Here is a 234,510-nt window from a genome sequence, read left to right as displayed (position 1 = left end):
CTCTCTGTGAAATGTCCTTCCCTTTGCTCTTTGCCTGATGTCTCCTTCTCCATTCTCTGGTTTTAATAAAGTCCACTTCCTCCAGGAGGCTCCCTGGAACTCAAAAAACTAGGTGCTCATCCTGCCTACATTCCTTCACAGCATCACCTTAGACACACTCCGCAGTTTTTAATCTCTCTGTGGACTTTTTTATTGTCTGTCTTGTGTACAAATGGTAATTTCATGGAAGACAGAGCCTGTGTCTTTTCTTGTCCATTGTTTATACCCCTGATACCTAGCAAAGTGTCTTGACACATTCTAGCACCCAGTAAAATAGTTGGCAAATGCTAATCTTCCCAGAAACCTCTGACATATCATTTTACAGGTGAGGAAACAGATGCTCAGCCAAGTGAGGTCGCTTACGGGAGTCCCCTCAGCCAGTGCCACACAGGTGCCCTGGTATCTAGGCCCCAGCCTGACCCATATAGCATTCTCTCCACTCCACTCCCTTAGCCCTGCCCCCTTGGGTTTAAAATAAACACTGCTGCCAGATCAATTCTTTGTTCAGCACTACCTCTTGTAACTCCTTTGTTCCAAAGCCTTCTTTGAGTCTCTAATGCTAGCACATTACGTCTAAACTGTTCTGCCTCCACCACATAGCTTCACTACTCCCGGGTACAGTATACTTCCTCCCTGTCTCCTCACGTACCCTTCATTTTCTGCTTCTTCCACATGCCTATACGCCCAATCCTCTCCCCTCTACCTGGGAAATGCCAGCCTCATTGAGGACTCAGTTGTCTTAAGTCCCATTTCTTGCTACTCAACTGCTCCAACCACCAAATAGCAATAAACATCAGCATTCGCTTAACTTCCATTGTGCTTCTTTCCCGTGTTAGTCTTATGTCACCCACTTTGTAGGGAAGAAGACACATACTCCTATAGAGCCTATCAGAATGGGAGGGAAGGACATATTCAAACTAACCCAGCCTGTCTCCAATACGTGCCTCTAAGGAACGTATGCTTTTTTCTTCCCCACACCTGTCCCCTTTGCACGGTGGGAGTATATTGCATTAGGAAGAGGACAGAGAACCACTGCACAGGATGGTTGACCCGGGAAAGAGGAAACCACTCTACAGCTAGCCTGAAGAAGCACACGCTGTGCTGTGGTGTCTCCATCCTCATCGGCGTTCCTTCTCTCACCAAGCTTTATTTTCTTTAAGCCTGTGAAGAAGAGCGTCTCTGCCACGTGACAGCTTGGTCCACCTCCCTGAAGTTGACCATATTTGTGAAATGTGACTTGATGGAATCAAATGGATCTCCTGTTGAAAAATGCAAGATGGCTGGAGTACAATTTTAAAAAGAGGTAACTGGGTGAAGGACCTGGGTGGACATGTGACCTGTGACTATGGAAGGGCTTCCTGGAGCCACCATAGCCATGGCCACAGCCAGCAGTGAACCTGGGGAGCCAGGGAGAAGCCGGTGTCCTTAGTGGCTATGGCAGAAGCTTGGAGAGAGCATCAGCCAGTGGGAATCATAGACTTTTAAAATGAGCGGGGAATCTTAGTAATCACTTATCAGGTGTACCAGTTAATAATGCGGATTTTGTAATCAAAGAAAACACGGTAATTTCAAGAGAAACATCAAAAGTGCTTTATTCAAAGTAATGTCCATTGCTAGCTACACATTTCCCCCATCTTTCAGGTAATTTGTGGATACAGTTCCAATAGAACTTTTCTTGTTTTGAGGCAAACCAGTCAGACCCAATTTTCCACTTCTTCATATGTTTTGAAGTGCGGCTCAGAAAGTGCGTGTGCCATCAATCGGTATAAGTGATAATCGGAAGGAGCAAGGTCTGGTGAATACCAGTAGTCAAGTAGCCATTCTGGTAACGTTTAACAAGAGGTTCTCTTGGTGCAGGCCCTGTGATAACCTCTTTACATGTTTAAATTCATTTATTTCTCATAATTATCATCTGAGATAATTTTACAAATACTGGCTCAGGGAGTAAGTGACAGTCAGGATACGAATACAAGCAGCCTGGTTCCAGAGCCTCCGCCCTTAACCACCACCTCTCAATCATCATCTGTATTTACACTCAGATAGAAAATTGTCACAAGCATGGAGTGACAACTGGTTAAGTACCTCCCTTGTACTTAGTAACCTGCTAGGTGTAATTAAGAGTGGGTGTGCCAAAAAGTGTAGGCAGGTCACTGCCCTTGGGAATGTATGGTCTTGGTGAAAATCAAGAAAAATGCACATGAAACTATTATTTAGAGCTCTCACAAGGCCTATAAAACCTGGCTGGTAGGTGATAGACACATAATGGTCTAGGCAACATTCCATTTAGTGTTATCCCAAGTCTGCATTTCCAGGCAGCTACGGATTCTGGGCTTTTCTCTGGCAAGGTCAGTGCTGTCACATTGAGTTTCCTTTGTCACTACTCAACACAGTCCTCGGCAGGCACTTGAGACCTTTGAATAAAGCACTTCCTTAGTTATTCTGAATTAGGCAAAAGAGATCCTTTTTATTCACTTTGGGTATAAGTCCTAACGAAGCAATTCATTGAGGTGTGTGTGTGTGTGTGTGTGTGTGTGTGTGTGTGTGTGTGTGGTCTTGTTAGACATGAAAACAAATGACTTTAACTCCCCTTTTGGGGTTTATTGATTATTACTGAAGATCCAAAATGGAATCATTTTCACAATAAAACCACTATTTTTGTTGTTATATGCTGAAGAAATGGTTTTTGGCCTTCCCCTGAGAAGGAAGGCCTAAAATGCCCTCTATTGGTCTAACATGGAATGACTGTTAACCGTATGAAAAAGTTTAAAGCTGAAAGCAATAGGAGAAATATACCACAAAGGTATGCAAAACTTTCTCTGCAAAGATGTCCATTGCAATGCAGTTTATAGAAGCAAAAACTTAGAAACACCCTAATAACGGGGGGTTTGGTTAAATGAATTCACAAAATAGAATATTCTTCAGCTCATAAATACGAAATTGAAAAAAATAATATAAAAAATACTTGTTACAGTAAATAAAAAATCTGAGCTTGCAAAGCTGTTTATTATGATTCCATTTTTGTTATTTAAAGAGTATGTAAGCAAGTAAGGAGGATATCTAAATTGATAGACAACAGAAAGGACATATGCCGCAGTGTTAGCAGTGTTATCTCTTCCTGGTGGAGTTGTGGGGATTCTTGGTTTCTTGTTTCAGCTTATTTTCTAGACATGCTAAATACAATAAATGTGAGTTACTTCTGCAAATAAAAAGGAGAAAATGAGAGTTTTTGTTAAAAAAATAAATCAAAGGATTGAATCCTCCTAATTGTATAACAAAACACACACACAAACTGGGGGCTAGAGCAACGCTGTGACTTAGTCACAGCTACATATCTAGTTAACCTTGACTTTCAGTTCTCTTACTTTCTGATAAATCTCATTATTTTAGCTAATTATTTTTTATTAAAAATTAGTACTATTAATAATCTGAAGCCTTTGCCGGGTTTCAAGATACTCAGTTGTTTAGAGCATTGTCCTGATACACCAAGGTTGCAGGTTCGATCCCCAGTCAGGATTCATACAAGAAGCAACCAATGAGGGCATAAATAGGTGAACAACGAATCTCTCTCTCTCTCTCTCTCTCTCTCTCTCTCTCTCTCTCTCTCTCTCTCTCTCTCTTTCTCTCTCTTTTCCTCCCTCTCTCTTTCTCTCCTCTCTCTCCCTCTCCCTCTAAAATCAATATACAAAATAATCAGAAGACTTGATTATTAGTTGTTCTTCAGAAATGAATAACTTGAACTTGAATTGGAAATGTAGCAGAGTATCAGCTATGAGGACATTTAGTGGAGCACATATGAAAGGATCACACTGAGGATAGCATTGATTTATTTCTTATACAACAGGTCTAGGCAAACTACAGCCGATGAAATAAATCTGGCCACACCTATCATTTATGTCTTGCCATGGCTGCTTTCCCTCAACAGCAGCAAAACTGAATAGAGCCCAAAGAATGGCCCAATAGGCTGAAAATATTTACCATCTGGACCTTTGCAGAAAAGTTTGCTCTTGCCTCAGGATAGTGAATATTTCAGCACGCCTTAATGTTTCTCACCAACCAGAATGACTTCCAACTGGCAATTCTAAACAAATGTCAGAGTTAGGAAGCCCCTAAAAGGCAAGTTGTTTTTCCCAGATACCCTTTTACTGCTTCAGAGAAGGTGGCCCCTACCAGCCTCAAGTTCAAGACAGTTTCTTTTTCTTTTCTTTTTCTAAAATATATTTTTATTTATTTTTTACAGAGAGGAAGAGAGAGGGATAGAGAGTTAGAAACATCGATGAGAGAGAATCATTGATCAGCTGCCTCTTGAATACCCCTTACTGGGGATGTGCCCACAACCAAGGTACATGCCCTTAACCAGAATCGAACCTGGGACCTTTGAGTCCGCAGGCCAACGCTCTATCCACTGAGCCAAACCGGTTTCAACTGGAGGCAGTTTCTAAGTGGTGAGGTGCCTGTGGGGAGAAAGGCTGAGGAATGCTGAAGAGGCCCCTAGAGATGGGAACATTAGAAGACAGTGTGCAGGGGATTATATTCTCAGCTAACTTCTTCCTCCACTTGTTGGAAACCAATTGAAGTGATAGATATTTTATTTTCTTTCTTTCTTTTTTAAATATTTCTTTATTGATTTCAGAGAGGAAGGGAGAGGAGAGAGAGATAGAAACATCAATGATGAGAAAGACTCATTGACCAGCTGCCTCCTGCACCCCCCCCCCACCTCCCCACCCCCCACTGGGGATTGATCTTGCAAACCAAGCATGTGCCCTTGGCTGGAATCTAACCCGAACCCCTGAGTCTGCAGGCAGATGCTCTATCCACTGAGCCAAGCCGGCTAGGGCTGAGGTGATAGAAATTTTAATAGTGAGGTGCTTAAACCTGAGCTGAAAGATCAGTGGAAATGCTATACAAATTGGACATGAAGTGGGAGGGAGAATTGGGGATGTGGCTCCAAGATACTCACCCATACACCAATGGGATTTAACCGTAATGCTTCCCGAGGTGACTGGAGACAAAGGGATTAGAAATGAATAGGCAATAGTAGGCAACACGACTATAGATCTTCAAACCAGACTCATAAAACAGTATTTTCATGGAATTCTAGATGTGTTATTTTTGCATCTGTATTTTGTTATTTGTTTCATTTAATTAAATAAATGAAAATATAAAACAACACCCACCAAAAGCCTACATGTGAAGAACTTGGGATGAGAGTACTTTGGGGTCCATGTCTTTGTCCTCAATAAAGGTATCCATGGTTACCAGTGTGCCCCCCAAACCAAAGAGCTCTCCCTTCATGTTCTGCTCTGAATAAGATCCCTAGGACCTTTTACAACTTGAGGGAAGCCAGTCCCCACAATCCAAGGATGACAGCATCCTGAAATCCTCTACCTTTAAGATATTAGTAACAGCAATCCATGCCTCTATCTATATATATATATATATATATAAAAACCTAAGTGATGGTTATGACTAGACAACCGGAAAACCAGCTGGTAGTTATGACGTGCACTGACCACTAGGGGGCAGATGCTCAACGTAGAAGCTGCCCCCTGGTGGTAAGTGCACTCCTACAACCACTCCTCCCTTGGATCCTCCCCTTGGCCAGCTGGCCTGATTGGCTCCTGATGGCCAGCCAATCAGGAAGAACCCCACCCATGCATGAATTTTTGCACCAGACCTCTAGTATACTAATATTACAAATTAAATACATGAGAAATAATTTTATGGAGAGGGGTAATTATTTGAATGTGATCATGGCACAAATTTCTTTCATGTATTCATCTATTGAGTTACCATCACATGCCAAGCATTTTACTGGGCCTTGGAGATCTTACAGAGATTAATAAAACAGCAAAAACGATGGCCCCACCCTGGTTTTGACATCCAGGAAAGTACAACTCAACACTGGGACCTCTGCCACCATGACAGCTGAAGGAAAAGTTTTAACACGTCCACATCCAAGCTTGCCCACCGAAAGAGGAGGAGCATGGCCTCCAAGTCAGAGTCCACTTTCCCACTTTCCCCCTTCCACTCCCAAGGGCATCGACCTGCTTGCTGAAAGTTGGCTTCCATAGGTGCCCCAGCTTTCACCAAGCAGGATACAAAGTTCTCTGGGGAAATAGTCTCGATGGCCGCTTTTAGTATTCAATGAGGTACACTTAACGGGGAGTGAGAAATTGGTGAGAGCTAATCTGCACATGAGCCACAGTTACCAAGCAGACCGTGGGGAGAGAAGTCCAGGCCAAGGAACAGCAGTGGTTAATGAATGGGGATGCATCAGAGGCTGGAAGAGAGAGCTGAGCCATTAGCCAAGCTTTTGTGCCTTGGAAAGCTGCTGGCAAATAGTCTCCCCCTCAAGGCTGGGAGAGCAAAGGAAGGCCAACCCTCCAACCCACCCTCTCAATCACATTATTTCCCCCTTTGTATCTTATGGATGAGGAACAGGAGTTGAGGAAATTGGGGAAATCAAGGAGGATGGAAACATTTGGTGAGAATATGCTGAGTTAGGTTTTGGACATGTTAAGTTGGAAGTATCCTTGGGAACTTGCAGTTCAATTGTCAAGTCATCAGTGTTATGTACGATGAGGATTTGAAATTCAAGAGAAAGAGCTAGGTTTGACATTTAAACTTGAGGATCTTTTTTTTTTTATTAATTAAATTATTATCTTTGTACATATACCATTGTCCCCCTCCTTCCAAACTTGGGGATCTTTAATGTAGTTGAAACCATGGGAGTAGACGGAATCATCTTGAGAACATTTGTAGACTAGGAAAGAAGCAAGCCAAGGACCAATTTTGGGATCCCACACCACTGCAAAGGAGTTGGAAAAGAGATGGGGAGAAGAGGAGAGCCAGATGTGGGTCATGAGATTCAAAGGAGGGGAGGAGTTTTAAAAGAGAGAGAAACTGGTCAGCAGTGACATACATGCTTCTGAGGGTTCAAAAGGACAGATCGTTTGACTTGGCAATTAGAAGGCCACACTGATCCTCAGGAGAGCAGTTTCAGGGACGTGATGGATCGGAAATCTGACTTGTCTTGGTGATAAGGAAGTAGAAGAAGCAAGTGCAGACTATGCAAGTGAATATTTTGACCACAAAGGGACAGGGAGAGGTGTGCTACCTGGAAAAGGATGCAGACTTGAGGAAGAATTGTTTGTTTCTGATGGGAGAGATAGGCTACAGTATGGAGGGAGAGACTGAAAATTCAGCAGAGAGAAGTGTTAACTGATGGAGCAAGCACAAACATGGACAAGCAGGAGCCTCACTAGAGTAGTAGACTCAGACCGGAGAGGAGAAACTTCTTTCTGCAAGGCTGGAGGGAAATCGAGATTTTGCAGATACAGTTAACTTGCAGGTGAGCTGGCAGGAAATTGAGGGAGTTCTCCGTGCCTGAGACTCTATTTCTTATGCAAAGGAAAAGCCAGATTGCCATTTGCCAAAAGGAGAGGGTCATTTCCTGGAGTGAGGAGGGGTCTTGAAAAGAATGGTAGCCCTAACCAGTTTAGCTCAGTGGATAGAGTGTTGGCCTGTGGACAGAAGGGTCCCAGGTTCGATTCCAGTCAGGAATATGTACATTGGTTTCTGGTTTTGGGCACATCCCCAGTAGGGGGTGTGTAGGAGGCAGCTGATTGATATTTCTCTCTCATCGATGTTTCTAACTCTCTCCCTCTCTCTTCTGCTCTGTAAAAAATAATAATAAATAAATAAATAAATAAATATTTTTTTTAAATGGTAATATTGGCTGAAACCGGTTTGTCTCAGTGGATAGAGTGTCGGCCTGCGGACTTGAAGGTTCTTGGTTCGATTCCAGTCAAGGGCATGTACCTTTTTTTTTTTTTTTTTTTTTTAAATATATTTTATTTTATTTTTTACAGAGAGGAAAGGAGAGGAATAGAGAGTTAGAAACATCGATGAGAGAGAATCATCGATCAGCTGCCTCTTGCACACCTCCTACTGGGGATGTTCCTGCAACCAAAGAATATGCCCTTGACCGGAATGGAACCTGGGACCTTTCAGTTTGCAGGCCGACGCTCTATTCATTAAGCCAAACCGGTCTCAGCAAGGGCATGTACCTTGATTGCAGGCACATCCCCAGTAGGAGGTGTGCAGGAGGCAGCTGATTGATGTTTCTCTCTCATCGATGTTTCTAACTCTCTCTTCCTCTCCCTTACACTCTGTAAAAAAATAAAAATATATATATTTAAAAATGGTAATATTGGAAAAAGAAAAGAGAGCTGATGTGGATGTTGACTAGGTTTACTGTGGTAATCATTTTGGGATATAGACACATATCGAATCAATATGTTGAACACCAAAACTAATATATGTCAATTTAAAAAAAAATTAAGAACTGTCTAAAAGAAACCTATAAACAGACGCCCCAAAGGCACTGTGAATTAATCACGCATTGAGCGTGGCATCATTTCTCATGGTTGTGGTTCTCACCCAGAGTTTGAGCACAGTAGGCTGATGAGTTCATCTAAGGTTTTGGTTTTGTGGGGGTTGGGTCGGTGTTCCCTAGAGAGCTGCTTAAATGGACACATGGGATCTTGGTAGGAGAGGGGGGAATATAATTAAATGATTGGATACCTGAGAGAAAAGGGTGGGTGGGCAAGGGACTATCAGTCATGGGAAGCAGAAAAATCAAGTAAATCAGATTTGGGGAGAAAGGGGGAAGGATAGAACCTTGTGATAAAAGATTGATATATTGGAGTTAAAAACTTGGGGGGTAGAAGAGTTCTGGGTGCTAGTAAAACAAAGTATTTGCACTTGGCTGTTTTCTCTTTATTGCTGCCCATTCTCCCCTAACCCCTCTCAGAACCAAACTTTTCCCCTCACCCTTTTCTGAAACAAGGACACTCTTTAAAAACTTCAAATGGTGGAGTGGTGTGATCTGATGTATAATATTTATGCAAGACACAAAAATAAAGTTCATAGAACAACATAACTTAACTATCCATCAATAGGGACATGGATAATATTCCATTCCTTTAAAGTCCCAAAACAGCTAACGTTAAGCTGCATTGCTCTGAGATGCATGCGCATGTGGTTAAGCTTGGAAAACAAGAAAATGGTTGTCAGAAAAGTGAGCACAGTGGGGACCTCGGGAGCATGGGAGGTGCCTTCATCAGGGAGGAGCCCTTAGAGAGCCAGGGAGTTGGCCATGTTCTCTTTCTTAGTTGAATGGTGATTATATGGGTCTCTCCTTTATACTTATTCTTCACACTGTACACATATGATTTTGCACTTTTCTACATCATATATCCCAAGTTAAAAAAAAAAAATGCATGGACTGACACCATTTTAGGAGGAAGCAGAAATTAGGAAGGCAGCCGAAACCGGTTTGGCTCAGTGGATAGAGCGTCGGCCTGCGGACTGAAAGGTCTCAGGTTCGATTCCAGTCAAGGGCATGTACCTTGGTTGCGGGCACATCCCCAGTGGGGGGTGTGCAAGAGGCAGCTGGTCGATGTTTCTCTCTCATCGACGTTTCTAGCTCTCTATGCCTCTCTCCTCCTCTCTGTAAAAAATCAATAAAATATATTTTTTAAAAAAAAGAAATTAGGAGGCATATGCAGATACAATTATGTTCGTAATATTGTGCTTTATTTTTTAAATATATTTTATTGATTTTTTTTTTTTTAAGGTGAGGGATAGAGTTGGAAACATCGATGAGAGAGAAACATTGATCAGCTGCCTCCTATACACCCCCTACTGGGGATGTGCCGCAACCAAGGTACATGCCCTTGACCAGAATCGAACCCGGAACCTTTCACTCCGCAGGCCGAGGTTCTATCCAATGAGCCAAACCGGTTTTGGCTTAAAATTCTCACTTTTAGGACTTCATGTACTCTTCCCCTAAATTCATTGAGATCCTTATAACCAGTGTTTTGAACTTGGCACCTGACAGATTGCTTGTCTCCATTTTGCTTAGTTCACTTTCTAGAATTTTGTTCTGCTCTTTCACCTGGGGAAAGTTTCTTTGCCTTCTCATTTTGACTTATCCCCTGCATTTGTTTCTGGATATTAGGTACACCTCATATGTCTCCCAGTCTTGGTAGAGTGACCTTACATAGTTGGTGTCTTGTGGTGCTCAGTGGCATATCTCCCTGGTCACAGCTGCTCCGGGTGTGTCTCTTGTGGGTGCCTCTTTATTATATTTGAACTTTGATTGCTGTTGAAATGTCAGTGGGAGTGACAGACTCTCAGACTGACTGGTTGTGAGGCCGGGTCATGACTACATGGAGGACTGTTGTGCAGGGGTTGATCCCATGGAGCAGGGTTCCATTTAGTAGGGCTCCGGTGCCTGACAAGTCCACCCTTTGGTTGTGTTGTTTGTGGAGATGGTTGGGTGTGGCTCTGGTGGGTGTGAAACTGGCCACCAGGTATATTGGTACGGGGCCTCTTGGATGGGCTCTTGTGAAACCAAGGTGAGCTACTGCCTGTGCCTGGTCTGGGACCACCTGGTATAAGTTTCACGGTTATCTGCAGATGTTTTCATTATGCTGGGCTTGGAGGCACCTGAGAGAGGCTAAGATGCAAACTAAGGCTGGCTGCAAACTATGCCAGGCTTGGGGCTGCTTAGCAAGAGATATAAGGCATGCTGAGGCCAGGACTGCTTGTTTTCAGTTTGTGAACCTTTGAAAGATTTTTAGGGAAGTCCAAAGTGTGAGCAAAAACAAGCCATTTGCATGGAATAGCTGTTAGAAGCAGTTTGGGTGGGCTGCAAGTGGGGTGCAGTGGGATTTTAGGGAATCACGAGGGCAGGGCAAATGGTGTTAACCAGGTTGACGGAGACTCAGGCTTGGCACCTGTCTGTGCCTGCAGGCTGCATGAGGGGAAGGCTCAACAAAGGAATACTGTTGGTTGCCAACACTTCTGTTTGGGAGAATGCTGCCCTCCAGTCCTTGCCTTAAAGCCAGACAAGTTAGTTCCTCTCTGTCTGTCTCTGGTACTTTCCAAGGGGCTGCCCCAGTGCTGGAGCACAGATTTAGTGAGTCTCTCAGTGAGTAAGTCTGAGCTTGGGCCCTTTTAGAGGAACGTCTGGGACTCCAGCAGCCTCCCTCTCACTCAGCCATAATCCCTGCTGGTTTTCACAGCTAGAAATGAAGGAGACTTCTATTCCGAGCACTGGGAGCCCAGCGCGGGGCCAGGACCCCTCTCTCCTCTCGGGTGCCTTTGAGGCTGAGATATCCCTTTGATTTTTAACCACCACACCTGGGTGTAGGATCAGCTCCTTCACCATCTCCGCCCCACCTACCAATTTCCATGTGGTTTCTTCCGAATATCCTTAGCTCTAGGATTTCTGTTCAACTAGTCTTCAGGTTGTTCCGTAGTTTAGTTGTGATTTGATGTGGTTGTGGAGGAGGTGAGCGCAATGTTTATCCACTCAGCTATCTTGACCGGACGTCTCCCCACTTTCTGAGTACGTGGGTTTTCATGTATCATATCTATAATTATTTATATGTCTAAAATACTTAAATAAAAATTAAAACTAAAATAAAATACATTCTTTTATTCCTACTTCCATTTCCTTTATTGTTGTTAAATTATTTAAAATATTTTTTTTATTGATTTTTTTACAGAGAGGAAGGGAGAGAGATAGAGAGCTAGAAACGTCGATGAGAGAGAAACATCGACCAGCTGCCTCTTGCACACCCCCTACTGGGGATGTGCCCGCAACCCAGGTATATGCCCTTGACCGGAATCGAACCTGGGACCCTTCAGTCCACAGACCAACACTCTACCACTGAGCCAAACCGGCTTCGGCATTTTTAAAAAATATATATTTTATTGATTTTTTTATAGAGAGGAAGGGAGAGAGATAGAGAGCTAGAAACGTCGATGAGAGAGAAACATCGACCAGCTGCCTCTTGCACACCCCCTACTGGAAATGTGCCTGTTGTTAAATTATTTATTCAGTAAATTAGAATCAGGAGAGAAAATTCAGTAGCTAAATGGTACTTTGGAGATTTGTCAGCATTGAAAAGTTCTTTTCACCCTAACCGGTTTGGCTCAGTGGATAGAGTGTTGGCCTGCAGACTCAGGGGTCCTGGGTTCAATATGCCTTGGTTGAGGGCACATACTCAGTGAGGAGTGTGCAGGAGGCAGCTGATCAATGTTTCTGGCTCTCATCGATGTTTCTGGCTCTCTGTCCCTCTCCCTTCCTCTCTGTAAAAATTCAATAAAATATATATATTTTTAAAAGAAAGAAAAAGAAAAGTTCTTTACTTTGAGAAGGCATTGGAAGTAGAATCCCGTTAATGAATCTGAGGGCTTGATTCCTATAGAACTGTTTGTTCAGTTGACTCTTGGGAGAGTGGTCCCAGGGTTATAGCTGCCTGTGTTCAGAGAGCATCCCCCAGCTCTGTGGGCATCCCTCCCTCAGGCTCCCTGCCGTTCCCTGCAGGCCTCGTGTGAACTGGCCTGGAAGTCATTCCACTGGGAGGCGGCGGCAGCAGCTGCCAGCAAACTGCCCTGCTTTCCCAGGAAGCCTGCTCCAGCCCTTTCCTACTCACTCAGCAAGTCCTCATTCCAGGCTGCTGACCTTGGATTTCTCCCTCCTGTGTAAACACAACCAACTGGGGACCTACATTCCTGAAGGAAATTCTCTCTCGGCAGAAATGGAAATGAAAACTCCGACACATTCAGCAACCTAGAACTAACTGCACATGGACTTTCCTATCTCCTGAATCTCTGGGTTTCCTTCTCACTTTCTGGATACAACCCTGATTTCAGGTGTTGGAATAAATGTCTCCTTGACAGCCCTTAGTTTTAGGGTTTTCTCGTATGGATTCCTAGGAGAGGCCATGGGCAGAGTGGGTAAATGGAGGAAGCTGGTCCAGGTAACTCCTTGTTAAGTTACTTAATGAACCAACCCAGTATCTATCTACTCAGACTTTTTGTTATGCAAGATAATATAATTCTTTTATTATTTAAACCATGGTTGGTTGCGGGTTCTGTTACAGCTGAGATATCCTAGTTGTCATAGGATGAAAAGGAATTTTTGTCGTAGATTTGTATTGTTGTTATAGGTGTTTTCGAGGAAGGCTGAAATGGTAGTGATAGATAGAAGACCTCTGGGGGCCAGTGTGGTGCCACTCAAAGTATGATTCAAGGGCCTGCAGTGTCAGAGTTACCTAGCAGTTTGGTAGGACTGCAAATTCAAGGGCTACCTGCCAGACTCACCGAATCACATTCTCTGGAAGTGGGGCTGGGAATCTATACTGGTATTTTAACAAGGCCCCCTTCAGCGATTTTGATGCAACTAAAGTTGGAGAAAATACTGACCTAGGAAACACCTACAGCTGGGAGTGTGATTGGTCCAATAAAATGCTGGGCCTCTAGCTCATTACTAACCTCCCAGAGGCTGATCTAATCCTCTAGGCCTCACCTTCCTGTTCTGTCACAGCAATGTGAGAATCAGATGCGGAACTGGGTGCAAAAATGGTTTGAGAGAGCTAAAACCTTGGTTCTTAGGAGAGTCCCTGAGCTGACCCAGCTGTGCCAGTGGACACAGCATCCAGGTGTGTGGGATCAGGCTGGACCTCACCCCACCAGCCTGAGCTTCTTTGTGTAGGACTTGTCTCCATCGGTGTGTCCAGATGTCCAGCGATGGAACTGGCAGGGAGAAGGTGGATACTCACTTGTCATTTTTAATTGAACTCAGTTGCCCCTATGATGAGTTTTCTTTTTTGGATTCCTGCAATCGGGAAGAACAGGAACCCTCTGTGTCTTACAACCTCAGTAGCCTCAGCTGTGTTCCCCCCACCCCACCTCTATTGAAGTGACCCATCCACACCTACTCCGGGTTTCCCTGGCCTTCCACACCCAAGGAGATACAGGACCCAGGACCCTGGAGGCAGACTGAAGACTAGGTCTTGAGCCCTTCTGCCTCTCAAGTTATTAGGTGTTGCCCCCATTATGGCATTACCAGACCGAAAGGGTCCATTTGCCTGTGGGCATCAAGCCCAATAAGACACAAACAGGAGTGTGCAGCCAAAGTGGAGATTTATTAAGGAAATGGTACTATGCCCGGAGTCACAGGTAGCTAACACTTAAAACACTGGTTCCCCTGTGGCTTCTAGTGGATGGTTACATAGGGGAAAAGTCACTAATCAACAATGAAGGGAGATAAGTTAGGGTCACGGTCAGGGTTGTGGTCTCTACTGACTGGTCAGGCTAGGGCAGGGGGTCATTGATCATTGCATCTGGTCTTGATGTCAGCCATGGCCTTGATTCATCTTGTTTTGCAAGGATTCCTTTGGTGGGGTGTTCTGGAGCTGGAACACAGCTGAGGCCTAGATGTTATCTCTAGTTTGACCAAAACTCTTTCTCTGTGGTCAACAGGCCAGAGGCTTCCTTCTTAAAATTATCTAATGTGGCCCAGGGCTTAATGATCTAGCAAGTGAGAGGGAGGTGGGTGAGTCAGGGCGCTGTGAGGCCCATTTGAGTCAAAGGGAAAAAATGAAAATAACACATACTAAAGAAAATAAGGTTTCTACACGGTTACCACGAGCCACCCTCTGAGCCAACCACTAGGCCCCCCTCAGAGGTGGTGCCCCCACTCAGAGGCGGTGTCCCCGCTGCTTGGGGGGGTTGGGGAGGAGAGGACCAGTGATGGGGAGAAGGCGTGTCCGCTGATCAGAGAGCCAATCACAGCAGGACAGACAAGCTGGCTGGCCCCAGGAGCCACTCAGGCGCAGGCTGACCGCTCTCCATGCCCTAGGACTGGGAAAGCTTCCTGCCAATCAGGGGCGGGGCAAGCGGGGCTCGGCCAGTAGCGGGAGGCGCCAGCGTCAGGCGCCCAGCTGGTGGTCCCCGCGGTGGCCGCTGCCCGGTGCGCAGGCTGAGGAGGGAGTGCGGCCCCCAGCCCGCCGGCCGCGCTCCGCCCCACCCCGCCCGCCCGCCCGCGGCCCCGCGTCATGCCCGCCGCTGCTCCCCGCTAGCGCCCCGGGTCCGCTGCCCGCCTGCCCGAAGCCGCGCCCACTACCCAGAGCCAGAGGGATGGTGGTAGTCACGGGGCGGGAGCCAGACAGCCGTCGCCCGGACGGTGCCATGTCCAGCTCCGACGCCGAGGACGACTTTCTGGAGCCGGCCACCCCGACGGCCACGCACTCGGGGCACGCGCTGCCCCTGCTGCCCCAAGAGGTACCTGCACGGAGCGGGTTGCGGGGAGGACGCAGAGGGATCCGCAGGTGCTGGGCTGAGCTGACCTTGGGATGCAAGCCCGCCAGGTGCGCAGATCAGGGGTCGGGCTGGGGGCGGCGCCAGAGGGCCAGTAAAATGCACCAGGTGTGTCTTCCCTGCCTCAGAGGTCACTTGGCCCCGAACCCCCTCCTTCTTCCAGTGGTCAACTGCCAGTGAGGTTGACTTAGTCCGTGAAAAGGGGACCTGGAGCCCCAAGAGATGGTAGTGCCTTCTGGAAAACTCAAGAGGCCTTGGTGGCACCCAAACCCAATGCCCAGCTGCCCTGGCAGTGGAGTAAGGCACTGCGTGCAGGTAAAAAGCAGGCCAGTTGGTTGAGGTGTCCACACTCATCTGACAACTCCCTGGTTTTCCCTCCCTAGCTGCAGTGCCGTGGTGCACGGTGGCTTCCCCTGGTCTTCGCGTGCATGACAGTATCATAGTAACAACTGGAATGGCCCTTCACAAGAGGGAGAAGAGTAGGAGAGGTTGGCACTGTAGGGCCCTGAAGATAGGGACTAGGAAGGAGGAGGAGCTAAGGGAGTGTCAGATAGGGGAGGATGTGATGTGTGGAGACAGGAGAATGGCAGCACCCCGGAGGGGCTGGGCAGGGCTAGGTGAGGCTTTGGGGAACCGGAGAGTGTTGTTTGGGGGCTAGAAGCCCATAGCTTTAACGTCAGGGGGCCCTTGTGAAAATGAGCAGAACTGTAGAAGTACTCTGTGCAGTTGGGGAACAGGAGCCATTGGAGACACAGTGGTATGTTTTTGTGTGCATTGTCCTTGGGGGAATGATGTGGTTTGGAGGAAAGAGTACAGAGCCAGCTTCCCCACAGAGTACATGGCTCCACGTGAGATCTTAAACTGTTCTTGGTTGCCTTTTCCTTCTCTGCCTCAGTCTTTTCATCTCTAATACGGAGCAAACACTTGGATTGGTATGGCTATGGGATATCCTTGGTATGCACATAATAGATCATTTGAGTCCTTGCTGGCTCATAGAATAGCTTTAGAGGGGCTATAGAATAAGCACATGTGTCAAACACAAGGCCCGCGGGCCAAATCCGTCCCGCCAGGCCTTGCAATGTGGCCCGCACTGCGCTGTCATCACTGCACTCCGCTGCATTTCCATCACAATGACAGTTTATGACTGTTCAGTAAACCATTCGGCCCGCGATTTAGGCTGGATTTTAGATTTTGGCCCCTTCTCTGATTGAGTTCGACACCCCTACTATAGAATAAGCAGAAGGCATTTCCTATCCTTTGGGTGCAGAAGAGTGACAGTACATATATACATGGAACTGTCATACTATTTCATTCACCCATTCAATGCATATTTGGGTGCTTACTGTGAGGCAGGCACTACACAAGGCCCCGGATAACTTTTATTTAATGTATATTTACTCTACTTTATTCACAAAGAATTAGAAAGCTGGGAAAAGACCTTACTAGATAAATATGCATAGAGTTTTACTGGAGCCTGGGAGATGTCAGAATATTGAAAAGTATGCACTGGGACAAAAAGTTAATCTGCAAGAGGAGAATCGGAAAATTAGAGAGAATGGGCCTTGTTCCTTTCAACATCGTGAGTGAAAAGATATCAAAAGAGAAAAAGAACAGAAAACATCCCACGCATGAGCTTCTCAGGGCGACTCTATTCCATCTTTCTCTGTTCTTCACCCTGCCCTTGCCTCCACACCCTCAGCTGCTCTGGGGACTCATCTCACACTACAGATGAAGAAGGAATTATTCGACAGACATCCAGGAACCCCGCTGTGGGTGGCCTCCGAATGGGTGAACAAGATGCTGTCCCTGCCTCGGGAAGCTTGGGTTCTAGAAGAATGGGCTGACAGAAGAAAATAAGTCACCCATGGATTGGGCTAGGCGCTGTAATGGAGAAGAATGTGGCCTACAGTGAAGGCAACAATGGAAGGCGTGTTTGGTTAACTCTGTCTTGTGAGCTGGCCGGGGACAATAGAGCAGAAATGCTCACAAAGTGGAACTTGAATAGAAGCTGTTAGAATGAGTGGCTGCGGCTAACCTGTATGGTTCCTGGGTGTGAATTAGAAAAAGAACACACACCTGGACCAGCAGATTACTCTCACCCAGGCGCCTGCAGGGAACAGTCTACACCACCAAGGGGGGCACTCGCCGTTGCTAGGTGGACAAAGGGATAGCGGTAAGAGCATTTTGGACAGAGAAGACAGCATGAGCAAGGAAACAAAGATGGTGAATTCAGGAAGTAAGAGGAGGGCAACGAAGGCTTTGAACTCTGGAGCGGAAATAGTAGGATTGGGGTGGAGGGACCTGATTTAGGAGCTGCTGGGAGGATGGACAGGGCTTGGCACCGGGTGAGTGTGGGCAAAGGGAGGAGAGAGGAGTGTTCAGGAAGACTCCTGGGTTTTGGTTTGGGGTGACTGAGTGAATGGTGAGGCTTTGATCAGACCCAAGAAGACTGCAGACGGAGCAGCCCGGCTGTCATTTTTCTTGCCTGGCTGAATATGCCGCTGTGTTTGTGTGTGGTGTTTTTTTTCCTCCAGTTTCCTGAGGTTGTTCCTCTTAACATTGGAGGGGCTCACTTCACCACACGCCTGTCCACCCTGCGGCGCTACGAGGACACCATGCTGGCGGCCATGTTCAGCGGGCGGCACTACATCCCCACCGACGCCGAGGGCCGGTACTTCATCGACCGGGACGGCACGCACTTCGGGTATGTCTCTCCCTCTACCATCGTCTCTGCAGTCCTAGCAAATGAGGGGCCTGGGTGGGCATGGGGCTTAGTATCTTCCACAGTACCTAGAAGAGGAGAGAACATACTGACAGAATTTAATAAGTGTTTAAATGGATCAAAATGTTTAGATTCTTTTCCAGAGGAGACAAGGACAGCTGGAGAAACCTCAGATAACACACACTGGCTGGTTGTGATGCAACTGCTTCTGTCCTACGTCACTTAAGGCTGTGGAGCTGTCATCTTGTGGAAAGGAATAGGTGTGATCCCACCTAGAGGTGGGGAGCTCCAAAACAGCTTTCTGGAGAATACCCTCAGATCAGTTAGTGTTGCCTTCAGGGAGGAAGGAGGTGTGTGACAGTAGTTCCCTGACTTCTTTCAATAGTTTTTTTTTTTTTTTTTTTAATATGTTTTTATTGATTTTTTTTTTAGAGAGAGAAGAAGGGAGAAGGATAGAGAGATAGAAACAACTATGAGAGAGAAACATCATTGATCGGCTGCCTCTTGCAAGCCTCCCACAGGCGATCCCCACCCAGGCATGTGCCCTGACCAGGAATCGAACTGGTGACCCCTGGCCTCCTGAGTCAGTGCTCAACCACTGAGCCACACCAGCTGGGCATAGTAGTTTAAAACAAATAAACAAAAAAGGTGTGGGAATGGCCATCCTTCAATGTTGCCCAGAAAAGTCTAAAAAAACAAACAAAAACACCCCAAAACAACCTTCAATTATTACTGTCATTTTAACACTAAAACATGGAAACACAGACTTTCAAAAAAGAGGTAGACTTTCTCAAAAAAGGACTCCTGACAACCTTACACATAAACCATTTAAAGACTTTTTTTCAGGTTCCTGCTTGTGAAATGAAAAACAATAATAGTGGCCTTGCAGGCCTGTCATGTGGATTAAATAAAGTCTTCCTGTGCCCCCTGGTCTGGTCCATTCAGAGTATACGGCTGAAGCTCTTTTCCCCCTCAGTCTGACTTCGGAGGTGACTAAAGAATGAGCATGGTCCTTGACCTTGGACAAAACAACCAGGGAAGCAGAAACTCCAATCTGTGATGGCCTCCCAGTAGCATTTCCCACATTGGGAGAAGGTCATTTTCATCCACAGAAAGGAGACTCTGGTCAAATAATTTGCTCTGAAGCATATGAGTTTCTCCAGCGGGTTGTCCGCAGCCTCCAGTGCTGAGAAAACAAAGTGTCACATCGCTCTGCAGAGCTATAAAAAGGTTTTTGTTTGCAGGCTGTTTGGGGGAGGAAAGTGCTGGCCCCAGCTGGCAGCTCCCACAACACTCGTGGCTGGGCTGGCCCTGGGGATGTGTTTTGCAGAGCTTACCAAGGTTTGCTTAGGATCCTGGAGGACCAGTCTTAGCAGGGGTTGTGGGGAGGGGAAATAGGATTTGGCTTCAGCTGGAGAATGACAGAGCAGGCAAGGGTGCTGGGCAGAAAAGTAGGATATTGTGGCATTTATCCTCAGACTGCTAGGCTCCAGTGGCCTATGATTCATCAGCAGCAGATAAAGTTGTTGATAGACTCCGATAAAATATCCTGGACGGGTAGCTCAATTGGTTAGAGCCTCGTCCTGATACACTAAGGCTGCAGGTTTGATTCCCGGTCAGGGCACATACAAGAAGCAACCAATTAATGCATAAATAAGTGAAACATCTAATTGATGTTTCTCTCTCTTTCTGTAAAATCAATTAAAAAAAAAAGACTCAGATAAAGTAAAGTAGGAATTTAGGGCATTTGCTGGGGTAAATTTCTCTGTTGGTGTAGCTCACACGCCCCTAGCACCTGCCACGGAGGCTGCCTGGGCCTCCACGTGGGACAGTTTCCCATTGTGGTCAATGAAGAGCACTTTGGATCACAGTCTGGACCAGGGTGGGTGTGGACTTGGAGTCAGCCATTTCTGCATCTGAGCCTCTGGCTAATTGTGGCTCCTTGAGCAACCATGTTCCTTAACCTCCATTTTTTCCTCATTTATAAATGGACATAAGATGGCACTTATCCCATAATATTATTGAAAGGATTCAGTGAGATAACAAATAATAGTAGTTGACACAGATTAATACTTAGTGTTAGCTGGTGTTGCATTATAGTCATTGACTAACTAGAGGGGTGACAGCTTAATCATGGAGTTTACTCACATATCCTTACAGAAAAGCCCTTGCCACACCTTCCATTGCAGGATCGAATTACTCTTAGCACTAAACAACTTGAAAAGAGCCCTAACTGATTTGGTTCAGTGGATAGAGTATTGGCCTGCAGACTAAAGGATCCTGGGTTCGATTCCGGTCAAGGGCACATTCCTGGGTTGTGTAGGCTTGATCCCCAGTAGGGGGCCTGCAAGAGGCAGCCAATCAATGATTCTCTCTCATCATTGAAGTTTCTATCTCTCTTTCCCCTCTCCCTTTCTCTCTGAAATCAATGTATAATTTTTATTTTAAGAAAATGCAGTATGTGATTTTTAAGAATGTCTCTTTATTGTTGAAAGTATTACAGATGTCACAACTCCCCCTCCCCCCAAAACTAGCCCCCTCTACCTTCCCCTGCCCAGGCCTACCACACTATTGTCTGTGTCCACAGGTTATGCATATTTGCATATAAGTTCTTTGGTTGATCTCTTCCTGCCTCGGCCTCCCCCTTCCCTCAGATTCTGGAACCGGTTTGTTCAGATGTTAGGTTTAGGCATTTGATCTTCTCCGTAGAGCCACAGAATAATACTAATGGCAGGATATGTAGAAGATGTGGAACTTTTCTACATTGCTAGTGGGAATGTAAAATGCTACAGCCACTTTGTTAAACATGCACTATGACTGAACAATTCTACTTCCAACATCTACCCAAGAGAAATGGGTGCATGTGTTCACAGCACGTCTTCTCTACAGGAATGCTCATCACAGCTCTGCTCCTAAGAGCCCCAATTGGAAACTACTCCAATGTCCATCAACAGGAGAATGGGTGAATTATTGTATGGGCAAAAGTAGGTTTACAGTTGTTCATATGGAACGTAATATAAGAATTAATAAATAACAATATGAAAATAAATTGTGTTTTATGTATGCACAACTGTAAGCCTACTTTTGCCCAGTCCTGCATGTTAAGAGACTAGTAACCTTCCCATTATTCCTATATATACCTAATAATAATTGTAATTATAATAATGGTACTGCTAATAAGAACTATTAATACTTGCTGAGGACTTATTCCAAGCCAGGTATTTTCTAAGCATTTTTTATATACTAATTCATTTAATCCTATAATATCATGGAGTGATATATTTTTTTTTTATTTCCCCCCATTTTACAGACAGGAAAATCAAGGCACAGAAAGGTTAAGTTCACAAACCCAGGGTTACACAGCCGGCAGTCTGGTTCCAGATTCTGTGTCCTAACCACTATGTGGCACTACCCAGTTCCATCAGCTCCTTCTCACCAGCCCTCTCTCCTTCCTGCTAGAGACGTGCTGAACTTTCTGCGCTCCGGGGACCTGCCGCCCCGGGAGCGAGTGCGGGCTGTGCACAAGGAGGCCCAGTACTACGCCATCGGGCCGCTCCTGGAGCAGCTGGAGAACATGCAGCCCCTGAAGGGGGAGAAAGTGCGTCAGGCATTCCTGGGACTCATGCCCTATTACAAAGGTGAGGGGTCAGGTCCTGGGACAGCCAGTGTATATGGGGAAGGCATCTGGCAGTGCCTAGCTCAGTACCAGAACAAGGTTCACATGTATACTTGAGACACGGGAGAATCCAACTCCCTTCCTTGGTCACACTGGGAAAGATACAGGTTAAGGAGGCCCCACCTTGCCTGTGACTGGCATCAGATCACATTTCAAAAGGATAGTCCTCATCCCATCCCCTTGATTTCCTTTTGCAATGGAGAGCCATGACCCCTCTTTAACTTTGTATCTGGCATAAGGCCCAAAGAGTCTCTTCCCCCAGGAATCTGGCTCTTCCCCCTTGGGTCCTGCCATCACTGGGGCGCTCTGTGCCCTCCCACTCCCTACCTGTTAAGCCCCGTGCCAGTGATGGCCGCTGTGTCCATCCCCACAGACCATTTGGAGCGGATTGTGGAGATTGCCCGGCTACGCGCAGTCCAGCGGAAGGCCCGCTTCGCCAAGCTCAAGGTCTGTGTCTTCAAGGAGGAGATGCCCATCACCCCCTACGAGTGTCCACTCCTCAACTCTCTGCGCTTCGAACGGAGTGAGAGTGACGGGCAGCTCTTTGAGCACCACTGTGAAGTGGACGTGTCCTTCGGGCCCTGGGAGGCTGTGGCTGATGTGTATGACCTGCTGCACTGCCTGGTCACGGACCTGAAAGCCCAGGGCCTGGTCGTGGACCACCAGTGCATTGGGGTGTGTGACAAACACCTCATCAACCACTACTACTGCAAGCGCCCCATCTATGAGTTCAAGATCACGTGGTGGTGAGTAGTCCTGGTAGGGAAGAGAGCCCCATCAGGGAGGGTGTCCAATTCCCTTCGTGGCTCTGGGAGTCAGATCCCTGGAAGGGCTCCTGACTGCCCCAGAACCCGCGGAGGTGAGGACTGAGTCCGGAGGCACAGCTCCAAGTGGACGGAGGTGCAGCTCTAGTCTCCCCTGCTACTCCTTGGGGTCAGGCTCAGGGCTTGTGGCCCACGGATCCCGGTACCTGAACTTACCTGGCCTTTCCTCCGGGCAGGGCAGTCTTTACCTGAGGTCAGTGAGTCTGGCTGCCTTGAGGTTGGCCAGGAAGTCCAGAGAGGTTTTGTTACTTTCTTGACTTTGCAAGAGAGTTTCTGCCCTTTTTAGAGCCACATTGCCAAAATAATTGTAGGCACAATCACTTCCTCGACCCTGTGCAGGTATTCCTTCCTTATGGTCAGTGTATGTATGAACATAGGACATGATGGGGGATTTTAACCCAGATAGCCAATCCACAGTCTCTGACTGAAGAAGGAGCACCTTCTCTCTCTCCTTCCCCAAGAACAGCCCCCCACTTTGTGTTAGGATGTGAAAAGACGCTTTCCTCCCAAAATGTATTCTTCACCACTTTTTGGAGATGTAACCATAGTTGCCAAAACTATGCACCAGGTGGGCCTTAAAAAAGCACAATGTTTACAGCCCTGCTCTGGGCCTCGGCTGCTTCCATCTTCCACCAACCTTCCTCGCTTGCAGGGTTACCTTCTCACAGGGCTGGATTATACATTTCAGAGACGCCTTTTGAAGATTCTCTCAGTCAAGCAGGCAAGTTGTCTACATCTTATCTTTGAGATGCCACATCCATTCTGGAAGCTCAGAATGCCTCTTTGGCTGCCATTTCATCTGTCAGGATCCAGTTTGTGGTGAACTCTTTGATGGGAGCCCCTTTTTAAAAAAAATCTTTTTATGTTTTAATTACAGTTGACATATTTTATTATATTAATTTCAGGTGTACAGCATAGTGGTTAGACATTTATCTACCTTACAAAGTACCCATCTGACATCAATGATCACAACATTATTGACTATATGCCCTATGCTGTACTTTACATCCTTTTGACTGTTTTTCTTTTTCCAATTACAGTTTACATTCAATATTATTTTGTATTAGTTTCGGGTGGAACTCTTTCTTTTTGAAACCTTGCTTTACGCCACTAACATTCTCTTTCTAGGAGAGTATCTGTTCTAGAGAAGAAATGGAAGGGCTAGGTGAGAGACACAGCTGTCCCAGGGGCTGTAGGAAGACAGCAGCAAACCTCCGTTGTGTTTTACTCCCCACATTTCAGAGAGAAAAAAGATCCACGAGGTTCCGCTCCCACTGCGTCTCCTTCTTGCTCGGTGTGCAGCCTGGGGCAGCTAGTCAGGGTAGGGACATGCATCTCCTAAAGGAAGACTTTGCAGCACCAGTATTTGGAGGGTAGCATTTCTGTGCTGCAATAGGGTTTCTCTTTGTACTCATGATTGTTCTTGACTATTTTTGGGGTGTTCTTATAGGGAGATTTTGTTATATGTGAAAAGCCGGTGAGGACAGCCTCACTGATCTCAAGTCTTACAAGACCAGATTGGTGATGTAGGGCAAGAGGGAGCTGAAAACACCTGCATCCTTCTGAGTAAGAGAAGGCCAAGCCCTGGACCCTTGGCTGAATTCCTTCATGAGGCAATGACCTCCTGGGCCTTGTGTGGGAGCAGAGATTCGGGGCATGGCTTTACACTCTTGTATTCTTATCTGAGTGGAGCAGAGATACAGATGGAAATCTAAGAGGAAAGTAGTCAGTCTCATTGGTTCCAAGGTATGTGTTCTTCCTATTGTTCTCATCCACAGTGGATCTTCACGTCTCTGGAGCTGATGTCCCTGCTTGGAGTTTAGCTCAACCACACGCCTCTTGCATTGTTCTAACAGTAAAGTCTTTGGTTTAAGTTGCTCTGATTGGTGTTACTGCCTAATACAAGTTGATTTTTTGACTGACACTGAGGCAAGCTATTCAGGAGGAAGTCCATGTGAGTAGAGAGCAGATGATTAAGCCCATTGCTTTCAGTAACCTGGCCTTGGCCCCTTCTCTCTCCCACCACTGGCACAGCGCATCCCAGTGCTTGGTTATCTAGAGTCCATACATGTAAGACCCGAAGCGGCTGGTGTGCTCAAAAGCAGGCTTGCTAAAAACAGGCCCTGGAAGACTTGCCTGGGGCTACAGGGACACTGTGCCTGTGCCTCTCTTTAGAGACGCCCATTTCTCTTTCCCTCTGTGATGTCCTCAAGGTCGCGTGCTCTGTGCCATGGTGGGGAAACAGGTTCTAGGCCAGTAGACCAGGAAGAGCCAGGACACTGGCATCCAGCTTAGAGCTCTTTTTAAATGGAGTGAACGAATTCAATGGCCCAGTTTGGCCCTTCTCTGACAAGAAGCCAAGGCCGGTCTGAACAGTGCTTTTGGATGTGGTGGTTTGTGATGATGGCCTCCTAACAAAGGTTGTCTCTGAGAAAGGGACTTCTCCCAGTTGGATCCCTTTTTAACTCTAAACGGCCAGGCCCAGAGTGTAAGAAGGGTTGGGTCAGAAGGAAGGTTCCAAAGGATGAATGCTTCTCTCTGATCGAAAGAAGGTGTATTTTTATAGAATTCTTGTGCATAATGTCAATAAATGCCTCTCATCCTCACAATGGACTCAATTCACCCTGCCATGAGACAGGCCCTGGTTGGTGATGTGTCAGTGCTGCCTCTGGAGCTTCCCTTTTGACTCTGGGCACCTTCTCTCCCACGTGCCATCTCATGGGTTGGGAAGGTGGAAGTCTTAGGAGACAGGACTCTATGGTGTAATAGAGGCCATAACAAAATTTAGTGAAAATGAAGAACTTAACGGCAACCAAAAAGACGTAAACAAAACCACTGTCAACCACATTACGTCATCCCAGTGGAGGAATTCTTTGGGCAATGCTCTAAATAGAAGAAATAGAGGAATCGTCACTACCCCTTTTCCACCTCTGGTTAGTTAGCGTTTGGATCGCAGTCAGTTGTGCCCTGAAAGCTTCTATTCTTTCTTCCCGGAGCTTAGGATATTCTGGGAACTGTCTGAGCCTCAGGCTAGACGGGTGGTACAGTCTTCCTGTTCTGGGTTGCTCATTGGAGGAGGAGGAGGATGACTTTTGCAAACCACAAAGTGGGGTGAGCCTCAGTGTGTGATCTTGGGGTAAGCTGGAACCTGAAGAGGCTCAGATGCACAGCCACAACAGAACAAAAACTACTCACACGGAGCAGTTTGATCCAGGTTAGAATTTCAGACATCATCCTTCTGCATACCTCCTGCCCACATTTGAGACTGATGTAAGTGACTAAGCTTTCCTGGGTACCATTTTACAGGGGCTCTTTCATGAAGGTGGTGCCGGCCTCAGGATCCTTAAGAGGGAAGCTTTAATTCGTCAGAAGCTGGAGTATTGGGAACTGGGATGGGAGAAGCACTTTCTGAAATAAACATATATGTATACATGTGTTAATTGGGGGGAGGGTGGGGCGGCAGGGGGTTAGAGGTGGTGGGAACAAAGCCTGGATGCAGCGATGCATCTGGAGTGTGGGAGGTCACCGGGGCTCACTGTCTTCTTTCTGTATGGAGCTGGGTTTGTGTGCACAGTAAAACACTTCCTGTGTTCTTTTAGCACTTAATTGGTTCATGGAGCCTCAGGACCCTCACATGGCATTAAAGTCCACAATCAGAACCTGGGTGCTGTGCCTTTCTTTTTTTAGAGACTGACTCTCATCCCTCCTCGGCCCCCCACTTTGCCAGCTAGTAAGTGTTGACTTCTCCTTAAAATGTGGTATGTTTAGGGTTGCCACACTTCATAAAACAGGCTCTTCCCTGAGATTGGCAGATGAACTTCTGCCTTGACTTGAAGTGAAAGGGGGATAGCCCCACGAAGGTCCTTCTGCAGTTGCTTTAGCTTCATCTCAGTTCCAGGTGGGTGTGCACCCAGGCAGACAGCTCCGCCCTCTCCTGCTGACAGGTCTCCACAGGAAGAAGGTAGCACCATTGTACCGTCTCTTGTGTGGCTCACAACTACGTCAGTAGTTAGGACAGAGATCCCTCCTGTCAGATCACCACTTTTTTCCAAGGGGGAAATAAGTGAGTCTGAGCGTACGTGAGCCTCAGTGGTTAAGACCCTTGCTTGAGGAAAATGGATATAAGTTGCCCTCCCTCCAAAAGCAGAGTTTTGACCCCTTCCTGGCTAATAAGTGTCCTCATCAAGAAGCCCCTTGGAGCCATTTCATGGATTAACCCAGAAAGGTGAGTTCTGAAGTGTTCTGTAGCTATGCTACCCTCCAGCTGATTCCCTTAAAAATGATGAAGGGATTAAGCAAAAAAAGAAAACAAAACACAAAAATATGGTGGTTACCAAAGGGAAAAGGGGGCAGAGGGAGGCAGAAGAGGGTGGAGGGTGCATTGTAACGGAAAGAGACTTGACTTGGGGTGGTGAACACACAATACAATACACAGCTGATGTATTACAGAATTGTACACTTAAATCTTTATTAAATAAAAAAAATCTCTGATTATTCTAACTTTTAAACAAAAACACTGTATCATCTGTGCCAAATGAATTCCTGACCTAATTACTGTGCAACACTCACATAGTAAGAATACACTAATAATGTCTTATAAATTGGAAACTGAAGCGCACACAAGGGTAATTTCCGCAAGGGCACGAAGCCAGTAAGCGGCAGAGCCAGGAGGTAAACCCAGAGCCCTTTTCTGAAATCCTCATGGGTGTCCAACAGCAGAGCCCTCCCTTCCACTTGGCAGCTCAGTGTCCCACCTCTGAGGCTCAGGGCTTCCCCCTGCCTAACCTATAAAGATTTGAAAAGCAAATAGTCTGGAAGGAACAGAAGAAAGACTTGCTTAGACCCGTGGGTCTCAAGCAGCCTGAGCACTAAGGAGAGAACGGGGCCCCCGATGTTCCCTGGGTGGTGAAGGGCCCTACTCATGGGACAATGAGTGGAGGATGACTTAGCAGGTGAGTAATGGTTCCTGGCTGGACAGTGTCGTGGGGTAATCTGGGACAGTCCGAGTTAATCAGAGCTGTGTAGCCTACACGTCTAACCACACAGATGTGCCATGCAGTTTGACTGTGTGGGAGGTACACCCAGGGTCATGGGCCTCCTTCAGGGGCCCCTGGCGTCAAGAGAGTAATTGAATTGGAAACTAACTCAGGGGACATGGTATGCTCATGGCCCTTGGACTCCAGGTCTCTGCTCTGCCTGTTTTCTGTCGTCATTTTGAAGACGATGACCTTTTAGCTGGCTTTATGAACTTTTTATTTGTTTAACCAGTAGCCTATTCCTTTAGCTCTTATTTACTTACTTTTAACTTTCTGTCCTTTGATTCCTTATCATTTTGTTTTTTTTCTGTCATGTACTTTAGCTTTCTCTATTTTTAAAACATGATTTGAAACTTGTTTTTAAAAGTCAGAGCTTAGGCTTTAAAAAAAAATCTTTTCAATTACACTTGCCATTCAATATTATATTATTTTCAGGTATATAACATAGTAATTAGACATTTATATAACTTATGAAGTAATCCTCCAGTAACTCTTATACCCACCTGACACCATAAATGGTTATTGTATTATTTGACTATATCCCCTAAGCTGTACTTAGCATCCTGGTAAATTTTTTATAACTGCCAATTTGTACTTCTTAATCCCTTCCACTCCTCATCCATTCCCCCAAACTCCCTCCCATCTGGCTACCATCAGATTGTTCTCTGTATCTATGAGTTTATTTCTGTTTCAATTGTTAAATTTTTTTTTTTAGATTCCGCATAAGTGAAATCATAGGGAGTTCGTCTTTCTCTGATTTACTTCAATAAACTTTATTTCTAACATAACTTTAAAGTACATGCATGAATAGGACGCCAAAGAAGGTAGTTCTTGTTCTGAGCAAGAATAATTATGTGCTTATTTCCCCTTCTCTGGTAATTTCTACAATGATCTTATTAGCTGTGAACATTAGGTACTTCAATTTTTCCCTTTAGAGAAATAGCTTCTAACATGTAAATACAAGGAAAAACTGATAGTTATTATCCAAGTTATAGCTCTACTAGATAACCTAGATATTCAAACTTTTACCTCTCCTTCCAAAATGTCCCCTCACTCCTACACTAAATAACAGTAAATGCAGCCTTAGGAACAGGACAGTTCCATTTTTGGGCTGCTAAGCACTTCTTCCCTCAGACAGTGGACATGATCAGAGATCCTGGGATTTCACCTCCTCCAACCACCTAACACCAAGAGAGAGGACTTTTCTGCACCAGGAAAAAATCCAACACAGCTGCAAGAAAGACTGAATGAAACCACCTTAAATCATGCAAAAGCATTTCATACAAAGGGCCTATAATCAGATTCTGATGCATATTTTCCAGCCTTCTGTGATCTCCGCAAAAACCTGATTCACGCTTTAACGAACCATGACTTTTAGAGGATGCTAATGTACTACAGACCCTGATGTTTTCCTATATCATGGGACCTCGGCAGATGGCCTGGCTCCAGTAGATCTTTGGAACAGATGTTTCCATAATTCTCTCAGTTATTACTTAAATCAAGAAATAGAACCCCCACCCTAGCTAGTTTGGCTCGGTGGATAGAATGTCAGCCTGTGAACTGAAAGGTCCCAGGTTCAATTTCGGTCAAGGCACATACCTGGGTTTCGGGCTTGATCCCCAGTAGGGGAGATGCAGGAGGCAGCCAATCAATGATTCTCATTATTTGATGTTTCTCTCTCTTCCTCTCCCTTCCTCTCTGAAATCAATAATATATATATATATATATATATATATATATATATATATATATATATATATAATATATATATATATAATATAATATATATTATATATATATATTATATATATATAATTTTTTTTTTGTAGAGGGAGTGGGAGGGTGTAATGAGAAGGCTTAAGTATGTGTCAACTTCCATAAATGCCTTCATTAGTGTGTTTCTCAGCATTACATCCTGATCACTAGCTGTACCTTGGCTTATTCTGTCTGCCCAAGGGCTCACATGTGTGCACATGTTTTGGGTGCTTACTTTCCCTCCCCTTACTATGTCAGTTTCACTCCCTCTGCTCATGAGTGGCCTGTCTACGGCATTTTGTAGGTGGTTGGCCACTTCTGGCCATGCCTCATTGGCATCTGCTAGCCAGCCATGGCAGTGATGCTGTGCCCAGGGCTGCCCTCTTCTTCTCAGGCAGATAAGTGCTTGTTTGCACTGAGGTCCCTAGCTTTCCATTGCAGCTTTCTCATCTGGCCTGCTAGGATTTGGAGAGCGTTTTGTGGCCCCTCTCTAAGCTCTGTGTCCACCTCCACAGCAGCAGCAGAGGATGCCACAGGACCCCACGAGCAGAGAAGTTAGCTTCACCCTCCTCTATTCCAGAGGGAGGAGTCAAAATGCTTTACCTGAAAATGGAGTTCACCGAGAGGTGCCTAACAAAAATATGAACTTCCCTTGTGAGCCCACCACATCACTACCGTAGTAGCTGAAATGAGGGTGGCGTTATTCACTTGGCACGCCCATAAGTCAAGGCAGGATGTATCTGCCCCTAGGCATATTCAGAGAATGTTCTACCCCATTGCTTAATATTATTCTGCGAAGTGCAGCTCTATTTGGAAACTCCCATTGGTCCAAAGACACAAAACACTGAGGCATCTCTAGTCACCTGCAGGAATAGCCCACCATTTCCATTAGCTGGGCCTTTAGCCCCGAGAATTCCACTGGGGTGGAGTTTACTACCTGACTTTGAACCCTTGCCAGTGCCCTTCCCTGCTAGGATGGAAATCCGGATCCCTTTATGGCAGCAGCACCTGAGGGATAACCTGAATTTGAGGATTTAAGATCAGAGGTGGAACTCCCAGATAAAATAAGTCCACCAAGGTATCTGCATGATTCAAGGATGTTTCTTAGGTGGAAGGCTTTACAGATACTCAATTGTGCTCCAGGATTTCTATGGTGTATAGGCAGTACTGGTCATTGGTTCCTAACCCTCAGCTTCCTCACTTGATTATTCTATCTTTTTAGGGGTTGGGTTCTCCCGATCCCTTGTTTCAGCCACATCGTTGGGTACTTGGGTTTTGGCTAGGAAAGAATTCAGAGCAAGACCCAAACTGTAAGAGAAAACATTTATTGAGTAAATTACAGAGGTAGAAAAGTAATTCCTAGGAGAAATGGACTTAGCAGCCAAAACCGGTTTGGCTCAGTGGATAGAGCGTCGGTCTGCAGACTGAAAGGTCCCAGATTCGATTCTGGTCAAGGGCATGTACCTTGGTTGCGGGCATATCCCCAGTGGGGGGTGTGCAAGAGGCAGCTGATGGATGATTCTCTCTCATCAATGTTTCTAACTCTCTATCCCTCTCTCTTTCTCTCTGTAAAAAATCAATAAAATATATTTTAAAAAAAAGAGAGAGAGAGAAATGGACTTAGCAAACTTCTAGAGGTAAAGGAAGGGCCCTTGGACCTTGGGAGGAAGCAGTTGGTAACTTGCCTGAGGCCTGGAGGGGGAGAGGGGGAGAGAGGGGGAAGTGGATGAGAAAGGGGAAGGCGTGAGCATGATCCCAGGAGGGAGATTGCACTGGGTCTTCCTTCCTAAGGGATTTTTTGAGGGGAGATTTTAGGGGAGGTTCCAGGGGTAGATCTGAATAAAATTCAGCAGTGCCAAAACCGGTTTGGTTCAGTGGATAGAGCGTAGGCCTGCAGACTAAAGAGTCCCAGGTCGATTCCGGTTAAGGGCATGTACCTTTGTTGCCGGCACATCCTCAGGAGGGGGTGTGCAAGAGGCAGCTGATTGATGGTTCTCTCTCATCAATGTTTCTAACTCTCTATCTCTCTCTCTTGCTCTCTATAAAAAAATATAAATAAAAAAAGTAAATAAATAAAATATATTTAAAAAATATATATTCAGCAGTTTTTCAGATATGTTTTTTTAGGGTTGTGGTCTCCACAGATTGATTGGTAGGGACCAGGACAGGAGGTCATTAGTCCTTGCAGCTGGTCTGATGTCAGCCATGGCTGGTTTTGTTGCTTATCTGAGCCTGAAGCTAAAAAACAACTTGAGGTCTAGATGTTATCTCTAGGAAGGAAAGGCCCAGGGGTCCAAACCTCTTGACCTACAATATGCTAGGGAAGGAAAAGTCACCCTGGGGACCTATGATTGACCTTTGTTGGGCACCTGGGACTTTCCACCTGGTGACCTCTGTATCTGGCCCATCATGCTTGCTCTGCTCATGTCTGTCTAACTGCCTCCAGCACTTCTCAATAATGAACTTTTGTTACAAGAACTCGTAGTTTTTCTTTCCTTTGCAAAACACTAGATATTGCCTTCCTGTGTTTTCCATTTGCAAACCCTAAGACCCTTGAATAAATATTTCAGTGGATAGAGCATTGGCCTGCAGACTGAATGGTCCCAAGTTCAATTCTGGACAAGGGCACCCGCCCAGGTTGAGGGCTCAATCCCTAGTAGGGAGTGTGCAGGAGGCAGCCAATCAATGATTCTCTCCCATGATTGATGTTTCTATCTCCCCCTCTCTGATATCAATAAAAACTATTTAAAAACAAACAAAACCCTTCCTATTTTCTTCCTCTAAAGAAAAGATGTCCAGGTCCAAAAATAATCGTTTCTTTCTTTCCTTTTTTTTCTTTTGTTGTTGTTGTTGTTGTTGTTAATGGCTTCCTTGCTCCACCCTTCTTCTTATAAAATCCTTCATTTTGTACAACCCCTCAAAGCGCCCTTCTAGATACTAGATGGGATGCTGTCCTATTCATGAATGACTTAATAAAGCCAATTAGATCTCCAGAAATTGTTTTTAACCCTCACCCTCATTGATTTCTAGGGAGAGCGAGAGCAACATCCATCTACTGTCTCTCATGTGCCCCCTGACTATCAAACCCACAACCTAGATATGTACCCTGACCAGGAATCAAACTTGTCATCTTTTGGTGAAAGGGACGATGCTCCAACCAACTGAGTTACCTTGTCAGGGCTTTGAGTTTTATTATGTGCTTTTGTCGTTGTTGTTGTTTAACATTCCTATCGCTTCTGGCCTTTTCGGCTAAGATCAACTGTAACACAACATTCCTGAAGTGGGAATCACCAGGACTGGAATCCATCTGTGACTCAACCATTAATACTGTGTGATAACTGGATAACTTACTTCACTTTTAATTTCACTTATGCTCAGGGATTAAAAAACGGCTTCTGGATCAACCAATCTCTTTTAAGAACACTTTTAACATCCTAAGGTCCGTGAAGGGATGGGATCCCTTCGTTTTTCAGGCGGCCTCATGTCCTATGGGATGGCATCAGTCTTCTGATCCAGTGACTCCTGTCCCGCCTCCTATTCCACGCTCAGGGCGGGACAGTCGGATCCCAAAAGCCAGGATGGAGGAAAAGACAGAGTAAGGCCGGCTTCTGCGCCGGCTCCCGAACGCTCCAGGCCGGCGCTCCAGAGCGAGCCTCCAGGCCGCGCCCCCTTGGTGCACGGACACCCGGCCCGGGCCTCGCTCCCCGCAGCGCAGGTCCCATGGGAACTAGCAGGAGCATCCTCCCACCGCGAGTCCCGGGCCCCGGAAGTGACGTCTGTGCGTGCGTGCGTGACGCGCGCTCGCGGCGCCGGGGGCGGTGCCTGCGGGAGGGTGGGCCGGTGTGAGGGCGGGTTGTGGACTGGCGGGGCCGGGACCCACTGGATCGACGCGGGGAGAGCGGCGGTCTCGACGCCGGGGGATCCGCAGACGAGGTACGGAGCTGACGGAAGGGGGGCCGAGGACAGCGCTGCTCCCAGCGCCGGGCAGCGGGGCGGCGCGCCGTCCGGGCTGGAGCCGCGGCGTCGTTTGTCCGTCCGTGCGGTGCACTCGGCCGGGGCCGGTTCGGAGCCTCCGGTCCTCGTCCGTCCCAACCCGGGGCCCCTGGCCCGTCCCCCTTCGTAATCGTCTCGGTGCTCAGTCTACCCGTGTCAGGCTCTGGTCTCCAAGTTCTCCGCGGCCCAACCAACCCCGCTCTGCCGGGCAGACGCTTATTTCCTGGCCGCCTCCTGCCGCCGGTCTTCCCCGGCGGGATGGCTCCCCTCCGGCCGGCCGGCGCCCTCCGCACTGTCCAGGCGGCGGAGCCCGAAGGGACACCTGTCGTGGCGGCCCGCCGGGTCCTGTCCCGGGACCCTGGGGCACTTTTCTGGATGGAGAGCTCGGCCCCGCCTCGCAGGCGGGCTGGCCTTGGCCGGGCGCCGGGCTCCCCGGGCGGCGTTCTCGGGGAGGGACGCGTCCCGGAGCGGGGAGGGGCTGGCGCTCGTGGCGCGGGGACTTGAAGACGGGTCCTAACTGTGGCCCTGCGGCCGGGGACCCCGGGTCAGGAGCAGGAGTCCCAGCTTCCAAGCCGCCTGGGAGCAGCAGAGCAGAGGTGATGCCCGTCGCGGAAGTTTAGTAGAGAAGGAGGGAGGGAGGGAGGGCGGGACCGGCCGCTTTAGGATGTGGGTCATAGATCGCGGGGTGGTGTCTCGGCCGGTGGCTGGGGAATGTGTCAGTGGGCGGCGGTGGGCTCCTCGGGAGTAAATGTGGGAATTTGACAGTACGTGTTTACAGCATCACCTGGGAAGTCGTGACTGTTTTCTTTCTTCTTTCCTTCCCTTTTCCCCCCCTTCCTTCTTTCTTTCCGTCTTTCCTTCCTTCCTTTTTTTTTTTTTTTTTTTTGAGCTGAAGAGTTGTTTAGGATTTTGAGATGAAAACTATTATAATTGTGCTGCTTTTCTGTAAACCTAAAACTACTTAAAGTCTATTAATTAAAATAGTTGTGTCAAGAAAGCTTGCAGAGGTACAAGATCTGATTGTATAACGTTCACTTAAGTTACTGGTTCTTATATCGAATAATGAGAAGTGTTCAGGATTTTTTACTGACCTTGGAAGCAATCACGTTTCTTCTCTCTAGAACTTAGCCAGTTTAGGAGGGAGGGAGGAGGGGGAGGAGAGGAAAGAAAGAGAGAGAGAAAAGATACTTTGCATACAAGGGGTAAGTAGTGTGAGTTAAGATAGAGCACCCTAAGTGGCCCCCCTCATCCCGAGAGACTGCAGATGTGGAGGGTGGAGAACAGGGAATACCTTTTCCGGAGTACCATGAAGAGTGAGTCCCATTCAGGCTGACAAAGTGGTGTGGGGATTTTAGGGGTAGGTGGGGATGTGGGGGTGGAGCAACTAATGGAGAAGAGGCCAATAACTACCTGGAGGTGGTCTTTGAAAAGTCAAAAAGTGCAGGGCAGATAGGGACAGAGATGCTGGAACGGGGCCTTTTATCTGATGATAACAGAACCAGGGAAGGGATTTAGGGAGGATTATAGTGAGGTTAAAAAGGAGTTTTATGTAGATCTTAACACATAGGCTGCTATATGGTTGATGAGGATTGTGCCCGATAGTGTTTGCTTATGTGCTGTCTTTTCTGCTCATTAAATGCTTACATTTGTATATTTATTTAATAGTTGTTTCTTTGTATATGAGTGACTGTGCCTGCTAATTTTTAAATTTCTGTAAACAGGAATTCTGCTTTTACCTCTTAGCATTCTAATCCAAGTTGGGCATTCACAAATGCTACATGACTACCTGCTAACTTGATGAGAATTCACTGCTTTCTGATATTTTTCATTGGAAAAAAAAATTCAGTCGATACTTTATTTAAAAAAAAAAGTTTCTTCTAGTACTTAACTTACTTTAATATCTACATACAGAAGAACTAAGACCCTATTTGATTTACTGTGTCAGTCTTTGGCTAGAGACATAGCATTTCAGTCTTGACAGTGTGAGTTTAATTATTGGCATGTGTCTTTTATTGGTTGCAAAGGAAACATCTCTGGCAGAGATTACCCATTCCTAAAAGGTAGGCAATACCTGTGTAATAATAACACCTGTCTATTCTGTGACTCAGAACAGAAATGCTATTAAGTGGCTTCTTAACACATACATAAAGTCATCACACTAAAATAAGTTTCACAATAGAGATCAAACATTTTGAAAGTCTTATTAATGCTCATTTCTTTCATAAAGCATTATAGAGACTTATTGTTTCATATGACAAATATTTTGATATAAGCTAGACTATTGTTGAAAAAAACAGGATAAACAACAATTGCCTTATTTTTATCCTACTTAATATTATGTAACTCATTTAATCTGTTTGATATTTGGGTAAGGCTAAAATGCTTACAGAAAAGGCTGCATTTATGGTGCTGCTTTCAGATTACTCAATGAGATTCCTGTTTGTTTGTTTGTTTGTTTGTTTTTTTAAATATATTTTTATTGATTTTTAGAGAGGAAGAAAGAGGGATAGTTAGAAACATCGGTGAGAGAGAAACATTAATCAGCTGCCTCCTACACACCTACTGGGGTGCCCGCAACCAAGGTACATGCCCTTGACCGGAATTGAACCTGGGACCTTTCAGTCCACAGGCTGGCGCTCTATCCACTGGGCCAAACTGGTCAGGGTGAGATTCCTGTTTTTGATGAAAGTTGCTGTTGGGGTAGAAAATTGTTGACTAGCAAGTCTAGTCAGTTCCCATTCAGAATAAATACTTTAATTTTTATTGTATATAATATTTTTTCATGTTTCTGGTAGCCGAAGAACTGTAATTATAATTAACTAATTAGATACATATGTGAGTCAGAGGTTATCAGAATGACAAGTATGAGTTCATGAATGGGTAAATTTTTACACACTAAGAAAGTCTTTTTGTTGTTGATTCTCACCTGAGCTTATATTTCCTATTGATTTTTAGAGAGAGTGGAAGAGAGGAAGGGGAAGAAAAAGAGAGGGGCGGTGGGGAGAAAAAGAGAAACATCCATGTGAGAGAGATACATCAATTGATTGCCTCCGCATGCCCTGACTGGGAACAGGGAAGGAACGTGCAACCCAGGTATGTGCCCTTGACCCCGAATTTGAACCCACGATTCTTTGAGGCCAATGCTTTATCACTGAGCCACACCAGCCAGGGCCACATTAAGAGAGTCTTAAGCTGTTTATTTTCTTTAAATAACAGCAAACAGATTGCTGACATCTCTGAAGCAGGCTCTTAGCCAGAGCCTTTAGGCCTCTAAATTCTGTGCTGTCTCACATTAAGGAATGGTTGGCAGCATCCTTTATGCTAGGCACAGGGCAACTCAAGAGTTATAAAAAAAAATTTGTGAATCATTTCTGAAGCAAGTCTAGTCAGTTCCCATTCAGAATAAATTTTGTAATTACATTTGTGGCGATTTGGTCTGTATTTGCTTGCTCTTTAAAAAAAAAAAAAAAAAAAAAAATATATATATATATATATATATATAAATATATATATATATATATGTATGTATATATTTTACTGTTGAGAGGGAGAGAGAAACACCAATGATTGAGAGAGAGAGAGAGAGAGAGAGAGAGAGAGAGAGAGAGAGAGAGAGAGAGAAACACCAGTGATTGAGAGAGAGAGAGAAACGCTAATGATTGAGCATGGAATCCGGGCATGTGCCTTGACTAGGAATTGAACTGTGACCTCCTAGTTCATAGGTCGATGCTCAACCACTGAGCCACGCTGGCTGGGCAATTTGGTTTATATTTTAAAGTAAAAAAAATGACGGGGGATTTTTACACAGGGATATATTTATAATTTTCTGTGTGCCCCAAAGTTAAAAATACATAATGAAAGTGTTTTATTTTTGTAGTTCCTCCGTTGTTAGAATTTCCTAATTTTAGATATAATATTTGCAAAAACATTTTTTTTTTCTTTTGGAGCACAAAAAAGGTAATGCCTTTAGAAATTAAATTTATACAATGCTTGTTAATGGAAGAGAATATTTTATTGTTTTTTAAGAGGAGCATATTTACTTATCTCCCATCTTGTTCCAGAATGGACTCATAATGACTTACAAAGGTACATACAACATATTGTTGGTAACATACAAAAATCAGGGGTGATGAATTCAGGACTAAGGGAGAAAACTTAAGATGGAAACAGGAATAAGATCTGAATACAAACTATATGGCCTGAACCTTAGAGGATCACAAATTTAATTCTGATTTTTAGTAGCCAGTTCAGAGAGAAATACAGGGTGGAGCAAAAATAGGTTTACAGCCAAAACCGGTTTGGCTCAGTGGTAGAGTGTCTGTCTGATGACTGAGAGGTCCAAAGTTCGATTCCGGTCAGGGGCATGTGCGTTGGTTGCGGGCACATCCCCAGTTGGGGGTGTGCCAGAGGCAGCTAGTCGACGTTTCTAGCTCTTTATCTCTCTCCCTTCCTCTCTGTAAAAAATCAATAAAATATATTTAAAAAAAATAGGTTTACAATTGTGAGTATGCAAAACAGTTTATTAGTGCATTGCTACATATTATTTTTCATACGAACAATTGTAAACCTACTTTTGCCTAACCCTGCGTAATCATTTATGGTTCAGTGACAACAAGAGAGAAAACAATAATTTCTTCCTTAGCATTCCCAAAGGCTCCTGTTGAGAATTTCAACTACATCCTATTTTTTAATTAAAAATTTTTTTTATTACTTTGTTTTTTAGTAAAATTCCTCATGTTTCCTTGTGTAGGTTGATGACATAATCTCAAAACTATTCAGTAAAAGCAGTTTCAGTGCTGACAAAATAATGTGATCTGAGTACTTACATATCTAGACTGATTTAATTTAAGAACCTATTTTAGATTATCTAGATAAGTAGATAAGGATCAAACATTCCTCAGGTTACCTTCCTTAAATATCTTGTTTCTCTCAATGGAGCTTTTGTTAAGAATTTATCAGCAGTGGGGTTAGAGTTTGTGCTTCCTGACCAGCTTTTTTTTTTTTTTTTTTTTTTTAATACATCTATGTTTTATGCTGTTGGTTAATCACAGAGCCATATTTTTAGCAGGCATGCTTTATCATGGGGGAGGGGACGGTATGAAAATGGAGGAGTCTGACAAAGACACATATCGAAATGAAAATCACTTAACCTCCACACAGAGATGGGCTGAGGGGAATTCCATACAACAGACCCAAGATTCATTTCTGGAAGTAGGTTTGGGGTGGCTCTGGCACAGACACCATTGACTTGAAAAGTCCTGGCATATAATTTATTTTTAAGAAGGAAACAGATCCGTTCATCGTAGATTGAGTGTCCAGTAGGTTAATACAACTGTATTTTACATCAGCTAAGAAATTACTCTTTTCAGTAATAATAGTTCACATTTATCCCGTGCTAGCATGAGCCAACACTGTGCTAATAATAAACTCTTTATGCGCATTATCTTGCTCCTTTCCCCTCCTTCCTTCCGAAAAGAAAAATATAAACAAATGTGACTCATAGCAGTAATTTGTTTAAGGTAATACAAGAGATGATATTTAAACTCGGGCAGTGGGACTGACGAAATGGTCTGTGCCTGTCTATGACTTTACTACCTGAGGTGGACTAGGCTGGGCCTACAAGATGGGGCTGGGCCCATATAGTAAATAGAAGTAAACACATTGGCAAGTGTCAGAATCCACCATTACAAAAGGGCCTCGAACGGTTCTGGATCTTCCCATCCAGAAAATGGGCTGAGAGCTACAAGTTCAGGGCATTTGGCCGTGGTTTGTGAAGATAAAGAAAAAAATACACCTTCCAGGCATCCATGAGATTAGGAAAACCACAATGATAGTGCGCCGTTCTGGAAAAAGAGGTTTGAATTTACATATTAAGAGTAAAATTTTAGCTGGTGATCTCACTGCTATGATTTGGTATGAATTTAGGTTATTTTTTTGTAGTGACATTGCTAGATGTATGTGTTTGTTATAAATATATATTGATGTCAGAGAGGAAAGGAGGGAGAGAGAGAAACATCAATGAAGAGAGAGAATCATTGATTGCTGCCTTCTGTCTGCCCTCCGTACTGTCCGCCCTGAATCCCGAGTATGTGCTCTGACAGGAATCGAACTGTGACCACCTGGTTCATAGGTTGAAGCTCAACCACTGAGCCACGCCAGCTGGGCTGTGTTCTTAAATCTCATTCTGTGTTTTATTAGGAATTCTGTTGCATTGGAGTTGTACAGATAAGTAAACCATTATTTATTGTATGTTTTTATATGAGACTATTTCAGGTAATTCCAGATGATTTTATTTTGAAATATTACAGTTCCTACAGAGAACACCCTTATCCTTAATCAGTAAACAATGTGTGGAACTCTCCTTGACTAAATATAGTTATGTAACATAGCAATTCCTTAATTGCATTTCCATAGAGCTTTTGACATTGTTTCTTAAACGTGTTCCTGGGGAAAAAAATTTGGGCTAGTGACCAAAATTTTGAATAGGATATTATAAGAAGATGCAAATTAAAAATATATGAAAACGTGTCCTAGCCGGTTTGGCTCAGTGAATGGATTGTCGGCTCATGGGATGAAGGGTCCCAGGTTCAGTTCTGGGTAAGGGTATGTCCCTTGGTTGCAGACTCAATCCCTGGCCCTGGTGTCGGGGAGGGCATGTGATTGGAACCGATGGATGTGTCTCTCATACCAGTGTTTCTCACTCAGCCAGCATGGCTCAGTGGTTGATTGTCGTCGACCTATGAACCAGGAGTCAAAGTTTGATTAGGGCCCACTCTAATCTAATATAACCTCATTTTAACTAATTATGTCTGCAAAGATCCTATTTCCAAATCAGGCCACATTCACAGTGTTCAGGTTCAATCTATTTTTGTGGGGAGAGACAATTCAACCGACAACATGGGATGGTGTTAGCAGCCTTTGAAAGTTTCTGCAGTTTAATTGGATTAAAATTTTGTTAAACAAGGCATCTCTCAAAAACCTAAAACATATTGCAAATATTTATTTGAGCTATCTAACAAATCTGAATAAATATATGTTCAACCCAGGCTATTGCTTTTTGTTTTTCCTATCTCAGAGTGATGTGTTTCACTTTGTCCAGCCACAGCAAATGGCTGAGGATGAAATGGCTGTAGCAAAGCTAAAACTAAGATGTAACTGGAAAAAAAAATTAATTGTTGAAACCACTATATATTGCAGTTTGTTGTTACTTTAAGTGGAGTCAGAAGATAATTTTTGGTCATAAAATTATTGAATAAATAGACCAGGTGGGGGATTGGCAGTGCTTCTGTGGAAGAAGGGTAGCACATGGTTGACACTAATGCAGTCAGGTTATTTTGCATGGCATTTTGAGTTATTAGCCTGAAATATGGCATGCTCAGATTAGAGTTATAATTTCACTTAACTTGAAGGCAAGGGTTTGATTTAGAACAATAGAAAATTGTTGTCTAGAACTCATTCCTTAAGAATGCTGCTCTGCTGGTTCAGCTCATTCCAGCAGTTAATAAACTCTACATTCTATCCCAGGGTTTCATTATCATTTGGAATTATTTGGACAGGCTAATGTTTGGATACTTTGTTTTGTTATATTTAAAATTGGAACTTTGCCATTGATATTCTGCATGAGGTCCACATTCATTTGCAATGTATTAAATGATATGAAAGTTGGTGAAACTTGGGTACAGATTTGAAATACTTGTCTTTTTTAAAAAAAATTTTTATCCTACTTGAGAGAGAGAGAAACATAGCTGTGAGAGAGAAAGCGATTGGTTGCACATTATCGAGTTGCAGGCTGGATCCAAGTGTGGGGCTTGCAGGAGGCGGCCAATCAATGATTCTCATCATTGACGTTTCTCTCTCCCTCTCCCTTCCTCTCTGAAATCAATTTAAAAAGTTGCCTAAATATTTGATTTTAGTTTTTTGTGGTTTTTTTTTTTATTATTTGTCTTTAAAAATTTTAACTCTTTAAGGTACCTGTAATTAATTTGGGGGCTACCAGATAACTGGCCAAGTTATTCCAACATGGTTTATTGAAAATTCTTCCCTCTCCTCCTTTCTCTAATATTAAATTATTTTGTATATTATGTTAGCATTTGGCTCAGTTTGTTGTATAGTGATTTCCCAGTTTTGTTGCTAAGTTCGCAGTATTTTTTTTATGTTTTATTAATTTTTACATAGAGGAAGGGAGAGGGCTAGAGAGTTAGAAACATTGATGAGAGAGAAACATCTATCAGTTGCCTCCAGCCCAACCCCTACTGGGAATTGAGCCTGCAATCAAGTTACATGCCCTTGACCGGAATTGAACCCAGGACTCTTCAGTCCAAGGGCTGACATTATCCACTGAACTAATCCGGCTAGGGCTTGCAGTACTTTTTAAAATATATTTTTATTGATTTCAGAGACGAGGAGAGGGGGAGACATAGGGGTACATATATTCTTTCTGATTTCTTATAAAATAAGAATATGCAAATTGACTGTCACTTCACAACAAACATGGTGGTGCCCACAGCCAATAAGGAGGGAATATGCAAATTGACATAACAAAGATGGCAGGGGGAGTGCTTGGTTTCCTCCGTTACCCCAGTGAACGAGAAAGCCAAGTTGCCGGAAGTGCTCGTGTGCTTGGGGCTTGGCTTCCTTGGTCGCAGGGACAGCCACCGTGCAGGGCCAGATTGATATCCTCCTGGCCGCACCCCTCCAGTGCATGCATCCCATCCTCCCCCCACCCCCCCAGGGCATATGAACGTCTTCCAGTGCATTGTCATCCATGCGTGCCTGCAAACAATCTAGGACCATGATGCACGCAAGTTCCCCCTTCACCCCGCTCCTCCACCATACTTCCATCAACCCCAGCATGCCTACGTCCTCCACAGGACATGTGCACATTCCCTCTGGCACACTTTCTCTCCTTTGGAGAGTGTCTGGGTGTTCTGGGTACTGGGGGTGGGCGCCTGTGAGATGACAGTGAGAGGGCAGAGTGGTGACTCCCTGTTCCCGCTGAGGCCAGTGCAGCGACAAGATCATCTCCATGGGGCTAATGCAGGTGCAGAGGCGGGAGCAGGTGTGGACAGACACACCTGGTGGGTGTGGGTGGCCCTTGCTGAGGTGCCTTTGGTCAGCGTTCAAGATCAGGAATCCAGAGGAGTTGAGAAGTTCTGTCCTCAGAGTGAAATGGTGGGATAGTCGGGGAAACTACAGAGGAGGAATGAGCACTTTGGGTGCCGGCACCCATGAGCGAAGGCTGCCCTGACTGAGCCTCACTGGCTTGGAGCCTAGTGCACTCCTGGACGTGCTTTTCCGAGTTAATGAGAGAAAACATTGATTCTCCCGCTGCCCATGAAGGTGGAACGTGAAGTGGGGAGACGTGGGGAGTGAGCGGGGTTCCGTCTGGGGGTTCCAAATCTACCATTGGTTCCTTTCACCGCTGACTAGAGATATACAGGGTGTCCCCCCAAAATGTATACACACTTTGAATACCTACTAATTCCAATAAATGTAAGCATGAAAAGAAAGAAACAACAATGGAGCTGACACCTGTTAAGAGTGTGGGCACAAACTGGCAGTCAGACATTCCCGGAGGAGTCCCAGGTTGGAGAGGGTGCACCGGGCCTCTAGTATTCTTAGAAGTGGGATTACTGGGTCAAATAGGAGTTTCATTTTTAGCTTTTTGAGGAAACGCCATACTGTTCTCCACAGTGGCTGCACCAGTCTGCGTTCCCACCAGTGGTGCACGAGGTTTCTTTTTCTCCACATCCTTGCCAGCACTTGTCATTTGTTGATTTGATGATGACAGCCATTCAGACAGGTGTGAGATGGTATCTCATTGTCATTTTGATTTGCATCTCTCGGATGATTAGTGACTTTGAGCATCTATAATAATAAAAGGGTAATATGCTAATGAGACCAGACCTCCTTCCGGACAACTTTCTGGATGAAGCCGGGGTTATGAAGGAAGCCTGGGTTCCAGGTACCTGCCAGTGGCCAGAGGGAAGCCCAGGTCTTGGGTGCTGGAGGGAAGCCCAGGTCTCAGGTGCCAGAAGGAAGCTGGTGCCAGCAGCCAGGGGGAGGAAGGCCTTTTCTTGCATGAATTTTGTGCATTGGGCCTAAAGTTTTTTCACATGTCTCTTGGCCTTCTATATGTCCACTTTTGAAAATTGTCTATTTAGGTCCTTTGCCCATTTTTTGATTGGATTATTTATCTTCCTTTTGTTTATGAGTTCTTTTATGTCTTTCATACTAGACTGTAAGCACCATGGAGGTTTAAACTGCTTTACTTATACTAGAATTTGATTTCAAGTGCCTCTCATATAGTGTAAATCAGTATGTAAATATTTGTTGGATAGATGAGTGACAAGTAGGGAAAGTACTACAGGAATATAATGACTGTCTCTGGGTGATGTTTTTATTTTCTTTCTACTTTATTATCTACTTGTCCATATAGCTCCGGTTTTTCCTTTTTAAAAATATATTTTTATTGACTTCAAAGAGAGAGAGAAACTTCTAAACATTTATGTTTAGAAACATAAAAAAAATATATTTTTTATTGACTTCAGAAAGAAAGGGAGAGAGAGAGAGAGAGAGAGAGAGAGAGAGAATAAAATTATTGATGGGCTACCTCTCCTGCATGCCTCCTACTAGGGATTGAGCCCCCAACCCAAACATGTACCTTTGACTGAAATTAAAACCGGTACCCTATAGTTTTCAGGCTGACGCTCCATCCACTGAGCCAAACCAGCTATGGCTAGTTCTGGTTTTTCAAAGAGTAAAAATCTATACGTATATATAAGCGACCTGCCAACCGGCCAGTAGGTATGATGCACACTGACCACCAGGGGGCAGATGCTCAACGCAGGAGCTGCCAAGTGACAGCAATTTAGCAGAGTGCCCTCTTAGACCCTGGGACCTCTTGGGGCAGGCGTCTTCAAACTACGGCCCGCGGGCCACATGCGGCCCGCAGAGGAGTCTGATCCGGCCCGCCAGGTTTTTTGGGCAGTGAGCGCAGCCGAGGTGTTACAGTACGAATTAGTAGTTCATATAGTCCGGCCCTCCAGCTCTCTGAGGGACCGTGATCTGGCCCCCACTTTAAAAAGTTTGAGGACCCCTGTCTTGGGGATTGTTGGATTACTGGTTTCGGCCCAATCCCTGCAGGCCAGGCTCAGGGAGCCCACTCACTCCACAGACGCCCTTTGAGCCTGGGCATCACCCCAGGTGCACCTGGCTGGGGAGGGACCATGGAAGTTTGGCTCCTGAGGGTGTCTGGCCAATTTCACCCAGTCCCGCCCTGCTGGCCACCTTCTAATTATTTCCTTTAAATATGCACACATCTGTGCACCAGGCCTCTAGTTTTTTTAATTATAATTGGAAAGAAGTAAATTTAAGGGAAAAGTTTTATTTCTTAACTGAGGTCAAAGGATAGTTATCATTTTGGTAGAGTTGATTTGATGTTTCCTATAAATCCCAGGTGAGTTGCTTAGAGGAGTGATCTGTGACAACATGACATTGAACCCAAGAAAAGGAGGAAAGCGGTACTCTCACAGGGAAGATAGTGAGAAGCTACTCAAATCCACATTGATGGTATCTTCCCCCGCCCTCCCTTTTTTTTTTTAATGAGATGAAGAATCTGGTTTGCCCGCAGAGCCATAAGGAAGAACATCTCTCTAGGCTTTGTAGTCCTCTGGCTCTTTTTAGTGTTACTTAAGCCCACATTAAATCCTAGCCCTGGTGCAGAATTTACAGGAATTTCAACTATCTCAAATAGTTTTCTACTCTGTCCTTCTTAAAATGAGTGGGCGGATTGAAGGATGCATTCTTAATGCCCAGGTTGCTCAATAAAAGCCTACTTCTTGGAGTGTAGTGCTCAAACGGGAACTGGGTGTGTCTGTTCTAATTTTTCTCCAGGCTGCAGTGGTAACAGTATCTTGCCTTTGGAAGGTCTTTTCTGCCTAGGACAATGGTCGGCAAACAGCGGCTCGAGAGCGAGAGCCATATGCAGCTCTTTGGCCCCTTGATTGTGGCTCTTCCACAAAATACCACGGGCGGGCACACACCTACAGGTACAGTGCGATTGAAACGCCGTGGCCCATGCACAGAAGTCGGTTTTCGGCCCTCAAAAGAAATTTCAATCATTATACTGTTGATATTTGGCTCTGTTGACTAATGAATTTGCCGACCACCCGCCTAGGAAAAACAGACTTGAGTCTCAAATTGATCTCCCTAACTGAAAAGTATACGCTATGTAGCTCTGGTGCCTACTCTGTATATGTGGACTGTACCTGCTTTGCCCCACTGAAACAGAGCTGTCATTACCACTACATAGCCTTTCAAATCATAACATGCACTTTTGGTGGTTCATTTGCTTGCTTTGTTTTTTATACTGAGAAACAGAAATGATCTTATAATATATTTAACTGTCGATACACATTGGTTCAATCATAGGTGTTTATTTTTTAAATTTTATTGGAATTTTTAATTTGAGCCTGGCTGGCATGGCTCAGCGGTTGAGCATCAATCTATGAACCAGGAGGTCACAGGTTCAATTCCATCAGGGCACATGCCCGGATTGAGGGCTCTATCCTCAGTGTGGAGTGTGCAGGAGGCAGCCTATGAAATTCTTTCTCATCATTCATGTTTCTATCTCCTTCTCCCTTCCTCTCTGAAATCAATAAAAAATATTTAAAAAACAAACAAACATTTGAAATTACAGATTAACAGGAAGTTGCAAAGGAAGTACAAGAGGTACTATGTACTCTTCATCCAGTTTCCCCTCAATGGTTACATCACACATAACTATTGTGCAATATCAAAACTAAGAAATTGACATCATACAATGTGTGTGTATAGTTTTGTCATTTTATCGCATGTCTAGATTCCTGTAACCACCACCATAGTCAAGATCCAGAACCATTCTATTACCAGTAAGGCCTCCCTCATGCCACACCTTTATAATCACAACCCGTGTCAGTAGTCCCCAAGACTTTCTCAGGTTTGTTAATTTGCTAGAAGTACTCCTAGCTATTTTTATTACAGTGAAATGATACAAAAAATGATCAATTCAGGAAAATGGTGGAATTAGCAGTTTGGAGGATACCAGGTATGAACTTCCAGGAGTCTTTTCCCAGTGGAGCTGTACAGAGTACATTTAATCCTCCAGCAACAAACTGTAGCAACACGTGTGATGTGTTTCTGTTAGGGAACCTGACTTAAACTACGATTCCACGTTTTTTATTGGAGGCTGGTCACATAGGCATAAGTGCCTTCACGATTGACTACAGTTGCTATAACTTTGGGCCCCACAAGGAAAGCATTACACTGTTTGCATAAACTGGTCTAGACAAGTTGGCACAGTGTGGTTCAAGGCTCCAAGCATAAAACACCCTTATCAGTTACATAAGGACACACTTAATACCTCAGTGTCCAGGATCCGGCACAGGGCCAATCACACAAGCATGCTCTTTGAGAATGTACATGAGCCGAAACCGGTTTGGCTCAGTGGATAGAGTGCCGGCCTGCGGACTCAAGGGTCCCAGGTTCGAATCTGGTCAAGTGCATGTGCCTGGGTTGCAGGCACATACCCAGTAGGGAGTGTGCAGGAGGCAGCTGATAGATGGTTCTCTCTCATCGATGTTTCTAACTCTCTATCCTCCCTTCCTCTCTGTAAAAAAAAAAATCAATAAAATATATATATTTTTAAAAAGAAATATTAGAGAGCAAAGGTCAAAGCCTTTGGGGCTCAGATTTGTGAAAAGGTTAAGAATAGTAGGAGCAGAAGTTGGACAGAGAGATATAAATGAAAGTTGTAGAAATATTAAGTTGCCTGAAGTCACATTTCTAATAAGTGGCAGAACTGAGATTTGAATGCAGATATGACTGATCGTTACGATCTTATGACCACACCAAATTGGTCTTTAGAGACTCATAGCAACTATTATTGTTTTTATCTTAATACTTATTGAGCTCTTAATATTTGCTAAGCAGACTTCGTAGAAATCGTGTGTGTTTTTCTAGCTCTAGAATAGTACCTGAACAAGTCTTTGGGTACAGATAGACTGTATTGGAACAAGTGTAAGAAAAAAGAAAAAGCAGTGGGGGATCAGGATTGTGTCCCAGAATCTGAGGGTAGGCAGGCAGCTGAATCTTAGGAATGGACTGAAACTGAGAAATGGAAACCTTTCAGGACATAGAGAGTATTTTTCTTCTACTTTTCTTTGCTTCTTGTATCTATTTCACTCTGCAGACCTGTTATCCTGTTACTCAGGTCACATGATGGAAATGGTCATGCCACACTTCCTCAATCATTCAAGAGAACAGCCCAGATTAGTCTCATTTCCAAACTTCTGTTTGGGTCACATGTCCGTTTCTGGCTCAGTCATCTGTGGCCCTGAAGTGGCAGGTATACAAACGTGGCTGCTGGCAGCCTACCCTTGTGGATTGAGGTAACAGTTCCTCTAGAAAATGAAGGTCGTTGGTGCATATGTTAATTTTATTGTTGCCTTGAGGACTGATGGGTCCTGGATTCGATTCTGGTCAAGGGCACATACCTTGGCTGCAGGTTCCCCGGGCCTGGTTGGGTGCATGCAGGAGGCAACTAATTGATATGTCTCTCTCATATCGGTGTTTCTCTCTGTCTCTCCCTCTCCCTTCCTCTCGCTCCCTAAAAATCAGTGGGAAAATATCCTCAGGAGAGGATTTAAAAAAAAATTCTTTTTATTTTTTTTTATTTTTTTTAGTAACACAGACCTGTGCTGTAGTATTTGTAGTATAAAAAATTAAAACTTACTGAATTGATGTAAGGAAAAATGGATATTTCATTTGCCCATTCCTCTTGGAATTGAAGAAAGTTACCACAGGATGAGAATGGTGAAAGATTAGCTTAGGCTTTCAAAATAGTTTGATGGAATTTGGGATTAATATACGTTTAGGCTTTAGTGATGTCCATACCACTTAATACCTTTTTAAAGATATATATGTATTTCAGAGAGGAAGGGAGAGGAAGAGAGAGACAGAAACACCAATGATGAGGGAGTCATTGATCATCTGCCTCCTGCATGCCCCACACTGGGAACTGAGTCCACAACCCAGCCATGTGCCCTGACCGGAATCGAATCATAGCCTTCTGGTCCATAGGTCAATGTTCAACCACTGAGCCACGCTGGCCAGGCACTACCGTTTTGCTTGAACAGATCATAAAGTTCACAGTCTCGGTGCCTTCATCTTTATTGTAAAAGGAGAGAACCAAGGGAACAAAAAGTCTTTAAAGTTTCTTTAACATTCTAGACTCTGAGTAGATTTAGTTCTTCCTCTCTACCTCAACCTCATCTACAAAATAAGTATTTTAAATCTAAATGCTGTCTTTGGAGGGCTTTAATTTTGTAGAGACAGTAAAGAGTTTTTATAAATTTGCAAGTCTCTCTGCCATGTCTCATTAGTTAATTTTTACAGATCCCACCTACACAGTGTGTTGCCACTACTCCCCGTTCCATTCCCACTGCATTGCCTTCTTATTGTAGTTGTCTGTTGAACACTATCTCTGTCTCCTGTTCTGCACTTTTCCCCCAATCCAACCTAGAAAATGCCTCTCAAAATTTATTTATTTTTTGGTTAATCCTCACCTGAGGATATTTTTTCCATTGATTTTCAGAGATGGTGGGGGAAAGGGGTAGAGAGACATCAGCATGAAAGAGAGACATTGATTGGTTGCTTCCTGAACATCCCCCAAATGGGTCAGAATTATCTTGTCATTTTCTTCCCCATAGTTTCATAGCACTATATCTTTCTGTCTTGCTCAGTATGCCTTTTGTGGGTTTTTTATTTGTTTTTTTTGTTTTTTGTTTTTGTTTGTTATGAACTTACTGAGGGAAAGGACATGTTCTATCAGTTGTATTAACAATGGTATCTAGCCTGTTCTGTGCACATAGTTGGCACTTAGTAAATTTGGTAGAATCCACAAGATACATAACTTACTTTTTTCTAGACCTGTGAGCTTCTTGAATATATGCTGCGGAGTTCCACTTTTCCCTGTTCTTGTTTGGCAGTTAGTTTATAGGCAGAAGATTGAAGACCATTTTATTATTCTGTGAATTTAAATGGAAATTGGGGGATAGCAATTTATAATACAATTCTGATGCTATGAGCAAATAAGACATGGTATAGTAGAAAAGAAAGCAAACGTAGGGACTTGTTGAGGTATTATTTCAAATTTTAACTCTAACACGTGTGACATTAGATAGGACCACCCCACCCCACTATTCAGAGCTCTCAGTTGGTTCTTCCCCACTCCCTTAACAATTATAATATGGTAGCAGCAAAAATGAAATAGGGATTGGTAAATGAGTCAACCTAACAGGATTATTAGTAAGATCTAGTTGATTGCCAGAGATGAAGACTACCTTACCAAATAAGGAATCTTGCTAGATAATAGCTTTGCAGAAAGTTACCACAGGATGATAATGGTGAAAGATTAACTTAATAAAAAATTCAAATTATTTTGCTGATAGTCTATAAAGGAAAATCATAGCTAAAATTTTTTTATGGTTTCCTAATCAACTTATGACATGTATTTAAATTGGCTTCTCCTTCTGACTTTATATCTTACATAAGTCCTCAAATTTGTATCAAATCTTGCCCAGTTGGTGTGGCTCAGTGGTTGTTGAGCTATGAGCGAGTAGATCATGGTTCAATTCCCAATCAAGGCACATGCTTAGGTTGTGGGCTCCATCCACATTGGGTGGTGGTGGTGGTGGTGGTAGTGGTAGTGGTAGTGATGATGGTGGTGGTGGTGGTGGTGGTGCAGGTGGCGCAGGATGCACCTGATCAATGATTCTCTTTCATCATTGATGTTTCCATTGCTCCCTTCCACTCCAAAATCAATAAAGATATATTAAAGAAAAATAATTTGCATCAATCTTAAAGGAAAACATATTCACTGTTCAAATTAAGCCTGAATAGAGAGCAGCCCTATCTCCATATGCAATTCAAAACACATATTGAGCACCTTAGCACCATGCAAGTGTTCTGTTGGGAATATAAAGCAGCTCCTCAAGATGCTACTAGACTAAGTGATAGGAAGTCAAACGTGATTTTTTAAAAAATATATATTTTATTGATTTTTTTACAGAGAGGAAATCGATGGGAGAGAAACATCATCAGCTGCCTCCTGCACACTCCCTATTTGGAATGTTCCCACAACCAAGATACATGCCCTTGACTGGAATTGAACCTGGGACCTTTCAGTCCACAGACCGACACAGTATCCACTGAGCCAAACCAGTTAGGGCAATTTTTTTTTTTTTTAATCCTCACCCAAAGATATGTTTTTATTTTTTTGGGGGGGAGGCGGGGGAACAAGAGAGAAACAGCAATGTGAGAGAGAAGGATCAATCAGTTGCTTCCCATATGTTCCCTGATCAGAGATCAAACCCCCAACTTTTTGTGTATGGGATGATGCTCCAACCGAGTCATCCAGACAGGGCTGAAATGATCCTTTATGATGAAGTAGAATGGACTTAACTGGTTCCTAAATAACTAATGTTACAAGAATGGAGGTTCAAAGTTAATTCTGGGTGGAAGGAACCTCATGGGAAGTTTCATTGAAGGGATGACCATTAAAATGAGCTTTCACAGTGAATCATTTTTAAAAAGCAGAAGAAAAGTAGAGGAAAGAATTCTAAGCTGAGGCACAAATATGCATGTTTTGTTTAGGAAATGGTCATATGAACATTATTGTGCTCAGGGATGTGAGTTGAGTTTGGACACGTTGATTGGGGACAATGTGATACAAGGATTTTGGAAGCTTACCTGGTTTTGAATTCCTTCTCTTTTGTTTGTTTTTTGTAGAGTTTACATACTTTTGAAAATTCCTCTGAGCCTCAGATTTCACATACAATAAAATGAAGATAATGTCTACCTTGTGTTTTGTTTTGTTTTTTGCCATAAATAATTATATTAAGTACCTGTGTATGTAGTGTATGTAGTGAGTGATGACAACTAGTGGGCTCATATTAATTTGTCCTAGATTGCTGAGGTCCCTGAATGCCTTCTTGAAGAGTTTAGATTGTTCTGATGCTTTAACTATATTCATTTTCTTGGTAAATGTTGGATTATTTTATTTGAGACAAAATATTCACTTTTATATCATTCTATTTATTTTTTTCTGCACAATTTGCTGTAGTCCCATTTGTCTATTTTGTTACTTATGCTTTTGGTGTAATATCCAAGAAATCTTTGTCAAAATCAATGTCATGAAGTTTTCCCCCTATACTTTTTTCTAAGAGTTTTATAATTTTGTGTTTTACTGTTAAGTCTTTAATGTAACATTAGTTCTTTCTTAAAGTGTTCATTATGTAACTGGGCAGGAAATAAGAAGTGTTTTCTTTAATATGACTACGTATGTCAAGAATTTGCTTTATTCAAACTGTCTTTCTTCCCTCCTTTTCTCCTTCCCTACCTCCTCCTCCTCTCCTTTTTCTTCTTCCTTCCCCTATAACTTGAAGATATGGAATTGTTTTGGGGGTATTAATTGCTGTGCTGATAGGATAATTCATTTTCAACAACACTTTCTTGTTTGTTATTTGATTAACAGGAAGAAAAATGAGCCTTAAGTCTGAACGCAGAGGAATTCATGTGGACCAATCAGAACTCCTATGCAAGAAAGGATGTGGTTACTATGGCAACCCTGCTTGGCAGGGCTTCTGTTCCAAATGCTGGAGGGAGGAGTACCACAAAGCCAGGCAGAAGCAGATTCAGGAGGATTGGGAACTGGCAGAGCGGTAAAAAGACTTAACCAGGGGTGGTTTTACAGTGATATAACTGGATACATAGTACTGTTATTGTCAGAATACATTTTTTCTCTTCTGTCTTGAGCTTTCAGCAAATCAGACTAATATTAAGAGAAAAAATTTTCCCCTCTTCTTCTCAGTCAGTATTCAATGAATAGCTTCAGTGCCTTCATTTTCTCTTTTGTCTTACCATTTAAGTATTTTGTGTTTGAAGTGTATGAGTTTCCTAATACAGACCATAACATTTGGGAGTAGAAGAATGGAGGTAAACATACTTCATGGTGGAGACTAAATGAGGAAATATTTATGATGTCCTTGGCACAGGACTTGGCATATGGCTCTCATCAAGCATTGTTTCCCCCCATTTTTTGTTATATCCAGCATGGCATCTGGCATATCACAAACATGTAGTATAACATATACAAATCAACAAATTTGTAGTTCTTGAATTATGAAAATTTAACTTTTCCAAAATGGGGTTTGTAGGTCGGAACTATTATTTGAGAAGTTTGTATTATCTAGAAATATGATTATGATAAAAATTGAAAGTGGCATAGCTGGTGAGCATAGGAACTAATAAAATGCCACAAATAATGTTAATTCTTTGCCAGAGCATACTTGAATCTGAAACTTCTCAGTAAAAGAAAGTCAAGCTGAACTCTGACCACTTTTGCTAGTTTTATACCTAATTAGCTACATTTTGAATGACCACTTTTCTGGTGAACTCACAGAATTATAAAGTACACTCACGCCTTTTGGTGACTTCATGGTCAATCAAAGAGAGAAAAAAAAAATAGAAGATTAACTATTCCTTCAGATTTCTCACTGTATTCCTGATATTCTCAGTAGCTGATCTATTTCATGAAGAAGTAGAGGACACTAAACATGAATGCTCTTAGCTTTCTCCCCTCTTCACTGCCAAATGTGCTATGTATATTACCTTCTGTTTTGTTTCAGAGAAAGCTGTATCCCTGTTCCATTCTCAGACTAACCACCTCTCCCTGTGATTTTGTTGCTGTTTCTTACTCCTTCCAATTGTAATTTTGCTTGAGGTTTCCCACAGGCATGAGAATCACCTGGATGGAAATCTTGTAAAAACAATATTGCTGGACTTCATTCCCAGAGTCTCTGACTTTATTAGGTTGGGAGTGAGGCCTGAATATTTGCTTTTATGACAAGTTTCTAAGTGATGCTGATGCTATTGTCTGGGGAATCACACTTTGAGAACCATTGTTCTATACATAGATTTTGAGGTTTATTATAAATACCTCAAATTCAACAGGTCTAAGGCCAAAATTAGTGCTTCTATTTACTCTAATCCCCATTTTCAACATTTTCTCCTCACCTCTTTCTGAATCAGTTAATGACATCACCATTAATTCATTTGGCTAAAAAACATTGGCATATTCTTAATTTCTCCTTCACCTCTCATACTATCTACAACTAATTGTGCAAATTCTACTAGCCAAGGTTTCTTACTATCTGATTGGTGCCTATATATTGGGTCGGCAGGTAAGTAATTGCGGATTTTTTAAAGAAAATCAAAGACAATTTTTTCATGGAACTAAATAACTTTATTCTGTAATGTATTGCCCATTTTGATCAATGACCTTTTGCCATCTTTCAGGCAGCATCATAATCCCACGTTCAAAAAACTTCTGGTTTTTATTAGCAAAAAACTGAATCAGGTACGATTTGACATCATCATCATTATTGAAATTTTTACCATTCAAGGAGTTTTGTAAAGATCGAAACAAAAAGTAATCAGATGGTGCAAGGTCAGGACTATATGGTGGATGTGGCAAAACATCCCAACCAAGCTCCATTAATTTTTGCCGAGTGACCAAAGATGTGTGTGGCCTTGCATTGTCATGATGGAATACAACACCTTTTCGATTTGTCAATTTGGGCCGCTTTTCTTCAACTGCATTGTTTAATTTCATTAGTTGTTCAATGTAGACATCAGAATTGATCGTTCGGTTGGGTGGTAAGAGTTCAAAGTAGACAATTCCTTTGTAATCCCACCAAACTGATAACAAAACCTTCTTTTGATGAATATCAGCTTTTGATGTTGTTTGAGTTGGTTCACCTGGCCTGCTCCACGATCTTTTCCGCTTGATATTGTTGTAAACAACCCATTTTTCATCCCCAGTTATCAGTCGTTTTAAAAATGGATCATTTTCATTACGTTTCTTTAGCAAATCGCAGCTGCTAATGCGTTGCGTTAACTGTGATTCTTTCAGTTCGTGAGGAACCCATGTATCGAGTTTTTGAACATAGCCAAGTTGTTTTAAGTGATTTTCAATGCATGTATGTGATACATGAAGCTTCTCTGCAATCTCACGTGTTGTACTGTGATAGTCTGAATTGATTATTGCTTTGATTAGGGCGTCATCAACTTCAACTGGACAACCAGAGCGTTTTTCATCTTTGAGTGAAAAATCACCAGAACGAAATTTGGCAAACCAATTTTGACACTGCCGTTCTTTTAAGGCTTCGTCACCATAAACAGCACATAACTTTTTATGAGCTTGCGATGCGTTTTTCCCTTTGTGGAAATAAAAAATCAAAATATGACGAAAATGTTCCTTTTGATTTTCCATTTTTCAACGAACGCCAAACAAAAACTACAAAACAGATCAAAAAACTTTTTTTACTGATTAACAGCTGAATAGCCAACTATCAAATAACAAAATGTGTTTTACATTTTTACTACGTCTGCAAACCTAAAAATTCAACTGAAGCCATATATGTGTGAAACCCGCAATTACTTACTTGCCGACCCAATACAAATAAGCCTCATATTTATCACTCCATCGGTACTCTGACTACACTTGGTTTGTAACAAGAACCTTATGCTTTCACATTTTGTAGCTCCTTTCCAGGATGCCTTTTGACTTGGTGGAATCTTATTCATCCTTTAAGACATATCTAAATGTCTTGGACTTCTCCACCAGATTTAGTTGTTCTTTCCTGTGTTCTCATAGCACTTGTGTCTTACTCTCTACTCTAGGAACTATTACATTATACCGTAATTATTTAGTTACCTTTTCCTTCTGTTTGACCTTCAGCTTATTAGGGAAAAGTACTGGACTTTCTTTTATGTATCCCTCGTACAGTTGCTGAATGAACATGATCTGTGGAGAAAGTCTCTTTTAAAGTATATAGTAATATGTAATATAGTTTCATGTCAGAAACTCCAGACCTATTATTTGGTGTATTTAGCCTCTAGTTCTAAAAATTTTAGACCCTCCTCAGTTCGTTGAGTAATAACCTTTAGATACAAGGAAAACTTGGAGAATATCTGGGTCATTAATCCTCTCTTAAATTACAGACTACAGCGAGAGGAAGAAGAGGCCTTTGCCAGCAGTCAGACCAGCCAAGGGGCTCAGTCCCTCACATTTTCCAAGTTTGAAGAAAAGAAAACCAATGAGAAGACTCGCAAGGTTACCACAGTGAAAAAGTTTTTTAGTGCTTCATCCAGGGTTGGATCAAAGAAGGGTAATTTTCTGATTCTCTTTTTTTCTTCTGTGCCTAAATGAAGTACAGAGTAGATCCACATACATGTAGGCTCAGCCTTTTAATTTCTGTAAAAGTTTTTAGAGACTATGAACTCAGATTTGAGGATCAGGTGATATATGAAATTGGGTTTGAGGGTCAGGCAATATATGAAACAAAAAATCTCTTTGGTTGTTTTTTTAGAGAAGCTTGTTTATTTACTCTAGGAGAAATAAAGAGAAATGAAATATGTAGTTTTCTTTGTAAAATTCATTCCCATCTAAATGGCTGTCTTTTTGGATGTTCTATTTTTTTTTTTTTTTTTTTTTTGAGCCTTTAATTTTTGGATCCTGGTTTATTCTCCTTTACGTGTTGTCCCTATCATTCATGTCTTATCAGAAATGGCTGTTTCTAGGCTTGAAGTCATCTAAAAAGGAAGTTTTCTGGGAGCTTGTCTGAGAGACAATATTTGAGGAAATATATGGAGAACATAAACAAAAGGACTCACTTTGGGCTTTTAGATTGGTGAACGTAACCCATAGTATGCATTTTCTAGTGCATGGATGTGTATGTACTTGACCTTAATTAATCATCCTATTTCTTAAAATGCCATATAAACCAGCAACAGGATTATCGTCAAAGTCACACTTGTTCTACCAGTGAGCAGTCTTGCAGGAAGCAAGAGAGAATGTCTGTTGTTAGGACTTGGTCTCTGAACATTTATGTTGGTGACCTTTGTGCAGTAAATTTAGAATAGTGAGGGATCGTGGGACCTAACACTGATGCTATCAGAAGAGCTCTTTTCTTGGGAGCCCCATCTCACTCCCAGCCCCTCAACTTGGGGTCGTTGGGATGAGGTTTTTGGCCTGCCTAAAGGCAGGGGAATGAATAACATCACTCCTTAAGATCTTTCTGGTCTTGAATTTAATGACTTATGTTTAGCTTTATTAAAGAAAGGTTGCTTATATCCAGAAATATACAGCATTTCTCTTAAAAATGAAAATCTTAAAATAATCTTTTAGTTCACATGATTAATTTGGAGAATAGTCAATACCCACTGGAGATTAAATTAAGAATATATTTGGCTCATGATTTATTTATTAGGAGGTAGTATACTAAGGTGGGTAAGAACATAAGCTTTAGAGTCAGCCTGGTTTGAGTCTCATCTTTTCGGTATACGGCTGTCTGACTCAGAGCAAGCTAATCTCTTTAAGCCTGTCTGTTCTGAAGGACAGTAATACTTACCATAGACATGTCTTTAGGTTAAATGAGTTGATGTATGTAAAGAGTTTAGCACAGTACCTGACACACATTGTAAGTCTATAGTAAGTGTTAATTATTTTCAGACATGCTGTTTTTCTGAGAGAGTAGTCTTTGCTAGTAGAGAGCTTAAGGGCATCGATCAAAGCCATTCTTTCCTATTTAGCTTAACTTCTGTTTTCCTGCTTTGGGAAAAGTCTCACTAATCTTATGAATTTACTAGAGGTCCAGCATGAAATTCGTGCATGGGTATGGTCTCTAGACCTGGTCTGCGATCAGGGCCATCTTCCCCGGCTGCCTGGAGCTGGCCCTGCCCCCTGCCGCCACCCACCCCTAGTTCCCCATTCTCCATTGGGTGATCTGAGACGGCTGGGGAAAGGGATCGAGAGGCGGTCAGCACGCCTCATAGTGACTGGTGGAGCGGTCATTCTGGTCATTCTGCCATTAGGGTCAATTTGCATATTACCCTTTTATTATATAGGATGATAGATAATGAAATGGCATATGACAGCAGATGAAATAGTACTGACTTTATAAAACCATCAGCTCTAACTGCCTCATTTTACAAATGACATGAAAGCTCATAAAAGTTATCTAATTTACCCAAAGTTATGAATTGATGTATTAGAGCTCAGGTCTCCTAATTCCTGGCTTAGTGTTTTTCCTTGAATTTGTGTGTGTGTGTGTGTGTGTGTGTGTGTGTGTGTGTGTTTACCTATATCTTCACCTGTATGTATAGACATTTGATGAGGTTTCTATTACTGAAGTGCATAATAATCATGTACAATCACTGATCAGCCTTGACAGTTTTAGAAAAATGTTCTAAGAGCTTCTGACAATGTGCATCATAGTATAGAAAGAAGATTGGTACTTTTAAAAGAAACAATTCCAAGTTATTTTTATTTTAAAAACCTTTACATGGCCCTAGCTGGTTTGGCTCAATGGATAGAGTGTAGGCCCTTGGACTGAAGGGTCCCGGATTTGATTCTGGTCAAGGGCATGTGACTCAGTTACAGGCTCAATCCCCTGCCCTAGTCAGGGTGCATGTAGGAGGCAACCAATCAATGTCTCTCTCTCACATCGATGTTTCTAACTCTCTATTCTCCCTTCCTCTCTGTAAAAAATTAATGAAATATATTTTTAAAAAAAAGAAAACCGAATGGTGGATAAATAATTATTAATCTCCACATAAACAAATTAGCCTTTTGCCAATTATTGGCAAGTAAAATGGGTTTGGAAAGATTGTCTAACATTTTATAAGTCATTTAAGTTTTTGTACTTATGATTATTTCACTTGGTTAGTTTTTTATTTTATTTATTTTTTTAAAATATATTTTAGTGATTTTTTTACAGAAAGGAAGGGAGAGAGATAGAGAGCTAGAAACGTCGATGAAAGAGAAACATCGACCAGCTGCCTCTTGCACACCCCCTGCCAGGGATGTGCCTGCAACCAAGGTACATGCCCTTGACCGGAATCGAACCCGGGACCTTTCAGTCCGCAGACCGACGCCCTACCACTGAGCCAAACCGGTTTCAGCTTACTTGGTTAGTTTTTTAAACTCATGCAAACCTTTGAGAAAGTTGTTCAAGACAGTGGTGCCATTTTAGTATTAATGATTAAATATATAAATCAAAGCATGATATATTTTGGCCAAGAAAATACAAATAAAGCAACTTTTGTTTGAATAGGGATATCTTTCACATCATGCAGGGTTTTTTTCTATTTGTATTTTTGCTTATAAAATAAATTTAGTTTAAGGAAAGTTGCCCAAATATTTAAACATAAAATAATTTAAAGTCAAGTTTAACTTTGATTAAGCATCATTTAAATAATCTTAAATTAGAAACTTAAAGTAATACCATGCATGGCTCTTCTGTATAATGAAACTTATTTTTAATTTTCCCAGCAGAAATTCAGGAAGCAAAAGCTCCCAGTCCTTCCATAAACCGGCAAACCAGCATGGAAACGGATAGAGTGTCTAAAGAGTTCATAGAATTTCTCAAGACCTTCCACAAGACAGGCCAAGAAATCTATAAGCAGACCAAGATGTTTTTGGAAGCAATGCATTACAAAAGGGTAGGTTGAGAGTGACTACTTAGAAACAGAGTTTTGGTTTGAGGAAGGGTCTTTGAGATCATTTAGCACAGCTTTGTCACTTTATACCTGAGAAAATTAAGACCCAGAGATATTAAGTTACCTAAGAAATGCCTCTGAACAAAGTTAAAACCTGACTCCCAGGCTAGTACTTTTCCACTGCAACTCAGTGGCGCTTAGATCATCTTTATGTGGAAAGTGTGACATCCAAGACACTTTTATAGTATACTTTAGCACTAAGCCTTCCTAACTTGTACCTTGTAAATAGTATAAACTACCATAGTTAGTAGACCTTGAGCTCTTAAGTAACAATTGTTAGATCAGTAGCAATCATTTTAGGGTATTTTTGTTTTTGTTTTGTTTTGTATTTTGATTTAAAATTTTCCACTTCTTGCTAAAGTAGAGAAGGAAACTCGTTTGGCTCAATGGATAGAGTGTCAGCCTGTGGACTGAAAGGTCCCAGGTTTGATTCTGGCCAAGGGCACATGCCTGGATTGTGGGCTCGATCCCCAGGAGAGGATGTGCAAGAGGCAGCCAATGATTCTCTCACATCATTGATGTTTCTATCTCTCTCTCCCTCTCTTTCTCTCTGAAATAAATTTTTTTAATTTTATTGATTTTTTACAGAGAGGAAGGGAGAGAGAGAGAGAGAGAGCTAGAAACATCGATGGGAGAGAAACATCGACCAGCTGCCTCCTGCACACCATTATGATGTCTGTTCCTTCCACACGTGGCACAACAACAATCATCCCCTCTCCTGACCCCACCAGGGCTTTAGGGCCCGGGCTGGGATGGGGAACCAGGGGTGGGTGGTGGTGAACATGGCCCCTTTCCCAAGGGGGTCAAGGGCCAGCTCCCTCCTAGGGGCCAGTGGCCAACCTCCTGCAGTCCCCCCCCTCCCCCCACAACCCCTGCACAAATTCGTGCACCGGACTCTAATATCCTATATAATAAAAGCCTAATATGCAAATCGACCTAGTGGCAGAATGACCATTTGGTGGGGGATAGGGCCTGTGAGCAGATAGCGCCAGGCCAGCCAAGGTGAGTACCAGTGGACAGAGGGAGGGGATAGTGATCAAGGGGCAGTGGTGACCTGCGTCGGCAGAGGATGATGGGGGGGGGCGGGACCAGCTGCTTACTGGCACCATCCCCCAATTGCCCTGCCGGTCGCCTCCTGCAGAGGTAGGCCACTGCCGGCGGTGGCAGTGGGGTGAAGAGGGGCAGGGCTGGCTGCTGCCGTTCCCTGATCAGCCCGCTGGTCACCTTCCACAGAGAGAGGCCAGGCTGTGAGAGGTTGCAGGCCAGGCTGAGGGACCCCCCTGAGTGCACGAATTTTTGTGTGCTGGGCTTCTAGTATACCATATAAAGCAGTGAAATAAACCAGGATTCCAGAAGTGGATTCAGTTTCTCAGGAGCACATTATGAGACAACCAGAAAACAAAGGAGAACAGAGTTGCTTTTTACTAATTGCTCCTAAAAAAGACAGGAAGCTTATTTACAGATTATTTAAGGTCTTGTGTCTCATACTATTCACCTTACATTCTAGCCAAATAAAAGACTTAAATATGAAACAACTTAGCTAAAATTGAACTGTTGAAGAATTATTCATAATTGCCGAAGCTAGTTTGGCTCAGTGGTAGAGCGTTGGTCTGCGGACTGAGAGGTCCCAGGTTCGATTCCGGTCGGGGGCATATACCTTGGTTGCGGGCACATCTGGAGGGGTGTGCAGGAGGCAGCTGGTCGATGTTTCTCCCTCATCGACGTTTCTAGCTCTTTATCTCTCTTCCTTTCTCTCTGTTAAAAATCAATAAAATAAAATAAAAAAAGAATTGTTCATAATAACCAGGTGAAATGAAGAATGCTATTAACTTTCAAACATCTGTGCAATGAAAAATTAAAGTTAGGTAAAGTGGAAGGAAACAGTGGGAAATTGTGGTGAATATAAATAAAAGTTTAACATTACAAAATGTATAAAATTTACTAAGGTAGTACCTAGTTCTTACTAGACAATTCTAATTCAACCAAATGACTCTTATGTCAATAACAAACCAAGCCAGTAAAGAACTGTCGTCAAGGTAGTCAGAGTGCTGCAAATGCTGTGAGACATTTTTTTATTATTAATAAAGGAATGAGAGACAGTATTTTAGAGGAGATAAGGTGTGAACTGAGCCTTAAAGGCAGTAACTATTGGGGATTTTCTTGGGCAGCTTTTGAAGGCAGCATCTGTCTAATGGAGATTTGAGGCACAATCTAGCATGATCAGTTGGACTGTGGTATGTTAAAGATGGATTGAAACGTGAGAGATGAAAGGTGGGGAGAGCAGCTAAACAGGTGAATGGTAATGAAGGCCCAGACCAGGAAAGAATGAAAAGGAGAGACATGGTAAAGCAGATAAGTCAGGTTTGGTCACTGTCCCTGACACCAGGACATCCTTTCTGAAATAAGCCAGAGCATCAGGGTCCTCATGCTGTACCAGAGCTTCGTTAGCCCTGGTGTATGTCGTCCTGGGCCTGTGCAGGGCAGTCTGTGAGAAAGAGTTGTATGGAATTTGCCTTTCTACGGTGAGATCTTTATGAGAACCCTTGAGAGAAGTTTCTAATTTTGGTGTCAGAATTTCACCTAAAAAATTAGTTTGTTTCTATATGTTGGACTCTTAATTATGTGACTATTTTCATCTTAGTGATGATTGCTAGAAAGTTGAAAGACAAATTTATGGATTGACTGTTGATTAAGTTTTGTATCTTCAAGGAATACATTTTTGTGTTGTCATTCCTGGCTCACTTTCTGTTTCTCTCCATGTTTTGTTTTTCTTTTTCTTTTTTTTAATCGCCTTCCAGCTTATTCTGGTGAACTATGTTTATCTTTTATGTAGACTTCATATATTCTTTGGGAGAAAGTGGGACACACACACACACACACACACACACACACACACACACACATATATATATATATATATATATATATATATATATATATTTTTTTTTTTTTTTTTTTTTTTTCAGTGCCTCCTGAAAGAGTTGAGAAGATGTTATATTTTAGGATGTACTTAGCATACATTTACATTTGAGAAATCTATCCCATGTATATACTTGGGAGAGATCTCTAAGGTTTTATAGTAAACCTCAGAATAGTGAAATTTCCATCAGTCTGGGAATTTAAAGTGCTTTTCTAAACCCTAACCCTAACCCTAACCCTAATATATATATTTACACCTAAAAATCAGTAAAACCAAATAAAAATTAATGACGCGCAATGTAGAGGTCATGGAGGAATAAGCACACGTACATGGCTGATGACTGTACATTGCAGTTTCTGAGGATTATATCTAGTGATAGATACTCAAAGCTATCTTAGAAACTATTAGTTTCTTTTGAAAATGTATCGCAAAGAAATAACCCAAAAGAAACAGCTTTCACATAATTGTTTATAGCTATAGTACATAGGAGTTTAAAGGGGGAAGGAACCCAAATGCACAGTAGTAGAGCATGGTCTAAAAAATTAGTTACTATAATAAAGCCATCAAAAAATGGTTAAGTAGGTTACGTAAATAGAAATGTACATAAACATGTAAATTATCAAAATATGCATTATACTCATTTAATAAAATATATAGTAAAAGGAAATAAGTCATAGAGTATTATTATTAATATTTAGGAATAGGCTTTTCTCCCCTGCACAGTTAATATAATTTGTGAGTACTTTTGAGATTGGTACCAGATAAAGGAGTGGGTTCGGAGACTATATAAAATTTAAAGTTTTACTCCTGATCTTTCTTCAGCTACCAAGCAGCCTCTTTGTCCCTTTGTTTTAGGATTTAAGCATAGAGGAACAGTCAGAGTGCACTCAGGATTTTTACCAGAATGTGGCTGAAAGAATGCAGACTCGTGGGAAAGGTAATACTTTGCTACCCAGCCCAAATTGAGGGATTGCTGGTGGTTGCACAGGGCCAGACTGCTGGATCTCTTAGCAGTTTCTCTCTTTCTCTAAAGGCCTGGCTGGCGTGCCCAACCCCAGCATTTTGGTAGCTGATCTTATACTTAGGAGTGCCATTGAATACCACCATATGAACTGTTTCAAGATATCAAAGCAATAGAGTAATTTATGAACAAGGTTTAATAACTTCATTAAGGGTTGGGGCAGAGCTTATTGAAACTCTGGGAGGCTTCTAAATGAAACCCTCATTTTGAAATTACCATGTTGATGAGTTATTTGGTCATGATTATATATTTCTTATAGGTTAAGGCAGGAGAAAATTGAGAACCACTGATTTACTTTAGGTGTATAGAAATTCTTCTTGAATTTAACTTCCATTGATGTTATATTTTAGGATGTACTTAGCATACATTTACATTTGAGAAATCTATCCCATGTATATACTTGGGAGAGATCTCTAAGGTTTTATAGTAAACCTCAGAATAGTGAAATTTCCATCAGTCTGAGAATTTAAAGTGCTTTTCTAAATGTAGCAATAGAGAGGGACCCATGCTGAGTCTTCCCACTTGGGTGTGAGGAAGACCTAACACCTGGTAGGTTTTGCCAAAACAGCTTAAGTTAGAAGTGGGGATTATGTAAAAGGCAGTCCCAAAAGTCAGATAAAAATTTTAAAGGTATATTTCAACGTAACACCTCATACTTTTCTTTTTGGGTGTGTTTAATGTATTTTTAGAAAGTTAGTTTTCTGCTATGTAGCAAGTACTATGAAAATAATTCTTAATTTTAAATGTCTTTCCTCATCTTGGGCTTTTATTTCCACTTGGATATTTCAGTGCCTCCTGAAAGAGTTGAGAAGATAATGGATCAGATTGAAAAGTACATCATGACTCGTCTCTATAAGTATGTGTTCTGTCCAGAAACTACTGATGATGAGAAGAAAGATCTTGCTGTTCAGAAGAGGATCAGGTAGTTGATTGCTTTGCTTTGTATTGTTGTATAGTAATCCCCCTTATCTGCAGGGGATTTGTTCTAAAACCCCAAGTGGAAACCTGAAACTGCAGATAGTGCTGAACCCTATATGTACTTTCCCCTCCTATGCACATATACCTATGATAAAGTTTAATTTATAAATTAGGCAAATCAAGAGATTAACAACAATAACGAATAAAGTAGAAGAATTACAATGTACTGTAATAAAGTTATTTGGTCTTTCTCTCTCCCAATATATCTTACTTAGTTGAGAACTTCCACCTTTTCACTTAAAGGAAGAACTTCATGGCTTCTCTTTGGCATATTTCAATTACCAGCATCACTACTCTTGCACTATGGGGTCATTATTAAGTAAAATAAGGTTCACTTGAACACAGGCACTGTGATACTGTGACAGTCGATCTCATAACTGAGATAGTTACTGAGTGACTATACTACATGACCAGTGGACAGGTAGAGTATACAGTGTAGATATGTTGGACAAAGGGATGATTCACACCTCGAATGGGACTGCAAGGTTTTATCACACAGAACAGCAATTTAAAACATGAATTATTTATTTCTGGAGTTTTCCACTTAGTATTTTCGAACCGCAGTTACTATGGGTAATTGAAACAGAGGAAAGCGAAACTGTGAACAAGGAGGGATTTAATTTGCCATTGTTTTTACTACCAACTACTGGGAGACCACATTGTAGGAAAACAGGACATTTGAATTTCAGACCTTGAGAGCAAGCTAAGATGCCTGCCATCCTTAGCATATGAGCTTCTTTGTGGGGTCAGAAAGAAAAGAATATGGTACATTGATAGGAGGAAAGAGCTCGAGGCACCATTTTGCTTATCCATCTGACTTCCAGCAGTTTTAGGTAAGAATCATTTTTTATGTTTCTGATTTTTTAAAACATCCAAATTTTCTAAGGAGGAAATGTCATTATTTTCTCATTTCATTGTACTAACTATCTTATCAAGTAGGAAGCTGTAAATATCCATATCAATGTGATGGGTATCATTTTTTTTCTCATCTCTACCAGTGGTGCTCATTATTCAGCCATTCCTCCAATCACATCTTTCCGCTAGCACTGGATAGATAATACTGGGCAGCACATCCGGTCTTTCATGACCAATGGAGTGAGCCTCAGTGCTCTTCATTCCAATGGCAGTGAAACACTGAGAATAGGCTATCAAATTTGGGAACCACACAAAGCTTGATGAGGTGTTTCTGGAGGAGAGGAGCCAAGCAATTTCAAATGGAATTCCTAGACAGTGAGGCTGATGATTGATGGGTCAGTACTTTCTGGTGTCACACTAGAAATAAGAAGTTGATCTTGGGAAGATAGAAGATAGACCTAAATGGGCTTTTGACTGAAATTCAAGTAAATGGTGGGGGGTAAGCAACACAGTCTCTGGAGTGAAGTGCGATGTGATGGGAGAACCAGTGATTCAGGCTGAGGTGACATGTGCTTCTTGATCTCTTACACAAGCCCCGGTATGCTCCAGAAGTTGAGGGCAGAGCCTACAAGGACATTAGTGGTGGTGTACAAGACAGGGAGCAGCAGGTTCTTCTCAAGTATTTATTCTCAGATATCTAGTGCTTTCAGACAGTATAATCTCATCACAACCAGTAAAATGTTCTTTTGCTTTTCTTGTGATAAGTGCAGAAGAGAAGTCTCACTTTAGGGTCCTGGTTACCTGACACATCAGCTGAGCTTCTGGTCTGTGCAGGGGTGATGTGGTTGGGCCTAGAATTGCCCTATTAATCAGTGGTGTCCCTTATTTTCTTGTAACTGATGGAAATCATAAGATAAATGGCTATAGTTCATTCTTTTTTTTATCTGTTTGTTTTTTGTTAATCCTCACCCAAGGATATTTTTCCATTGATTTTTATAGAGAGATTGGAAGGGAGGGGATTGACAGAGTGTGAGAGAGAGAGAGAAACGTTGATGTGATAAAGACACATCAATTGGTTGCTTCCTGCACACATCCCGACCAGGGTCAGGGATCAAGTCTACAACCAAGGTATGTAGACTGGAATAGAATCTGAGACCCTTCAGTCCTTGGGTCAATGCTTTAACTAATTGACCAGACTAAAAAGTCCATTCTTTAAACGTTTTTTTACTGTCTGTCTTTCTTGTAGAGCCCTGCACTGGGTTACACCTCAGATGCTTTGTGTCCCTGTTAATGAAGAAATTCCCGAAGTGTCTGATATGGTGGTGAAAGCAATTACAGGTCAGTGAAACGTGTGTGTGTGTGTGTGTGTGTGTGTGTGTGTGTGTATTTGGATATTTTCCCCTTGAAGTTAACATTATGTTCTAAAAACCCATACTTATTTCAGTTGAACAAAAAAATAGTAAAGTATTTCTAAAATTCAGATTGCAATGATATATTGGAATGTGGTAAGAATGATTTTCAGGAGTATTAGTTTTATGAATTGAAAGCATTCTGATTAGCAGGTAAATTACTTTTCCCCTTCACTTTTCTTGATCCAGGATCCTTATTTCTTGGATATTGAACTAAACTAAGATCAAATACAGATAAATTTTTTAAAACTCAGTTGCATTAATTCTTTTTTAAAATATTTTTATTGATTTCAGAAAAGAAGGGAGAGGGATAGAGAGAGAAACACCAATGATGAGAATCATTGATTGGCTGCCTCCTGCACGCCCCCTACTGGGGATGGAGCCTGCAACCCAGGCATCTGCCATGACCAGGAATTGAACCACAACCTCCTGGTTCATAGGACAATGTTCAACACTGAGCTGGGCTCATTTGCATTTATATAGTCAAAGTAAGTTTGGAGAGAGGGAGGTAATTGGTGAGGCAAGGTCATACCCAAATTAGAGTTACATATTAAAATGATGCTTCTAATTGGTTGTTAATCAGAGATATGCTTTGAATTACTTTTCTGGTTTGTTCAGAAAGTATATGAAATGCCCTATATTGATGGTTCTGCCATTTCTGGATAGGTCTAGGCACCTAATAGGGTTTCTGTTTCTTAGTCATAGGAATAACGAGTAGTGTGCAACACAAACATTTAAAAACAAACAAGAAACAAAAAACTCCTAAAGGAAAAGACATCCAACCTTGGACAACTTCTCCTTAATTAGGAAGAGTTGGAAAGATTTGCTCACTCAAGATTGTTAATGAAATTCTGCCGGGAAGGAAAGTAGGCCAGTTGCCGGTAGCGGTGTTGGAGGCAGGCTCTGAAGTAGCTGGCTCCTTTGGTTATAAGAACCAGAGACTCCCTCAAGTAACAAGAAGAAATGGGGGTTTGCTTAAGATACGTATTATGAGGGTTGGAAGGGCGGCAGGACTTAGAAACAGCTCCAAGGCCTCTCTAGAGACTGGGTTATCTACTGTTAACACGATTCTTTCCCACTTTCTCAGGTTCTGCTTATCTTTGCATTTTAATTCCTGTTATTACATGAATTGTTGTTTCTAACTCCCCATTAAGAGTCTAAATGACATAGCTAAATGCTGTAATCTTTGTTCAAAGCCTTTCTGCTAGGCTATGTCATAGGTCCAGTGAATTGAGTTCTTTGGGTCAAGGCCTACTTTTTGCTCAGGGAACATTATAAGAGATTGAAGGTAACAGCCTCTCAAAAGCCTGAATATGCACCTTTTAGACTTTTACCAAGTTCAAGACCAACTGGTTTATGTTTAAATATTTTTTAAAATATATTTTATTGATTTTTTACAGAGAGAAAGAGAGAGGGATAGAGAGTTAGAAATATCCATGAGAGAGAATCATCAATCAGCTGCCTCTTGCACACCCCCTACTGGGAGGAGCCATTCCGCTCCCTGTAAAGCCTGGTCCCCCTGGTCCAACCATGCATGGTACATGCCCTTGACCGGAATCAAACCCGGGACCTTTCAGTCCGCAGGCTGACACTATCTACTGAGCCAAACCGGTTTCGGCATGGTTTATGTTTAAAGTACTCCATAGGAATTTATGTTGAGAACACTTTTCTGAAAAGTCACAGGACAGACCTTTGCAAAACCAGAAACTGCAAGTACCCAACTGTTGTTTACTTAAAAATAGAACTAAGAAAGAGGATTTCAATACATCAACCATTTGTTAATAGAATTTAAGAGGTAAAATATTTCTTCAAGACACTTGAGATGATGTTTCAAGAGATCTTTTGATAGTACAAATTCAGCCACAAAATTGTAAACACCTCTTACTCTTTCTCATTGTAGCCCAGATATCTTGCCAATCCAAGTGCAATATTCTGCCTCTTTGAGAACCAAAGATTATATAATAACTTCCTTCCTAAACGTTAAAATTGTCAGTGTAAGTACAGGAGTATTTATAGGACAGTCTATAATAGTCATCCTTTTTAAAAATAATACTGTTCTTAAATATAGAGATACCAGTTCAGTTTCTCCAAATCATCCTGTGTGCTACTAATCAGCACTATCATTTTTGTTTATAAATACACTGCATGGGGCATTTTCCATTTTAGTTGACATCTGGCTTCCAGTGGGTGAAAGCCAGGGATGCTACTAAACATCCTGCAGTGCACGGGACAATCCTGCAACATGGACTTTTCCAACCCAAATGTCAAACATAACCTAGAAGTACAGACTACTTTGTTTCAAAACTCCATTAAAGATAAGTCTAGACATCTGCTAAGATTGAGGATGCATGCTCAACCCTACCTTTCCTACTGATTAGAAGTAAAAACCAGGGACAAGAGACCCAAGCAAGAACTCTGAAAAGCAGGCAGATTGGGGAGGGAAATCATTACTAGAAGAACAGCTACGCCAAAACTGGTTTGGCTCAGTGGATAGAGTGTCGGCCTGTGGACTGAGGGGGTCCCAGGTTCAATTCTGGTCAAGAGCATGTACCTTGGTTGCGGGCACATACCCAGTAGTAGGTGTGCAAGAGGCAGCTGATCGATGTTTCTCTCTCATCAATGTTTCTAACTCTCTATCCCTCTCCCTTCCTCTCTGTAAAAAAATCAATAAAATATATTTTTTAAAAAGGGGAAAAAAGAAGAACAGCTAATACAATGACTAGTTTCCTGTTTTGTTTTTTTTTTTCCTCCTGCATCTCCTAATTTAGACTTTAGGACAGTGTAAATCATGGAGCTGCATGTTGGGTTGTTGCAGTCCAAAAGAGTCCAACTAAGAAACTTCTTTTAAGCTGAGTGATACTCAGAGAGGAGATGGAGGGGTTGCTGCAGGATGAAGAGAGTGGGAGAAATCCCCCCATTATGCTCTCTTCTTTACACTTGTGGCCCTGTCCCTTGGCAGTGGCAATTACACATGCATCCAGATAAAAAAAATAATTCATTTTTATTTACTTTAAAACATAAACAATAAAAATTAATAAGAAAATAATTTAAAATAGAGAATAAAAATCAAGAACAAAAGGCTTTGAAAGTATAAAAAAATCTTCCCCAGGTATCTTTTTTGTAATAAGTTCTATTTAAATGCAAAAAGAAAAATAGACTGAGACATATATTATAATCCAGAAATAAAAAAGTAAAGGAACTAATTATAAAAAAGTGAAGATTATATACTTCACAATATAGGTGCATAAGTAAAGAGAATAAAAGCATTAGTAAGTTAACATAAGGCCTCTGCACTGTCCAGTGTTTCTGTCTCTGACACATGGTTAATGGTCCTGTGAGGGTCCCTCAAGTAGCTTACTTTACGGATAGGAATTGAGCAAAAAGAACTCTCTGGCCCGTACCATCATGTCACCTAAATCTGAAACTTTTATTTCTGCTCATGGCAAGAACTGGTATCAAATTCAGCTGCCTCAGCTGTTTACTTTGATAATATTTCAGATGGCAAGCATATATGTGCATCCAAAGGCACACTTCCTTCCCTGGCTTGCATTGTTCTGGCACTGAGTTTGTACCTAACTTTTCTTCACCATCTCCTAGTCCTCTGACAAATGGGTGTGTACATATAAGAGTCCACCAGTTGGCCCTAACTGGTTTGACTCAGTAGATAGAGTGCCAACCTTCTGCTGACTGAAGGGTCCCAGGTTCGATTCCAGACAAGGGCACGTGCCTGGGTTGCGGGCTATTCCCCAATGTGTTGGGCATGCAGGAGGCAGCCTCTCTCTCATCACTGATGTTTCTCTCTCTCTCTCTCTCTCTCTCTCCCTTTCCCTTCCTCTCTGAAATCAATAAAAATATATTAAAAACAGAAAAGAGCCCACCAGTTGGACTTAGTGGTAGTAAAGGGCAGTGAAGCAATTTTTTTCTGGAGAAATATGCTTTGTATAATAGCCACATTGCTAAACAGCAGTATGCAAATTGAGGATTTCTAAATGAGTTTTACAATACATTAAGAAGCAGTTAAGAGACTTATTTCTCCATGGAACTCATGAGGTGTTTTACATCAGGATTAAAAGAATGACAATTAGAGTCAGTCTTGGTTTCAAATCCCCCCTCTGTTACTTGCAAAATCAATTAAAAATATTTTTTAAAAAGTACCACTTGCATCATCTGAGGATTAAAAGAAATTTGTAGTGCTAGGTCATGGTCACGTGTTCTATTTTAGTAAGTATGAGCTGGTATTTACTGTTTGTTCGATCTAAGTATGTATGTGTGTATTTATTTATTTATTTTTGTTAATCCTTGCCCAGTAATATTTTTCCCATCTTTAAGGAGAGTGAAAGGGATGGGAAAAGAGGGAGAGAGAGAAATGTCAGTGTGAGACAGACACATCAATTGGTTGCCTCCTACAACACCCCAACCAGGGCCAAGGATTGAGCCTGCAACCAAGGTATGTGCCCTTGACCAAAATCAAATTCAAGACCTTTCAGTTCTCGGGCAAACACTAACCACTGAGTAAAACCAGCTACAACGAGTTTAAGTTTTATTTTTTTATCACCCCCTCTCCCCACACCACACCCTGATTTAAGTTTTATATACACTAAGGTAACTGGTGGAAATGGGATTAGTGAGGTTACCTCACCAACTTAATAGGATAAAATGATTATCCTAATGCTTCTTTCATGTAATTATTTTCTCATTGGAAGCACTGTGTTTTCTGTTTTACAGATATTATTGAAATGGATTCAAAGCGTGTACCTAGAGATAAGTTGGCCTGCATCACCAAGTGCAGCAAGCATATCTTCAATGCCATCAAGGTCACCAAGGATGAGCCAGCTTCAGCCGATGACTTCTTACCCACTCTCATCTACATTGTTTTGAAGGGTAATCCTCCACGCCTTCAGTCTAATATTCAGTATATCACCCGCTTCTGCAACCCAAGCCGATTAATGTCTGGAGAGGATGGCTACTATTTCACCAATTTGGTGAGTATTTGTCATTTCTTGGTGTTATGGAGAAGAACCATGAAGGTGTTGAATTTAGGGATATGACTAGTCACTCATAGGCCTGTGACATATTAATTGCTCCTGAGTTTAGGAGTCAACAAACTGCAGATGTTTGCTTGGTGCACAGAGCATAGGTGATCAGACCATGCAAATACCTCACTTCCCAATACTTGACCAGAGATTATAGTGCTTGTATGGAAACGTGATAACCACAGTGAGGAGTCTCCTGCTTTTGGCCATCACGCGCCAGGGCCCTGGATGTAAGAGCCATTCACTTAGCGGCTTGTTTCAAGCATGAGTAAATCAGATCCTAGACTTTGATTCCTTTATTAAAAGATTTATTTTTTGTTGTATTTCTACAAGTTACCTCTTAGAACTGAATACTAAGATATTTTAAGAAAGGGTCAGTTTAGAGAATGTGAAATGATTTTCAACTATTGTTTTTGCTACAGTGCTAATTAATTCTAGGCAAGACAAGATTGAAAAAAAAAATATATATATATATATACACATATATGTTATAAGGCATAATAATTCCTTTTACTGACCACTAAACTTCTGCTTGTTTGCAAGATATACTGTCAAACAATGAATTTGAACCTCAGCACCATAAGTGCTTTGTTTCCTGTTCTGGAAGTTGTACAAAATAATAGGTAGGGAAAAGAAGCCAGGATAACAAATCTCTAAGCCTCCCAAAATTTGATGAGATTTATTTTTATACTAGAGGGCTGGTGCACAAAATTCGTGCAAGGGTAGGGCCCCTAGGCCTGGCCGCCAGATCAGGGCTGATCAGGGCCTTCCAGCTAGCAACCAGGGCATTCCTTCTTTCCAGCGCCACCTCCTGGTGGTTAATGCACATCATAGCAAGTGATTGGTCAACTCCCATATGGACAACTTGCATATTAGGCTTTCAGATATATAGATATGCATTCACTTTTGCACCTAATTTTATGTTCGTCTTTTATTTATTTTCTTTTAAATGAGTTCCCAAAAGCGTATAAGCTTCAGGTCCTTCAAAACCTGGATTGCCCTTGTTATGCATCACCCTCAACCACTGTGTTCCTCCACCTGTCGCTGTAGTGCCAGCATCTGGGAAGTGTGGTTTGCAAGTGGAGGGATTTGGGACTACTTTTTCAAAATGATGCTTGCTCCCTTATTTATTTCTTAAAATAAAGGAAGCATGCACTTAACTACTAGAGAAGAAATCCTTTTGGAGTCAGTTGTTATCTAGAGAGGATTAGATGATCTGAAAATCCCGAGAAGACTAGAGATGGTGAGACATGGTAGTAGGAGAAATGAAGCAAGACCAGGAGGTATTTGAGGGGCCTTCATTGATGAAAATGGAGGCTGCTGGTTCACCCATGATCTGCAGCTTCCCAGTGCCTTGACCTACACCCTTAACTATGTTTGCACCTTCTTTCTTCATCCGGTTCTTGCTGAACTCAGAGTTGGCTTCTATGCTCACTTTTCCAATAAAAATGCTTTATATCTCTTGGCTTCTACAATTCCACCCATTCTTGTCTTTTTGTAGGCTTTGTGTCCTCTACTTCCTCTTGATTTGTGTCACTCCCTGGGGTTCTTTCTTCTGTGCATTTCTCCCTAGGCTGTCTCCTCTGGTCACAGCTCTGCTGGTCACATGTACAGTGATGACCTACAGGTTTGTGTCACCTGTTTTGACCTCATGCTGAACTCCACTTCCAGCTATTGTTGTGCCTCAGATTTCATTTGTTCAAAACCGAAACTGCTTCCCAATCAGATGTCTTTTTTCTTTTCTGTATACAGTTGATCCTTGAACAATATGGGTTTGAACTTCACAGGTCTGTTTATACTGCAGATTTTTTCAATAAATACTGTATTTTCTCTTCCTGATAGTTTTATTTTTTAAAAAATATTTATTTTTTATTGATTTCAGAGAGGAAGGGAGAGGAAGAAAGAGATAGAAACATCAATGATGAGAGAGAACCATTGATTGGCTGTCTCCTGCACACCCCACACTGGGAATCAAGCTCGCAACTAGGCATGAGCCCTTGACCAGAACTGAACCCAGGGCCCTTCAGTCTGCAGCCCAATGCTCTATCCACTGAGCCAAACCAGCCAGGGCTGATTTTTTTTTTTAATTTTTAATTGTGTTTTCATTTATTTTAAAAAGAGAGGAAGAGAGAGGGATAGAAAGATAGAAACAGTGTTGAAAGAGAAACATCATTGGTCGGCTACTTCTGCAATGTCTCCTATTGGGGATCAAGCCTACAACCCAGGCATGTGCCCTCACTGGGAACAGATCCAGTCACTTTGGTACAGTACTCAGTACATATAACACAAAATATTTATCAATTACTGTTTATGTTATGAATAAGGCATCCTGTCAACAGTAGGCTATTAATAGTTAACTTTTGAGGGTGTCAAAAGTTATATTGGGTTCAATTCCTGCTTGAGAGGTATACAAAATGTTACAGAAAACTGGTGAAGAACCAAGCAATACTTAGAAAGATGGAGTTACATTTATTACGCCTGGGTCCAGAGGAAAATGTCTCTCAAATTCTGGGCCCCAACATGGAGGAATTTTTCCTATTTATATGTTTTTACCTTTTTTTTCCTCCCAAATATGGGATGTTTCTGGCCCCCTTTGCAAGTTCTTAAAGAGCCCCTATGTGCTGGGGCCTTGAGACCTCAACCAAAAGGCCTGGCCTGGTGCCAGCACTGATAATTTCGTCCGGAGAAGGTTAATGACCTCTCTGGAATGGGAATAGTCTTATTTTCCTTATTATTTAAGCAAGCAAGCATTTACAGAAGCCAAATAGCAGGGTTAAAATTTCATGCAACAGTTTTTATATAAGATGGATGCTTCAGAAAGGCAACCGACCGATATCTCTTTCTCTCTCCCCCTTCCTCTGTTTCTAAAAATCAGTAAAAATATATCATTGGCTGAGGTTTTTTTTTTTTTTTTTTTTTTTTTTTTTTTTTTTTTTACAGATTTGGGTGAGGATTTTTATAAAAATATCTTTTTTAAAAATGCAAAAATGGCCGAGACCGGTTTGGCTCAATGGATAGAGCGTCGGCTTGGGAACTGAAGGGACCCGGGTTCGATTCCGGTCAAGGGCATGTACCTTGGTTGCAGGCATATCCCCAGTGGGGGGTGTGCAGGAGGCAACTGATCGATGACTCTCTCTCATCGATGTTTCTAACTCTCTATCTCTCTCCCTTCCTCTCTGTACAAAATCAATAAAATATATTTTTAAAAAAATGCAAAAATGGTACGTGCTCATTGTAGAAAAATTTAATCAATATAAGAATGTGTAATTGACAGAAGTCTGTTTCACTGAGTATTTATCCTAGCATTTCTATGCTAATAATTGTTGCCATTTATTCATTGCTTACTACAGATCTATGAGCTAAGCACATTACATGTGTTATGGTGTTTAATTCTCACAGTAAATCTGGTATTTTCCCCATTTTACTCATGTGGAAACCTCACAGAGCCTAGGTAATTTTCCTAGGATCACACAACCCATGACTGTCATGTGACAGAGCTAACAGCTCAGGTTGTCTGGTTTTAAAACTTACACTTTTGCCCTGGCCAGTTTGGCTCAGTGGATAGAGCATCAGCCCACAGATTGAAGGGCCTTGGGTTCGATTCTGATCAAGGGTGTGTACCTAAGTTGTGGGTTTGATCCTCCCAGGACTCCCCTTTCCCTGCAAGTGTGCGGGAGGCAACTGGTCAATGTTTCTTTCTCTGTCTCTCCCCCTCCCACTCTCTAAAAATCAAAAGAAAAATATCCTCTGGTGAGGATTAGCCAAAAAACAAAACAAAAAACTTCTCCTTTAACCATGTGATTTAAAATACCTCTTTAGGTGCCACAGGGGTCCCTGAGGACACTCCCAATGTCTGGCCATGTCCAAGTAGGCCTTGTGGGCAAGACCCTAAAACGAAAAGATTTTATGGAGTGTGCCCCCAGGTACTTGTCCCTGGAGCTCCCGTCCTCAACAAGAATTCCTCTGCCCTACATCTGCGGAGAAGCAGAAAGCCCCAACTCCAAGGGATCATTCGGGTTTTGTCTGGAGGAAGCTCTGTAGCCGCCACAGTGGAACCAACATTGCGGTTGCCTCCTCAGTACTTCACTCTGTTCAGGACGTTAGCATCTTTGAATGACCTAAGAAGAGAACTGAATTTCTGACAGGCTCAATGGGAGTTGGCAATTCAATTTAATTGTTTCTTGCTTTTTAAAAGAAGAAATGTATTGTTTTAGATGAGAGCATAAAGGAAACATGATCGGCTATGTATAGATAATTTTTGAAGCTGAAGTCCATGGAGGTTCATTAGACTGTTTTGTCTACTTTTGCTTCAGTTTTAAATTCTCCATAATGAAAAGATGTTTAAAAATCTAATATCTGTGGCTTTGCTTATATGATTATAATAACATTCTCTTCTTTTCGTAGTGCTGTGCTGTGACTTTCATTGAGAAGTTAGACGCTCAGTCTTTAAATTTAAGTCAGGAAGACTTTGATCGATACATGTCTGGCCAGACTTCTCCCAGAAAGCAAGAATCTGAGAATTGGTCTCCTGACGCTTGTTTAGGTGTTAAGCAAATGTATAAGAACTTGGATCTCCTGTCTCAATTGAATGAACGGCAGGAAAGGATTATGAATGAAGCCAAGAAACTTGAAAAAGACCTAATAGATTGGACAGATGGAATTGCAAAAAAGGTTCAAGACATTGTTGAGAAATGTCCACTTGAAATTAAGCCCCCAAATCAATCTTTAGCAGCTATTGACTCTGAAAATGTTGAAAATGATAAACTTCCTCCACCATTGCAACCTCAAGTTTATGCAGGATGATAAAAATTTACAGATAGTATTTATTTGAGCCTAAATTGTAGCTAGTCCTTACTACAGTCCACTGATTGAGGTATAGAATATAACTTAATTGCTTCTAAGTGTCAGAACATTTTTCAAGGTACAGTTTGTGGGGATTGTTTTTGTTTTGTTTTCCTGTCAGAGGAAATTTAGTAAATAATAAAGTACTATTTATTTGAGTTACTGAAATAGATTCATTTAAGGCTTGTGTGAAATTTTTGTCTAAATGTATTTTTCTCCACGATTTTCCTATGTGCTTCCACGTGGTATTCAATGTGGTTTAGATTTGGGTAAATAATTGCCTCTTAAAGGGTAAAACATGAATGCTACAAAATGTATGTTTAAGGGAATTCAATGGTACCACTATTCTATAATTTAAAATAATTTTATAATTGTAAAGATAGAAGATATATTGATAAGTAAGTATATAAAATTGTAAATATGTAAAAAAAGGAATGGTGTGTGCTGTGCATGGCATTTCATGTTCATTTTTTGGGTTTAAAATATTGTATTGAATGTTTGCCTTTAATACCATTTTACTTGGTTTGCGCCACTGAAGTGAATGTAAAAGTTTTTAGACATACGTCTCTTAAAATGTTGACTCCATTTTTGACACTATGGTAACCCTGATTTTTAAAAAATACATTTTATTGATTTTTTATAGAGAAGAATGGAGAGGGAGAGTTAGAAACATCAATGAGAGAGAAACATTGATCAGCTGCCTCCTGCTCACCTCCTACTGGGGATGCGCCCGCAACCAAGGTAAATGCTCTTGCCTGGAATCGAACCTGGGACCATTGAGTCTGCAGGCCGATGCTCTGTCCACTGAGCCAAACCAGATAGGGCATGGCAACCCTGATTTTAAGATCCTGTATTGTCAGAGACTATGACAGCATTGAGGTTCAGGATAATTTTAAGTTTATAAATTCACTGTCAGTATACTCAGTTGAAGGCTTTGAACCATGCTTCTCACATCTCTTTCCTCTCTCCATTCAGCAAATATTTATTGAGTTCTTTGATGTAAAGGAGACCTTGCTCTGGGTCAAAGGACAGCAGGGACCAGGACTCTACTGATGACAGGGAGCTCTTAGAGCTATAAAGTGCAGGAGGTACCTTTTGCCTTCATAGTATACTTTTGACTTTGTGGATAACCCAGACACATGTCACATAAAACTCTTTTTTGGGGTTCTCAACTTTAGCACTATTGACATTTGGGGCCTGAGGAGTTTTGTTATGAAGCTGCAACACCCCTAGCCTCTATATCCACTGATGCTAGTAGCACCCTCCTCCCCTCCACCTCCAAATCAGCCCACTGATTGAGATATAGACTATAACTTAATTGCTTCTAAGTGTCAGAACATTTTTCAAGGTACATTTTGTGGGGATTGTTTTCCTATCAGGGGAAGTTAGAGCATCGACTCTATATGCGTCCCCCTCCGCCCCCCCTCCAAAGTTGTGAAAAATCATCGTAGACATTGCCAGATGTTACTGGGGGTGAGGAGCAAAATTGCCCCCAATTAAGAACCACTTGTCTGTATCGTAAGCAAGGTAGTTCTCCCGGTGGTTCATATGCTGTAACCAAAGAATATTGCATGAAGTGCACACCATACTGTTAACTGACCTCTCTCCCAGGGAGGCTTTACAGTCACCATCCGTGCAAAACTTTTTCTAACTCTAATGGAGCCATTCATAACTTAAATATGCCGCTTATGATACTCCTTCCCAGCAATCATTTCTGCAAATTATCAGTGCGCCTGTGAAATTGTGAGTAATTCCCAGGACACCATTCTTGAACAAGGTCACATCACACAAGCAGTAAAGAAAATTTCCTTTGTTTTCCCAATATCTTGCTAATAAGGTACCACAAATTTGTAGTCAATTACACATTTTGGGATAAAACTAGGGTGCATATAAAACATTTTATCCTTAAATTTACAAATAAAATCCGTCAAGTTAACAAGTCTATTGTCATAAAGCACTGAAGACATGAGTCAGCTGATCACCAAGTTCCTATGGAATGGAATGAGTTACTGTCAAATATGAATGAGAATTTGCTCTTGGAAACATGGGTCCAAACGATTTTCACACAAAGCTTTTTCTGTTTTATTTTCTATGTACTTTCTAGGTGCTAACCCAGATATGCACACTCTTAATTCTCCTGGGAATATATAGTTCTTTAAGTCATTGTACATTTTGTCTGTTGAATGAAATGTGTATATCAGCCTCCCGCTAAAGCAGTCTTTTGATTTCTTTCGTATCTTAAAGCAATGTGTTGAATTGACTTTTTTGTATATATCTTATTGGTTAAATTCTTCAGATATGGACTCTTGCCTTAGGTAGAGGCTTATATTTATCTTAAGCATCAATACTATGGCCAGAGTTTCTGTTTTCTCGACCAGAAAGTATTGATATTTCATGTACTACAAATGTGATTGGAATAAACCTTGGGAACAAAAGTCCTTACCAATAAAATTTCATGATCCATTCCTTTTCCAAACTGATTTTGGGTTCTTCATCTTAGGAAAATATACACTATTAATGTTTTTCACATTAAAAAGGTTTTCCTTTCACAGACATCATTATCATACTTTGAAAAATTAGAGACATCCAGTGGTGGGGAAAAATAGATAGCAAGAGAAGGATGTTTGTTATCACTACATTTAATGCTGTTCTGAAAGTGCCATCCAAGATACTCAGTCTTCAAGCAGAAATAAAGGTAGAGGGGAAAGGAGTTGGTCTAATATAGAGCTGTTATAACCTGGTGGATAAGGACATGAACTTGAGCTAGAAGGCTTGAATTTGGTTTTGAATTTTGACTCTGCCACTTACCTTGCAGCTCTTTGACCTTGGGCAAGTCTCTCCTGTTTCATGCACTTCATCTGTGAAGTGGGATAATAACAGTATAAGCTGCAAGGGATTGTTGTAAGGATTAAATGACTCAGAACACTACATAGCAATGCTAAGTGGTTAAGTGATAGCTATTATTTGTAGGTGATTTTTCTATGTAGAAAACCTAAGAAAATTAATTGATATTGAAACTATTATTAAATTTCACTGAAGTTATGAGATATGAAATGTTAAAATAGCCACTGAAAGTAACTGTATAAAATGACTTTTCTTATTTCCTTACTAGTCACTTAGCAAATATAATGGGAAAATTTTTTCATAATAGATATACATATAAATCACCTAGAAGTAACAAGAGCTTTTGGGATTTATATGAAAAGAAATTATAAAAATTTGAGTAAGAAACAGAAGAATAGAGGGAAATACACAGAGCCTCTGTGGTTGCATAGGGTCCTGTGCTCAGAAGGTTCCTGTGCTAAGATTTTAATGTTTTGTCTGCCATCTTGAAATTCTTAATTTTATATTTGAATTTGTGCTTTTAAGTGAAGTCTGGTGGGACAATGAAGCATGGTGGCATGGTGGTGGGATAAGGGCTGGAAACCTCCTCCTATCACCCCACAGGATGGCTTTTTGGTCTCCCCACTCCCACCTTGTGGCCAGTCGAACCAGGGCCCTGACACTCAGATGTATTTGGGGCTGAGTGGGCATACCTGTGGTGTCTTGGGGTGAAGAGTGATGGCACATCTTGTGGATAGCTGGCTGGGAGCTGCATCTTGGTCAGTGTGGGGCAGGGACACATCACATGTCCACCCTTGATCTCGTGTGCTCTTCGGAGAAAAGGCTGAACCTAGGGTTGGGGATGGGGAAACAATGGTGTGAGAAATCTCTTTTATGGTCAGGAAGTAAGAAAGTAATTTAAGACTAATAGGAATATCTCAATAGGACCTGAATCAGCTTGAAAGGGTTCCCGCTGGCCAAATTTGGGACAGTTTGAACAAAAGAAACAGCATTTAATTGTGAAAAAACAAAGTAAATACTGTTGGGGGTTTTTCTTAATGAAAAACAACAACAAAACAACCTTCACATATTAGAGGTTACCATTATACAAACCCATTTGGGAAGGACTATAGTTGACACCTAATTGGTGGAGGAAAAGCCTTCTAAACAGAAAAATGCTTAGTAAATGTAGAAAAAATAATAGAATTTAAAAAATCATTGCCTTAGCCAGGTCAGGATGACTTAATCAGTGAAAAATTAACATCAATCCTTCTCAAACTTTTCTAAATTAGCTGAAGAGAAAAATACTTCCTAATTCATTCTTATGAGGCCTGAATTGCACTGAACCCATATAGGGACACTACAAGAAAAGAAAACTAGCCAAAACCGGTTTGGCTCAGTGGATAGAGCATTGGCCTGCAGACTGAAAGGTCCCAGGTTCGATTCCGGTCAAGGGCATGTATCTTGGTTGCGGGCACATCCCCAGTAGGGGTTGTGCAAGAGGCAGCTGATTGATGATTCTCTCTCATCGATGTTTCTAACTCTATCTCTCTCTTCAACTCTGTAAAAAATCAATAAAATATATTAAAAAAAGAAAACTAGAGACCAATTTCCCTGATGAATATAGATGCAAAAAAATTCTCAACGAAGTATTGGCAAATATAATTCAACCTCACACTAATAAAAGGATTATATCCCTGGAATGCAAGAATAGTTCAACCTTTGATAATCCATGCAATGCACATTAACAGAATGAAAGGAAAAGATAATATGATTATCTCAATTGATACAGAAAATTTTGTTAAATAATAAAATTGAAGGAAATAGAAGGAAACTACCACAACATATTAAAGGATAAAGTGTATATTAAAAAAAAACCCCAAAGCTAATACTATATGGTGAAAGACAAAGGTTTTCCTCTAACACCAGGAAAAAGACAAAGTTGCCTGTTTTCACCACTTCTATTCAAGATGACACATGTTGGGATTACCTGGCAAGAATTTTAAAGACACTATCATTAAAAACACACACAAAAAAAACACCATTAAGGAGAAAAATGAATGTGCTTGAAATAAAAAGCAGAAAACCCCAGCAAAATAATTAAAGATATAAAAAAGAACCAAACCCTAGTTGGTTTGGCTCGGTGGATAGAGCTATGGCCTACAGATTGAAGGGTCCCAGGTTTGATTCCGGTCATGGACATGTACCTTGGTTGCAGGCACATTCCCAGTAAGGGGGTGTGTGCAGGAGGCAGCTGATCCATGTTTCTCTCTCATCGATGTTTCTAACTATCCCTCTCCCTCTCTGTAAAAAATCAATTAAAAAATATATATTTTTAAAAGAACTAAAAGGTAATTTTAGAACTGGAAATTATAATAACTGAATTAAAAAAAAAACACACACAAAAAACCCCCTCACTATTGGGCTCCATATCAGAGTGGAAATAACAGAGGAATGAATTTGTGAACTAAAGATAGAAATAGCCGAAAATGGTTTGACTCAGTGGATAGAATGTCCGCCTGCTGACTGAAAAGTCCCAAGTTCGATTCCAGTCAAGGGCACATACCTAGGTTGTGGGCACATCCCCAGTAAGGGGTGTGCAGGAGGCACCTGATAAAACAGTTATAGAGATGGAATGGAGAACAAATTAGTGGTTTATAGGGATTCAGAAAGGGTTGAGGAGAGAGCTGAATGATATAAAAGGGCAGCACAATGGTTCCTATTCATGTGAAACTGTTGTGCATCTTGACTATCATGGTGATTATACAAGTTTACACATGTAAACCATAAATGATATTATGTAAAACTGGTGAAATCTGTATAAAATCAGTGTAAATTTCCTGGTTGTGGTATTGTACAAGTAAGATGTTACCATTGGGGGGACCTGGAGAAAAGCACATGGATTTCTACCTATTATTTCTTACTCCTGCATGTGAATTGCCATTGATCTTGAAATAAAAAGTAGGATTTTAAAAATCTATTAAATCATATGGAAACAACCCTGAGCCCGTCAAGTAATGAATGAATAGAAAAACAGTGGAATTTTTGTGTGTGAATTGACGTTATTTATTTATTTATTGCTCTATAAATTTTTTTTCTTTATTGATTAAGGTATTACATATATGTCCTTATCACCCCATTGCCCCCTCACCCCCTCTCTCATGCCTTCACCTCTCTGGTATCTGTGTCCATTGGTTAGGCTTATGTGCATGCATATAAGTCCTTTGGTGGATCTCTCCCTCATACCTTATTTTTATTAGATTGAGGAAAAAGATTGCCCATGACCATATAGGTGATGTCCAAATTGTTCTGGGCTGCAAACATTGCACAGCTCCTCCGTTGCCTGGAGGCAGGATGCCTTGGGACAGAGGGAGGTGGAGCAGGTCACTGAACAATGGGTTGGTCGGAGTTTAGAGGGAGGAGGCAGTTCAAGCTCCGGCCAAGCGTGCCCAGGCCTTGCACCTGTGCCCTGAGTTTCTTGGAAACGGCTGAAGTAACTTTTGTAACCGTTGGGTTGTCATTGTTAACTGTCCTAACTCCCTCTTGTGGATTCTGGGTATAAATTTGCTGTAACACCTGTGGTCTGCACTGCAGTTCGGCCTTTACCGAGGTGAAGTGCTGCGACTGTAGTCACTGGCCAGCTTAATAAAGGCTCATAAATATTGATCTCTGTCTCTGGCACAATGGATTGAAATATATGGTGGTCGTCCCTTGCGGGTCACCCCATAACACAAATCTTTATTAAATTTATTGGAGTAACATTGGTTAATAAAATCATATAGGTTTCAGATATGGATTTCTATGATACAAGAGCTATGTATTGCACTGTGCCCACCACCCAAGTCAAATCATCTTCCATCACCACATATTGAGCTCCCTTCACCCGGCCTACCCCCTTCCCTCTGGCAACCACCACACTATTGTTTGTGTCCATGAGTTTCAGTGTAATATCCCACATATGATGAAATCACACTGTTCTTAGATTTTTTCTGCCTGGCTTATGTCACTTAGCATAATATTCTCAAGGTCCATGCATGTTGTTGCAAATGGCAGTATTTCATCTTTTCTTACACTAAGTCTAGTAGCCATCTGATTTCACTTAGCATCTGAAATTAAAAAATAAATAAATGAACAAACCAAACAAAACTAAAGTGGAGTCCTAGAAACAAAGAACAAACTGATGGTTGCCAGAGGGCAGAGGGTGGAAGAATGGGTAAAAAGGTGAAGGGGAATATAGTCAATAATAGTGTGATAACTGCATGATGACAGATGGTTACGAGACTTAGTGTGGTGATCACCTTGTAAGGTATATAAATGTTGAATCACTGTGTTGTACACCTGAAACTAATATAATAGTGTATGCCAACTCTACTTTAATAGAAATTAAAATATATAAATAATTGTTAAATTAAGAAAAGTGACACAGCTGTCTCTGAGCAGAACTTCCTGAGCGACTTCTCTGTGCTTGCCAATGCAGACTGTGGCCTTGTATGGTCGGGGTCGCCCCCTTGGAAAGTTCTGAGGCCTGCTTCTCTTTTAAAAAAATAATGAGTTGTCTGCAGGGCTGGATGTCTGGTTTAAATTTCCTCTACAGAAGGACACGCCTGCTGAGCGCTTGCTCCCTTAATGAAGAGTCAATGAAGCTGAAAGTTATCTAATTTTTTGGATCTGGGTGGCAGCCAGAAGACTGGTAAGCATTCTTAAATCTGAAGGAAATTCACCTAAGCATTAAGATTTCAGCTGAAATTCTGGTGGCACCTACTTTGAGATTAACAGGTGGGATGTGGAAGGTATCTGGTCATCTCCTGGTTTGAAAAGTAAGACGGGTGGGTGGACGGGATCACTATTTGAAGTGCAGTATTTCTCATCACTTGATAGGGCCTCATTCTGAAAGCCCAGGCTATGTGTTTGGATCAACCAATCAAACGGGGGCTGGGGTAGGTGGTCTGTTGAATGTGCTTTCTTTCTTTTACATTTTAAAAAATATATATTTTATTGATTTTTTACAGAGAGGAGGAGAGAGGGATAGAGAGCTAGAAACCGATGACAGAGAGTCATCGACCAGCTGCCTCTTGCACACCCCCTACTGGGGATGTGCCTGCAACCAATGTACATGCCCTTGACCGGAATCAACCCGGGACCCTTCAGTCCCCAAGCCGACGCTCATCCATTGAGCCAAACCGGTTTCGGCTCTTTTACATTTTTTAAATTTATTGATTTGAGAGAGAAAAACATCAATTTTATTGTTCTACTTATTTTTGCATTCATTGGTTGATTTTTAAAAAATACATTTTATTGATTTTTTATGGAGAGGAAAGGAGAGGGACAGAGAGCCAAGAAACATCAATGAGAGAGAAACATTGATCAGCTGCCTCCTGCACACCTCCCACTGGTGTTGTGCCAGCAACCAAGGTACATGCCCTTGACCGGAATCGAACCTGGGACCCTTCAGTCCGCAGGCCGACATTCTATCCATGACCTAAACCGGCCTCAGCTGTTCTTCTTTTTAAATGCATATTAATTCTAAGCTGTGACATGAAGTTTGTGTGTGTTTTTTTCTTTGTCACAGCCCTACCACTTATGTATGTATCTCCAAGAGTATGATTAGGTTAGCATGCTTTGGGGTTTTTGTGTGATGGTATTATGCTGCAGTATATCTTTTTGTGATTTGCTTCCCCAGCATATTACAACCTGAGGTTGAGTCCCACTGTTGTGTCAGCTGTTTTCAATAATTTTCACTGCTCTGGTATTTGATTACATATGAATATACCAAAATTTAGTTTTACTTTTTACTGAATGGGCATTTGCCCCCTCAATTCTTTTTTTTAAAAATATATATTTTATTGATTTTTTACAGAGAGGAAGGGAGAGGGACAGAGAGTTGGAAACATCGATGAGAGAGAATCATCGATCAGCTGCCTCCTGTACACCTCCCACTGGGGATGTGCCTGCAACCAAGGTACATGCTCCTGACCGGAATCGAACCCAGGATGCTTCAGGCCAACACTCTATTCGCTGAGCCAAACCGGTTAAGGGCTGCCCCTCAATTCTTAGTGATTATAAATAAAGTAGAGGCCTGATGCAAGAAGTATGTGCAAGGGGCTCAGCCCCGGCTGCTGTGGTGACAGCCTCCGCCCGGCCTGCGCAGCTTTGTCAGGAAGGTCGTCCAGTCTAATTAGCATATTATGCTTTTATTATTATAGATAATTATAGACTAGAGGCCAGATTCATGAAAATTCATGCAAGAGTAGGCCTTCCTTACCTTCCCCTCCCCCTTACTGCTGGCACCAGCTTTCCTCCAGCACCTGGGACCCAGATTTCCCTCCTCTGGAGGGTAGTCTGGAAGGACGTCTGGTCTAATTAGTATATTACACTTTTATTATTACCAATGGAGCTATAAACAGTAGGTCTACTTGTTCAGATGCACAAGTGTTTCTCCAGGGTAATATATTCTTCAGGGAGGATGTATATTTTCAATTTCAAATTATTCTACAAAGTGATAGAACCCAATTATACTATCATCAGCAGAGATTAGTACAGGAGCACAGAGACCCTCCCACCCTTCACACACAACACACTAAACGCATGCACGGAGAGATCAAGCAAAGGACTTGTATGCATGCGTATAAGCCTAACCAGTGGTCATGGACGACAGGGGGGTGGGGGCACACAGGGGGTGGGACATCCGTGGGGAGGGGTTTGGAATGGGAATGGGGAGGATGAGGACCATTATGTGATACCATAACCAATAAAGAAATTTAAAAAAATAAAAAATAAACACGTGCACAGACCCATAAAAAGATCCACGCCCGTGCACCACACACGTACAACAGCGCGATACCACAGACACACTCAGACACACAAACGTACGTCACACACTCCACGTATTCACACGCCAGCCCCTCAGACGATCCAATCAGGAGGCTCGGCCTCCGCCGGCCCGCTACGGAGGAATCTTGTCCCGGCCGCGCCGCCGTCGGACGCCCGGGGTCAGAGGTCACGGCATCGTTGGCGGTGGCCTTTTTTCCCCCTTTCCTACCGGAAAGCACGGCTGGGCCGGACCTGACTGACCCGTGTGGCGGTTGTGAGCGCCGGACCCGGCCTCTGGTCCTCGCGTGGGCCCCACGGAGCCGGACACCGCTCCCGGAGCGGCGGGGAGGATGGTGCCGAGCGGCCCCAGGCCCGCCGCTCGCCGCCGCGCGTGAGGTCGGAGCGGCCGCGGGCGTCCGCCGAGCAGCTGGCCGGGCCGGGCCCGGGGCGCGCCGCTCTCCGCCGGCGCGAGGTGAGCCGGGCGCGCGGCCCGGGCTGGGTTCGGCGGGGCCGGCCGCGGGGCGGGGAGAGGCCGCGCTGGTCCCGGCGGGTTTGCTCCTCGCCTGTCGGGGTGCCGCTCCCGCCCCAGCGGCCGGCGGGGGGCGTCCCGCGCTGGTGGCCGCGGCCTGGTCACCGCCCGCCCCCGGGGTTTGCCTACCGCGTCCCGGGGGCACGATTCCCTTCCGGCCCTCGACACGGCCGGGTTTCCCACTACGGAGCTGAGGCTGCGAGGATTCGGATTTGGCCTTAGGGAGCATTTTGGGAGTTTGCCTTTTTTTTATTTTTTATTTATTTTTTTTGAGTTTGGGTCGTGTTTCCGTTATTCTGCATTTGCACATGATATACGTGTCAGACGGAAGGTGGGAGGTAGAGGTCCAGGTTCACGCCAGAAACTCAAAGTGAAATCGTGGCATTTTACGTGTCAAGCTGGGTAACTTGTTCAGAGGTGGGTGGGTTGTTGTCTTCACTTGTATTTCCAGAAAGTGCATTACGGAATGGCTTCAGGGTAACCTGGAGGCTTGTAGACCCGGTTCCCGGGAGAGGCACCATCGGGAAGAAACGAGGCCTGTTGTGCTGTTTTGAATCGCGTGAATAACCGTAACTGGCGGACAGCTGGTGAGGAGGCTGTGGCTGAAGAATCAGATGTCTGTAGTTGAGCTCTCAGCGGCAGGTTACAGCCCCCACTGGAGGGATGAAGGCCGGGCTTCTTTGCAGCCCGCTCTGGCCGGGAAGGCTGTGGCTCCTCCTGAGCTGCTGCTCTCCTGACTCAGAGGCGAGCCGCTATGGGAGGCAGTGGAGGGAGAACTACAAGGCCGGTGATCAATATTTAATCAGTTAGTTGTCCCTGTAGCACTTTTTTTTTTTTTTTTTTTTTGTCAGCTTGGGGTCTGTGCATTTGTATCCCATCTGTAGGTGAATGCTCCCTCAGCGCTTGAAGGTTAGAGAGCACCTTCCTGCTTCCTCATCTCCTCTCAGGGGTTTGAAAGGAAATAGACCTGTTGTGCAACTAACATATACATAGTCCGTGCCTCCAAGCCCACGGACTGTCTGAGAGTGAGGAGGCAGTGTGTTGATTTCCTTGTAAAGGAAGAGGAAAAATTTCTGTGGCCTCATTGAGGTGGACTGGAGTCAGGGCTGCTGCCACCCACTTCTGGGTACTGAGGTCACCCACTGCCCACTGAGCACACCTCCTCGGTGTGGGCTCTGCCTGCAGCTGCAGGGGAGAGAAACAGACCTAAGTACAAGTATGGCTTCTGCCGGCAGAGAACTTAGAAAGAATTAGACTGTAGGGATTAATTGCCTATGGCGTTACCACCTATTAGGGATTTTGTTGTGATTATGGTCCGAGAAGGCCTCATAAAGGAAGTGACTTTTGAGGTGGACCTTAAGGATCAGCGGATTAGCTGGAAAATGAACAAGGTAGGGCTGATTGGTGCAACAGCACCCAGATTAGATAGTGGGGCAATAGGATAGTAGTGTAGAAAAACGGACAGAGGCAGCCGTGTAAAGGTTAAATGCTTTTCTAAGATAGAAAAGCATGGGCTATGCAGTCTGGCTTTTGGTAGGTTTCTGGGTTCTAAGGAATTGTTTTCATTTGATGAGTTTCTCTTGTTCTTTTAGCCAACCAGTTACACAAATCACTGCCTAACTTATTTTAAGGACATAAAAAAAATGTTGATTGTAATTGCTGTTTGGTATTAACAATCAGAAAATTAAATTTGCTGTCTGTGAGGTATTTCAGTGCCAATGTTTAGTTTTAAGGAGCCCCGCTCTGCCACTGTGACTACAGCCAAGTGCAATATGACAAGCTCTTTAGCCATTTTCTGAGTGTTTTTAATGACATCTAATTCACAGAGTTGCTATTCGTTTCTCTTACCAACATTGTTGAAGAAACCTTTGAAACCATTGAAACAGGATGATGCCTGGCAATTGCTCTGGAACATCATGAACTAGTCTCAGGACCTCACTTGCTTCAACCTTAGCCTTTTGTTTTCATGAGATATAATTGACATACAACATTATATTAGTTTCAGGTGTACATCATAATGGCTCAATATTGTATATATTGCACAATGATCACCACAATTAACAACTGTCACCATACATAGTTACAGAATTTTTTCTGGTCAAGCAAACTCCCTTAGCAACTTTCAAATATGCAATACAGTATTATTAACTACATTCACCATGTTGTACATTACATCCCTGTGACTTATTTTATAACTGGGAGTTGGTACCTTTTAATTCCTTTCACCCATTTTGGCATCCCTGCCCCTACCCCTGGCTACCATCAATATATTCTCTGTATCTAAGAGCTTGTTTTGCTTTGGGGGAGGAGTTTTGCTTTAGATTCCACATATAAGTTAGATATGGTATTTGTCATTGTCTGGCTTTTTTATATTCGAATAATTCCATTAAGGGCCATTTTTGTTGCAAATTATAAGATTTCATTCTTTTTTATGGCTGAATTGTGTATATATACACCACATCCTTAGCCTTTCTTTTCTTTTAAAAAAATATATATTTTATTGATTTTTTTTTGCAGAGAGGAAGAGAGAGGGATAGAGAGTTAGAAACATTGATGAGAGAGAATCATCGATCAGCTGCCTCTTGCATACCTCCCACTGGGGAAGTGCCACAACCAAGGTACATGCCCTTGACCAGAATCGAATCTGGGACCTTTCAGTCTATCCACTGAGCCAAACCGGCTTCGGCTTTAGCTTTTCTTTAAACAAGTTCCACACTGCACCATCTTAACTTTTATTTTTAAAATATATATTTTATTGATTTTTTAAATAGAAATTAAGAGAGAGGGATAGATAGAAACATAGATGAGAGAGAAACATCAGTCAGCTGCCTCCTGCATACTCCCTACTGGTGATGTGCTCACATCCAAGGTACATGCCCTAGACTGGAATTGAACCTGGGACCCTTGAGTCTGCAGGCCAGCGCTCTGTCCACTGAGCCAAACCAATTAGGGCCCATCTTAACTTGTTAATGCTTCTTTTTGACTGTATTCTCCTAACTCACTCCTTTATTTTCTGATAGCATGACAATCCATGGATGCTAGATCTTTGGGATGTTTTTGTCAATGTTCACATGCCACAGAATTCCATTGCCATGTAAGAGGGTTTTAAAATTTTATTTATTTTTTACTGTAACATCCCAATTAAAATGAAGAAAAAAAATGGAGGAAAGATAGAGTTTTTAACAAATTGAATTTCCACTAAGGATTTATTTTGATAAACATAGAAATCCTTAAATGTTCTTTTCCAGATACATATTGAATAAATTTGACAAGAAGTCTGTAGCTCATTCACTGTGTATAATTACCTACCTAACTAGTCCTGGGGATTACATTACAACCTTTGGTGATGATAATGTGTTGTTATTTGCCAAATTGAACTTTGCTATTTGGTTAGAGGTCCTGTTTTTTGAAACATCTCTCAGTCTTTAAACTGAGTTTGTTATAATATTTCATAATGAACTTTTAGTGTTCACTTAATCTTGTCATTGCTCATGATTTGTTTTTCATTTTTGTGATTTGTTTTCTTAAATATCTTTTAATTGGGCTATAATTTAGATATACTAATTTCAGGTATATAAATAATGATTTGATACTTGTATATATTGAAAAATTAACATCCATCAATTCTGTAATAAATAATCTGTATAGTGCATTGTATGCTTACCATTTCAAGCCTAGTCTCCTTCCATCACCATATATTTAACCCCTTTACCCTCTTCAGTCTTCCCACACTCCTCTCCTCTGGTAACCACAATACTGTTTGTTGTCTGTGACTATGAATTTGTTGCTTTCTGTTTTGTATCCCACATATAAATGAAATTATATGGTTCTTGTTCTTTTCTGTCTTACTTTGCTTAGCATGATACTCTCAAGACCCAGCCATATTGTTGCAAACGGCATTATTTCATCCTAATGGCTGCATAGTATTCCATTGTATATATGTATCACATCTTTATGCTATTATCCATCAAAGAATACTTAGGCCGTTTCATGTCTCAGTTACCATGAATAATGCTGCAGTAAACATGGGGTACATACATCTTTACAAATAAGTGTTTTCAAAATTTTCAGGTAGAGACCCAGAAGAGGGATTGCTGGGGGAAATGGTAACTCTAGTCCTCATTTTTTAAGAACAACAATCTGAGGGTTTCTTTTTCCCCCATAGCCTTTCCAACACTTGTTATTCCTTGTCTTATTGATAGTAGGCATTCTAACAGTTGGGAGGTGATATCTCATTTTAAAAAAATTTGGATTTCCCTTATAGCAAGTGAAGTTGAGCAACCTTTAATATATCTGTTGTATGTCTTCTAGGTCCTCAGGCCCATCTCCCCCTTTTTTTAAGTATACATATCCTGAAGATTTTATTGTCACATAATAAAACAAAATATGAAGCTTAGAACTAGACCACTTTACCCTTTCTCTTCCTATCTCCTCCCAGTTCAAAATGTTTGCATCTCTTAATAGCCAGCATTCTCTTAACTCTGCAGTTGGGCTTAATGCATTCAACCCTCAGCAGTTTTAGCTTTTTTGCTGAAAATTGGTCTGCCCACCAGAGCCCCTCTTGCTTCCTGTCATAACTCTGTTTTCTCTGAGCATACAGAGAATCCTTGCCCTTCTTGTGAACTTAATGCTTGCCATACCTCTTAAAGAAAGTCTAGTGAGTTTTAGGAATGTTCACCAAGTTTGCAAGAGCCTTATTGGAACAGAAAAGCCCTCTGCACACTTTTAAATTGGATTGTTTGTTTTATTGTTTAGTTGTATGAGTTCTTTATGGGTATTATTTATATAATAGTGCCTGGTGCATGGATTCATGAACATTGAAAGAAAATTAATTAGAAGGTGGCTGGCGGGGTGGAACTAGGTGAGACAGGCTGGATACCCCTTGGAACGAACCTCGCATGGTACCTCTCCGGCCACCTGCACCTGGGCAGTGCCGTGGCTCTAAGGGCTTCTGTGAAGTGAGCGGGGGTGATGGAGGGGGGTCCCTCCAGCAGATGGGTCCTTTGGTCTGGCCTGTGGGGATAGGGCTGAAACTGGCTCTCCGACATCCCACAAGGGGTCCTGGATTGCGAGAGGGCGGTTCTTGGGTGACACACCCCAGAATTGGGCTTCCTCCTCTCTGGTTCCAGGATGCGGCACCTGAGAACTGCCACTGCCAAGTCACTGCAGCTCAGCAACTCCTGCATTGAGCGTCTGCCCCCTGATGGTCAGTGTGCCTCATACCTACTGGCTGGTCGGCCAGTCGGCCAGTTGCTTAGCCTTTTATATATATAGATTTTGGATATTAGGCGCTTATTAGAAGTAATGTTTGCAAATACTTTCTTTTGTTCAATTAGTTTCTTTTTTGTTTTGTTGATAGCTTATTTTGCTGTATAGAAGCTTTTTAGTTTGTTATAGCTCCAGTCATTTATTTTTGCTTTTATTTCCCTTGCCTTTGGTAGTCAAATTCTTAAAATCCTCTGAGACAAAGATTCATAAGTTTAGTGATTTTTTTTATATTAAATTGTGCCAGATCTTATATTTAGGTCTTTGATCCATTTTGAGTCAACTTTTGTGTATGGTGTCAAATAGTGTTTGCTGAGCAACACTTAATCTTTCTGTAAGTTGTTTTTGAGTTTGACATGCATCTTCATCCAATAGTGCTTGTAATTGTTGGTCTTTAAACTTTTTCTGTTGACCTGGACATTCTTTGTCTTTCACATCAAAATCATCACTGTTAAAGCATTTAAATCAAGGTTCACAAGTATCTTGAGATGGAGCATGTTCACCATAAGCTTCCTGAAGTATATGATAACTTTTTCTTCAAAATAATGAATTAAAACTTCCCGCAAATGCTCTTTTTTGGACCCGAAATTCGACATTTTTAGGCGTAAAAAATATGTGATGATAACACCTTCAGCAAATATGGCATATGAAGTTTTGAAGCTTGTTGTCAATACAACAAAATAGCATACATATTAAATCGCATGTATATCAACATGTATACCTCCATCTATTGAAAAAAATCCACATTATTAACTGGTACACCTAGTATCTTCCCCGTTTCTTTGTGTCTTCTTCAACAATGTTTCAACAGTTTCTCTCAACAGTGTTTTGTTGTTTTCAGTGTATCGGTCCTTTACATCCTTTTTTTATTCCTAGGTATTTTATTCTTTTGTTGTTGCAGTTGCAAATAGGATTATTTTTTTATTTATTTTTCTGAAATTCTATTGTTAATCTATTCTATAGGAAAACAATGAGTTTTTGTACATTGATTTTATATCTTGCAAGTTTATTGTATTTATTGTTTCTAATAGTTTTTTTTTTGGTGAAGATTTTGGGGTTTTCTATATAAAGAATCATGTCATCTGCAAAAAGTGACAATTTTACTTCTTCATTCCCAATTTAGATGCCTTTAAAAAATTTTTCTCTTGCTTGCTTGTTTTGGCTAGGACTTTCAGTACTATATGTTGAATAATAGTGATGAGATTATGCATCCTTATTTTGTTGATGATCTTAGAGGAAAAGCTTTGTTTTTTTTGCCATTGAATATGATATGTGGCTTTTATTATGCTTAGGTACCTTCCTCCTATACCCAGTTTATTGAGTGTTTTAATTATAAATGGATGTTATATCTTGTCAGATGCTTTTTCTGCATCTTTTGATATGATCATGTGATTTTAAAAAAATGTATTTTATTGGTTTTTTACAGAGAGGAAGGGAGAGGGATAAAGAGCTAGAAACATTGACAGCTGCCTCCTACTGGGGATATGCCCGCAACCAAGGTATATGCCCTTGACTGGAATCGAACCTTGGACCTTTCAGTCCTCAGGCTGATGCTCTTATCCACTGAGCCAAACCGGTTAGGGCCATGGTCGGCAAACTGTGGCTTGCGAGCTACATGCGGCTCTTTGGTCCTTTGAGTGTGGCTCTTCCACAAAATAACACGGCCTGGGCCAGTCTATTTTGAAGAAGTGGTGTTAGAAGAAGTTTAAGTTTAAAAGATTTGGCTCTCAAAAGAAATTTCAATCATTGTACTGTTGATATTTGGCTCTGTTGACTAATGAGTTTGCCGACCACTGGGTTAGGGCAATGATCATGTGATTTTTATTCTTTATTAATGTGGTTGATCATGATGTATTATCTGTTTAATGGATTGTTGTGTTCCATTTGATAGTGTTTTATTTAGGACTTTGCATCTACATTCATCAGAGGTATGGGTCTGTAGTGTGTGTATGATCCTTGCCAGGTTTTGGTATCAGGGTAATATTGGCCTCATAAAATGGGTAGGAAGTATTGCCTCTTCAGTTATTTGGAAGAGTTTGTGAAGGATAGGTATTAAATTTTCTTTGAATGTTTGATGGGATTCACTAGTGAAGCTACATGGTCCTGGACTTTTACTTTTTGACATGCTTTAATGAATGTTTCAATTGTTGATTTATCTTTTTAGATTTTCCAGTTCTTCATAGTTCAGTCTAGGACGGTTATATATAATATTTCCGAGAACTTGTCCATTTCTTCTAGGTTATCAAATTTGGTGGTGCATAACCTTCCTAGTACCGTATTTTTCGGACCATAAGACGCTCCGGACCATAAGACGCACCAGTTTTTAGAGAAGGGAAATGAAGAAAAAAGAAACAAATAGTGTCCTAAAATATTTTATGTGCATTAAAACCCAACATCACAGTCATAAACACATGTAATCAACCCTGTAAAGTAAACAGCAGCATTTAGAACCATTTTAGAGCCGGGCAAGCACACAGAGACCACACAGAGCCGGGCAAGTAAAAAAACCTTTTTTTTAAAGTATATGTGTAGGCTATATGTGGACCATAAGACGCAGGGACTTTTTCCCCCCACTTCTGGGGGAAAAAAAGTGCGTCTTATGGTCCGAAAAATACGGTAACTTGTGTAGTCCTTTTTATTTCTGCAGAGTCTGTTGTAAGTTCTCTTTCATTTCTGATTTTGTGTCTTTTTTTTCTTTAGTGAGTCTAGTCAGAGGAGGTTTGTCAATTTTACTAATCCTTCTAAAGAACTAGCTCTTCGTTGCAGTAATTTTTTTATTGTCTTGTTCTCTATGTAGTTTAATTCTGCTGTAATTTTTTTTTTTCTACTGACATTGGACTTCATTTGTTCTTTTTCTAGTTCTTTAAGGTGAAATGCTAGGTTATTTATTTGTGGTTTTTGTTTCTTGAAATAGGCCTGTAATGCTTTAAGCTCCCGTCTTATTACTACTTTTTCCGTCTTTTTACAACTTTTGATATGGATAAATAAAATGTTTATGATTAAAAAAAATACTTCATACAATGAAATAGTTTTGGCAATAGATAAAAATGAAGTACTGATATTGTATATGCTACATGGATGAATCTTGAAAACAATGCTAAATGTAAGAAGTTAGCCACAAAAGATCATATTATATGATTTCATTTATTTAAAATGTTCAGAATAGGTAAATCTATAGAGACAGAAAGTACATTAGTGGTTGCTTGAGAGCTAGGGGAAATAAGAGGTTATTTGCTAAAAGGTATGGGCTTTTTTAGGAAATGATGAAAACGTGTAAAAATTTATTAAAGTGATGGCTTGCCCAATTCTGTTAATTGCATACTTTAAAATGTGTGAATTGTATGTAGGTGCATTAGATCTTGTAAGCTGTTTAAAAAAATCAAGACCCTTTCATATGGCAAAAGATACCATGAACCATATTAAAATCCACAGATGAGTAGTATAACATATAAAGTTGGTAAAGACTCAGTTTCCAGCATATAAAAGGAACTCCTAAACATTAACAAGAAATTGACAGACATCTTATAGTAAAGATTCAGGCAGATCACCTAGAAAGACATCTAAATGATCAATAAAGAAGTTTGGTTTGCTTTATATACTGCAAGGATGAAGACCATTCTCAGCAATCAGACTGTTAACATCCCAGAACATGTGGACATCACTCTGAATGCTCCATGGGCACCCTTCAGAGGGACTTCAATCACATTAATGTAGAACTCTTGTCCCTGAGAAAGAAAAAGTGGCTGTAGGGTGACAAATGGTGGGGAAATATTGGAATAGAAAGGAGCTGGCCACAGTTTGCACTGTCTGCAGTCATGTACAGAACACGATCAAGGGTGTTCCACTGGGCTTCCGATACAAGATAAAGTCTGTGTACGCTCACTTTCCCATCAGCGTCATTATTCAGGAGAATGATTCTCTTGTTGAAATCAGAAATTTATTGGGCAAAAAAATACATCTGCATAATTTGGATGAGGTAAGGCATTGTTTGTTCAGTATCAAGCTCAGAAAGATGAGTTAATTCTTGAAGGAAATGACATTGAACTTGTATCAAAATCAGCTGCTTTGATTCAGCAAGTCACAACAGGATATCAGAAAACTTTTGGATGGTATCCATGTTTCTGAAAAAGGAACAGTTCAACAGGCTGATGAATATCTAAGTTGTCCAGCTATAGAAACAATAAGATACCAAATGAATTGTCATACTTATTTGCAATATTTTACAGATGGAATAAAGCTACATATACTGGGGGTGTGTGTGTTAAAGTTTGGTTTCAAGTAGATACAATTTAAAATAAGGGTGAAATATTTATCGGGTGCCTCTTTGTGCCTGGTGCTGGAATGGACAAGAGTATAGCAGTGAACTGGATAGTGTTGAGTAGATGGAGTAGAATCAGGCGTCTTCAAACTACGGCCTGCGGGCCACATGCGGCCAGCAGAGGAGTCTGATCCGGCCCGCCAGGTTTTTTGGGCAGTGAGCGCAGCCGAGGTGTTACAGTAGGAATTAGTAGTTCATATAGTCCGGCCCTCCAGCTCTCTGAGGGACCGTGATCTGGCCCCCACTTTAAAAAGTTTGAGGACGCCTGGAGTAGATGGTATTCAGCTTTCAGGGGTAGGAAGTGAGAGCATCCTCATTAGTTTTTTTTGTTTTTTTAAAAATATATTTTATTGATTTTTTACAGAGAGGAGGGGGAAGGACAGAGAGTTAGAAACATTGATGAGAGAGAAACATTGATCAGCTGCCTCTTGCACACCTCCCACAGGGGATGTGCCCACAGTCAAGGTACATGCCCTTGACCAGAATTGAACCTGGGACCCCTCAGTCCGTAGGCAGACACTCTATCCACTGAGCCAAACTGGTCAGGGCATCAATTTAGTTTTGTAATGTGTTGGCATGTATTTGTGTCATATTACTAACTTACTTAACTATTTCCTAAGTAACATGGAAGTAACAAATATATTTTTTAGAATAATTATAATAAACTGAAAGGGAATGCCTGTCTTTCAAGAGGTTACCATTTGGAAATGATGACAGCTAATGTGTTTTTTCTTGCTAGTCTTTTGAAGATTTCAGATAAAATATTTCTCAAGTTCAGTAATCAGTGATCCCCTCCTCACTGCCCTCCAACATCATGAAAGGAAAAAGTGAGAGTCATGGGTTTTCTTTTGACAATCATTATCTCCTGATTAATTCCTTTCAGGTGGACGATCAGAATAATGTTCAACATCAACCCCCTGGAGAACCTGAAGCTGTACATCAGCAGTCGGCCGCCCCTGGTGGTCTTTATGATTAGTGTAAGCGCCATGGCAATAGCTTTCCTGACCTTGGGCTATTTCTTCAAAATCAAGGAGATTAAGTCACCGGGAATGGCAGAGGTATAGTATATTCTTTTTTTTCCTTTTCTTTTTAAAAAATCTTTATTGTTGAAAGTATTACATATGGAGGTATGGTGCATTCTAAGTTCTTTCAGGCTGGCTGGACCTTATACAAGGGAATAACCCCTTTGGGCTCTTCACACCCTTTTCTTTGTTTGTGACTTTTTATCCCAGTGAGAAAGGTCAGTATACAGAACTTTTTGTCTTTCTCTCCCTTTCAGATAGTTATTGATTCAGATGAGGCTACCAGTTTCAGTTAGAATACTTCAGCAATGAATCGGATATTTTGGAAAGTATATTTGCAAAATGTTTGTGTAAAGAAGCTAGAGAATAGCTTCCTATATTCCTACTAGAGGCCTGGTGCATGAAATTCGTGCACAGGGTTGGGGGAGGGGTTGTCCCTCAGCCCAGCATGCACCCTTTCCAATCTGGGATCCTTCTCACAATCCAGGATTGCTGGCTCCCAACTGCTCGCCTGCCCGCCTTCCTGATTGCCCCTAACTGCTTCTGCCTGCCAGTCTAATCACGCCCTAACCACTCCCATGCTAGCCTGATTGATGTCTAACTGCTCCCCTGCCAGCCTATTTGCCCCCAACTTCTCTCCTCTGCCAGCCTGGTCACCCCTAACTGCCCTCCCCTGCAGGGTTGATCGCCTCCAACTGCTCTCCCTTGCAAGCCTGGTCCCTCCCAACTGCCCTCCCCTGCTGGCCATCTTGTGTCCACATGGGGGCAGGATCTTTGACCACATAGGGGCAGCTATCTTGATCTTGTGTGTTGGAGTGATGTTCAATCTATGTATTATTCTTTTTTTTAAAATATATTTTATTGATTTTTGTACAGAGAGGAAAGGAGAGAGAGAGAGAGCTAGAAACATCAATGAGAGAGAGTCATCGATCAGCTGCCTCTTGCACACCCCCTACTGGGGATATGCCCGCAACCAAGGTACATGCCCTTGACCGGAATCGAACCCAGGGCCCTTCAGTCCCCAAGCCGACACTCTATCCATTGAGCCAAACCAGTCCTGGCTATTCTTTTTTTTAGATAGGATAGAAGCCTGATGCACGGGTGGGGGCCAGCTGGTTTGCTCTGAAGGGTGTCCTGAATCAGGGTGGAGGTTCCCTTGGGCATGGGGTGGCCTGAGGGAGGGGCTGTGGTGGTTTGCAGGCCAGCCATGCCCCCTGGTGACCCAAGCTGAGGCCCTGGTATCTGGAATTTATTTACCTTCTACAATTGAAACTTTGTAGCCTGGAGCAGAGCCAAGTCTCCTGCTCCATCTGTGGCTGCCGCCATTTTTATAATTGAAACTTCATATCCTTTAATGGAGGCCTGGGCCTGCTAGAGTGTGTGGAAAGCTTGGCTTCCTCTGTTGCCAGGGAAACCCAAGCCTCCCTTTTGGTAGCCATCTTGGTTGGGTTTATTTGCATACTTGCTCTGATTGGCTGGTAGGCGTGGCTGGTGGGTGTAGCAGATTGATGGTTAATTTGCATATTACTCTTTCATTAGATAGGATGAAATTAGCTCATTGCAGTTTTTAATAACTGTAAACATTTGTTATTTTAAACCCCCACATCATCACCATGGAGTTTTATCAATTATATAGATAAGAAGGGATCTTCAAGAAATTAGAAAATGGCATCTTATTTTCAAATACAGTTGTCTTTTTTTATCCAGGAAAACTTCTGTTGTCTACAAACTTGCCTTCTAGATTTTACATTTTGTGCAATTTAAATTATTAGGACTGTGCCTTTTAATTCTTAATCTAAGCACATAATGGTGTGAACACTCATAACACAGATTTACAGTGATGTGTATTTTTGTATACCAAAAACAAAAAGTTACTAATTCTTATTTAACAGAGGTGAATGACAATATTACCTATCAATAAATTAGTTTACATGTTAGAAATTATGTTCAATTAATGAAAAGGTGAATTTATTGGTGGATAAGTTTTCTTTTAGGATAGATTCGTTCTTCTCTTAGTAGATTCCCCAGTGCCTCCTCTTACACTTTTTTGTGTATGTTTGTTTTTGGGAGTGGGATGGGAGTAGAGACTGGAATTGCATTGTTGCTGTACTGGGTGTGCCTTGTGAAGGAGAGGAAAGTTCTACTCATTGTACAGAGGTCATTGTTTTGTCTTGTGCTCTGTGGCATTCTAGATCATAGTGATTAATTCCTTTCAGGTGGAAGGACCACCTTCACATGTGAGCTCCCTAACAGTTAAAGTAACACGTTTAAACTATTTCCACCATGAATCCCTTTCAAAGAGTTTCTTACAAGAGACATACTCACTGGCTAATTTCCCCACTTCTCTGACCCTGTCTGAATTTTTAAAGGGTGTGCAAACAGGATATATCCACAATACCTATGAAACGAACATTCTCTTTAAAAAAATATTGATTTCAGAGAGGAAGGGACAGGGAGAGAGTGATAGAAACATCAGTGATGAGAGAGAATTATTGATTGGCTGCCTCCTGCATGCCCCACACTGGTGTTTGAGCTCACAACCCAGGCACATGCCCTGACCAGAAATCAAACTGTGATCTCCTGGTTCATAGGTCGCCCCCCAACCACGGACCCTTACTGGGCTGAAATGAACATTCTAGTCATAACCCTAACTCTGCTGAATACTGGCATTGCTTCTCCTCAGAGCTGGAGTGTACGTTGAACACTCAGCCAAGGCCAGTGGTTAAGATGTCGCCTGGAAAATTAGCCCTTAAAGTGGGGTCTGACATTGGCTTTGGCAGACTGTTCAAAATGGAATGGAGCGCTACAGGAAAGCATTGCCAGATACTGCTGAACTTTGGCTATGATTAATTTAGTGATTTTATTTTCAAGGGAGGATCCTAAGTGTATATGGGAAGAGTGGGTCTGTGAGTTAGGAAACTTAATTCTTATTCTGCCTTCAACTATGGAATTAGAGAGTCCGTAATTTGCACTGGACTTCAGTTTCCTCATGTCTGCAGTATGAAGGGATGACACTAGAATGTATGTAGGTGTTAGGCAAAATGTAATTTGATACATCCAGTTGTAATCTTATTAAATGCCATATACTGATTTACTGATGCTATAGATGTAGACTCGCTTGACCGCTTGGGGATTGTTCAAATGGCATTTAATTCATGCTAGTATAAGTGTAATTGGAAGTGTTACTTGGTTTGTTTTCACATTTGGCAACTTTTTGTAGACCAATGATGCCTGGGAGAATGTCGCAACCTAGCCGAAACTGGTTTGGCTCAGTGGTAGAGCGTCGGTCTGCGGACTGAAAGGTCCCAGGTTCGATTCCAGTCAAAGGCATGTAGATTGGTTGCGGGTGCATCCCCGGTACGGTGTGTGCAAGAGGCAGCTGGTCCATGTTTCTCTCTCATCGACATTTCTAGCTCTCTATCCCTCTCTCCTCCTCTCTGTAAAAAATCAATAAAATATATTTAAAAAAAAAAAAAAAGAATGTCGCAACCTAGGTTAGGTTTGTTATTGCTGTTTCAGCTAAAATTAAAATAAATCCTGATGGGTATTTTACTATGCTGATATCAGTTTAACCATGACATAATAAGCTGTCTGTGTTTTTAAAACTACTTATGATGTAAGCCACTAATGCAGGGTGTAGATATTAAGAGAACCTGAAAACATCTTTCTCTTTTTTTCTCCATTTGGAAATTGTTTCTGTTCTAAGGTAGCAAACAAAGTCCATGACAATGGAGGAAAAATCCCACATATTGGTATTTAATTGGTTTCACATTCTTGAGAGAGAAGGCAAGGTGTATAGAATTGACCTTTTTTAAAAAAAAAATAATTATTTTTTCCCTTGAGTTTTAGAGAGAATGGAGGGGTGACACAGGGAAACTTAGATTGGTTGCCTCAAGTCTGCAGCCATGGTATATGCCCTTGACCGGAATCAAACCTGATTCAGTCTGTGGGCCAAGGCTCTATCCACTGAGCCAAACCAGCTGAGGCTAGAATTAACCTTCTGAGGAATTATTTTGAGGCAGCCTTATTTAAAAAACAAAACAAACACACAACAAAACTAATTACAACTGCTAAATGAGTTTAGATTAATGCCTTTAATGTTTTACTACTTTTGTTCAAGCTTTCTTTTCATGTTTGTTTTTGAGGCTAAATCATATTCTGTAAGTATAATACACTTTTGTTTTCTACATATTTTCTTGTATAAGTTTATTTAATTCCACAGCTATTTTAATATCTCATACCTATGAAGAGTTCATATTTTTGGTTATGAATATGAGAGTGGTTTGGAAAACCACACCATCGTGACAGTGCAACAGCTGATGGCTCTATTGTCTCTGTTATTATAAATGATTGACTCTAAAGCTGGTGTCCCCACCTTGTGATGTGACCTCGAGGGCCATGGCAGCACTTGCAGACTGCTCACACTTTTTTCTCTCTGTTTCATTTTACGGAAGGATTGGAATACTTTTCTGCTGCGATTTAATGATTTGGACTTATGTGTATCAGAGAATGAAACATTAAAGCATCTCACAAATGACACTACAACTCCGGAAAGCACAATGACCAGTGGGCAGGCCAGAGTGTCCACCCAGGCCCCACAGGCACTGGAGGATTCAGGCCCTGTTAACATCTCCGTTGCAATCACCCTTACCCTGGACCCACTCAAACCCTTTGGAGGGTACTCTCGCAATGTCACCCATCTGTACTCGACCATCTTAGGGCATCAGATTGGACTTTCAGGTATGTGTGTGTTCACAGGTTTCCTTTCAGACTTCCTCAAGCAACAGCTGTCACATGGTTTTAGACTGTTTTTGATTTTTGCATGTGTCTGCCCTTAATAAAGTGCTTGGCACGCAGTAGGCTCTCAGTAAAAAGCCTATGAAAATGAAAATGAGAAACTGGGAAGACACTATAAGGTCTATTTCGGTTTACAAACACATGCTATCATGTTGGAGATGGCAATACATACTATAAATACTGCTGTTAGTTTACAAACTTGAACATCCACCATTAGCTCAGCTTATGGAATGAACTAGTAAAAGCCTAAGATCTGGTCTCTTCCCTTTGGCATTTTGAGATTATGGAAGAGACAAGGCTAACATAAATTAATATTTATCAAGTGCTTTTAGTAGTTCTTGACACAAAGCAAATGCTATATATATATACAGTGAAACCTTGGTTCTTGAATTTAATTGGTTCTGGAAGGCTGCTGGAGAAGCTATTTGAAAACAGAATCATTTTTCCCATTAGAAATAATGTAAAATTAAATTAATCTGTTCCCAACCCACAGATTGAGTCCCTGTTTTAACCTTTCTTATATACAGTATATGTCTAATGTACTGTTTAATCTATAAACAAACACTTCTTTTAAATGTATTGAGCCACCCCCCTTACTAGCCTTAGATGAATCACTTTCAGCACATGTTCTAGGGATATCTTTCAGGAAGCATGTGGCATCTTTGCTTTTTTATATATGGCTGCCTCCGAAAATCTGTCACTGGCTAATTCATTTATCCAAGTCAACAACAATTCTTCTACCTCTTCATTTGCCTGTGATCTTTGTTTCTTTCACACCCTTAGCAACATTAATACTCTTGATGGCCTCTTATGTTTTAAAATTGTGCTAACCATAGATTTCTCAGCAACAAAAGCATTCTCTTCTTTCTTTGTTGTCTGAGAGACACTTTTTGTTATGCTGAGGTGTCAGGATGAAAGAGTTGTCAGGTTAAAAACCAAAGTTTGGTTCGACAACTGAGACATTTTTCCGTGAACAACTTAGTCAAGAACCGAATTGTTTGAGATGGGAGAGGCTGGAGAACTGAAGTTTGACTATAAGTGCTTGTTAAATAATAGTAATAAAAAGAAATACCTATAAAACATTGAGCACTACCCTTTCACCAGAACCAAACCCATGACTGACTGTAAGTGATTTAGGACAAGGTGAGAGAGTAGTGGAAGAGGGACTAATCTGGAAAGGTTGCATGCTGGAGGCCCAGGCCTTGAAAGAATAATCTGGGTTACCAAGAGCCTTTTAAAGTCCAGGTTGGGAGTGCCCGCCAGCCTCCTATTGGTTGTTATAGGTGAGAGCTGTTCCCATGGAAATAAGGTAAGGGCAACTTCTGGGTTTTCTGTGTTACAAGTAGCCCTTTCTCTTCTGCTGTGGTGTTATGTACCTTGGTTTTCATTTAAGCTTCATCACTTACTGGTCCATGACCTTACTTAAGTCTGTTAGATCCTCCGCTCCTCAGTTTGCTCATATGTAAAAGCGGAGCAGTAATGGGATAGTGGTACATTTTGTCATGGGGTAGTGGTACATTTTAAGTGAAGCAATAAATATAAAAGCAGTTTGAAAATGGAAAAGTGCTGTGCAAATGCTAACACAGTGGGTGATAATAACCCACCCAGCCCCCAGCTTTCCAGCTGGGCACTGCCTGGGCTCTTAGCACTCCTAGGTCTGGCTGAAAGTGGCCCCTCTCTGCTTGCCTTTTGATAGCTCTGCCAGGTGAGCAGGCCTCAGAGTCCAGCTCAGAACTGGTGGTGGTCCTGAAATCCCACAGAGGTGATTCCTGGGTGGGTTTGATGTCAGGATTCATTCAAATCCTAGAGAATAATAAGTATGGGTTCTTGCCTTTATCAAAATAAAAATAAATCCACCGTGATTTCTCATCCATAGGCAGGGAAGCCCACGAAGAGATAAACATTACCTTTACCCTGCCAGCAGCTTGGAGTTCGGATGACTGTGCCCTTCACAGTCACTGTGAGCAGGTGGTGTTCACAGCCTGCATGACGCTCACAGCCAACCCTGGTGTGTTCCCCGTCACAGTGTAAGTGGTTTCCTAAGCCCATGAGTATGAGAAGCTCCACTGACCATGAATGTGATTGGGGTGCTTTGGCAGAAAGTTCCCGGGGGGGCTCACACTGCATCCCTTTAACTGGACCTAACAAGTTCTTTAAGTTTAGTTTGGAATTCTGAGGTAGAACTTCTCGTGTAAATAGCAGAGTTAGATCCTCAGCAAGGTTGGTTGTTATCGCTTGTTCTAAGGCTGCCTCTCCTGTTGGTAGAAGAAGCACGTCACAGAAAAGATAGGAAGGGTGGATCCCATGACTAGAATGACCCAGAGTTAAGGCTCCCAAAAGATTAAGGTTTTGTTCACGTCCATTATCCAGAAAGAGTTATTTTTAAAATTGAGAGCACAAGTAAAATCTTATTTTTTATGAAACAGTTACTATTTCTGGAACTTTTGCTGCTTATATTTTAAGCAGTTGTAAAACTGTCAGTATTACCGTTTTGCCTTTATATATATTTTTTGCCTCTCCTTTTTCTGGGAAGGAGATAATGATCTATAAATACATGAAATATGCTAGATGTAGCCTATTTTAAAAATCCTATGGTGAATCCTTTTTCAGTAAGAATAATTAGTCAGGTATTTGTCTAATTTAGACATTTGGAGGTTTGTAGGACAATATCAGATAAGTTAAACATTATTTGCTGCTGTTCCCATTAGAAATGATATAATGTAAATCTGCTGGAGAAGTTTGTATGTCAGACTTCCTGTTGTAATTGAGAATTGGGAAAATGGCTTAAAAGGAGCAGGTTCTTCTTTGGCCACATCATATGCAAGTGGACTATGAAGGCAGAAATCTAACACGTAAACTCTTCAATGCTAAATGCCTATTTCTTATATGTTTATTAAATAAATAATAAAAGGTCCCTGAGTGAAAAGCATGGTATTTATCTGAAACATTTATGTCTTCTGTTTCTTCCTTCCACATGTTCGGCTGTGGTCAGTGTTGGGCTCGGGGTTGTGAGGAAAACAGTAAATGTCTCAGGCCACTGAGCATGTCTTTCCCCGTCTCCCCCTGCAGACAGCCGCCGCACTGTGTTCCGGACACATACAGCAATGCCACGCTCTGGTACAAGATCTTCATGACTGCTAGAGACGCCAACACAAAATATGCTCAAGATTATAATCCTTTCTGGTGTTATAAGGGGGCAATTGGAAAAGTCTATCACACTTTAAATCCCAAGCTTACAGTTGTTGTTCCAGATGTAAGTGAGAAAACTCGTGTATGCGTGTGCGTTCAGGAACTGTTAGAGTAGTGGTGTTTACATGCTTGGGTTAGCTTAGCCCCTGCCATTTCAGATTCCCAGCTGAGTTAATAAAAGGCTAGGAGGAGTGGTGGACACTTGGAAAAACATGCCACTTTTTTGGTTAAGAAAACTGTTTCTGTTTTTCGTTTTCTGCTTTGCTCAGCAGCGGTTACTTATTGAGCAGCTGTTGTGTGCCTAACCCATGGGGGTTATAAGAAATGCTTGTAGTCTCACATGCACACAGCCGCTCAGAAGAATATTTGGTTAGTGTTAATATGAGCAGGGAGTGGTTCGGAATTCATAAGGGTAAAAGTGAATCTTTGGATAGTGAGGGCTGAATAGGATGTTAAGGACGAGAAAAAGGGAGGAAAACACTGTAATCTAGACTAGTGGTTAACTTGCTAGTTTAGCTTCCAGCTTACTAGTACACTTGAGCCCACTTTTACAGACTACACTGATTTTTTTTATAGGTGCCCTCTTCCTGTCAGTATATGTTAGGTGGATTTCTTGCCTTTTTACCTGGCCCTTTTTATCAAGTTGTAGAAGTTGGTAGGCCAGGAGGCTGTGGAGTGATCAGTGGAGGTCAGGTTCCAGAAAGTCCTTTGTGCCTTTTGAGGCATTTAGACTTTTTCCCTAAGAGGAGGCAATCCCCACCCGTGTTGGGCTGTAGGGGGATTTGTAGACTGGTCTGCCCACCTGATTAGTGTAAATGTCATGGGGCCTGGAGATTTGGGAAGGAAAAGGAACGGAAGCATGGCCCGGATCTTGCAACAGCTGGCAGGGTGATTGATTGCATGTGGGAGGTGAAAGATGTTTTGGGGCAGGGACTTGTAAAAGTGGGGAAAAGGCAGAAGGAAGGAAGCTGCCTCTGGGGAGAAGTGGTGCAGAGGCCTTCCTGGTGGGGTAGTTATGAGGGTGTCAGCCATGCACCCTGAAGGTAGTCAGAGGAAGAGGACATAAGAAAGAGTGAGGAGTACAGGTGTGAGAGCCTTCTCAGGGGAGGAGACCGAGTGGGGGAAGGGGAGGGTGCTCAGGCAGTGTGGGGTGCAGAAGCCAGGGCAGAGAACTGCTTTAGGAAGGGATATGAGGTGGTCTCAGGAACATCATGTCTTCACTGAATGGGAGCCAGCTCTAGTAGTTTAAGAGGAGAAACATCTGTTCCAGTTTAAGAATTAAAGTTAAAGCATATCTGGAGGTGATGAACTGTATCTCTAGAAATCCAGCATAAAATTTTCAGTAACTCAGTGCTGATGTTTCTGGTTTATTCCCTCTAGGATGACCGTTCATTAATAAATTTGCATCTCATGCACACCAGTTACTTCCTCTTCGTGATGGTGATAACAATGTTTTGCTATGCGGTTATCAAGGGCAGACCTAGCAAATTGCGTCAGAGCAGTCCTGAATTTTGTCCTGAGAAGGTGAGCATTGGATGGGGTCTGGGCCAGCATTTGGCCAGAGGTGTCTGTGGACAGAATGTCTCACTCCTTACTGTACTGATTGTGAGTGGCAGTTTTCCTCCAGAGAAATTAGCTTCTGTCTTTTTATCAGAAGTAGTCTTCTACCCTCAGTCTAAATTATGGTATTGGGTTTTCAACCCAAACCTTAGCTGTAAAAAGTACTGTCTATGCGAATTGCTCTCAAATCCCCATTGGAGAGCAGCTGCCCCCCTCCACTTCATCAGCTTGAGAAATCATCTCACACAGTGCTGATCAAGGTTTGGAAATGGTTAACCCTTGAAGTCAGCACAGTGGTTCCACTAGATCGGTAGGAGACTTAAATTTCTTTCTTTTTAAAAAAATATATATTTTAATGATTTTTTTACAGAGAGGAAGGGAGAGAGATAGAGTTAGGAACATCCATGAGAGAGAGAGTCATCGATCAGCTGCCTCTTGCACGCTCCCTACTGGGGATGTGCCCGCAACCAAGGTACATGCCCTTGACTGGAATCGAACCTGGGACCCTTCAGTCTGCAGGCTGACGCTGTATCCACTGAGCCAAACTGGTTTCGGCAAGACTTAAATTTCTATTCACTCCTACCTAGATGAGTTTTTTTTTTTCTTTTCTGTTTTTTTTTCCCCCCTTAGGGTTTTAATAGTTCCACTCCTGGACAGGTGCATGTGGTGCGGCTCCCTGGTCTTGGATGGGGACTTGGCTCCCTGGACTCTGTTGTGTGACTGGGTTGTTTGTCTTCTAGGTTGCTTTGGCTGATGCCTAATTCCACAACTGCCCATTTTCTGAGAGAGACTGAGCAAACTGTAAGCATTGCCTGCTGACGCCAGCCTGGGCCTGGACACTCTGTGAATACATTCTCTTGCAATGTTGGGTTATTCCAGCCAAAGACATTTCAAGTGCCTGTAACTGATTTGTATATATTTATAAAAATCTATTCAGAAATTGGTCCAATGATGCACGTGCTTCACACTTGGTGCAGTCCGAGCCCCGCAGCCTCCCCTGTGGACTTGGTGGGATGACCCACGTAGCGCCAGCGGCGAGCTCCCTGCCTCAGAGAGGCCATGCCGTCTTTACCAAGATCTCAGGGGCAGTTCATTGCTGGAGGGTTGAGGTTTGCTTTGATTTGAAACAGTCTGCACCTTTGACATGATACTGCATTTCCCAAGCCACCAATCCATTTTGTGGATTTTACGTGTCTGTGGCTTAATAATCATAGTACCAACAATAATACCCCTTTCTCTGTTTTGCTTGCAAGGAAACACATATCTTTCTAAATTTTCTTTTTTTCTTTAAAAAAAATAGTCACATTTTAATACTACTCTAGGTAAGACAAACTTGTTTCTTTCAAAATCTTGAGTAAAATGTTCAATATTTAAAAGTCACCTAACATGGTAAAGATCTAAGTTTAGTTTCCCACAGGAGTTGTGAGGAACCTGGTCTTGTGGAGTTTAGTTGGCACAGCAAGTTCCACTGTCTTTTTCCCCTCTGTTGTCGCTTCCCTTCATTATAAAAATTAAAGTAGCTTCGTCACTCAAAAGGGCTTAAAAAACCCTGGCTGGTTTTCTCAGTGGTTAGAGCATTGGTCCGCGCACAGAAGGGTGGCAGCTTCAATTTCCAGTTAAGGGCACATACCTGGATTGCAGGTTCGATCCCTGGCCCTGGTTGGGACATGTGCAGGAAGCAACCAAACGATTTGTCTCTCTCACATCTATGTTTCTCTCTCTCCCTCTCTTATCCTTTCTTCCACTCTCTTTGGAAATCAATGGAAAAAAATATCCTTGGGTGAGGATTTAAAATAAAAAAAAGGGCTTAAAAATTAAGTAAATGTCTCTAGAGTAGAGTAAAAATTAGCTGCTCTATTTTTTAGAATGCAGATGATACTATGGAAAGAGAATGATGATTTGGTCTAATAGTAATGAAAGGATTTCTTGTTTTCTTTGAAAAGGGAGTGGTATTTCTTTCTTCCTTCATTTATTTATTTATTTATACATTTATTTCTATGCAGTTAACGTATCTTCAGAAGGAAAATGGCAACTAGTAGATTACTAACTTTACAAAAATGATGCCTGTGAAATCTGAATGAAAGCAGTTCTGATTTGCCATTTATCAGGAAAACCCAAAGCATTTTTCTTTGCTATAACATTCTGATGATCTGGTTCCTTTACCCCTTTTTCCTTCTAATCCATTTTCATTAAAAAAAAAAGTTACGTATTATCTTTTCTAGTCCTCTTTTGTTACTTGTATTCCGTTTTTTTTTCTTTTTCTTTTTTTCCCTTCACTGTAATTAATGACTTCTGTGTTCTTGCAAGCAGTGCTGTAGCAAAAGGGCAAGTAAAACCTTGGGCATGACTTAGTACTTCTTCCCTTAATTCCAGGCCTGCACAGTCTGTTCTGAATTAAAATCAGCCCTGCAGTCTGGAATATAGATTGGCCTGGAACATTTTAAACCAGGCATTCTTGAATGGAAAACAATTGTGGGCTTTTACTAAAGATTGTTAAAATAATTATTAAAATATGTTAATATATATTTGTTCCATTTAGTACATTTTAAGCACAATAATCAGACTTGCCTATCCAGTTATTTGTATGATATGAGTTGCTTCCATGATGCATGGCTAACTTGTTAGTTTAGTTTTCTGTTTGGAGACTTTGAGGATCTTAAGAAATAAGATTGTGAAAGCCTTTGGGCTTGGCCTTTAGAAACATCACTATCTTTAAGATTTTAGGTTAAGCTGCTACTGAATTAATAAAATCCCAGTGAATGGAGTACTAGGGATAGATTTATAACTGTCAGAGTAATATAAAAGGAGACAGACAGGTGGAAAAAGTCAATTTCACTGGTTTATTCAATATAACTTGTTGCTAATATTAATTGCCCTTATTTTAATTACAGGGAATGGCTGGAATCTTTAGCCAGGGGAGGAAAAACACTGTTAGGAGTGAGGAAAGGAAGTGCCAAAAATGCCCGGACAGTATGACTTGTCGTGAGGCGTGGACACACACTTTAAAATCCGGCCTTTACCCTAGAAGGCAAATCTCAAAGGTCTTGTGGAAACCCAGAGTCAGTCAGTTATATAGAGAAAGGCTGGGGCGGAGGAGGGAGGCTATGTACCTGCTGGGTAAAGAGGCCTCCTAACTGAAGAGACTTCCACTAGGAAGTCCAGGGGACCTGTTGCTGTGGGGCACTTGCAGACAAGGCCTCTGCAGTGTCTTGTTGGGGGCTCCAGGATTCCAAGAGTGCCCCAGGCAGGGCCCGTTTGCCATTCAGGGTGACCTCACCCAGGAGCACTGGCTCGTCCTCAGGCATCTGGGACTGGAGGTCCAATGAAAGGTCAGCAACTTACTATTAAAGTGGTTGTTTCAGATCATATTGATCTCTTTTCTTTTTCCTTTTGTCCTTTCACTGTATGACTTGAATCAGTTTTGATTCTATTTGTAAATTTTTCTCATCATTAGGAACCTGCCATTTCTGTTGCATTTTCTTTGGCAGTCTGTAGGGATTCAGCATCCTGGTTTTCAGCCCTCCTGCAGGCACTGTAGGGTCACAGGGGCCACTGGATCCATTTCACTTCTCTTGTTGCATGATGGTCAGTAGCTGATGTTATGGCATTCACTCCCAGATTAATTTTTCATGTTTGAAATGTGTGCATATGTGCTTTACCGAATAAAACATCTGAATTTATTTGCTGTGTCTCTGTTTCCTCCTGTCTGATGTTGTTTTCTAAGGCAAGAACATCTGTAATAATAAAAGGGTAATATGCTAATTAGACTGGACATCATTCTGAACGTCCTTCCTAACGAAGCTGGGGCTGGGGGAAAGCCAGTCCGGGTCCTGGGTGCCTGCGGGCGGCCAGAGGATAGAAGCAGCCCAGGTCCTGGGGCTTCTTGCGGCAGGAGAGGGAAGCAGCCTGGGCCCTGGTGCCTGCCGGCGGCTCCTGAGCCCTGGAGAGAAGCTGGTGCCGGCAGCCAGGGGGAAGGAAGGCTACTCTTGCATGAATTTTGTACATCAGGCCTCTAGTATGTGATAATTAATTGAGGGTTTTTGAAGTAGTTCTTTCAAAGTGTCACCTATCATCAGAATGGGCAGTGTTTACTACTAAGCTGGTCTCATCAAGCACACAGATCTTCCTGAGAGCAAAAAACCTCTTTTAGTGTCGGACCAGCTAGTGTTTGCAGACCTGACCCAGATCCTCTCCTAAAGAAGTGATACAGGGAACATGGAATAGGTGTGGGAGTGCAAAGACATTCTTCTCAGTTACATAAACCCTTCGAGTGTGGCTGGCCTTAGTTACCAGAAGCAGACTCCTCGCTGGCTCCGCCTTCTGTTACAGAGCCCCTGCATGTGCTAGACTTTCTTTGCCAGGGCACTGCATCCTCTGCACTTAGTTGTTGATGGGGAAATAGAGTTGTTTGACCATTGCAAGGATAGATGGCTGGTCAATTAATTCTAGGGGGAAAAGGGATTGAGTTTTGCCTTTGATATTATTTAGCCCCTTTACTCTTGCTCGCTCAGTATATAATCTGTTGGCAGATAGTGACAAGATAAAGATAGAGGATGATGGCTATGATGCTTTTGTTGGGGTGATTGCAGAAGGCATCTTGGAAGAGGTACAATACGAAGGCACATGCAAAAGAATGGATTTTGCCTGGGCATTCCATGCAGAGGACATGGCTTGGCCCTGGTGCAGAGGCTGAACTCTAAGGGCCTTGGCTTCGTGCTAGGTGGAGAATAGGAGTTGTGTAAGAACTTGTTTCCCCACCTGAGGACAAGATGCCCCCAGGTTGCTGCCAGAGTGGCCCCATTGAGGTGGCCTGGGCGGGGGAGGGAGGGTTGTGCAGGGAGTTGCTCTACCACCACTTGGTCCAGGAAGGGAGTTCTCTGAACTGAAGTTCAGCATGGCAGATACAAGCCCTGCTCCAACTCCTGCAGGCCATGTAACTATGGCCGAGTTGCTGAACCCCTCTGTGTCCCAGTTTTCTCATCTATAGAAAAAAGGATAATAGTACATACTTGAATGTGATGAGGATTCAGCAGGTCAGTTACTACAGAGTGTATAGAACAGTGTCTGGCACTCTGTAATATATACTAATAATAGCCTAGGTGGTGTCACACCCTCATGTCGTCATAAGATGGCTACACACACAATGGAGGTGGGGCTGCGAGGTGAGGCCTGGGGGTCCCACAGCTCTGTGTGGTACAGAGGAGGCTGGTCCTGGAGAGGAGGCAGGCTGGTCCTGGTGGGGAAGGCAGTTGTGGGTGATCAGGCCATCGGGGGAGGGCAGTTGGGGGGCAATCAGGTCTGCAGGGGAGCAGCTAGGCATCAATCAGGTCTGCAGGGGAGCTATTAGGGGGCAATCAGGTTGGCAGGCAGAGGTGGTTAGGAGGCAGGCGAATGGTTAGGAGCCAGTGATCCCTGTTTGTGAGAGGGATGTCTGACTGCTGGTTTAGGCCTGCTGGGATGATCGTGGCCAGCAGCCACCTCTCACACCCACTGCTGGCGCTGGCTCCCCTAGCATTCACTGCTGGCGCCTGGTCCTGATCGCCCCTGAGGGCTTCTCTATCTCCACTCCTGAGGGGTGATTGGGGCAGCAGCCATCGCTGGCACTGGCCCCAGTTGCTCTGCACAGTCAGCGGGTGTGAGCAGGGCCGGTGCCATCAGCTTGTGGGAGCGGTGGTGGCGGGAGCAGGGCTGCTGGCAGATGGGACCAGGGCCTCAGCAGAAGGGATGGGGGTTGGAGGGGCGGCCTGTGGAGGATGGGCCTAGACCCAGCTCTGTGACCACCACAGCCTCGTGACCCACAGTTCCTTTCAAGGTGCACGAATTTGTGCACTGGGCCCCTAGTGTTTATTATAATGGGACATTATAATAAGAGTGAGGGGAGGTATCCATGAGTGAAGCTGATGGGTCACCTGTGGCCACCTTTTGGTAATGAGAACTAAGAAAGCAAAGATAATCTCCCCCGGCTTTAGTCTTCCGTTAACAGTGGTGCTGCTTATGCCATGGATTCATAGCGTTCATTGAGTGTATGAGAATTGATGCCTGAGGATATTTATATAAGGTTTATGAAATGATCATTGCCCTGCATGTGATACATACTGATACTCTAATTTTAGTCTTTTCTACTTAATTAAAAAACTGGCCTGGACCTCTAAATTGATTGCTTGGCCAACTACTGGCAGGCAGCCTGTGATTTAAAAACACTGGTATAGATGATTTATGAGAGCCCTGAACAGCTTAGAGATTTCTGATTCTAAACTCCAAGATGCTAGCCTTCAAGAACTAATTTTGTCATTTTGAGCAAGTTACAATCTCTCTAGTCTCAGAATTTTGGAGCCTGACATCTTGAAATCACATTGACCAGCCCTTCATTTTAAAGATGAAGAAGCCATTAATCAAAAACAAAGGATACTTCTAATTAAAACCTCTATGTCTTTAAATGCTTTCTTCATTCAGCAGTTCATCCCTCTCCTGCCCCTTCATCACCAGCCTACAACTGGAAATCCCTCTCAGAAGTGCCTGACTCTTGATCCTTTTGTCCTTATCTTTCAACCAAATCTTGGCATCTACCTCATACCAAATCCATGACCATGTGACTGGTTCACATTGCCACATCTTTGGAGATGCTGGGTAACCCACCTCTCCTCGGCCCAGGGGTTCACACTTGGGCACCTGTGATGGACACTGCATTGTCTGTTACCTGGAATGGAGCTCCTTTTTTCTCTGGCTGCTCTCCTGCTCTAGGACTGCCAAGGGCCACTAGTGCTGGGCAGCTGCAGGCCACCAGTGAGCACCAAGAGCAGACTCAAAGTCACACTATGGCATCAGGGACCTTTTGGTCTTTTCTAGCTCCTTGAGCTCAACCTTCTTTTATAAATGTTACTATCCTGGAAAGAGAGGTAACATCATCTACCAACATGTCATTTGAGAAAAATATAGGACTAACTGAAAAATAAAGAATAAAAGGAAAAGTACCTAATGAACTCATGTATTTCAGTAAGTAATGGCCTGGGCACAATTGCTCTTGGAAGTGATGATGACTGGATTAGGTGCTTGTACCTGCTAGGGGATTGCTGTGAATGGGACAGCTCTACATGCAGTGTGACAGGCGAGGTGTTGAATGGGCCACTCTCAGACTCCTGCGATGGGGCTGCTGGAGATTGATTTTTGTTGTTTCTCAATAAAACAAAGTACACTCTTCCCTCAGTTGAGTTGCATTTCTAGAGAATACTATGTATGTGAAATAAATATTTGTGCAAAATAATGTAAGGGTCCAGGCTCAAGTGATTATGAAGATTTCCCACCTCTGAATGTTGGATAAGACACTGGAAGCCATGTGAAATGTGAAATTTGGCCTCCGCATCCAGGGAGTGTTCCCCTGTTATTATGATGACCAAAAGCTTTCCCTAAATTTCCAGAGTCCCTTAGGGATGTCATCACCTTGTTGAAAACCCAAAGCAAGTCCACCAGCCTATGATATATGCCTCTTCTGCTCTGGTTTGCCCGACTGTGGCCCAGCTTCAGGCTGATGTGGGGGCCTTGGCCCTAGCACTACAGGAGGAAGAGGGATTGGTCCCAGAGGACAGTCCTTGATTTGCCTACTGCCCCAAAGATGTCCATTTGGTATTCATGGAAGCCCAGGTGTCATTAGGCAGGCATTGGAGTAGGGAGACAAATGGTGCATTTTCTGTCCACTTTCCACCCCAATGCACAGAATGCCATGGGAGCTAGAAAAAGGAATCACTGATATTACCCACAGACCTGTACATTTTCACCATATCCAGATACAAAAATAATAATAGCCTGTAGCTATTATAGAAACATGCTGTGAGTTGGACTGGGTGGGTGGCTTGGTTGGATGATTCATTGGGTAGAAGTAATATGGACTGGAAACAAGCCAAAAGTACACAGCGGAAAACCAAGAGTTTGGCAAGAAGTGTGCAGTATCTGAAGAATGTGGGCTATGCAACTGTTGGCAATAGTAATGTTAGAGAGTTTGGCCTGGATTGGACTCTGAATAAATGAGAGATGCTAAAAGCTTAAGCAAGGCAAGTAAGACAAAACAAAACAAAAAATAAAAAATACCTTGAGGTGCTCTGCCCAGAATCTGAAAGTATAGGCAACAAATAGAAGTAATATGCACATGTGTGGATGTAGGTGGTTTTTAGAGTAATGCAAATTAAAACCACAATAAGTTACTACACATCTATCAGAATTGCTAAAATAAAAAGTAGTGGTAACATCAAATGCTGATGAGAACACAGAGAAACTGAATTATTCATATATTGCTGATGGGAATGTAAAGTGGCAAGCCCACTCTGAAAAACTGGTTTCTTATAAAACTAAATATGTAACTACCATACTACCCAGATTTGTACTTCTGGGCATTTATCCCAGAGAAATAAAAATGTATTTTTATAAAATAAAAAAACCTTCCCTAGCTGGTTTGGTTTAGTGCTGTGGTTGGTAAACTGTGGCTTTCCAACCATATGTGGCTCTTTAGTCCTTGAGTGTAGCTCTTCTACAAAATACCAACAGAGAAAAAGGAATTAAGACCAGGGTGGAAATAAATAAAATAGAAATTTAAAAATAGAAAAGATCAACTAAACCAACAGCTGGTTCTCTGTTGGAAACAAAACTGACAAAAACTTTAGCTAAACGCATAAAAAAAATTCAAATAAGATCGTAAAGTTACAGTCAATGTAACAGAAATACAAGGAATCATTAAATACTACAAACAATTATATGCCAACATATTCAACCTTCTAGAAAAAATGGATAAATTTTTAGAAGAATATAACCTTTTAAGTCTGAAACAGGAAGAAATAGAATATCTAAAGAGACCAATTACTAGAAATGAAATAAAAACAGCAATCAAAAAGCTTTCAACAAATAAAAGGATCAGACGACTTTACAGGTGAATTCTACCAAACATTCCAAGAACAAATTCCTATCCTTAAATGGTCCCAAAAAACTGAAGAGGAAGAAATGCTTCCAAACTCATTCTACAAAGTACAGAAAAATAAGTAACGAATAAACAAAACAAAACTGACTCATGTAGAGAAACTGATGATGGTTGCCAAAGAGGAGGAGGTGATGAATGAAAAATGATAAAAAGCAATACTTTTAAAATTAAAAAAGGAAAAGGACATTGGGAATTTGTTGGATGGGAGTGTTAATTGCACTTACCAGGTGAATTATATTTTTAATTCTTGAAAGAATTGCATCTCATCCTCAATAACATCAACATCTCACCTGCCCATCCAACTACATCATCTTGAATTTACTTCTTTATATTAAGAATTGCAACTAAAGTGGAAATGAAAAGGTTCCTATGCCTGGATTTAGAGCTGTGTACCTTTGGATGTGGAATGTGGGATCCTTCCACAAATGTTTATATCGATACATGTTTTCTTTCCCTTGCAGTACTCAGTTTCATTTTGGTCCAGTTAGTTTATTTTTTTTATTTTTTTAAAATATATTTTATTGATTTTGTACAGAGAGGAAGGGAGAGAGATAGAGAGTTAGAAACATCGATGAGAGAGTGTCATCGATCAGCTGCCTCTTGCACACCCCCTACTGGGGATATGCCCGCAACCAAGGTACATGCCCCTGACCGGAATCGAACCCGGGACCTTTCAGTCCCCAAGCCGACGCTCTATCCATTGAGCCAAACCGGTCCCGGCTAATGGTCCAGTTAGTTTTAGAAGAGGCCTTAAAATAGCTCTTACCAAGTTCTGATTATCAGCCTCCAACAGAGCCGAGTTCCGACCATTAGCAGAAGGACCTGGCAAAGGACCTGGCCATTTGTGATGGTGAGGATTTCCCCCCATGGGCCCGTCTGGAAGATTGCATGACTGCAGTGTAATATAGGAGGAAGATTGCATGACTGCCGTGTAACATAGGAGGGTGGGTTGATAGTGTAAATAGTTTTTAATTTTTGTTCCAAGTCTGATTTCTGTTTTTAGTTTTAAGAGACTGTATCCTAGGCTAGCCATGATAGCTATGATACTACTTTGTCTTTCTTTTAATTTGATCCTCACATAGGTACCAATGGGGCATTTGTTTTAGGGTGACAAACCTTTAAAAAAAACCCTTGCAAATGTCTTATCATCAGACACCAGGCCAAGACAAATAGCAAATTCTTCTGGCTGTATTCAAGTCTCTGTTTTTCACAGAGGATCTTCAAATGTATACCTATTCCAATTCCAAATATAGCTTAAGACCAATAAACCTCTTTATAGCTTAGCCATGCACAAAAGGTATCCCTAAAAAGGGTGTAAAGGTGCAGCTCCTATGGTCCAGTGCAAGACCTCAACTTGAAACAGCTCATCTACAACTCCTTGCTGGGCTTCCTGCTCTCACACCTTGCTTCTTAGGGCCAGGGCCACCTGCTATGGGGCAGTTCAAGTTCCCAGAACCAGGCAAGTTTCTCACAATTTCCTAAGGGCAATGCAGAAGAAATCATTAAAAATGAACCTCGAGAAAAAGGATTGATGTCACTTTAAAATTACCAAAGAGCTTAAAAAATGTCTTGTGGTAAATCATTTTATTCCATGAAGTTATCCACCCCCAATTTATTTGCATTTTATGAGTTGAAACTTTTCATTATTTATTTAAAACTTGAGTACACTAGTATTGAAGACACAATTTAATATTAGAATTTTCCGCCGAAACTGGTTTGGCTCAGTGGATAGAGCGTCTGCCTGCGGACTGAAAGGTCCCAGGTTCGATTCTGGTCAAGGGCATGTACCTTGGTTGCAGGCACATCCCCAGTGGGCAGGAGGCAGCTGATCAATGATTCTCTCTCCTCTGTCCCTTTCTCTTCCTCCCTGTAAAAGAAAATCAATAAAATACATTTAAAAAAATTAAAATTAGTATTTTCCATCAGGGAAATACAATTCAAAACTGCAACATAATTACGACATTATGACATTAATGAGCTGACATTATGACAACGTAATGTCAGCTCAATAAGACAAAAAATAACAATTGTTGGCAAGAATGTGGAAAAAAGGAAACTCGTGTACTGCTGGGGTTGTAAATTAGTGCAATCACTATGGAAAATTAAAAAAATAAAAGTATAACCCAACAGTTCCATTTCTGGTTATTTATCTGAAGAAAACTGACATAATTCAAAAAGATTTATGCACTCTTATAATCATTGCAGCATTGTTTATAATAGCCAAGATATGGAGGCAACTTAGATGTCCTTTGAAAGACGAATGGGTAAAGATGATGTGGTTGTATACAGTGAAATATTACTTGGCTTGCTGAAACTGGTTTGGCTCAGTGGATAGAGCATTGGCCTGCGGACTGAAGGTCCCGGGTTCGATTCTGGTCAAGGGCATGTAACTTGGTTGCGGGCATATTCCCAGTAGGGGGTGTGCAAGAGGCAGCTGATCAATAATTCTCTCTCATCGAAGTTTCTACTTCTCTATCCTTCTCTCTTCCTCTCTGTAAAAAAATCAATAAAATACATTTAAAAAGAAATATTACTTGGCCATAAAAAATGAAATCTTGGCAATTTTTGACAACTTAAATGGACCTAGAGTATTATGGTAAGTGAAATAAGTCAAAGACAAATACCGTATGAATTCATTTATGTATGGAATCTAAAAAACCCCAAAATGAAACAGAAATAAACTCTTAGATACAAAGTAATGGTTACCATGGAGTGTGTGCAGGGAAGGGACTGGGCAGTTACTTTGAAACTAGAGGCCTAGTGCATGAAACTAGGAAATGTGTCCATGGGTAGGGTCCCTAGGCTGGCTGGTGATCAGAGCTGATAGGGGGCCTTCTTCCATTCTGCGCCAACCTCTGATGGTGAACGCGCGTAAAAGTGAGCGGTCGAACTCCCAGTTGGTTGAACTACCAAAGGGACAATTTGCATATTAGCCTTTTATTATATAGGATGAGACATTTCTGAGAATTTGGATTAGCAGTGATTCTACAGGCTTCCCTGTCATGTTCAAGTCAAGAACTCTTTCAGTTGAAAATTTCTGTCCACAAATCACATCTGTATGTTTATTTTGAGTGAAATATAAATTTACATTCTAGAATCTCTTTTGAGGACAAGTAGATTTAAAAATGCACACTGTTCAGTTAAGTGTTAATACTAAAATAAATGCAATTACATCTCTGATATATCAGTAAGATATAATATAATCAGTGTTTATCAGGACAGCCCTTTTGTAAGTATTGCTCATACTGGTTATTTAATCCTGCTAACAGTTCTCCAACTTGACCAGATAAGAGGCAGAAGGAAAAAAAAAAAAAAAAGGGGAGGAACCTGTCCAGAAACTCAAGCCATAGTTTAGTAACAATAAAGAGTGGCTTTATTGATTTCATAATTTTGGCTATATTAACATATATTATAAACTTTAAGAATTAGAAATAAATGACTATATATATATTTTTAATATAGGAGTAATTTATATTATGGCAGCATGTTTAATGAAAATTATGTGTTGCACAGTCATCATATGTATTTTTCAGATGATCAGGAAGCCATTATCCAAGCTGTATTTTAGGCCAAGATATAGTTACCCCTATACACGCATTTCATTATGTAGAAATAAGCACTGTTTTCTTTTTCAGCAAATATTCCCTTTTGATTATACAGACATATCCTTCCAAAATTACTCTTATTATAATGTACAAAACAACTTTTTATCCACAAGAGTTGCCTCAAATAACTTTCACCTTGGAAAGCTACAATAGTATGAGACAGCCAAATACTACTCTGGACTTCTGTGTCTTGAATTTTTCATTTCCCCTTAAAATCCCAATTTACAAATAAAACTAATTAACCACAATTATAATTTAGCAAAGTCCTTTTTAACACAAAGTTAGAAAACAAACCAATTCGAGCAAGTATTTGGCAGACCACAGAAAGAACACAGGGCCGTGGGAAATGAAAGGTTTTAGTGTTTCAAAGAGGAAGAGACTGATGAATGTCATTCGAATTTCTCATCTCCTTCTTCCACATCTTTCAGATTGAGCACTTCCAAAGAACCTTTGCCTTTTGTTTCCTTTTGTATTAGCTCATCAATTTCTCTGAAGCAGCCTGGATCAATTAGACACACCTGAAACATTTAACACAGCTGTTTACCACATGAAGAGGAGCAATACAATAGAAATCAACACAACTTTAACTTCCACTAAGTCTAAGACAAGCACACAATACTTTCCGGATGTCTCTACTACTACAGCTCTTCAGTGCAACACAAAGATAATGCACAAGATGGCAGACTACTCTAGGCCCTGCCCCGGAGTATGCATGGAGCTGCTGTGACAAGGCATTGGCCTCCTTGCTTAAAGACACATCTGGATTCTTCAGCCGTAAGATGAAGTGGTTGAATTAGAAGAATATGCTTCTTTTCATACAAAAATAGCATTGAATTTTATAGTTCAATAAAATTGCCTCTTTTTATCCAAGTTGAAGGAGAGAAAGGTGCTTGAAGGCCTATACAGAAACTATAAAGTTGCTGCAAAATTTAGGGACTTCAATTTGCACAAACCTGGTTTTATACTGTGTCTGAAGCTATTGGGTAAGGACTCAAGGACATATTTTTGCTGCTTTTAAAAAATATATTTTTATTGATTTCAGAGAGGGAGGAAGAGGGATAGAGAGAAACATCCATGCTGAGAGAGAATCATGGATTGGCTGCCCCCTGCAAGACCTCCACTGGGATCTAGCCCACAACCTCGGCATGTGCCCTTGACCGCAATAGAACCTGGGACCTTTCAGTTCCCAGGCCGATGCTCTATCCACTGAGCAAACCCGGCTAGGGCTTTGCTGCCTTTTAAAAATGTTTTGTGTACCGAAACTGGTTTGGCTCAGTGGATAGAGCGTCGGCCTGTGGACTGAAAGGTTCCGGGTTTGATTCCAGTCAGGGGCATGTACCTTGGTTGCTGGCACATCCCCAGTTGGGGGTGTGCAGGAGGCAGCTGATCGATGTTTCTCTTTCATCGATGTTTCTAGCTCTCTATCCCTCTCTTCCTCTCTGTAAAAAATCAATAAAATATATTTAAAAAAATGTTTTGTGGTGCCCCAGCTCAGCAGCACAGTTGGTTAGAGCGTCATCCAGATATACCAAGATTGCTGGTTCAATCCCTAGTCAGGGCACAAAAAAGAACTAATATATATTAGTTCTATATATATACACTGTAATATATACACTGTAATATATATTCTCACCTAAAATCTGGGTAAGTCTTTAAACAAGGAGGTTAATACCTTGTCACATGACCAACATGATTTTACCATAAATATTATAATTTAACTGGAAAACAACAAGAAAAATATCGTGTGTTTAACTACAATTTAGTTCTACTTAGACCTTAATATTTTTTTACCTAATTCTAGGTAAGATGTTTCTGAGAATGTCTTACTGTTCACACCTTTTAAAAGTTTGTTACACATTTATAATCAGAAAATAAAACTATTTTGTTAACATGAGGAACTTGATTTTTAATCTTACAATTTCTAATTGTTGATTGTAGTCCTCACTTTCTATAACCTTGATCAGTGGCTTGAGTTTTTCTTTCAGCTTTTTTCCTTCATTCACTGGAAGAATGAACCGAAGTCTCATGTGAGCACGTTCTATCTTCATTTTCTCCTTTAATTGCTTTATCACTTCCAAAGCCTATTAAGACAAAATTGAAAATGTTTGCAATTTCTTTGCTGTTTCTGCTGCCTTATTTCATAAGGTATTCATAACAAAGCTATTTCCATCTAGCTGCATTAGCAATGGTTTCTTAGACATATGACATGACCATAAGCAAACAGAGAATAGGTAAATTGGACTTGAAGATAAATACTTTTGTGCTTCAAAAATCTATGAAGAAAGTGAAAAGACAACCTAAAGAATAGGGGGAAATATTAACAAATTACGCTTGATAAGGTACTAGTATTCAGAGTATAGAAAAAGTGTTACAATTCAATACTGAAACGTGGTCAAAGGATCCGAACATTGATCTCTCCAGAGAGACTAAAGGTCAGTAAGTACATGAAAATCATTAGTCATGAGGGAAATGCAAATCAAAACCAGAATGTTAACCCCAGGATGACTATAATAAAGGCAGAAAATAACAAATATTGCCAAGAACATGGAAAAATTGGAACCCTTGTACATTGTGGGAATAGAAAATGGTACACCTGTTTTGGAATACGATTTGGCAGTTCCTCAAAAGGTTAAACAGTTATCATATGATCTAGCAATTTCATTGCTGGGTACAGAGAATGAAAATGTCCACAGAAAACCTGTAATGAATTCCATAGCATTATTCACAATAGCTAAGAAGTGGCAACAACCCATATTATTGAATGAATGAATAAAATGTAGTATTTCCATACAATGGGATATGATTCAGCCATAAAATGTCAATATTTGTCTGTAAAAACAATATAAGTAGCAAGGATAAAGTACTGATACTACTATTTTACAACATGGATGAACCTTGAAAAGGCCACATGCTACATGATTCCAATTATATGAAATGTCCAGAATAAACAAATCCATAGAGACAGAGGTTGCTAACGGCTTGTGAAAGATGAACAGTAACAGATAATGGGTTCAGGGTTTCTTTCTTGAGTAATGAAAATGTTCTCAAATTAGGTAGTAAGAAAGGTTGCAAAACTTTGTGAATATACCAATGAAGTGTATACTTTAAAAGGGTAACTTTTATGGTATGTGAATTATGTGTTTTTAAAAAAAATCTAAAGCATTACAAAGACTCTTTCTTTAGAAATCCAAGTTTTATCTTTAAAGGTTTGATTTGGATAGAAAGGTGAGTCCTATGTATATTTGTATGTAGTTAAAAAACATTCCATTTCTCTTCTCTACAATATACATCCTTTCATACCCCTCTCCCCAAATCTTGCTTTCAAGTATTATCAGTTTATTACAGATCAATTATTTTAATGATTTCCTCAGAGAAAACTGATTTTCATGGATACTTTTTGATGACATTAAAAACTACTAACCTGTTGTTTTGTACTCTTGTTGGTGTTGACTGAATAGTGGATGTCCTTCATTGCTCTCTCAATAAGGATAACAGTGTATGGTCTCTTTGTTTCTGGGTTCACACATTTGTCAGCTACAATAGTTGCAATGTCCCTAAACATCTGCTCCAGCTGTGTGTGCCGTTCTTTATCTGATACTTGAACCTCCCCTTTAGTCAAAATCTAAAACAAACAAAAAAATTCCATAAAATTTAAGCAATGTCTTTATTACATACTATTTGTTAACTAACCACAAGAATAACGAAGGAGAAAATTAAATTTAATCCTCTCTAGAGAGCTACTGAAATTTGAGCTTTGCCTAAAGAATGCACTGGATTATCTTGTGCTCCAAAATATCACTTATTTTTTTTAAAGAGTTACTATCTAAAATTTTAATTATTTTCAAGAAAACTGACTTTAAATATAATAATGTTACATGCAATAAACATTAATACTTTAAGAAAAATGATTTTAAATATAATATTGCATGCAATAAAAATATTTCAAGTAGAATAGCACTTATTTAGGATTAGGAAGAGAAAAGGCAACCTTAGCAAAGGGTTTAAATGATGAACTACTTGAAAAGAAATTCTTTCAGCCATATTACATTAAAAGTATATAAAGGAACAAAATAAGGCAATTTAGTAGATAATTTAATTTCTGGAGGCTTTGGCAAAAAATAAAAACCATTTCCTAAGTATGTATGGTGATTTCTGGTGGTGATCATTTCATAAGGTTTATAAATATTGAATCACTATGTTGTACACCTGAAACATAATATTTTGTCAATTATATGTCAATTAAAAAAACCCACCATGTCCCGAACGATTAAAAGTGATATTGTGCAGGTCAAATTATTGCGTGGTTACTGTTAACTCCAAAACAACAACAAAAACTTAAAAGTTTAACACATCTCTAAGTACTTTCACTACAGATCTAAGAACTCACACTACAGATGGGTAGTTATGTTGCAACTGTTAAAACCCACCTGCTTACAGATTTCAGTCTGGTCATCTGTTCCAAATGCGCTGATGAGATCTTCCTTCTTTGCAACCTGACCTTTAGAAACATTTACAAACACCGAGTGGGTCTGCAGCACTTCATCAAGGTCTTTTTCCCTGTGAGGACGGAGAGACAGCCCTAAGTGAATACACTTGAAGTTTGGAAATTCATTCACATTTAAATACGAGATGGCAACGAAACAAACAGCAAGAAACAATAAATACTCCTAAAAAATCCTCGCGGTACCAAGGAAACATTAAAAAAAAAACACGCAGAACCACATATGTATTCGCCTTTACTCATTGGAGAAAAACGTCGTGGGAGGACGTATGGGACCCTGGCGGGTCTGGATATAGATCTGGGTCTGGGTCCGGGTCCGGCTTCTGCCGCTGAGCGCGGCCGCTAGATGGCAGCAGTGAAGACACTACGCACTTCGGTGATACCGGGCTAACATCTGTGACATGAGATGTTCTAGAATATTTTTAAGACTAGGCTCTTTACCTTTATTATTCTGGCCAAAGGACCAGGACCATGGAGGTTTCTTGTGACAGCATAAAGCACATGTGTCAAACACAAGGCCCGCGGGCCAAATCCGTACCGCCAGGCCTTGCAATGTGGCCCGCACCCCGCTGTCATCACTGCACTCCGCTGCGTTTCCATCACAATGACAGTTTATGACTGTTCAGTAAACCATTCGGCCCGCGATTTAGGCTGGATTTTAGATTTTGGCCCCTTCTCTGATTGAGTTCGACACTCCTAGCATAAAGGAAAGCAAAAGCAAACACCAACCACCAAACCAAACCAAACAGGAACGCTTCGTTCAGGCGCTAAGCTCGGGAAGAGCGGACACTTCTCAGGCCCACAGCAGGGAGAAGTTCTCCATTTCCTTCCCTGACCAGGCCCCAGGCTGGCCCGGGCACCCGGCCACCAGGGCAGGCCGCCGCAGGGTCACCGGCTCCGGCCCGCCCGCGGGGAGGGAGGGTCACTCACACGCCGCTCCGCCAGCCGACCACTTTGTTTTTGTAGCAGGCGATTTCGAAACGCTTCCCGGCGCGCTTCATGCGAACCACGGCCACATTGGTCAGGCGGATCTGGTTGGTGGGGGTGAAGATCGACATCGTGGCTGCTCACAGGCCGTGGGTCCGACGAGCCGCGGCGGACCTGCGCCGGCCGGAAAGCCACCTGCCTCGCAGTAAGGAGCAGGCGGCGCGCGGGGCAGTACCGCCCGCGGCGAGCACAGTCTCGCGATTAACAGCCTGGGGGGCCACGAACACCCAGCGGACTCACTGCGCAGACAGCCCCACCCGGAAGCGTGAGCGATGGCGCATGCGCACTGCGGCCTTTACGACGCTGTGGCGTGCCCGAAGATACAGACGCACTTCCTGCGGTAAATGTGATTTCGCCAATGAGCTAAGAGCCCTGATTAGCTGTGGAAGCTGACATTTGCAGGTCGGGTGGAAACACAGCGCCGGTTGCCTTATAGTTCCGCAGAGTTCAGGGCCACCCATACCCACCTTAACCCTTCATTACAGATTTTTTTTTTACACAGAAAAAAAAGAAAAGAAAAAAAAGTGTGTAATGAATGCTCATGTACCCACCAATCCGTTTCAGTAATTATCAACATTTTGCCATTATTGCTTTCATTCTTTCTCCATTATTATTATTATTGTTGTTGTTGGGAGTATTTTAAAGCAAATCATGATAAGGTTTAGCTCTAAATACTTCAGTCTATCCTAAAATACGCCCAACATGATTCGCCATAATTCCTTCGTATCACCTAAGAGCCAGTCCATAACCAAACTTCCCTTACATAATGTTTGCAGTCGGTGTATTTCAAGAGATTCAAACGGGCCTACAGATTGCATTTGGTCGATGACATCCTTAGTCTCTTTAGCCCCCTTTTCCCCTCCTCCCCCTTTTCCCAGTCCCACTCGGGTTTCCACAGTGTTTTGAGGGACCAGAGCTTTCCTCCTCTGAACCAGCTCGGAGGGGCCGAGCTCTCTGGGGGCCCGGCCCAGAGTTCTGGGCGGGGCTTCCTTTTAGGCCCGCCCCTTCCCCACTGCAGCCAATCCAAGCAGGACCAGCGGAGCCCAGCTTCCTCGCCCCGAGCTGTAGGTGGTGCTTCCCTGGGCCCGCCTCTTCCCTCTGAGCCAATCCCGACGCGCCGGCGGGTGGCATGGCTTCCCCCGGCTCCGGGCTCTCAGGTTTTACAACTAGCACTGCCAGGAGGTTCTGACGGCCCCCGGTACTGAGACTGGGCGCCCGGCTGTCCAGGTCCGCGCTCCTGGTCTCCTTTCGGGCCGCCGGGCCCGGGCTCTGAGGAGGATGGGTAAGGGCCCCGGTGGGCAGCGTTCGTGAGGCGGGAGGGAGAAGCCGTTTACCGGGACCCTGTCCCGGCGGCGCGGCGGTGCCACGACCCTTGTGAGGTCGCTGGGGCACGGGAGGATTATCTCTGCTTTCGACTTGGCTTTCCCCTGTTGCTTCTAATCTAACCGAAGGTGTCCAGACGTCCCGCTTTTGGCGGGACAGTCCGGATTTCTAACAATTTGTCCCGCGTCCCGCGGCGTTTTAAAGCAGTCCCGATCGGGACGCGGGACAAATTGTTAGAAATCGGGACGTCCGATCTCCTTATTAACCTCTATTAAAGGGCAGAGACAGCTGCCACCCCCTCCCCTTCCCCACGTGCATTGGGGATCTTCCCCGGGTGGAGGGCACCTGTGAACAGGTTAGGCGTCGCCTTTTGAAATTGACCCCAGGTTTAACCTTTGAGGCCAGGTCCGCCCGTATCTCCCTTCAGGATGGAGTGTGAGGTCAGTTATTTAAGAACCCTTTACAAGGGGCCCTGGGTCTTTTAAAAATAAACTTAGAAAAAAGGGAATAGGTTTCGTACTTCTTAAAGCTTTCCTTACGGAGCTAGCATAACAAAGCGAAATCTACTCAGAATTCCCCATAAAGTCCTTTGACTCTGTTCCCTTCTTTTGCTCCCAAATGCTATATCCAAAACAAGAAAAAAAATATATATCGTGGAAACACAGCGATTATCATAATTTTATCACGTTGCCACATAAGGTATTATTATTTTATATATTTATTTTTTATTTTAGAGGGAGGTGGTGGTGAGGGGGGAGACAGACAAACAGACATCGATGTGAGAGAGAAATACTGATCGGTTGTCTCCGAAGGTGCCAGGACCAGAGATGGAACCGAGTCCTGGGTGTGTGCCCTGAACGGAAATATTTTGGGGTGTGTGTGTGTGTGTGTGTGTGTGTGTGTGTGGAGGGGGGGCCGACGCTCCAACCAAACCAGTGAGCCACATGAGCCAGCACATGTATTATTTTCACCAGAGTTGATTTTCTATAAAGTTCTTAGCCTTATTGTTGAATATGGAGGTTTTTTTTTTTTAAATTTAAAATAAGAGTGGACCTTTTTGTATATGTATAGCTTTAAATACAATTACATATATGTATCATTTTAAATTTAGATCCTTCTTCGGATACATGGGATTTCTCACCTTTAATATCATTATGGATAAACAGATATTATATATATTTCAGTTTTGCCTTTGGTATTGGCCTTTGGATTTGTTTACAGATTGTTATCAGGAAGCAGGTAAGTGGAATTTTTTTTTTTTAATAGGAGAGTATTGAAGCATTCAATTTCATGGATAATTTAGAGTGCAGAATTTCTAAGGCATTCAGAAAAATGCAGGAAAGCTAAAAGGAACTGTAAGTCACTTTTATGTTTAATCTTTAGGCATTTTTCTTAATGCCTAAAGAAGTTTATTCTGTTTTTGCATGCTAAATTACCTTGAACTAAATTATATTTATTTTTTCTTTGATGGGGTATGGGTGTCTCATTCTTATAGTACAGAAAGATTTTGTAATGAAAAATTAAACTTTCGTAGAAAATGAAATTTGGTTCACATCTTTAAAGGCTAGTAGTCTTTTCTTTTCACTAATTAACAATCAAAAAAGGTTTCTACTCTTGTCCCACTAAAATACATTAGAAATGAAGGTATGTACAGTTTTATCTTTGAATAGTACTTTCATGCATATAATACTACTAGAGGCCTCGTTCAAGAAATTTGTGCATGGGCGAGGGATGTCCCTCAGCCCCACCTGTGTCCTTTCCAATCCAGGACATCCCTCTTGCAATCTGGGACCACTGCCTCCGAAACGCTCTCCTGCCTGCCTGCCTGATCACCCCTAACTGCCTCTGTTGGCCTGCCTAATCACCCCTTAACTGCTCCCCTGCTGGTCTGAGGGCTCCCAACTGCCTTCCCCTACCAGCCTGATGGTCCCCGAATCCCCTCCCCTGCCGGCCTGATCTCCCTAACCGACTCTGCCTTGGCCCTTGCCACTGCGACTTTGTCCGTAAGGATGTCCGCATCTGGTCTAATTAGCACATTACCCTTTTATTAGTATAGATCAGTGTTTCCCAACCTTCTCTCATGATGAGAATCACCTGGTGGAGTTGTTAAAACACAGATTCCTGAATCCCAACTAAGAAGTGCTAAACTAGAATTTTTGGGAACATATAGGTAAAATTGTATACTTAACTAGTGCTCTAAGACAGATTTTATATACAGAGCACTAAGTTAGGTATGCAATTTTACCTATATGTTCCCAAAAATTCTAGTTTAGCACTTCTTAGTTGGGATTCAGGAATCTGTGTTTTAACAACTCCACCAGGTGATTCTCATCATGAGAGAAGGTTGGGAAACACTGGTATAGATAATAGGAATCATTATGATCTTAAAAAATATGGGTCCTGTCTTGTAAGGACGTAATTATACCAAGAAGGGAGTATTTGAGGAGTACAACCTAGAAAGCTTAAGATAATAAAATGGGTCAATATCTGTGCTAATTTTCTTTCCTACTGAAGGTGGGAAAAGATTCAACGTAGATTGTGGTTTATATTTAAGGACAAGAACTCACAGGAGAAATCAGTTCCAAAAGAAGCTCAGGATTTGATGACAAACGGTTATATCTCTCCTCCCAAGAAGGAAGTCTTTGTGTCTGGAGTGAAGATTTTCTATGGTTCCCAGACTGGAACAGCGAAGGTAAGGACTCTATGTCACTTCCTCTTGGATTTCCTGAGCTTTAAGAAAAGTCCCTGAAAAGTGCCGTTTAGCAGTGAACAGAATTGGCCTTCCAGTCTTCTTTCATCTTTTCCCCCTTTCCAGCGTCCATTTTTCCTTTCTGGGATGGTAGGTAGGTTTTATTTCTTGTACCCAATTCCAGCTGATTAGTGGTGTCTGGTGGTCACTGTCATAAGGTGTTTTGTGGTGAAGCTTGCTTCTATCTCAGCAGAATGGAGAGAGGTGCAAGTCTATTGTTGATGCCTCTTGGTAGAGAAGTAGGAGATAGTGAAAAGAGGAGGGCAGCACTAGTCCAGTACGGGCCCTGAATTTCACAACTTCACACATTTGTTTAAGGAAATGATTTTTTTTTAAATTTATTTATTTTTTAATAAATCTTTATTGTTCATATTATTACAAATGTTCCTCTTTCCCCTCCCCCCCTCCATTGCTCCCCTCCACCAGGTTCCCACCTCACCCTCTGCCCTTTCCCCACTCCCCATTGTCCTCATCCATAGGTGCACAGTTTATCTTCAGTCTCTTCCCACATCCCCCTCTCCCCTTTTCCCCAAGAATCGTCAGTTCACTCCCCTTCCATACCTCTGATTCTATTATATTCAACAGTTAATATTGTTCATCAGATTTTTTTTTAATTTCCTTGGTTTTTAGATTCACTTGTTGATAGTTATGTATTTGTTGTTCATAATTTTTATCTTTGTTTACTTTCTCTTCCAAAAGAACCCCCTTCAGCAATTCATATAATTCTGGTTTGGTGGTGATGAACTCCTTTAGCTGTTTTTTATTAGTGAAGCTCTTTATCTGGCCTTCGATTCTGAGTGATAGCTTTGCTGGGTAGATTATTTTTGGCTGTATGTTCTTACTATTCATAAGCTTGAATATTTCTTGCCATTCCCATCTGGCCTGCATGGTTTCTGTTGAGAAATCAGCTGACAATCAAATGGGTGCTCCTTTATAGGTAACTACCTTCTTTGCTCTTGCTGCTTTTATTATTCTCTCTTTGTCTTTTGCTCTTGGAATTTTAATTATGATTTGTCTTGGTGTGGTCTTCTTTGGATTCCTTTTGTTTGGAGTTCTGTGCGCTTCCTGGACTTGTAAGTCTAATTCTTTCACCAGGTGGGGGAAGTTTTCTGTCACTATTTCTTTCAGTATGTTTTTGATATCTTGCTCTCTCTCATCTTCTGGGACCCCCATAATTCTGATGTTGGTTCGCTTGAAGTTGTCCCAGAGGTTTCTTACATTATCTTCAATTTTCTGAATTCTCTTGCCTTCTTGCTTCTGCGGAGGAGTGTCTTCTGGCTCTTTATGTTCCAAATCTTTGACTTGATTCTTGTGATCTTCCATTCTGTTTTTAGGACTCTGTATAATATTTTTTATTTCAGACAATGTATTCTTTATTTCTTGTTGATCCCTTATTATTTCTTGTTGATTCCTTATTAATTCTAGTTGATCCCTTTTCATATCCTCATAGGTCTTATTGACCTTTTCTGGGAAATTCTTGAAAAACCTTATAAGCGTAGATTTGAACTCTATATCCAGTCGCTTTTTGTCCTCCATTTCTTTCGTTTGTGATCTATTTCGTTGTCTCGGCATTTTCGCAGCTTCCCTGATGGGGCGGGGTTTCAGCCCCGCCCTATGGGGCTCCTGAGTCTTAGTAATCCCCAGGGTCCCTCGGTACTGGCTGCCAGCACCTCTGAGAGAAAGGTGCTCTCGATTTTCGCCTGCTACCAAGCAGTCTAGGCTCTCCCCCAATGAGCCCAGAACTGGGGTTCAGTTCAGTTGGAAGTGGGGTTGAAAGTGGGGTTCAGAGCAGTCCAGAGCTTTTGTCTCCTTCCAGCCAGGGCAATCCCACGGCACAGCCAACCATCCCTTCTCTGCGCGCAATGTACGCGCCTTGGGGATCTCCTTTCTCTGCTCCCCAGGGTTTCCGCCTTACAGCCCAGCTCCCTCAGTATGAGCCTGGGTCCTCAGGGTCTGGCCTAGAACTGGGGTTCAGAGCAGTCGGAACTGGGGCTCAGCACAGTCCCGAGCCTGTCTCCTTCCTGCCAGGGCAATCTAGCAGCAGAGTCAACAGTCCGTCCTCGGCACGCAATGTGCGCGCCTCTGGGACCTCCTTTCGCCGCTCCCCTGGGGTTCCGCCTCACCGCCCAGGCTCCCTCTGTATGAGCCTGGGTCCCCAGGGTCTGGCCTAGAACTGGGGTTCAGCGCTGTCGGGTCTGGGGTTCAGCACAGTTGGAGCTTTTATCTCCTTCCTGTTAGGGAAAGCCAGCCAGGCACTCAGCCTCCTTTCTCTCCGGCCCCATCCTCTCCATGCTCGCCGCGTGTCTCTGTACCTTAGGCTTTTACAGCTCCTCCGCGCTTCCTTCTGGTTTTCTCCTTGCTTCTCGTTGTAGAATTCCCAGTCAGTCGACTTTCCTGTAGTTCTGGGTAATGTCCTTTTTATATTTTAGTTGTATTTTATTGAAATTGTTGTGTGCGGCTGCGGCTAGGTGTTTGTTTACCTGTGCAGCCATCTTGTATTCTCCACAAGGAAATGATTTTGATTTTGAAAAATGTTAAAAGTGTAAAAAGTATAAATGATTGCCCTGGCCGATATGGTTCAGTGGTTAGAACGTCAGCCTGCATACTGTAGGGTCACAGTTTCAATTCCCAGTCAAGAGCATGTACCTGGATTGCAGGTCCAATTCTTTGCTCTGGTGGGGGCATGTGTGGGAGGCAACCAATTGGTGTGCCTCTCTCTCTCTCTCTCTCTCGCTCTCTCTCTCTCTCTCTCTCTCTCTCTCTCTCTCTCTCCCCCTCCCTCCCTCCCTCCCTCTCCTCTTTCTTCTCTCTCTCAGTCTCTCCCCATTCCTCCTCCCTTCCACTCTTTAGAAATCAATGGGAAAAATATCCTCACCATTCAGGTGAGGATTTTTTAAAAAAGTATTAATGATAGACATGGAATACTGTTTAAAGTACATATGCTTCAGATATGTAGCTGAAAGATACTTTCCATTCTTTAATTGTATCTAGGTGCTGCCTGCTTCTTTGTTACGAAGGTCAGTCACAGCTATTGAGTGCTTTCTAGGAAAGGATTCTAAGGCTGACATGAAAATGGCTTTAAGAAAATTCGGTTTTGGTGATTTTTGTATAGTACTGTACAAAAGTGGGTTCTGCTGACCTCTTGTGGGTATTTTGTAGAATAATACTTCTGTCTTTTTGTACTCCAGTGCAGGTATAGTACTTTGTTCAACATCAGCTTTAGGCAACCGAAGTGGGAAACTGAGAGAAAAACAAAAGGATCTAAATAACGAAAACAAAGTCATTTTATGTTTCCAATAAAAGATCTTATGAATGTTTAAAAGTTTTTTATGATTGTTCTGGCCGGTATGGCTCAGTTGGCCGAGCATCATCCTGATCACTGAGAGTTCACCGGTTTCATTCTCGGTCAGGGCACATACTCAGGTTGTGGATTTGATCCCATATTGTTTTTTCTCTCTCTCCTCTTTCCCCCTCTCTCCCTCACTCCCTCTACCTTCCTCTCTAAAAAAAAGAAAGAAAGAAAAAAAAAAAAGATCAAATTAATCCTTGCAGATAGTAACAGATCCAGGCATACAGAGAGTTCATAATGAAAAGTGCTCTCCAGGGAATCTTTTAACTAGTTCTGTTTTAGTTCCTCTGATGGTTATTTCTTTAACCTTCTTGTGCTATATTTCTAGATTTTTCAATTTTAGATAAAAGTTATTCCTTATATTAGTTGGTTCACACAAACGTTCCTCAGATCGCAGTTAATATTGTGCCCACATCATAGTCAGTTCAGGCTCTCCTTAAAGCTGTACCACCTCAATTTCTTTATTCTGGATTCACATTTGATTGATTCATATTTGGCTGGGTATAGAAGACTGTGTCAAAATTTTTTCTTTACAGCTTTGAAGGCATCACTTCATTGTTTTCTACCAAGAAGGGTTGCTGATGACATATTGAAGATGACTTGACTTTTTTAATTTTGTTTTTGGAAGCTTTTAGAATCAGATCTTAAATGAGAGGATGTTTAGGTTGGATCTTTTCTTAGTCATCATGCTGGACTCTTGGGGTCTTAGGTTTTTTTTTTTTGGGGGGGCTCTTTAGTTTTGAGGATTTGTTTGCATTAATTCTGCTAATATTTCTAGGGTAAATTTTTTTTTATTTCTGTTTTTGTGGTCTAACTGCTATTGGATGGATGTTGGAGCTTTTGGATGGTCTTCTATGTCTCAAACCTTTTCTCTCATATTTTTTTTGTAACTTTTTATTTTCATTCTGTTCTTAGATTTTAATTTCAAATCCTTTTTGAATGTTAATTAATTATATATTAATTAAAAATTCTATTTTGCTCAATTTTTATAACATTTTATTCATATATTGCTAAATAATGACTTCTGTTTTCTGTTTCCTTAATTGCCTGCTTTCTCAGTTTTTCTGCTGCTGGTTCTTCTCTTTCCTGCTTCTTATTCTCATCATGTTCTTGGTGATCCATAGTTTTTCTGTTCATATTTAGGACAGAATGATGGGGTAATTGGTGTGGATTTTCTCTATTGCTCTGTGAACAGATTTGTTTCCTAAAATTGTAAATTCTCACTGGATGCTCTGTGAGAATTGGCCCCACATGACCCTCTAATGACCACCTCTTTTTTTTTCTTTAATAAAACTCTTCGGAAGTGTTGTGTTTGTGATCTCCAATTTCTCCTGTTTTTCTTGAAGCACTTCAGTTAGGCTTGCATGCCCCAACATGCTCCCTGTGTTTTCCATTTTGCTTATTAATTTTCAGTCTTCATCTTACTTGATCTACTAGCTGCTTGACCACTTCTTTCTTCTTAAAGTGCTTTCTTCCTTCAACTTTTAGGTCATTGTTCTCTAGGTTCTCCTCCTACTTTGTTGGGGCTGTCTTCCTCACTATTTGTTGATTTCTCCCCATCTCCTTGGCCTGTAAAGATAGGAGTGTCCCAGGGTACATAGATAGCCTTTGAGACTGTCTTTCTCTCTTGCATTCACTTTGCTTTGTAAGGGATCTTGTTTCTAGAGTAGGGGTGTCGAACTCAATCAGAGAAGGGGCCAAAATCTAAAATCCAGCCTAAATCGCGGGCCAAATGGTTTACTGAACAGTCATAAACTGTCATTGTGATGGAAACGCAGCGGAGTGCAGTGATGACAGCACGGTGCGGGCCACATTGCAAGGCCTGGCGGGACGGATTTGGCCCGCGGGCCTTGTGTTTGACACATGTGTTCTAGAGCTTTAAATTCTACTAGATAGAGTTTGGCAAACTTTTTCTGTAAAGGGCTAGATTAAAAAAAAGGTATATTTTTATTCATTTTAGAGAGAGGAAGAGAAAGGGAGAGAGAGATAGAAACATCAGTAATGAGAGAATGGTTGATTGGTTGGCTCCTGCATTCTCCTCACTGGGGATTGAGCTCCCAACCCAGGCATGTGCCCTAACTGGGAATGGAACTGTGACCTCCTAGTTCAAATCCATGCTTAACCACTGAGCCACACCAGCCAGGCAGTATTTGTGTTTTTGATGACAAATGTCAGTCACTGGAAATGTTTTTCATAAGAAATGCTTCAGTGGTAAATGAAGACAGTATTTTGTTTATTTAGCTTACTGAAGACTGATTTTTTTTCCCTATTAGGAATTTGCAACAATTCTTGCTGAAGCTGTTACCTCCCTATATCTGCCCGTGGCAATTATTAATCTGAAAGAATATGATCCAGATGATAATCTAGTAGAAGAGGTGGGTAATTGTTTCATTTTTTCCTCAGTCAAAACTCACATTTTATTGACCTGTGTTCTGAGATAAATAGAATCTGCAGAATAAATTTAATTTTCATTCTAAGAGATTTCAGTTGGTTGAGCTTTCAGTGTGAGGCAGAGGTGTTGAATGTGTGGTGTGCTACGCAGATTCTGAAGTGGGTGGAGCCTGTCCCTCTGGTGTGTTAGAATCTACTGGGGCGGGGGTAAGGTGGAGAAGCTGGGCGGTTTCAAATTCCCAAAGCCCTCCTGCTTCGAATCTCATAATCAAGGAGGATTGTTATTGCTGGCACTGTGCCAGGCATGTGAGCCATGTGTAAGCCTACCGAAAGGTCAGAAGCCACTTGGGTAGCAGAAGTATGGGCTTTAGTGTTAGAGAAATCTCTTGCTAGTTGTGTACCTTCCTACATTATTTAATGTCTGTGAGAGTTTAATTTCTTCATCTGAGAAATGCCCTCGCTCTCCTCTAGTCCTACCCAGTTAGGGAAGTTTGCCTGATAATAGTTGTTCTCAAAATGTGGCCCTGAACCAGCAGTATCAGCCTGGGGGACATGTTAGATCCTAGCCCAGTCCCGCTGACCCAAAGTCTGGTTGCAGGAACTGTGTTAACAAGTGCCCAAGATGATTCTGAAGGAGCTGGAGTTAGAGAAGCACTTACAGCATGGGTGGACAAACTTTTTCCATAGAGGGCTAGATAGTAAACATCTTCAGCTTTGTGGGCCATGCAGCCATAGACAGTATATAACAAATGAGCATGACTGCGTTCCAATAAAACTTTATTGACAAAAACAGATAGCAAGTTGGATTGGGCCTGTAGGCAAGAGGTTGCCAGCTCCTTCCTAGTGTGTAAACTTCTAACTATAATTGCCCATTGTTTCGCCGCTTTCCCCCCCAGAAAACACTGTAATGCAAATGAGTGAGCTCAAATCTGTGCTAAATTGTTTGTGAAAAATTATTAGCAAATTTGATAATAATTATAAGGGGTTACTTGTAACTTTATGACTTGGAACTGTTACAAGAAACATTCAAGCAGATGAAATAGTTTAACTAGCACGTGTTTTGTTTCCCCATGTAGATGACGGTGCCAAGTTTATGTTTAAAAGTTTTATTGCTTTTAATTTTCAGGTAGCTTTTTAGAGATATTAGTGTATTTTTCTGACTGACTTATACACTGAGTGGCCAGATTATTATGATTTCTGAATACATAATCTGGCCACTCTGTGTGTGTGTGTGTGTGTGTGTGTGTGTGTGTGTGTATTTTAGAGGTCTAGTGCATTAATTCGTGCAGGGGTGGGAGTTTGGCCAGCCTGGCCAGGGGGAGAGGACATGGGTGGTTGGCTGGCCTGCCTGCTGGTCAAATTCCTGGTTGAGGGGACAATTTGCTTATTAGCCTTCTTTTATATAGGATATAGACTGAGTGGTCAGATTATTATGCGTTCAGAGATCATAATAATCTGGCCACTCAGTGTAGTTTGTTTCCAACATGACAAATTGGATATGATTGGAATTGAGAGTCTGAGAAATGGAATGGAGTAAATGATGAAGGGCAGCAGGAGGTATATTGGCGAGGGACTGAGTTTTCTTCCCTGTACAGGTGTCCTTGTTTTCCTTCACCTTTGAAAAAGATTGTTTATGAAAGCACCCTTTGTCCTCAGAAATTAGTATGATAGGAATGTCAACACTTAAAAGTTTTTCTTCTTGAATATTTTTCTGAAATAATTACTTTCTTGGTTAGGTTACTAGTAAAAATGTTTGTGCCTTCCTGGTTGCTACATATACCGATGGCCGACCAACTGAGAGTGCAGAGTGGTTCTGCAAATGGTTAGAGGAAGCATCCAATGATTTTCGATTTGGCAAAACTTACCTGAAGGGTATGAGATATGCGGTGTTTGGCCTGGGAAATTCTGTCTATGCGAGCCACTTCAACAAGGTAGGTGCAAGGTAGATATCTATGCTGAATTATAAGGATAGATTCTCTTAGTTAGCAAAATTTAACACACACATATATACACATATGTATGTGCATATGAAATAATCCACAAACTTTGGTACTTATTGTGTTATTTCTTTATATCTGGGAATTGCTACACATCTGTATCCAATCCTGGTATATAAGCTTTCAGTAAGCTTTTATTGATTACATTTTTACTGAATAAAATAAATGAATATGCCAGCTATTATCGAGTGTCTTATGGGCCTGGCTTTGTAGGCTTTGAGTCCAGCCTTCTGTCCCCAGGTAGGACCTTGTGGATGGAATTATTACATCAAGATATATTTACTCCATATTTTCAAAGCAATTAGACAAAGAGTGATAAAATTCAGATGTGTAAGTATTTTGTTTAATGCCTTCCCACTCAGGAAGTCTGTTAAGCTTTTAAACTTTTAGCTGTGCCTGATAGCCCCTGTTCCTCAGCCTCATTGCTTCATATTGCACTACAATAAATTTCTGAGTTTATGAAATTATGGGTCTTGCTAAATGGATTCCATGTGCACATTGTTATTAAATGGGCTTTTGCCCCATAGACTTGATTACATTTTGGAATAAATTTGTTTTGCTAATTATTTTATTTTGACATTATTTAGAATAGTGGTTTTCAATTATTTTTAATGTATTAACTCTTAGTTTACTAAGAAGGTTTGTCCCTTTATTAAAGAAAACCTTTTGCAGAATCTTATAATGTATTAACTGCAGCCCTAGTGCCCTTGTGGGTTATGGCTGGGGGCAAAGGGCCCGGAGCAGTTGGCTAAGCAGTTCCCTCTTCCCAGCAGCAACAGGGGTTCCACAGGATACTCCAGACTGATTTATATTGTGTTTTTAGCTCATCCATTTTTCCTGCAGGTTGGCAAGAATGTTGATAAGTGGCTCTGGATGCTCGGTGCTCATCGCGTGATGACTCGAGGGGAGGGTGACTGCAATGTTGTTAAAAGCAAACATGGCAGCATTGAAGCTGACTTCAGAGCTTGGAAGACCAAGTTTATCTCCCAGCTCCAGGTGCTTTGTAAAGGAGAGAAGAAATCCTGTGATGGCAATTGCAAGAAAGGCAAATGTGAATCTAATCAGCCTAGCTCAGAGGAAATGGAGCTAGGATCTCATACTCAGGATGGATTGCATCAGAGAGACCCTGAGGTGTGTAGCCTGTGTGTCCATGTCTCTGCTTTCCTCCTGTGTTTGGAGATGCTAAACCTCACCTCTGCACTGAGAAACTATTTAAAAAAAAATATATATTTTATTGATTTTGTACAGAGAGGAAGGGAGAGAGATAGAGAGCTAGAAACATCGATGAGAGAGTGTCATCGATCAGCTGCCTCTTGCTCACCCCCTGCTGGGGATATGCCCGCAACCAAGGTACATGCCTTTGACCGGAATCGAACCCGGGACCCTTCAGTCCCCAAGCCGACTCTCTATTCATTGAGCCAAACCAGTCTCGGCCTGAGAAACTATTTATTTGGCTACTGGTTGGGAGGAAGATCTGAAACCCATTTGGGGGTATTTTAGAGAGGGTGGTTTTAGAGAGTATTGTGCTGGATGCTTTCTGGTATCTCTTCTGTAATGGTTGCATTGCTAGAGTCAAATAGGTTTCTACCACAATTTGCAGGTTAGGAAACAGGGCCCCAGAGGAATTAAATATCTCCTGGCCTGAGCTCTTATCTTTTTTTATCATCAAACCACATACTCCTGACTGCTCTTATTCAATGACTATTAGTCACTCTAACTTAAAGGCTGTAAGTCATCCTAGATTCATCTCTTTCATCCCTTACATTCTAAACATTTCTCTTTCTTCTTTATTCAGATTCTACCGAGTTCATTGAAGGACATGTCTTTAGCTGTATCACAGCTGCTGTGCGTTGGCCATCTGTCACTGGTGTCATTCAGTGACAACTTTACATTCTGACTCTCATTGTCTTACTCTCCACACTGTTCCTATCATTATTCTTAGTGCCTAGTCATGCGTGTTGATAATTTAGCTAACAACCTGGCCTGCTCGTGGCCTTTTACTTCCATAGTCACCTCTGAAATTGCATGTTCTTGTCACCCAAACTCTAATCTCTTTCTGTGCTCCTACTTAAAATTCTTTTGATCCTATACATTTTTACTTCTGTCCTTACCCAATTTAGATTGTATACTTATTCTTTTATAAACATCTTCAGTTGCCTTGCCTTCCACTCTATTTTACAACACAATTGGCTGAACTCCAAGCCATGGTGAAACCTGCTGTGTGCCTGCTGCTTGCTGTTTGACCACAGATTTATGACCACACATTCAAGTATGAATTAAGAACTTCCCAACAATCTCCTGCATTCTCTTGTAAGTTCCCTTTCTCACTATCCAAGACGACTGTTTAATACCTCTTTCTCCCTACCGCTTCCTCCAGCTTTCAGATGGAGCCATTAGAAAAGAATTCTTTTAGAGCCTTTGCCTTATCTACAAATCCTCACCATCTTTTCTGTCCCAGAAGACAGATATCTGGGTTTTTCAAAGACCGATTTCTGTGCATGCTTTGGAATCAAGGACTTTGGTTCCTTTGTTATTGCATTTCTCTCTCCTGAATTGTTCATCTTTTCCTCTCTACTAGATCATTCCCATCTATACTAATAAAAGGGTAATATGCTAATTAGACCAGTTAGACCAGATGTCTTCCAGATGTCCTTCCAGACAAAGTCTCGGGTATGAGGGTTGAGGAGGGCTGGCAGCCGGCAGTGGCAGCAGCATTAGGGTGATGGGAGCGGCTCCTTCCCCTGATGGGCTGGCTGCCTCCGGCAGAGAGAGGCCAGAGGGGAGCGGGCCTAAGTAGTTAGTAGGACATCCCCTGAGGGCCCCCGGACTGTGAGAGGGGGCAGGCTGAGCTGAGGGGACCTCTCCTTTCCCCCAGTGCGTGAGTTTTCATGCACCGGGCCTCTAATAAATATATAAATATGCTCTGGAATCACCTATGTTTAAACAAAGAGAAGTAAACAAATATTTTCTTTATTATGTCTTTTAGCTGCTGTTTCCTTTTTCTGTTCTCTTTTTCTAGTCAGTCTTTTTGCTAATTTTCCCCTACAATTTGCTTTGAATATATTTTAAAACTTTTTAAAATACTGAGGTAAAATTCACACAACAAAATTATCATTTTAAAGTATATAATCCAGTGGTATTTAGTATAGTCACAATTTTGTGCAACCTATATCAAGTTTCAATAGAAGAAAACCATGAAACGGGCACTCTTCCCTCCCTTCCCTCTACCCCTGACAACCTCCAATTTGCTTTCTGTCTTTATGGACTTACTTATTCTGGATATTTCATACAAATGGAATAATACAATATGTGACCTTTTTTTGTCTGGCTTCTTTTACTTAACATGTTAAGTGTCCAGCCTGTTTTGTCTTCCGGACGGAAAGTATAGTGTCAGTCACCAGTGACTGACTGGGTGCTTAATGTGTTAATATAATGTTTTGGAGATTCATCCATGTTATACATGGATCAGTACTTCATTACTTTTTATGGCTGAATAATATCTCATTGTATGTATATATCACATTTTATTGATCCATTTATCTGTTGATAGACATTTTGATTATTTCTTCCTTTTGGCTATTGTGAATAAGGCTGCTATGGCATTCATGTACATGTATTTGTGGCCCATGTAGTTTCTTTTGCACCTATTAGTTCTGCCATTGTTTCAGGAGACTATCCATAGTTACTATGTAAATGATGGGCACCTTTAGATTTGACCAGAGGCTGGCTAGATTTGGCCTGAGGGTCATAGTTTGCTGATCTCTAGCCAAAAATATTTGATATCCATCTAGTGGCCTCAGAATTTGGGAGGGGGGAGTAGATGGTTTGCTACTTTGAGCAATATATTTCTAAAGCATTGGTGTTCCAGGAGGAAGAGCCGTTTGAGAGTTCCAGTGAGGAAGAGTCTGGTACTGAGGACCAGAGTCTAACTTCTGTGGTTGATGTTGAAGACCTCGGCAACATTATGAATCATGTCAAGAAAGAAAAGGTAGTGTAATTTTGGGAAATAGTGAACTGGGATCCCTCAGTGAGTTAACATCTAACATTCTGTATTAGTCCACCTGAGATCATATGATAATTAGACAGTTTTATTTATTTGCCTCCTGTCTTGAGAGTTTTATACTTCTTTGTACTTTTACATGAACTCTGTGAAAGTCTTCCCTCTTGGCCCTGTGAAAATGAATTTGTAGTAGGATAGGCAGAAGATTTTTAGGATAAGGACTGAGGAAAGGCTGGGGGGGACTTCATTCATTGTGTAGCTGAAGGTGACAGGATGACTGCATGGTAAGACTGATTAGTGTTAGGATTTCAAGTGGAGCTCTTGTGTATAGTTGCCTTCCTGTTTTACGGACTGAGCATGTTGGGTTTAGGGATGATGGTGGCTCAGTCTGCAGGTGTTGAGATCCATGGGGTGGAAGCCCTAAGAATCTAGGAAATGTTAGTGTGAGTTGTCATTGTCTCAGTGACTCAACAAATGCGAGAATGTAGGAATTTGGGCAGATTCCAGTGATCTAAAATTGAAATAACATAAAATATACAATTATATAAAAACATAAAATCTCAATTTATGTGTGAGTTTTGGGAAATGAGAATATTCTAAACTAAAAATGTATCAAGTGCATAAGTTTTAGAAACAAAATAAGTAAAACTATGGAAAAATCCAAGAAAATTAATCATAAAAGTAATGCAAACTCAAATGAAGAGATTTAATAAGGTAGCAGGATATCATAGGTAAAAAGTAAAAAAGATTTTGTATTTCCAAACAATAACCAGTTAGAACTTGTCACGGAAGGAAAGACCACAAAAAAATAAATGACTGCCGAAACCGGTTTGGCTCAGTGGTAGAGCGTCGGTCTGCGGACTGAAGGGTCCCAGGTTTGATTCCAGTCAGGGGCATGTACATTGGTTGCGGGCACATCCCCAGTGGGGGGTGTGCAGGAGGCAGCTGGTCGATGTTTCTCTTTCATCAACGTTTCTAGCTCTCTCTCTCCCTTCCTCTCTGTAAAAAATCAATAAAATACATTAAAAAAAATAAATAAATGACTACATAGAAATACGTTAAAAAAATATATCCTAATTCTATGTGAGGAAAACTTTAAAACATTTCTGAAAGATATGGCAGTGCCCTGAACAAGTGGGAAGACATCTTGTTTTTGGGTATGATGACTCAGTACCGCAAAGATGTCAGTTCTTTTAAGTTAATACAGAGGTGATGCAATTCATTAAAAATTTCAATAATTTTTTTTCCTGGAAATACACTGGTTGATTCATATGGAAAAATAAACATGCAAGAACAGCTAGGAGAACCTTGTGGGGAAAGTATTAATGAGAAAGGCCAGATCTATCAGATATTGAGTCTTACTCCAAGACTTCTGGTACTAGCTCCTGATGAGACAGACCGACCAAGGGAACAGTAAAATTCTAGGAATAGACCCAGGTATATACAGAAATTGCGTATATGAGAAAGGTGACATCTCTTTTCCCTAGTGTGAAAATATATTTTAAAAATAAATGATGTTGACAACTGGATACTAGTTGTGAAAAGAAGAAACTGGCTCTGTACTTATACATACTTCACGTACAGGTATTTGACTCTAATTGGTCAGAGATCTAAATGTTGAAGAAATATATAAATAGTAGAAATTGATGCACTATTTTTTAACTTAGAGAAAGGTTTTCAATCTGATTCAAAATCCAGAAGTTATGAAAGATTGAATTTACCAGTGAGTTTTATAAAGATTTACAAACAAAATCAAAAGACAAATGATAAAGTGAGGGAAAATATTTGAATTAAAAAAAAGACGACCTAGACCTAATAGAAAAAATGGCAAAAAAATGAATAGGTCTCAGAAAAAGCTCTATAAATAGACTTAAAGACATATGAAAAAAGTGCTCAAATTAAAACTGCAGTGACCTACATTTCTCACCTACCAAAATAACAAAAATTCAAAAATTGGGCAGCACATACAATTGGTGAAGGCTCTGGGAAATAGGCGCTCACACTTTGCCAAAGGGGGTCCAGAATTATATAACATGTTTGGAGTGCCCTCTGGCATTCTTGACCAAATGTGCACACATTTACCCATGATCAATCCAGCAGGCCCAGTTGTATGTATTTGCCTTGAAGATAAATCTTCACAAATGCAAAGCAGTAACTGGACAAGGGTATGCCTCACAGCATATATACCAAACAACTGTCGGATATTGAAGAAAGCATGGTATATCCACAAAATACAATATTGTTGTGCAGTTGTGAAACATAAGGTGTATCTATATCATTAATATGAAAATGCGTTAAATATCTAAAAGTCTGACAGATGTTAGAATGAGAAGTAAGTTTGCTTAGACATTTTAACTTGGGTTACTACCGTGTTTCCCCGAAAATAAGACATCCTCCGAAAATAAGACCTAGCGCATGGAAAAATAAGACATCCCCTGAAAATAAGACCTAGTGCATCTTTAGGAACAAAAATTAATATAAGACACCGTCTTATTTTCGGGAAAACAAGGTAGTATATGTTTTTCTAGAGTAGATTAGTCTATTTGAGGTTTTCTACTGTTATAACTAGCATGGGTCTAGATCATCTTTACTTTTAAAAACATGTTAATATTTTCTTAGGTTATATTTTTTCAAAGTTGATATACTAGATCAAAACAAATGTATAATTTTATGGCCCTTGATTAAAAAACTCAGTAATTTTCAGTGGTAAAACTGTCTTAAGACAGAATAGATTTCAGTGCATGAGATAACTGATATAGATAGATTTCTGGATTTCCCCACAAGATTTAGAAAATATATAAAGCTTTATTTGTAGTGAATGAAGAACTTGGAATAGTTCCCCCCCCCCCCAACTCTATTGAGGTATAATTGACAAAAAATGTATATATTTAGGTTGTTCAGCATGATTTTTGATAAGATTATTATGTGATGATATATGTTCACTGTGAAATGATTGCTGCAATCAAATTAACACATTCATCACCTCATAGTTACCTTTTTGTGTGTGTCTTGAGAACACTTAAGATCTAATCTCAACCAATTTCAAGTATACACTAAAAGTTTGGAATAATATGTGGGTTCATTTTTTTATTGTTTAAGATATTACAAATAGTAATACAATATGTCTTCTTCCTCCCCCGCCCTCCCCAACTGACTTCCCCCAACCTCCCCTACTCCCTGGCACATGCCCTCATCCCCCTCCTAGTGTCTTGCGTCCATTGGTTACGCTTATATGCATGCATACAAGTCCTTTGATTGATCTCTTACCTCCCCCCAAACCTCCCCAGCTTTCCCACTGTCATTTGACAGTCTGTTTGATGCTTCTCTGCCTCTCTATCTATTTTTGTTCATCAGTTTATAATGTTCTTTATTATCTATAAATGAATTAGATCATGTGGTATTTTTCTTTCACTCACTGGCTTATTTCACTTTTTCTTTGCTTATTTATCTTATGTCCATTAGAGGGCACTGAAGAAAAGTACTACAGAAAAATTTGGATAGCCTTGTAAAGTATTGTGTGAAATGAAGTGATTTTGAAATTTGTGAACTTTAAGAAGTTGATTTAGCCCGGCTGTCATGGTTCAGTGGTTGAGCTTTGACCTATGAACCAGGAGGTCATGGATGCCGGTCAGGGCACATACCCAGGTTGCGGGCTTCCCTGTGTGGGGCATACAGGAGGCAGCCGATCAGTGAGTCTCTGTCATCATTAATATATATTTTTCTAAAATATATTTTATTGATTTTTTACAGAGTGGAAGGGAGAGAGATAGAGAGCTAAAAACGTCGATGAGAGAGAAACATCAACCAGCTGCCTCTTGCACACCCCCTACCAGGAATGTGCCTGCAACCAATGTACATGCCCTCGATCGGAATCGAACCTGGGACCTTTCAGTCCGCAGACCGATGCTCTACCACTGAGCCACACCGGCTTCGGCCATCATTAATATTTTTATTTCTCTCTTTCCCTTCCTCTGAAATTAATAAAATATATATTTTAAAAAAAGAAGTTGGTTTATGACATTTCAAGTGACTAAAAAAAAAAATCTTTTATAAAACCATTAGATTTTGGATAAAATATATGTATTTTTCCAATTTCATTATGATTTGAAAATAAGCCACTCATTTTTGTTTTACATTATTGTTTGGTTATGGCAGAGTTTCCAAATATGTCTTGTGTTTTTATTATATGTTAGACGTAGTACAGTAAACTCAGTGATGGATGTTATTACTGCTTTCTTTGGGGATCATTCTCACTTATTCCTGAGCTCTTTCAGCCGATCATTGTTATGTATTACACTAAATTTCCTGAGTTGTTACTATAGAGGAAGCTCTAGTACTTGAAGCTCTAGGGTAGGGGTGTTGAACTCAATTAGAGAAGGGGCCAAAATCTAAAATCCAGCCTAAATCGCGGGCCAAATGGTTTACTGAACAGTCATAAACTGTCATTGTGATGGAAATGCAGCGGAATGCAGTGATGACAGCGCGGTGCGGGCCACATTGCAAGGCCTGGCGGGACGGATTTGGCCCGCGGGCCTTGTGTTTGACACATGTGCTCTAGGGCCAAAGTACTCCTATTATAAGACCTCTTTTTGAATAATACTACTTTAATGGAGTTACACTGTCTTAGCTTGTGGTCTCTTGGCGAGTTATTTCATTTTCTGTGCTTCAGTTTTCTCATCTCTAAAGTGGGACCAAATAATAGCAGCTGCCTTTTCAAGTTTTTATGAAGATTGTCTACCAATGGTCTTCGGCACCAATTCAACACCAACAGGAACCCCCAATTTGGAGTGTAGTGAAGAAGGAAACTTTATTCAATGCAAACAGATCAATCATGATACCACTCAATTATGAACAGCATAAGTATGGAACAGCACAGCTGTGAGGTGGCCCTCAGGGGAGGTCTCTTTCTGACACCTCTGCTTTAGCCCATTCTGCTCTGCCTTGGTCTGCCCTCTCTGGTCCTGTAAGATGTCTTTGGCGTTTTTGCTCCAGTGGGGAAACGTAGTCTTTAGTCTTGGGGGAGAAAGGGAAAGTGTGCTACCAGAATCAGAGAGGAACTGACTTATGTAGAGAGAAGTCCCTGCTTCTGGTTTCTGCTTGGTCTGTCCTCATGCAAATGAAGACTCCAAATTCTCACTGTTTAATTGGCTCACAAAATACTGTCAGAATGGATTGCTCTGATTGGTTGGTGAAGATGTTAATGATATAGCTGGGTAGCTGTGATTGAATGGTGAAAGTCTTAGTCTATTATTTGAAATATGATTCCAGAAACTCCTTTTTAAAGATTGGCTCACATTGCAGGAACACAGTGCAGGCAGGCAGTTCAGTGTGGAAGGCAGGCTACTTAGTGCGCGCATACACACACACACACACACACATATATATGCTAATATGCAAAGTGTCCTCTCAGGAGACTGGGAGTTTGATCACTCACTATGGCGTGCACTGACCACCAGGGGATGGTGCAAAATGAAGAAATGCCCGGGCCAGTGGTCCCGAGCCAGTAGCTGGAAAGGGAGACCCTATTGGCAGCCATAAGGCCCCGTTTGGCCCTGATTGCTGGCCAGGCCTAGGGACCCTGCCCATGCACATGCCCAGATTTTATGCCCCGGACCTCTAGTTATCATTGTAAGAAGATGCCTTCAAATGAGCTAGATATGGTTCAACTAGTATACCACCATGATCTACCTTCTTCCCTTGGTAGGAAGGTGTACGACTAATTCTAGAGCTGAAAGGAATTTGAAGGGTGGGAGTGATGTTCAAGCACAAGAGAGCTAGAGTTTGAAACACTGGAAAGCTAGGAAGACATGCAGAGGGGATGGTGTGCTAGGCAGCATAGCATGTTTAGGGAATTAAGTAGTTTTGTGTGTAGAGGTGAATGGGGATGGGGATGTGTTGAGAAGTGAAATGGAGAAGTAAGGTGAGGGCAGGGTTCTGGAGGTCTTTTATGCCCTGTCACGGGCATGTGAGCTTTATTCTAAAGGCAACAGGACACGTGTGTTCATTTGATTGAATAGGATGAGTGTGTTGAGTTGTGGGGATGGAGGGAGTTCCAGTGTGTAGGTTTGGAGTATTAGGAGAAATCAGAGTACACATTGGGTTATCTCATTCAGTCCTCAACATGACCCTGATATCTGTACTATTATCATCCTCACTTTACCATTTCACAGGGTAAGAAGCAGGCTTGGAGAACTGTAGCATTTGCTCAGTTAAAGGGCTGGCTGGTAAGTGGTGGGAATCCAGCCTAGACTCATCTCTGTTTCATGCCTCTTTGCTGCTTCTCCAGAGGGAAGTTAGAAGAATTCGGGTAGAGAACAGTGAGTCAGGAAGAGCCTGATAATTCTTATGCTGTTTATCTTTTCTTTCATGTTATGATTGTAAATGTAAAGGGGATTGCTATTTTTTTTCTGCAGTAAGTAAATATTGTTAAACGCTCCCCACAGCAAGCAGACAGGCAGTGATATCAGTATCATTAGTATTGGAAATAAATGGTGAGTGCTTGGTAATTACTCACCAGAGAAACATTTGCATTTACAAAAGTATTTCTGTGTTTCCAGTTCTGATTATAAAGTTGCATAAGACTGCAGTGGAACAACATGAAGCTAGTTCTTTCATAATTATTTTTAAGGTTTCCAGTGTTTAACTCACACAGAAACAAAAGGTGACATCCATTCAACTACAGGACACTGCCTTTAAATCACCCTACTCAGCTGTGGCCTGTGCAGGCTGTCTTAATAGTAAATTCCTTAAGTCAGGCTATCCAAAATAGAATCATTGGGTCAGAGGAAAACCGTTTTAGAGCTCTTGACACGCCTGGTCAAGCTGCTTTGCAAAAAGTTCACGCAGCAACCTTAAAGTCTAGTATACACAAAAAGCTTTGAGTCCTGTTGAAAACTGGTCATTTAAAAACTGAGCTCTGACAAGTGAGTGGTATATAGGGGATTTGTTTATTAGAGAAATAGGTTCTGCAGAAATGGGGTTAAATTGCAGCAGGTGGAGTTTTAATTACCCCTGAGGAAGACTTTAATATTGAAAGTTTCGAGATCTAGAATGAGTTACTAAAAGAAGTGAGCTCTGTTTTTCTAGAGCTAGAAATACCTGTCTAGTAGTTTTGAGGCATTTATTCCTCATTCCAAATAAGCCAATATCTACTGAATGTTTATTCTGTGCTACTATGGCTTCAGACTAAATAGGCTGACTGTAGAGAAAAATGACCTGGGGATTCTGTATCCAACATCTGTGCAAATTAGTAAGGAAAGGGATCACCTGATAGTAAACAAGGATCAATTTCTCTAGTGATGGGGCATGGATGATGTTCCATTGCCATTCTTTGAAGAGTACATTATATTCATTACATAATATAATGAAGTTTGTTGTTTGTGTTCTCAACCACAAGAGGGTGTTTGTAGAGTTCTGAGCACAGTGGTCAGAGGCCAATGTCATGGATTGGCTCCACTTTTGTGTTTATGTGGCCTTTGTGGTAAGCAAATAAACTCAGTGATGTTTTGTGGTGACAGTGGCTTTCAAGAGTAAATACTGCCACCTTTCAATTCTTGGAATTATTTCAGACATTTATGCTGTGGAATTATTTCAGACATTTAAATGTGGTCAAGGACAAGGTTGTTTCTTTTAGCTCCACCGCAAGTCTTTCTTTTTAGCTCACTTCTTTGATTTTAGGTCTGAAATAGACTTATAAAAAAGCCAAAGGACTCTTTTTTAAAGCGTATACCTTAAAATAACTGGATCCTTTTAATTTATCAAACATGTGTCAGACTGATCTCTCTATACAAAAGCCAAGTGTCTGACCATTCTACTGCACTGGCATGCACTGACCACCAGGGGGAAGACACTCCAACTGGTAGGTTAGCTTGCTGCTGGGGTTCCATGGATCCAGACGGGGCGACATTGACCAGACATGCCCTGGAGCTAACCTCTGGTGGTACCCCTCCACCCTGCCCACCTTTAAAAGATTTCTTCTAATTAATTTCCTTTCAATGTGCACAAATCTGTGCACTGGGCTTATTTTTATAATAGATAAGAACAGAAAATGTTTGTTTATAAGTTCAATTCCATCTGAAAATATGTAGTTGAGAACTCTACTAACAGAAGCAAATTTTCTCTTAACTTTGCATTTAGATTATATTTAGCAGTTTGGAATGCTAACTTTTAGGACAGATAGAATTAACTGGGTTTGTTTCTCATTTGGTACACTTTATTCTAAAGCACCTTTCCACTGAATTCCTACTTCAGAGTAAGTCCCTGAGGTAACAGAGAAGGTAGAGATGTTAGCTCTGAATTTCATCTGTTTACCTTTCTCTATTAAAACAAATATTTAGTATGTTTCACATTTTATGTATAGAGAACATTGAACATTCACAAAAGTAGACAGAATGATAGACTGAATCCCTATCACCTGTTGCCCAGCTTCAACCATGGACTGTCCTCTCTTCTGTATTAGTTTGATTTAGATCTCAGACATCTTGTCATCTGTGAGTTGTTTTCATTTTCAGGTGGAAAGAGTATTACTGTGAGTTCTGCTCACTGATTCACTGGGGGCTGGACATTAGAAAAGGGCAGTCTAGGGCTTGGTGGTAGGGCTGCTGTCAAGAGGAATTATTTTGAATTTCTGCAGCTTTTATTAAAATCTGATGAGTGTTGCCTTTAAAGTATAGCACAGACTTTGTGTATTGTCTGAAAATATTAATTTGCTCTTTACCATCTTTCAAAAAGACATTGCTATAACTTAAAAAAATGTAAATGTACATATACTAAGATTTAAAAAGAGAGGAAAAGCCCATGAAAAAAACCTGAATGAGGGTCACTTACAGAAACTACAAGACCTTATACAGTGGTCAGCCGTGTGCTGTGGAATTTTCTAGTGGTCAAAGTAAAAAGGAAACACAATCCATTTTATCCTTCAGATGTCTTCCTCTTAGTGAAGACAAATTTTCCTCATGGGATCTTGTAAAGCAGCGTTTGCCACCCTTTCGGATCTCACGGACCTTTAGTGGTCCGCAGACCACCGGTTAGCGACTGCTGTTCTAAAGGAGCTACTGGGGCATCAGGTGGAGGTTGTGGAATAACTTGGTCTCTGAGCAGATGGTTGTCTGGGAAGCCCAGAGTTGTTTTTTTTTGTTTTGTTTTTTTTTAATAAATATATTTTATTGATTTTTCACAGAGAGGAAGTGAGAGAGGGATAGAGAGTTAGAAACATTGATGAGAGAGAGACATCGATCAGCTGCCTCTTGCACACCCCCTACTGGGGATGTGCCCGCAACCAAGGTACATGCCCTTGACTGGAATCGAATCTGGGACTTTTCAGTCCGCAGGCAGACGCTCTATCCACTGAGTCAAACCGGTTTCGGCCCAGAGTTCTTTTTTGACTTGTATTTGGGGTTTGCAGATTCAGTAACTGTAGTAGCTATAATTTATTGAACTCTATTATGTGTCAGGCATTGTGCCAGGTGGTTTTAGTTCAATTAATCTTCAATCCATTCCTGCTCCATAGATACTACTTTCCCCCTTTTTCAGGTGAGGAAATTGAACCTCAGAGAAATAACTTGCTGAAATTATGTAGCGGTTTGTACTCAGTGTGCTAAAATATTTGACATGTAGATATGTGCTTATTGATTTATGTTTTGTGGGTGTATGTAGCTACTTAAAAAAAAAAAAGACTGGCTTGTCTTTAGATTATTGTCTGACTGAAAATGTGATCATTTTAGTGAGAACAGGGTTGTGGGGCCATGGTTCATGATGAATCTTTTTGTTCATGCTACCTGTTCATGATTGCTGTGCTGTTATTTTCATTGTGCATTACCATTTCTGGCTTTCACTCTTTTTTTTATTTTAATGCAGGAAGAGAAAACTGGTTTGTTCAGGAACACTGTGAAGAGTGAAGACAGTGAAAGAAGAGCTATGATTACTCCTGCTCTCCGAGAAGCCCTTACCAAGCAAGGTGAAAGCCCTTAAGAATTGTTGTTATAATACTATGTTTTAAGCATTCTAATTTAATACCTGAAAGCAGAAGCATAAAATTGGGATTGCCAAGGGGAAAGTAGGTGGTGAAGTCCTTCTCTAGCCCAGCGTCTGTGTTGCTGTGCCAGTTGTAGCTGTCTAGGGAGTCTTGTTTCTGTGGATCACTGTGTGTTGACTGCCTGGGCCACCATATTCCTCTTTGCGTGATTTATTGGGATGTTAGCAACTCTGTGGCTCAGGTATACAGAAAGAAAATACCATTACTGACTTCTTTACAAATCATTGTTTATTCAGGGAAAAATTTTAAATACAGAAAAAAGAACATACTTGATATTATGCTGGGTTAATTAGAAGTGTTTTATCTATAATAGAAGTATATCTGGATTTTTATGGTTATACCTTATTAAAGAGGCTGTAGTCAAATGTACAAATAATATTGTTGAATTATATTTTTTATGGAAGAAAGACAAGAATTGGGAGTCAATAGACTGACTTTCTCCCCTCTCTCCCTCTTTAGTGAGAACCTTTTATGTGATGGTTATGACGATGCAGAAGAACGTAATACATTATCTCCCTCAAGGAGCCTTTAGTCTATTAGAGGAGACAGACAAGAATATACAGATTTTATATATAAATCTGTTTGTATATCTAAAAGTATTAAATATACATAAATATTGTTATATATAAATATATAAATACATATATTTGTCTTTTAATTAGGATATAAGGACTATTTAAAGTGATTTTATGGTATGTTTAAATCTATCATGTTGCTGTTCATTTTCTGCTTGTTTCCTGTTCTTTGATTCTCTTTTTCCTGTTTTTCTGCTTTTTAGATTAATTTTTTAATAGTTCTGTTTTTGTTTTTAAATATATTTTTATTGATTTTAGAGAGGAAGGGAGAGAGAGAGGAAAATAGAAACATCAATGATGAGAGAGAATCATTAATTGGCTGCCTCCTGCACACCCCCACTGGGAATCAAGCCTGCAAAACAAGCATGTGCCCTTGATGGGAATCAAACCTGGGACCCCTCTAGTCCATAGCCCAACGCCTTATCCACTGAGCCAAACCAGCCAGAGCAATAATTCTGTTTTATATCCTATGTTAGGTTATTAGTTATTGTACTCTTTGTTATTTAGTGGTTACTTGAGATTTTTATACTAGATCTCTTTATTGTATCATAGAATGTCTTTGTGTGGTGGTACACCACTTCATGCAGAGCAACCTTCAATAGTATATTTTCTCCTCAACCTCTATGCAGTTGTTATCATATGTTTTACTTTTTACATGTTATAAACCCAATGCTAAATTGTTATTATTTATTTTGGTTTAGTGAATATCTATTAAATATTTAAATAATTAGAAACAATTAATATGTTAACTTATGTAGTTACCACTTTTGTTGCTTTTCATGCCTTTGTGTAGATCTGAGTTCTCTCTGATAGCTTTTCCTTCTGCCTGAAGGACTTACTTAAGCATTTCTTGTGGTGTAGGTTTGTTGATGAAGACATTTCAGCTTTTGTATATCTTAAAAAGACTTTATTTTGCTTTCATTTTAAAGGATGTTTCTGATGGATATAGAATTGTAGGTTGACAGCTTTTTTCTTTTTTTCTTTTTTAAAAAAAATATATTTTATTGATTTTTCACAGAGAGGAAGAGAGAGGGATAGAGAGTTAGAAACATCGATGAGAGAGAATCATCGATCAGCTGCCTCTTACACACCCCCCACTGGGGATGTGCCCGCAACCAAGGTACATGCCCTCAACCGGAACCGAACCCAGGACCCTTCAGTCCGCAGGCCGACGCTCTATCCACTGAGCCAAACCGGTCCCCGCTGACAGCTTTTTTCCTGTCATGTTGTTCCACTGTTTGTTTACGTTGCTTCTGATGAGGGCTCTGCAGTCATCTTCTATTTGAATCTCTGAATGTAATGTTTTAACCCCTGGCTATTTGTAAGATTTCCTCTTAATTACTGATTTTGAGCAATTTCATTTTAGTGTATCTCAGTGTAGGTTTTTTTTTTTTTTTCATGTTTCTTTTACTTGGGATTTGTTGAACCACTTGGTTCTGGATTTATAGTTTTAGTTAAATTTGGATAAATTTTGGCTGTTATTTCTTCAAATATTTTTTGTCACTTCTCTCTCCTCTTCTTCGGGCATTCTAATTACATATATCATAAGCCACTTGAAGCTCACTGATATTTATTTTCACATTAAAAAAAAGTTTTTATCAATTGTTAAAGAGAGAAAAAAAGGGAGAGGAAGAGAGAGGTAGAAACATTGATGAGAGAGAAACATTAATCAGTTGCCTCCTGCACGCCCCTACTAGGGATTGAGTCCCGACCCTGGGCATGTGCCCTGACTAGAAATTGAACCTGCAACTCTTTGGTGCACACGCTGATTCCCCACCAACTGAACCAAACTGGCTGGGGCTGCTCTTTTCATTTTTTAAAATTATTTTTTCTGTCTCATTTTACATTTTGGGTAGTTTCTAATGCTATGTCTCAAAATTTACTTCAGCAATCATTTCTTCCCTAATATCTAATCTTCCATTAATTCTATTCAGTGTTTTTATTTATTTATTTATTTATTTATTGCATAGATATTGTAATTTTCATCATTAGAAGTTCAGTTGCGTTTTTTTTATATCTTCCATGTCTCTACTTACATTTTCAAGCCTAAGGAACATAGTTATAAGTGTTTTTAATGCCCTAATCTGCTAACATATATGCTAATTCTGGTTACTGGATAATTTTCCTCATTATTGGCCATGTTTTCCTATCTGTTTGCATGCTTGGTAATCTTTTATTGGATGCTATATCTAATTTTACTTTATTGGGTTCTATATATTTTTGCATTTCTATAAAAATTCTTGAGCTTTGTTGTGGTGGGAATAAAATAAAATACTTGGAAGCAGTTTTGAACTTTTTAATCTTTTATGGCTTGTTAGGTGAGACCAGACCAAGCTCTGTACAGCTAATTATTTCCCCATATTGAGGCAAAATACTTCTGTACACTCTGCCCAAAGCCTTGTGAATCTGGAAGTTTTTCTGTCTGGTTGGCACAGTTCCTACCTGGCTGTGAGTACCAGATACACCTCTAATGTACCTGTCAGATGGTTCTTTCCCATTCTTGGGTAGCTTTTCTTTCACATATGCACTAAGCAGGACTCATGCAAATACTTATAGGAATCCTCTGCAGCCTCTTGAGTTCAATCTCTGTGTAACTTTTGTCTCTCAGGTACATAGTCCTGCTAACTCTAGCCATATGGGCTCCTCATACTCTCACTTCCATGTCCTCAACTAAGGGAGAACACTGAGTTTTATGTGGTTTCCACCTTTCTACAGGGCTTGACACTTTTAAGTAAGCTTGGGTAATGGTAGGGTTCACCTTGTTTGGTTTCCATCTCTGGGATTACCATTTTTTGTTGCCTGATGTTTCTTATCTTGAAAACTGTTGTTTTACATATTTTATTATCCATTTTTGGTATTTCAGGTGGGAGAGTAAACCATCTGTTACTCCATCTTGTTTAGAAGCAACTGCATGTTGGGTTGTTTTGGCGTTGTGTTCAGCCACAAGTTTCTCATTTCTGTACTGTGTAGTTGTTTCTTTTTGTTTTTTTTTTTACCTAGCTAATGCAAAATTTTGTAGAGCCCTATATATCTTGGAAGAGATAATATAAAGAACTAATATAATATAGAGTGTAGTTTCTGTAATAGTGATATGAACAACACATAATGTAGGAATCCAAAAGAACTAGAATTTTCCCTGGGAATCTTTGAAATGTTTATTTTCTATCTGAGATTAGCTATTCAGTTAGACACGGTTTCATCTTCAGCTAGATAAGCACTGCTTTGTTTATTTTTTATTCGGGATGTTTACATAAATGTGGATGAGGATAAAAGACAAAATCCTGTAATGTTGCCACTAGAGACTTGTAATCTAAATTGAGATTGTTCCATTAATCATTACTGTGCATATGGATGTTTAACCAGCCACTGATCTACTTATGTCATCATCCAGACTGTATTTCTCCATTTACCTCATTTGTCTGGAAGAGTCTTTTTGTGCAAGAGACTCATAATTATGGTTTATTACTTGAAGCCTCATGAGAAGCTTTATTAAATGTTTTTGGAAGTCAGAATGTTCTTCTTGTTTGCTCTGCTAGTTTGTTATAAAAGGAAATAATGCTTGTTTTGGCATGGCTTTTCCATGTTTTTCATGTCTTAAGTGCCTCAAAAATTTTAAATGGTAGGTTGTAGAGTGGTGCTGAGAATTCACGTTAGGTCCTCGAATTTGATTTTTCCACTTTTTTTTTTTTTAGCAGTATTTCTTTATTTTAATCTGTTGTCCCTCTGATTCTTCTTTTTTTTTAAAAAATATTTTTATTGATTTTAGAGAGGAAGGGAGAGGGAAATAGAAATAGCAATGATGAGAGGGAATCATTGATCATCTACTTCCTGTATGCCCCCTACCAGGGATTGAGCCCACAACTTGGGCATGTGCCCTGACCAGAAATTGAACCATGATCTCCTGATTCTTAGGTTGGTACTCAAACACTGAGCCAAACCTGCCAGGCTGATTCTTCATTTCAAATATATTGTTACTTACTTTTACTTTATGGTACAGCCTGTAGTTCATTTTTATAGCTGTTCCTTGCATCTTTGAAAAGCATTTCTGTAGTTGTTATTGCAGTGCTGTGAGTCCTTGATGAGGTTTGCTGTGTTGCTCAGATCTTAGAGCTCTACAGAGTTTCATCTGTGAGATCTGTTAGACACTGAGAGATATTAAAATCTCTCCCTATGATCTTGGGTTAGCTTATTGTTTCTTTATGTATTTTGAGAGTGTGTTATTAGATGCATACACATTTTAAGTTGTTTTATCATCTTATTGAATTAAACTTTTAAAGACTCCTGCCACTGGGTTGTTGTCTATCATTATTTAAGCAATGGAAAAAGATTTTGCTTCTTTTATAAGCACCTTCTGATATAAGGCTTTGAATCAATTCAATTTTGTGTTCACTGTTTTTCCATTTAGGTTATCAGTTGATTGGGAGCCATTCTGGGGTGAAGCTTTGCAGGTGGACAAAGGTATTTGTCTTTATGCACTTTTTGTGTGGCTACTATATGCAGTTAATGAATTTTACCATTTTAAAGTTACAGTTTACATTTAATAAAATGTAGTGATTTTGAATGAATTTGTTGAATGAGTTCAGCAAATTTTTATGGATGTAAAAAACCCGTATCCACCACTCCAAAATAGAAACAAAGGCATGGATACATGGAACTGACTGACAGCTAGCTGTCAGAGGCAGGGGAAGGGGACTGGATGAAAGAAGATGAAGGGGTCAGCTAAAGAACATATATGTATAACCGAGAGACACAGACATCAGTGTGGTGATGGCCAGAGGAAGGCGGTCTGGGAGTTGGGTAGAGGTGGGCAAAGGGGAGGAAAATGGGGGTATTGGTAATAGTGTCACTAATAAACATAAAGATTAGAAGAAAAGATATAGACTATTTTTCTTATCCTGTAAGTTTACTTGTGCTTATTTCTAGTCAGTACCCCCTCCTCCACAGTCAGGAAACAGTTGTTCTAGCCGCTCACTATAGTTTAATTTTGCCTTTTCTAGAATTTCATATGAATGGAATTATATCACGTGTAGTTTTTATTTTTGCCACATAACTTTTTAAACTCAGCATAATGTATCTTGGGTTTGTTCATGTTGTAGTATGTATCAGCAGTTCATGCCTTTTTATTGCTCAGTACTATTCAGTAATATGAACATATCAGTGTTTAATCTCTTGGTAGACATTTGGGTTGTTTTTCAGTTTTGGGCTATTAATGAATAAAATTGCTATAAATATTTTCATACAGTGCTTTTTTTGTGATGTACATTTTAATTTCCTTTGGTACATACTTAGGGGTGGAATTACTAGCTATATATTTAACTTTATAAGAAGCTCCCAATCTGTTCTCAGTGTGGTTGTACTATTTTATACTTGCATCAACAATGCATGAAAGTTCCAGTTGCTACATATTCTCACCATCATGTGGTGTTGCAGGTCTTTTTAATTTTAGCCATTCTAGCGAGTGTGAAGTGGTAGCAAGGTGGTTTTATTTTATTTTTAAATTTAATTTAATTTTAATTTTAATTTTAATTTAATTTAATTTAATTTATTTTATTTTATTTTATTTTCCTGGAATGCCTCTGCCCTCAATGCCATAATCCACAGCTGACCTTTGCTTAATACTTCAACTGCCTTGACGGTCTTTTCCAAGGGAACCTGCTTCTCCAAAGCCTGTTGTTTCAGAATATTGTATATTCTCAGCGTTTCTCTGCTGTATCCTTCTAGTGCCATCTGCTCCCTAGGCCAGTTGCTATCATTTGTGGATATCTGAGAAACTTTTTACTCATCTTTTTTATTACCCTCCCACATTTATTCCATGAGCAAATTTTTTCAAGACAATCCAGAATGCAACTTCTTTTTACCAATTATACTGCCATACCTTGGTCCAAATTACTGTAATATGTCCGTTGTTATTTCAGTGATTTTCTAACTGTTATTCTGGATCCACTCTTGCCATCATCCACTGTCTGTTTTCTACACAGCAGCCAGATGTTTCAGGCCATGCCACTGTTCCCAGAACCTCCAGGGGTTCCCATCTCACTCAGAACAAAACCCAAGACCTCAAGGGCCTGTGTGATCTGCTCTTACGGCTTCCTGAATGTGGAGTCCAAAGTCCTCTCCGGCTTTCTGGCCTCTGTCTGCTCTCAGAGAGCCTGTCAGAGAGGCTTTCCTGTGAAATAGCAACCTTCCCTCTTATTCTCTATGCTGCTTGGAATTCTTACATTATGCTTACTACAACTTAATAGACTATATCTGTGTATATTCTATCTCCAGTCAGACCCTCCTTAGCTGGACAAGTTCTGACCCATGTGTTCAGCTTTATTTTTCATTTTAACCTTCATACAATGTGTCCTGCTTCTCTTCCCTACTCTAATCTCCACCTGACCAAATCCTGCCCCTGTGTCAGTCAGGAAAACAGAAAACACCGGGATATTTTAGCAAGAGATTTAATATGCTGACCAAGCCGTTGGAAGACCTGGGGTAGTGAAGGTCAAAGAGAACTGCTTTGCTTTGAGAAAAATAAAAAAGTGTTAGACTCACAGGACACTGCTTCAAGTGACCCGAGTTGCTGGCAACATTAAAGCGAATGTCTCCCAGGAACTTCCTTGGAAGCTGCTGCAGACCAATGTTTGCTGTATGCCCTTGTGTCTGCCAGCTGCTGCCAGAGATGAATAATAGTTTCTCCTTTTGCCTTCTAAATCCATTTGCTTCTCATTGGTGGAGTCTAAGTCAGAACCTGTCAGACAGGGAATCAGAAATACTGTGTTAGGGTTACTAGTTATGCTTAGAAGGGCAGGCAGGGCTGAGTATTAACAGCACAGACTACCCTTTGGATACTCAGCATCTAATCAAACCCTTCTACCTATAAAACATTTGCTTCTGCCTAACTTGTTGCAACTATTACACATACATGGGAAGATACATTCACTCTGCCTTTAAAAGAGAGAATACTCTTTTGAGATCCTGTGCCTAAATGGATAACTACTGCTGACCCATCCATATATATAAAGAGGCAGGGGCCATCACATCTGAAACAACTGAATGGACGACCGGACAGGCTGAGTGGGGCGACAAGGCTAGCAGGACAAAAGACTGAACAGCAAGCTGCGTGGGGTGACCAGGCTGGCAAGGGGATTACTGAGGGATGACTAAATGACTGAGCAGCAGGCTGCGTGGGGCGACTAGGCTGGCAGGGGGCTTAGTGAGGGACAATCAAACGACTGAATAGCAGGCTGCATGAGGTGACCAGGTCAGCAGAGGGTTAGTGAGGAATGACCAAATGACTGAGCAGCAGGCTGTATGGGGCAACCAGTCCGGCACAGAGGGCAGTGAGGGGCGCCCAGGCTGGCCGAGGGCACAGTTGGCAGTAACCAGGTCAGCAGGGGGGATAGTTGGGGGTGACCAGGCCGGCAGGGGGGCCATGAGGGGCAAACATGCTGGTGGGGGGTAGTTGAGGGTGACTAGGCTGGCAGGGGGGCCATGAGGGGCAAACAAGCTGGCAGAGGGTGGCAGTTGGGGGCAACTAGGCCAGCAGGGGGGCCAGTGAGGGGTGACCAAGCCAGCACATGTGGCAGTTGGGGGCGACTAGACTGTCAAGGGAGGGGGGCAGTTAGGTGCGATTAGGTTGGCAGACAGAGGCAGTTAGGGGTAATCAGGCTGGCAGGGGTCCGGTTTGGGGCTATCAGGCAGGCAGGCAGGAAAGCAGGTAAGCAGTTAGGAGCCAGTGTTCCTGGACTGTGAGAGAGGTAGATATCCGACTGATGGTTTAGGCCTGATCACTTAGACTTCCCTCTAGGGGTCCCGGATTGGAGTGGGTGAAGTCTGGGCTGAGGGGAGTGGGCCTAAGTCGTCAGTTGGACATCCTTAGTGCTGCCACAGAGGCAGGAGAGGCTCCCGCCATTGCCGCTGTGTTCACCAGCTGTGAGCCTGGCTCAGGGCTTCTGGCTAAGCTGACCACCAGGGGGCAGCTCCTGCGTTGAGTGTCTGCCCCCTGGTGGTCATTGCGCATTGTAGTGACTGGTTGTTCTGCTGTTTGGTCGATTTGCATATTAGCCTTTTATTATATAGGATAGTTTATTATATAGGAGGAGAGGGTGAATATATATATCAAAGCAAGGAAGACATTATGGATTGATACAGCTCTCCTCATATTTGTACCAGGTCACCTGGTCATATTGGTATTTATCACTTTTTTTTTTCACTAACTAGGCCATGTTTCCTTTGTGTTCCATCAATATCTCACAGTATGATTCTTCCTTATCAGGTGGGTAATCCAGTCTGTCAATGAAGAGTTGAGCCAGTGGTGGCCCTTCTTACAATCCTAACTTTACTGCTGCATAGTGGAGTACTCAGAGATGCCCAGACATCCCCTTGGTTCCTGACATAATGTTTGTTTCTATGGCATGAGGAGCTCAAAGGAGCCCAGCTACAGTGTCCACTATCAAGAACTTTTGAGGGTGTGCTATTTTACCCTACTCACAAGCTAACACGTTAGCCTGGCAGAGTTTCATAGTGTTGGCAAAGAGCACAGGACTCCTGGGTGAAAGACAAAGCACAGCAGACATCTTGAGCTTCTGTGTTCACATTGATTCCTTCGCTCTCCTAATGTTATGAGGGTGATGTGGAGGTGGGCCCAGGGGAATGCTGGGTACACAGTGCATTTACGTTGCAGCTGAGAAACCTGGAGCTTAGGAAACCCCCAGTCTTATAAAAGGGTTCCTTGCAAACCTGTCCACCTTTGACTGGGAGGGAGACATCCTTTTTAAATTTTCAATTATAGTTGACATTCAATATTATTTTATATTAGTTTCAGGTATGAAGCATAGTGGTCAGACAATTATATAATTTATGAAGTGATTCCCTCTCCTTCCCCCACCCCCAATAAATCTAGTTTTACTAGGCACCATACATAGTCATTACAATATTACTTACTGTATTCTCTATGCTGTACTTTACATCACCATGTCTGTTTTATAAATATCAATTTGTACTTCTTAATTCCTTTACCCTTTTTACCCAGCTCACCAAACCCCCTCCCATCTGGCAACTCTCATTTTGTTCTCTGTATCTGTGAGTCTGAATCTGTTTTGTTTGTTCATTTTGTTCTTTAGATTTCACAGGTACTATAATAGTAAGTGAAATAATACAGTATTTGTCTTTCTCTGTCTGACTTATTTACCTTAGTATAATACCTTCTATTCATCCATATTGTTGAAAATGGTAAGATTTCTTTCTTTTTTATGATTGAGTAATATTCTCCTGTATGTATGTTCTTTATCTAATCATCTATTGATGAGTATTTGGGTTGCTTCCATATCTTGACTATTGTAAATAATGCTGCAGAGAACATAAGGGTGCATATATCCTTCTGAATTAAGGTCTTGAATTTCTTTGACTATATACCTAGAAATGGAATTGCTGGGTCATAAGGTAGTTCTATTTTTAATATTTTGAGGAACCTCCATATTGTTTTCTATAGTGGCTACATCAGTTTGCAATCCCACCAACAGTGCATGAGGATTCCCTTTTCTCCACATTCTTAACCAACACTTGTTATTTGTTGATTTATTGATGATAGCCATTCTCAGAGATGTAAGGCGATATCTCATTGTGGTTTTAATTTGCATTTCTCGGAAGATTAATGATGTTGAGCATCTTTTCATTTGGGAGACATTATCTTTATTTTGCTGGTCAAAAAGCAAACCGCCCTCTACACTGGATGGATATACCCTATTTTCCAAGGCTGTTTGCCTTATAGATTGTATGGAACTAAAGTTCAGAGGTGCAAAACCACCACAGAGACTTGTTCATTGATACAACTTCTCTGAAATATGGTGGAAGCATTCTTCCCTTGGGAACTTATGAACTAGAGTCAGCGTTCTGTAGACGGAAGGCAGCAATGGAGTGAGTGGTATACTAGTGGTAATAGTGAGAGGAGCCACATGTACATCCATCTCTATAGCTCTGTCCAGTAGGACTTTCTGCAGTGGTAGAACTGTTCTATGTCTGCATTACACAGTACAGTTTACTAACTGTATGTCTATTACTTGATACCTTGCCACATACCTGACTTACCATGTAACTCATACAGCTACTAACCATGTAGCTATTTAACACTTGAAATGTGGTTGGTGTGACAAGGGAATTGAATTTTAAATTTTATTTAATTTTAATTCATTTAAATAGCTACACATGCCTAGTGGGTACCAAATGGGATGATACCCACAATTGACCTTTTTACCATAATTCATTACTATCTAAAGCAGCTTTCCTTTTTTCCTATAACAGAAAGTAGTTTTTGACTGTTTTTTTATTCCAAAGCTCTTTTTCTGTATCACTCAGAAAGCAGTTCCCAGTTTCTTCCTCATTATATAAATGTTATGCATGTGCCTTATTGCCCATTGGAATATATACATATATATGTGTATATTTATATATGTATATATGTAGTAGTGAAACCATCACCAAAATCAAGAAAACAAATACCACCTCAAATGTCCTGTGTTTCTTTGTAAACCATCTTTCTCTTTGCTCCTGTCACCAGCCAACTGCTAACTTGCTTTCTGTCTCTATATGTAAATTTATATTTTCTAGAATTTAATATATTAATGCATATTTTTTTATATGCCTGCCTTTATTTGGCATAATTATTTTGAGATTCATACATGTTTTATCAATATTTCATTTCTTTCTAAATATATTCAATTGTGTGGATATGCCCATAATTTGTTTATTCATTTATTAATGGATATGTAATTTGTTTCTAGGTTTTTTTTTGTTTTGTTTTTTTAAAAAAATATATTTTATTGATTTTTCACAGAGAGGAAGAGAGAGGGATAGAGAGTTAGAAACATCGATGCGAGAGAATCACTGATCAGCTGCCTCTTGCACACCCCCTACTGGGGATGTGCCCACAACCAAGGCACATGCCCCTGACCAGAATCGAACCTGGGACCTTTCAGTCCGCAGGCCAACGCTCTATCCACTGAGCCAAACCAGTCCCGGCGATTGTTTCTAGTTTTTTGATGTTTTATGTAAAGTCAATTCTGTGAATGCTTACATACAAGTCTTTGGACATAACATTCATTTTTTTGGGGGTATACACCTTGGAATGGAATTGCTTAATCATATGTTTAGCTTTAGTAGGTATTATATGAACAGTTTTCCAAAGTTGTTGAACTCTTATTTCAATTTTAACATTAGTTTTCAGTTAAAACCTTTGATTTTATAATTATAGCACTTTTTTCCCTTCAACAAAATTCTTGATTTCTATCATTGACATACTTATTGCCATTAACTTCAAACATTGGTTCTTAAAGTGTGGTCTGCATTCCCTTTGGGGTACTGGAGGTCAAACTTTTTATAATATTACTGTAATGTTGTCTTTTTTTTTTTTTGCTGTGAGACATTTGAACTAATAGTGCAAAAGCAATGTTGCATAAATGTGCTGACCCTTTAGAATGAATTAAGGCAGTGTACCATACTGTACTAGTAGTCAAGGTACGTGTGTTCCCTGTTTATTTTTAAATGCCAGTTTCACGTAAGAATTACCTTGGTGAAGTAGCAAAAATTAACTAAAAAAAATCTCTACCTTTGAGTATCTGTACTTTTACAAAAAAAGTATATTTTTATTGATTTTTTTACAGAGAGGAAGGGACAGGGATAGAGAGTTAGAAACATTGCTGATAGAGAAACATCCATCAGCTGCCTCCTGCACACCTCCTACTTGGGATATACCCACAACCAAGCTACATACCCTTGACTGGAACTGAACCTGGGACCTTTCATTTCACAGGCCAACGTTCTATCCACTGAGCCAAACCAGTTAGGGCATAGTATCTGTACTTTTAATATTTTGTATGAAGATATTGAAAATTTGCATAAGCATTTTTGTTGCATAACAAAGTATATACAAAGTAGTTGTTTTCAGGAAAAGTATTTGTGCACTGAAGTTGTAAGTTGCTGTTTTCATGGAATGTCATTTAAAAAAATACATATATTTTATAGATTTTTTACAGAGAGGAAGAGAGAGGGATAGAGAATTAGAAACGTCGATGAGAGAGAAACATTGATCAGCTGCCTCTTGCACAGCCCCTACTGAGAATGTGCCCACAACCAAGGTACATGCCTTTGACCGGAATCGAACCCGGGACCTTTCAGTCCGTAGGCTGACACTCTATCCACTGAGCCAAACTGGTTTTGGCATGGAATGTCATTTTTACATCAAAGAACAACTATGGTTATTGAGGCTTATTTATTTGGCAAATGCTTTTTTAAAGATAAAGTGAACCTGCCACTTCAAGGAAACAACTGAAAGTATTTGTTGCTAGTAATAAAATTTGAGCTTTAAAATGAAAATAAGAATTTTGAAAAACTTACAATAGCTGTCATAAGTTTGAAAGACTCCCCTAAAGACGAGATAATTGTGATAATAAAAAGTGTGATTTTTAAAATGTTATACAATAAGCCCTGGCCAGTTCGGCTCAGTGGATAGAGCGTTGGCCTGTGGACTGGTGGGTCCCAGGTTCAATTCCTGTCAAGGGCATGAACCTTGGTTGCGAGCACATTCCCAGTAGCGGGTGTGCGGGAGGCAGCTGATTGATGTTTCTTTCTCATCAATGTTTCTAACTCTCTCTCCCTCTTCCTCTGTAAAAAAATCATTAAAATATATTAAATTTTTAAAAATGTCATACAATGAAATGTATTAATATTTGAAAGATATGCATAACTTAATGACCCAATATTTTTCAAATGATCAATGCATGATGTTATAAAATCATATTCAAAGTACAAGATAGGCAAGTAGCTTCTAATGTAACACTATATGAAATGTTCATTAATATGGCTTCAGATTCTACAGTGCAGCTAATCTTTATGAAACTACCACTTGACAAGTGTTGGTGTAGTATTCACAATTTTCTGAAAAAGTTCTTAAAAGTACTTTTCCTTGTTACTCAGTTGCTTATCTGTGTGAGGCCTGATTTTGTTTATATAGCTTAACTGAAACAACATATCACAGTAGTTGGAATGCAGAAACTTATGTAGAATCCAGCTCATTTATACTATTTTTTGTTTTACTATGTAATAGCTTATAATTATCTTAAATGAAATAGTATAAAATTAGGTTCTGATATCTAATATGTACATATTTGGTAGATATAAACCATATAAGTAAAAGTTCTTTGTGGTCTTGATAATTTTTAAGAGGGAAAGTTTTTTTTTTTTAGTAAAAAAAAATATATATTTTATTGATTTTTCACAGAGAGGAAGAGAGAGGGATAGAAAGTTAGGAACATCGATGAGAAACATCGATTAGCTGCCTCCTACACACCCCACTGGGGATGTGCCCGCAACCAAGGTTCATGCCCTTGACCGGAATTGATCCTGGGATCTTTCAGTCTGCAAGCTGACGCTCTATCCACTGAGCCAAACCAGTTCTGGCAGGAAAGTCATTCTTTGTACCTCCTTCCATTTGTAGAATGCATTTCATTAAGAGTGTACATTAAAATATGTTCTCACGTTCTTTGAATAAATTGTATACTTGTGTGCTATGGTTATAATTTGATATTTGGTTGGTATAGTTCAGTTTGATTTCATTGTAAAGAACTAAAACATTTATTTTGTTTTTTTCACTAGATTAAACTTTTATTTTCTAGGTAAAAACCTTAGATTTCTATTAAAAAAAAAAAGGTCTATACAGTTGAAATGTAATCATTTTTTCCCCTCTGGATCACTTATCACAGAATATGGTAAACTTATATTAAATATCTAGAATCAGGATATTTGCCTATCCAGAGAACTGTAGTAATCACCAAATGTTAAAAGGATTTTGTTATACTAAGCAAAAAAATTGATCCAGAACTGTTAGTTGTTACATTAAGTGTAAAAGCTTTTTGAAAACTAATGAAATTTCACTAATGTGAGGCAATTTGCCTTAAGGCTAGGAGGTGAACATAATTAGTATAAATGATGTAGGAGTCCATTTACTGGGTGGCCCTCCATGAGCCATGACTCCCAGTATTCACACGCTTAGTTAATTCTCTAGGCTTGGCGATGCGACCAGCTTTGGTCATTGGGGTATCAGCAAGCACGATGTAAGCAAGGCTTGATGAGCTCTTGCACATTGAGGTTTGTCCTCTTGGAATGCTTCCTCTGGGAATCCAGCTACTGGGCTATAAGGAAGCCAGTCTAGTATTCGAGTGAAGGAGGAGCAAAGCTAGCATCAACTGTCAGAAATCTGAGTGCACAGCCCTAGCCAAATTCCGCCTGAATGCAGTTCCATGAGTGACTTCAACACACACAGCAGGGTGTGGATAAAACACCGAGCTGACCCATAGTATTAATAGAGAAAATAATACATGTGTCATATTAAGCCACTGAGTTTTGGGGCAAAGTATTATGCAATAGTAGGTACCTGAACCAGATGATATTGGCTACTTATAAAAAAGTGGTCATGGTTTGCTGCTGATTTCGTACGTGTGGCAGGGGAAACAGTCATAAAAAAGAATGACAAAATTTGAACTGTGCAAAGTCCTGAGCTGAACTGAAGCAACTTACAATGGATAGGGATTTAGAGAGAATGCTAAGAAAAGCACAGGAAGTGTAATTTTTTCTTCTTCTCTCTCTCTCTCTCTCTCTCTCTCTCTATATATATATATATATATATATATATATATTTTTTTTTTTTTTTTTTAAATTGATTTCAGAGAGCAAATGAGAGTGAGAGTGAGATAGAAACATCAGTGATGAGAGAGAATCATTGACTGGCTGCCTCCTACATGCCCCACACTGAAGATTGAGACTGCAACCCAGGCACGTGCCCTGACTGGGAACTGAACCGTGACATCTTGGTTCATAGGTCGATGCTTAACCACTCAGCCATGGAGGCTGGACTTTTTTTTTTTTTGTCTTTTCTCATTTCTATGTCAAGGAGTATAATATTTGCTGGAAAGATTAAGGGCCTGGCAAGCATTCTACTAAGTGCTTTGTGACTTTGCTATCTTCATTTTTTAAACCTGTATCATTTGAATGGAATACTGGAGAATAGGAGATTCTTTCAGCCAGAAAAACATTTCCCTAAGGATGCTGATGGAGGGGACTTGCCTATTTGATGGTCACTTAATTTGCTTGACAGTCTGTTTTCCTATCCTTACCATAACAATGTTCTAGTCTTGAAAATAAATGACATATTTATCATAAATATGTGTATATATGTATAGCTCATATATAGCTTATATAGTATTTACACTAGAGGCCCAATGCACAAAATTGTGCATGGATAGGGTCTTTAGGCCTGACTGGTGATCAGGGCTTATCTGTGGGGCAACCAGAAGGGTGATTGAGGGCCCCCCCCGCTGGCACCTGCCTTGGCTAGCCTGGCGCTGCCTGCTCACCGGCCCCTCCCCCTGTCGCCACCACCACTGCCAGTCACCTCCTCTCTCTGTGGGGTCCCTTCTGGCATCTGCCTTGGCTGGCCTGGGGCCTGCAGGCTGGGGGCAGCTCCTCCATTGAGCATCTGCCCCTTGGTGGTCAGTGTACATCACAGAGACCAGTCATTCTGCCATTTGGTCGATTTGCATATTAGGCTTTTATTATATAGGATATGTACAAGTTCAGTATATCCTATATAATAAAAGGCTAATATGCAAATTGTCCTCTCCACCGGGCATTTGACCAAGGGGCAGGGCCAGCTGGCCAACCTTCTGCGTTCCCTCCCCCTGGCTGGCCTGGCCTGATGGGCCCTGATTAGGGTGAGTCGGCTGGACCCACTTGTGCATGAATTCATGCACCAAGCCTCTAGTGTGCGTGTGCGTGTGCGTGTGCGTGTGTATGTGTGTGTAAATATATATATATAGCATTATCATATATGTTACAGCACTTTTACTTATCATTGTGGAAGGTAACAGGGATATGAGGGAGGCCTGCCCTCATTGAATGTATAATCAGCTTAATGAAAAGGGTCCTTCTCCTGTTTTTACTTTTATGTTTTTTCCTGTTTTCCTCTCCCTGGCCCCAAATAGAATTCCAATAAACCCAAACCCAGATCAGAAGTTGATTTGATAATAGCCTTTTTATGTCCTTGGTGATTTTCTGTCTACTGTTCTATCTATTTCTTAGAAACTAATGTTGAAGACTCCAACCCTAATTGTGAATTTGCCCATTTTTCATTTCAGTTCTATCAGTTTTTATCTCATGTACTTTGAAATGCTAATGTTAGATACATACGTATACATTTAAGATTGTTATATCTTCTTGGTGAATATATCCTTTTACCATTACATAATGTCCCTCTTTATCTGTAATAAGAGTCCTTGAAGTTTACATTATCTGATATTAATAAAGTCATCTCAGCTCTCTTTTAATTAGTATTTGCATACTGCACATTCCCTATCCTTCTGCTTTAACTTCCTTTAGTATTTCTCTTGGAGCAGGTTTGTTCCTAATGGGTTCTCCTAATTTTTCTTCACCTGAGAATGTCTCTGTTTTGCTTTCATTCTCTTAAGCATTTATAGCTGTAAGTTTCCCCCTTATCAACTGCTTTTGCTACATCCCATAAGTTTGCTATATTTTTGTTTTTTTTTTCATCTCAAGTATTTCCTAATTTTCCTTGTGATTTCTTCTTTGATCCATTGGTTGTTTAAAAATGTTTTGTTTAATTTTCACAATTTTGTGAACTGTCCAGTTTAAAAAAATTTTTTTTTGATTTCTAATTTCATTCTGTTATGATTGGAGAAGATACTTTGTATGATATTTATCTTTTAAAATCTATTGAGACTTAATTTGTGGCCTAACATATGTTCTTTCCTGGAAAATATCCTTTGTGCACTTGAGAAAAATGTGTATGCTGTTGTCGGGTGTAGTGTTCTGTATATGTCTATTAGATCTAGTTGATTTATTGTATTTAAGTCATCTGTTTCCTAACTTATCTTCTGTGTTGTTTATTCCATTATTGTTAGTGGGAAATTGAAATTTCCAACTAATATTGTGGAGCTGTCTATTTCTCCCTTAAATTCTGTTCATTATTTGCTTCATATATTTTGATGGTCTATTATTAGGTGTGTAAATGTTTATAACTGTTATTAGTATTATTTTTTGCTGTATTTTATTAATATAATGTCCTTCCCATCTTGTAATCCTTTTTTATTTATTTATTTAAAGTCAGATTTGTCTGATATCAGTATAGCCTCTTGTGGTCTTTTTGGGTTACTAGTTGCATATGATATTTTCCGTCTTTTAACTTTGAACCTGTGTGTGTGTCTTTGGATGTAAAGTGAGTCTCTTGTAGACATCATAGAGTTGGATCATGTGTTCTTTTTTTTTTTTTTTTTTAAATATATTTTATTGATTTCTTTACAGAGAGGAAGGGAGAGAGATAAAGAGCTAGAAACATCGATCAGCTGCCTCCTACACATCCCCCATTGGGGAGCCTGCAACCAATGTAGTGCCCTTGACTTGGAATTGAACCAGGGACCTTTCAGTCGGCAGGCTGACCTCAATCCACTGAGCCAAACCGGTTCCCGCAAGATCATGTGTTCTTATCCATCCTGTTAATCTTTCTGTTGGAGAGTTTAACCCATTTACATTTAAAGTAATTATTGGTAAGGAGGGACTTGTCACTGTGCTATTTGTTTTTTATATGCCTTATTGTTGTTGTTGTTTTTGTTCCTCATTCCCTGCATTCTTGTCTTCTTTTGTGTTTTGTTGATTTTTTTCCTAGTCAGATTTTAAAATTTCTTCCTAGTTTTATTTTGTGTATATGGTAGCTATTTTTCTTTGTGATTACCATGGGGATTTCATGTAACACCCTAAAGTTATAACATTTTAATTTGAATTTATAGAAGTTTAACTTCAACAACATACAGAAACTCTGCTCTTTTATAGCATTGTCGCCATCCCTTTTGGTTGTTGGTGTCACAAAATTACTGAGCCCTAAAACATAAACTAATAATTTTTTTAAATGCCTTAACCTCCTAAATTATGTTGAAAAGAAGATTGAACAAAGTTATAGTAATGCAAACTTTTCACTAATTAAAAAATATGTTAGATTCTTAAATCATATAGAAAACAAAAAATACAGTTATAAACATTGTTATAATAATACTAGCTTTTATAATTGCCCATGTAATTTACCTTTTTTGTGCTCTTTATTTCTTTATATGCCTTTGGGGTACTGTCTGATGTTCATTTCTTCTTGAAGGACTTGAGCATTTCTTTCAGGGCTGGTCTAGCAGTCAGGAACTACCTCAACTTTTATTTATCTGGGAATGTCTTGATTTCTTCCTCACTTTTGAAGGACAGCTTTGCCAGATATAGATTTCTTGGTTGATAGTTTTTTTCACTTAACATTCAGTATATTGGTCCATTATATTCTGGCTTCCAAAGTTTCTGAGGTTAAAGTTGTAGATAATTTTATAATTTGTAGATGGTCCTTTGTACTAGTATATGATGATTCGTTTCATTCTTGCCACTTTCAAGATTTTATCTTTGTTGTTGTCTTTTGAAAATTTGATTATAATGTGTCTTGGTGCAGGTCTCTTTGAGTTCATCATACTTGGAGTTTGTTGAGCCTTTGGATATTTATATTCATGTCTATTATCAAAGATGGGAATTTTTTAGCCATTACTTTTTTTATATATATATTCTCTCTGCCTCTTTCTCTCTTCTCCTTTCAGGACACTCGTGATGCACATGTTCCACCTATGATGTCCCTCAGGTTAGATGAGCTCTCTGCTTTTTTCCATTCTTTTTTATTTCTGCTCTTCAGCCTTGATAATTTCCATGGTCTTATCTTCATGTTATGGATTCTTGTGCAAACTCAAATATGCTTTTGAATCCCTCTAGTGAATTTTAAATTTAAATTATTAAATTTTTCTACTCCAGAATTTCTTTGTTTTTTTCTTAAGGCTTTTTCATCTCTTTATTGATATTTCCATTTTGTTCACACATCATTTTCTTGACTTTTTCCACATCTTCTTTTAATTCTTTGTGCATCTGAGAACAGGTTTTTTTTTTTTGTTTGTTTGTTTTTTTGTCTGTCTAATATATCTGTCATAAAGTATTTTTTCAGGGACAAATTCTGTTGAATTTTTCTTTTTCTTTGATGGGCCATGCTTTTCTGTGTTTTTGTATGTTTTATGATTTTATTGTTTTTGAACATTGGACAGTTGAATCTAGTAATGTGGTAACTCCCAGAGTTTTTATTTTTTGTTATTTTTTTGTTTTATTTTTGTAGGCTGTTTCTATACTGAGGATCAGGCTGAGTTGTAAACCTAATGTCATCTTAAGTTTTATTCTCAGCCTTTCCTTAGGCATATACAGTCACTTTTAATTTTTCCCTAAATATGCAGTTGTTTTTGAATGTTCTAGTCTATATATATACGTTATTGAGCTCAGAGAGGAAAGGAGAGGGAGAGACAGAAGCATCAATGATGAGAGAGAACCATTGATTGGTTGCCTCCTGCATGCCCCCTACTGCAGATTGAGTCTGCAACCTGGGCGTGTGCCCTTGACCGGAATCAAACCCGGGACTCTTTATTCTGCAGGCCAACGCTCCATCCACCGAGCCAAACCAGCTAGGGCAGAATCTTCTAGTCTTTAATATGTAGCCCCTGAAAGGAGAAAACAACAAATGAAGGGCAATTAATAAGAGGGAGTGTCCCTTTAAATCCCCTGCAAGTCATGTCAGCTGGAGGGGAAGGGATTACAAAATGGGAGGAGATGCAACATCTGCCCACCTCTTTGTCAGCACCTCTATGTTTAGAAGAAACAATCAGGAATCAGAGTGCAGATCCCCAATATTGGAGGACAGAGTCATTTTTACCCACCTTAGCTCCCACAAGCTGTGTGCAAGCTGTTCCAGGAAGTGCACAGCTGCCTGCCTTGTGTCTGGTGGTGGTGTATGGGTAGCTCCTCCTGTGCTAAGAGCTATACTTGACAGAAATTAACCATCCAAGCCTTCTCCTGAAAGTTGCAAGCCTTCAACAGACCCCAGAGTTTCAAACAGTGTAATTGTCTAGGTGGAGAACAGATTCCTGGTGCTTCTTGCTTCTCCATCTTTCCCAAGTCGTGTGTGTGTGTGTGTGTGTGTGTGTGTTTAAACAGTTTGGAATTTCTTTTGTACTATAGTATGAAAAAAGTACTTAAGTCAAGGATGAACAAACTTTTTCTTAAAGGGCCAGGTAGTGACTCTTTTAAGTTTGTGGGTCATATGACCTGTGCTGCAGCTTCTCAGTTCTGCCAGTGTAGCACAAAAGCAGCCATAGACAAATGAATGAATGAATGAATGCAGTGACCCTATCTCAAGAAGCTTTATTTACAGTAATAGACAGTGGACTGGATTTGATGCTTAGGCTATATTGAGTTTATCGACCCATGCACTGAGCTCTTCATCCCTGTCAAAAATTGAAGAGTCTGAAATTTTACTGTACTTGAAAGCTAATGAGTTAGCCTGCCACAGTTTCATGGATAGTGGCAGAGGGTAAGGACAGTTTGTTTCTCATAATAATAGCAGTAGCCAGAATATCATTTTCTGGTTCTTGAGTCCTAGTTCCAATAAAGCAGCACTGTGGGGGCCAGATATCATCTGTACATACGTTATAGGAGCGGACCCCCACACTTGGGGAATATGAATCTTTTATAATTGGGAATAATTTGGCTTGGCCTTTCCCTTTGAGAGACACATCTTTATTATACTGGACAGTAGGCATAGCTATCATTTTGCTGCAGAAAGAGATACTATCTCCCAAAGCTATTCATTATACAAACCCTTTTGAAGAGTCTAGAATAAAGAGTCAGTGCCTCAAGACATTCAGAGAGACCCATTGAGTATTATATGCCTCCATTCTTCTCCCTGTATCTCTGTTTCCAAATTGATGTGCACAGAGCCTGCCTGTGGTATCTTGCCTTCATTCATTGTGGCTCTGCTAGGCTACAGTTGTATTTTCTCAGGCTCTTATTTACCTCAAGGATAAGAATTCATGGATTATTGAATCTGAGGCTATCTATATTTTCCCTTCTCGATTCTTAACATGAATTCTAAGCATGTGTTGCTCTCCAGTCTTTTTCTTTTCTACCTTGATCCTCCACTAATTTTTAGATGTGGGAGCACTTCCTTTGAAAATGTGATGTCTGAGGAATTCTGGTTTGGACAAGATGGCATCAACTCTTCATATTCCCTGCGCCTTCCTAACACGCGCAATTCTAAACCATGAAAAACACAAACGGGAGCCAAACAAAAACTCTGAAAGGCAGTAAGAGGAAGCCTGGCTGGTTTGGGACCCAAGACAGAGGAACAACAGCAGCAGGATGTCTTACGTCTCCCAGCTAAAGAAGAAGGCAATATCCTGATCCTTGATCTTGCAACAGATGGCCACCAGGGAGGCTCATTCTTCCCCAATATAGAATGGGAATCTCTTCGACAAGATCAGGGGAGACCGGTACCACTGGGAAAGAGGTTCGATTGGGGACAATAACAATAAGCAGTTGGACAAGTACTCTCCTTTCCTGCTAGACATGCAGTTCCCCTCTCCTGCCAAAAGATACCAAGGTAGCCAAATAAAAGTGAAATGATAGAGATCCCTTCCCACCACCTAAACCTTGTAACAAGTGACCTGGCCAAGAAATGCTCTGCTTTCCTCCTGGGCCTGGGGCTTCCTTCCTTCACTGAGGGATACATGGCGACTGGAGGCTCTGTCTTCTGCATCACGTACACAGCATGCTTGGGTACATTCACTACTCAGTAAATAATGAAAATACACACGTCTTCAACTGTTTCTCCATTGGCATGATAGTGGAAATTACTCGGTGTTTGGGATGTGGTGGACTTTTAGTTTTCAGTGCTATTTACAAGATTTGAATGTTTTCTTTGCCTTCTTGGATATTTTATTGGAAATTTTTAGGAGTTTGCAAACACCATTATCCTGAACAATATTTTTCTTCCTTCACTCCTTTTTTTGCTCTTAATGTAAATACATTTGACACTTGAACAACATGGAGGTTGTTCCCTAACCCTGACAATCAAAAACCTGTGTGTAACTTTGACTTCCCCAAAACTTAAACTATTAATAGCCTATTGTTAAACTTAAACTATTAATAGCCTATTGAAGCCTTACCAATAACACAAATATTATAGTTAGTTAACACATATATTGTGTGATATATGTATATTATACTGTATTCTCACCACAAAATAAACTAGAGAAAATCAAATGTTATTAGGAAAATTATAAGGAGGAGAAAGCACATATGCAATACTTATTGAAAAAAATTTTTCTCATCTAAGTGAACCTGCACATTTCAAACCTTTCTTTGTTCAAGGGCCAACTGCATTGAGATGGAGGGGGAAGTCCTTTTATCAGGACAAAAAAGTAAAAGACTTCCTAACCAACTGACGTAGTAATCAAGCTGGTAGATTTTATGTATAATTTTCTTTCATTGTGAACAGCATTATAATATTAGCACACTGACATGTAAAGTGTAATGTTTATACACATACACATGTATAAATACTACCTGATTGTATCTCCTTATTTGTTGTTGCTGTTGTTAATACCATGATATTTCATTTACTTAGGCTTCACTTCTCATTTATCTTAGAGGACTTCCTCTGTTTCGCCCTTCTGATCGGGAATGTCAGTGGTTGTACCTCTTTATACCCTATTTCTCTCCTCCATTGATATTATGGGCTGTCATTATGACTTCTCTTGCGTAAACTCCTCACAACTTTCCCTTTTACTGAAATCAAACCAATCTTAGTCAGAGCTTTTGGACAAATATATATATTTTTTACAGCAAAGGTGGAAATTTATTGAAGAACAAATACAGACTCCCAATAAGGAGGGGGAAAGGGTCCCCTTGACAAATATTTTTTATGATACCTTATAAAGCTTGATATCTTGCAGTATTTCTTCAAATTACCCTTTCTTACTGTTGTGGTTTTACCACTCATGTATTAAATAGTGTTGTTTTTAAAAATAATCTACTTGTTACACATGTGGCTTATTTCCTCCACAGTTTCAATATGTTCAAATTCTACTGTTCAGTTGACAAGGAATATGCTCCCAGTTGGATTCCCTTACCCACCCTTATTCTTCAAAGCAGAGATACTCTTTCATGTGACCGGCTTCTACATTTTCTGGAGACGGTGTTATCTATCCCTTTGCATTAAATATTTTTGAACTGATAATACAATATTTGAGACAGTTGGATGGATTTGAAAAATAAAAGTATAAATGATCCTTCCTATAGAGCTTTCAGAGTTAATGAATCCTGGGTTTATTTCACTGGGTTTTAGAAAATGCATATCATTATCAGAACACTATAATACTATAGTATTAATTCTATGCATTGTGCAGATGCTATTAGGGCTATTTATGGTTATAAAACACATGGTTTCTTAAAAATGATGCTTTGGTGTTTCTATGCTTTGAGGTTTTATTTCAATTATTTGTTTTTTTTTCTTACAGTCAATGCTCCGAGGAAGAGGAGGTTGCTATAAACATACATTCTATGGTATTGAAAGCCATCGTTGCATGGAAACCACCCCGAGCTTAGCATGTGCAAATAAATGTGTCTTCTGTTGGCGGTAAGTAAAAATAAATGGTCATGGTGGCCAAATATGTAATGATCTGTAATAATCAATTTCTGCCAAACAGGGCACTCAAATGTACCTGAAGCTTTGATGTTCCTGTAATTAATTCCTTTTCCATTCCTAATATTATATATTAATGCATATGTTTGGTTTTCTTGACCATTTTATCAGGGGCTTGTCAAGTTTTTTAGTCTTTTTGAATAGCTTGATTTTAGCTTTGTATATTCTCTTCATTATACTTTTACTTTTTTGTTCACTCATCTATTGTTTTTCTCTGTTCTTTTTTTAACTTAAATTGGACCATTAACTCAGTAATGTTCAATCTTCTATAAGTCTTTAATTATAAATTTTCCTCTAAGTATTCTTTAGCTACACTCCATCGATTTTGATTAGTTAATTATTCAATTGTAAATATTTTTTGTTTATATTTTTAATGGTCAGATATTAAACAGTCATAAATTCTATTCTTTGTTACTGTTTGTTTTATCATTATTTTGTAGTCCTTATTTATTTATTTATTTTATTTATTTAAAAAAAATATTTTATTGATTTTGTACAGAGAGGAAGGGAGAGAGATAGAGAGTTAGAAACATCGATGAGAGAGAGTCATCGATCAGCTGTCTCTTGCACACCCCCTACTGGGGATATGCCCACAACCAAGGTACATGCCCTTGACCGGAATCGAACCTGGGTCCCTTCAGTCCCCAAGCCGACGCTCTATCCATTGAGCCAAACTGGTTTCGGCTGTAGTCCTTATTTAGTAGTCCTCTTTACCCATAGTAATGTTTGTTGCCTTAAAGTGTGTATTTTCTGATTGTAATATAAATCTATTAGATTTCTTTTTTGTTATTAACAATTGACAGATCTTTTTTCTTTTCTTTATGCAATGTCAACCTTTATATGTCTTTATATTTTAGTTGTGTTTCTTATAAATAAGTGTTTGGCTGGATCAATTTTAAAAAATCTACTTTATTGAAGTTTTATTTACATATAATACAACCAAATGCACCTGTTTAAAATATACATCTCAGTGAATGTTGGTAAATGTATATATCTGTGTTACTGTGACTACAATCAAGACATAGAACATTTTTTTTTAAATATATTTTATTGATTTTGTACAGAGAGGAAGGGAGAGAGACAGAGAACTAGAAACATCGATGAGAGAGAGTCATCGACCAGCTGCCTCTTGCACACCCCCCACCGGGGACACGCCCGCAACCAAGGCACATGCCCTTGACCGGAACCGAACCCGGGACCCTTCAGTCCCCAAGCCGACGCTCTATCCACCGAGCCAAACCGGCCCCGGCAAGACATAGAACATTTTCATTATCCCTGGAGTTTCTTTTCATTTTCTGATTTGCTTTTTGACGATAAATATTACTGTGCTTTTTCTAGTAGTATAAACTATATAAAAACGAATCATTCAGTATGCATTTATATGTCTGTTATTTTTCCTCAGTAAAATATTTTTGAGATTCATCTATGTTTTTAGGTTTATCAATAGTTTGTTTCTTTCTGTTGTATGGTTTAGCACCATTTATTTATCTGTAAACCTCTAGTTGAGTACTATTTGAGTTGTTTCAAGGTTTTGACTTAATTATGAACAAAACTCCTGTAGACATTCATTTTTTTGTAGATAAATAATTTCATTTCTCTTGGTTAAACACCTGTGCATAGGATTGCTAGATTTTTAAAAGTTAGTTTGGACAATTTGTCTTTTAACTGGTGTTTTTTAGTTGGTCTTACAATGATTGATGTTTTTTTTTCTTTATTGATTAAGGTATTACCTATTTGTCCTTATCCCCCCATTGCTTCCTCCAACACCCCCACTCATGCTTTCACCCCCCTGGTGTTAGTATCTTGCATGTTGCTTACCTTTTCTATTAGAGTTTTTGACATATTAATTGTAGTTTGAAAAATTTCCTGTCAAATAGTGCCAACACTTATATCAAATGAGTTTGGTTTTGCTCAACTGGCTGGCTCACTGGTTGAGTGTTGCCCTATGAACAAGGAGGTCAGGGTTCGATTCCAGGTCAGGGCACATGCCTGGATTGCAGGCTCAATCCTCAGTGGAGGCAGCTGATCAATGATTCTTTCCCATGATTGCTGTTTCTATCTCTCTCCCCCTCTCCCTTCCTCTCTGAAATCAATTAAAAATATATATATGTAAATAAAGAGTTTGGTTTTGTTGATGCTTTCTATTAGAAGTGCATTGTTTTTCTTGCCTTTTTGTATACCTTATAAGTTTTTGTTTCAAGTGGGACATTTTGTTTAGTGCATGCATTAGAGACTGAGGTAAATGTTTTCTGTGTAAATGTTTGAAGTCGGCATGCATTTTCTTTCTGCTAGGCCTTTCTTGTTGGAGTTTGAGTTAACCTAGTCAAGATTGGGCATGAATTAAGGTTTGATGTTTCTGTGAATACCATCAGTGTATCACTGCCTTAAATTTCCTTTAGAGTTACTGTGAGCATAGCATGGAGGTTGGTCTGCCAGAGTTTTTTCCCCTCAACATCTGATCCTTCTTAAGCTCTAGGTCTTCCCATCACGCTGCCTCTCAGGAAGGGTCTATCAACTAGGATCTTGCAACTATTCTGGCAATATTCTACTGTTACTAGATGCTTGTTAGCCTAGTAGTGGATGGCTGGGGGAGAGGGGTGCACATTTGATATTGTTATGATTGAACCTCAGTCTCAGCCAGGCACTTCTCTAGCCATTGCTCTCTGCTAGGTGTCATGACTTAAATTCATTTCTAATTAAAAAAAGAAAATACAGCTATAAAAAGCCAAGTATTTAGGGGGAAATCAACCCTGATTTTATGATTTTATTAACTGCTTCATCATAGTAGATGAGTAGTTGAGATCTTATGTCAGAGTGCTTTAGAACTTTTGCCTCTTTTTCCTAGGCACCACACCAATCCAGTGGGCACTGAATGGCGGTGGAAGATGGACCAGCCTGAAGTGATCTTAAAGGAAGCCATTGAAAACCATCAGAACATGATCAAGCAGTTTAAAGGTATTTATTTTTTCCTGTAGAAAGAAATACTAATAGTCTGAATTAAATTGGCAGAGGAATTGCTTCTTTGGCAAGATTTTGTCCCTTTTGGCAAATTTTCATATGATAAGTGCAGATTTTGTAGAAATATTATATACATTGGCCCTTTTTAGTTTTTACTGATGAATTTTATGTCCCATGTGATGGAAGAACTAAAAAATTTAATTTTAAGCTCAGCAATTTATAATATGGTACCTCAGCCTGTACATTTTGTCTGGGAATGTATCATTGTCCTCTCTAAAAACTTTTGCTTTGTTTTGTTTTGTTGAGCACAAAGCAACCTATGAGTGGACTGAAAATTTTAGATCTTGGAAAATTTTTTAAGTAATGGCAGTTAGATGGTATTCGGAAAGCATTTTTTATTAAATGTCTTATAAAAAAGGAGGGATAAATGTTTCCTCCCCATGACCCATAATGATGTAGTAAAATTCTGATACTCAGTTTCTAGAATTTCCTGATTTTCTTGTGCCTTACCTTAAAGGCATTTGACTTTACTGGAGATAACTGGTTCTCAGACTTTAGTGAGCATCAGAATCATCTGGGGTGCTTGTTAAAACACAGATTCCTGGTCTCCATCCCCAGAGAATGATTAAGTCTGAGGTGGGGACCCAGAGAACACATTTCTGACAGGTGATGTGGTTAAACTGGGGATCACACTTTGAAAGCCACTGCTAGTTGGATGTATGAAGTGATGGCTTTATAAAGGCAGATGTATATGATGAACTAGAATTGTTAGGTTCTCTCATAAATAAATCTATGTGCTTCTGCCTCCACCTACCACTTGTAAGTCCTTATCTCTTATATTCTCTTTTCCTTTCGTATGCAACAATAAAAAATGAATTCCAACCAAGGTTATTTTGATGTGGTGCTAATGTCATATTTATAAACCCCAGTAATTAGTGTTTTTAAGATCAAGGGATTCTTTTATGCAAGGAAATTTGTTCTGTCAGTTCACTGCTTCTTGAGATTATAGTGCTTCTGAAGTGTGTTTTCCCCAATACTACCAAGCAGTAGTATAGACACTGATTAGCTGTGCTGCAATGTAACTCAATTTTGACACTATCAGAATTGTGGGGTAGCATTGTTCCCCACAGGTTAAGGCTTCAGTCTGACAAAACTGCCCCCATTTTAGGTGCCAGTTGCAAGTCAAGGTTGTTACCTGTACTTCTGACCGATTGGCTGTAAGTGGGAGGTTTCCAAAATCTCCTCCTCAGATTCGGTTAGTTTGTTAGAGAGGCTCACATGAGAACTCAGTATAACATTTACAGCAAGTCCTCATTGCAATAAGTTGTCGATAAGTTCTTAGAAATGGTGCCTTCACTGGATCTGGTGCTCCAGTGTATAATGAAACCAGTTTTACTACAGGCCAACTGAGATAAAGCATATTGTAGCAAAGCAAGCAAATTTATTAATGAAGCAAGGCAAGCAAATTTATTAAAAATATTAGTTACCCAGTGCATGAAATTTGTGCACGGTGGTGGTGCATGCCCCTCAGCTCGGCCTGCACCCTCTCCAATCTGGGACCCCTCAGGGGATGTCTGACTGCTCACAATCTGGGACTGCTGGCTCCTAACTCGGAGCTCCAGCGCGTCTTTCTTTGTTTTTATTTATTTAATTTTTTTTAGAGGAAAAGTCTATGATTTTTAATTAAAACTGACAAACTGTCAGGGACAGGAATGACAGAGGACCCATCCAAGGTGGATGGCATCCTGGGTTGGGGAGTGGGAACATTGTTGACACAGTTGTCAGAATTCAAATGGGGTCTGTGGATTGAACCCTAATACCATTTGAATGGCGATTTCCTCACGTGGTTGGGTGGAGAATTGCTATGTAGGAGTGTCTGCTTTTGGGAAATACACAGGGGAGTATCCCGGCATTCTGTCATGTGTGGAGCATGCTCTCAAACAGCTCAGAAAAAGACTGGGGGAAATGGGCATATATGTGTATAAATGTACACACTCACACACGGTCTAACCTTGCTATTTTCGACTCCACCTTTGCGCACCTGCCTACTTGCTAAGATCCGTAACTCCAGAATCAAGGCTTGCAGAGCTTCCTTGGCCATCGGGCCATGGCCAGGGTGCAGGAACCCTGCAGACAGACCCCCGGGCACGGTCCCAGCTGAGGTCCAGCAGGTGCCACTGTTTTCTTGTTTCCGCTCCAGTATGTGAACCGGGTCTGTTCCACGACGGGTGCTGTTGGGGCTTTGGCATCTCTGTGCTTTTCGCTGGCGCCTGGCTGTGGGGTGGCCAAGCTGGTGCTGCAGTGCTGCCGGTTCCCTGAGCCCGGGAAGACTGTGCGGTAAAATATGGAGAAAAGATGGCGTTGTGAGCAAGTTCAGGCTGCCCCATTTCAACCTGAAGGAATCAATAGCACCCATCACATGCAGTGTCCTTTTAACGGAGACACAGAGAGCGCTGCCCTGAGCACGCAGGGTGCCGGCTCACCGGGGCCCACAGACAACAACGATGGCCCCTTGCGGGTGATGTCATGAAGTTGTGATGCTGAGGCGACACCAGGGGTGAGTCCGGCTGCCAAGGCCACGTCCTGGCCCACATCCAGGCCTACGCCCCACAGCAAAGCCTGCGGTCTGGCACTGGTAGGCGGCTCAGGGAACTGACATGGCCATGTGGATACCACCGCAGTTTCTCTATGCACTTTTAATCCATCCGCGTTCTTCTGGAAAGAGGGCTTTTTCTGGATGGCCATGCTCCCCCGGGGGTGCCTGATGACCTGGGGCCTACCTGGCACCCCAGCCTCGCTGACCCCGTGGGCTGCTGCCCTAACAGCACCGTACCTCTGTGGCCCTCTGTGCAGCTCGCTAGCATGGTCTAGGGTGGTCCATCCATCTGCACAGCCCCCCAGGTCACCTAGCCACACGCGCTCGGGCCACTCCCGCCCAGACTCTGCTTCCCCCGCACCTGGCGGTGGGCCCAGTGCACCTGCGCAGAGCTCCCGCCTGGACAGTCATCTGCCTGGTCGTGACGGCCCTAGTCTATTATTAGTATAGATACTCGCCATGTATAATAGCACCAGGGGCCCACTCAGCTAATCCGAGCATGCACCTGGTGGTGGTGGTGGGGGGGGTTCATGGAGTTTTATATCTTCACAGGTTTCAAGGTACCTCTGCGGGATATCTTGGGTAGCAGGTTAGGGTTCAAAGTCCCTTTTCCTTTGTTGTGGCTTTTCTTGGGATGTTTGTACATACACCTGGTCATCTTATTTGGCATGTCCTGAGATGGCTAACTTCTTGTTCAATGTGTGAGATAAAATTCCCCCTTTTTTATTTTCCTTTCCCCCCAGGGTGATTTAAGTTATATATTCTCTGGTTAGGGAGGAGAGGGAGAGGTATTAACCATTTGCTCTCAGGTGTCCTTGGTTGGGGAAGATAAGGTCTTTTGATTCACAAGCTGGCTGCAAGGTGCCTAAACTGTGTCCTTTTTCAATTTTCTTGTTTTAGTTTCTCTGTTCCACTTGGCCAGGAACTTTCCTAGCTTCTTACTTTCCTGTCACACACTCACACACAACCACACTGACTCAGACTGGGACAATGTAGACATGCCAATTCACCTACCACATACAGTACATCTTGGGATATAGGAGGAAATTAGAGTACCCAGAGTAAATTCATACTGATATGGGCTGCATGTGTAGACTCCACATGACAGTAGCCCCAGCTGGGAATCAAGTTTTTTCCTCTCATCAATGTTATAACAAAAAAACGTTGCATGAAACTATGTTATCCAAGAACTGCTCTAATTATGTTTGTTCTAAGGGATATTATAGAAGATTAGAGGCCCGGTGCATGACATTTGTGCACTGGGTGGGGGAGGAGTCCCTCATTCTGGCCTGTGCCCTTTTTGGAGTCTGGGAGCCCTCGGGGGATGTCCGACTGATGGCTTAGGAAGTGGGCCTAAGCTGGCCCTTGGACATCCTCAGAGCTGCTGTGAAAGCAGGAGAGGCTCCCGCCACTGCCGCTGCGCTCACCAGCCGTGAGCCCAGCTTCTGGCTGAGCATCACTCCCCTGTGGGAGCACACTGACCACCAGGGGGAGCTCCTGCATTGAGTGTCTGGTCAGTGTGTGCCATAGTGACTGGTCTTTCTGCCATTCGGTCAATTTGCATATTAGTCTTTTATTATATAAGATAGTACTTCTTTCTTTCTTTATTTTTTATTTAAAAAATATTTTATTGATTTTTTTACAGAGAGGAAGAGAGAGGGATGGAGAGTTAGAAACATCAATGAGAGAGAATCATCGCTCAGCTGCCTCTTGCACACCCCTACTGGGGATGTGCCCGCAACCAAGGTACCTCCCTTTGACCGGAATTGAACCCGGGACCCTTCAGTCTGCAGGCCGACGCTCTATCCACTGAGCCAAACTGGTTTCGGCAAGATAGTACTTCTTATCATTGTTCTTATTTCTTATGAGAAGTTGAGGGAAGTAATGCAAATAATGATTCAAGACCAATAATAATGTATAGCCAATAATTATATCTTTATTCTTTTAAAAAAATTACTTATTTTTAATTTTTCCACTTTATTGATTTTTAGAGAGAGAGGAAGAGTGATAGAGAGATAGAAACATCTATAAGAGAAAGAAACATCCGGCAAGGCCCCTACTGGGAATCGATAATGAAACTTGGGCATGTGCCCTGACTGGGAATCAAACCAGTAACCACATTGGCCAAGCTAAAATTAATTTATTTTAAAAATTGAATTTATTGGGGTGATATTGGTTAATAAAATTATATAGTTTCAGGTATACAATTCAATAATAAATATGAATTTTCTGAGGAAAGTTTATCTGTGTACATTTGGGTATGTCTATGTGATGTAATTTTGTACATCTTCAAAGATGCTAATAAATGTTTTAATATTTCATCTTGACTTTTAATCTCAACCACTTTAAAAAAAATATTTTATTGATTTTTACAGAGAGGAAGGGAGAGGGATAGAGAGTTAGAAACATCAATGAGAGAGAAACATTAATCAGCTGCCTCCTGCACATGCCCTACTGGGGATATGCCTGCAACCAAGGTACATGCCCTCGACTAGACCTGGGACCTTTGAGTCCACAGGCCGATGCTCTATCCATTAAGCCAAACTGGTTAGGCTCAACTTTTTAAAAAACAAATTACTGTTTCTTATTTGGATAAAGCAGTATCTTTTATCAGTCTTTGGGAAAGTTAAATGAAACTGTTTGGTCAAGAGCTAGAATTTGAATAGCTTTTCTTAGACTGTTGTTGACTTAGTTAATAGTATTGATTGTTGATCTTCAAATAAACTGTATGCTTTTAAATAAATTTTAAGGCAAAGTTGTGTTTTCCTTTGGATAATGTATTTTCAGAATTCTCCAGAGAAATAGAGTCAACAGAATCTTGTGTTGGTGGGTGTGTGTAGATAGAGATTGATAGGGAGATTGATTTAAGAGATTTGCTCACATGATTGTCCAGGAAAAAAAAAATGTGGTGGTAAATACTGCCAGGTTGGGGACCTTAGACAGAGTTGCAGTTTGAGTCTAAAGGCTGAATGCTGGCAGTATTCCTTCTTGCTTAAGGGAGGCCAGCCTTTGTTCTGTCAAGGTTTTCAACAGATTGGATGAAGCTTATCACATTGTAAAGGGCTTCTGCTTTACTCCGAGTTCACTGACTTAAGTGTTAATCTCATCCAAAAGTCACATTCACAGAAACATCCAGAATAAAGTTTAACTAAATATCTGGGAATCATGGTCCAACCAATTTGCCTGCTTCTGTTTTTATTGATAGAGAGGAAGGAAGAAGGAGAGAGAGAAAAACATCGATCCTCCTGCACTCCCCCTACTGGGGATCGAGCCCACAACCTGGGCATGTGCCCTGATCAGGAATTGAATCAGTGACCTCTTGGTACATGGGATTGATCCACTGAACCCCACACATTGGCCTGGCCTCTGCCCTTTCTTTCTTGAGAATGAGCTTTCACCTAAATCTAAGGGTCTCCACCAGACTTGCAACTCAGGAGAGCAGTAGGCAGCATTAGCTCAACCCAGATTTACCCCCAAACCTGTGTCCATGGCCTTCTTTTCTCTACTTTTCAGTGAGTTAAAGTCAGCCCAGCTCCTGTCACTTTTCACTGAGTTAACGTCAGCTCACTCCTGTCACTGTGACTATTACTTCTCAGCTTACTGTGGCCCCGTCTTGGCTCACTTCTTTCCTATAACGTTTCTAGGGAGCTAAAGCAGCCCCATTGAGGCTCTCACCTGTTGCTTGTTCTATCCTAAGCCCTTCCTGTGTTTCACTCTCTCCAGCTTTAATAAACATACCCTCAAAATTACCTAGACTCTTACTGCAAAACCTTTCCTGCATGAAGTCAGGAACCCACACACTATAGGCCAGCTTGGGCAGACCCGCTCAGGGCCAGGGCCTTTTGTGGTGACACTTAAAGAGCTAATTGAACCCTTAAACCAGTGATCGGCAAACTCATTAGTCAACAGAGCCAAATATCAACAGTACAAGGATTGAAATTTCCTTTGAGAGCCGAATTTTTTAAACTTAAACTTCTAATGCCACTTCTTCAAAATAGACTCGCCCAGGCCATGGTATTTTGTGGAAGAGCCACACTCAAAGGGCCGAAGAGCCTCATGTGGCTTGCGAGTCGCAGTTTGCCAACCATGGCCTTAAACAGTGGGATGCTGACTGAGGATGTATGCTTTCTGGACATCTGAGAATCTTCCTAAATGAATTATGTCCCAGGCAGTTTGTGTGGGGAGGAAGCAGCTCTGAGGAGTAGACATTCATTTTTCCATTCTGAGATGTCCTTGACACGGAATGACAATCTAAGTTTTGATAGTAATTCTTCTGACAGGAACACTTTTGCAAATGCACTTTAAATGGAAATAAGTAATGAATAATTCACGAGGCAGATTTCTTCACATTATAGCATGTGTTAGGTGAGCTCAGTGTGCACATGCTCTTTGTTATGTTGACCCCGAGAATGAATGTGCCTTTTAAAAAGGACTCTTGATGTTTGATTTGTCTCAAATTTATAAACAGAGACTATAGTCATTGCTAAACAGAAGCCTCTTATGCTCTCTGTACTTATGGAAAAAGCTACACTGAGCTGCCAACCTTTTGCACCAGGTTCCTGGACCTTTTAAATAAGCTCCTTGCCTCATAAATGAACCAATGAGCTGAAGAACTGCCCCAGCCAACTGGGGCTTTGCCACTAAATCTTCATTTCCATCTTTACCAACCAATCAGAGTGGCTCTTTTCCAACCAAGAAAATGCTGTTTGGATAGGCCAAACTGTGGATTTAGTGTTATTTGCATAAAAATGGTCCAATCAGGGACCAGGGTGTGGGCAGTCTTCTCTATATAAGCCAGCTTCTCCTCTATCTCAAAGAGCATACTCTGTTACCATCACAGACTATTTCACCAGCCAAAGCTGTAATACTGGAGCTGGTGTTGTAACGCCAGAGCCACTTCGTCTGCCGTTTCATGCCTGAGCTGTCTCACAACAGAGCTCTAAGACACAATTGAGCTGTTTTCACTGAATAAAATCTTCCCCCTCACCCCACTCCAACTTAGGGTCTCCTTTGACAGTGAGTTGGTGGTGATGTCCTTCAGTTGTCTGACTAACTTGTTAGCGAGCCTTATCCTATGCAGAAAGGTGTATCTCATTAGTAACCTTGTGTTTACTTTAATCAGTAGACACCTCAAGTTCACATGGCATAAGAAATGAGAGTTTTCAAAAACATATTGTCTTGCTCTGACTGGTTGGCTCATTTGGCTGGAGCATCATCCTATACACCAAAAGGTTTGGGTTTGATTCTTTGTCAGGGGACATAGCCAGGTTGTGGGTTCGATCCCTGTTCGGGGCACATACTGGAGGCACTGATCAGTGTTTCTCTCTCTCTCTCTCTCTCTCTCTCTCTCTCTCTCTCTCTCTCTCTCTATATATATATATATATATATATATATATATATATATATATATATATATATTAAAAGATATGATCTTATAGGAGGATGACATATACAGGATTGCTGGATTGTTGAGAGAAAGAATAGAGAGTATGTCTATGACCAAAATAGCAGTTAGAATGCCTAAGGGAGAAATTTTATAACTTAATTCAGTCTTTATCAATGGTTATAGTTTGAAATCCTCTTTTTTATGAACTTGAATTCCTCCTGCAGTTAGTGAAATATCTATTTCTATATTTCTTTCATATCTAGGGGACAGGGTATAAATAGAACAGATTACCTGCATTTCTGGATAGTCAGGGCTCAGTCTGAGGATGATGTGGCTCATGCAAGTCACTCTACCTCTTCTGAACCCAATACCTCTTTGGGTGCAGCTCTGACATGCATCCTACTTTTCAACTCTAAAGATGCAGAAGTGTAAGTCTAGATCTCATCTCAGCTCCTGGTGGAGAGTCTGTTCTCTGTCTTCTCCAAATCTGAACTCAATAGACATTGGCCTGGAGTAGTGGCTCATTTCATGTGACACAGACTCACTCACTCACAGATGCCCTGCAGGTCCCTTTTGTGTCCTTCCACACCCATATTAGAGGTTTCTTATTAGAGCCCCAGTACTATACCTTGTGTCCCCTTGTGGCTTAAAAAGCTCAAACAAACAAACAAAACCCATAAAAAGAAAGAAAGTGTTTCTGGTTTCCTTGTTTGAAACTTCGGATACATCTTCCTATAGAGAAGATATTTGAGTATGATTAGGTGATATTGAAATAGATTTATTAGTACTATAGTTCAGGTATATAACAAGTAATTTGATATTTGGGGGTTTGAACAACTAACTATTTTAATAATGAATGTCATGTTGAAACAGAAAGCTTAGAACAGAATTTCTATCAATTGGAAATGACAGGTAATTCTCAAAGGCTTGAAGGGATTTCCTTCCTAGTTTGTTATATTCTGGTTTCTTCACTTCAGTCTCTTTAGAGGTTCACTCTTTTTTAAAAAAAATATATATTTTATTGATTTTGTACAGAGAGGAAGGGAGATACAGAGTTAGAAACATCGATGAGAGTCATCGATCAGCTGCCTCTTGCACACCTCCTACTGGGGATATGTCCACAACCAAGGTACATGCCCTTGACAGGAATCGAACCCGGGACCCTTCAGTCCCCAAGCCGACGCTCTATCCATTGAGCCAAACCGGTTTCGGCTAGAAGTTCACTCTTAACTCATTAACACTTTCCCCTACTCTGGCATGGAGTCCTTTGTTTTTATAGTGTGCTTTCCCACCCCCAGGATGAACGCCTGCTCGCTTCCCTGGGTCTGGTTCAGTCATTTTATGATCTTATTTTTGTGTAGGATGATACTTGTTGTGGGCATTGTTGCCTCTGAGTTTCCAGCTTTAGCTGAGTGGCCAGCCTTGAACAGACTTTGAAGATATTTTGATGTTTTAAATGCTTCCTTTTGTGCTTCTGTTCTCATTTCTGAGGGCAATCAGTCTTTTCAGTTATTTCATGGGATCATTAAACCATCTTTCTTTTCATGACCTTTATTAGCTTTCCCTTTATACATATGCAGAATTAACTTTATATTGGTTACAAATGGGTCAGATTTTAGTGCAACTCAGCATCCTTTTATAATGTTGCCTGCCCTATCCCACCCTTACCACAAATTTTAGAGAATGGGGCTGGGTTTCTTTTTTAATCCTCACCAGAGGATATTTTTCCATCAATTTTTAGGGAGATTAGAAGAGGGAGGGAAAGAGAGAAACATTGGTGTGAGAGAAATACATTGATTGGTTGCCTCCTGCAGGAGGAAGGCACCTGCAACTGAGGTACATGCTCTTGACTGGAATTGAACCAGGGACCCTTTGGTCTGAAGGCCAACACTCTTATTTACTGAGCCAAACAGTTAGGGGCTGGGGCTGGGTTTTTTTTAGCTGAGTTTCCCATCAGTTCAACAGACATCACATGAATGAACCCTTATTAGAATGGCCTCAGTGCTGAAGGTGAAAGATGAAAAGACAATTTGTTGCTACCCTATTTCCCCGAAAATAAGACAGTGTCTTATATTAATTTTTGCTCCCAAAGATGCACTAGGTCTTATTTTCAGGGGATGTCTTATTTTTCCATGCGCTAGGTCTTATTTTTGGAGGATGTCTTATTTTCGGGGAAACACGGTAGATGTTTTTACCTATAGTTTAAGTTAGAAGTGAAATAAGGCAAAAAGTAAAAAATCTCCAAAAAGTTTTCACAAAGGAGGTATGCTAAAGTACATATCCAAAGGAGTTGTGAGGGTGGGGAAGAGAACACTGCCTGCTAATTGTTTTCTGAAGCTTATTTATGAAACACCTCACAGTGGCAGTTGCTATGGCAAACATATAGTATATGATGTTAAGCCAGGAGAGTTTCTTAGGAAGATCTTTGGTCAGCAGCTATATTGGTATAAAAAGAAAGTAGGGAATATTTTTTTTAAAAAATTGGTCCAATCTTTAATAATAGGAATATTCATATATTTCAATTATAACTCAACTAGAGGTCCAGTGCACCAAGATTCATTCAAGAATGGGCCTTCTTTTCCCTGGCTATCGGCACTGCCTTCGCTCCAGCCTGGAGCTGCCTTTTCGCCTTCCCATTCTTCTCAGAGGCCTGGAGCAGCTGGGGCAGTGCAGAATGCCTGCATCATTGCCATGTCAGTGCCTGCATATGCAAATCAACCCACCATCTTTGTTGGGTAAGTTTGCATATTCACTCCTGATTGGCTGGTGGGTGTTGTGAAGATATGGTCAATTTGCATCTTACTTTTTTATTAGTCTAGATAAAAAAGACATTCTCCAATAAAAAATAGACATACTCTATGCTTAATATAACATGTTTATTTCTGTGTTATGCAGCTTATTGCTATAACATTAGAATGAAGTGTCTGGAATCTAAAGTTACTACTTTGGAATCTTTCAGTAAAATGAGGTTGTAGTATGCTTCCTAGTTGACCTGATGACTAGTGATTGTCCAGGATCAAGTGGCTGTTCAGATTAAGAGAAAGGCCAGAAAACATATTTCAGAAAAAACAATAAAAACAAATCAGAATAACAAAGCAGAGTTTAGTTGTGAAAGGGATATGGTATAGGGAAGCAAGAGCACGTATTGTGCTAGAGAGAGATACAGAAAGACACAGACAGACAGTGAGGAATAGATTCTTAATGAAATGTAATGTCTGTTGTTCCCTGGAATGTCTTCCTGCTCTAGGACTTCTTTCCATTAGAAATTTCGAGGATGTCGCCGGGACCGGTTTGGCTCAATGGATAGAGTGTCGGCTTGGGGACTGAAAGGTCCCGGGTTCGATTCCGGTCAAGGGCATGTACCTTGGCTGCGGACATATCCCCAGTAGGGGGTATGCAAGAGGCAGCTGATCGATGACTCTCTCTCTCATCGATGTTTCTTACTCTCTGTCTCTCTCCCTTCCTCTCTGTACAAAATCAATAAAATATATTAAAAAAAAAAAAAAAAGAAATTACATTTAAAAAAAAAAAAAAAAAAAAAAAAAAGAAATTTCGAGGATGTCTTCTTTTCTGACACATTTCTTTGAGGACAGGGAAGGAAGGCATGAAGTTGAGTCCCCCAGGACCTTGTTTTTGAGAGGAACACTGTATAGCCTCTGGCATTTAGCACAAAATAGAATTGTGCTTTTTGAATGAGAGAACCAAGGCTTTATTCTCAAGGCCTTACTTTTGAAAAAATTACCCTCCTCCCTCTCTGTGGGTGATAAGACCTTTTCAGTAAAAAGAAAAAGGGAATTTGTTAAATCCCAGAATTATTACTTTAAAAAGTTTACCCACATTGTAAAGGTTTTTTTTTAAAAAATGAAATTATGTTTTTGTTTAATCTGCTTAATGTGACTATTTCATCAATTGGTTCTTTTAAAATTATTAGGGTGATATTTGTTAATAACATTTTATAAGTTTCCATAATACATCATCTGTATATTCTATTGTGTGCTTACTACCCAAAATCTAGTCTCCTTTATCACCATGTTTGACCCCCTTTACCTTCTTTAATCTCCCACTACTCCCTTCTGGTAACCACCATATTGTTGTCTGTGTCAGTGAATTTGTTTTTCTGTTGCTTTCTGTTTTATATCCCACATATGAGTGAAATCATATGGTTCTTGCCCTTTTTCATCTATTTCCCTTATGATAACTATTAAGATCTCTCAATTCTCCCAAATGTCAGCATTTCATCCTTTCTTTCTTTCTTTCTTTTTTTTTTTTTTTGATTATTCTATTCCATTGATCTATATGTCTGGCATCTTTTCTTAAAGCTGAGTCATATTATATATATTTCTAAGAACTTGTCCATTTCTTCTAGTTTATCAACTTTGGTGGGATATAGCTTTCATAGTATTTTTGTATGGCCCTTTTTATTTCTGTGGTGTCTATTATAATGTCTCTTTTATTTCTGATTTTATTTATTTCAGTTTTTTCTTTTTTTCCTTAGTGAATCTAGCTAGAGGTTTTCAATTTTATTAATATTTGCAAAGAGACAGTTTGAGAAATAAAGGGGAAAGTGAATGGTCTAGACAAGGCTTTTCTTTATTCTATATAATAAAGAGGTAATATGCAAATAGACCATCACTCCCTCACACAAGATGGCCGCCCCATGTCATCACACCACAAGATGGCTGGCAGGGAAGAGCAGTTGTGGGCAATCAGGCCAGCAGGGGAGGGCAGTTAGGGGTGACCGGGCCAACAGGGGAGGGCACTTGGGGGGCAATTGTGCCAGTAGAGGAGCAGTTAGGCATTGATCAGGCTGGCAGGGGATTGGTTAGGTGGTGATCAGGCTGGCAGGCAGAAATGGTTAGGAGTAATCAGGCAGGCAGGCAGGCAGGCAGGTGGTTGGGAGCCAGCAGTTCTGGATTGTGAGAGGGATGTCTGACTGCGGATTTAGGGATCAGGCCTAAACCAGCAATCAGACATCCCCTGAGGGGTCCCATATTGGAGAGGGTTCAGGCTGTGCTGAGGGACACCCCACACCCCAATACATAAGTTTTGTGCATCGGGCATCTAGTGTAGATATGTTGAGTTCATTTACTTAAACGAACATGAAAGAATGCAGAGCTAAACAAATTAAGGAATGTAATATATTCTGTGTTTCTCAATAACTAGCTAATAAAGTTAGTTTTGCCTGCTTGTACTGACGTAGTTTAATTAGTACTTAAACTAAGAATGAGATTGCTGACTGATTTTCCTGTTTCGGTAATTCTAGGTTTTCTTTTCCCTTAGGCCCTCATTTTTTATTATTTGGCTGGTATAAAAAATAATTTCACCTTCTGAAATCGAGGAACCATTAGGAAAATTGTAAACATTTTAATAAAGAAAAATAAAAGGAGTTATCCTCTGTCTGTGCCTTACTGAGTACGATCATTTTCTCTGTGTTTTCCAGGTGTACCAGGTGTCAAAGAAGAACGCTTTAAAGAAGGAATGACAGTGAAACACTGTGCCTTGTCCCTGGTGGGAGAACCCATCATGTACCCAGAAATCAACAGGTTTTTGAAGCTACTGCATGAGTGTAAAATATCCAGTTTCCTGGTCACAAATGCACAGTTCCCTGTGGAAATCAGGTGAGTGACCCAGCTTAGGAAGATATGCTGCTTGAACCTGTGAACAGATGCTTAGGTTCTTTCCATGGCTTGCTGTTGTGAATCATGCTGTATGGAAGTTTGGGCTGCATCTCTTCAAGATATTGATTTCATTTCCTTTGAATATATACCCAAAAGGGGGATTGCTGGACCATATGGTAGTTCTATTTTTAATTTTTTGAAGATCTTATATATTTTGGATATTGATTTGCACATATTTTCCCCGTTCTGTAGGTTTCCTTTTCATTTTGTTGACCGTATCTTTTGCTGTGCAGAAGCTTTTTATCAATAGTTTGATATAGTTCCACTTACTTATTTTTGCTTTGGTTGCTTGCACTTTTGGTGACATATTCAAAACATTGTTGCTAAGATCAAAATGTCAAGCTTTTCCCTGTGTTTTTTTTCTAGGACTTTTACAGTTTCAGGTATTATATTTAAGTTTTTCATTCATTTTGACTTAATTTTTCTGAGTGGTCTAATATAGGGGTCCAATTTCATTTTTTCCATATGTGAATATTCATTTGTCCCAGCATCATTTATGGCCGAGCCTGTCCTTTCCACATTGAGAATTCTTGGCTCCCTTGTCGATTATGAGTTAACCATATATGAGTGGGTTTATTTTTTAGACTCTCGATTTGTTCCATAAACATGGGTGGGTGTTTTTTTGTTTGTTTGTTTTTGTTTTTAATGCCAATATCCTATTGTTTTGAATACTATAGCTTCATAGTATAGTTTGAAATTAGGAAGGATAATACCTCCAGTTTTATTCTTTCTCAGGATTACTTTGGCTATTCAGCATCTTTTATAGTTCTATGAGTTTTAAGATTTTTCTTTCTGTTTCTATAAAAAGTTGTCATTGGAATTTTGATAGGGATTTTATTGAATCCATATATGGTTTTGAGTATTATGGACATTTTAACAATATTAATTTTTCTGATCTGAGAACATGGGATATCTTTCCATCTATTTGTGTTTTCAGTTTCTTTCATCAATGTTGAGATGTTCTTGAAACTAAAATAATGTTATACTTTTTAAGGCCCCATTTCTGGAGGCTGATTCAGTCTTGGGGGAAGCCCAAGAACTTGCATTTTCGTGTACTTCCTTTTTTTAAAAAAAAATCATTTATTTGTTTATTAATCCTTACCTGAGGATATTTTTCCCATTGCTTTTCAGAGAGACTGGAAGGGAGGGAGGGAAAAAGAGAGAGAGAAAAACATCCATGTGAGGGAGACACATAGACTGGTTGCTTCCCACTCATGCCCCGAGAGGGGGCAGGAGCGAATCTGCAACTCAGGTAATTACCCTTGGCTGGTAATTAACCTGAGACCCTTCATTGTGCAGGCCAACACTCTCATAATTTAGCTACGCTGGCCAGGGCTCCACATGCTGCTGATCCAGATGGCCCTGAGCACACTTAGAGATACACTACTGTGAGGATTGAGATACTGCTTTTGGGTTTCTGTGATGAGAGGCTCCGGCTGCACTGCCTGTGATCTGGCCATTTTGATGGAGGCCTTGTGGTACAGGGCTAGGAAAACAGGCTCTGGAGTACTTCTTGGCTTGAATCTTGTTGTTGAGATAATTAAATACCATATTTTTCGGACCATAAGACGCTCCGGACCATAAGACGCACCAGTTTTTAGAGAAGGGAAATGAAGAAAAAAAGATTCTGAAACAAATAGTGTCCTAAAATATTTTATGTGCATTAAAACCCAACATCACAGTCATAAACACATGTAATCAACCCTGTAAAGTAAACAGCAGCATTTAGAACCATTTTAGAGCCGGGCAAGCACACAGAGACCACAAAGAGCTGGGCAAGTAAAAAAACTTTTTTTAAAAAGTATATGTGTAGGCTATATTTGGACCATAAGATGCAGGGACTTTCCCCCCCCCCCCCACTTCTGGGGGGGAAAAAGTGCGTCTTATGGTCCGAAAAATACGGTACAAGATTTTGACATCTTTTTTGTGAATCCTTGAACAAACCCCTTAATCTCTTTGAACCTTAGTTTCATCATCTCTAAAATGGACATAAGTAGCAACTACCTTGTTTATTCTGAGGATTCAGTGAACTGAACAAGAAAGATCAAACATAGCACAATGCACTCAGGACATGATGAGTGCTCAGTAAATCTTCTCATTCTCTCTTCCTCCCAAATTACTGTACTTGGCCTGATGTGACAGCTCCCAGTTGTCTTAGGGATTCTGGAATTGAAAGTTTGGGCTACTTAGGGATTTATTTATTTTTGTCCAATCATACTTATTATTTAATCCATTTGATTTCTTACAAACATAAATCCCTCAGCCTTTTTTCCTTTCTGTAGAAATTAGAAGGCCTACATCTCTATAGGGGAGGAAAAGGGAGGGGGCTTTTATGTTCAGTAACAATGCATTTCATATATGATCATCCTCAACTCAGACTTAAAATTAGCAGGATGAAGGGTCATCACAATAATCATTTCACAATTCACTGGGCATTTTCACTAGGTATTGGGCTTATTAGGATTGTATTGGTATAGTCCTTTTTATTGTTCTCAGCAGCAACGTGAGATTCTCAGGCAAGGCAATTATTTTGATGATTTTAAGGATAAAACATCTTTTTGCTTTTGGGGACTTAAAATGATGCTGTCTATGATTAGAATGGACAAATGATCATGTTGGAAGCCTAATTCCTGTCCTGGGGAATAGAGGCCAATACCAGGCAAACATTAGATCCTGAGTTCAAAAGACTTTTCCAAGGTCCTTTTACTGCTTTTGAATGAGTTATAATTCCCAGGGACATTTTTTCTTCTCTGTTTTTTCTCTGCTCCCTGGCAAGAGATCTGTAGGCTTCCTTCATTATGGCACCTCAGACATTTAGTATTGACAAAGTAGTTTATTGGTACTGTCAGTGTCCAGGGCTTCCTTTTTTACAAATGTTGGAGGTTTGTAAAATAACCATGGGCTTTGGAATATACTGTTCATAATCTTAAGTAGTTATGGAGGCATAGTGAAGAGGTCAGGCCAGATTCCATTTTGCATCAGACAGATTTATAACAAAGTCTCATAAGTATCAGATAATGATAGCCAGTAGTATCCATTAAAATAGTCTTTTTATTTTTATTTTTTGTGGAACATAAAGTACTGTTAAGGTAGCATAGCCTATTTGTTGTTAAAGAGGTGCCATTACGTATACTATTGTTTCGCATTTTTAGTAATTGATATCCTTTGCTCGGTAGTGACACATTACTGAACTTTTAAGGATTCCCTTTGAATGTCAATGCTGAAGAGGGATTAAAGCAATGAGAGTCTGCCAATATCACTTCTTTTCTAACTTTGCTTAGAACTTCCTACCTTCAATGAGACCTTTCTGATTTTTCCATGTCACTAAGCCAGATCATTGCAATCATTTGTTTGGCCTACATATCCTTAAAAGTCCTGTCAGCTAAAGTCAACTAAAAGGTAGCTTTCAGTGTCTGCCTATATGGCTGGATAAAAAGAAAAATATGGTTCCTGTCCTTCAAGGGATACTCAAAGATTGATAAGGCTGATACTAATAGACATAAAAAGCACATAAACCATTTTGATGGTGAATTTTATGGCATGTGAATTATATTTCAGTTTTTAAAAATTCATAAACTTTGAAACAAAAATGCATAAGTAACATTCTAGTGGTAAATACAAATTATAGAATAGTTATAGAAAATTAATAGTTGAAGGATTTGCTCATAGAATTATTAAGGGGGGATTTTCTTTCTAGGTCTAAATTTATTGAATACAATGAATTATGAGGCCCATTTGAAGGGAGACCATAGAGACTTTGGAAAAAGTACAATCTGGGCTTAAAACTATACTGGCAAGAAATCTAGTAGATAGAATAGCATTATGAAATGAATGAGTCCTTTGTAAGTGCTTGGTTGCTGTTCTAGCTCTGCATTGCTTAAAGCTCTCAGAATAGTCATTGCCCAAGCAAGCTTGTCTTTGAAACCAATTCTGCCCTCAGGTATAGGTGAGGCATTGTGTGGTTTTCTGCCCTTTAAGAAGGCTTGGGTTTTTGGGGTTGTTTTTTGTTCCTTAGAAAACTTCCATGAGTGAATTGATGATAGAAGGTGGTCTATCAGCACAGATCCCACATGGCTGTGAGATTTCAATTATGTAAGCCTTGACTAAGCCAGATCTTGTTTTGTGTATTTTCCGCGAATACCTATTGTTTGAAGAGGGACCAGTTTTAAGTGATTGAATGTTTTCAGTTTATTAGAGATGGTGACCAGTCATTTTAAAAAACAATCAACTAACATCCCATTCTGCCACATGATTAAAATCCTTGTTTCAATCTTCTGGGAGAAGTAGAAGCCTCTAGACCCAGTGAAATGTTTAATAGCCCCATCTATTACAGATTGTAAATTTTGCATCATGAAAAGCCTGATATAGGCATAACACTTTTTTATTGTTGTGTTTATTGTTTTTAATTTTAAATTACCAAGGAATCTTAAACCGGTTACTCAGCTATACGTCAGTGTGGATGCCAGCAGCAAAGACAGCCTGAAGAAAATTGACCGCCCACTCTTCAAGGACTTCTGGCAAAGATTCCTGGACAGCTTGAAAGCCTTGGCAGCAAAGGTAAAAATTATGACATCTTTAAAAGAAAATGAAATGAAGTAGAGAGGTTTTTTTCTTAAAAAAAAAAAAAAAAAAGACTAAATAAAATCTTCAGATTTTATCGTTTTACAAGTATTTGAGTTCTTAAATTTGTAATATATATGTCCTTCATGAATTTGGGGTGAGAATAGCAGTTCATAGCAACCCTAGAAGAGGTGTCAGCATATAGTATATGTTTGTTTGTTTTTTAAAATATATATATATATATATATATATATATATATATATATATATATATATATTTATTGATTTCAGAGAGTAAGGGAGAGGGAGAGAGAGATAGAAACATCAGTGATGAGAGAGAATCATTGACTGGCTGCCTCCTGCATGCCTCCTAATGGGGATCAAGCTCACAATCTGAGCTTGTGCCCTGAACGGGAATCGAACCGTGACCTCCTGATTCATAGGTCAATCACTAAGCTGCACTGGCTGGGCTGTTATTGCCTTTTGAATATTTCATATTATTGGTATAGTAGATGCTATCATGAAAGGTCTGTTTTACTGTTGTTTAACACTCAAAAAGAAAACTTGTATGCTGTAACTATATTAGGTAGGTCAAATATATTACTAGTATAATCTGATATCATTTCAGTTTTTTTAAGTCCTATTCCAGATATTTTAATTAGAATATCTATACTGTTATGTTACTTGTTTAGTCTTTTCGTATACCTGAGCAAGAAAAGACATTTGAAGAGAATTTCTTGAACTTCATAAAGAAAGAATTTTGATTTGTCTCAAGTATATTTATGAGCTAATGCAACGCAAAGTAGAAGGTAGCATATTTTGTGTTTACGCTTAGAAAATATGATGTTTATTTTTCCAGGTCTTTATCTTTTGTCAAAATGTTTCTTTTCAAATATGAGGCCAGAAATTTATTGGTACTTGAGTATGTGGGGTTAAAATGCAATTCCTTCTAGATAACAGCAAAGAAATGTGTTAGCTTCAATTTCCGTTCACTACAGCTATTTGTCATACAGTTCTATTTTTAAAAAAGAGAAATCCATCTTGTACAAGACAACACTGCCTACCTTTGGCTGTAGACTTTTATCAGCAGTGTGACCAGATGTGTTTCTGTTGGCCTATTATTATGCCAAATTGAAAATCTAGTCGGAATTGAAGTAATTAATCCTTTTTCATGTTTAAGCAATAAAATCAATATCTTGAAATCTCATTTTTGAAAATAAAAAAGACAAAAATAATTCCTTGTTTATGCATACTTGGATATCAAAACTGAACATTAACCCTCTTTCTACAAATGTGAGCATACTCTGACCTGACATTATTGGAGTAATAATGTGCCATTGTTGTGCATTAATGAGATCATTCTGTATCTAGTATTTCAATAGACCACTGTATGCAGGTGGCCCACAATTTTCAGATTAAAAAAACCCTTTACTATTAAACCTTATTATAAAAGTATCTATACATATAAAAGGTTAATAGGCTTAGTGACCAACCATTCCACCCTTCTGCTGCTCGACTGCTAGCTATGACATGCACTGACCATCAGGGGGCAGACGCTCAAAGCATGGGCATGGAAATATGGAGCAGACTGATGAATCCCAGGGGGAAGGGGAGAGGACAAGAAGGATTAACCAAAGATCTTATATGCAAATATCTGTGCACTAGTGGGGTCCCTCAGCCTGGCCTGCAGGGATCAGGTCAAAGCTGTGCATCAGGCCTCCAACATCCCCCGAGGAGTTCCAGGATGTGAGAGGGCACAGGCCAGAGCGAGGGACCCCACCTCTAGCTCTGATTATAAAAATATTACATGTTGATTATAGAAAATTTGGAGAAGTAAAGAGAAATGTAAAGGAGCAAGGAAAGAAATTATAATTCATGGACCTTGAGGCATTTTGAAGTACTATTTAATCCTTTTTTTGGGAGTAGTGAGGATATGAGTGCTTTCTTATATATGATTCAATTTTATATGCTTCTTATTTTTGTTAATGTTGGGACATAAGCATTTTGTCATGTTATTAAAATTTTTCCATGACCTTATGTTAGATAGCTTAGTCTTTTAATCTTACTCACTGTGAGATGAGTGTGTGTGTGTGTGTGTGTGTGTGTGTGTGTGTGTCTGTGTGTCTGCCTCCTCCTTGGTTCCTAACGGAGCCGCTAAGACCCTTGTAAATTCCTAATTGATGAGAGTACCAGGATCATCTTTTGTTTTAATGAGATGGCTCTGGGTGGGCTCCTGTATGGCTGTTGGATGGGGATTGGTCACTAGAAAGACCAAGGCATAATTAGAAGCTTGAAATTCAGTCCCCACTTCCCCACTTCTCTAGAGAGAGGAGAGTGGTTGGAAATTTAAGTTAAAGATCAGTCATCCCTGCATGGTTAGGCCTCCATAAAACTCCCAAGGATTCAGGGAGCTTCTGGGCTACTGAACATATGGAGGTGCTGGGAAGGGGCATGGAAGTCCTCAGTCCTTGCCACATATATACCTTGCCCTACACATCTCAACCATCTGGATCTTAATCTGTACCCTTTATCATATTCTTTTATAATAAACTGATAGATAGTAAATAAACTGTTTACTTGAGATCTGTGAGCCACTCTAACAAATTAATTGAAGCCAGGATGGGGATTATGGGAACCTCTAGCTGATCAGCTTCTGCACAGGTAACAACCTGGATTTGCAATTGTTACCTAAAGTGGGGTGGGAGCAGACTTGTGGACTGAGTCCTTAACCTGCGGGATCCGACACTGTCTCCGGATAGGCCAGAATTGAGTTAAATGGTAGGATACCCAGTGGGTGTCACACAATTGCTTGGTGTGGGAAAAGCCCCCACACAACTAGGTTCAGAGGTGTTGTGAATGTGATAGCAGTGCGAGAGTAAAGGAGAAACACAGAGAGAAGGCGAGTTTTTTCCCTACTCATTAGCTTCACAGAATCATCAGAGACCTAGGTTCCTGTCCTTCTCCTGAGAGACTTTCATCCTGATGTTTATTTCCTGGTCCAAAATATTTGCTAGAGCTCTCGCCATTATCTTGGCATCACAGCTTTCATTTTGAGCAGGCAGTACAAGGATGGGTACAAGAAGGGCACTCTTCTTTTTAAGATGATTTTCGTAACACTTCCATTTATCTCTTATTGGCCAGAACTGAGTCTCTTAGTCACATCCTGCTGAGGAAGGCTAGGAAATGTAATATTTTTGCTGAGTGTACCGTCTCTCTACATAGTTTAGGCATTCTGCTAATGAAGAAGAAGGGGAAATGAGTACTGGAAGGCAACTAGCTATCTCTCATCAGTGGACTAAGCATTAAATTCAAATATTAAACAGGTAACAAAACAAAAAAAAACTATATTGAGAAGGAAATAATCAAGATAAAAGAAGAAATCAATTAATTAGTGGTGAGGGAGATTAAAATATTGTACATAGAGAAAGTTATTGATGCTCATTACCAAAGTAATCTCAATGGTTTGGTGGAGACCGAAGGCAGATTGCATAATGCTTGTAAGAAGGACAAAGAACAAATGGTATCTTAGAAAGGGGACAAGACAGGAAGGAGCCTTTGGGGCTTGTTTGGGAGGTGTTATTGGTTGCTTGATTTGAAATGGAGGAGGTTTGACTACAAACATGTAGGTAGAAAGGAAGATGTAAGAGATAGTTGATCTTTTTGTATCTTAGAAGTATGTTTTATTCCTTATTCCTAATTTCTAGAGTAATCGTTTCATTAGTGCCTTGGGATTCTTTATACTCATTAAGCACGTTATTTTTAGTAAGATTAAAAAGAATTGATGATAGTGTGGACACCAACTTGAAACTACAGTCACTAAACAAGGCCTATTTGAAAGGTAGAGTTATTCCTAGAGATCTGTGCACATAGCTTTTCATCTGGCAGAGGGTTGGGGAGGGACACTCTAAGGGACCCAGATAGTTTGAACAAACGTTTTAAAAAATGACCATTACTTTCCATTTCTTTTTAGTGCTGTTTACTTTGAAATTTCAAATAGCAGTAAAGCAAAATTTCTGTTTATCAGAAGTGCTTTGGGGCTAAAAAATGATTGAGACCCATTGCCACAAATGGATATTATTATAAAAAAGTCCTCATTCTCCCATCATTAAGAGACCAATGGGCCTTTTTGCCTGCCATGCCATAGATTTCATCCTCTTCAATTTCTTCCAAATGGAATCGTTCAAGGCCATTCGTCTCAAGGCTTATCTTTAAAATTTTAGCTTAGGTATTGCCATTTTGGAGATTAGAATGGAACCTTTTTATGAGAATCATTGTGTTTGATTTATGAAAAGAGTTTGGAAGAAAGGGAAATTAAAAAGAATGGTCAGAAGCAAATTTCTTTTGCTTATTGAACCCAGAAAGAAGGAAGCACTTTCTCAAATTGACATTTGAAGGCCCTTATTAGTGCATTAGGGAAATGAGATTGTGGAAACTATGACTTCTCTTTAATTTATGGCAATGTGAAGATAATTTGCTCTTCTGACAAATTTAGATTGAAGTTGGGAATTTTAGTGAATCAGTGAAAGCCCTTCTAAATACTGTGCCCATAAGAAGCTAGTATACGTAGCAAACACGCATTTGCCACCTTCATAGGAATAAAAAAAGTTCATTCATAGTCTGAGATATTGGATTGAGATACATACTATTTATATTTAGTCATTTGCACTTTCACTTCATCCAGCCACACAGTGGGTAAAAAAGGTGTTTTACCTTTGACAAGTTAGAAATGTTAAAAATCATGTAAATAGAATTTGAGTAACCCTTGGAGTATATTAGCTTTATTTCCATCAGTTTTAGAGTTTTTTTCTAATAGGATATCTTCTAGATTTGGAGGTGGTTAAAATAAAATGCTCCCCCCCCCCCTCCAAAAAAAACCCACAAACCTCTAGGCCTGTATTAAAAATCTGAGGGGGAGTGGGTGGAGGGATATATTAGTTATTTTCCTCCTGACTTGTGAAATGTATCTCAAGATGTTGGGAAGCCCAGTTCAGCAACTGAAGAAAGCCTTCATTTTATATTACCATAAGAAGCATTTTTATTTTTCCTATTCCTGGCTTCTGATGGAAAATTTCCTGATGGAAAAAAGTACATATTTTTACTTATGTACTTTGAACATATCTGGTTGTCACTGAAGACACTGGAAAATCCTGCAGTTGTAGGTCCACTTGTATATTTAGAACAATTCAAGTGCATCTTCCCCATTTTCCCCACGGGAAAGGCAGTGATTATGTTTGAACTCCTGGTTGCCAGTTTCTAAGGGTGGTAGGTGGTAGGGACTGAGGACAGAAGCCTGGAAACCACATTATTTTCCAGAACTTAATTCTTTATAAAAATCTCTGAGAGGGAAGTAGAGAAATATAGCCTACAAAACCATATTCCCAGTCATCTTTTTAGATGGTCCATTTTAGTCGAGTTGCATTTTATTTTATTTTATTTATTTATTTTTCGAGTTGCATTTTAGAGAGAGAGAAAGAGAAAGAGAGAGAAGCATCTACATGAAAGCAAAGCATCCATTCGCTGCCCCCTGTTGAAGCCCGCAACCTGGGCATGTGCCCTGACTAGAATTGAACTGGCAACCTTCTAGTGCACTGGATGATGCCCAGCCAAGTGAGCCTAAACGGAGCTGCATTTTGAATACAGTGGTTTCTTTACCATAGGTAAAGATTATATTCTAAAAATTCATGCAGTAGGAAAAGTCCAGTTTGAAGAATTTATTTAATGCTTAAAGGAAAATTTAGATTGAAGTTGGGAATTTTAGTGAATCAGTGAAAGCCCTTCTAAATACTGTGCTCACTAAATAAATACTATGTTCATTAAATAAAAGGACAAAGGAAGTCATTGATATTGTAGAAAATATGGATAACATCTTACAAATCTTTAATTAGTAATGAGTACCGTTCACACTCTCCTCCTGTGGTTTCTTAGGACATTGTACTCTTCTCATTTTCTCTCTTGTTCTTTGCCGCCTTCTCCCCCCTTAAGCTCCTTCCATCTCTCAATGGAAGTGTTTCCCAAGTTTTAGTCCTCAGGTTTCATTCTTGATTTTATGACTCTGCTTGAGTCCATTTTTCTTTCCTCTCCCTCTTCCCCAGCCCTTCCCTGTTTCCCCTCCTGAATCCTGTGTCCTGTTCAACTGAATGTGTCTCCTAGACACGCTCACTGGTTGGTCGTTTTGTTGGCACCTTGGAATCTAAATGAGTGACACCTTTACCAAGCAAGGGCTCACTGCACAAAGCATGTAGGAACATACGATAGTCTTGGTTTTTGAGAAAAGAAAAAGCTTTTATTGTGAAGACCACGGCATGGAGATAGGAGGCAAGACTCAAATCTGTCTACCCCACCGAGGGTTTGGAGTTACATTTAAAGAAAATGTGGGGAAGTTATGCATATGCTGTAGAGTTCCGTTATTTCAGCATGAAGAGAGCTCAGGACATAGGCACTAAGGGATCATAGTGTTTCATGCGTCCCATGAATTTGTGTGTGTGTGTGGGGGATGTTTAGTATGTAGTACAGGTTGGCTTTCTACCCGATGACATTGAAATGTTATTCTAGGACGAATTCTCTCCCTAGTGCACGACTGACTGTCCTACTGCCTGATTGCGGCCTTGTTCTGTTATCTCTGAAAAGCAACGTAGAGTCTCCTCGGGAAGAGGACAGGGCCAGTTTAGACTGGTTCTGCAGTCTCACTGAGCTGCCTTCGCAGGCTTGCTTTCCTCCTCTCCCTGCTCTTATCAGCCCTGCTATTCTCTCACCACTCTTTCTCAGGAGGAATTCATCTTTACTTTTAATTCACACGTTTCATAGTTGCTAGATGATGTTTGTCTTCTGTTTCTTGGGTACTCCCCTAATTATAAAAGCAATGTATGTATATTTTTATAGGCATCATACTGTATATGTTTTATTATCTATTGCTTTAAGAAAAGAATTACTTTTATATAAAGCACAGAAGTATAAAACTCAAACTGCCCTGTTTGAGCCCCTACCCCCTTTCTCCTTAAATGTTACTTCCCAAGGATCTGTTTACTTTAGGAATTACCTTCATTGACATGTTTCATTTATGTAAACTATACTTGAATTCAATTATATACCTTCTTTCCCCACCCCTGTCCTGCACAGGTTGCTTTTTTTGTTTATCAATATACTAGAGGCCTGAGGCACAAAATTCATGCAAGGGGCTCGCAGCCGTGGCGGTTTGCCTTGGCCCTCACAGCTGCAGCGGTTTGCCTCGGCCTCCCAGCCCTGGCTTCGTCTATCTAGATTATAGCGGTGTCGAACTCAATCAGAGAAGGGGCCAAAATCTAAAATCCAGCCTAAATCGCGGGCCGAATGGTTTACTGAACAGTCATAAACTGTCATTGTGATGGCAACGCAGCGGAGTGCAGTGATGACAGCGCGGTGCGGGCCACATTGCAAGGCCTGGCGGGACGGATTTGGCCCGCGGGCCTTGTGTTTGACACATGTGAACTCTAGAAGGTTGTCCAGAAGGATGTCTGGAAGGTTGTTTGGCTGTCTGGTCTAATTAGCATATTACACTTTTATTATTATAGATTTTGTACTTCTTTCTGTTTGAATATAAATAATTTTACCTCATTTTTTAAATAGCACTTTGTATTATGGTTGTTTCATTACTTATTTAAGCATTTCCTGATTGATAATTATTTCCATTTGTTTATTATAAAAAGTTGAACATGTTTTAATTTTTTTTAATGAACTTGTATTTTATTTTATTTTTTAAAGATATATTTTATTGATTTTTCAATGAGAGGAAGGAAGAGGGATAGATAGCTAGAAACATCAATGAGAGAGAATTATCGACCAGCTGCCTCCTGCACACCCCCCACCGGAGATGTGCCCGCAACCAATGTACATGCCCTTGACCAGAATCGAACCTGGGACCCTTCAGTCTGCAGACTAACGCTCTATCCACTGAGCCAAGCCAGTTTCAACTGAACTTGTATTTTAGAACACTTAGATTTATAGGAAAATTGCAAAGACAGTACAGAGTTTCTTTCCCTTCCCATTTTCCTCTATTATTAACATTTTACATTTCTGTGGTATGTTTATTTTAATTGATGAGCCAATATTGATGCATTAAATACGAACTTCATTGAGATTTCGTTTTTCTGTTCCAGGATCCTTCCAGGTTACCACATTACATTCACCAGCCTCTTCTTGGTGGGATTCTCTTGGCGGTTCCTTTTTCTCAACTTCCCTTGTTTTTGATGCCTTGACAGTTTTGAGGAATATTGGTCAGGCACTTTGTAGAATATCTGTCACCTGGGATTTGTCTGATGTTTTTCTCATGATTTGACTGTGGTTATGGGTTTTGGGGAAGAAGACCACAGTGTTTAAGTTCATATACATTAAGGTTAACATTGTCCTGTAAAGTTCTCTGGTTTTGATTAGTGCATGATGCCTTATATCTACTATGATAGTATCACATAAAACAGTTTCACTGCCCTAAAAAATCTCCTGTGCACCACCTATTCAAATTTCCACATTTCTGCCCAAATTCCTGGCAACCAATGATCTTTTATCTCTCTCTAGTTTTGCATTTTCCAGTATCATTAGAATCATATAGTATGCAGTCTCTTCAGACTGTTTTTTCCCCTGCTTACATATATGCATTTAAGGTCCCATGTCTTTTCATGGCTTGATACCTCATTTCTTTTTATCACTAACTAGAGGTCCAGTGCACAAATTTATGCATAGGGTGCAGGGGGTGGGGGTCCCCTCAGCCCAGCCTGCACTCTCTCCAATCTGGGACCCCTAGACCAGCAGTCAGACACCCTTCTCATAATTCTGTACTGCTGACTACTAATTGCTCCCCTGCCTGCTTGCCTGGCTTCTAATTGCTCCCCTAACTGGCCACCCCCTGCTGTCCTGATCACCTTTCACAGCCCCTGCGTGCAGGCCTGATCGTTCCCAACTGCACTCCCCACCACCACCAGCCTGCTCGCCCCTCATGCACTCCCCGCCCCCCCCCCCCCCCCCCCCCCCCCCCCCCCCCGGTCTGGTTGCCTCACGCAGCCTGCTTGTTCAATCATTTTGTCTTCCCTCTTGCAATCTGGGGCTCTCGCAGTCCGGGACCCCTTGCTTCTGACCACCCACCTGCAGTGGAGGCAGAAAGGCTCCCGCCACTGCGCTTGCCAGCCCCAAGCCTGGCTCCCCCTGTGGGAGTGCACTGACCACCAGGGGGCAACTCCTGCATTGAGCATCTGCCCCTGGTGTCAGTGCATGACATAGCAGCTAGTTGTTCCACCATTCGGTTAATTTGCATGTCAGAGTTTTATTATATAGGATGATGTCCAAAAGTTCTATGACCATTTTGCTGAAAAGACAAAATGTTGAATTGCCTTCACGCTTTTGTCAAAGACCAGTTGACAATATTTATGTGGTCCATTTCTTGCCTATTCCATTCATCTAAATGTCTTCTTTCACCAATACCATTTTGTTTTAATTACTGTAGCTTAATTATGGTAAGCCCTGAAAATGGGTAATTTGAATCCTCCAACTTTGTTCTTCTACAATACAGTGTTGGCTATTGTAGGTCTGTAACCATTCCATATAAACCTTCCAGTCAGTTTATCCCTTATCTACAAACTAGAGGTCTGGTGCACAAAAATTCGTGTACTATAGGGGGTTCCCTCAGCCTGGTCTGCCCCCTCTCACTGTCTGGGAGCCCTCAGGGAATGTCTTACTGACAGCTTAGGCCCACTCCCTGCGGCTGATCAGGGGAAGGCACCGTCCCCATCATCCTCTTGCTGCTGCTGCCTCTGGCCTCCCTCTGCGGGAGGTGACTCAGTGATCAGGGGAAGGCAACACCCCATCACGCCTCTGCTGCTGCCACTGCCAGCCACACGCTGCTTGAGCCTTGGGCCCTGGGCAGCGGCAGCTGCTTTCCGCAGCTTGCCTAAGCCTCAGGCAGCTGCTGTGGCTTTGTCTGGAAGGACGCAGTGGGGACTTGACACATGTCTTTTGCACAGGCAGCCGCCTGCTAATCAATCGTTACGGTGTGATGGCATGATGACCATTAGCATATTAGCTCTTTATTATATAGGACTAGTTTGCTGAGATTTTGGTTGAGATTGTATTGAATCTGTAAATCAAGTTGGGAAGAAGTGACTCTTTAAAAAAAAAATACTTTATTGATTTTTTTACAGAGAGGAAGGGAGAGGGATAGAGAGTTAGAAACATCGATGAGAAAGAAACATTGATCAGCTGCCTCCTGCAAACCCCCTACTGGGGATGTGCCTGCAACCAAGGTACATGCCCCCGACTGGAATCGAATCTGGGACCCTTCAGTCCGCAGGCTGACACTCTATCCACTGAGCCAAACCAGTTTTGGCAGAAGTGACTTCTTATCAGTATTGAGTCTTCCAATTCATGAACAGGAAATATCTCTTAATTATTTAGATTTTCTTTTTAATGAGACCTATATTGTTTTTTACATATAGAACTTATACATAACTTTGTTAGATCATATATAAGTATTTTATTTTTTGGTGCTATTGTATGGTATTTTAAAAAATTTTAACATTCTAATTGTTCATTGATAATAAATAAGAAAGCAATTGATTTTTGTTTATGAATTTTGTATCATGATCTTGCTATTCTTACATAATAGTTCTAGAAGTTCTTTTGTCATTTTTTTCAGATTTCCTGTGTATCCTATCATTTGCAAAGAAAAAACAACTTTATTTATTCTTTCCAACTTTTATACTTTTTTTTCTTTTCTTGTCAGTTGTACTAGTAAGTCTTCTGGTACCATGATAGGAGTGGAAAGAGGGGGCATCCTTGCCTATCCCAATCTGAGGGACAAAGTATTCAGTTTTTCACAATTAACTGTGATTAGCTGAGGACTTTCTATAAGTGTTTTTTTATAATGTTAAGGAAATGTCTCTAATTCCTAGTTTGCTGAGAAATTTATCATGAAAAAGTGTTGGCATTTGTCAAATGCTTTTCCGCATCAATTCATATGATGATATAGCATGATTTTTCTACACTAGTCTGCTGATAAGTGATATTAATTTTTTGAATATTGAACCAGTTTTGAATACTTGGAATAAATCTCAACTGGTAAGGACGTGCATATTATTTTTATATATTGGTGGATTGGTTTACTTATAAATTGAGGATTTAAAAAAAAATCTATGCTTATGAAAGATATATATTTTCTTTTTTTTTAAATGCCTTTATCTGGTTTTGGCATTAGAGTAATGCTAGCCTTAAAGAGTGAGTTGAGAAGTATTCCTTCTGCTTCTGTTATCTGGAAGAGATTGTGGTGGATTGATATAATTTATTTTTTCAATGTTAGGTAGAACCCATCTGGGTTTGCTGCTTTCTGTTTTGGGAGGTTATTAACTATTGATTCAATTTCAATTATATATATATATATATATATATATATATATATATATATATATATATATAAAGCAAAAATCAATTGCTTTCTTATTTATTATCAATGAACAATTAGAATGTTAAAATTTTTTATATATATATATATATATTTTTTTTTCCCCATGCAGTTGATCTGTTTCTTCTTGTGTGCATTTTGTGTTTACGGAATTTGTTTTTTTCATCTATGATTTCAAAATTCGTTGGCAATAGTGTTGTTTTTAGTATTCCTTTATTATCATTTTATTGTCCAGGGGATCAGTAATGATGAGACCCCTATTTTTCTTTTAATATTGATAAATTATATCTTCTCTCTTTATTTATTTATTTCTTTTGGTTAGCCTCGGTAGAGATTTATCAGTTTGATTTTTTTTTTCTTCAAAGACCAAGGTTTTGATTTTGTTGATTTTTTTCTCTATTGGTTTTCTGTTACTTTCAGCTCTAATTTTTATTATTTTTTTCTTTTACTTGGTATAGGCTTAAATTGCTCTTGTTTCTCTACTTCCCTAAAGTGGAAGCTTATTTAGCTTATTGATTTTTTTTTTTTCACTGAGAACTATATTGCAGTCCTTTGTGTTAATATTCTATTACATCAAGTTTAATTGGCACATAGTCATTCATAAAGTGGATTTGACATTATTTTCTTAACTTGTGTATTATTTAATATCATTGTGAAAAACCTATGCACATCTTTGCTCACATTTCTGATGAATTACCTAGAATTAATTCCAAAAGGGAAATTCTTGAGGTAAGAGATTATAATTGTAATAATACATCAAGCTATTCATTTAAGCTCTGTGCACTTTTCTGTATATTTGATATCCTCTAATAATAAATCCTTAAAAAAAAACACAAAACACCTATATTCAAAGTGATGGGGAGGCATTCAAGTTTTAAAGGTCCTTATATATATTGTTTATACAAGTATTCATGGATAAAATGATATTGTTTGTTATTTAACTTGAAATATGCCAATGTCTTCCCTACACCAAGAAAAGTAGGAAGATGGATAAAATAAGAAATGTAGAATGCTGATAGCAGTCAAAGCTAAAATCATGGTTATATAGAAATTTATGATATTATTTCTTTTCTTGGGTGTTTTAAAAAATTTATAATAAAAAGTTAAAAATATACAGTTATGAGTTAGAATTTTGTTGCTTCTAATTTGTCAGCTTTCAATGCTGTACATTTTGGATAATGTTAGTTTATCCAGGACTACAGCTCTTCATTTCAATGATTTATCTTGATAGTTGCAACTGAAAATGAACTTGAGTTGAGGTTATGTCAAAACAAGATAAAATGGTCTTATAAAATATGGCACCAAGTTATTAGTAATCAAAGAAATGCAAATTGAAGCAGTAATTAGGTACCATTTTGGCTTATCTAATTGGCACAATTTTTTTTTTTTTTTTTGTAATAGCAATATTCAATACTGTTTAGAGTTAGGAAGAAAGACATACTAATTCACTGATGGTAAAAGCGTAATTCAGTACAAACATTTTAGAAAGTAACATGGCAACATGATTAAAGAATCTGAAAAATATTCAAATTTGTTGACCCAATAATTGCTTTTGAAAAAATTTAACCTTTGGAAATAATTAAAATTGTGGACAAATAGTGATGAATAAGAATGCTTGTCCCAGATTTATTTATAATAATGAAATATTATAAAGTCTCAAGATGTTCAATCCCAAGAAATGGCTACACGGTTTATGATATCACTATTGACCTAACACTGAAGATGACATTTCAGAACAGTGATGTGCATCCCAACACAACGAAGGAACACGCTCCTGACAAAAGAAGAGCTCGTGCAGGTGTGGTTCTCAGAGAGAGTACAGACGGGAAGAGGGATGTGGTTTTTGTTTGTTTGCTTCCTTGTTCCCATGGAGAATAACTATTTTAGAAGAAATGATGAAAGGTAATTTTAATGTAATAGTGTTACATTTTTTAAAAGCTAAAAACAAAATTGTATATTTGTCATAGTATTATATATGTGTCACAGCACATATATATGTACATACACAGAAAAAAAGGTTTGCAAGGAAAGACAATGAAAATTGTGGAATCAGAAAACATATACACACACACACACATACACACACACACACCTTTTAATTGTTCTGACTCTGGAGATTGGATCAGTTTATCAGACACTTGGCATGCCTGATCTCAGCTATCTGTCATAGCAGGTGCCTTAAAAAAATTCTCCTGCTCAAAGACCTGAAACTTACTAGTAGTAAAGGAAGTGGGAAAATATTTGCCTTAGGTTCAGCAGAGCCTCAGAAGACCATGTGTATCAGCAAGAATATGAGACAGAGTGTGGCCAGAGTTAGTTTGAAGATTCATGCACTTCCCTAAGTTACTTCCAATAGCAAAAATAAAAGAAGAGCTTGATATTCTCCTGGAAACATGGTCAGTATGCAGGAAAATGTTGCCTCTGTGAAGGAGTAGGAGGAGGGTGAAACCATACCTATATTTTATATAAATACATAAATACCGGCACAGAATTATATATTATAATGTATCTAATGGACATATGATCAAAGGGATACTTCAGTTCATTGCTTGAAAAATCACAGAGAAAGCTGAGAAGTACAAAATGCATAGACAAAACGGCCTAGGCTCACTAGCAGCCAACAGGGTAAGAGATTGTAAGTAAACACTCTAGAGAATTTAAAAAGCAGCAGTACTTACACTCCAGGAAAGCAAAGAAGTAATACAGAGCAGTATTTCTCCATCCTTTGGAGGTGGGAGGTTGGAAGGAGTGGCTCTACTGGCATATTGAACAGCACAGGTTTCAGTGTAAAAACAACCAGTACCCTGAGAACTACTAACATGCTAATACAGAAATTTACTACATGAGAATGCAAGGAAAAGGAAAAGAAGTGTGTGTGTGTATAATCCTACCTAATAAAAGAGAAACATGCAAATTGACAGTAACTCCAGCCACGCCCACCAGCCAATCAGGAGCAAGCATGCAAATCAACCCAACAAGATGGCGGTTAATTTGCATATCCAGGCACAGAGCAAAGACCGAAGACAGCATAGAAGGAAGCCAAGCCCTGCAGAAGGGAGTAAAGCAGCAGGGAAGCAGGCAGGGCTTTGGAGAAGGGAGGGAAGCAGGCAGGACTTTGGAGAAGGGTGCAGATAGTCCTATTCTTGCAGGAATCTTCCTGCAATGAGCTTCTAGTTCTAAAATAAGTAAGAAGAATTAAGGGGCCAAGAATAAGCAAGATGATTTTGAAGAAAAACAATTTTGAAGAACAAAGGTTGTTTGTGCTAAATATCAAGTCTTATTATAAAGCTATAGTTAGGTACTGTGACAAGATTAGAAAGTTCAGAAACATCCATGAATATATGAAAACTTGATTACAAGAAGCTGACATTACAAATCATGGAGTAGAGAATGAATTATTCAATGTTTAACACTCGTTCAATTTCTACATAGAAGAGAAAGAATCCCTGTCTGATACTATACTTTAAAACATATAAATATTCACACACTATGCCAGGAAAGCTGCTCATCCCCCATGCGCGCACGACCCCTCCCTCTCGCCCCCGCTTTGATAACTGGTTACTTAATCTAATTTTTTTACAGTCTAAAACTGTGTGGTCAACTTAATCTTTACTAAATCTCATTCAATGCGTCTTTGTCAAGAACCTTTTGGGTGCCTAATATTGTTAGATATTATGAGTGAAAGAAAAGAAATATGCTAATCTTTGCCTTTGTAAGGCTTATGGGAATCTTGTTTATGACTTTTTCATTTTTCTAAAAGATATGAGTTCAATTTATAGAAGTTCATGCTGGATTTCACCTTACCTGGGTTCTCTATGGGTTGAAGGAATTTGAAAGTCTTCTTAGGTATCACTTCTGCTGAGATAAAAACAAAGTTGGCTTTTCCTTTGTTTTAGCAACAGCGGACTGTCTACAGACTGACTCTAGTTAAAGCATGGAATGTGGATGAACTCCAAGCCTATGCTGAGCTGGTGTCTCTAGGACGTCCTGACTTCATCGAAGTGAAGGTAAGCCCCTGCTGGCCACTGCTGTGCCCTTTTCCTGTGACGCTTTGTTAATCATCCTAGAGTTAACATTTTTTAGATTTTATGGGAGGCCCAGATGTTTATGTATTTATTCAGAAATATTAATCAAGAACCAGCACTGTTCTAGTCATTGGAGATAGTAGCAGTTAAAACTAAGCATTAGTTCTCACAAAAGCATAATTTTGGTGAGAGGTAGACAATCGTCACAAACTGAATAATTATAAACTACATATGGTTGACCAGTGAACAATGCGGGGTTAGGAGCATACTTGAAAATTCATGTATAGCTTTTAACTCCCCATAAGCTCAACTACCAAAAGCCTACTAAGACCAGAGCCTTATTAATAATAGAAACAATTAAGATATACACTGAGTGGCCATATTATTATGATCTCTGAACGTATAATAATCTGACCACTCAGTGTATATCCTATATAATAAAAGACTAATATGCAAATTTTCCCTCAACCAGGAGTTCGACCAGCAGGCAGGCCAGCCAACTGCCCATGTCCCCTCCCTTTGGCCTGGCTGGCCGGACCCCACCCATGCACGAATTTATGAACCACACCTCTAATATATATGCATATATACAATACATTGAGTGGTCAGATAATTATGCATTCAGAGATCATAATAATCTGACCACTCAGTGTGTATAATATGTTACATATGTTATATTCTATATTCTTACAATAAAATAAGCTAGAGGAAAGACAATTTTATTAAGAAAATCATAAAGTTGAGAAAATACATTTATAGTATTTATTGAGAAAAATGTGTCCATAAATGGACTTGTGCAGTTCAAACCCATACTTTTCAAAAGTCAACTGTAGTAACAATATGCTGGGAAATCAAAGTGTTATAGTGAATAATTGGTTGGCTTTTAAATAAATTTCTATTATGGAAAATTTCAAACATATAAGAATTGGAGAGACTGGCTTAATTTACTCTATTTGTCCATAACCCAGCTTCAAAAATTGTCAACTCATGTTTCAGCTATATTCTTACCCATTTTCTCACTTTACCATATTATTAGAAGCAAATTCCCACATTATATCATTGACTCACAACTGTTTAAATATATAACTCTAAAAGATGTGTATTCATTTTAAACACTTATGCAAAATACTCTTCTCATAACTAAACAACTTTAACAATAATTTTTTTTTTAAATTTTATTTTATTGATTTTGTACAGAGAGGAAGGGAGAGAGATAGAGAGCTAGAAACATCGATGAGAGAGTCATCGATCAGCTGCCTCCTGCACACCCCGCACTGGGGATATGCCCGCAACCAAGGTACATGCCCTTGACCGGAATCGAACCCGGGACCTTCAGTCCCCAAGCCGACGCTCAATCCATTGAGCCAAACCGGTTTCGGCTAATTTTTAAGTATTAGCACATATTGGGTTTCAAACTGGACCAATTATTAAAACAGTATTTAAAATATATATATATATATTTTAGAGTGGAAGGGAAAGGGAGAGAGCCTGCACGCCCCACACTGGGGATGGAGCCTGCATCCGGGCATGCGCCCTGACCGGAATGGAACTGTGACTCCTGGTCCATAGGGCGACACTCAACCACTGAGCCATGCTGGCTGGGCTCAACGTAATTTTAAATCTGGATTTAAAAGGGCCATTCATTGTAAATACATTATTTTTCTCTTAAATGTCTGTCTTTTAATCTAATTTCTCTTCCATATGCTTTTTCCTCTTTGTAATTTATTTTGTTGATGAAAGTGATTATTTATCCTGGCTTGTTCCCCATTTTTATATTTTAGATTCTGCTGATTGTATTTTCCTATGTTTTCTATATTTCCTGTGGATTGGTAGTTAAATCAAGAAAAGATTGATTTATCTAGGTGATAAACGGAGATGGAAACAATAAAATAAAATAAGAAAAGAGAAGATTGATCAGATTCTTGTGTGTGTGTGTTTGCATTTCAAGATTATTGGTGGTATTGTATACTTCCAGCAGGAGACATATAATGTCTGGTTATCTGTGTCATGGTTTTGCCAATATTTCATTCATTTTATTTGTTGGGTTTATTTATTTTTATTCCAGAGAGGGAGCAAAGGGGGCAGGAGAGAGAGAGAAAGAGAGAGAGAGAGAGAGTGAGCGCGCGCAATGTGAGAGAAATACATCAATCGGCTGCCTCCTGTTTGCATCCCTGACCAGGGATTGAACCTGAAACCTAGATATGTGCCCTGATTGGGAATCTAACCTGTGTTGCTCCAACCAATTTAGCCACTCCAGCCAGGGCTTTGCCAGTGTTTCTTTGGGATGGATTCCTGTAAGTGGGTTGATGCATATATTGTTTTGCTGATATTGTGGTTGGCTATTCTAGATATCATAAGCCAGAAGGCTTTTCTGAGAAGATGACTTTCAAAACGTACTAAAAAGCAACATAAATATGCAAAGGCTTGGGGTTGGAGTGTTCGAGCAAATGGCACAGATAGTGTATGGAGGTCCTCTGTGATCTCTGTGGGGCAGCTGGAGTTGGCAGTGACAGAAGATGGATCAGAGAAGTGGGGTCTTTCAGGCAAGGATAAGAGGATTGGATTTTATGCCAAATTTCATGGTAAGCTTTTCTTTATACTAGATGTACTTCCAAAGTGTTTTAAGCTGGAGGATTATATGTCTGATTTATGATTATAAAACAATAGCTTGCTGCTGTCATAAATAGAGTACAGAAGGCAGTAGTAGAAGTAGGCAGACCAGTTACAAAGCTATTGCTTAATCCAAACAAGACATGTGATATTAATAGATTGGGGAAGGTCATTGGTAATATATGTTAGAGAAATGTGGCTGCATTTAGGATAAATTTTGGAAGTAAAACCAACAGAACTTATTGCTAGATGATGATATGTAGGGAGTGAAAGAACAAAAGGAATCATAATAGCATTGGATTTTTAGCTTAAACAGTTGTGTGGATGTGGAACAGTTTACTGAGATGGAAAGATCCAGGCAGGAGGAAGGTAAGTTTGGGAAGTAATTTTACGTGTTCTATGTTGGTCTTATTAAATTTGAACCACATATAGGTTCAAAGAGGCCACAGATCATATACAATGAGTGGCCAGATTATTATGATCTCTGAACACATAGTAATCTGGCCATATATATATATATATATATATATATATATATATGTGTGTGTGTGTGTGTGTGTGTGTGTGTGTGTGTGTGTGTATATATATATATATATATATATATATATATATATATATATATATGAAGCCCAGTGCATGGATTCGTGCATGGGGGGTCTGGCTAGCTTGGCCAGAGGGAGGGGACATGGATGGTTGGCTGGCATGCCTGCTGATCAGACTCCTGGTCAAGGGGGCAATTTGCATATTAGCCTTTTATTACATAGGAGATCATAATAATCTGACCACTCAGTGTAAGTGTGGAGGTCAGCTCTGACAGAGACAGGACTTGGGTTTAAAGCACAGAAGACTAGGTACTTTTAACTTCAGTTGAAGACTGAATTAGGACAAAATTCACCCACTGGCACAGAATGGCATTTGGAGATTTATCCCTTGTCTATGCTGTTGGTGAAAAAGTTTTCCAGGACCTATCCCTCAAAAGGGATTGGTGTTAAAATTTAATAGTGCCTCCAGGTCACAAAATGGCTCTGAAGATGTGAAATGGATAGTGCCAATTGACCTGGGTTAGTGATAATGCCTGGGGCTCTTTGCAGAAGCAAACACAGTACTGTTCATATCCTTTGTCTGTATTTCCTGGATGTGTGTGTATGTGGTGGGTGCCAGAGTCCCCCATAGTCTGCACACACTGGTGTCTCAAGTGGGGAAGAGGGAAGAGCACAGCTTTTTTCTTTTTCTTTTTTAAAATATATTTTTATTGATTTCAGAGGAGAAGGAGAGATTGAAACACCAATGATCAGAGGGAATCACTGACTGGCTGCCTCTTGCATGCCCCCTACTAGGGATCGAGCACACAACCTGGGCATGTACCCTTGACCGGAATCGAACCTGGGACCCTTCAGTCCGCAGGCCGATGCTATATCCACTGAGCCAAATCGGGTAGGGCAAGAGCACAGCTTTGATACATTCCTGAAAGGTGCTGAAGGAGCTGGGACAGGTTACTATCTTCCTTGAGTCTATACTTCCTCAAGATTAAAATTAGAATAATAGTAGCAATGTAATAGCTTTATTTTGAGAAATTCATTGGGGTAATGGGTTTGCCTGGATTCAGTAAATGTTTAACTCACTTTCCATTAAGCACATTTATTTAAACTAAATCAATAGAAGCTATTCATTACATTGATTTCCTCTTTTCTTTCAGTACTAGTCTTGTAAAATACTTTTTTTCTATTATATGCCCAGTAAATTAACATATATTTTAGCTTTGTTAGGCTTAAATAGGCCTTTATTTGCTATCCTGAGAATCTTAACCATCATTATTACTTGTTTGTGAAAATGTGTTTCATGTTACAAACATTTGTCTCATTGAAAACTTTTATAACACTATTTATAAATGAAATACTACCTTTGTATTCTCTCCTGGCATTGTACCTTGAGAATAGTAAGTACTCAGTAATTATTTGCTGCCAAATGATACAAGACTCTCTTACCCTTTGCACTGCAGCTGTCTAGAAGAACCCAATCTTTGCAGAATGCATCTTGCAAAACATGGGTTAGCATAGCCTCACGCTTTCTGTGAAGATAAGGAATAATAGCAGTTGTTCATGTACATGGTAATACCTAACTAGTGTTTATCAGTTGGTTCATGATCATTAAAGAGCAGACAAATTCTGAGTAATATGAATGAAATTTTACATTAGACCAGAAAAGAGTTCTGGGGTTTCTTATCATAGAAGAGTTTGTTTCTTGATCTTTAGGTCATTTAGCATAGATTGGTTGTGGGTCCAGAGAAGAATTGGCCTCAAAGCCATGTTGAGAAACTTGGGCTGTTTGTTTTTTAATGACATTCTGCAGCATTAAACCCCAAACATGTCATCCCTATACCCTGAAAATGCTGTGGGCTGTGCTTTTCACTACAACGTGAAGATGTACAAATATAGTCCTGTTCTTTGGGAACTTTCTTTAGGTTTGCTTGTTACTCCTCAACCTGTAGATTCTGGAGTGAATGATTACTTTCCAGTTGCCACATTGTGCCCATCTGTTTTCTTTCTTTAAAAATTTTTTTTAATTGATTTTTTACAGAGAGGCAGGGAGAGGGATAGAGAGGTAGAAACATCGATGAGAGGGGAACATCGATCAGCTGCCTCCTGCACACCCCCTCCTGGGGATGTGCCCACAACCAAGGTACATGCCCTTGACCGGAATCGAACCTGGGACTCTAGAGTCCGCAGGCTGACACTCTATCCACTGAGCCAAACTGGTTTCGGCCCATCTCTTTTCTTAAAGTTGTTTTTTTTTCAAAGTTGTGAGGAAAGAACATGATGTTGGTAATAAATGGGGAGGGTCTGGGGTGTGGTGGTGGGGTGAGAAGGTGGCAGATAGCTGTGATATGAGGGAAACTGATAGTGGTTTTAGATAGTTCAGGGTTAAGTGAGCAGGAATAAAGTCAGCACAGGTTATTGGTAGACCAGAGTTTGGAAGAAGCGAAGAAGCCAAGGCAGAGAGCACCAGAGAGGAGGCATTAGGAGCTATGCTGGTGAGGGCTCAGGGGTTCTGAAAGTGACTTCACAGACAGGTTCACTGAAACCGGTTTCTGCCCATAACATTTCTGTCATGGTGAAGGCTCACGCTCTGTGGATGGTTCAAGCTACCCGTACTGCCGACCCCAGCAGATTTGGTTTGGTTAAAATGAGAACTTGGCCGAAGCCGGTTTGGCTCAGTGGTAGAGCATCGGTCTGCGGACTGAAAGGTCCCGCGTTCGATTCCGGTCAGGGGCATGTACATTGGTTGTGGGCACATCCCCGGTGGGGTGTGCAGGAGGCAGCTGGTCCATGTTTCTCTCTCATTGACATTTCTAGCTCTCTATCTCTCTCCCTTCCTCTCTGTAAAAAATCAATAAAATATATTTTTTTAAAAATGAGAACTTTTATGTGAAAGTGCTTTGGAAAGTGCTATAAAGCATCATGCGAATGTGTAGAGAAATATTATGTGAAGGCATAATAATGAACTGGGTGGCATTCATCCTCTAATTTCATTTCCAAGCCAAATATCTTCTTAATATTTCATGATTTATTATTGCTGAATAAGAAATATTAAACCAAAGCCATTGTCATGAGTATAAGATCTTATCTAAAAACCTCTGCTTCAATGAACTTTTTAAATATTAAAAATAAATTCCTTTGAAATAACTGTTCCATACATGGGTGTTCACATAATTCATACATTATAAACAGTATTTAAATTGAAGTAAAGTTTGTTTTTGTGACCAATTTTATCAATAAATCCTTTTTACACATTTGGGTATGTTTAGCATAATTTTTCATCCATGCTTTCTTAAAGACTTTATTCTTGCTTTTTTAATTCACTGACAACTCAGACTCAATTTAGTGAATTCAATAAATTATTGGGCTAATAAAGAAGATTCTCTTGTTTGCTAGAACTAAGCTGGGTCACCTAAGGTTTGTGTCCAGCAAAGGTCATCTCAGTCTAGTAGACCAGCAATCTTCTTGCACAGCCATCTGGAACAGAGCGTTCTGCAGAGCTCATCTGAGTTTTCAGCCAAGCCCTGGCTCTGCCATCTGTAGGGTCAGGGTCACTCTGCAGAGTTCATTTGTGGATTTTTCATTAATGTCATTCTACCCCCTTTAATGAGTGTGTGTGTGTGTGTGTGTGTGTGTATGAAAGAGAGAGAGAGATAGGGAGAGAGAGAGAGAGAGAGGGAGAGAGAGAGAGAGAGAGAGGTTTTTTTATTTCAGTATTCCCTACTTAATAGTAGCATATCTAGAATATTCAAACCATTTGTTAAGAAAGTTTGATTCTGAAGTATTTGAAGAGCCTACAAAGATAAGATATCCAATATTATTTAAAAATGAATTATTTATCATTATGTAATCTACCAGTAGAGAACTTAGTTATGAAATGTGTTTGGATTTTATATGACTGGGCTGTCAGGTAGAGTTCAAAACAGAACCAAAGTTATTTCACTGAATAAGAATTTTTATAGAGGTGAGATACATTTAGGTGTGCTTAGATGCTTTTATACACATCCTCGTAAGTATTTCCTATTTGGCATGAGTGTGTGTGTGTGTGTGTGTGTGTGCGCAAAATGCGTTACAAAGTGATATCTTTAAAGAATAAGTAGTAATAATGGGATCCCTATCCAGCCTTTAATATAAAATTTACCATCCTCACATCTAAACTGTACCACAAAATGGGAGCTCAGTTTATTTTCCCAGTGAATAAACTGTTCGGTGAATTTATATGGCTGTCAACTATGCCTGCATTATTATTCTAGTGGACTGTCAACCCTTGAGAATTAATCTATTATAGATCCCAAAGGAATCTGAATGGAAAGATATGTTATTGGCTCAAATAATATTGTGGTACATGACACGAGCACAGGTACCCACGCACCAGCACTGTCATGGAGTGAAAAGAACATCGACCAGCCCGGGAGCTCCAGTGCTGTCCTTGTCACTAACTCCTTGTATTAGTTCCCAAGCAATTTATCTTCTTTGTAACACCTTCTTCACTTTGAAATACAGATGGGATTGATTTGGATGAACTCTAGAAACCTTTTTAGCTCTGAAATTTTCTCTATGACATGTAAACAGGTCTGTAATTGTCTAACTATTGTCATGTTTCCACAGGGTGTTACCTACTGTGGAGAGAGTTCAGCAAGCAGTCTTACCCTGGCCAACGTGCCCTGGCATGAGGAAGTCGTGCGCTTCGTCCGTGAACTGGTGGGTCTGATCCCTGACTATGAAATTGCTTGTGAACATGAACATTCCAATTGCCTCCTGATTGCTCACAGAAAGGTAAGAGTAATGTGAATATGATTTCTTCTGCCACCCTTATTCTTCTTTCTCCTTTCTTCTTTTTTCTCTTATTTTCCCCTTACCTTATAACAGTGAATATCTGCTTGTTTGCTACCTTTCCTAAAACAATAATTTTTTAAAAAACCCTAAAGTCTGTCTGTTGGGCTCATAAATGCTCTTCTTTTGTGTGAAATTACTTTGTATTTATCCTCACATAGGCATTTGTAGTGCTTTCTGGATTGTAATGGCACATGCTGAAAAACAAAAGCAAAACTGCTTGTAATAACCTCTAGGCCTTTTCCGGGGTGACGAGGGAGAACGAAAAAGTAAACAACCTCCATATAAGTGTTTCTGACTTGTTAAGAAATACTGAGGTATTTGTCATATTTTAGATCAGAGATTTTGGTTCAGGACTCTATTTCCATTTTTTCCCCCTTCAGTGCTTTTATTATGCAGGATATATGAATCCAGTGTATTTCTTAAGTAAGTAATGCCTAGCAAAGAAAAAATTCAGCTCTTTGTATTGTAGATGTAGGCCATTAAAATAAGAAGGGAAACTGATCAGGAGGCTAAGTGTTAGAACAGCTGTTATAAAATGTCCTTATGGAAATATTTTCACAGAAACAATATAGTATCTGGAATGCTATTCAGGTGAGGTATGTGATGTATAGATGGGTTGGGGGTTGTTGAGGCTAGATGATGGATACATAGAGGTTTATACTACTCTACCTAGTTTCTAATTCAAATTCTCCATTAAAAATGCTTTTTTAAAGTAGTAGACATGGATGAACCTTGAAGACACTGTAGTAGGTGGAAAAACGTCTGACACAAAAGGCCACATATTGTATGATTTCATTTTAGGAAATGTTCAGAGTAGGTAAACCCATAGAGACAGGAAGTAGATTGATGGCCAGGAACTAGGGAAGAACAGATTGGAAAGTGATTGCTGATATCTATGGGATTTCTTTTTGGGGTAATGAGAATGTTCTTGAATTATATGGTGGTGTTGGTTGCACATGTTCATAACTATGCTACTGAATTGTATACTTTAAAAGGTTGAATTTTATGGTATGTGAATTATATCACGATTATATACTAAAAAATTAGAAAGATCAAGGGTGGGCTACTGTCATACTGGTTTGTTGGTGATGAACTCATGTCCTTAGTATTTTCTTATCTGGAAAACCCTTTATCTGTCCTTTTCTAAATGATAGCCTTGCTGGTTAGGGTAATCTTGGTTGCTTTTCATTTCTGAATGTTTTATGCTGGTGGTCGGCAAACTGCGGCTCACGAGCCACATGCGACTCATAGGCCCCTTGAGCATACTAACGCCACTTCTTCAAAATAGACTCACCCAGGCCGAAAACCGGCTTCTGCGCATGGGCCACGAAGCTTCAATCGCACTGTATGTGCACGCCCGCACATGGTATTTTGTGGAAGAGCCACACTCAAGGGGCCAAATTGCTGCATGTGGCTTGCGAGCCGCCGTTTGCCAACCACTGTTTTATGCCTTCTGGCCCGCAAAGTTTTTGTTGCAGAATCAGTTGATAGTCTATGGGGGCTCCCTTGTACATAACTAATGCTTTTCTCTTGTTACTTTTAAGATTCTGTCTTTGATATTTTAATTATGACATGTCTTGGGGTGGGCCTCTTTGTGTTCATCTTGTTTGGGACTCTATGCACTTCCTCGACTTTTGTGTCTGTTTCATTCAACAGGTTAGGGAAGTTTTCCATCATTATTTCTATAACTAGAGGCCTGGTGCATGAAAATTTCATGCATTGGAGGGAGGGTCCCTCAGCCCAGCCTGCCTCAACTCACAATCTGGGACCCCTCAGGGGCAGGAGGCAACCCAGCAATCAGGCGACCCATCTCACCTCTGCTGCTGCCACTGTCAGCAGCACAAGCCTCGGCCAGCCCTGGATACCTGTCTTGGGAGACACTGGGTGGCTGGGGGGTTGAGGGGTCTGGGGGACTCTGGAGGCAGGTACCGTGGTGGGGCTGAGGGGACTGGGCACCACCATCTTGTGGCTGTGGACACTGCCATCTTTGAGGGCGTGACAGTCAATTAGCATATTCCCTTCTTACTGGCTGTGGGCACCTCTATCTGTACGACGGCATGGGGGTCAATTAGCATATTCCCTCTTTATTAGATAGGATTAGGTTTTCATATCTTCCCCTCTCTCTTATCCTTCTGAAACGCCTATGCTGTGAATGTTGTTACATTTGATGTTGTCCCAGTTAAAAAGCAGCACTCCCGGGCGCCGGACCAGCCCGTTCCATGCCTCCACACCTCCTACCAGTCTCAGTGTGCTGTCTTCTTTACCTCTCTAGTACTTCCACTCAGCCAGCTTTCCCTTGGTTCTGGATGATAGTTGTTCTGTATTTTAGTTGTAATTTTGATGTGGTTGTGGGAGGCAGCAAGTACAGGCATTTGCCTATGCCACCATCTTGGTTCTCCTCCTGATGGCTAATTTAAGGGTTGCCTACTATTATAGACAGAATGTTTATGTCATTTCAAAAGTCATGTGTTGTATTTGAGATGGGGCCTCTAAGAAAGTAATCAATGCTAAAGGAAGCCATAAGAGTGGGACTCTAATCTGTCAGGATTCGTTTTCTTATATGAAGAGACACTAGAGCATGCCCACCCCCAACCTCCCAACCCAAACTTGTTCACACACTTAGAAAAGGCCATGTGAAGCCATGGAGAGAAGATGGCTGTTTGCTGAATTCTAGCATCTAGAACTGTGAAAAACCCTGGCCTGGTATATATTCACAAAGCAAGCAGTCTTGACATGGTTGAGTAGGATGAGGGAGGTAACTTCTTCTTCTTCTTCTTCTTCTTCTTTTTTTTTTTTTTTTTTTTAAATAAATCTTTATTGTTCAGATTATTACAGTTGTTCCTCTCCCCCCCCCACACATAGTTCCCCTGTACCCAGTTCCCCACCACACCCTCTGCCCTTACCCCCCCCCCCCAGCCGACCATCCTCACCCATAGGTGTACGATTTTTATCCAGTCTCTTCATGCACCCCCATACCCCTTTCCCCCTGAGAATTGTCAGTCCACTCCCTTTCTATGCCCCTGATTCTATTATATTCATCAGTTTATTCTGTTCAACAGATTCTTTATTCACTTGATTTTTAGATTCACTTGTTGATATGTATTTGTTGATCATAATTTTTACCTTTACCTTTTTCTCCTTCGCCCTCTTCGTGAAGAATACCTTTCAGCATTTCATATAATACTGGCTTGGCGGTGATGAACTCCTTTAACTTTTTCTTATCTATGAAGCTCTTTATCTGACCTTTAATTGTGAATGATAGCTTTGCTGGTAGAGTGGCTTTGTGTGCGAGGTGTCCTATAGGGCCCAGTGGCTCAGCATCCCTAGTTATCTGAGGTGGACACTCTTGGTGCATCCTTTTGTGGGCTGTGTGCACAGTCTTGTTATAGTTCAGCCTTGATTATTGTTGGTATCACTGGGAGGAATTGACCTCCAGGCCAGTTGGCTTTGAGGATCAGTGGTGTATTCAATGGGAGAACTTCTGTGCTGGAGACACTCTTATGAGGCAAGATTTGATTCAGTGGGGCTTTGGTACTCACTGAGTCTTCCTCCTGCTTGTGTCCCTTATGGATCTGAGGAGTTGTAATCTGGATAGTCCTACTCTGACTCCTGGGTACACTGGCTCTTGAATCTCCAAGTAGATGCAAATTTAGCCTCTGATTGAGGCCACCCAGTAGGAGCTACGAGAGATCTGCAGATTCCTCTTCTTTGTTTGGGTTTTGGAGGTGCCCAGATGAGGCCCAGCTGTGAAGCAATGCAAGCTGGTGTGGGGTCTTGGTCCTTCTTTTGGATATTCTGGGTCTCACTCTTTTTGTTAAGTAAGTTTAGATTTCAAAGGACCAGGCCATTCATATACAAAAGCCTCTGTGCACAGTTTGGTTGGGCGGAATCTCAGGGCAGAGCAAACAGCAATGGCTTCCTGTCAGCCCTGCGCTAAGAGGCCTCCGGGTCTCAGTGTCCTGTGGTAATTGCTGTAAGCACCTCTGAGAGAAAGCTGCCCTCGAGTTCCGCCCATTGCCAGACAGTCCAGTTTCTCCCCATATGAGTCTGGGTCCCCAGAGTCTTGCCTGGAACTGGAGTTCAGAGCAATTGGGAGCTTTTGTCTCCCTCCTGCTTGAAAAATACAGCTGCATACTCAGTTGCCAGTCCTCTCTGCTTATGTACTCCTCCGTACCTCTGCCTTTACTTCTGCAGCTCCTCTGAGTCTCAGTGTGCTTTTCTCTTCCCTTATAGTTGTAGAATTTCCACTTAGCCAGCCTTCCAGTGATTCTGGATAATGTCGGTTTTGTCTTTTAGTTGTAGTCTTGAAGTTATTGTGCGAGGCAGCAATTTCAGGTGTTTACCTATGCCACATCTTGGTTTTTCCTGGGAGGTAACTTCTGAAGCAATTATAATATGCTCTTGTTGGGCAAGTTCAAGTTACAATGAAGTCCTGTGGCAGAGGAACTGTCATAGGCTCAGGTGATTTGGAAAATCTTCCCAGAGCAAAGGACATTAATGAGGAGACCTGAGGCTTAAATAGGTGTTAATGAGACAGGAAATAGCATGGAAGTCATATGATAGTTCATGAAAAGCCTCTAGATCACATGTGTCAAACACAAGGCCCGCGGGCCAAATCTGTCCCGCCAGGCCTTGCAATGTGGCCCGCACCGTGCTGTCATCACTGCACTCCGCTGCGTTTCCATCACAATGACAGTTTATGACTGTTCAGTAAACCATTCGGCCTGCGATTTAGGCTGGATTTTAGATTTTGGCCCCTTCTCTGATTGAGTTCGACACCCCTACTCTAGATGGAGGTTTGATATTTAGGCCATATGTCCTAGATAATAGGGCTCTATTCTACAGTTGGCATAGTAATCTCAAGCAGTCTGCAGAATTTGGAAACCTTAAACACTAAAATTAGAAGACTGTTGCTGAGTCCCAGAATTGAGGGCCTGTGTTAGGGCGTGTCAGGGCCTGGTGAAATGCTGCTAAGGAAGAATTGGTGGGGCCTGGTCATATTTTGGATATGAGGGGTCAGGAAAGGGAGGGCTCTAGTTTTGAGGTTCAGTACCCGGAGCTGACAATGATTGCTTTCATAGCACTAGAGAACATTCAAGAGCAGTCAGCTTGGGAAGGAAAATGATGGGAAATATAGATTTTACATCTTGAAATTTAGAGTTCAAAGAGCCCTTGGGGCACTATTTAAAAAAATGATCTTATTTGAAAAAAATTTCTCATGATTCATTGATACAGTCTTTCATTAGTTTGGCATTTTCCCTCCTAAAGCTCTTAGCTTTTGGTTTAAAAAAATCACATGTCATTACAGCACAGGGAATATAGTCAATAATATTGCAATACGTTTGCACAGTGACAGATGGTTACTAGACTTATCTTGGTGATCACATCAGGTATATAAATGTTGAATTACTATGTTATATACCTGAAACTAATATAATATTTGTGGCAACTATTATAAAAAAATATTTTAAAATCAGATGTCAGTTAACCTCAGCATATTGAAATATTCTTTAACCAGGAACCTATACATTTTTAATATTTTTCTCAACTAGGATAAGAAATTGTTAGTTGTTAACTTGGGTTTATAATCAGGTTCTTTTAAAAAAGACAGTGGCATAACAGATTTGTCTGTATATAAATCAAGTGTCAACATATTACACATTTATATGAATGAGTGTCAAATAAATACTGTGAATTAAAAGCCTCCACAGTTCAATTAGTAGTTCTTCTTAATGTACGTTCTGTTTTCTTAACTACTGCTCATTATTCTATAACTAGAGGCACGGTGCACAAATTTGTGCAACAGTGGGGTCCCTTGGCCTGGCCTGTGAGATTGGGCCGAAACCAGCTCTTCGACATCCCCTGAAGGGTCCTGAATTGCGAGAGGGTGCAGGCCAGGCCGAGGGACCTCATCGGTGCACAATGTTGGCCAACCAGGGAGGAACCACTGGAAGGCTCCAGGGCATGTCTGGTCTGTCTCGCTCAATCCCGATTGGCCAGACCCCAGCAGTAAGCTAACCTACCAGTTGGAGCGTCTGCCCCCTGGTGGTCAGTGCACATCATAGCAACTGGTCAAACGGTCAACTAACTGACTCCTGGTGGTCAGTGCCTGTCATAGCGAGCAGTTGAGAGGTCTTAGCATATTATGATTTGATTGGTTGAATGGATGACCAGATGACCAGACACTTAGCATATTAGGCTTTTATTATATAGGATTACTTTTGAGAAGCAATTTTCTAAGACAATATAAATTGGATTATTTCCCTTTATTGAATTGACATTCTTTTTTTTTTTAATTCTTTATTGTTTAAAGTATTACATATGGTATACATATATCTCCCTTTTCCCCCATTGACCTGTCCCTAGCCACCCAGCACATGCCCTCACCCTCCTAGGTCTGTGTCCATTAGTTATGCTTATATACATGCATACAAGTCCTTTGGTTGATCTTTTACCCCCACCCCCACCCCTGCCTTCCCCTGTTCAATGCTTTGGACTCTGATCTATTTTTGTTCATTAATGTTGTTCATTATATTTCACAAATGAGTGAGATCATGTGATATTTATCTTTCTCTGACGGGCTCATTTTGCTTAGCATTCATGCTGTTGCGAATAGTTAAGACTTCTTTCTTTTTTACAGCAGCATAGTATTCCATTGTATAGATGTACCACCATTTTTTAATGCATTCATCTGCTGATGGGTATTTAGGCTGTTTTTAAGTTTAGCTATTGTAAATTGTGTTGCTATGAACATAGGGGTGCATATATCCTTTCTGATTGTTGTTTCTGATTTCTTGGGATATTTTCCTAAAAGTGGAATTACTGTACAAATGGGAGTTCCATTTTTAATATTTTGAGGAAACTCAATAATGTTTTCCACAGTGGCTGCACAAATGTGCATTCCCACCAGTGAAGGGTGACCATGCCGGTGGTGGGGGGCATTTGGGGGTGACCAGGCAGTCAGGGGGGCAATAAGGGGTGACCAGGCAGTCAGGGGGGCAGTTGGGGGCAACTATGTTGGCAGGGGGTGAAGTTTGGGATATTCAGGCTGAAAGAGGGGGGGCAGTTTGAAGCAATCAGGCAGGCAGGCAGGTGAACAGTTAGGAGCCAGCAGTTCCAGATTGTGAGAGGGGTGTCTGACTGCCAATTTAGGCCCAATTCCTGGATAGGGCCTAAACCGGCAGTTGTACATCCCCCAAGGGGTCCTGGATTGGAGAGGGTACAGGCTGGGTTGAGGGAACCCTTGCCCCCATGCACTAATTTCATGCACTAGGCCTCTAGTTATTTAATAACATGCTATTTAACCTCAAAGTATTTGAGTGTTGTTTTTTTTTTGTTATTGTAGTTTGTTTCTAATGTTATGCCATTGTAGTCTGAAAAAATGCTTGATATAAATTCAATCTTCTTAAATTTGAAGAGACTTTGCCTGTGTCCCAATATGTGGTCTATTTGAAAATGTCCCTTGTGCACTTGAGAAGATTGTGTATTCTGAAGCTTTGGGTGAAGTGTATTGAAGATGTCAATTAAATCTATCTGATCTAGTGAGTCGTTTAGGATTGCTGTTTCTTTGCTGATTTTTTGTCTAAAGATTTTATCCAGTGATTTCAAGAGGGAGTTACAGTATAAGGGAGCTCCCAAAAGACTGTCAGATGAGTTTTGCAACAGAAACTTTTCATGCCAGAAATATTCACTGGCATGAAATATTCAAAGTGATGACAAGCAAGAACTTACAACCAAGAATATTCTACCCATCAAGGCTGTCATATGAAATTGAAGGAGAAATAAAGAGTTTCCCAGACAAGGAAAAGCTAAAGGGGTTCACCACCATTAAACTAGTATTACAAGAAATGTTAAAGGTACTTCTATTTAAGAAGAAGAAGAGGACAAAAATATTAATAATAAAATGGCAAAAAATACATACCTATCAATAATAACTTTAAATGTAAGTGAGTTAAATGCTCCAATCAAAATACATAGGATAGCTGAATGGATAAGAAAACAAATGCCCGTGTATATGTTGTGTACAAGAAACTCCCTTTAGATCAAAAGACATATACAAACTAAAAGTAAAGGGATGAAAAAAAGATATTTCATGCAAATTGAAACAAAAAGCTGGGATAGCAATACTTACATAAGAAAAAATAGCTTTAAAATAAAGACTATAAAAGACAAGGACATTACATAATGATAAAGCAGTAATTCAACAAGAGGATATAACCCTTGTAAACATTTATGCACTCAACATAGGAGTACCTAAATATATAAAGCAAGGCTTGATGGACATAAAGGAGAGATCAGCAGTAATAATACAGTCATGGTAGTGAATTTAACAATCCATTAACATCAATGGATAGATCTTCCAGAATTAAGATTAACAAGTAAACATCAGCTTTAAATGATACATTAGAGCAGATGCATTTAATTTATATTTTCAGAGCATTTCAACCCAAAGCAGCAGAATATACATTCCTTTCAAATGCATATGGAACATTTTCCAGGATAGACCACATGTTAAGACACAAAAAAGTCTCAATAAGTTTAAGAAGATTGAAATCATATCAAGCATCTTCTTCAACTACAATGGTATGAAACTAGAAATTAAATACAAGATGAAAAACCACAGAGAAACATACAAACACATGGAGGCTAAATAAAATGCTACTAAACAATAAATGGGTTAACAGTGAGGTCAAAGAAGATATCAAAAGAGATACCTTGAGACAAATGAAAATGAAACACAAGAACCAAAATCTATGGAACACAACAAAATCAGTTCTTTTTTTTTTTTTTTTTTAATATATTTTATTGATTTTGTACAGAGAGGAAGGGAGAGAGATAGAAAGTTAGAAACATCGATGAGAGAGAGTCATCGATCAGCTGCCTCTTGCACACCCCCTACTGGGGATATGCCCGCAACTAAGGTACATGCCCTTGACCGGAATCGAACCAGGGACCCTTCAGTCCCCAAGCCGACGCTCTATCCATTGAGCAAAACCGGTCTCGGCCAAAATCAGTTCTAAGAGGGAAATTTATAGCAATGCTGACATACCTTAAGAAACAAGAAAAATCTCAAACAATGTAACCTTACACCTAAAAGAACTAGTAAAAGAACAACAAACTAAGCCCAAAGTGAATAGCAGAAAGGAAATAAAATTTATACTGGAAATAAAATAGAGTTTAAAATACAATACAAAAGATCAAGGAAATCAAGAGGTGCTTCTTTGAAAAGATAAACAAGATTGATGAACCTTTAACCAGACACATCAAGAAAAAAAGAGAGGACCCAAATAAAATCAGAAATGAAAGAGAAGTGATAACTGACACCACAGGAATACAAAGGAGTATAAAAAAATAGTATGAACAATTGTATGCCAACATATTGAAAAATCTGGAAGGAATGGATAAATTTCTAGAAACATACAATCTTCCAAGATTAAAACAAGAAACAACAGAAATTCTGAGCAGACTGATTACAACCAATGAAATTGAAATACAAGTCATGGACTGGATTACTTCACAGGTGAATTTTACCAAACATTCAAAGAAGAACTAACATCTATCCTCAAATTTCTCCAAAAACTTTGAGAGGAGGAAAGACTCCTAAGCTCATTTTACAAGGCCAGCATTATCCTGATTCAAAAACCAGATAAAGACATTACAAAGAAAGGAAATTATAGGCCAGTATCCCTGATGAACATAGATGCAAATATCCTCAACAAAATATTAGCAAACTGAATTCAGTAATATATTAAAAAAATCATACATTATGATGAAATGGGATTTATTCAAAGGATGCAAGTTTCAAAATCTGCAAATCATTTCATATGATACACCACATAAACAAAATCAAGGGTAAAAATCATCCTATGTAATAAAGAGGCAATATGCAAATTGACCATCACTGTAGCTCACAAGATGGCCACCCCCATGTGGACACAAGATGGCCACCACAAGATGGCCAGCAGGGGAGAGCAATTGTGGGCAATCAGGCCTGCAGGGGAGGGCAGTTGTGGGCGATCAGGCCTGCAGGGGAGGGCAATTGTGGGTGTTCAGGCCTGCAGGGAAGGGCAGTTTAGGGGTGACTGGGCCAGCAGAGGAGGGCAGTTGGGAGAGGTGGGACCAATCCTGCAGGGTAGGGCAGTTAGGGGGTGGGGAACCAAGCCTGCAGGGGAGGGTAGTTGGGTGGGAACAGGCCTACAGGGGAGGACAGTTAGGGTTGACCAGGCCAGCAGGGGAGGGCAGTTGGGGACAAATTGGTAATTAGAAAATAGTTATGAGGAGGTAAATTAAAACATAGGAAATATAGTCAAAAACATTGTAATAACTATATATGGTTCCAGGTTGGTATTTGAGCTATCGGAGGATCACTTTGCAAAGTATATACTTGTACATCTGAAACTAATAAAAAATAATATTAAATATAAACTAACTGAAAGTGAAATTTTAATAAAAGAAAAATTAGTGACAAGAAAAATTAGAATTAACTTGACCATTAACACCTGATAATGCCAAAAACTTAGTTAACCTTTCATTGATATTGCTCAAGATAAGCTTGACTTTCAATTCCAGAATATATTCTTTATTCAGCAATTTGGTCTTCCAGGTTCAGTTTGGCTAGAGTCCTAAGGTAACAGAAATTCTCCTTTGACTATTTTGCTTTGATATGTAATCATATCTGCAGCATGACAAAATTTTCTTTATCATGATGGGCATGAAAGGCCAGGCCCATTTTAACTTTTTTTGGTATTTATTTGATTTTTCTTAATGGATGTTTTTATTTCTGACCTGTTTACTTTTTTCCTTTCTAGTTTAAGATTGATAGAGAATGGTGGACGTGGATTGATTATGACCGCTTCCAGGAGCTTATCCAGGAATACGAAGACAGTGGTGGATCAAAAACTTTCAGCGCAGAGGATTATATGGCCAAAACTCCTCACTGGGCTTTATTTGGTGCTAATGAGAGAGGCTTTGATCCCAAGGACACAAGATTTCAGAGGAAGAACAAATCAAAGAATATTTCTGGATGTTGAGATTATGTGCATTTAGGATACTGAAGGACAAAAACTGACGGCACCAGAAGGTTCTCAGGCTCCACCGTGACTTTTTCAAGGACAAATTACACAAATTATATTTCATACCCAGGAGACTGTAAGGCAGAACCTGGGGATGCAAGTCATGTCCTGGGACTGAGGAGCCAACATCCCTCTTGGAGTTCCATAGCCTCGCCATTTCTTTCCAGAATCCAGTCCCTTTATTTTCCTTCTGAGAAGTTCACGTGAGGGGGAGTATGCACACTCATTATTAGGATTTAACTGACAGTGTTGAGTTATAATTAGTAACACCCCCCTTAGAATGCTGTTCATGTTGTACAGAATGAGTATCTTCCTCTTCCCCTTGCGGCTATAGCCCTTGTGGATTGTACGGCCCTGAGGTAAGTGTACCCACTAAGGTCTTATATCTGAGAGTAACTTGCGTTGTCATAATTCTCAGTTATTTTAAAATACTGCATATATTGCTTCAAATTTTTGTTTATTGACAACACCTTAGAAACCGAATTGGTTTTAAAACTGGATTACATATCATTCTGTTTCCAAATTGCCATGGAGGGTAATATATGGGCTGGTTAAGAGTAAAAGCTTTTTTCTGTAAGAGGAATTGCCATCTGATGTCATTGAATAGTTAGTCGCACAAACTTGGAGACAATGAGTACAATTTGCTTTTTGTTTAACAAGTCAGTGTTTAAGCCTCGTATGAGTACACATATAGCACGTCTAACCATCTTCTTTCACTCTTGTTGCCCTCAGTACTCTACTCAGTCTGTTCTTTAAGGTTCAAGTTTTTTCTCATTGTAAACAGGAAATACTCAATAGCTTTTAAAAATATTACAGTTATTTTTTAAATTTCTTTATCCTAAAAATTTTAGTAATAAAAAATCTGTTGTGGACATTTAGAACACAAATTTTCTTTTGAGTGTTTGTTTTAAAGATGCTTCTAGTCCTATCACAAATACTTTCTCCTTATCTATCAGTATTTCATTAATATCTCTATTCTCTGCTGGAGTAAAATTCACATATAATATAATCCACCTACTTATTTAGTTGCACATTGGCCCTATATTTCTAAGTCATAGAATTGAAACACTTCTCTTTTTTGTGACAACGGATAGGATAGTACAAAGTATCACAGAAATCACGTTCGTTCTTAAACTGACCACATCTTCAAACCTATGTTCAGTTTCCTGTTCTGTTGACTTAGGAGAGAGGAGCTGCGAGTGTCCCAGCTCAGGGAGGCAGGATCTCACTGAAGCTCAGGTATGCCAGTGATCACGAATAGAAATGGAAAAACACCTTGAAGTGGAATGAAATGTTAAAAAACAAAACAAGTAAACGAGGTTATACTAAGGAGCCACAGTGATAGGCAGCCAGGCAGCCAGTGGTTGGAAAATACTTCAGGGACTGAGTGAGGAGGAGGCAGGAGGCAGAGCCTGCAGGGCTTTGGGCCATCCCTCATCCTCCATTTTTTTAAAAAACTGTTTTGGTTAACCATCACTCGAGGATTTTCCCTCCCGTCGATGTTTAGAGAGAGTGGAAGGGAGGGAGGAAGGTGGGGAAGAGAGAGAGAAACATGCGATGTGAGAGAGAAACTTCTATTGGCTGCCTCCTGAAAGCACCCCTACCGGGTCCAGGGATTGAACCTGCAGCCCAAGTACAAGCCCTTGACTGGAATCGAACCTGCACCCTTCCGTCCATGGGCTGCACTGAGAAAAACCAGCGGGCGCCCGAATCTTCTTTTTCAAACAGGCAACTACACTTCCATTTTTTATGTATGAGGTTCTGCTTAAGATTTAACTTGGAGAACGATACTCTGTTGCTTCAAAGAAAAAACAAAACAGAAAAAATTTTCAGTTGCATTTAGAGCTCTCCTGACTTCATTAACCTTAGGTACACAAATGAGTTGTTTTTATTCCCCCCAGGAAATGTTTGCTTTATATATAAAAAAAAATAATGGCAAAATTAATCACAGTTCACAGTCACAACAACAAAATTGAAATGCCTAGGAAAACTACAGTGAAATTCACATGAAAAAATTCATTATGTTCCCTGAACAGTATTAAAGTAGGAGAGGATGGGAAGCCTGAATATTCCAAGAAGGTAACTTATTTTAAAAATAGTCTCCTTCCTTCCTTCCTTCCTTCCTTCCTTCCTTCCTTCCTTCCTTCCTTCCTTCCTTCTTTCCTTCCCTTATTAACTTTAAAAAAAATAATAATTTTAGTGAGAGGAAGGAAAAGAGAGGTCAATTTGTTGTTTATTATGCATTCTTTAGTTGATTCTTGTGTGTGTTCTGACTGGGTGTATCAGGATCTTGCACTAACCAACTGAGCTACCCAGCCAGGTCCCAACAGCCTTTATTTTTAACAAATGACAGAATAATTAAAAAATAATATTTAATATTTAAAGTTATTTTTATTGCATATTATGATAGCAAAAGCCAGGAAACCTAAATATAAATATAAAATGGACACTGTTGTAATTAGCTGGTTATTAATAACAGGAAAGGAGCAAAGGGAAGGACAGACATTATAGGCATGTCATGTGGGCAGCTGCACCAGGAAGCTGCAGGTTGGGTGGGTTGGAAAGGGACCTTAGAAGGTGACAATTAGGGATTTGGCCACAAATTGGTTAGATTGGGGAGGAGGGATGAATTGTCCAGGATGACTCCTGGCTTTCTGGCTTGATCATTATAATGCCATTTCTCCCGCTGCTGATCCTGGAAGGGCCAGGCCTGGGGGAGATCTTGGGTTCATTTGTGGACACAGAGGCGTTGACCTCCAAGGGGAAGGTGGAGACACTTGTCAGGGATACAGGTCTGGGGTGGAAGGTGAAATGTGTGAATCATCATCACAAGTTATCATCAGAGCCCCAAGGAGACCTGAGATGACCCGAGGAGACAAATCAAGTGAGAAGAGGAGAGGCCACACCTCCAGGAGCCGCAGCAGGTAGTGGCCGGGCAGGGAAAGCAGGGGCAGACAGACTGAGGGAAACCAGCCATCAGTCACAGCAACGCAGGGAGGAGGGTGGATCAAGAAAACACTGCCAAGGGGTCCAGAAGCCAGGGACAGGTGAACTAGGGACGGCGACAGGAAAATGCTCACAGGATGCGGACCATCAGCGACCTCACCGACACTTTAGTGGAGCCCTGGCACCAGGGAAAGCTTATGAAGGATTTCTGATCACAGAAGCATATGATGTAATTCCAAGTTTAAAACAGAGAATCCAAACTCACACTTATCTTAATTATGTAAAAACCATTTGTATGGAGAAACATGCGGCTGGATATGTATTATTTTAATGACTAACGCTACACAGCATAAGGAAATGTATATTGTACTAATGTGTGGAGTAAGCCTCTCACCTTTTCCTTAAGGTGCTGAAATGGAATTCAGCCTATAGTTGGAGTTGAATATATTCAAAACAGTGTATTTTTAAAGTTGGAAGATTATTTAATCTTTTTTGTTCTTTCAGTGTGCTGGGTTATTTTTCTCACTTTTCATTTAAACACAAATTGATGAACTCTTCCTGGGCCCACTGACTTGATGGGAGTTGGCAGAGACAAGTCTTGTTGGCCAGCAGCCTGCGTGGTGCTCTCGCCCTTTATAATAAATCCCGTTACTTTCCTGGCTAGGTTTTACAGACATCGTGTACAGTGCTGTAAACTCATTAATTTTCCAGAGGTAAAGACCCTCTCGTTTAGGAGGAAACTCATACACTTTGAGTGATATTTATGGGAATTCTGGCCTGGATGTTAGAGAAAGACAGACTGAGAGCCACCACAGAGCTCACTGTGAGGCAAATTCATTTGCAACTGACTCAAGGAAATGACTCTGGACGAGCAGAGACAGTGCATATTTTAGAAGAGGCAAACGCCCTGCAATTCTGTCTCAGGTTTTCGTAAATTCTTATGAAGACACCATGAAGCCTTGATAATTAATGTCTTCACCTTCCTCCTTACTGAGAAGATAACTGCGTAGCCACTAAACTGGCTCAGTGAGAACTACTAGAAAGCTATATTCTACCAGTAGCCTGTTGTAGGAAGATTCCTGCAATAGGGCTTCCTGCTGTGCTCCCCCCACCCCTGCCCTGCCTGCTTTCCTTCCTTCTCCCCGCTCTGCTGTTTCCCTTCCTTCTCCCCTGCCCCACTTGCATGCTTCTCCACAGCTTCCCTCCCTTCTGCAGTGCTTGACTTTTTTCTACGCTATCTTGATATGCAAATTAATTGACATCTTGGTTGGGTTAATTTGCATACGCACCCTGATTGGCTGGTGGGCGTGGGTTGGGCAAAGTGAAGGTGCAGTCAATTTGCATATTACTCTTTTATTAGGTAAGATACTAGAGGCCTGGTGCACTTGCCATCCCTCAGCCTGGCCTGCGCCCTCTCGCAGTTCGGAAGCCCTCAGGGGATGCCCAACTGACATCTTTAGCATTGCCGTCATCGCTGCTGCACCTGCCAACTGTGAGCCTGGCTCCTGGTGCA

The 234,510-nt window shown here is 40.6% G+C and overlaps 5 protein-coding genes, 1 long non-coding RNA gene and 1 pseudogene across 16 annotated transcripts; 5 read left to right on the top strand and 2 right to left on the bottom strand.

Annotated features, from left to right (window-relative positions):
* Positions 1-14,026: 14,026 nt before the first annotated feature.
* On the bottom strand, positions 14,027-15,780 carry LOC123651162. The gene is made up of 2 exons (XR_006739671.1): positions 15,249-15,780; positions 14,027-14,433 (listed from the first exon to the last, which is right to left on the bottom strand). It is a non-coding gene; the product is annotated as an uncharacterized LOC123651162 (long non-coding RNA).
* On the top strand, positions 14,784-23,392 carry KCTD7 (potassium channel tetramerization domain containing 7). Its single transcript, XM_036409021.2, has 4 exons — positions 14,784-15,183; positions 17,754-17,923; positions 21,401-21,579; positions 21,991-23,392. Exons 1-4 carry the CDS (start codon positions 15,040-15,042, stop codon positions 22,365-22,367), a joined length of 870 nt encoding a protein of 289 aa, XP_036264914.1. The 5' UTR covers positions 14,784-15,039; the 3' UTR covers positions 22,368-23,392.
* A 9,667-nt stretch (positions 23,393-33,059) lies between these two features.
* RABGEF1 (RAB guanine nucleotide exchange factor 1) lies at positions 33,060-76,103 on the top strand. Of its 9 annotated transcripts, none has more exons than XM_036409016.2 (9): positions 33,060-33,165; positions 51,800-51,986; positions 55,330-55,496; positions 58,664-58,830; positions 62,663-62,744; positions 63,618-63,750; positions 65,908-65,999; positions 70,796-71,052; positions 75,508-76,103. In XM_036409016.2, exons 2-9 carry the CDS (start codon positions 51,808-51,810, stop codon positions 75,904-75,906), a joined length of 1,476 nt encoding a protein of 491 aa, XP_036264909.1. In that variant the 5' UTR covers positions 33,060-33,165; positions 51,800-51,807; the 3' UTR covers positions 75,907-76,103. The 9 variants fall into 9 exon arrangements, with proteins under 9 accessions (XP_036264909.1, XP_036264908.1, XP_036264910.1 ...); XM_036409015.2 differs by having other exon boundaries at positions 58,661-58,830; XM_036409017.2 differs by lacking the exon at positions 75,508-76,103 and adding an exon at positions 72,605-72,898 and having other exon boundaries at positions 58,661-58,830.
* A 9,809-nt stretch (positions 76,104-85,912) lies between these two features.
* TMEM248 (transmembrane protein 248) lies at positions 85,913-109,938 on the top strand. Of its 2 annotated transcripts, XM_036409598.2 has the most exons (7): positions 85,913-86,050; positions 96,574-96,748; positions 101,167-101,452; positions 103,386-103,536; positions 104,579-104,762; positions 106,079-106,222; positions 106,999-109,938. In XM_036409598.2, exons 2-7 carry the CDS (start codon positions 96,590-96,592, stop codon positions 107,017-107,019), a joined length of 945 nt encoding a protein of 314 aa, XP_036265491.1. In that variant the 5' UTR covers positions 85,913-86,050; positions 96,574-96,589; the 3' UTR covers positions 107,020-109,938. The 2 variants fall into 2 exon arrangements, with proteins under 2 accessions (XP_036265491.1, XP_036265492.1); XM_036409599.2 differs by lacking the exon at positions 106,079-106,222.
* LOC118703005 lies at positions 93,995-95,754 on the top strand (annotated as a pseudogene).
* A 9,156-nt stretch (positions 109,939-119,094) lies between the features above and the next one.
* On the bottom strand, positions 119,095-124,582 carry SBDS (SBDS ribosome maturation factor). Its single transcript, XM_036409464.2, has 5 exons — positions 124,257-124,582; positions 123,253-123,382; positions 122,247-122,447; positions 120,742-120,906; positions 119,095-119,343 (listed from the first exon to the last, which is right to left on the bottom strand). The coding sequence occupies exons 1-5, from the start codon at positions 124,382-124,384 to the stop codon at positions 119,215-119,217; spliced, it is 753 nt and encodes a 250-aa protein (XP_036265357.1). The 5' UTR covers positions 124,385-124,582; the 3' UTR covers positions 119,095-119,214.
* Positions 124,583-125,408: 826 nt separating this feature from the next.
* On the top strand, positions 125,409-230,929 carry LOC118703683 (S-adenosyl-L-methionine-dependent tRNA 4-demethylwyosine synthase TYW1). Of its 2 annotated transcripts, XM_045571228.1 has the most exons (16): positions 125,410-125,595; positions 126,748-126,875; positions 128,191-128,328; positions 134,008-134,109; positions 135,862-136,056; positions 136,966-137,253; positions 139,991-140,110; positions 149,978-150,077; positions 155,136-155,188; positions 174,190-174,308; positions 177,220-177,329; positions 190,756-190,933; positions 195,415-195,550; positions 210,869-210,979; positions 218,752-218,919; positions 229,788-230,929. In XM_045571228.1, the coding sequence occupies exons 1-16, from the start codon at positions 125,592-125,594 to the stop codon at positions 230,007-230,009; spliced, it is 2,172 nt and encodes a 723-aa protein (XP_045427184.1). In that variant the 5' UTR covers positions 125,410-125,591; the 3' UTR covers positions 230,010-230,929. The 2 variants fall into 2 exon arrangements, with proteins under 2 accessions (XP_045427186.1, XP_045427184.1); XM_045571230.1 differs by lacking the exon at positions 210,869-210,979 and having other exon boundaries at positions 125,409-125,595.
* Positions 230,930-234,510: the final 3,581 nt, after the last annotated feature.

The sequence above is a fragment of the Pipistrellus kuhlii genome, unplaced genomic scaffold (genome assembly GCF_014108245.1).
Source record: "Pipistrellus kuhlii isolate mPipKuh1 unplaced genomic scaffold, mPipKuh1.p scaffold_m20_p_4, whole genome shotgun sequence".
Lineage (NCBI taxonomy): Eukaryota > Metazoa > Chordata > Mammalia > Chiroptera > Vespertilionidae > Pipistrellus > Pipistrellus kuhlii.
The sequence above is the reverse complement of the archived record's forward strand: the minus strand, read 5'-3'. Positions and strand labels throughout refer to the sequence as shown.

What these genes read in the sequence shown, in the direction of transcription:
- KCTD7 (XM_036409021.2), top strand. Translation starts at nt 15,040, where the DNA reads ATGGTGGTAGTCACGGGGCGGGAGCCAGACAGCCGTCGCCCGGACGGT. An exon ending in TGCCCCTGCTGCCCCAAGAG is followed by an intron (nt 15,184 to 17,753) that starts GTACCTGCACGG and finishes TTTTTCCTCCAG; the next exon opens with TTTCCTGAGGTTGTTCCTCT. An exon ending in CGGGACGGCACGCACTTCGG is followed by an intron (nt 17,924 to 21,400) that starts GTATGTCTCTCC and finishes CCTTCCTGCTAG; the next exon opens with AGACGTGCTGAACTTTCTGC.
- RABGEF1 (XM_036409015.2), top strand. Translation starts at nt 51,808, where the DNA reads ATGAGCCTTAAGTCTGAACGCAGAGGAATTCATGTGGACCAATCAGAA. An exon ending in GATTGGGAACTGGCAGAGCG is followed by an intron (nt 51,987 to 55,329) that starts GTAAAAAGACTT and finishes CTTAAATTACAG; the next exon opens with ACTACAGCGAGAGGAAGAAG. An exon ending in GCTACTATTTCACCAATTTG is followed by an intron (nt 71,053 to 75,507) that starts GTGAGTATTTGT and finishes TTCTTTTCGTAG; the next exon opens with TGCTGTGCTGTGACTTTCAT.
- TMEM248 (XM_036409598.2), top strand. Translation starts at nt 96,590, where the DNA reads ATGTTCAACATCAACCCCCTGGAGAACCTGAAGCTGTACATCAGCAGT. An exon ending in AGTCACCGGGAATGGCAGAG is followed by an intron (nt 96,749 to 101,166) that starts GTATAGTATATT and finishes ATTTTACGGAAG; the next exon opens with GATTGGAATACTTTTCTGCT. An exon ending in GCATCAGATTGGACTTTCAG is followed by an intron (nt 101,453 to 103,385) that starts GTATGTGTGTGT and finishes TCTCATCCATAG; the next exon opens with GCAGGGAAGCCCACGAAGAG.
- SBDS (XM_036409464.2), bottom strand. Translation starts at nt 124,384, where the DNA reads ATGTCGATCTTCACCCCCACCAACCAGATCCGCCTGACCAATGTGGCC. An exon ending in AGACTGAAATCTGTAAGCAG is followed by an intron (nt 122,448 to 123,252) that starts GTGGGTTTTAAC and finishes TGTTTGTTTTAG; the next exon opens with ATTTTGACTAAAGGGGAGGT. An exon ending in ACAAGAGTACAAAACAACAG is followed by an intron (nt 120,907 to 122,246) that starts GTTAGTAGTTTT and finishes TTGTCTTAATAG; the next exon opens with GCTTTGGAAGTGATAAAGCA.
- LOC118703683 (XM_045571228.1), top strand. An exon ending in AGCTTTGCAGGTGGACAAAG is followed by an intron (nt 155,189 to 174,189) that starts GTATTTGTCTTT and finishes TTTTTCTTACAG; the next exon opens with TCAATGCTCCGAGGAAGAGG. An exon ending in CATGATCAAGCAGTTTAAAG is followed by an intron (nt 177,330 to 190,755) that starts GTATTTATTTTT and finishes TGTGTTTTCCAG; the next exon opens with GTGTACCAGGTGTCAAAGAA.